Source organism: Equus asinus, chromosome 28 (genome assembly GCF_041296235.1).
Source record: "Equus asinus isolate D_3611 breed Donkey chromosome 28, EquAss-T2T_v2, whole genome shotgun sequence".
NCBI lineage: Eukaryota > Metazoa > Chordata > Mammalia > Perissodactyla > Equidae > Equus > Equus asinus.
In genome coordinates, this window is record NC_091817.1 from 38639032 (window position 1) to 38927389 (window position 288358).

Genomic DNA, 288358 nt, shown 5'->3' on the forward strand with positions numbered 1-288358 from the left:
CTGCAACTGGGCCTTAGGAGAGACTGAACGCCTGACCATGGGTTAGCAAGTTACCCTGTGACCTGAGCTGCCCATTATGAAATGGGTGTTATCTGACCCACTAAGCCATAAAGTTGGGTGTGCACAGCAACACTCCATCCTCCAATGGAAGTGGTAGATATGTGACCTGGCCAGAGCAGGCCCTGAAGGCACAAGCAAGTTACACAATGAAGTGACTCAAATGGCCATGGTCCCCACTCCTGCTACACTGCTTTCTCTCTCCCAGGCTGCACCCATAACTTCACGGGGAGTTCCCTATAATCAGCTCACAGAGGAAGAAAAGACTTGGGCCTAGTTTACAGATGGTTCTGTATGATATGCAGGCACCAGCAGTAAGTGGAGAGCTGCAGCACTACAGCCCCTGTCCGGGACATCCTGAAGGATAATGATGAAAGGAAATCCTTCCAGTGGGCAGAACTGCAGGCAGTGCATCTGAGTGTACACTTTGCTTGGAAGGAGAAATGGCCATTTGTGCAACTATATACCAATTCATAGGCTGCAACCAATGGTCTGGCTGGATGCTCAGGGCTTTGGAAGGAACATGATTGAAAAATTGGTGACAAAGGAATTTGGGGAAAGAGGTATGTAGATGGACCTCTCTGAATGGGGAAAAAAAAAACATGAAGATAGTTGTGTCTCATGTGAACGCTTACCAAAGAGTGACCTCAGCAGAGGAGGATTTTAATAATCAAGTGGACAGGATGACCCATTCTGTGAATACCAGTCAGCCTCTTTCCCCAGCTGCTCCTATCAGCACCCAATGGGCTCATGAACAAAGTGGCCATGGTGTCAGGAATGGACGTTATGCATGGGCTCAGTAACATGGATGTCTACTCAGCAAGGCTAACCAGGCTACGGCCATCGCTGAGTACCCAATCAGCCAGCAGCAGGGACCAACACTGAGCCCTTAATATGGAACCATTCTCTGGGGTGCTCAGCTAACCATCTGGTGGCAGGTTGATTACACTGAACCACTTCCCTCATGGAAGGGGCAGAGTTTTGCCTTTGCTGCAATAGACACTCACTCTGGATACAGAGTTGCCTTTCCACATGCAATGCTTCTGCCAAAACTACATCCATGGACTTACAGAATGTCTTATCTACCATCATAGTATTCCACACAGCATCACTTCTGATCAAGAAACTCACTTCACAGGAAAGAAGTGCGGCAATGGGTCCATGCTCATGGAATTCACTGGTCTTATCATCTTCCCCCACCACCCTGAAGCAGCTGGCTTGATAGAATGGCGGAATGAGCTTTTGAAGACTCAGTTACAGTGCCAGCTGGGAGGCAATACCTTGCAGGGCTGGGGCGAGGTTCTCTAGTAGCCTGGATTCATGGGTCCAGGAATCAAGAGGTGGAAATGGGAGTGGCACCACTCACTATTACCCCTACTGACCCGCTAGCAACATTTTTGCTTCTTGTCCCCACAACTTTATGCCCTGCTGGCCTAGGCATCTTAGTTCCAGAAAGAGGAATACTTCTACCAGGAGACACAACAATGATTCCACTGAACTGAAAGTTAAGCCTACCACCCAGCTACCTTCGTCTCCTCATGCCTCTGGATCAATAGGCAAAGGAAGGAGTTACAGTGTTGCCTGGGTGATTGATCCTATCCATGAAGGGGAAACTGGACTACTATTCCACAATGAAGCTAAGGAAGAGAATGTCTGGAATAAGGGAACTCCCTTAGGGTGTCTCTTAGTATTACCATGCCTTGTGATTAAGGCAGATGGAAAACAATCCTTTCCAGGTAGGTTGACTAATGGCCAAGACCCTACAGGAATGAAGCTTTGAGTCACCTCTCCAGGTGAAGAGCCATGACCAGCTGAGGTGTCTGCTGAAGGCAAAGAGAATACAAAATATATAGTAGAAGAAGGTCATTATAAATATCAGCTATGACTGTGCCACCAGTTACCAGTTATAGAACAAGGACTGTAATTGTCAGGAGCAGTTCCTCCTTATTGTTATGAATATGTCTGTGTATATACATATATTAAGCAAATATCACTGTTATATATATATATATATATATTTATATATCATATGTGTTCATCCTATTGATTCTCTTTCTCCAGAGAACCATGACTAATATAAGAACCAAGAGTCACAAGCCAGGGCCCCCAAGGAACCCTTAGTAAGGACAGTATATGGCTTGGGTATTGGCAGAACAGATTCTAATAAGCTCAGTGGGGGACACACATTCTGATGATAATAATAATAACGGCTAATATTTTTGATGCTCCTACTTTGTGTAGACCCTGTTCTAAGGATTTTATGTGACACATTTTTCTATAATAGCTTTATTGGAATATAATTCACATACCATACAATTCACCAGCCTAAAGTATACAATTCAATGGTTTTTAGTACATTTACAGAACTGCAAAACTATCACCACAATCAATTTTGGAATATTTTCATCACCCCAAAAGGAAACCCCATATCATTAGTATAGTCACTCTCCATTTTCCTCCCAGCCCTCCAGCCCCTGTAAACCATTAATTTGTCTCTATATTTGCCTATTTTGGACATTACATAACACATTTTAATCTTCACAACTACCTTATGAAGTGGGTACTGTTATTGTCCCCATTGTACAGATAAGGAAAGAGAGGCACAGAGAGATTAAGTAACATGCTGCGGGTAACACAGGTAGAAAATCCTGGAGCTGGGCTTTGAACCCAGACAGTCTATCTCATGTCCACATGACATCCCCCAGTTCCCATCAATATGAGCAGCTCTTTGATACTGAGCTGGGTTTGACTAGGCCACTCCCTGTATCCGAAAGAAGTTGGAGATAACACACAATATAAACCCCATACACCAAAAAAGGAACAACATCTAACATGTTCGAATTAAACACTGCCAGCCAAGCACTAATAGTACAAAATAATCCTATGATGGAGACAGCCTCGGTTGACCAAGGGGATTGCTCCTGTCCTCCTTCCTAACAGATGCAGCTCTATTAACAGTCAAGAGCAACCTACAGAAAAGTCCAAATGCATATCCAATTTCACTGTCAAACTTAGGATGCTAGTTGGGGAAGAAGGGATATCCTAGCTTGAGTCTACACTCTGTTCCACCACTGAGATTCACCTGTGTCTAGACACATCTTTGGAAACATTTGGGGAAGAGAAGGGCTGGCAGCCAGAACACCAAGTAGCTGTTTGCATGAAGGGCTGAGGAGCTGACAGGAGAGGCTAACCGTTGGTGGAACGGGAAGCAAGAACTCCATGCTCCACCCAAAAACAAAGCTTTAGCCACAGAATTGAGTCATCCCCAGGACTGCAAGCCACCTCGCCCTCCAATGTGCCCTTGGCCCAATTCCAAGACCCATGCCTACATCCTAGGGAAGGGAACAATTCGCTTGGTTGGTTTAAGCAGGGCTATTTGAGACAATGCACTAGCAGCCTTGCTTCAGGCCCTCCTATCAGCGATCAGGAAGAGAGAAAGTGAGCACACATCCCTACTTTGCCTCAGGCCACGAGATAGTGTTGGTATCCCCAGGGTTCTGGCACATCACTAGGACCCTGCTGGGAGTGGTGGGAACAGCAGCAGGATGTGAGGAGCAGCTGGTTTCCCCAAGCACAGCTCTGAAGTGGGGGACTGGGATATGATGAATGGAAATGAGTTTGCACCCATCTCCAGAGTCTACGAAGGGGATTCCTTATGGGGACCAACCAGACTGCGTATGTGTGTGCGCGTGCACACAGATGAGATGCCCTGGGAGCCTCTAGAAATGCTTGGGGCAGGAACTACTGGATTTGGGGTTATAACTGCTAATGTGACACCTTGAAACTTTCAGTACCCAGCCTCTGACTAGGTTTTAAGAAACACAGAACTGATTCTAAACAGCTTTCCTATTTAATTTCTTCTTCCTCTGGAAAACTTTTTATACTTCACTCTACATTTTATTGGTTCAGCCAACATTTGCTAAAGCACTTCCCACGTGCCTAGGATTGTGCTAGGCCTGAGGATTCGGAGGTGGATAAAAGTGGTCCTTGTCCTGGGGGAGGTTATAGTCTAGGAAAGGAGGATGCAATATGGGCAGGACCGTGCTGGGAGGGGAGGATGCACAGTGAGCAGGGGTGAGAGGCAGTGACCCTGGGGACGCAGGGGAAGCACACATCCACCAAGGAGCTCTCCTCTTTTGACTTCACAAAGCCAGTTTTCCCCCTGGAAACTTCACTTAAGAGCTCAGAAAACCCACTCCATGGCCTTGTTCCATGGTTTCATTCTTACCGTCACCACACATCACCTAGTCTATTAGAATGAAAAAGACTGTACATTATTGTCATCAAGTTAACAAGTGGTGGAGGGTTAAAAAGAGGTAGAAAGAGTTACAAAGAATCATCAAAGGCTTATTCTACCCAGAAGAAAGTAAACCTTGAGTAATATTTTCTAAGGTGGCAAGAGTCACCTTGAGCTTATCAATACCACCCGCTTATCTGCATGACCAGCGATCTTGGCTACAGTTCTGGCTTTTGAAAGTCTCTCCTTGTTTCATACATCCTTGATCGTTCATTTCTCCTTCTACGAGCTGGCCAGGCTACATCAGACAGGACAGTCACCTTCTGTGGAGTTCAGGACTCTCACTCTCTCGTCCCTGTCTCAATGACCTTATCCTATATTTTCTGGGCCAGGGGAAGAACCTATAACAATCCTTTTCATTTTTTGGTTTAGCGATATAAATTTGTTATCTTACAGTTCTGGAGGTCAGAAATCCAAAATGAGTCTTTGGCGCTAAAATCAATGTTTTGGCAGAGCTGTGTTTTTTCTGGAGACTCGGGAAGAATCTGCTTCCTTGCCTCTTCCAGCTTTGAAAGGCCACCCACATTTCTTGGCTTGTGGCCCCTTCCTCCATCTTCAAAGCACGCCCCTCCAACATCTGATTCCATCTTTATGTCTCTTCTCTGCTTCGGATCCTCCTGCCTCTGTCTTATAAGGGCTCCTGTGATCACATCGGGCCCACATGGTTAATCCAGGACAATCTTCCCATCTCACGGGTCTTAATTTTATAATATCTGCAAAATCTCTTTAACCATGTGCTGTAGACGGAATGTTTTTGTCCCCCTCAATGCATATGTTGAAACCTAACCCCTAATGTGATGGTGTTAGGAGGTGGGGTTGGGGAGGTGATTAGGTCATGAGGGTGAAGCCTCATGAATGGGATTAGTGCTCTTATAAAAGCGACTCCAGGGAGCTCCCTGGCTCCTTCCACTATGTGAGGAAACAGCAAGAAGACAGCTGTCTATGACCCAGGAAGCAAGTTCCTAGCAGACACTGAATCTGCTGGCACCTTGCTCTTGGACTTCCTAACCTCCAGAACGGTGAGGAATACACTTCTGTTGTTTATAGGCCACTCAGCCTATGGAATGTTGTTAGAGCAGCATGAACGGACTAAGACACCACAGAAGATAACAATTCACAGATTCCTGAGACTAGGACGTGCACATCTTTGTGGGGGCCATTATTCAGCCCACCATAGTGAGATTTTATACGGTAAGGTCCCTACAATAATGCTTTTACAAATGAATAGAAAATAGAATTTTAGTTCTCGTCTTGATTTTATCAGCTCAACTCTTTTTGCCCAATTTGGCGTATAGTAGCCAGAGCTACCAGCCAGGGGAACCTCTGAGAATGTGCAAAATCCCTCTAGGGTTGAGTTGCATAAATATCACCTGAAAAGGCTACAGGCACGGGGTGCTTATGGCCTCCCCATTCTATGAGCTGGCCAAGGTGTGGCTGGTTTACTCCGAGAAATTTCTAACTACACTCCCAAGGTCACACAATGATCCTAATGACAAAGTCTTAAAAAAAAAAATCAGAGTCTATGAGGAAAAGGAAGCTATTACAATCAGAAAGATAAATAAAAGCTCTTTACCTGGTCACCTCTATGAAAATAATAATGAATGCCCTAGGCAAGGATGCCATAATGTAGATCTATCTTGTATTCTGCTTTAAAGAAGTATATAGAACTTTTAAAGCTACTCTAGAAAATTAGGCAAGTATATAAATTTATTACATTTAGGAGTTTCCAGAATAGGTTATTATTTCAAATGTAATAGAAACTGCAATTGTTTCTATAAGACAAGGACAAATCAGCAATAGAAATGAGCGGAATGAGCCGAGAGACAACAGTAATCTCCATCTTTAGACTGGAAATTTGTTGCTTAATAGTAAAGGGAGTAATAGTTTACTATTTATTTATTGTTTTTGAGGAAGATTGGCCCTGAGCTAACATCTGCTGCCAATTCTCCTCCTTTTGCTGAGGAAGGCTGGCCCTGAGCTAACATCTGTGTCCATCTTCCTCTAGTTTATATGTGGGACACCTGCCACAGCATGGCTTGCCAAGTGGTGCCATGTTCGCACATGGGATCCGAATAGGCAAACCGCGGGTTAACTGCTGCGCCACCAGGCAGGACCCAAGAGTTTACTTTAAATGTTACCTTTACCTTAAAGCCCCATGGCCCATTCCAAGAAGTCAAGTGTGTCAGTATTTTACATAACTGAATGAGCAATGACTGTGAGGATATTTTTCTGTTCAGGCATGCAGATGTCATAATCAATTTGTTACACCACAGTATATTTGTCAATGAGTTTTTCCCCCCCAGTGATCTCTCACCTATAGATATGAAGAAATGGAAGAGTAGAAGGTAAGGAGTTAAAAGTTAGAGAGACAGGGCATCCAGCCCGTAAGTCAAATTACCCAGCTGTCAGTTGTAAAACAAATACCCAACAGCAGCATCCAGGTCACGTATTGCCTACTCCTGACCTAGTAAGATGGTGGATAGTCCTGGCTTTTCAACTGAAAACTCGTCATGAGAGACATTTGCTTAATTTCTCGGTGGCTATTCGTTTACCTGAAAAATACCAATAAAACTGAGAAACTTGACAAAGGGGACACATTTCACATTTTATTTGGAGTTCTAAGTTCGATTTGTCACCAGACAACTGTGGAATGGGGGCTGATGGTTGGGTCCAGAAGCAAAACCTAAAGAGAAGGCAGAATTCAATGAGCTCTTCACAGGCAGCAGGTAACCCCAGTTGGGGGGGAGGGAAGAGCTACCAAATTCCATCTACCTAAATCAGAAAGTAAAGATTGGTAGGAATGAAATTTGAAATGTATGATGCTCTGGGCTGAGAAAGTTATAATTAACTCCAGTTCGATGTGGACTTGAGAGCTAGACGCTGAGAAAAGCTGGTCCACACGTGGTTTGGTGGACCCAAGTCCTCGTGTTCTGGCTCTCCTTGACCAGCTGCCCTGAATGACCCAGCCGTGGGAGCAAGCGCATGATGCTTACTTGGCTCCCCTGAAGTGGATAAGTGAGTTTGCAATCCTAGAAAGACATAAACAGTAAACATATAGATGACGAGGAAATAAAGTTTTGAACATAAACTGTGTCCTTGTGCTTCTTTTTACAGACTATTGAGTTTTCAGTGGCTTGAAACATTTCAGACAATCTGATGTACTAGAGAATTTAACATAATTTTAATTGTAATCCTTAGGAAGATTTAACTAATTAAGTGTGCAGTCAATATTTAAATATGAAGAGTTCTGATTTTTTAAATGTATAAGTTTGACTTTTAACATAGAGAAATGCTTTAAATTTTTTATCTTACTAAATGTATATTTCGATTTATTGGATTTACGGGTTACCTAAATCCCTACTAGCAAGACATTGTTAGCTTTATAAGGGTCTCTCTTGGGTGTCTGCAAAATTCGGACTTAAGGAAAGAGCTTAACTTTCCTACATAAACCGTACAGGAGAATAAGTTCTTTGCATAGAAGAATGCTGGCTACTGAATGCAAGGGGAATGATAGACTTGGAAAAACATCATTCCTTTAAGATTTTTTTTTATTGTGGTACCATTGGTTTATAACATTATATAAATTTCAGGTGTACATCGTTATATTTTGATTCCTGTGTAGATTACATCATGTGCACCACCCAAAGACTAATTAGAATCCATCACCACACACGTGTGCCTCATCACCCCTTTGGCTCTCTTCCCTCCCCGCTTCCCCTCTGGTAACCACCAATCCAATCTCTGTCTCTATGTGAATGTTTGTCGTTGTTTTTACCTTCTACTTATGAGTGAGATCATACAGTATTTGACTTTCTCCCTCTGACTTACTTCGATTAGCATAATATCCTTAAGTTCCATCCATATTGTCACAAACGGCCGGATTTCATAGTTTCTTATGGCTGAGTAGTATTCCATTGTGTATAAACACCACATCTTCTTTATCTATTCGTCCCTTGATGGGCACCTAGGTTGCTTCCAAGTCTTGGCTATAGTGAATAATGCTGAAATGAACATAGGGATGCATGTATCTTTATGCCTTTGTGTTTTCAAGTTCTTTGGATAAATACCCAGCAGTGGGAAAGCCGGATTATATGCTAGTTCTATTCTTAATTTTTTGAGAGCAAACCCTAAAAAAGTAATGATTCTGGGCAATGACCATCACCTGCCAAAATCACCAGGTGAAAAGCTGAGGGGTTATACTAACAATGGATGCTTCCAGCTGAGAAAACCTGAACCCGTGGATCATTCTTCCCATCACAAAAAGAGAAACAACCAGACATTACGTATCTCCTGATGGAAATACACAACACAATATTCAATGTATTCTTGCAAAAAAACACACCAAAAACCCCTGATATATATACAATGGAATACTACTCAGCCTTAAAAAAAAAGATAAAATTGTCCCATTGACCACAACATGGATGGAACTTGAGGGTATTATGTTAAGTGAAATAAGCCAGAGAGAGAAAGACAATCTCTGTATGATTCCACTCATATGTGGAAGATAAACAAACACAAGGATAAAGAGAACAGATTAGCGGTTACCAGGGGGAAGGAGGGTGGGAGGTGGGCACAAAGGGTGAAGGGGCACACCTAGAAGATGACCGACAAATAGTAATGTACAACTGAAATTTCACAATGTTGTAAACTATCATAACCTCAATAAAAAACAAAAAGTAGGGCTTGGCAAACTGCAGCCCATGAGTCAAAAAAAAAAAAAAAACCCTGAATGTGATCAAGTCTCTAGATTATGGTTGCCAAATTTAGCAAGTAAAAATACTAGATGATCAAATATTGCATGAAACATTCTTACCCTAAAAAATTATTCATTGTTTAGGGGCCAGCCTGGTGGCGTAGTGGTTAAGTTCACATGCTCCGCTTCGGCAGCCCCAGGTTCATGGGCCCGGATTCCAGGTGTGGACCTAGCACCGCTTGTCAGGACACGCTGTGGCGGCATCCCACATAAAGTAGAAGAAGATTGGCACAGATGTTAGCTCAGTGTCAATCTTCCTCACACACACACACACAAATTATTCATTGTTTACTTGAAATTCAAATTTAACTGAGCATCCTGTATTTTATCTGGGAACTCCACTGTAGCTCTACCTACCAGTTCACAGGAAATACACAGGAATGCAAGCAGCAAAATCTAGAATGTAGAAAACGCCACAGGACAAACGTCCTCCAGCAAGTAAACTGCAAAGCGACAATAGTTTGTTAATTGGAAGAAAAAAAGATTTATTCTTTGACAGACAAATTGCAAGAATGAATAAGGGAGGAAACCTATAGATCCTTTAGATTAAAAAAGGCTTGAGAGGTATAGCAATAACTTTAATGTGCGGACTTTGTTTGGATCCTGATTTGAATAAACATTTGTGAAATTTGAAAACTAACTGAATATTTAGGAATTGTTGTTAAAAGTTTTAGGTATCCTGATTGTGCTTCACAAAAAAATTTTTATCTTTTAAGGATACATACTGAAGTGTCATGAATGAAATGATATGTTGTCTGAGATTTGCTTCACAACAATCCTGTGGCAAGGTGAGAGGGGAAAGGTCACTCAAATAGAGATGACACACTTGCATAGAGATGACACAGACAAGCAGATGCTGACAATCATCGAAGCTGGGCGAGAAGTATGTGAGGGTTCATTATACTATCCAATGTTTGTATATATTTGAAATTTAAAAAAGTTTTTAAAAGGGAGGTGTTTAACACTTTCTACTGATCAAGCATTTCTTTAAAAAAGGAGTTTCTAGAAATGTTCTATTTTGGTTTTTTTTTTTCCTTCTTCTCCCCAAAGTCCCCCAGGACATAGTTGTGTATTTTAGTTGTGGGTCCTTCTAGTAGTGGCATGTGGGACGCCGCCTCAGCATGGCTTGGCGAGTGGTGCTAAGTCTGTGCCTAGGATCCTAACTGGCAAAACCCTGGGCCTCCGAAGCAGAGCGCACGAACTTAACCACTCGGCTACGGGGCCGGCCATATTTTGTTTTTTTGGTGTGGCTATTTTAATAAAAAATGAATCCTCCAGAAACACAAAAGTGCATTTATCTAACATTTCTGTGAATTTTAAATGTTAGGGAACTAATACTATTATAAAAAAAAAAGGGAGGTGTTTAAGAAAAACTAAGATTTAAGTGTATGATTTAAATAGAATATTAATTAAGATGCAATCAAGTATAAATTTGCATGCTTTCATAATTGAAAGGAATGATAAATTTAAATTATAGTTTAGTGAAAATAAATTTGCTATTTTTTCCCCATCTGTTTACACACCCCTTAATCTACCCAGAGACTCCTCTGGAACCCGGAGGGTCCATGGATCTCAGATTAAGAACTCCAAACTCGAGCAAAACAAAAAAAAACTCTTGGAGGTTCCCAGGAATGGAATCGAAATGTACATGGGTAGGGCCAACTTAAAGATGGAAACTAATGGAAGAAACATGACGGAAACAGAAAAATGTATGCCACACATTCTTTAATTCCACAATGGCTAGAAAATATACTGAAGTCAGAAGCTTCAAGATGCAATTAGCACTTACTGAGAAAACTAGAAAATAATAGCACTATTGGTATACTATCACACCTGGTTAGATAAAGGACAATTTAGCAAATATTTGCAAACAATTTCCCACAATATTTAAGTTATGATACCATAACTTATGTATGATACTATAATGGCAGATACATGTCATTAGACGTTTATCCAAACCTATAGAATGTACAACACCAAGAGTGACCCCTAATGTAACCTTGGACATTGGGTGATGATACGTCGATGTGGCTTCATCAGTTGTAACAAATGAACCACTCTGGTGGGGGATATTGATAATGGGGGAGGCTGTGCACATGCCGGGACAGGAAGTACATAGGAACCCTCTACTTTCCACTCAACTTTGCAGTGAAGCTAAAATTAAAAATAAACTTTTTTTAAAAAGTGAGGTTCTCTTTGGCCATCACTGCCAAACTTGGTTTCCCTGTTCTTCGAGCGAACCATAGTTACTGTTTTAACATGTGTCCTTCCAGAATGTTTTCTATGTTTTTATACATACATGTACCATAGAAAATGCATAGCACCATATTGTGTGTTTCTGTTCACTCGTCTTGAGATCCTTTCTTGCTGTCATCTGTGAAATGACCCTTGACTAAAGGTTAAGTGATCACTAAGAAACTGCCTGATACCACTTTGCTCTGTGACCCTTTTATCCATCATTTGTTAAAAACAAAAAAAATATAACTCTTGAGGATAAAAAAAGCTACCAAGATGCTAAGGATTTGGTTGAGTAGGTAAAAACTTGGTTTAATACTTTGAAAGTGGCATTAGTCTGAGAAAACTTGTTGTAATTGTGGGTGAGACAGAGGAATGCAGCTCCTGACGCCCAAAGGCTGGCCTGGCACCCTCAGCTAGGTCCTGCTGTTCTTCTGGTGATCATAAACAGTTTCATGGGACATCAACCTCGGACAGGGCCGCTGTGAGACCATAACGGAGCAAGACGAAAACAAAACCACTTGGAAATCACGTCTGAACACCATCCAAACCACAAAATACTAACCATCCTCCTTTCCCAGCCAGTATGAGTGACAGCTGCTTCTTTACCCAATACAGCTCTAGCCTTACTCTGGTCTCCTCTTCCTATAATTAAGTTTTATTCACGTATCCAATCATAGAATTATCCTTGCTTCCAACAGGAACGTAACATCCAACTCAAAGCAAACCTCCGCTTCCATGAACCCACATCAAAATCACCTAACTCAAGTGCAAATCCTGTAATAAGCTCCATATAGCGCCCTCTCACTGAGACGCCCTGGAGTTCCATGCTGAGCGCTCTTCCTCTCCGCCAAGAACAATAAACCCAGTTTTTTCACCTACAAGCGTCTTCCGTCTTCCTGGTGATCTTCAGCTGGACGGTATTGATGGGGGTTTTCTTTAAAACTTTAAGAACATGGATCCCGCCCCCAAATACTTATAGGTCAACCCTCATTAATGATTGCTCCCCATGGTGTATTTCCTGATCACCTTCCCAACATCCAGTTCGCATTTCTCACGGTAATCACCATTAATTTCATTCTTTCAGGAAACCACTCCCACACCTGTTCAACTCCTTGGCTTCCAGGGGCCCCAGAGACTCAGGTCTTCTATATGAGGCCAGTGTAGACCTCCTCTCAAGGGCCCAGGGAGCTTCCGGGTTTACCCTGCAGGGCCCTCGAAGTGTATGCCAAGCACTTACCCCAGGGCTGGGTGGACCCAAGTCCCCACTACACCCAGCAGCCCAAAGGCTTCAGCAGCTGCTTGGTATAGGAGGGGCAGATAGGCTGGAGTTGGAAATGGGATTACTATTCCATGATTAAAAAGAAACATTTTTAATATGTGCAGTTTTTTTGTTTAACAAAATTGGAATACTAACATAAATATAAGCTCTTTATCATGTCTTTTTTACTTAATATATTATCATTATTTGCTCCAAATTTCTCCAAACTTCTTTAATTTAAATTTCTTGGAACTGACTTCAGCTAGCCTTTTTGAGGTAAATCTGTCTTTTCTTTTACTTTTTACAATCGTCCTTCGAGACTATTTTGGAAGAAGAACCAAGTTCTCTTAGGTGGCATTATTATTCCAAGGACTACATAATATACATAATGCCAAAGCTCTTTAGAGAAGGACTTTTAAAATATGATGTTAATTGTCACTACCTATTAACTAAACTATTAACCCTAAAGTAATGACAGGCTGATTACATCAGACCCAATTGATATCGCGTCTGAAGTGTAAGACACATCCATAAAATTCACCTAGTGATAAATCTGTTCAATAGAACTCTTAAAAATATAAGCACATATTCTCTGAGTGTGTGCTTTTTGGACCCATATAGACATTTTGCCCTAGGCACAGCTATATTGTTTTAAAACAAAATTAGGAACTGAAGTGGTTTGTACCCAACTGCCTCCAATACACAAAATCCTTCTCAATCATGCGCTGAGCAGCCCGCAAAAACTTCTTTTTATATTTTAAAAAAGTTGCTTTTTTGTTTGTTTTTTGCCAAAGAAGCCTTACCATATTTAACTAGTTTTTTTACATTGAAAAGTCCAAGCTGGGGCCAGCCCAGTGATGTAGTGGTTTAGTTTAAGTTCCTCAAACAAAAAGAGGAAGATTGGTAACAGGTGTTAGCTCAGGGCCAATCTTCCTCACCTAAAAAAAAAATCTAATCAATATATTAAAAAAACAAACAGCACAAAAAAATTAACAATAAGTAAAACTCTTTCCCACCCTATCCCATCCAGGCCTATTCTCCAGAGAACATTCCTATTAATAGTGCATCCTTCTAGCAATCTTCTATGCATCTATAAATGTATATGTACATATATCATTATAAAAACAGAAATAGGACCACACTTTATACAAAGTTTGTCAGTGTGTTCTTTCACTTAACCATACATAGGGCAGCACACAAAATCTGCCTCCATGTTTTTCCAATGGTAGCATAATGGTGGTGGGGATTTGTCTGATGTTTTTCTCATGATTGGTCTGGGGTTATGGGTTTGGGGGAAGATGACCACAGAGGTAACATGCCCTATTTCATCATGTCCTTCCAACTATTACATTACACAGTCTACAGAACTAATTCCATTGTATGAACACAACACCATTTATATAATCAATCTCCTATTGATGAACATTTAGGTTGTTTCACTTTTTTCCATTATAATAAACAATGTGAAAGTCAACATTCTCATACAAACATTTTTGTGCATTATGTGTACGTGCATCTGTGGAATAAATTCCTACAAATGAAATGGAGTCAAAGGGTTGGGTATCGAACAGTTTGAGGGCTGTTATCAAATCGTTTCCTGAGAAGGCGGCAGCAGTTCACACTCCCATCTGCAGTGCATAGTGCTGCATGCTTCCCCATCAGTGATTAACCTAAACGCTGTGTATTTTCGACTTTTTTATCTTTGCCAGACTGCTAGGCGGAAAATGGTACACACACACGCACCCACGTTTTCAGCCAGCACATAACAAGCCCACGGTTGCTGCCATTTCTGAACATGGTGACCCAGTTCAATAAAATCAGGGTAGTAACAGCGACGGGTGCTATTTCAAAAGTTTATCCTTGTTTCTAAGAATGATTAACTGGCTTTGCAGCCTAAACTGGAAAGATTAATTGTATACTGAGTGGCGCTTCTGTGCTACTTTCTGATGACTCCTTGATCTTTAAAATATCAGGCTAAGAATTAAGAGAAATATCCAGATAACATCAGGAATAATTACAATTTTGATTCAATTATTTATAAATGTCAGCCTATGTCATTTGAAATCTTGATGACGATGATAATTCCTATTGTGTGTTTATGTGAAACACGCAGTCTCAAGGACAGGCTAACGAGAGAAGCGAGCAAGGTCAACCTTTGCTTTACCTCTTTTTTTTTTTTGAGGAAGATTTGCCCTGAGCTGACATCTGCTGTCAATCCTCCCCTTTTTGCTGAGGAAGACTGGCCCTGAGCTAATATCCGTGCCCATCTTCCTCTACTTTCTATGTGGGATGCCTATCGCAGCATGGCTTGACAAGTGGTGCCATGTCTGCACCAGGGATCCAAACTGGTGAACCCCGGGCCGCCGAAGCGGAACACGCGCACTTGACCGCTGCGCCACCAGGCCGGCCCTCTTTACCTCTCATGAGTGGTTTTGGAAGAAAGCTATACTGCCACTAAGAGAAATTTTAAATCCTTCGCCGAAATACATTTAAGTAAGCTTTTTTTTTTGGAGAGTTTTAGACTCAGAGAAAAATTGCAAAGATAGTACAGACAGTTGCCATAAACTCCACACCCAGTTTCCCTATTAATTAACAACTTACATTAATATGGTATATTTGTCACAATTAATGAACCAATACTGATTCATTATTACTAACTAAAGTCCTTTATTCTGATTTCCTTAGTTTTTCCCTAATGTCCTTTTTCTGTTCCAGGACACCACCTTACATTTAGTTGTCATGTCTCCTTAGGCTCCTCCTGGCTGTGACAGTTTTTCAGACTTTGTTTTTGATACCCTTGACCGTTTTGAGGAGTGCGGATCAGGGATTTTGCAGAATGTCCCTCAGCTGGGATTTGTCTGATGTTTTTCTCCTGATTGGACTGGGGTTATGGGTCTGGGGGAGGAGGACCACAGAGGTAACATGCCCTATTCATCACCTCGTTCCGACTATTACATCACACTGTCAACATGATTAATGACTGTTGCTGCCGACCTTGATCATTCAGCTGAGTGAAATATATTTATTAACTTCCTGTGTGGACCTACGCAAGGAGACAGCACATGATGAGTTGAGTCCTGAGGATTCTCAAAGTAAATCGTGGTGGCGAGGCTTAGGGGGCGGGGGCAAGTTCTCTTCAGGAGACCCTGCCAAGGGAGCAGAAAGAACTCTATGCCAGAGCATAACGAAAGTTGAGGCAAGCCTGACATCCCAGCCCTGCTAGAGTTTCTGTGAGTTACTTCTCCTTCACAAGCCTCTTCCCTGCTCAAAACAGCTGCGGTGGGGTCTGTTGTGTGCCACTGAAACCTCTTACACCATGACCCTACCAATATGGGAAGACGAATGGGAGAGCCAGAAGGCTGAGTGTTAGGAAAAAACGGGTGAGAGGGTACACAATTCTTTGTGTAAGAGAAGAACAGTGCAATGTGCTTAATCTGCAAAGTATCTTTCTTGAGACTTCCACTTTAGGCGTCATTATGAAACAAATCGTAACATCTGCTTGCTTCATGTATTTCTCGTGTGCCTGAACTCCATAAGCTTGGGAATTTACAGCACCTGGAACAGTTCTGCACGTTTACTTTATGGATGAGTAATCAGAGATTTACAGACGTTCTGCGGCTTCCTCACAGTTAGTTACACAGCAAAGCTGGGGTCAGAACAGAGGTCTTCGATTCACAGGCACTGTTCCCACTCCTAACTCAGAAAACCCTCATTATAATAAGCATAGTGCATACTAATATGTAAGATCATAAAACAGCAGGCATCATGTCTAATTAACAAGTGAGTCCCTACAAAGGGCAGAGACTGCCTGAAACCAAACGGATACTTGTTAAACGGAGGGATGGAAAAGTAGAATCAGGCCTTTAAAAAAAATAATCTATTATTTAAGTATTAACGTATTGAGGCACATTAAATTTTTGCCAACCCAAAGTTGACCTTTGAATGAAAGGACGTAAGGAGGCAGGAAGAGGGAAAGGCAATGAGTTTCTTTCATCTGATCCTTATGGCTCATCTGGTACTGCCTCCCAACCAAGGCAAGAATTCCCTCCACGACACCCTCAACAGATGCTACCAAGGCAACTCCTCCAGTGACGGGAGCTTGCTACCTTGTTGCTGGACAGTTTTGTCTCCTCTAGTGTAATCTAGACATCCGCAATTCCTCCACCCTGTCATAGTCACCTTTATCTTTAAGATCTAAGTGAGGCAGGCTCTGGGCTGCTTCCCCCAACATTCTCATGGAACTCCGGGAAACCAGTATTGATCTGGTCAGTCCAGGCTGCAATTTGTTTGTTCACACCTCAACGCCCACAGTCATTGTCTTCTCTGATAGATTACTTCACTCCATCCTGAACCTTATTTCTCTTCTTTCATTCCCCTAAAACCCCAGTGACACAAAGTGTCGCTAACTGAAGGGTTAGTAGCAGTTGAGAGTAATTATGACACAGAACAGGAAACAATTTCAAATTGAATGTTAAGTACCACTGCTCCAAGAATTGTTTCAGCCATTTTCCTCCTCAGCACATCTCTCACTCAGCGTGTCCCTCCAGGGGCTACACCTTCTCCCAGATTTCTCTCTCCCCAACCCTCCTCACATTTCTCCCTTCTTTCCATAGCTCCCCACGGAACATGAAAATTCCTCTTATCTCATTAGACAGGAAAATTGAGCTTTATTTTTTGTATCTTCTCCTCTCTGACCACACCAGAGGCAGCTCACCTGTCATACCCAAGAGCCTCATCCCAAGGTTATTTCCCTAAACAGAAATACTCTGAGTTATGTGATACCCATCCTACGTGAGAGTCACTACAATCCATCATTTTAATTTTTTTTCCTGCCACTCTTATATACTGAGCTGAAATCTATTTCCTTGTAAATCGTTTCTGCTAATCCTACTTTTGACTTTTGGAACTATGGAATAAATCCAATTTACTTTCAGCCATGTCTTTCCATATCTTTTCCTTACCAGGTCAAAAATTTCCAATTTTTGTAATAATTCTTCATTTGATATAGTTTCCAAACTCTTCACCACCTTGCGTATTCTTTGAATACTGTTCCTCTAAAAATGCCCCAGGATTGAACAGAATGATCCACAGTGGGCATAAATAGGACTATTACCTCTCTCCATCCAAACAATGAAGTCTGAGATTTCATTCACTTTTTGGCCATAAATGCACACATTATTGGCCCATACTTAGCACACAATTAGCTAAAATCTCTAGGCCTTTTTCATATGAACTCCCTCATCCCATACTTGTATAGTTAACTGTTTCTAAGCAACTGCAGACATTCCATTCATCTTTCATAAAACGCATTTTTTCAGTCTGGATCCATGACCATAATTTGTTGAGTGTTTTTAATCTTGATTTGATGCAATTATCTAATACACAAATTATGCATCTCAGCTCTGTTTCATCAACCAATCTTTTTTTAATTGAGGTCACATTGGTTCATAACATTGTATAAGTTTCAGGTGTGCATCATTACATTCCAGCTTCTGTATAGACTGCATTGTGTTCACCACCAAAAGTCTAGTTTCCATCCGTCACGGTACACATGTGCCCCTTTACCCCTTTCGCCCTTGCCCCACCCCCTTCCCCTCTAGTAACCACTAATCTGTTCTCCTTATCTATGTGTTTGTTTATCTTCCACATATATGTGAGGTCAGATGGTATCTGTCTTTATCTGACATTTTGATTAGCATAATACCCTCAAGGTCCATCTATGTTGTCACAAATGGCACGATTTCATCTTTTTTATGGCTGAGTAGTATTCCATTGTGTGTGTATACGTGTGTGTGTGTGTATATCTATATCTATCTATCTATCTATCTATCTATCTATCTAACTATCTATCTATATATATCTTCCTTATCCATCATCCATTAATGGGCACTTAGGTTGCTTCCATGTCTTGGCTATTATGAAAAATGCCGCAATGAACATAAGGGTGCATATATCTTTTCAAATTAGTGTTTTTATGTTCTTTGGATAAATACCCAGTAGTGGGATAGCTGGATCATATGTTATTTCTATTTTTAGTTTTTGAGAAATCCCCATACTGTTTTCCACAGTGACTGCACCAGTTTGCACTCCCATCAGCAGTGTATCAGGGTTCCCTTTTCTTCACATCCTCTCCAACATGTTATTTCTTGTCTTTTTACTAATAGCCATTCTGATGGGTATGAGGTGACATCTCATTGTAATTTTGATTTGCATTTCCCTAATAATTAGTGATGTTGAATATCTTTTCATGTGCCTGTTGGCCATTTGTACATCCTCTTTGGAAAAATGTCTGTTCAGACTCTCTGCCCATTTTTTGATTGGGTTTTTCAAATTTTTTTGTTGTTGAGTTGTATGAGTTCTTTATATATTTTGGAAATTAACCCCTTATCGGAAATATGATTTGCAAATATTTTCTCCCAGTTGGGGGGTACCTTTCCATTTTGTTCACGGTTTCCTTTGCTGTGCAGGAGCTTTTTAGTTTGATATCATCTCATTTATTTTTTATTTCCCTTGCCTAGTGAGACACAACATTCAAAAAGATACTGCTAATACTGATGTCAAAGAGTGTATTGCCTATGTTTTCTTGAAGGAGTTTTGTGGTTTCAGGTCTTCCATTCAACTCTTTAATCCATTTTCAGTTAACTTTTGTGTATGGTGTAAGATAATGGTCTACTTTCATTCGTTTGCATGTGGCTGTCCAGTTTTCCCACACCATCTATTGAAAAGAGTCCTTTCTCCACTGTATGTTCTTGGCTCCTTTGTCATTGACCAATCTTATACAAGTATGTTTTCTTGTGAGCCATCCATCAGGGATTCCTGTTCATTCTTCCTGTTAAAGCAACGTGATAGGGGCTGGCCCAGTGATGTAGTGGTTAAGTTCCCACACTCCACTTTGGCAGCCTGGGCTTCACAGGTTCAGATCCCAGGCGCGGACCTACACACCACCCATCAAGCCATGCTGTGGTGGTATCCCACATACAAGATAGAGGAAGATTGGCACAGATGTTAGCTCAGGGACAATATTCCTCACACATATACAAAAAAGCAGTGTGACACAGTGAAATAACTCAGGTTAAAGTATAGGAAACCTGGGTTCTAATCTCAGCTTTGTCATTCTTTCTGTGACCTTGAGCAAAATGTCTCTGGGCCTCGGTCTCACCCACTGTAAGATGGGCTGTGTCCCTGGTAGGGTTGGCATGAAGGTCAACGGGGAAAGTACATAAAAAGACATACACTTTTCTTCAGTTTACATTTTTATTTTTCTCCTGACTTCAGCTTCTGCCTTTCTCATTCACTTCTGGAATTGATATTGGTAGAACCCTTTGAGCCACCTTACTGACCAGGCTCTTAGATTTGGTTTGACCACATCCATCTTTCTTATTAATAATTGTATTTTAACCAGGTTTCTCATGTAAAAATGCAATTTAAAATTAATATGAAAAGCCCAGATTTTAGCAATAACGAGTGAGAAGTGTTCACACTCAAGAAGGTGAGGGGAGGATTTCAAATGGCTTTCCCGACGGTGTGCGTTGGTTCAATTACGGGATCGATGAACCTAGGGTGAGTTACAGGTAAGCAGATCTTTCGTTTCTAGAAACTGGAAAGACAGGTGTAGACTCATCTGGATTAACCTTTATCCTTACCTCATTTCAGACTGAGGAAGCCATCAGATTCTCGGAGTCTAGATCTCTGCTGTCCCCTAGTGTTAATCATTTTTCAGCTTTAAAGAGGTAAATATTCCAGAGCGCTCTCTCTAAAAATTAACACCGGAGCTCCTTTGGCCATCTCTATTTCAGGATTTCCAAATCTATCAGAGCCTTTTATGAGGAAAACAAGAACAAATATATCCACTATTTTACCACACAAATGTTTAAGCTCTTGTATCAAGTGTCCAAAATATTTATAGAAGGAAAAAGAGTTGATTCCTTTAAGATACAGATTGGCACAAGCCTTTAAAAGCCAGCAAGCACATTAGTTTCTGGGACATTTTCCCGACTGGAAAGAAAATCCACCTATTTTGGACACCACCGTTAATCTTTTCTTTTTCTTCCATTTCTGATCTTCTTTAGGAAAAGAAGAAAAAAACGTAGAGACCCTTCTTGGGGGTGCTCCCCATCAATGATTCTCTCTAAATTAAGAAAGAGGCAGAAGAAAGTAATGTCTGGCCTGGCCAAAGCCTTTAAACCAGAGTTACTTCCAGTCTGAGTACAAAGGCATCCGAGACCAGCAATGTGGGCCAGTTTATGCGGGCAGAACTTTCAACCTTCCGAAAGCACCAAGGGTAGGAGAGAGTGCCTTCCTGAAAGACAATCCAGAGTGACAGCAAAGAGCCAAGCTCCAGGATTTTATCTTGGCTTAACACAGCAAAGGAAAGGTAGCAATTAGAGATTGTTTTGAGATTTATGTGACTAAAAGAGGAACATTTTTAGGATGAAAGGAAGAGCAGCATATTCATGTCTGTGCTTTTCTTATCTTTCTCCTGTTAGCCCAATCTGAAAGTTTATCCTTGGGCCTTCCCATACCAGTATTCTCCCTGCTGGTAGCATTAGGGATTTCTGATATCTGGTCTCCCAGGATTAGTTGTATGTTTTCAAAGTGATGGCAGACATCACATTTGTCATCTATTCCTGAAAGTTGCTTGTTTTTTTTTTTTTTTTGAGGAAAATTAGCCCTGAGCTAACATCTGTTGCCAATCCTCCTCTTTTTGCTGAGGAAGACTGGCCCTGAGCTAACATCCATGCCCATCTTCCTCTACTGTATATGTGGGACGCCTACCACAGCATAGCTTGACAAGCGGTGCCATGTCCGCCTAAGTGGAACGTGGGAACTTAACCGCTGTGCCACCAGGCTGGCCCCTATTCCTGAAAGTTTTAATCGCTTTTCACCCACAGGTATCACTGGATAATAATTACAGCCACCATAAGGGAACAAAGCAGAAGGACTAAAATTGGAATGAGAAATGAGATATGCTTATTAAACATCAGTCGCCCCCTCTAATATCGACAAACCCAGGCTGAACTCAATCCTGCTGAGTCCAGCACCTAAATGTCGGACTCTCCCACCCTCCTCTCTATTCCTGCTACTTATTAAAGTACATTGGGCACTCGAGGCAGACAGCCTGGCTTCACACCTGATTCTGCTCCCTTACGGAAAGCCTTGGTTAAGTCACTTTAACTGCTCCAAGCCTCAACTCTAAAACACGTCTCACTATCTTTAAAGGAAAGACAAAATTCACTACAGTGATCGCACGTGAGCCCTTAGTTTCTTTGCTTGCTGGGCAAGGGAGCACACACCAGAGGGTGGCTCTGCCCGAGGATGGAGAAGTCCCGGGTCCCGGGATGTGTGTTAGGAGGTGACTGTGCTAATTAAGGATTGAATCTTGCTCCCCAGGGAAGGAAACCAGAATACATCACTCCAACATATCCCTATTTAACATAAGAATTATTTTGAGCTAAAGGCAATTAAGCAACAGCAAATGTAGGAAAAAGCTCTCTGCCCTCCCCCTATTTGCCTAAAAGGAGGATATAAATTTACAAAGGTGTCTGGCCTCCTGTCTCTACCAGGAAGGATAAAAGTTAATCACCAGAGACAACTTTAGACCCTTATCAGTCTGGAGGACACCAAGGAATCTACATAACAAACTTTACTAACTAGCCTTTATCTACCATTAGTTTCCCATATGGGGACAAAGAGGCTTCCTGAGCCAGGCACCTGCTGAGGTGACATTTCCCTTGCCAGTGCCCCCAGCCACCTGATGTCTCAGTGGGGGAGCAGGTGGGATGTCTCACCAGGTGTCTTTCAGTGGGGAGGGGAGTCTCAGACCCAGAGGGGAGGGAGGGCGCCTTCCCAGCTGCTAAGCCTAAATGAGGGTGGCCCAGCTATTGGTGTCAGCGGGCTCCCAGAGGTCCCCGTTGCTGGTGCTCCCCTGGCACTGGTGGGGCTCTCGTTCTACCTTGCTGCCTTCTACTGCCAGGTTGGGAGCTGGGACCTGCTGGGTGCAGGTCACTTTCTTCTGTTGTGGGGGTTTTACAAAACGTCCTCCATGTCGTTTCTCCAGCCCTGGTGTCCCAACCAGGTCACCTTTCTTTTTCCACCTTTCAGAGTTCTCTGGTTCTCTCAAGATATTTCCAGAGTGAACAGTTTTGTACTTTGCAGGGAGAAAAGTACCCCATCCTGGCCAGACCAGAAGTCCCAGTCCACCACCATATCCAGTTTTGATATTTCTTAGGGAAGTACTGCTGCAAACGGAAAGTGATTCTTTCACATTACATCCATTGCTGGAGGAACATCATAATGTATACTCAAGTGAGAAAGGCTAATGGCAGGGTCAGGTGTATAATATAACCACATTTTTCTACAAACGAAAAACTCCTTCTAGTATTTGTTTGCACATTTCTATGAGAGAAAAGTGTGTAAGGATAAGCACAAGGTTGTCAGCACTCGTTGCTGAGGAGACAGGAGGAAGAGTATTAATTTCATCTATTTCCACCTACTGTTTTATTGATTGCAATGAAAGGTTTTTCAAGAAGAAATTTACAAAATGATTTTCAAAACTCAATTCTGGAAACCGGAAACAACCCAAACGTTTTTCAACCAGTGAATAGTTAAACACACTGTGGTCCATCCACACCACGGAGTATACCGCACAACACACAGGGACAGACTATTGCTACACACTGCAACTTGGCTGGATGGCAAGGGAGTCACGATGAATGAAAAAGCCAATCTCAAAAGCTCCCAAACCGTCTGACTGCATTTATAGAACATTCCTGAAATGACACAATCCTAGATCTAGGAAACAGATTACTGGTTGCCAGCAGCTGAGGGAGGTGGAGCGGAGGGGAGGTGACCGTGTCTGTAACAGGGCTGCATGAGGGATCCTCGCTCCATATCTTGACTGTGGTGGTGGATATTTACACGTAATAAAACCGCAGAGATAAATTCACATACACGCACAAGTGCATATAAAACTGGTGAGTAAGGCTGACAGACAGTACCAAGGTCAACTTCCTGGTTGTCTTATTTACTACAATTATGCAAGATGTTACCATAGGGAGAAACTGGGTGAAGAGTATATAGATCACTCTGTATTATTTCTTCCAATTGCACGTTAATCTATAATGACCTAAAAACAAAAACTTAAAAGAATAAATTCTGGCACAATAAGATGGTGGAGCGGTACAAGCTCCCCAGGCTTTTTCCTAACTACAGCTGCTCTCACTCTGGGAATGAGGCTGACCATGCATTTTCTTCTTAAAGAGATGGTTGTCACCTCTTTTTGCCTGTGTCTGTATTTTTCCAATTTGTGAAAATAAAATAACCCCCACTTAGAAAACCATATGGTGACAAGGTGGAGAGGACAAAATAGTAACAAAATTTAAAATGTTTCTATAATTAGAAAAAACTAAATAGATAAAAATCTTCTCTTAAAAACGCGTGGGTCAAGTAACAGAACTGTGTGTGAGTTGAGACACTAGTTTCCCTCTCTGGGCTCTAGCTGTCCTTCCTCCTGTGCGACAAAGGGCTGAAGGGGTAGAAGCAATGAGGAGGACTGTGTCTCAACACTGTCCCAGGCAGGCCCAAGGGGTTGGGGGGCTCCAGGAAGCCTGGCTAGATGGTAGCCGCCTGGGAGGTGAGTGGTTAGAGAGGAGGCAGAAACCCAGGAAAAGGCCCCCTCAGGGGCTCCTTGCCCCAAAGGAAGACACATCTCAGGTACCTGGTAGGAAATCCCAGATGCAACAGCGTACAAAAGCACACTGGAGAGGTGGGGATGGAGCCTGAGGGCCTGTGGGCAAGAGAAAGGTGAGGCCTCCTGGATGTGAGGCCAGCGAGGGAGTCTGCCCTCATGGTGGATGGGTGAGTAAGGGGCAACAGGGAAAGGATTGCTCAGGGACAGCCATCGGCCACCCCTCTTGTGACCTCACAGTCAGGGCTGAGCTCAGTGCTGCCAATTCTCCTCCCTAAAGATCTCGACTCTTTCACCCTCCTCTCCACTCCCACTGTCGCTGCTGTAATGAAGGCACAGAAATAGACTCCTAACAAGTGTCCCTTTCCAGTCTCTCCACCTCTAATCTGTACATGGTCAAATCAAAACCTGACTGTGTCACTCTCCCACTTAATGCTCTTCAACGGCTCCCCACCACCCACACCAGTTACCTCTCAAGTGAGATCCTCAAACCAACGGGTGTGGGAGTCGAGCCTTCCAGGGGAAAAAGATAAAATAATTTGGTGTGTGTGTATTCTTTTCTCAAATTTCACGCATAATATTAACTATGACTTTAATAAATAGCTCATTTCTTAATTAGTATATTCTCAATCACATCTTCAAAAATGGCACGTGAGCATAAAGACTATGTTGGCCATTTCATCTCGTCTATCAAATGACTATGTTATCTACTCAATTTGTGTTTCCCTATTACCAGTGTGTAGCAGATCGTCAATTTACAAAAAATGGATCAATGGCTCAATAAGGTTAATTGAAAAATAAAAATAGTGATAAAAGTAGTAATCAATGCTCGGAATGCATCCTACATGTAACAGGTAACTGGACTTAACTGGACTTCAGAGAAAACACAGACTACGACTCTGTGTGTTGGGACAATCAAATCTCTCAGTGCAATCACGTGGAGTATGTAACTAAAAAGAAGATTACGAATAGGAGTACGATGATAAATACCCGAAATCAGATTTTATTGAACTAGTTATCCACTTACACCTATTCCCCAGGGTGTATTTATGAAATTTCCTCAAATCATGGCCATTATCACTTAGAACTAAATATATGGCCTCTCTGGAAAATCAATCAAGTGCTTTTCAGACCAAGTGCAAAAAAATATCAGTATAAAACAGTTTAAATTCATCAACAAAGATGGAGAAGAAGTTGTATTTAATGTTGAGGTTATCAGTGTTCTTAAGAGTGAACTGTGTCGTAAGTGGTTTCATTAATGAGTATTTGAGTCTTCCCAAAACCTGATGATTTTCTTTACTTGTTAGAGAAAGGAGCAGATGACATTATTACTGGGCATATTTCTAAAAGTACAGCCAAATGCCACAACAGAACAAAAAGGGGATTGGGCATCCAATTATGGCTCTTCCAGGTTCTGAGAAATATGCTCATTTGCCCATCGAACAAAATGCTGAACGAGGTCTTTGGGAAAAAACCTCTCCATAATTTATCATCCATATATGATTCAAAAATATCAAGAATTTTATATGAAAATATCAAGAGACTGCAGACAAGGACACTGATTAGTGTTCAACAACACTTGCTTACTTGTTCTCAATGACCTATAACGACTTCCAGATTTTCCTATTTAAACGGGGGGGAAAAGAGAAAAATTAAAATAGACCAGATACGGAAACTCACCTATAGCTTATGTTATACACTATCAAGCAAATATAAGGAAATCTTGGTGAGAGACGTGGTCTTTGATGATGCAATTCATTTAAACACTTTTTTAAATGAGTTTTTTTAAAGATTGGCACCTGAGTTAACATCTGTTACCAATCTTTTTTTCTTCTTCTCCCCAAAGCCCCCAGTACATAGTTGTATGTTCTAGTTGTGGGTCCTTCTAGTTGTGGCATCTGGGACGCCGCCTCAACATGATCTGATGAATGGTGCCAGGATCCAAATGGGCGAAACCCTGGGCCGCCAAAGCGGAGTGTGCAAACTTAACCACTCGGCCACAGGGCCGGCCCCCCATTTAAACACTTCTGTCAGTGATTTTTAAAATTTAAGATTGGTGGTCCGTATTTGTGCGGCATACCCACTATGCAGTCGGTAGCCGATGAGATTGGGGAGTCCCGGCTTACAGGTAAAGCCCAGAGCACAGCGTGCAGGCCCCAGGGTGCACTGACTCTGGCCCTGCTCCCCAGCCTCCTTTCTCCGCCCCAGCCTATGCTCCACCTGCAGGGAACCATGTACAGTGCCCCCAAGCGCCACGCTTTCTTGTCCATCCTTGGCTTTGCCCTTCCCTGTGCCTTCCTGCTCTCCCCCAGCTGAAGGACAATTACCGTTGAACTCAGCCACAGCCTCCTTCTCTGAACAATCTCTGCCTTGGTGGAGTTACTCTCCTTCTCTTGGAGGCCAACAGCACACACTGTGGTGTAAACATTTACGTAGACACTTAAATTCCAACTAGATTCTGCGTTCCAGCAGGGCAGAGACCACATTCTGTATATTTATTCATCTTTGTCCAAGTGCTCACCTCATGTTAAATACTTGATGAGTTTAATCAGACCTTCTTAGATTTAAAGAAAAAAATCAAATCAGTGATACTGTGGTGAAATACACTTGCTAGTATTATGGAATATCAATGTGATAGATTTATTTGTGAGTCTGATAAGGGCAGCAGGTTCTGAGAATAAGGAAATCCAGGTGCGTGCTTTCTTCCCTGGGATCATCCTTCGAGTGTGTGCATAGGACCCTTCTGCTGGCTCCAATTCTGAGAAAGGTATGAAAAGCTGAGCCATACAGTAGAGGGGGTTCTTTACAACCCTGTTTTCTGAACTATTTTTCTGCAGCTAGCAAAATCCATCTTCTAAGAAATTGTTCTGTTGCATAGAGACCACTGATGGGCTCCCTGACCCTTCAGCCCAAGTGGCTCCAGCATCACTCTTCTGACAAAATGAGCAGCTCTAGTATTTCCCTCAAATTCCTGATGCATTAAGCCACTGACAAGGATCCACCTTTCTCCTAAATCCTGCCGCCACCCAGGGAATCACCGAATAAGGGAAGGCGCTCCTAGCGTGTGAACTCATCATCTTCAGGCTGAACGTATTTTTCTATTAGATGACATCTAAAAAAAAATTTTTTAAGCAACATTGATTCTATCTACGTGGCATTACCCAGGAAAGCATCACAGCACTTGTGTTTTAGGGGGGTTTGAGGACAGGGGCACAAAATCTATTTCTGGTGCATAAATAAAGTTGCCAACTCTGTTTTCCTTGCTAAGTTCACAGGTACTTTAGAACATTGTATCATTTTTAAAAACAAACAGAAAAGGACTTAGGTGTTTGAGAATCCTGACCATGGCCAGTATCCAAACCGATGTGTTTCCAAATGTGAATATATTTTAAATATTAGACTTCTGTTCTAGTAGCTTGGAAATTCAAAAGGAATACACATATTGAAAGAAGACAGTGTGTAATGCTCTAAGCTTTAAATTTCTTTGCACTCGTTATTAAAGTTTTTCAGTTTTAGAAGACAAGGTTCCTATAACAATAAACGAAAACAATAAAACCATTTAATTCTTTATGGGGACAGACAGGGACAGACTTTTACATTAGCTTGGGGGTGCAGAACAGGAGACTGTTCTCTGCCAATGGTGCGATTTCACTGAGGAACACAGCAGACCCTTTATCTCAGTGTAAATCAGTCCACCTACTCTGTGGTCGCCGTCACTGCAGCGTCAACACAAGCAAGTGGAAAGCAGAGAGTGAACAAACTCAGATTGCCGGGGCGGCCTCCTTCATCAGCTTCCCAGCGTCCCTGCTGAGGCCAGTCAGTCAGCTCACTCTGCGGAGACGCTGGCATCTGACCTCAGATCAGAGGCCAGGGTTAAACCTCTGCTCTCAGTGCAGGAGACCTAGGCCTTTCTCATGTCGGGGTGTTTCGTGTCCAGTAAAACAGGGGACAAAGAATAAGCATCATCCAAAACAGTGTTCTGAAAATGTTCTGACCGCAATTCTCAGTAAGTAATCAATTTACATTGTGATCCATTACACGTGTGCAAGTATGTGCGCATACACTCGTAAACAAGTTACACAAAACAATATTTATCCTAACTCTGTATGGTACATTCTGATCATTTATCTTCTACTCTATTTCTTTTTTTTTTAACTTTTTATTGAGATTATGATAGTTTACAACCTTGTGAAACTTCAGTTGTACATTATTGTTTGTCAGTCATGTTGTAGGTGCACCACTTCACCCTTTGTACCCACCCTCACCCGCTCTCCCTTGGTAACCACTAATCTGTTCTCTTTGTCTACGTGTTTAATTTCCTCATATGAGTGGAGTCATACTCTATCTGGCTTATTTCACATAACATAATACCCTCCAGGTCCATCCATGTTGTTGTGAATGGGACGATTTTGTCCTTTTTTATGGCTGAGTAGTATTCCATTGTATATATATATATATATATATATATATATATATATATATATACCATATCTTCTTTATCCAATCATCAGTTGATGGGCACTTAGGTTGCTTCCACGTCTTGGCTATTGTGAATAATGCTGCAATAAACATTGGGGTGCATGGTTCTTTTGGAATTGCTGATTTCAAGTTCTTTGGATAGATACCCAGTAGTGGGATGGCTGGGTCATATGGTATTTCTATTTTTAATTTTTTGAGAAATCTCCATACTGTTTTCCACAGTGGCTGTACCAGTTTGCATTCCCACCAGCAGTGTATGAGGGTTCCTTTTTCTCCACAACCTCTCCAACATTTGTTAACTTTTTGTTTTGGTTATTTCAGCCATTCTAATGGGTGTAAGGTGATACCTATTTCATTTTTCTTAACACTGGTTTTTATCCATTAAATTGATTTCATAATCCATTAATTGAATCCTGACCCGTATTTAAAACACAGTGAGGTACAGTACATTTTGAGACATGTTTCCTAAGACAAATTTCTTAAGGTAATCTTAATTTGGAATTATAAAATTCTAAGAAACAAATATAAGTTTCAGAGGAAATATCAAAAAGACTTCTCTTCCCTGGCACATACAAAATGTGAAGAGCTGAAAATCACTCTGAAGAATTGGTGGATATGTGAGTCATAACGACTTGGAACACACATAAACGTGGGGCGAAGTTTGTGGGGAAGCCCAAACGAAGAGTAAGGTATGTACCGGAACTCAGCCAACCTGCCCGGTGGTAGTGGGAGACTTGAGTATCAATGCTGCGATGCTATCTCATTTTCCTTTTGCTAAAAGAAATTATTAAAAGACTTGAGGTCAGGAAGAAACTTAAATGTCAAATTCTATTTTCTCCTGTCAGATAAGAAAAGTAAATCAGCACTTCCTTTGAAAATCTGAGCGCTGACTTTGGTCCTATCCAAGAGTTAATTTCAACTAGAAGCAGGGTAAAAAAAGATTCACTCAAACGTTCAACTTCCTCTGTCCCTTTTTTTTTTAAAAAAACATTTACTAGAATTTTATTAGTCAACGGAGAGCAGCTGGAAGAAAAATAACAAACAAAAAATACATCTTAAGAATCCTTAAGTACATCATCTATTTATAATTTAAGTATCTTATTTTAAAAGGTCACTGTCCATCAGTTCATTAAACGTACCAAGTTATGTCATAGGCCCACTTGTTAACTAAATTAACGTCCACTGTCTTTTGGCTCAGGAGAGTGTCCTTTGCATCTGAGCTTGGTCTCTGTAATGGCATCAGAAAGGATGCTGTTGAGTAGTTTAAGGTTAACACCTTAAAGGTAAACACTGCTCTGAAGGCAGGTGCTTTTCTCCAAGAAAACCTCCTCCTGGCTACTCGGCTCTGCACGTTGCCCTCATCCACCTCCAGCAACATCCAGGCCGCCAACAGCCAAACAGAAGAAAGCAAAGGCTCACGACAGCTGGTGCTGAGGCAGTCCGCGGGGGGAACATATGCCAGTCTAGCTGGCAATGGGTTCCGGGGCCTCTCTCCTAGCAGACAGCTTGTCACCCAGCATTTATGGGGTCCTCTGGGATTTCTGACAACTCCCACGGTCTGTAAGTTCAGAAGGTGCTTTCGAGCAGGCAGTGGCACCCACACCCGGTGGGACACACCTCCTGGGTCCGAAACCACTCCATCATGTGGCTGGTGTGTCCGCCATGCCCGCAGGTCAGGCAGAAATTGGACGATCCTCGCACTGCCACGTGGCAGATGGCACACTGGAACGTGAAGCCTTTGCAGATGGCGCACTGTGTGCCACGGACCTCGCTCCGACAGTGGCTGCAGTACACGCCGAACTCTGGAAAGAGTTGGAGATGGCCAAAACAAGAGACATAATGAGTTTAGTTCTGTGAGGTAAGAAAGACGTATTCATCTTAGGATTCTACAGGCTTCTATTAGATCAATGATTCCAATTTCCTGTCTTAAAACAGCAGAACTCCTTCTACAGTCTCAGTAAGTCTCATGGAGCAGCTACTGTCACTGCAGTGGCAGGGTGTGGGCAGAGGGTGCAGCAGGCGCCTGGCTCTCAGTGGCCCTGGGCAAAAACCCCAGTGCCTACAGTAGTGGTGGCGGCTGTCTCACTCCTCTTCCCACCCCTGACAGCTGCAGGGGTCTGGTGCACAGAAGGTGGTTAACCAACGTTTGTTAAAAGAACTGAAGGACTCAGTAACATTCAGGCGAGAGCTGATTCATCTCACAGTTTCCTCCCTACCTGCCTGTCAGTGTAAGATGCACCAGGCAGGACACCGCAGTGCGACCCACCTTGGGGAGAAGCGCTCAGGACTGTCCTGCTATACCACTGGTCTCCAGCCTTCTGGAAGAGACCCGAGGGCTAATCCTACCATCCACACTTTCCAGTCTGCCTCAGTCACTACCCTGAGTCCAGGCGAACCATGTTACCCACCCCCTCCCCCGCGCATGCCCTGTGCTCTGGAGATCCTCCCCCCTCCCCGCCTGGCCCTGCACTGGGCCACCTGGAGTGCAAACCTCCCACGTGCCCTCTGTACTCTTCTTGGAGCGGTCCCCTCACCACCTGACCCTAACTAAATGCCGCTGCCTCTGTTGGCCTTGGAACGAGTGGCTGTCTCTGTCTTAAGTCCTAGGGACAGCAGGGGTGGGGGGTGGGTACCCCATTCCTGCCTCCAGAATGTCACCTTTCCTCTTGAGGCTAATGCCATCTGGCCTCACCAGCCTTTCCTCTTTTTCTCTGTTGTCATCTACCGACATTCTAGACACACGCACTCACCCACTGAAGACTTCTGCTCTTGGTTCTCAGTCTGCCCTCTATCCCAACTCTTGGCATGATCCTTGGTGTCTCCAAAACCGAGCCACTAACCCTCTGCACACCTGGCCCTGCGGTCACTGCCCTCTCATCTCTAACCGAGCACCTTCACTTTCACTCTCGTTCCATCAGCCCCTTTCTAGCTGCGGTTTCCCCTTTGGCCGACCTGCAACACGAGGACCAAATTTATAATCACTTTTTTGCAAATATCCTCAACTCTTTTGCCCCCTCTCCCTCCACAGTACCACCTGGCAAAACCTCAACCATGGAGGAACCCTATCACCTGGCCACTCCATGTCTGCCCCCAGGCCTCCCTGAGGGAGGGCCCACCATCAAGACGTGCAGCTCACTAACCACATGCCCCCCGAAAGACCCCAGCTCTGCCTCGTTTCTCTTCCATTCCCCGACACTACTTCCTACCCGGGCCATGTTCTGGAAGCTCCTCCCTCACACTTTTGCTGCCCTCTCTCCCACTGGATGGCCTCTTCTCTCACCTCCCTGAGAGCAGAGAAGCCTTCGCCTGGGGCCCCTTCTCTGCACTCCAAATCTTCAAATCTCCCTCCACCTCTTAAAACAGAGGAAGGTTCTATCAGAGCCAGTTCCTCTGCTTCATGATAACTGATAGTCATATAAAAGTGCCAATAGGTACTTTTAAATACATGGTAACTAAGGAAAAAATTTTATGGTAGTCCTAGTTAAGGTGAATCCTGAGACAAATCAGACTGGTTGGATAATTTCCGTTCAAAAATAGCTGTCTTCTCTCTCGACGCATAACTTTTTATATTATGTAAGACTTCAGTTTATGTTCTCATGAAAAGCCTAATTAAATTTCTTAAATTTCCTTTACTGGTTTTATTGGTTTGATAAGATGCAACATTTAAAATTATGAGAATGTAAAAACTGTGTGTTCAAGGGAACTGAATTATAATAACATGTCTTTTAAAAGTGGGTGATGGGGCCGGCCCTGTGGCTGAGTGGTTGGGTTCGCGTGCTGTGCTTCGGCAGCCCAGGGTTTCCCTAGTTTGGATCCTGGGCACGGACACGGCACCGCTCATCAGGTCATGCTGAGGCGGTGTCCCACACAGCACAACCAGAAGGAGTGACAGCTACAATATACAACTATGTACTGGGGGGCTTTGGGGAGAGGAAGAAAAAAAGAAAAGAAGATTGGCAACAGTTGTTAGCTCAGATGCCAATCTTTAAAAAAAATGGGGGGTTGTTCTTTGGCACTTTAGATAGCTAAATCTTACTTATTTTAATTTCCATGTCCATCTGGGTAAAATTATTAAAATGTCATTCTCTGAAAAATTCAATATATCATTCATTAGTAATTGTGTTTCTCTATAGTGTGTTAGCTTGAACATAATTTCTAAAATTCTTATTAACTTGAAGACCTTGAACTAATATTTTATTTAGTTAGTTAATGAATAATCTTTGCAGGTGTGGACAATTTCTGAGTGGATATGAAATTCACAAGCATAGCAAATACAAAAATGCTAAGTCACTGAGCATAATTTTAATATTTCTCTCTTGCCTCTTATCGTTAACACAATGAAATGGCCACTTGTTACAGCTGAGGAGGACGTGCGGACGCCTTTGGGCCATGCTGGTGTACGTGCTAACTTTGGCCACTTTAGGAGATACAAAGGGATGTGGAGTGTGTTCAGAACCACGAAGCTCTCAGGGTGTCTTTTATAGGAACACACTGACAACCCTGGGGATCTCAGGGAAGGCTTTGCAGGGGAAACTTGGTAGAGACGAAATAGATCATTCCTGGCTCCTGGCAAACTAGTAAGGACAATAAAAATACTTCCGGACCAAAGAACGATCAAATTATGATTCCTGAGGCTTTACGAAACCTCCAGGCAGAAGCTAGATCCAGCGGCTTAGTGTCACTAGCTCTGGTTTATTAACTAAAAAGGATTGTGTGTGTTAACATCACCTACTACACAAATGTAATATAAAACAGCCAAATAAATAAGACATTAAATTAATAAACTGAAGCAGAAAATTGCTGTACAAAATTTAGGTGAGTAGATTGCACCTGTGGGGCAGGAACTGGGAGCAGGGCTGACGGAGCAAAGCAATCACCTTGCTCTGGCACCATTGTGACCAAGTGCCACATACCACAATGGAAAAAACAACAAAAATCACCTTGGATCTGGAGATTTTTTTTTTTAAAGAATACTCTGTCTAGCATTATCCCCTCAAATAAATGAAGACTTGAGTCCTTTCTAAAAGTATCCAATTCTCTAAATGAAAACAACTTTATCTTTCAAACTGCAGCCGATACGGGATGACCCTTGCAGACGTGATGAGCGAGAGAGGAAATTGCTGGTTTTCTACCAGGAGACCAACTGTGGCCTTGATAACCTTGTCATATTTTTCTTTCAATACCTGCTGTTTGCTATATTTGGGCAGTCCAGCTCTTCCAAAGTAAAAACTTTAAGGATGAAAATACTTTTCTTAATGTTTTTGTCAGTGAGTCTTTCACAATCCCCCTCTTTTTGAAATCTTGTAATATTGTTTGTAATGGCATTAAAACTTATTATTCATTCTTGAATATCATTTAAGTCTTCAAGAGCTTATGTGTTAACTCTCTGGACTGCAGACTTCTTGACCCACCGCCCCCAACCACACTTACACTTCTTTATACAGCCCACAGAACCCAGCATGATGCTTTCTAACAGTACACGCCACGAAGAATTTACCTGATTGATGGATTCACACATCCGTTACATATCTCTGTGATTTACATATTTTCCTGAAAACTAATTTTAAAAGACAGATTGCTCCAGGTGATCATTAATCTCTCCCTGATACACTTTCATGCACTTAGATGCCCTGAAAAGCATATTGCCCAAATAGCATTTTGTGTCTGCATTTCTTCAAGTACATACACCAGAATAATCCATATTAAAATAATCCTTGTTATTCAATATCTAAATCTATGTATTACTCTGGTTTGTTTTTTAAATTGAAACTATAAACACACACAACTTAGAGAGTCAAATAATTTCACACGTCTGATTACCAGCCCCAGCATTCTCTATTACCCCTACATCCACTACTCCCTAGAGGAAATCCTTCCAACCAAATTAACTATTTTTGTTTTTACCTCCCTATCTCTAAACAACATGTTATTAAGCTGTTTCTTAATCTTCATATTTAAGCATTACCCATTGACTGCCTGCCATGGAAGCTCTCTGTAACTCCTCAGTCTCCCCAGCCTCACTCATACGCCACCTGTCCCTCATGTTCCCCACACAGAGCTATCATCACTTGGTTGGATCAGTACAGTCATCGCTCAGTATCCTTGGGAGACAGGACTCCTGCAGATACCAGAATCCACAGATGCTCAAGTCCCTTATATAAAATGGCATAGTATTTGCATGTAACCTATGCACATCCTCCCATATATTCTAAGTCATCTCTAGATTACTTACAATACCTAATACAATGTAAATCCTATGGAAATAGTTGTTATACTATACTGTTTAGGGAATGACAAGAAAAAAAAAGTCTATACATGTTCAGTACAGATGCAACCACTGTAGGCCTTTCCATCAGCCAGTAGTTGAACACGCAGGTGCAGAACCCGCAGATCCGGAGAGCCGACTGTATTCTGTTTTTATGTTATTTATCTAGCTAAGCATTCAAGCCAAGCCACGTACCATGACAACTTTTTCTTTCTTGTACATTTTGTCTTTCCTAGAGTTCGTAACTGTCTTGTTTTTTTATTTGCTTATTTTGCTATGTACTTATCAATAACTCATCTCTAAACTCTCCCTCAAATATCTGAATCTTCTATAAATACAGGGAACACTGAAATGTACTAGATATTTTTCCAGTCTTCTCTCCTTGGAGACAATGCTCCTGAAGGTTCAACCTGGACTGGTCTCCTCTAAGTCTGTCACGGAGAACTCCCTTCATCATCCTTCTGACCCCCTGGTTTCCTGGATTGAATCTATGCCTCCTTCTTAGATGGGCTGATGTTTACTTTCACACTTGATTGATAATCCGGATACAGAATTCTAGGTTAGAAACCATTTTCTCGAGAATTTTGAAGGCACTGCTGTGCTGTTATCTGGTTTCCTGTTTCTGGTCCACTGCTCCTGAGAAATGTGACGCCATTTGTACTCCTATCCTTTGGCTGTGATCTGTTTTCTCTCTCTGGAAGCTTCCAGGATCTTCTCTTTATCCCTGGGTCTTTCTTCATTCATCATGCTAGGTACTTGGTGGGCCCTTTCAATCTGGAAGTGCATTTACCTTCTCTGGAGAATGAATTTCCAGTTTTTTGGGTGTAGAGGGAGGTAATAACCTGTTCTGCAGACTAGAAGCAGGGACCTGGGTACCCTAAAAAGGCCATCAAACAATACTCTTGTTTTTATTCTCACTTTTGTGCCACTTCCAGAGGTACCAGGTACCACTAATTCCTGAGCCACTTGGGGGTTCTGCCATGTATCTTACCATTTTTCTGTCTGCCAGTTCAGTTTTCTCAGGCCCTGTAAAATCAGCTACCACTAACCTACCTGCGTGTCAGGTTCCAAATGTTATTGCCAACATTACTTCTCTTTGTATGGTTATGTCTTTTCAGAAAAGCTCTATAAAGACACTTTGGTGGGGTCTGGGGAGAGAAGAAATCAACGTGTGTTCAGTCCACTCTTTTTGGCAGTATTCCATGTCACCCTTTAAAAAACATCTTTTCTCTTAGCTTCTTTCATAACACAGTCTTGCTTTTCTTCAAAACTCACTGGTGTCTCATTCTCAGTCTCTGTTTCTGGTTCTTCCTCCAAGACTCAAGTTCCAAGTACTGGTTTCTCTCAAGGCCGAGGGTGGGTAGCCTCTCTTATTTGCTCCCTTCATTCTCTTCCTCCCCACACCTCAGCTCCCAGGTAAATGCACCCATTCTCACAGCTTGAATACCACCTCTATGCTGAAGATCCCCAAATTCCTTCTTTGAGCCTTAATCTCTCCTTTGACTCCAGACTTACATCCAACTGCCTACATGACTCCTACAGTCTGATATCTCACACACTTTTCTGACCATCCCAAACTGAGCTCATGATTTTCTTCTAGTCTTTTCTATCTTAGAATATTGGCACCACTATCTACCCAGCTGCTCAAGTTGGAAACTTTGTCTCTTTTCCTCAATTCCACATCCAATTTATTAGTAAGTCATGTTGAATCTACCTCTGACATATATTTTTAATCCATCCATCTCTCTCCACCTCATTGATATCACCCCTAGACTGTGCCATCGATCTCTCTTTCACTACTCTAACGGTCTTCCAATGGTCTTCCTGCCTCTACTTCTGCCCTCCTCTAATCTTTTCTCCTTATAACGGCCAAGTGGTCCTCTTAAAATGAAAACCAGAGCACATGATTTACTTCTTAATGTCCTTTGAAGCTGACCAATGGACTTAGAATACAGTCCAAATTCTTTATTTACAAGTCCCCAGTTATCCTATAATCTAATTCAACACCACTCTTCTCACTCATTTTGTTCTAGCCACACTGGGCTTCCTTCACTTGTTTAAAATAACAAGCTATGTCTCCCCTAGGCCTGCTGCCTCTGCATGCGACGCTCTTCCCACTGCTCTCTGCCTGGATGGCTTCTTCTCATCCTTCAGGCCTCATCTCCCAGAGAGGCCTTCCCAATACACCTTAACACATCTTCTAAAATTCTCCCTCCCTGCCCCAACATTCTTTTTTTTGCTTATAAATATTTATCACAATTTGTAATTATTTTTCTCCTCCCTTAGAGTCTTTGAGTTCCACGAGGGGAAGGAATGTGCTAGCATTGTGCCTAAGAAGAGTTTGATATACATTAATTGAATCAGTGAATAACTATCCCTACTTCTAATCAATATCTGAGTACTGTATATAAAACTACTGTTAACAATAGAAATTTAATTTTGTCAGCTAACGCAAGAGTTTTCAAAATGCTTCGAAACTTCTGATTATAAAGCAGAAACTAAAACTTCATCCAAAGTCTAATGCTATGGACAAATTAAGTTACAGGAGCTTTCAGACAGTGACAGAAAAGAAAGAAATGCATATTCACCAATCCCTTTATGAGGATCAGGAGGACATGAAACAAACTTCAGCACTTCAGCTCGTTTCTCTCTCAGGCCCCAGCGATAGAGGATTTCTCCATAGCATTTCTTAAAATCATCAAACTGCTGGGTATTGGCAGGGTCCAGAAGCCTGGACAAAATTTAAAAAATTTCCTGTCAGTTCCATTAAGAAAAAATAAGCTTGATACCAAAGGGCATTTAAGAGACATTTCCTAAAGCAAGAGTCCAGATTTTGGAGAATCTAAGCGTTATGAAATTACAGCTGTTGCCTGGGAATGTTGCTACCTTTTATTTTTATCATGCTGGTCCCGTTCTCGCTCACGGGGATCACTGTAGGTCAGACTCCCAAAGCGGATTTCTTCTGGGGAGGACTCTCCCCAAGGAGAAGATATATGTTCTGCCTCTCTTCCCGCTGAAGAAAACCAAATGGGAAAGGAAGATGGAAATCAGAGAAGGCAGGGAAAATATCTGAAAACTCTCATAATGTAGTGTGTCCTAGTTTATTCCCTGGAAGAAAAATAAGCTAAGTTGAAGACCCCGAGAAATACAACTAAACAGAACTCTTTCCTAGCCTTACCTTTCTGTCTAGGTATTTATTATTAAGCTAACTTGATAATTAACTACATATGTAATGATTAAGCAAATTCTAGAATAAGTAATATAGTAGAATATTAGGCAGTCATTATTTATAAAGACTTTTTAAGTAACATGAGAAAATGCTCATGATAAAATAAAAAACGGAGCACAAAATCACAGATATAGAATGACCCCCCCACACACATACAAAGACTGGAAGAAAGTGTTCTGGAATGTTAACAGATGTTATTTCTAGGTGGTGGAATCAATGATTACTATTTTCTTCTCTAAAATTTTTTGTTTGCTTTTCTTCACTGGACACGTATTACTTTTACAATCAAGAAAACTAAGATCATTTTTTACAAGAAATTTTAAAAATCCAGAAAACACAAATACACCTACTCACTAAATAGACCTTTAGGGTCAGCTGGAATCAGGCTCAGCTTTATCTCTCTACCTTGAAAGGGGAACATGGGAAAAGGCAGATACTAGGAAGTGGCAGATCATCATGGAAGAGGCACGTGAAGGAGAAAGGATAAGGGTTAGGTTTTTGGGGTGAACACGGCAAGTCTGATTGTCAATTTCTCAAGGTTACGAAATGAAAAGCAACCCAGCAAGGCACAAAAGATGCAGGAGAAACTAGCCTGTTCAAATACGAAAGTCCAGGCCTTGCTGACTATCGTATCCCCATCATACTAAATTTAAAGAGAAATCAGAAACAAGGAAAAATATCATCAACTAAAGATTACATATTAATAAATCACACACAGCTTTTAGAGTACTAAGAATCCAGCATGGGCCAAGTTACTTCCATACCAACCTATGTTCCAGCCACCAGTGCTGAACCCCGGGTCTGACATGCTGGAGCAGGAACCAGAGGAAGTAAAGCTAGGCTGCAGAACAAACAGGAGCAGCATCAGAACCATGCTCCCCACGGAAGTTTACCTTTAGGAAAAGTCAGACACAAGCCAGAAAACCACAAGCTTACATATCGACTATGGGACACCACGAGGTTAGAGGAACGGCTGGGAAAAGGCCCGAAGGGGTTTGGTATTCCCTGAGGCCGAGACTGGGCTTCAAACACGCTGCAGAGCATAGCCAACGTCTGGACATCCCGGAGCTGGCAGTAATGAGCCAACCTGGAGAACAGATGAGAGGAGAGAAAACAAGTCAAGAGAAGGGACGGAGGAAGGGTAAGAATCACAACCGCAGCGGGTTGTTGCCCCAGGGGGAGGGAGGGAGGATTCTTAATTCTGTCTCAAAAACCCCTGCAGGAACTGGGGCTTCCGACAGATCCAGGGGCTTGATCTACTTTGAGTTTGGCTAAATTTGTTCTGGAATAAACTGTATTAAAGTATTACAAATGATCTAGATAACCAATCTGAAAGCTTCTGGTTGGCATCCAGGCCTGGGCTCAGACTTAAATGTAGCTACTCCAAGAACTAAGGAGACTAAACTGACCTCTGAGTGCGGCCACACATGCTGTCAGTCTCCCCAGCTCCTAGGAAGAACCACACTGCTCTCTGGGGCTCCCGTATACTTCATTCACATAACCTAAAGGATGGGAAGGTGCTCAGAGAACACCGTACCAGCACAGGATGGTGCGCAGGCCACAGACTCAAGAGGTGGAATTATGAATGAGCGCTACGAAGTAAGACCCACAAGTAACATTTTTACCCTTTAGGTACTCATGTCCTCTTTGCTCCTTTCAAGCCCACTATGCTAGGGAGGTTGGGATCAGAAGGACTTGGCCTTTGTGATGGAACAATATTAATGCTTTCCTACCAAGCATGTCTAATATTTTTTAAAGTCTTTTCACACTTGCTAGCTGATGTGAGCTCCACGTGAAGTGGGCAGAACAAGCATTACTATCCCCGCGTCACCATGAGGCAACTGAAGCGTGAGCACGAGTCCGGGTCTGGCCTCCGCAAGCAGGTGAGGCAAACCTCCACCTGAAGGACTCAGAGCTTCTGTCTCTCTGTCCAGGACCTGGGCTTCAGTGCCATGGAGGTTCAAGTGGTTTTACCTGGTTGTAAGTCATTTTGCATGTTGTATTTCCAGTTTGCCGTATTTCAGTGTAATAGATCCAACACAAATTCATGTTTTCATAAATTGCCTAATAGGGTGAAAGCATCATGGCCTTTGGAAAACAGGAAAGCCAACATGCAATTCTCTCATCTGCTCTCAGGGACGAAACTACAGTACCCAAGACACTGAGCATCTCAAGAGCTCAGACTTCCGCGTTCAGACTGACGTGACTTATGGGTTAGAGCATCAATCTCTAAAGGACGCAGGAGTCTCGAATCCTTGTTATACATGAGAAATATTGCGCAGTTCCTTCTGCTATAAGAAGTTAGTTCTGCACAGGAACTCCTGTAGCACTAAAAGGAAGATCTCACTTCCTCTCATTCCTTGGACCGCCGTCGTTTTCTCTTAGACAATAACATAGAAAGTGTTTACAGACCTAAAATTTATATCACTCATTTTCCTCACTTTTAGCTCTCAAAACTTACAGGGACTCCAGCAGCTGTCGCCCAAATGGATGTCGAGCCCAGGGTGTTTCCAAATCTGGGTCAGACTTTGGACCAAGGCAAAGGTCTGTAGCTACCGTGGCCAGTGACCAAACCTGGACAGATCAAAGAGAAACATTCAAGTTCAGACCAGCAAGGACAGGACAGGAAGAGGAACCATGAAAAAACCCTGCCTATCCTCCATATGCAACCTACAGGCAAGCTACTTTGAGGGCAGCAGACACTGGCAGCTTACTGGAAAATTTTAGGCCCCACTCCACACCTACGGAATCAGAATTGGCATTTTAACAAGATTCTCAGGGGACTTGTATGCACTATAACGTTTGAGAAACACTAGCCTTAAAAGCTTTTATTAAGCCAACTTCAGAGAAATGACATCATGCAATTAACTTCAACAGGTTATCTATCTACCTGCTAACTCATGTGACTTTTTCTGCCACTTCGTTAGTGAACTGGCAGGAAAAAACCCAGCATTCTGCATCACATTGAAGATCTGTCCTTCTTTGCCCAAATAATGAAAAACTGTGTTGCCTTCACTACAGAAGTTTCAGTACACTCTCCGAAGCTACAGAAAAATACGCCAAGACAAAATAGACTTGGCTTTCTTTTTGTTGACACCAAATCTGAGGAATAGCTCCAAACTTGAAATCTCACGGGGCTTGAAGTCATCAAGCAGAAACGAGTGTCCATTAAGTGTCTATTAAATCCAAGATTTAGCACACGCTAAATAAATCACACCATCAACAGAGCCCCTTCCCCTCCACATCTTTGAAAATGGACCATTACTTTTGGGAAATCTCTTAGTAGCAAGACATTGTATGCCCACTAACTGCAGAACACTGTACTAGACCCTGTGAGAAGCTCAAAAGGAAGAAGACACAGACTTTGAATCAAGGAGAAAAAGAATAAGCAAATAAAAGTAATGAAAAACAGGTAGAGAAACACATCAGATACGTAAAAAATCAATTAAATCACAAGTGGCATCAATACGCTTAACTATTGCACACAAGCATTGCTTCAAACGAGAAACCTGAGGCTTACATCTGTCTCTTTAATCAAGGACCCACCCGAATGGGTGCTGAGAGAAGTTCACGGCTTTCTGGGTTAGGAGAGGATGGATGTTTACTACTCTGGCTGACAACTTAGGCATGTTACTTGCTCACTTACAATACACATTTCCTTAAATGCTTTCAGCACAAATAGTGGACACTTAGGTTTATTTCTGCAACTCTTTGCAAAATAGTAGACACATCATCTTCAACATGTACATAAAGAAGAAAAAAAATTCTGCAAGCATTTGCAATGACGTCATTTCTGTCCCATTAAACAGTCCCGTGCCACAAATGATGACACTGTCTCATTTACAAATTGCAAGAAGAGCAGCAGTAACTGTACTATATATTGGCTATTTACCACCTACCATCTATAGGTATAGGAATTTTACATGTATTACCTCATTTAGCTCTCATAAGGACCTCAAAAGTCTTGTTCCTATTTTACAGTTGAGGAAATTGAGGTTCAGAAAGATTAGGTGGCTGCCTAGGGTCACACAACAAAAAAGTGACAGAGGCCAGATTTAAACCCAGGTCTGTGTGAACCCAAGGGAACAGTCTTTCCTCTTCACTTGGACTAGCCTGACCTTCTAAATCAACTCTGCCAGGAAAGTACAGAAAACTTAAAAAAGAAAAAGAAAAAAATACACACACACATATTAACACACTTCAGGAAGTAATTTTTCCTCAGAGAATGTTTCTTCAGAACATGAACACTGGATCTGCCTTAATATTGCATTTACCAACCTGCTCACCAACAGGTGATTTTTCCTATGGTTCTCATTTTACAAATATACAGAGGCTGAGAGAGTCTGAAATCTCCTGCCCAGGGCTACCCAACCAGGGAGCTGAGTTGGACCTATGCCTCCTCTTATAAACGCCACACTATTTCTACTACTTCATTTTGTCTTCTTAGTGTTCATGTAACTATTTAGATGGCTGGGTGCTTAGAGAAATAGATTAAATCCATGACTCTAAATTTCACCTAAAAGGGTTTGGGGCAGAAACTTGACAGTGTTTATTAGAAGACAAAGGGAGGGGCTGGCCCCGTGGCCAAGTGGTTAAGTTTGCGCGCTCCGCTTCGGAGGCCCAGGGTTTCGCTGGTTCGCATCCTGAGCGCGGACATGGCACTGCTCATCAGGCTGTGCTGAGGCAGCGTTCCACATACCACAACCAGAAGGACCCACAAACTAAAATATACAACTATGTACTAGGGGGCTTTGGGGAGAAGAAGAAGAAGAAGAAGAAAAAAAGAAAAAGATTGGCAACAGATGTTAGCTCAGGTGCCAATCTTTTTTTTTTTTTTTTTTTTGAGGAAGATCAGCCCTGAGCTAACATCTGCTACCAATCCTCCTCTTTTTGCTGAGGAAGACTGGCCCTAAGCTAACATCCATGCCCATCTTCCTCTACTTTCTATGTGGGACGCCTACCACAGCATGGTGTGCCAAGCGGTGCCATGTTTGCACCTGGGATCTGAATTGGCAAACCCCGCGGCCGCCGAAGCGGAACATGCGCACTTAACCGCTGTACCACCGGGCCGGCCCGAAGTGCCAATCTTAAAAAAAAACAAAAAACAAAAAACCACACACACACAAATGGAAATCTTAGGAATTTTTTAAGCATATAAAAATCAAAGGAAGGCCTTAGCTCTGGGTTGTTTGGAGGGTTATAATGAAAAAACTGAGCTGATAAGACAATAGCTAGTAGTTTCCATTGCTCAATCTAATCCTCACACTAAAGAAAAAAAGGTGCAATAGAGACAGAAAGCAGACGAGCAGCTGCCTAGGACTAGGTGGGGGAAGAGAGGATTGGGAAGTGACAGCTTAGGGGTGCAGGGTATCTTTTTGAGGTAATGGAAATGTTCTAAAATGGTTTGTGGTGATGGTTGCAAAACTCTGTAAATATATTAAAAGCCATTGAATGGTACACTTTAAATGCATGAATCCCCTAGTCTATGGACTGTATCTCAATAAAGCTGTTAAAAAAAACAACATAAGAGCAGCTTTTCTACACTGATGTGTTGCTGCAAAGATGAAGGAAATTTAAATTTCTGTAACATTACATCATATTTTAAAACTGAACCTGTGTCCGTCTAAAGGAACACTTTGGTAAACATTTTATGATATGAAGCATTTTTAAAAGTAAACAAACAGAACAGAATTGAGGGTGCAAACGGATACGGACACCCAAATTTAGGCATGCAACAGTCACACGGCAACAGAACAGAAAGAGACGGAATCAAAAATATTTAGTAAACACTTAGTTTAGGACCTTCTCAACTAAGGACTAATACAGAAATGTCCAAGGGATTGAGAAAGCTCTCTAGCCCTGTAGTTGCCAAAGAAAATGGGAAGGGAATTGCAAAATAGACGGTACATCTTGAAATGTCACTTAACCACAACTATAAAGTGAAAACACCCTGCTCAGAAAGAAAAATCCCAATCTCCAGCAAAAGGGACGGACGCTACCTGGACAAGATCCTTCCTTCCAACAAGCAAGGCAGAAGCGGCGTTCTTCTGACAAGTTTCTTGAATATCATTTACATTCAATCTGAAATTAAAAAAAGAATAAAAACGTTTCTTCCTAGTCTAACTTCCTAAATCAATTACTACTGGTTTAACAAACAGACTGAAAACTGTGCCTTTGGTTGTCACTCGAAATGTTTTATTTGTGTTGGCCTTAAGCTCCCTTCCTACATGACAGGGAGAAAAAGCTTTCCTACAGCTGATGGTATGCTGTGGGTTCAGGCCTGGGGCAGGCACAATCGCTCACCTCTTGGAAGTCAGACTCAAAGACCAATTTACCAACCAGCTCTCCTGCGGAGTTCCCAGGCTTGAGGGTCAAATAAAAATTGATTTAAATATGCGCAATACTGACTGTAGTTTCTAACTCAGAGTAGTGTGCTGTACATATACTACGAAACATAAATGCTTTTGTTACGTGTCCAAGTTTCGGAAGAAGGGGAACCACAGGACAGCCTCTGTATGCCAGTCACTCACCTCCCAACTCCCGTCAACCAAAGTGGCTCTGCTCTATCTGTTTTACTTACTGGGTGTGGGAGGCAGAATGCTGAGACTGTTCCCAAGACTTCTGCTCCCTGCTGTATGCACTCTGTTTAACCCCCTCCCTTTAAATGTGAACAAGACCAGTGAATATGGATGGGTTATCACACCCGTGATTAAGTTAATAATCAGTGGACTTTGAATTTGTCAGAAGGGAGATTATCCTGGGTGGGCCTGACCTTATCGGGTGAAACCTTAGAAAGAAGGTGTAGCACCAGTGAGACTCTCCTGCTGGTCTCCAAGATAAAATTCACAGCTTCTACGGCTGCAAGGAACTGAATTCTAACAACCTGAATGAGCTTGGAAGAGGACCCTGAGGATTGGATAAGGCCACCACCTGCCCAACTCCATGATTTCAGCCTGCTAGGACCTGAGCAAGGACCCAGCTACGCCCAGACTCCTGACCCATGGAAATTGCGAGACAATAAATGTATGTCGTTTTCAGTCACTAAGTTTGTGGTAATTTGGTATGCAGTAACAGAAAGCTAATATACCGGACTTCTCCTAAAACTGCTTTTGAAGAAAAGGTTCCAATACTTGAACAACAACAACAAAATCACTTTGATAATCATGACTAAGTGAGAGGCACGGCATACTCGAAATCTCGAACTTACATGTAGAGTTCTCCCAATGATTTGTGAACAGGAAGAAGACACGCAATATCCTGGATGATAACTTTCCCAGCAGCCTTGATTGGTCGATTGCCAGAGTCTGATCCCTCACGCTTACTCTTCCACCTCCTCGATTTCTAGGGGAGATGACAAGACATCACTAACAGGGATTTTGATGAACGGAAACCTACAGCTGCAGAGCACATCAGAGTTGGGTCATTGGTAATTTGCAGACACTTTGCATTACATCATGCCCACAATTACATGAATCAGCATCTGTAGGAAATAAAAGGATGACAAAGGGCATTGAGCTCTTGGTCCAAAATCCTAACAGGAAAACAAGCACCTACTGCAGTGCTGTATGCATTCTGCAGGTGCTCAAAAACAGACACCTTGAAGCCAGAGTTAAAAAAATAAGGAAAGAAAGAGCAGCAGGTAAAGAAGTTAGTAAAGACCACAAAAATGTGGGAGAAGAGCAACTTTTAAGGTTGGGTTCAGCCCTAGGTTCAAAGTTCCTGCTTGAATCTAATCCATGTTTTTTTTATTCTCAGTCTTAATAGGATTTGTTGAAAATTTAATTCAGACACAGCAGTGTGCGCTCTGCAAACCTTAATCTACGGTAGGCAGACCAAGAAGCTTAGCAGCTCAAGGAGAATTACCCTGTTTTCCTAGCAGAGTTGAATTATTTCTAAAAGTGATCATCTATGATGTCAAAAATACCTGAGCAGAGGGACCTGGGTAACGGACAAGGAAGGTCATGAGCAATTATCCTATTTCCCCAGAGCCTTACCTACAAACGGCTAGAGGAGCCCATATGTGGGAAATGAGAGATGTCCTGAAAAATGAGAATTATTAGAGTGTAGCCCCACTTGGTATCTTCAAAATGACAACCTGCCAAGGGGGCAATATTCTATTTTCTTGCCAGAAGTTAAAAAGGGGGTCACCAAAGTGATTCAACTCAGGAGGGAAGTGACATATTTATTAGCAAAGGCAGCAGAAAGAGCTAGTGAAAGGGCCTGAAATTTGGAGTCAGAAAACCAAGGTTTACTGGTATTATTACCACATGTACTGGCTCAGTGTGACCCAGGGCAGGTTACTTATTTGCTGTGAACTCAGTCTCATGTCACTCTCTTCGCCCACTGATAACCTGTGGCTCATGATGAGTTCTGCTGTTCCTATCTCACAAGGTTAATAAAGGTACAATGAAAAGGTGAGAGTGAAAACTGGGCAATCTGAAAAAGTGAAATTTAAAACTGTATAATTATTATGGATGTATATAAGTTCTCAGGAATTTAGATTAGATCATTATTTAGATTACTCACAAATAAATTCATTTTCTACAAGTGATGTTTACACAATCACTCTTTCCTGAGTTAGTCAGGTGTTTCTGACCAATGACGTCCCATCTAATCCCCAAATTTGTCCAATGCATGTAATTCCGTGTTATGGAACCTACTAAATCCAGGACATCTAGCCTTAGCTCATGGCAGGTAAATGAAGAAGTTTAGCTGAAGTATCTGAATTGTTCATCATAATTTGTAAATACATATACTACATTATCCATTTGGAACCTTAAATCATTTGATCTTAAGAAGCAGTTCAGTTACTATTTACTATTTATCCATACACAAGTCATAACTCTGCAATACATGAGGAAGGTTAATCTATTATTGTGGGGTAGTCCTTCAATTCTCTGCTTGCCCTGGTCATTTTCTAAAGACGAATTATGTGCATACTCAAAAAAATACTACTCTTTTAGCCATAAATATCCTGATGTGGGTGCAACTAAGGGGAGAACGTGGTAAAGAGCAAACAACCTGTCAGAATGGGCTGGAGCGAGGCAGTGTTAACCGACACAAGATGGATGTGGTCACACGTGCACTAAACACTGTGACATGACCTGTTTTAGGGAGGGTAATTTGGCATCCATCTGTCCGGCAGTGACAGGAATGGCACGATGTGGCTAACTAGAAGAGGGAGGGTATGTGTACACAAACTCACGTCACTGTGATTTTCATCCAGGTTTCCAGGGGTTTAAAAACCCCAGGAAACAACATGCCCACAGGTCCCACATAAGTGGTCATCTCAGGCAACATTTAGGGTACTGGAATTTAAAAAAACAAAAAAAGAGCTACACTAAAAAGATTCCACCTGGAATGGAATATGATCCATCTCAGTGGGTCTTCTGGGTTGGCTGGAAGGCTTCTAAAACACTGTTCCAGGTAGTCACTCTGGCTCCTTATTACAAAGAGAAAATGAGAAGCACTTCACAACTGAGTAATTCACCATAGCTCCATTTAACCAAACAGAAGAAATAAATGGTCACCCCATGAGGGATGGGCTCTATAGTTTTCAGACCACACTGAAAACAACCCCAATTCCCTGACTCTTTAAGTAAACCTAACAAAAGTATAATATCAAGGCCCACGTGCCAAAAGTGGTTCATTGGCAAATAGACCAGCTCACTCAAAAATGTTGTTCCTAGCAGAATTGAATTATTTCTAAAAATGATCATTTTAGAATGTCAAAGATACTTGAGCAGAGGGCCCTGGGTAATGGACATGGAAGATCACGAGCAATTATCCTCTCTCCCCAGAGCCTTACCTCCAAATGGCTACAGAGGACTTCTTATGAGGGAAATGAGAGACGTCCTGGACACAAGTCCAAGTGTACAGACGTTTGACTTAGGATTTAAAGACTTGTCCGTTACTATTAACATTAGCTCCTGCTATGGACTGCTCACTCTGTGCGAGCGTGAGCCTCCCCAGAGCTCTCCGACAGAGGGGGCGCTGCCTCCCTTTTACAAATGAGGATGTCAGGCTTACTCAAGGCCGCACTCATAAGAGCTGAGATGTGGGGCCGGCCCAGTGGCACAGTAGTTAAGTGTGCACGTTCCACTTTGGCAGCCTGGGGTTTGCCGGTTCGGATCCCGGGTGCAGACATGGCACCACTTGGCACACCATGCTGTGGTAGGTGTCCCACATAGAAAGTAGAGGAAGATGGGCATGGGTGTTAGCTCAGGGCCAGTCTTCCTCAGCAAAAAGAGGAGGATTGGCAGCAGGTGTTAGCTCAGGGCTAATCTTCCTCCAAAAAAAAAAAAGAAAAAAGAGCTGAGATTTGAATACAGGCCTGTCAGACTGCAAAGCCCATACCTGCTAACCTGTTTTTAAGAGTCTGATTTTAGATTAAAAAGGGAAAAAAAATTAAGTCCTGACTAAGCTACTGTTAATATATAAACAGTTTGGTCCATTTTAAATGAAAGAAGTGGTCCATTTCTGCATACAAGGAGATCAACATCTGGTTCTAGTGAGGCCTAACCAACACACCATCCTCTTCCATTACTCACTTCTAAAGTTGCTTCTCTGTGAAACCTTGTGACTGTGTTCTGCTGAGCCAGAGCAGTGAGCTGAAGATGGGCAGAGGTAAGCAGCTCCTGACATGGCTTCACAGAGGCACGCCAGACTCAGACTAAGATGCTGTATTTCAGGCTGGGCTCAAAAGGCTGAACCTCACATTGTTTAATCTCCTTTCTGCATTGTTCTTTAGCGTGAGGCACATTCAGAGAGAAAGAAACTCAGAGTCCAAAGTGAGGTCTTAGGACCCTTGGCCCATTTGCAGTCTTGGGTTACAGAAATCAGGAGAAACAACCAACGCGAATTATCAATAAGTACTTGATGAAAATGTAAAGATAGTGGTCTTGGACAATTTTCTGTAATCATCCTTCACTGAACTATGGAAATCACAGTCTATTTCCTGGGACTTCCTCATGAACTTCTTGAGACATGAGGCTTCTAAGTGCTTCTCTGTTTGATCTATACTGACATACCGGTAATGTTTTCTGGAACCTCACTAAGCTGCCCTTGAGCCTAGAATAGAAGTACGTTCCCCAACACAGGATCCCCCTAATTACAGCTGCCACCAAGAACCCAACTGTGAAAGCACTCATGGGGACAGCACTACTCATCCGTTTAATCCAGCAAGGAAGAACTACAAAAAAATTATCAAAAATCGTTGAGGTCACAAAACAGTTTTTTGTTTTTTTTTTAATTTGTTAGTTGGTGATTTTAGTATTTGAAATATCTCCCCGTCAGGCTACAGGGATAGTGACTGTGTAGTAATCCTGTCTAGTGGCCAATTATTCTGGGGATTCAAATAAAACAAGACTGCCTAAGTGAAGACACGCCAAATCTCAAAACAGATGTTGGGGCCCCGGGTGCCTGCTACTCCCTAATGGGCATGGACAATTTCTCAGGGCATTTCCTCCAGTGCTTTGGCAACAAAAAGAGTTTATATTCCATCCACACCTCCCCAAGACTTCTTTTTCCCTTAGTATCTTTTTGGAGATTTTGAGTCTCTCTTGTCTGTGCAACTGTCAGGTAATGACACGCAGACAACAATGATACACCAGGCTGAGGTGTGGCTGATCTTTCCAGGTGAGGGAAGGGCACTATGGCCCCAAAGCCCCCTACACCTCCTGCATTGCTCCTGTCCCACTTTGACGGGCTAAAATGTGGATACTTTTCTGTGCAATAAAAGCAGTACCTCTGGGAGGCAAAGGACTGTGCATTTCTCTTAGGTCTTCTCAATGCCCCATCAACAGAAAATGCCCCTTCCCCACAGATTTCATGAGCAGAGACTGAGGGAAGAGAGACAAAGCAAGACAGACAAATTATCACATGATGAGCACCAAGATGCTCCTTTAAACATACCAAGAAGGTATTCATGGAATTATGGGAAAGAGGACAGGGAAGAGAGGGGTGGGGTGGGGGGGGGGGGAGGGAGGCACTGGTGCAAATAGCACTGAATGACAACCAATAGCCAGCTTGTGACTGTACCACCAGCGTTACTGCTACAATCGGAGGCAACATTGATGCCAATAAATGGGTTAAATGTAAAAACAGCCCAAGAATAAGCCACCAACTGCTTCGCAGCAACCCCATCAACAATGCATAATCAGCAGAGTGGGCAGTGAATCAAAATGACTTCCTATTTAAATAGCGGCGGGAGCAGAGAGTTCTGGAAAATCAGTGGAAATTCAGCAGTCGGGTTCCCTGGGATAGGCTTTTTGAGGGAAGGTGGTCACGTTGGCTGCTCCACCTGCAAGTTGTTGGCAGCAGTGGTAGTTGCTAATCAGGGCTCCTGATTTCAACTGGTTTTCATATGAAAAGGCTACAGGACTGTTCCCCTAAACATTTTTTACACCAAATGAAATTTACACAAAAGCCTCAAGGCTGCCTTGCACAGCTCGAGGTCACCTTGGCACTACTGAAACATGAAGGGAGTGGGAGAGGAAGACAGAAGAGGGGAGATGGCCGACAGGAGTGAGTAAGAAAGAAAGAAAAGGAAGAGAGATGTCCATAGTAGTTTTATTGTCAATGCAAAATATTGATGGTAAGGAAAAAATATGTTCCAGAAAATTCCCAAAGGATTAAAAACTGGCTTATGTGTCATGCCAATGAAGCAGGTGGGCACTTCTCTCTTTGAACTAGACCAAGTCGATAAAAACAGAGAGACAAAATGGTGGAAGACTCTTATATCTTCCTCTGCTTCCCCCCATGCCAAAGGTAGGCTTTTAAAAGCTATGTGAAATTATACAAATACTCCAAATGAAATCAGGTGAGCTAAAGGCTTATAATTGGGGTTCTTTCCAAGAAACCCAGTATTTAGCTTCATTTTCAAAGAAGTCCATTCACAATCCTTAACCATCTCAGTATTCACCCACCAGAAACCGTGTTGGAACAAGGAGACAGTCCTTGGCACCTGACTCCCAAGAGTGAAAAATTTATCATGCTGGTCCCAAAAACCAGCCAGCCTGTCATTTCAGGTTCCTCAAAGCCAGGGAGGTGGCATTTTATTCTTGGGCCTTTGGGCAGAGACAGGATTAGTTAAGGAGAGCATTTGCACAGCGCACAGTACCGGGAAGTCGTTAATTGCTTGTATGGACCAACGTCGCCGGGCAGAGCGAGGAGACATCTGTGCGTGAAAACGTTACACCCAGGAGGAGGGAAGAAAAACACCAAGAAAATTAAAAGGAAAAAATAGAATAAAATGAAAGTTTCCCACATATCTGATGGATTAAACGGTACCATAATATACTGCAAAATCAGGATTGAAATGATTTAAGAATCTGAACCTGAGCACAGCAATATTTGGATTCCCTCACCTCCCTCCCAACCATCACACTCCAAACCGGCTTCACTGTCATCGTCCTCCAGTTCGAAACATATTTCAAGATAGAAGGAGGCTGGCACCCACACAGCTCTGACAAAGGAACTAAGGTCTGCAGTTTTCTAACGAGGACTAAGATCACAGTGCGAGTGGAGAAACGGCTGGAGGACTGCTTTCCCCTTCAAGGGCACACATATGTGTGAGAAGATTCTCATTCCTACAAAGGAAGAAGTTCTTCAATAGACTCAATACCAAATTTTTTGTCGGTGTGCGGTTGCGGGGCTTTGGGGAAATCGGAGTCTTAGCTGGGACTGCAGGACTATTCTCAGAGCGATTCCATGGGGAATGGGAGCCTAAGAGAAATGGAGGGAAAGAGGGAGCTTACACGGAAGAGTTCGACTCTTGAGGGCACTCTCCCTAACAGCACGAGCATCAACGTGAAACTGGGAGTGTAAAACACTGACTCTGGAAGTCAGAAATTATTCTATTAACTTCAAGACCTCCCCACTTCTTTGTTAGAGCTATTTTAGTAATATACACTGAAGCAAATGTGGAAGGCTGCAAAATTTTTTAAATGTTTATAGGGCAACGTCTAATGTTTTTCTTAAGTTCCGGGCCTTCTGATTTCCCCTAGGAATAAACAGTATTTCATCAACTACTAATAGTTGGTCCAGTTACCAAATGAATGTTAGCATCTCTCTGTGCTTTCTAACTGCCTACAGAATTTGATGGTTGTTTTAGGTCTCTCACATTTTTTAAATTTGTAGGAGCAAACCTTGAAATTCCATCTGGAGAAGATTTGGATGAATATAACAATATGACCTAAGTAGAGCAGGTTAAAAACACACAAAAACAAGAGAAATGAGCAGTAATCCCCAATGGCTCTAGAAAGATTTTTCCGTAGTCTCCAAAATACTCTATAATTCCTTCATTGCTATACTTTATGTAGTTTTATTCTTTTCCTTTACTCTTAACTCATTTAAAGATCTCAGGGGTAGAGACCTAAAAAAGAGAATAAAAATATGAAGGAGAAAAATTTAAGCTGAAAGTGAAGACTTAAGCACTGAGAAATTTAGTAAACTAGAATCATTTCCAGAACAAAAGTACTAAAAATGATTATTTGACATGTGAAACTAAAACACCTGAGGATCAAAAAAATACCCCTCAAGGGATAAAACTGTATTGACCTCCGTTAGGAAGATAAGACGGTCTACATAAGATATCATGGCCATATTTCATTTCTTTAACCACCCCCCATGCCCTGTATAAATGGGATGGGCATCAACAGGCTCAAAGAGAGATGAATTTACTCCAGAGTCATCACAAAATAACTGACTTACTCACTTTAACTTCTTATTAGGTTGAACCACGTGAAACTTTTTTTAAAGTAAAAAATGGTCAAATAAGGGGCCAGCCCCGTGGCCAAGTGGTTAAGTTTATGTGCTCTGCTTCAGCGGCCCAGGGTTTCGCCAGTTCGAATCCTGGGCACGGATATGGCACTGCTCATCAAGCCATACTGAGGTGGCATCCCACATGCCACAACTAGAAGGACCTACAACTGAAAATACACAACTATGTACTGGGGGACTTTGGGAGGAAAAAAAGGGAAAAATAAAATCTTTAAAAAAAAAAGGTCAAATATCAGCAATTTCATGATTTAACCTAATAATTACTATGTCATCCATTAAAATGTGTCTCTCTCCCCCAGGGCTTCTAGGGTTCTTGTAATGTTCTATTTCTTGGCCTGTGTAGCTGTTAATCCACTGAATTATATGCCTACGATTTGTGAGCTTTTCTGTATAAATGTTAAATAGCAATACAAAATTTTCATATGAAATTATAATAAAAGTGTCTCCCCCTATTTTATTTGGTCACTATCTGAAATAAAACTTAAAGACCACTTACTTCATCATCCTAGAGGATTCTAAGGGCCCATTTTCTGTGGAGAAGCAGCATGCTGGGAGTCACCCCAAACTGAAATATCACAATCCTTTCTCCACTCCCCAGCAGACCCTATCTGATTAAGAGATAATTATCTATGTGCCTGTGGTCCCTCTTTTTGATTATGGTGTTTGTAGTAAAAGAGGCCAGACCATCAAAACCGTGAATGTGTGTTTTATAAATGCTTCTGCATCAGAAGAGGTCCCATCTTGGAACTGGAGTTATTTTGACTGGAAATGGCCTTTACACACTATCACAGAGTCAAAAGTACTAGTCAATCTATTTTGCCCAGGCCCAAGCCAAGAATGAATAGCATATGACATGAGTTGAAAGGGAATTCAGAACTGCCTGTTTGACTAAACGATCTCCTCAACCTGGGCCTGACGCTAAAGAAAATTCCACATTTACCCAACCATGAGTTTGTCTGGTTACTATGTCAATAAAATGCCTTTTTTCCAACCACTTTATCAAATCCTCAAACCAGTTACCTGCTAGTCTGAGGAAAAAGGAGAAAAAAGACCTAAACATTTTTGACATAAAGGACTTGGGAGGATATAGGTGTTCCAAGAAGGTCTGTGACAACCAAGGGGGCAGAATTCTATCAGAGATGTGAAGAAGGGTTGGCCAGAAAGGCAACAAAAACAATCATTTTCCCTACTCAGCTGAATGGTTTTGCCCAACATCAGTTCCTGCCACTCATTTCAGTCACATACAACCCTAAGACTCGACTTTGGAGATGGTCAACTCTCAGTGTGAACCAAGGTTAGACACCATACTGCAACCGAAGTAAAGGCACTGCTAACACTTGCTAGAAATTGGTTTTTTATTTAAAATAATTCAATTTAAAAACAAATTTTAATTATAGTCAATCCATCTTTTCTCAATTCGTGGAAGACAACAAAGAATTCCTAACAACTGAGTTTGTTAGTAGCTCAGTGGTAATTCTGTTTAGAACATCATGTCAGTTTAAGCCCAGATACTCAACCTGACAACAGGGAAAGTTCTCAGGATCATTCCTGTGCTGTGCCAACTTTCTCTACACTGTCATCACCAAAGGCTTCTGACAGCTTAATAGCTACATTAGGGATGGTAAGTTCCTTAAGAACCCAGGAACATAAGGACAGGTTCGGGTGACTTTGGTATAAACTGGTCTGTTCAGATGGGTATTTCAGTGTAGACTTAATAAAAGTCTAAAACCTCTTAGAGATCAACTTTAAAACTTCTCACAACTATGAAGTTCCAAATATATCAAGATCCCAAGCCTTCAGAAGTATCACTTAATTTGCTGACAGACATCAGAACACCAAGGAGAACCTGAAGCTAAATTATTCTACCTGAAAGAATGGGAATCAACTTAACGAATGGGGATTACAAGGACAGGGTTGGATGGGGAGTGAAGAATATGGATCCTAAGAACTAACCCTCCCCTCCACACACACAATTTACAGTAATTAAAATCGACTGAGAGGAACAAAGCAAAGGTCCTTCTTGAACAAATTAACTATGAAAGTGAAAGACCATAGGGGGATTACTAATTAGCTGCTGTGTGTGATGGCAGGGAGACAAAGAACAAGAATCCAGAGGGAGGGACAAGAATCAAAGGCCAGGGCTCTGTCGCTTACCCGCTCCTTGTAGTAGAAGGAGCTGATGGAGACCTGCTCTTTCTCGCTGCGGGTGGGGCTCCCACTGTATAAACGAAGGTTTCCAGGGGCCTCTGTGCGGATCTTCATTGGCGCAATCAAGCCAGTATGATAAGCAGACAAGGCCGAGAGAGATCTGTGGTTGAAAACACAGAATTATCCACACTGGCTTGAGTCTTTCCATATTTCTAAGTAGTGCCATTCTTAGCCATTCCTGATGAAATCAAGAGGAAAAGATAGATAAAATCGAAAAAAAAAGGGAAACTCCAAAAAAAAAAAACCCCAAATAGAACTTTTAGAAGTGAAAAATGCTTTATCTGCAAAAGCAGAGAATACTTCTATGATTGTATACATAGAAAATTCAAAGGAGGGCCGGTCCCGTGGCCAAGTGGTTAAGTTCAGGTGCTCCGCTTCAGCGGCCCAGGGTTTCGCCGGTTCAGATCCTGGGTGTGGACCTAGCACCGCTCATCAAGCCATGCTGAGACAGCGTCCCACCTAGTAGAGCCAGAAGGATCTACAACTAGAATATACAACCACGTACTAGGGGGCTTTGGGGAGAGGAAGAAGAAAAAAAATTCAAAGGAATCTAGGAACTACTAGAAGTGATAAGTGAATTTAGATGGGTCAATCTACAAAAATCTACTATGTTTCTATATATTAGAACAAACATCTAGAAATAAAATTTTAAATAATTTCATTCACAATAGCATGAAAACACATCAAATATCTAGGAACAAATTTAATGAAAAAAATGTGCATTGAAAATACAAAATACTGCTGAGAGAAATTAAAGAAAACTCAAAACAAAGAGAAATATGGCATGTTAGTAGATTGAAAGATTCCATCTTATTGTCAAGATGTCAGTTTTCTGGTGGGAGTGCAAACTGGTGCAGCCACTATGGAAAGCAGTATGGAGTATCCTCAGAAAATTAAGAATAGATCTACCACATGATCCAGCTATCCCACCACTGGGTATTTATCCAAAGAACTTGAAAACACAAAGGCATAAAGATACATGCACCCCTATGTTCACTGCAGCATTATACACAATAGCCAAGACTTGGAAGCAACCTAGGTGCCCATCAAGGGACGAATGGATAAAGAAGATGTGGTATTTATACACAATGGAATACCACTCAGCCAGAGGAAATGATGAAATCCGGCCATTTGTGACAACGTGGATGGTCCGTGAGGGTATTACGCTGAGTGAAATAAGTCAGAGGGAGAAAGTCAAATACTGTATGATCTCACTCATAAGTAGAAGGTAAAAACAAAGACAAACAAACACACAGCGAGAGACATTGGATTGGTGGTTACCATAGGGGAAGGATGGGGGGAGGGCAAAAGGGGTGATTAGGCTCACATGTGAGGGGATGGACTATGATTAGTTTTTGGGTGGTGAACATGATGTAGTCTACACAGAATTTGAAATATATTACGATGTACATCTGAAAGCTATATATTGTTATAATCCAATGTTACTGCAATTAAAAAAATAAAATAAACAAAATATATTCTTATCAACATTAAAAAAAAGAATTCAAATCTATTAAATTTAATCTGAGAAGAGCTTAAGTGAAAACACATCATGCAATATATACATTTTCCCCTAAGCCATTATTTTCTAAATAATCTATAATTGCAGTTCTGATTTTTTATTATTAAATTTTGTGATATTTTGATATAATCCAAAGGATACTGGCATATAAATAAATTATGAAGCATAATAACAAAAGGAACACCCATAAATGTTACATTCAACTTAAAAATTAGAATACCACCAACTCCATTTAATCTGCCTAGATAATCCTCCCCAGATATAGCCACTATTCTGGATTTCGAATGCTTTATTCCCTTGTTCTTGTTTTCAGTCTTATTATATGTATGTATCCATGAATGTATTGCTTAATTTTGTTTCTGAGTTTTATAAAACTGGTTATTATGCTACATGTATAAAAAAAAAAAGATAATTTTCTCCAAATTGCTCTATAGAGTCAACACAATTCCAATCAAAATACAAGCAGGTTTTTTCGTAGAAACCAATAAACTGATTTCACATTTTTACAGAAATGCAAAAGACCTAGAATAGCCGACCCACTCCTGAATAAGAACAGTAAAGACGGAGGACTGAACACTTGCAGACGTGACGGCTACTCTGGAAAGCTACATTAAGAGTACAGTGTCGGCATCGGGGAACCAACAGATCAAAGGAAAAAACGGAGTCCAGAAACAGACCCATAAACATGGTCAACTGATTTTCAACAAAGGTATAAATGCAAATTCAATGAGGAAAGGCAAGTTTTTTCCATAAATGGCGCTGAAACAACTATATACCTTTACTGAAGAAAATAAACTTTGATCTCTATCTCACTTCATACACAAAAATTAATTTGAGATAGATTATAGACCTTAAATAAGGAATTTAAAACTATAAACTTTTAGGGGCCAGTCCAATGGTGTAGTGGTTAAGTTCACATGTTCTACTTTGGTGGCCCCGGGTTTGTGGGTTCAGATCCCAGGCACAGACCCGCACAATGCTCATCAAGCCACGCTGTGGCAGCATCCCACACACGAAATAGAGGAAGATTGGCAACAGATTTTAGCTCAGGGCCAATCTTCTTCACCAAAACAAACAACCCCCCCCCCACTAAACCTATAAACTTTTAAAAGAAAACACAGAAGAATATTTGCATGAGCTTGGGGTAGGCAATGATTTTTTGTAGACAGGACACAAAAGCACTAACCAGGAAATTTTTTAAGTGATAGATTAGACTGTATCAAATTAAAAACTGCTGTTTATTGAAATCATTAAAGAGGAAGAAAGACAAGCCACAGATTAAGAGAAAATCAACTACCACAAATAAATAATAAGAAACACAGTCCAAAAAAAAAAATGGGCAAAATACTTGAACAGGAACATCACACAAGAAGATACCAAATGGTTGATAAACACAAAAGCTGCTCAACATCATCAGTCATCACCACAACGAGATAACATTATACACCCACCACAATGGCTACAGTTGAAAAGATTGAAAATAGCAAGTTTTGGAGAGGACATGGAGCAACCAGAAACACTGAAACATTGCTGGTAAGAATGTAAAATGGCACAACCACTGGGGACAGACTTTCTGGCAATTCTAATGTAATTAAACAAACATACACCTATCCTATGACCCAGGGATTCTACTGCTTGGGTAGAGAAATTAACACTCATGTCCTTAAAAAGACTTGCACATGTAGGTCTACTCATAATAGTCCCAAACTGGAACTAATCCAATGTCCATCATTAGGAGAATGAATAAACAAATTGTATTATTCTCATAAAATGGAACTATTCATACACACAGCAATGTGGGTCAATTTCAAAAACATTAAGCTGAGCAAAAATAAGCCAGACATAAAATAGTACACACTACATGATTCTATTTAGATGAAGTTCAAGCACAGGCAAACTAAAACTACAATGATGTAGGCATCGTACATGTACACTGTACATGATGAAGTCAGAAGAGTGGTTTCCTCTGGGTAAAAGGACCAGGGAACTTTTCGGGGTGAGAGTAAAGCTCTGTACCTTGATCTGGGTGCTGGTCATCAAGGTACACATTCACATTTATGTACTGTAAATTATATCTCAATGAAATACTCTTAGTATGAAAAACATTCTAACAGGAACATTTTTCCCTCTGTTCCCAAAGCCCAGATGCAGATATTCTTGTTTCCCTTTAAAGCAGGTGATTGTTGTCTAATCTAACCTTTCAAATAAGGAACCTCATGCAATGGAGGGGCTCTCTGGCACTTAGCTCCCAGGTCTTGTGGGGCCAAGGTCTCGCCTGCTGGGTTACTGCAGACACTGGCCGCCTGCCAGAGCAACAGCAGAGCCTGCGCATGCACCTGGTTCCATCTCCTTTCTTTCTTGTTAGTCAGCTATTCATTCATAAGTACACTAATTATACTACATCCAATATTTCTAGGTGTTTGTAGCAGGAGGGTTTCCAAGTTATCTTGGTCACCACACCACAGAACCAGAAGTCTATGGTATATAACTTACAATATTTAAGCTTAAAAAACCAATACTATGGGGGAGGTTGTGCACGTGTGGAGACAGGGGTATATGGGAATCTCTGTACTTTCCACTCAATTTTTGCTATGAACATAAAATTGCTCTAAAAGATAAAGTTCATTAATTAGGGAAAAAAACCTTTATAACATGATCCAGCAATTCCACTCCTAGGTATATACCCAAGAAAAATGAAAATGTATGTCCACACAAAAACTTGTATATGAACGTTCATAGCAGCATTATTCATAATAGCCAAAAAGTGGAAATCCAAGATGTCTGACTGACGAATGAATAAATAAAATGTGCTACATACATGTGATAGACTATTATTTGGCAGTAAAAAGAAATGAAGGACTGATAGACACTGCATGATGTACGATCCTTGAAAACATACAAAGTGAAAGAAGCCAGTTTCAAAGAACCACACAGCATATGATTCATTTGCATGAAATGTCCAGAATAGGCAAATTTATAGACGGAAAGTGGACTGGTGTTTGTCTAGGGCTGCAGGAATGGGAGCCCTGCGGGTGGTGACAGCTAGGGGATGCAGTTTCTTTTGGGGGTAATAAAAATGTTCTAGAATTGACTATAGTGATGGGTGTACATTATTTATGAATATACTAAAAGCCATTGAATTGTACACTTTAAATAGGTCAACTGTACACTGTGTGAATTACATCTCAATAAACTGTTAATAAAAACTTTTAGAAAAACAAAAACCAGTAGTAATAAGAGGAAACACAGTTAGAGGACTCCCAATGTGCCAGGCAGCGTTCCAAACGCTTTACTGGGACTAACTCGTTCAATCTGCACAGCAAATCAAGGAGGCAGGTGCTGTTATCATCCCCAAGTTACTGTTGAGGAAAATCAAGCAGAGTCCTAAGGTCAGAGAATGGCAGGGTCAAGATCTGGACCCAGCAGTTTGCCTCTGAATCCACACTCCCATTTGCTACACTAGGTTGCCTCTGAAAACAAACAAACAAACAAACAAAAACTAACCAGAAAACATATTAAACTGTTAACAGTGGCTCTCCGTGGGACACGGAAAGGAAAAGAAGAGCTATATTCATATTTTAACTTAAAACTCCTGTGTTGAGTTTTTTTAACATACTACATATGTAATTTAAAAAAAATTAAACACACTTTGGTAATGTTAGAAGTAGGATATTAGTGTGATGAGATTATGGATGATTTTTTTTTTTGAGGAAGATTAGCCCTGAGCTAACATCTGCCACCAATCTTCCTCTTTTTGCTGAGGAAGACTGGCCCTGAGCTAACCATCCATGCCCATCTTTCTCTACTTGATATGTGGGATGCCTGTCACAGCATGGCTGGACAAGCAGTGCGTAGGTCCACACCTGGGATCCAAACCAGTGAACCCTGGGCCACCGAAGTGGAATGTCAGAAACTAACCGCTGTGCCACCGGGCCAGCCCACCGATGATCTTTTCTGCTATTTTTCTAGTTTTATTTAATGTTTTATTTAACATTAGCAATGGAGGAAAGCACACTAAAAAAGAATTTGCCTTGTTTTGACAACAGCCTTTATCCAGCTACTCCTTCTAATGGTTTGGTAGTAACCCTACAGTAGAAATCTCAGCTTAGTTGCAATTTAATGAAGCTTGATCTTTCTCAAGTAAAGCTTATAATGGGTGTTTACTGAAGAACTACAACCAAGTGTCCAAAGACAAACTCAGCGGTCACTGTCAGGTGTCTGCCCACCTTCAGCCTGTGAATGTAGCTTCCGTCCGCATCTCCCGGACTCACCGTGGAGTAGGTTCTGTCGGAGACACTGCTCGATGCATCGTCATAGGCCTTGTGAAATACACCAAATACCCTGACAAAGGAGACATCAGATGAGCACATCCATGTCAATGAGCCAGACGTGGACAATCCTAAGGCAGCACTGGTCAATGTGTTGTCTATCTCAGTCTATCAGATGGACCAGACACATTTTCATCAGGTGCAAAGGCCCACGACTGCAGTGATTCTTAACAAGGACAGAGGTCAGAATCTCCAGGATCCAGGAGAGACGGGATGTCTGCGGTTTGGAAAAACTCTTCACAGGTACTTTATATTTCTCTGCTAGGGGACCTGTCCCCTGTCAAGAATCAGGGCTCTGAGTAAAGTCTCAAATTCATGCTCATCAGAATGAAAAAAATTAAGACTTAATTCTGGTGAACACTCTTTCTTAGAATTTGTCCACAGACGCCAACTTGGCATCAGATCATATAACACTACTACAGAAATCTTTTGAGTTCTCAGGAAACAAAAACAAAGAAAAATTTTCTGCTGGAGACTTTTTTAGACAGACTATACAATATTCTTAGCCACCGTCTCTCAAAATCTAGAATCAGAGAACTAAAAAGAGACCAACCTGCTCCACAGAACCTGGCCCCCGAGGTCCTAGGGAAGGGAATGTTGGCATCCTGGTATGACCCATAGGCAGTGGTCACCCGGGCAAACGTTGGTAAGGGCGGTGTGACGGAGTTTGGGAGTGCAAAGGGGTTGCTGGAAGCGCTGTCTTCTTGGTTCTGAAATTTAAAAATCAACAGCCTAAACACCGTAACCTATCTTAAAGTTGAATTACAAAATAAGGATACACGATCACAAAGTCAGGGAGCCCAGGAGTTTAGGGAGGAAGGAATGAAACAAAACACCAAAGCACAGGTTGGTACAAGAATCCCACCACAAAAGACTCAAGGCAGGAGACAAGCTGGCGCAGGCAGGGCTCCAAACAACTCTGGTTGCGTTTCACTTTTTGCAGCGAAGTGTCTTTCAGGATCTAGAAAAGCCAAAAAACGTAGTCAAGAATAGCAACATTCTTTCTCCTTATCACAATGCTTTTATTCTGCAAAGCAGCTGGAGCAGTGAAGGTGCAGGGAGATGGGAGCACGGCTGTGTCTGAGGCTTCCAACACAACATCCCACTTTCCACCTTCTCCAGAGGCTCAAAGAGAAGACTCATTTCGGAGCCCTCTTTGAGAAGCCCTTTCCTTTCTTAGCACACAGTTCGAGAGGGCACATTTCTTTACAGTGAGTTCTTCTCCTTTCCTCTCCCCCCACCCTACCCCCTCCATGGGAAATTTCATGGAATAGAAGTAATACCTGACAAGCTGGATTGCAAATTGCTCTGCGTGATAGAAACCATGGGCAACAGATTTCACTTCACTGAAAATTAGAATGGATGTTTTTTTTTGGTTTTTTAAAAATGTAAATCCTAACATTTTAATGCACGGTTTGTAGATATAAACTGACATACACATACTAAATGAAGAAAGGCATGTAAATTGGACCTGTGCTGTCCAATACACAAGTCATTACCCACATGGGGCTACCGAGCATGTGAAGTGTGGCTAGTCTGAACTGAGAGGTGCTTTAAGTGTAAAATTCACACTGAATGTTGAAGACTGAGTCCAAAAAAAAAGAAAGGAAACTAAGCAAAAAAAGAGATTAGCTTGATAATTTTTATATTGATTAAATGCTGATATGACAAATAATTTGGATATACTGGATTAAATAAAAATATTACTGAAATTAATTTACTTGCTTTTTATTTTTAAAGATTGGCACCTGAGCTAACATCTGTTGCCAATCTTCTTTGTTTTTCTTCTTCTTCTCCCCAAAGCCCCCCAGTACATAGTTGTATATTCTAGTTTGAGTGCCTCTGGTTGTGTTATGTGGGACGCTGCCTCAACGTGGCCTGATGAGTGGTGCCATGTCCGCGCCCGGGATCCAAACTGGTGAAACCCTGGGCTGCCGAAGCAGGGTGCACGAACTTAACCACTCGGCCATGGCGCCAGCCCCTTACTTGGTACTTTTAATTTTTTTTTAGTGTGCCTACTAGAAAATTTAAAATTACATGTGGCCTGCATTATATTTCTATTGGACAGCATTGAATTAGACCTTTAAAGACACTTCCTAATCCTATCATGTTTATATCAATGGAAAAATCTATCTTTTTTATATGTCCAAAGGAGGCAACGAAATATTCAGATTCCAAGTACAAAATGTAAATCAAATCTGAACAATGAGCATTTCGGAGATCCTTACACCACTTGAAAAATTTCTTGGCTACACATCATACCCCAAGAAGATGGAGCAATCAAGTAGTATGATACAAACTAGGCAAAAGGTGAACGGCATCCAGGTCAACTTGGTTTCGCCAAGATATTCCCGTTACTTTCATGGGTGACACTGCTCAAACTGAAAAGGTGTATCACCCCAGCTCATGAGGCTTTTTCATGGAAATTCTGCCTGCACGAACTGAGAAATCAAGTTTCTGAACCTGGAGACATGGGCTGTACAGCCTCCGTTCAGGTACCACCACCCTTTCGCACACCTCGCCCGTACAGCCAGACAGCCTCATTCTAAGAGGATAATATCTCCTTTTATGGAACGGATTTTTTAATGACTTTACATACTTTTTTTCTGATTATAAAGTATCTTTTAGCTTCACAATACATCTTGCCTATTGTTTCCAGATAAATGAAACTGTATTGCAGGGTTCTTAACCTGGGATTAATGTGCAGCTTTAATGAGATCTGTGAGCAGATTATAGGCAATTACAGAATTGTCTATTATTTATAAGCAATATTTCTGAAAATATACGCAACATTTGTGCAAATTTTTCTGGGGAAGGGCCCATAGTTCTCCTTAGACTTTCAAGAGGGTGGGTCCATAACCTAAAAAAGGTTAGGAACCATTACTCTGTTTTCAACACAAAATTAAGAGCAACTGTTAACGCTGCATAAGGAACAGATGACTTCCAAATTTACTACTCAGCTCAGATACTGATGCACATGAACAGAGCTCTCCTCTTACAACGTCAAGGAGAATTTGTGAACACAGATGCCCACCTTCAGCAGCTTCGCTTTCATTGTGGACGTGATGGTTGTGGGGTTAATAAACTGGAAGGAAGGGGCAGCGTTGTTTGGGTACTGCGCGGGGAACTTCACCAGCATCTTGACACGATGGTTGCTGCAGTGCACAGACACTGTGCAGCTCCTATCCGCTGCGTCCATCTGCAAGGGAAATCCACAACTGTGTTAGAGATGATCCACAAAGGGTCTTCAGATGCACATGGTTTTAAATAAGCCAACTGAACACTCCAGGCTCCTGGTAACCGGATGAAGGGAGAGAGTTTCTAAACACAAATGAATTTGGAAGATTTGGACAACTCATTTTCAAAACGGCTTTTGACTTTTAGCACTGATTTAATAAGTTCAAAGTATTTTGACTCAAAAAAGCTTCCCAAAGCTGTGAGATAGGCTGAAACTTGCTATACTTTGAGATGGGAAAATAAATCAGGAAAAGTTAAATACCTGGCTCAAGTTAAAAAGTACTCCTAGAAAAATCCACAGAGACAGAAAGTAGATTAGCGGTTGCCAGGAGCTGGGAGAGAGGGCAATAGAGTGACTGCTAATGCATATAGGGTTTCTTTTGAGAGGATGAAAGTGATCTGGGAGCAGACAGTGGTGATGGTTGCACAACTCTGTGAATATACTAAAAACCACTAAACTGTACACTTTGGTGAATTTTATGGTCTGTGAATTCTGTCTCAATAATTTTTAAAAAGCAGTCCTGGGAAAGGAATCAAGATCGCCTTCTTAAACTAGATCACTAGGTATCCACACTGTTCTCAACTGGGACAAAGAGAGTATAATACTGAGTTGATAATAGATAACCAACTAATCGAGAATTCTTTCTCTCTTTGGATTTCTTGTGCTGCCAACTAGAGATGGCAGCTGGAGTAAAGTGAAAAGAGGGACACACGTGGGAAATCCGGAGACTTGGACTCAAACGTGATCCCTTCCTCAAACAGCTGCTGGCCTCGGACAAGCCACTTTCTCTCTTAGTGTTTCTGTTTCCTCATCTGTAAAGTGGTGATAAAACAACTAATTGCAAAGTTGTTTTAAAGGCCAAATGAGATAATTATGTAATTGCACATACCCATGCCAACTGTTACCTGAATCTGGGCAAACGAAAAACTAATAAACTTTTAAAACTTCTTTATAGAGAGAGATTCAATTCTCTGAAGAATTTCAATACCTGCCCCAAAGGAAAAGAGTCAATCTCTCCATGTGTGACGTGAACAAAGAGACTTGGTCACCTTCTTCCTCTGAATCTAAATCACCGAGGAAATGACCAGCTTTAAGAGAAGATAGTAGAGCATAGCACACACAGCCCTGGAGAGTCGAGAGGTTTGGTTTCCAAACAGCTCTGCCATTACACCACCAGTAACCTTTGCTAAACCACTAAGCCTTCTGGATCTAAGTATCTTCACATATGGTAACATGAGGTGTTGGAGCATCTAAGGAGATGTTAAGACATGAGAGCATTAGTTTATCCCTTGGTTCGTCTTAGTAGAAAATAACAGGGTAAGAAAAAAATCTGTATTTGTAAAACACCTATTTCTTTAGAAAACCTACAAAATAAAAAAGTAAGAGGAGACGCTTACCTATTAGAACAGCAAAGGAATTTGCTAGCCAAAATCATAGGTGAAATAGTTCCCTCTCCCACGCACTCTGAGCAAGCCTGAGAGAGCTCAGTAAACCCCCGCGCACCTCCACATTGACATTCCTGATCTGTACATTGATCAGGGAGAACTCCTGCTGCAGAGTCTGGGGCAGTCCCAGTTGATCTGATTTCTTCTCTTCCAGGACATTGCTCAGGGGGTCTTCCTTTAAGACTAGCAGGAGAAAGAGGTTCAATTGTTGGAAAAATTTTTGAAATTGAGTCAGAGAGCAGTTCTGGAGTATCTGCCACAACTCCGAAATGTGTAGCAGGGCCTCACCTAAAACATCAGTTTGACCAATTACCTTCTTCCTCCCCATGGCTTGAGTTGTGCTGGTGATCTGTATCTGGAGTGTGAAAGGTCTTCTCTGGTTCCGGTAGAAGAGAAATGCTCTCAATGAACTCATCAACACCATCTAATATGTCATTTGCACAAAGCTGCAACAAAGGGTAGAAGATCTAAGTCTAGAGACGTCAGTGGAAATGATCATCACGTTTGGTTAGAGTTCTGACTCAAAAATGGGAGTCATAAAGGATAGAGATGTCAGCCAAAAACTGATACAATCAAAAGGGGGCTGCCTGGCAGCATAGTGGTAAAGTCTGTGCACTCTGCTTCAGTGGCCTGGTGTTTGCTGGTTTGGATCCCAGGTGCGGACATACACACCACTCATCAAGCCATGCTGTGGCAGCATCCCACATAAAAAATAGAGGAAGATTGGCACAGATGTTAGCTTAGCAACAATCTTCCTCAAGCAAAAAGAGGAAGATTGGCAACAGATGTTAGCTGCCGAAAAAAAAAAAAAGGAAAAAAGAAAAGAGGGGGTTTTAACCATCACCAACTCTCCCTGCTTAAATACCAGGAGACTAGACTCTATCATTCTACCCTGGAAAATTTTCATCCTGTTCATAGTTTACACAAGTCTCAGAAAACATTATTTTAAATTCTGAGCCTTGATGGAGTTAATCAGCTAACCCAAGACCAATAATATCATAACCCTCAAAGCATTTGGAGCAAATGGTACTTTCTGGAGAAAATAGATTTGAAAGACAATACTTGACCAAAATGCTCAAGAGTGACTTTGTACTCAGCAGTGTCGAAAATTTTACCCTGCATTTTCTATCCACTCTATACAGAGCACTATGAGAGAGGCAAAACCAGTGAGACACGTTCTTGCCTTCAAGGAATTTAGCCACAAATGAGAAGACAGAACCCTGTGATGAGGAAGAGCAAAGCAAGGTCCACAAAAGCAGTCCACACCAGGTACCACTGTGGTTCATTAAGAAACAGGTATCGCTTATGGGGCAAAAACTGGAAAGGGCTTCCCAGAACAGGTGTCATGGATGGACATTGCAGCCTGCAAGGGTAGAATTCCGAGCCAATTTAGAAGAGAAGAAATGAAGCCCATAGGCCATTCACTCAGTATGTTACCCATACTCTGTCATACCAGGACAAGAGGAAAAAAAGACATTCAGAGGCTTTTCAGCCTTAAAGTGCTAAATACTGAAGTTGGCTCTTGAAGACCCCAAAGGTTCAGTGTGGCATACATGAGCCACTCGGCCAACCAGCAAGTATTTATTAAACACCTATCATGTATCCTCTAACTTCCACAAATGCCAAATCTTGTATTTTTTTTTTAAGTTTCTGGTGAATCCAGTTACATTCCTCCACAATAGCATTGAAAACATACCCTCTGCATCTGGGAATCCACCCGCCACATTCTCAAGGTCTGATCCCGTGACCACGTAACCAGCTGGTAGTCCTTGGAACCTAGAAATCACAATATAAGAATCCTGGAAATTTTTCTAGATTCAACATCAATTTTCCTACAGATTGCAATGGAGTGAGAATCATTCATTTATTCATTCATTCATCCATTCAACAAATATTTGTTGAACATCTCCTACATGCCAGGCACTGTTCTAGGCACTAGGACTACAGCAAGAATACAACAAACTCTGTCTTTATAGATCTCACATTCAAACGGTGGAAACAGACAAATAAACATGTAATAAAATGTCCAGTAGTGATAGTGTTATAAAAAAATAACACAGGATTAGAGAACAGAGGCTGATGGGAGAGAGAGCTATTTTTAGACAGGACTCCCTGAGGAAGTCACATATGAGCAGAAACTTAAATGAAATGAAATAATAATGGGCAAATGAGCAGGTGAAGAGTGACGCTGGGATTTAACGTTAACATTAAACTTTCACCTCCACAAACATTCTGCCTTTCATATGCTCCAGAGGAGCTGGGGATGAATGTGATTTTTGTAAAATGAATTGTTTTAAACGCATCATGGCATCTTACTATTTAAAAGAATTTTTTGGTAAAATGACACATCTCTTTATAAAACAAATAATCAATCTTTAATGTTCTTAATTGACTGAATTATATTTTCACATATTAGGTTTAGTCAAAGGGAAATTATTCTACAAAGGTTCAGGGTGCTTTACAAAAGAGCTTTAAGAAAGATCAGGACATTTCAGGGTAATTATGTAGCATCTAGAATCTCCTTCATGGCCATCTTTAGAGAGCAAAGAATTCAGAAATAATTTCATCCAATTCCCTCATTTTACAGATGGGGAAACTGAGGAAACAGAGAACAAAATCAGTCCAAGCTAACAGGGTGAACGAGGGGCAAAAGCTCCTTCTCTGTGTCACTGCCTTCAATCAGGCCTTCACTCCTCAATGTTTTAATACATCCCTGTGTGCGCCTAACGAGAGGGCGACTCTTCTCAACCGCTGCCTGCTATAGGTTCCACCATCTAGACTCATGTTCACGTCAACAACTTTTGACTCCACAACTGGCCTCTTTTCAGGTCCCTGACTTTGAAGAAAAGTTATGCCTAATTCCTCTGTAACCCAACTCCTCTACGCGGACCTTTGGCCTACTCCCTCTCATTTTCAAAGGGCTCTTGCTTTCTCACACACTCCCGTTCTTGCGTCTTCTCCTTCCCTTCAAATAGAGGGGGCAGCAGCCTCTGCCAATCAACTTCGTCTGCTTCTCACCTTTGAAGGCAGCTTCCTTCACAAAACCAGTTCCTGCTGCCTCTGTTTACACTACCTTGCTTCTAGCCTCAATCTGCTTTCGGAACTCCTCTCTTAATGATCATATGGCTTCCTATTTGTACAATTAAGTGCTTTTCTCTTACTCTGTATGATGATCCTTCAGCAACACCTGAAACCAGTGACTGCTGTTTTCTTCACGAAACATCCTTTCTGTTGGTCACAACATCCTGATTCTTTTCCTACCTCTCTGAGAGCTCCTGCACCACAGTGAAAACCAAAATCAAAGCTCAAGGTGGTCCAATAAAAACTAAGAAGATGTGGCAGTAAAAATAAAATGGAGCAGCATTAGGTTGAGAAAGAAGTAAAATACAAGAATACATGCAGGATGATTACATTTATAAAAAGGTTCAAAAACAAGCAAACCTAAATTATTCTGGGGGATGCATAAATGGGTGATAAAAATAAAAAATAAAAAAGAAATCACTATCATAAGTATTAGGACAGTGTTTACTTCTTTGTAGGGAGGGGTTGTGATCAGGAAGGTTCTGGGTTCTAGGAATGTTCTCATTTTTTTTTTTTTTTTTAAGATTTTATTTTTTCTTTTTTCTCCCCAAAGCCCCCGGTACATAGTTGTATATTCTTAGTTGTGGGTCCTTCTAGTTGTGGCATGTGGGACGACGCCTCAGCGTGGTTTGATGAGCGGTGCCATGTCTGCGCCCAGGACTCGAACCAACGAAACACTGGGCCGCCTGCAGCAGAGCGCACGAACTTAACCACTCAGCCACGAGGCCAGCCCCTCATTCTTGACCTTAGTAGTAATTACATTGATTCCCACTTTATAACAACTTGTTAAACTGTACATATTTTATGCAATTTTCTAGATAGATGATACATTTCACAATAAAAAGGAATTTTACAGAACACCTGCAACTTGTACTCAAAATTTCACTATTGGCTAGATAGTCCTAATTTATACAATTCATCCTACCAACTTATAGATGACAGAGATATTGAAAATGGGTTGCTAAAAACTTCTTATTTCATGCCAAAATCATGCATGCAAATTGATGGGATAAAAGACCAAGCAGCCTCATGTTTCTAGAAGCAAGAGAGATTTCAGAAATAAAGATGGGAAAATTAAGAGAATGATCAAAAGAGTCCCTTCAAAAACCATCATGGAAGAGGCTTGGGAGGGTCACAAACAAGCTGGGGTAAGAAGATGCCTGCTCTGATCCAGTCCACTAGAGACCTTCCCTGGGACTCTGGACAAGTCACACCGCTCCACTGCTTGGCCCTCCTTCTCTAACATGGAAAGACCAAGAAATATGCTTCTGTTCTGTAAAACCTTTAGCGAGTGTGACAGTAAGATCTCAAGAAAAGAGAGGCTGCGACTAAATCTGCATGGTGAGTTGGTAGAGAAATTGAGGCCAAGGGCTTCCTAACTCTCATTATGCTTATGACCCTGCATTAGTGAGGGCTGATGAGATTAAGCTGCAATAACAAACAATCCCAAAACCTCAGTGGCTTAAAGCAAGGATTTCTTGCTCACTCTACATCTCCACTTCCTCTTCACTCCTGACGGCAGAGTGCCATCTGGAGTTTTGCCAGTTGCTGTGGCAGAAGCAAAGAGAGTGTGTAAATGGCAAACTGGCTGTTAATACTTCAACCAGAAGAGATCGCCTCACTTCTGTTCATGTTTCACCATCAAAGCAAGTCATTTGGCCAAACCTATCTTCAAGGGGATGCAAGGTAAAATACCACCATGTGTCTGTGAAGAAAACTGGGAACATGTAGTAGGCAGCGCTAATGATGACTCAGGTCTCCCTCATCAACAGAGGGCAACTGCTGGAGACTTCTAAGGGTAGTTACCCCAGACTTCCAACCCTAGAAATGATCCAACAGCAAGTCCATCAAACTCTTACAGATCTCTTCCATGCAAGAGAATGACTACCCTGAACACAAGAGATGAGGGGGAGAACCTGGGAGCAGAACCACAGCTGCACACCCCATACCCACCTACAGTGAAAGGCAGTGGTCCCCTGACTCGAGTTCCCAAAGTCCAATCCTGCTTGTGCATCCTCCTCACTGGATCACCCGGCCAACCTGACTCAAGCTGCTGGTGAACAGGGCTCAGAAGGACATCAGGCAGCTGTCTCCTGTCCCACTCACCTTCCTTCTGTTTCCTCCACTGGAACTCCAGCACCACATCATCGTGCCCCACAAAAGTATGGACTGGGGTGTTCAAGTCAAAGACATTCCACAAGAGAAGACTATTTTCCCTTCGCAGCTGGGGAACCATCACAGTCACTAATCCATTGCTGAAGGGCTACAGCAAGAAAGGAAAAAGCAGCTGATTATGCCAGGGAGAATCAGCTGAGTCCTGAGTACCAAAGCTGGAATCCTTTCCTAACTGAAATCAATTAGATGATGAAAGGCCTCAACCCATCTGGGGAAAATTTTTCCAAAATTTTTCCATAAGTTGACCATCACATCTATTTTTCTTTTGCTTTCTTTTTACTTTTTCTTTGCCTATGGAAGGGACTACAGCAAGTGAAAAATAAAGATAAGTCAAACACTTGGAGAAAAACATTTTTTTAACCTAAAATAAGCAAATGGCTCAACTATTACACACTGGAACACGCTGTTTCATATCCTAGCTACTCTCCATGAGTTCCCGCTAAGACTTATGAAGTGCTTTCTCAGAATGAGTATGCAAAGCACACTGGGGAAAACCCCAGGGCAGGAAACATAATTCCTGCCATGTGACAATGCACCGGAAGCACACCATCCACATGAGGCATCACCTTCCCACCGCCTCAAACACACAGTCATTCAAAGGAAAACCTTCCAATTTCAGGACTGACAGGTTTTACTTATCACCACCCAATCTGCTAGGTAGCTAAGGGGCCCATTTGGTTGATAACTAGACTCTGTTCTTTAAGGAACAGACCACAGTCACCTAAGAGCACATTTATCTTCATCTCCCCTCTCCTGGCAGCACTCCCGGACTTCTCTATTTATTTTTTAAAGCAAACACATTAATCCAGAGAGGTATTTCAAGTCATAAGAACAATGTCTGATTTCTTGACAAGTGCTCCCAGATGCAAAAACTACTTAATACCCAAATTATCTTCTTTGCTCCACAATGCCACAGGGTGACAGCCTTTGTACAAAGGTAGCTTTATGCATCCCTCTGCTTCCTTTCAAATTCACACTAAAGGAAATATATTATCTTTGATCAGCAGCTATCAATGTGGCAATGGAAAAATTGCTGGAAGGCAGATAATAGCCTATACCCCATAAATGGTTTAGAAAGCATTTTCACATACAAATTTTCAAAAAGAAGGCCTATTGTGCATGTACTAAATGCCACTAAATTGTACACTTGGAGTATTATTTAGCTACACACAATGGAATATTATTTAGCCATGAGAAAGAAGGAAATCCTGCCATTTGTGACAACATGAATGGACCTTGAGGGCATTATGCTAAGTGAAATAAAGTCAGATAGAGAAAGACAAACACTGTATGGTATCACTTCTATATGGAATCTAAAAAAGCCAAACTCATAGAAACAGAGACTAGAATGGTGGTTACCAAGGGCTGGGGGTAGGGGAAAAGGGGAGATGTTGGTCAAAGAGTACAAACTTCCAGTTATAAGATGAACAAGTTCTGGGGATCTAACGTACAGCTCGGTGATTATAGTGAATACTGTATTAGATACTTGAAAGTTGCTAAGAGAGTAGATCTTAAATGTTCTCACCACAAAAAAGAAATGGTAATTAGTGACGTGATGGAGGCATTAGCTAATGCTATGGTGGTAATCTTTTACAATATGTAAGTGTTATCATAACGACATGTTATGTACCTTAAACTTATACCATGTTATATGTCAATTATATCTCACCAAAGCCGGGAAAATAAATTAAATGGTATTGCCGGGCCCAAAACTCAGGTCTTCTGACTAAAGCCAGAGTTCTTTCCGTTGCAATCCACTGACCTCAAGACTCTCAACCCTCTGCCTCCATCTCACCCTCTTCCCCTGCCATTAGTGACCCCCTTCCTTCACACTGCCTAGCATCCCAGTCTAGCTATGGTCAGCAATTCTAATACAGATTCTTACTCTACATTCTAAGGGAAAATTTTTAAATAGATAACAGCTTTTATGCCATCATTACTACCTTTGCCCCACCCCTAAACCAAGACAGAAAGAGAAAACTGCCTCAGAAAGAAAATAAGAGAAAATGTCCCTTGGCTCCTCACGTCTGGAACACCAAGATGAAGTTTCCCAGCAAGAGGAAGGGTGTCTCACTCACAGTGTATCTGGCCTTCCAGACAGGCACCTGGCAAGGGAGAATATTGAGGTATTTCCGAGGCTGGCGGTAATCCCAGAACTGGAAGAAAGAAAGCAGGATAATTTGTAAGATAAATGCCATTTTAAAAAAACTCAACTACTGAAATAAGCAGAGCCTTCAAAGTCACTGCTTTTTGTCCTCTAAAGATACATTCACTAGTGCATTTTAGTCAGCCCCCACAGGTATGCTACTGTGACAGAGACACAAAGACAACCGCCCTTTCACACTTACAAACACTACAGGAGAATTTCCGGATTTCATGAGGACCACCCTCCAAGGCAGATCACTGTCAGCCTGCCTATTAAACAACCTTGTAAGGCCTGCCCAGTGGTGTAGTGGTTAAATTCTCATGCTCCGCTTCAGCGGCCCGGGGTTCGCAGGTTCAGATCCCAGACATGGACCTACACACCGCTCATCAAACCATGCTGTGGCGGCATCTCATATACAAAATAGAGGAAGATTGGCACAGATGTTAGCTCAGGGACAATCTTCCTCACACACATACACAAACAACCTTGTACGTGAAAGGTAAAAGTGACACGTTTTTATCCTGTATCACTTTTACCCCCTGTAGGATAATTTAACCAGCTGAAATGTATTGACTACTTACTACATTTCAGATAGATGTTTAGAGCTTTAAGTTTTTTTGGTTTTTTGGGGGGAAGATCAGCCCTGAGCTAACATCTGCTGCCAATCCTCCTCTTTTTACTGAGGAAGACTGGCCCTGAGCTAACATCTGTGTCCATCTTCCTCTACTTTATATGTGGGACGCCTGCCACAGCATGGCTTGCCAAGTGGTGCCATGTCCGCACCCGGGATCCAAACTGGCGAACCCTGGGCCGCCGAAGTGGAACGTGCACACTTAACTGCTGCGCCACCAGGCCAGGCCCTAGAGCTTTAAGTTTTTTTACCCCATTTAATCATTATAACAACCACATAATGGGTGTTATTAATCTCTTTAACAAATTGGAAGCTAAATTACTAAACAATGTAACTTGCCCAAGGTCACACAGGATAAAAGTGACTGTGTAGTCGACTGGGCATCAACCCACTCACATACACACTTGTTCACCCCCTCAAACACAGAAGGTGTAGAACTTGAAGCTGTAGAGACACAAAGGTGAGCCAGACACAAACTCTGCTTTAGACATGCCTATGCTTTTAATGGAGAGACAGACACACTTAGAGCTCAAGCATCCGTCATGAAAGTGGGAGATGGCAGCGCACCAAAGGCAGGAGGGCCACAACGGAAACCCTGAACTATTTAGGTATTAAGAAATGATTTTCAAAAATGGATGACTGACAGGAGCCACTCTGGAAGACAGTTTGGCAGTTTCTTAAAAAGTTGAACACACACATACCATATGACCTGGCAATCCCAATCTTACATATTTGTCCTAGAAAACTGAAAAGTTCCATTCACAGAAAAATCTGTACATGAACGTTCATAGCAGCTCTACTCCCAATCACCAAAAACTGGAAATAGCACAAATGTCCTTCAATGGGTCAACGGATAACAAATTGTAACATATCCATATAGTGGATTATAACTCAGCAGTGAAAAGTATACGAACTATTGATTCTTAAAACAACTTGGATGGTTCTTAAAGGCATTACGTTGAGTGAAATAAGCCAATCTCAAAAAGTCCTATACTGCACGATTCCATTTAAATGACATTCTCAAAAAGACAAAACTGGAGAGATGGAGAACAGATTGGTCGTGGCCAGAATTTAGGGGTTGGGGGAGGGTATGACCATAAAGAGATAGCATGAGGTAATTCTTGTTTCTTCTGACAACTCTTTTTTGCCAAATTTCTGGGCTAATTTTCAAAATAACAAAATTGTTAAAATGTCTTTTCCATCTAAACTGCTTCTGAGTTTCCCAGATGGCCACAGGGTAAACTATAACTTGCTCCCTCGACTTACAGAAGAAGGGAAACTACAAATAATAAGGTATGTTTGGCATTCTCCAGATTTTTAATTAGCTCAACACTTTGTGAAAGTTTCCTGTTATCAAGTCCACCATATGTAGAAAAACTGGCAAATGAAAGAGAAGTTCAACCTGCCTAGGTTAATTACATACAAGTAAAACATTGTTAGTATGAATGCATTTCAGCAAATGTTTACTTTTCAGGCTGGAGAGGAGCATATTCATGTTCATTCACAAAGATTGGCATGATAACTGTTAATAAAATTAATCCTTTTTTAAAAAAAATTGTTTCTAGATTTAAACATGCTCATCAATTGGTGACCATTATAACACATAACTCATGGGATAAACAAGAGGTCTCTGGAGATCTGACAAAGTCCTCACTCACTTCATAACATGTTCTTATTCTCAAGGCAATCACTGATGGAGTCTTATGAAACAAGCACATGTGTTACACAAATAGAGGACCTCAGTCTGTTTCAATCTGACAGAGTTATGAGAACCAGAGCTGCACCAGCCTCCTGTCCACAGTTGATCTCTTCTTTTCTCTTACCATTGCCAAAGGGCCCCAGCTACAAGCTACAGATCAGAAGGGAAGGCTTCTGAAGAAATATCAGAAGAACCTCGATAAAGAACTGGGTTCTTGACTGCTGACATCACAGGGAACAGCCTCATGCGTACAGATTTCTCAGTAAGGCTGACCTTGTCCCATGGGCAGACACACACCTCTGTCCCAAGGGACTTCATCTGGATTTCCAGGACTCTTAGTCTAGAAGACGACAATTTTGTAAAATAGACTGCTTAACCCAAGATCAGGAAAAAATAATTGATTGTCTAAAATGATATGAACTAAGGTCACTATGGTTAGCGTTCTATTTTTAATGGCCATATAAGAAAAATCCTTTTCCTTCTTTTTTTTTTCTTTTTAAAGATTTTATTTTTTCCTTTTTCTCCCCAAAGCCCCCCGGTACATAGTCGTGTATTCTTCGTTGTGGGTTCCTCTAGTTGTGGCATGTGGGACGCTGCCTCAGCGTGGTCTGACGAGCAGTGCCATGTCCGCGCCTAGGATTCGAACCGACGAAACACTGGGCCACCTGCAGCGGAGCGCGCGAACTTAACCACTCGGCCACGGGGCCAGCCCCCTCCTTTTCCTTCTTTTTGATCTAGCACTAACTTCCAATTCAACAGTTTTACAGTTTAACAATTTACAAACCAAAATGAAACACTCATTCAATGCTATCTTGTTCCAGCTGACCCCTTAGAATTCAGAAAATAAAAAGAGAATAAAAATTATAACTATAAATTATAAGCTAATAAATTGTAAACTTAAGAAAATTATTATGCAGGAAAAAATGACATATATTGATCATTATCAACAAATTACTAAGAACAGTGATTGAATATTATGCAAAGTGCCTGTAAACTATTTAATTTTTTACAATTATGTTGTTTATATACATTCAATAAAAATTGTTTTCTTTCCTACCAGGATATAGTGGGATAAATCAAATATCATGCCAAAAATCTCATTTAATTCGTAAGCTAAGCCTACTAGTAAGGAACAAGGATTGCATTTCACATGTGGAAATGGCCTGTTACCTCCTTTATTACATATGGAATCCCAGCCTCAAGAGTAATAAAGATGTCACTAAATATCGACAAACTTGGGGAACTCAAAGAAAGAGGAAGAGGTGAATTGATGGTTTCTGGTTCCTGAATTTGGGAAAGAAGCTGATCTGGGTATGGGGACAAAAACCCAAATCCTAAACAAACAAAAAACCTCTTCTGGCACATAAAAGTAAATTACAAGCCTAGGGGATTTACAAACCTCAAGACAGAAGTTAGCTTTTAAGCCTTAGTGTATGATTCTAGTTTTGCTAACCATACCAAGAAGACATCGTATGTGCCTGTGTAAATAAAACAAAGCATTAAATTAACGATGCTGAATCATAAAATTGCTAAGCAAACTTCTGTGGTCAAATCTCTGTCCTTCCGGGCAGAGACGTGACCACAAGGAGGAACTGTGGAGCGAGGCTGAGTCTGCCCTGCATCCTTTTCAACAAGGGTGCATATCACATCCCACAGTTGCAAAGAAAAAACAAACAAGAACCACTGCTGTCTGAGATAAACCAAAAATAACAGGGTCACCGAAACACATGACCCCTTGAGCATTTCCTGTAAGTTAGAGAATCTCTCATAAAACAACTCTATGCCCAACTTTTGCAATGCTGATGACTGACGATGTCATAACTTTTGCAGATATGATAATCATGTGAGAAAACCATTTGTGCACTCCACACAGACTAATTGTAAACTTGGTAATATTAACAATTTTGTGGGCTTTTCTTCTTTACTTATATTTCTGTTGTGTTTCTTCTTTGATGTGCCAATCCTTCTGAAATCTGATTTCCTGGCAACTTCTTTGCAAGTAAGCTTCTTTCTCTCTCTAAATGTTTTTGTCTTTGACTTCCTTTCACAAAGGGAAAGAAGAAAACCTCCTGAATGAATTCTAGGAGCCAGATCAGATATATGCTACTATATCACTCATGCCAGGCTACACAACCAGGTTTACCTGCCCAGCTCCCCAAGAAGCACTCGCATCCCTGAAGCACACACACTTCCGAAGAAAGTGCCGGCACACACCCCTGATACCTCCCCAACACAGCTCCCCAACTGCCCCAGTGGGCGTCACTCACCTTGACAGAGTTGTCTTGACTGGAGGTAGCAAGAATGTGCTCACTGTCTGGGTGCCAGTCCAGGCCATGGATTTTGGAGAGGTGGGCTGCTAGATATTCCACTGCTGTACTGGGTTTCTACAACAGGATCAGCACTGAGTGTTGTCAACTGAGAAAGAATTCATTGACTGTCTACCACACGACAGTCTGCCGGGTGCTGAGTGGGGATACAAAATACTACCAGACACCATCTCTATCCTTAAGAAATTCCACTTTGGCTTGTTTAAGACAAAGAAAACAACAACAGAAAAAGACTCATCTAGCTCTCCTTCACACCGCCTCTGTATATGGGCCTGTGAGCCTAATTTCCTCCTGCTCCAGCTCCCTGCATGGCCTTATTGAAGGATACAAGGGAGTGGGTGCTTTCCCCTTTGGTAATGCGGTCTGCAATCCCTGCTCCCCTTCCTCACAATCACCCAGGAAAGGGGCTGTGACACCAGACAGACCCAACCCCAATCCTGAGGGTAAAACCACCAATCTTAAAGTGATCGAGCACCAAGACCCCAAAAGAGAATGAAGACGCATCACAAAGGAAAACAATGTATGATTAATAAGCATATGTAAAACGAACAAGCTCAGAAGGAAACCTCAGAAATAGACATTAAAACAAGATTTTTTTAGCTATCAAATTAGAAGCTATTTGTAAATAATAATGCAGTGAGGCTGCATTTGTCACTGCTGGTGTCCACATAAAATAGTACAACCTTTTTGGGAAAAACTTTGGCAATACTTATCAAGAGACTTAAAATTGTCCTTTCTTAAGGGAATATTCCAAATTCACAAAAAGCTTTAGATACAAAAGACGTTCATCTTGGTGTTATTTGAAACACTAGAAAACCAGAAACAACATAAATAATCACTAAGTGGGGAATAATGAAATTTTCAACTATAGTACAGTTATCTGAGATATGATATAACCACTAAAAATTATACTTAGAGATTATAATATGGAGAAAATGCATCTGTTGTAAAGTTAAATGAAAAAAGCATATATAAATATGTACATAATGTAATAAACCACGTTTAAAAAAAGCATAAGAAAACAGCAAAATGTTAGCATTTGTCTATGGGTAATAAGACTATGAATGATTTTTATTTCCTCTTTTATATTTTCTAAAATATAAAATGTATGGAAGTATGTATTACTTCCATAATTAGCATTAGGCTATGAGGTTAAGAGAGCAGTTTCCAGAACCAGCCTCCCTGGGTTCAAATCCTGGCAACAAACTGTGCCTCAGTTTACTCATCTGCAGACTAGGAATAATAATAGTACCTACTTTAAAGGCTAGTTACAAGAGAAATGAATCAATACACATAAACTTCTTAGAACAGTGCTTGCACATAATAGGCGCTTAGTAAATTGTTAGTACGATTAGTCATGCAGGAGTTTGAATGGAAATCCAGTGTTGCCACTGATACTGCACTTTTCAAGCCTCTCATGCTTGCTGCCATCAGTGCTGCTTTGACACTAGAAAGTGCCAGAGAAGTAAAAATAACACCAACAAGTTTTACAACCCATCTCAGCACAAGTCCTAAATATTAATAGCGAAAAGAAAAGTTAAGCCTTCCAACAAAATAGATAAAGGCTTGCTGAGGGGAGTCAGTGTTATTAGTGGGCAATCAGGAGACGAAACAGGAAGAGTTCAGCAGTAGATTTCTACAAGATAAAAGGAACACAGGTGCTGTATTGGAAAACAGGTACTGACAGAGTTCATGGCTAAATTATCGTGCTGTTTCTGAAACCAGTCTAAAGCAAACATGTATGCACTACAGATTAAACAAACATATTTTATTTAAACCGTTTACCAGATTTAAATGCTATGCTAGTGACAGAATGAATAAAACCAATCACCAATTTAAGAAATAAAGAGGGGGGAAGAATGGCTATTACCAGACTGGACTAAAGGGACAGTACTTCTCTGGCACTTTCTAGTATCAAAGCCGCACCGATGGCAGCAAGCATCAGAGACAAAAACTAACATGTAGAAGACACACTTGTCCAACCTCTACTTAAAAATCACCTTATCTAAGCTACCAGAGGCAGACGGCTTTGGCCAGCAAGCTGCTTCCCCAGCAGGTCCTGGCACCCAACCCAGCAGACTCCCAGTCTCTGCTTCAGTTCCCCTCCTCTCTCCCATGCTGTGCCCTTATTTCCCGCTAGAAGAGGAATCGAGCAGAGCGGCCGGAAGCAAGGCAGAGATTTTACAGTCAGCACCCAACTTGGGACAGCCCCTGAACAAGTTTCAGGGAAACTAAAAGTAGGTGCTTCCCACAAAGGCTGAGGATTTCTAGCAGGGCAGGAAGCAGTATTCACACCGGAGATAGAACACAAGTCGACTGCTCTGCGCATTATTACCCAATCGTTCGGCGCATTATTACCCAATCGTTCGGCAGTGAGATGTAGCGGAGGCCCTTCCCCCGCATCGTGGTTCTTGCTGCTGCCAACACACCAAACTTCCAACAGACTTTCCATTGCAGTAGCAGCGAAGGACCCTGCACCTCTTTCATGCCTGCCAGTTACATGGGTTGCCGCAGGGAGAATACACGCCTGCAGGCTCTTTTGAGGCTGATGAGACAGCTGGACTTCTAGGGGAGGACTTGAGCATACTGAGTTCCCTGCCTCAGTGATTTATATGGGAAGTATTCAAGAGAGTATTTGTCCTAGAACTAGTTTGCACTTTGCAATCTGGAGCAGTGGTAAGAAGCCTGCTGATCAAGCTAGAATAGGGTCTGGTCCCCCAGGCTTGATCTCCTCAATGATACACTATCATTGTCTTTATTTTGAAGATAAGGAAACTGAGGCTTAGGGAAGTTTAGTGGCTCACCTGATATGATAATTAGGCGGCAGCAAAATGGGACTCTACCTTAGGCCAGGCCAAGTTGATTTTCTTAACCACTGATCATAATGCCTCACTTCCCTATCTTGTTTCAACACCATCTTGATCGGGAAGCAAATGTCATCTGCTACTGTGATCTTACAACGGCAATTCACTATTCTGCACAGCGCACCCTGGACTCTCAAGACAAGTCCTGTTCCTCACCACATCCTCTTCATGTCCTCTGGGAGGGACTCAAGACCAGCTGAGGGGAAAAAGAAATTACTTACCCGCTTGTCCCATATCCGTACGTCGCCGTCATGACTGGTGGCAAGGCAATTAGCATTTTTTTTATTCCATTTGACCTGTGAGGCACCCGCTGCAAAGAAAAATCAGAAGAAGAAAGCAAGCTGTTGCCCTCAACGCCTTTGGAACCAGAGTGGAGCGTATCCAGGGGTGCCAGATAATGAGTTCCTGCTGAACAAGCACAGAACCCTTCAAGTTTCTATGGCTGCACCAACTCCACCATTAAAGAGAAAAGGAAGCCAAAAAATAAACGAATTAACACATGGGAACAGGATCAGTCACCTAATTGAGGAAATAACCTCACTTGGGAAAAAAACGACAGGTTGCCTCCGAGCAGAATCAGCAGGGAAATGCAGTTTCTCACAGAGCCGGAGCTCAGCGCAGCTCTGCTGGTCGGTAATTGACTCAGCGCACAACCTGCTCTTCATCATCGCCAGCCACAAGGCTGGCCCGCCCAGTCAGAAGAGCCTCAGCTCACTGGCTGCTCCTTCCCTTTTTATTTTTTTGAAGGGACAGTCTTGGAAAAGCAAAGCCTCCAGCTGAAGCTCAGCTGAAGAATAAGCCCCAGTGTTGCCCAAATCTGCCCTCAGAAGGTTACGTGCACCATCCCACTCTCATCTCCCCATCGGCAGGTAGACATGGCCACTGGCCCTGCACTGAGTCAGGGAAAGGGAACATCCCAGGCACTGTGTGAACTCAGTCCTTTTCCCATTCTGCCAATACAAAGGGGTAACAACCACCACAAAAGAGCTACTTAAGAGAGGAGGCATACTGTCAGATGCCGGAAGGGGCTGGGACATATCAGCACTTCCAGCTGACTCTTAAAAATAATTAAGTTGGGCCGGCCTGGTGGCGCAGTGGTTAAGTTCACACATTCCGCTTTGGCGGCCCGGGGTTCGCCGGTTCAGATCCCAGGTACGGACATGGCACCACTTGGTAAAAGCCATGCTGTGGTAAGCGTCCCACAAATAAAGTAGAGGAAGATGGGCATGGATGTTAGCTCTAGGCCAGTCTTCCTCTGCAAAAAGAGGAGGATTGGCAGTAGTTAGCTCAGGGCTCATCTTCCTCAAAAAAAAATAAAAAATAAAAAATAATCAACTTAATTAAGTTAAACCAGAACAAAATAATTTCTCTCCTTCCCGCCTCTTCTCATCCTTGCTCAGACAACAGAGAATACTTCTGCTTTGACACCTCTCCCTTCGGGTGGGCTCTATTACTGGGAACACCATAGTAGTTCCAGGGCTCTGGAGAACAACCTGACCCAAGTAGTCTAGAGAGTGCGAGCGATAAAGCAAGGATTTAGAATCTAAGAGGAACTAGAGTTAAGGCCCGGAACCTATCCTTGCTTGGTTTTGGTGAGGGTATTTGTTTGTCGGTTGTGTTTTTTCCTTGAGACACAGGGCATCTTAAGTCATCTAAGAACCAATGGTAGAGATCCCTGAAGATGAAGGAAGGTAATATATTCCTTAGGAGCCCCAGTTTCTTTGCAAGAAAGGGTATCAGCTAAAGAATGAGTAAGAAGAGCCTGCTCCATCTCCTCATGACAGTTATTTTAAGAGTTCCAAGAGAATATATACTTTTCCTAGTGGAAAAGTGGGAATGGTGGTGTATCAGAACATGAAGCCTCCCGAAGGATTCTGGAACCCCCTGCTTTACTAGGATCACGACACCAGAGTCAAACAGAGGCCCCAGACTGTAAGAGCTCTCAGACAGAGAACACTCTGGAGTATGCACGGACATGCTCTTAGCAACTTCCTACTGCAAAGGTAAAACAATGTGCTCATGGAGAGATGGGGACCATGGACTCTGTGGAGCAGCGGCAGGCAATGGCTGTTCCTCTTAGGGAACGTCATATCAAGCAGCTTATAAAGCTCCTCAAGCCTCTCATTTGCTCTTTTTTCCCAGGGTAGCTTTGCAACCACTGAGAAACCTGACCGAGGTGCAAAAGGAAAGAAGTCTCCTCCTCCTGTTTTTTAGAAGGACCTATAACAGAAAAGAAAGCAATTACAACAAGTGGGCTGAAAAAAAGAACTGTCTTTCATTTTAGAGTTCCTCTACAACCAATCTAACTTAGAAACCTGCAAGTAGAAATAACAAAGTCAGGGGGAGGTGACTGAGGCATTTACAGACCACTTGTGTTTTCATGTAGTTGGACGTCCTCTGCAACCACGCCTGCAGGACATTATACGTCTCAGATCCTAAGTGCCTAAAGGTGGGCGGGGGCACCAGATCAATAAAATTGTTAAGCACTTAGCGTAGAGACACAGGTGCTTGACTCCTACATTCATTTAACAAACATTTACGGAGCATTTCCTTGGGTCAGGCACAAATGCTGACCTTGGCGGACAGCACTAACAAGACAGACGTGGTCTCTAATCTCACAGCAGAGATAATCCAGCTGCTTAGTACAGTTGTGATGCTAAACGACTTTAAATGATGAGGCGTGGGGGTAAAGGCGAAAAAAGAAGAATTACGCAATCATTTTGAAGGAAACACCAAATGTGTATTCAAATGTACCAAGGAGATACAAAGGAGACAGATAATATGATGTTTTTATCAAGGATTCCAAAATACAGTCCTGATGATTGGGCTCCATCACTGTGAGTTACATCAGTTCTACGCCCAACTTCTACTCTCAGGAAGTAGTGGGAAGGCTCCTAACAGCCCCAGTGCAGAATTCCAAAAATAGTCAACTCCAACTGAGCAATGAAAACAGGGAGATCAGAAAGTAATTTCAAAGTTTCCGTGCGTCCATGTTAAATGACACCATGGGGACACGATCAGCATAATCTAGATTGTGGGAAACCATAGGACAAACAACATGATTTCTTCAATAAATAAACTGCAGGAAAAGAAAAACAAAAACAAACCAAAAAGGGAGAGGGAAAAGAAACCTACCAATTTAAAAAGATGAGAAATATAGCAACCACCTGCCTGTACGGACTTTATTTGGATTCTGATTCAAATAAGTTGTAAAAAAAAAAAAAGGGGGAGAGAGAGTATTGGGGAAATTTGAATACTGCTTAAATATTGTGGCTATGTTTTTAAAGGATTCTTCTCATAAAGAATACGAACTGAAATATTTGTTGATGAAATGATGATACCTGGGATTCGCTTCAAAATAATCCCAAAGGGGATGGGGGTGGGAGTTGGGACAGTGGATGGAGACAAAGATGAAATAAGATTGGCCATATGCTGACAACGGTTGAAACTGAATGATGAACACAAGGAAATTAATTTTCTTCTATTTTTCTAGACATTTGAAAGTTGAAAAACAAACTCATTTGGCTCCTGTCCTTGAATTCTGAAATAAGTTCCTGACCACACTCAACGGTCCGGACTCTAACTTCTGAGAGCAGCCTAAAGCAAGCCCTTTGCAACGTGGAACTTACAATTCTACCCAGCCACGACGGAACATGGGGAATGGGGCAGTCAGTGTGAGAGAAGGAAAGGAAGGAATGGGAGGAAGACAAGTCGGGGGAAGCACACACTCACCTACAGCAGACAGTGCAACGGTAGGTTTCCTTGTGTCTCTGAAAGATAAAAGTCAGAAATCAAATGCCCAATTCATGTGCCACCTCCACCTGCTGCCCTTCCCCCTCTGCACACCATTCTTCACTTTCCTTTAGTGGGTACTTGGAGTTCAGTGGGAACGTGAGGGCCTTAAAAAGAAGTGTAAGGAAAAGCCTGTCTCCATCCAAGTAGACGAGCTTTCTCAGACACTTCAATTGAGGCCATGTTTGAATTTCAAATCATATGGCTGTATCCACAGAAAACAAACCACATGATTCTGCATGGCCTGGGTGACCCTGATATAGAAGGGGAGGAAGCCAAAAGAATCCCTTCCTGGTGTCATTTCTCCTAGTGGAACACGGAGGACAGTCACAGAGGCATAACTCTGCAAGAACCTTCCCAACAGCATTTCAAAGGTGGAGTAAAAACCTACTCTGGATGTTCACAATAGCCAAGAGGTGGAAGCAACCTAAGCGTCCATTGACTGATGAATGGATAAACAAATGTGGCATATACATACAATGGGATATTATTAGGCCTTAAAAAGGAAAGAAATCCTGTCACATGCTACAACATGGATGAAGCTGGAGGACATAACGCTAACTCAAATAAGTCAGTCACAAAAGGACAAATACTGTACGATTCCACTTATATGAGGTCCCTAGAGTAGTCAAATTTATAGAAATAAAGGAGAATGGTCATTGCCAGGGGCTAGGGGGAGGTGGAAATGTGAAATTGTTGTCCAATGAGTATAAAGTTTTAGCTTTGGAAGATGAAAAAGTTCTGGAGATCTGTTGCATAACATTGTGAATATAATCATGGGTCGCTTAACAATGGCGATACGTTCTGAGAAATGTGTCTGTTAGACGATTTCATCATGTGTGACCATCAGAGTGTACTTTACAAACCTAGACGGTAGAGCCTGCTACATACATACCTAGGCTAGACGGTACTAATCTTATGGGACCACTGTTGTATATGTGGTCCACCGTTGACCAAAACGTCATTATGCGGCACATGACTGCATACTTACTACTGACTGTACACGTAAAAGTGGTGAAAGTGGTCAATTTTATGTTCTGTGTTATTTAACCACAATTTAAAAAAAACCCCAAAACTCTTCCTGGATACAATGGGAGACTCTTGGGGAGAGAGGCTCCACAGTTCCCTACAAATGGTAAAATGACAGCGCTGGGTGGCAGTCTAGGGCTACAAAGGCCAGACAGGGCAAATCTGTGCCTCCAGCCTCCTATTTAGAAAATATGAAGAGGAATTGTCAGTTCAGTGTCTTTTAATCTTTAAACTATGAAAATAATTGTTTTATGTAAATAAGGAATACTCTAACCTTGCCCCATAGCTCCTTGGGTTTTCTGTCTGTTTTCCTAAGAGCTTCTCTCTTCCGTTTCCCTGGACTTTGTGCTCCCTCTGTCCCTCTGGCACTGCCTTTATAGACTCATCACCTCTGAGGAACCAACCACTGTGGAACGCAGGTTACACACCCCCACCCCCTAGGAATTCCTTTCACCGGTCTGTCTGGTTTGTCAAACTTCAGTATCTGGCTTGTCTTCTGCCTACAGTTCTCCTTTCAGTATAAAACATCGCAAAGCCACTGCCATTTGGGAGCAGAGTAGCCTGGTGAGGGAAGAGGTGTCCCATCTGGGGGACTCTACAGACTCTCTAGTTAGTCACCTCTAACTGTTACGGCAAAGGGAACTTCGCTCTATAAATGGAGAAGAGAATAGACAGTGTTAAAGAACTTACGATGCCGTGGGCCCTGGGCCATGTGCTCCTTACTCTTTACTCCATCAAGAGTAACCCTACCAGGTGGCTCTCAGCCCTCTTTTACGGAGGGGGAATTGAAGCCTCACAAAGAGTAAATAAAGAGCTGAGCAGATGTGTCTCGAAGCACTGCCTGCTGTAGCAGATGTGTGTCTGTGCCCATCAAATCTCCCCATCGTCACTTGCCACTTCAGTAAACGTCAGCCTGACTTCCAAATGCCAGCACCTGTGTTTCTCTGCCAAAGGGATTTCCCTGGCTGCTGAAGCCTATTTTGCAAAGCTTTGTGACAGGACTGAAGAGCCAGGGAATTAAGGCCCTTGGTGGCCACCAATGACTGACAGTGGATAGCACCCCCACTTCCTTAGCCTTTGTGGGTGGGACACCTCTGAGGAGGGAGTTTTACATTAGCATCTAGCGGTCCCCAGTAAGATTAAGCTCCACCTGGTCACAGTGGTACCCAGGTGGATAATGCATCCTGTATTTGTGCCCTTCCCGATCCTGTCTCTCTTCTCCATCCTCCTACAGTATTTCTTTCACCTCCTAAATAATGTGCCTGCAATGTATCCTTGTCTCAGGGTCTGTATCCAGGAGAAATCAAACTAAGAAACCTGATCTCTAAAACGAAGGCCCCAGATCATCCCACAAACAAGTGGTCATGCCTCTTAATTGTTCTTACTTGATATCCCAAATGTAGATGTAGGTGTCCACAGAGCTGGTAACCAGGAGATCTGGCTCAAACACTGCCCAGTCCAAGTCGCTGGGAACACGAGAAATAAACAGAGTAACAATGAAGAGAAAAAATTCAGAGTCCAGTTCCAAAGCACTAACAGATTTAGTTTTTAGTGGCTTCAGAAAGTCATCATTAATGGGCCACTTAACATGGTTTAGGCTAGGAGTCTCCAAAGTTCTTTGGAAAAGAACAAGACTTATTGAGCTCTGAAGGAAACTTTCAGGTCATTCCCCCTGTCATGGCCAGCTATACTGTCACCTGGGGACAAAAAGAAATGGGGCATTTCCACTAAAATACTCACACACACACACACAAAATTAAACAGACAAAACAAAGGAAAAACACAAAGTAATTTTTGACTTATCATTTTCTAAATCAGACTCAACACAGATATCTTGAGTAAAACCAACATCTCCTAAAGCAGCGGCAAACAGCCATGTTGCCACACAGCTTTCAAGGAGGGCAAGCAGACCTCTGGTCCTTCTACTCGGGCCCTCCCTCCTCAAAGGCCGTTACTACAGCAACAGTTAACACAGGCTGGGGGTCTAGCCTTTGCCATCATTTCCCAGGTCAGCTTGACCACTCCTGTACTCCCTGCTGCTACTTCCCAGAATAAGTATTCCCCACTCAGAAACAGTGACCTACGGAAAGGATGGATCAACGAACACTCCAGAAGCCAAGTGGAAGGTCACGAGTGGGAGGCAACTATGTATTTGGATAAGAGACTGTGAGGCAGGAGCTCTGGTGGTGACCTACAGCTGCTGAAGGAAGAGCAAAGGGCTGCACCCTAATGTCTCTGAACTCCTGGGCACTGCCGAATATGAGCCAAGGGATTCTCCTGGCATAACTTCATCTCCCTCCTGCAGCAAATATCACCTCTAATCTTTTATGCTCGACTGGGCTGTACCTAAGTGTCTTCTAGGATCAGGGTTAACAGCTACACGGATGCTGGTTCCTAAATACCAGTTATTCTTCACTGTGAAAGCCATCATCTCAGTGAATGCTAATGACCTAGCAGCCACCCACGGCCAACGCAACACAGAGAGTCAAGCCATGGGAGGAGAATGGTGTCTTCATTTCGTTCCCCAAGAGGTTGTGACAAAGCAAGACATTCCAGGGAGCTGTGGAGTGTTGGTGCCTACCTGATTACGCGAGTATGGCCTTGTAAGGTTGTGCCAACTTCTCCACTGCCATCTTTCCACTTGTAAAGGTCGATCCGTTGGTTACTCTGAAAAGAAACAAGGGAAAGAAGGCAGCAGGTAGCACATCAGAATATACGCTCTCAGCCTAATCTGCCTAAGGCTGAAAAGGGGAAGCCATGTAGAAACCAACTTGCGTGGCAAAGATCCTACAGGTTAAGCTTTTCAGAAATAAGTACAATTAATATTTGAGCTAACCTCAGAAAAGGAGGAAAAAGAAAGCTTCAATCAAACTACATTTCACTTAAAGAAATAATAAACCAGCAAAGGCTTCCTAAATATCATGAGTTTATGAAACACATTGAAAAGGAAATAAAGACTACTAATAGGCTGTTTAACGATTTCTGAACTGGTATATATATAATAGACTGATTTTCATTTTAGCTTAGAGACATACAGATAGATGTATAAAGTTCTGAGATTTTTATCTTGAAACGCCAGATTCCAATTCTAAACAGGTAAGGCTCCTGTGAAAGGTTACGATTCAAAACAGCTTTCAATGGGATAAGAGCGAAAAGAAAGGCCACTTCATCTTATAACAACATTCCCTGCCATTTCCAGAGGATCTGCTAGTGCCATCTATGAACTAGGCACCTTAAGACACCTGTCCTCTGATCTTTCCCACCACACTGCATACGGGGTGTCGTCACCCACGTCATAGATGAGGCTCAAAAGTTCGGTGGGTGCTCAAGATAAAAGTGAGTGTTGGGGCCGGCCCCGTGGCTGAGTGGTTGAGTTTGCACACTCTGTTTCGGTGGCCCAGGGTTCACCAGTTCAGATCTTGATCTCATCAAGCCATGCTGGCACAGCATCCCACATAAAGGAGCTGGAAGAGCTGGCTGCATATCCTACAATTAGGATATACAACTATGTACTGGGGGACTTTCGGGAGAAAACAAAAAAAAGAGGAAGATTAGCAACAGATGTTAGCTCAGGGCCAATCTTCCAAAAAAAAAAGTGAGTGTTGAAACTAGGACTTGACCTTAGATTTGCCTAACTCTAAAGCTCCTTCTCATGAGAAAGGCTTCCTTCCTACCAAGAGCAAGCAAAGGAAAAAAACCAATCAATGGAACTTCATCAAAAGTAAAACTTTTATGTACCAAAGGACATTATCAAGAAAGTAAAAAGACGATCTACAGAACTGGCGAAAATATTTGCAAATCATATATCTGATAAGGGTCTAATATCAAGAATATATAAAGAACTCTTACAACTCAACAGCAAAAAGATGAACAATTCAAAAATGGGCAAAGGATGTGAATAGATATTTCTCCAAAAAAGATATACAAATGGCCAACAGGCACATGAAAAGATGCTCAACATCACTAGTCATTAGGGAAATGCAAATCGAAACTATAGTGAGGTACCATTTCACACCCACTAGGATGGCTATAATAAAAAAATTAAAAAGTAAAACAAAACAGGAAATAAGTGTGGGCAAAGATATGGAGAAACTGGAACCCTTGTGCATTGCTGGTAGAACTGTAAAAAGTCCAGCGACTGTGGAAAACAGCATGGTGGTTCTTCAAAAAGTTAAACACAGACCAACACATAGCCTGGCCACTCTGCTCCTAGGTATATACCCAAAAATAATTGAGAACAAGTACCCAAAAAAGTACATGTAGACACTTGTTCATATCAGCACTATTCACAATAGCCAGCCCAAACGTCCATCAGTGGATGAACGGATAAACAAAATGTGATGTGTCCATACAACAGAATATTAAAAAATGAATGAAGTACTGATCCATGCTACACCAGGATAAAGAAGCCAGATACAAAAGGTCAAATACTGTATAATTCCATTTATATGAAATGCCCAGAATAGATAAATCCATAGATACAGAACACAGACTAGTGGTTGCCAGGGACTGTGGGGAGGGGGGAATGGGGAGAAACTGCTTAATGGTGTGAGGTTTTACTCTGGAGCGATGGAAATGGTTGGGAACTAGATAGAAGGAGTGGATGCAAAACATTGTGAATGCAGTAAATGATACTGAATTGTTGACTTTAAAATGATTAACTGTCTTTACAAAAAAGGCTGTATTTCTCGCCACTCTTAAACAAATGCAGTGTTGATCCATTTGGACTGAGTACTGAGGGGTCAGCCTAAATCAGTGGTTCCCAATCGGGGGCAATTTTGCTTCCCAGGGGACATTAGACAATGTCTAGAGACATTTTCACGATGAGGGGGAGGGCGAATGCTACTGGGATCTAGTGGGTCGGGGCCAGGGATGCTGCTAAATCTCCTACAATGCACAGGACAGCCCCCGCTATGAAGAATGAGCTGGCCTAACATGTCAGTAGTGCTGAGGTTGAGACACCAGGGACCAAATGATCAGGGGCTAAGTGTGAGAGGGGCACTAAAGGACCTAGAGGTATAAGCCAATAAAAAGGGCATTCTTCCTAACGCACAGGAAAGAGACTGACAACGGGAAAGTAGCGGACTGACTCTCCTCTTCTCTTTCAGAACAGTCCCCTAAACCAGTTCAACCTCAGACGTCCATGGTGGAAGTCAGATAGTCAGATTCTGTTTTGGAAATGATGAGGAGGAGCAGCTTTTTCTTCCTTCTAAAGCTGACAACGTTGCTCTTCTTTCTTTTCTCTGATGCTTCCCTCTCACAGACTGCCATTTCTGATAAGAACACACCCAGACAGCACTGTGAATAGTCACATGCCCTGGGTGATAAAAAGGTTCCTTTATGAACTGTCCTTCCGGCCCAGTGGAAAAGGAGCCAAACGTTAAGATCCCGAATTGTTCTAGGAGAATAGAATGCTGATATAGAATCTGGCCAAAGATATCAGAGATGGTCTAGCCCAGATCTTTTTTCGGTCATGAATCCCTTAGAAAACTGAATAAAATGTATGTATCTTTTCCCTGGAAAAATTCACATATAAACAGGCACATAAAATTTCAGGGGGTTAACCAATCTAATGAATCCCAATCAAGAAAGAATCCATTCCTTTGAGTGGAAGGGAGTATGGAAGCTTCTGATTCCTCTGACAGCAATGAAGGTCAACCCCAGACCAGCTCACCAGCTCCCCTTTAGAATGTCTTTCAGAGTCACTGGCTAGTTACATTCCTGCTAATGAAAACAGGATCTTAACACACACAGAAATGGAGGCAACTACCTGTTTCCTGTTCAAAATCTGGATTCAATTCTTAAAAACACAAGGTCTAACACCGATGGTACCAGCAAACATTTTCATATATATACATTTTTTTATTCTCTAATTTGCCTCTATCTTCCCTTTAGACATTCACACTTCTTTTCTGCCTGAGAAATGAGGGTTACATTCCGTTCTCTACATAGAATATAGACTGACCAGCCCCAGATCACACATTCAAAAGCCTTTTCTGTACTGTGTAAATGAGCTCACCGAAGCTGCAAAATAGTGCGCGAAGCTGTCATGAGGATTCCACTGTACAGCTCCAATGTCCCATTTGCTCTGGCGAGAGATCTTTCGGTGACCTTCAAAAGGGGCATCTAGATTAACGATGTACAGGAATCGACGGCTAGGAAAACAACATCAACATAACAGCATTAGCGTTAAATAGAAAAGCACATTTAGAATTACATACAGTTTGCAAGCAGTTGCTCAAAAAATCCCCAGATACACATGATGTAGACAGATTCTACTCTGAAAGCCATCCAAGTGACAGGAGTAATTCAAGGTGGCTGTTAGCCAAGTAGGAGCCATAGCCCTATGAGTCTACTTCTAAACACGGTCTTCCCTTCCATATCCATGACAGTCTGATCTCCTCACACCAGATTTGGCACCAACCCTGTCCCTCTCCCAGCCTTTTCCAATCCCCCAGCTAGGATTAGTCACTGCCTCCACATTACTCCCACTATGTGGTCTGCATCTCGACTGCAGCATTTATCCGTACAGCAGAACTACTCATGTTAATGCTCTCCTCCCGAACCAACTGAGAGTTTGGAGGATGGACCATGTCTTCAATACCCTCATCACTAGGCACAGTGCTTTGCATTCAACAAATGTGTGTTAAATTAAACACGTCACTTATCACTTAGCCAAATATCCTGTAGAAAATCTCAGACTCCCTTGCAAGTTGACTACTTGGTGAAGAAAATGAAATTAAATCTCTCAGGAAGGGAAATAATAACCAAAAAATACTAATAATTAAAATAACATTTAAGTGCCAATAATGTTCAAAGTGCCAAACAATGTCAAGGATCTGAAAACAGGGATGTCCTGTGTTCCTATTTCCCTTTTATTTTAAGTAAAAAATCCTTGGTGTGTGAATCAACACCTCAGCAGCCACCAGCTCCCGATTCTCTGTTGGAGGGCACTGCGAGCCCCCGGATATCAGTGAGGACAGGTGGCCTCAAGAACAAAGGAAAAGATTAACAGTCCCTGCTCAGAAGAGGTAGGAAATGGAACGTTAAAGTGGCACGTAAAACTCTAGCAGAAACCCTAGGAGGGATGGTTAAGGGAGAAGAAGGAAAACACAGAAAAGACACAAATTCACAGAATTCCAGGACTTCTAAGAAAGTTGGTGCAGAACAAAGATCTAGAACCTCTGACTTCCTCCAAAGGAATCACCTGACCCTGCAGCAGGCAGGACGGCATCTTCCCACTAGAAGGAAAATCAGGAAAAGGCAAAGAGCTACAAATGCGGAGTGTGTGTCAACACGGGAGTTCAGAGACATCACAGAGCAAATGCAGAACAGCAGAAAGTGGGCACTTCAGGATAAATATGCCTGATTGAACATATGTGTTTGCCTTCATTCCCCACTGAAGACCCACTAAAACAAGAGTAAAAACATAAAAGACAGGAGCCAGCCCCGTGGCCGAGTGGTTAAGTTCGCGCACTCCGCTTCGGCGGCCCAGGGTTTTGCCGGTTCGGATCTTGGGCGCGGACATGGCACTGCTCATCAAGCCATGCTGAGGCGGCATCCCGCATGCCACAGCTAGAAGGACCCACAACTAAAAAATATACAACTATGTACCAGGGGCTTTAGGGAGAAAAAGGAAAAATAAAATCTTAAAAAAAAAAAAAAACATAAAAGACAGAAACCACAAAGACAAAGAAAAGGAGAGTGGAAATGAAAAGCAAATGGACAACTGGTATTGGATCTAGAGTAAAGAAAGCTAAGGCCCAAGTGCCTGCAGAGGGGAAGTGAATGAGAAGCAAGCTGATTCACACCGCAGAACCCAGGACGGCTCCAGAGCCAGAGGCCTCAGTCTACAGGCAAAGGGAAGAGAGCGGGCTGGAGAACCAAAAGCAGAACAAAATAAAACAAGGGCAATTGCCTGAAAGAGTGCTATGGAGAGTGGTTTCTGCCTACCCAAAGAGCCAGGTGCCTGCCTATCCTTCACCCGGGTGCAGGGTGGGTGAAGTGCTTCAGAGAAACTAAGTCAGAGAAGCCCTGGGCCTGGAACAAGAGGCACAGCAGAGGTAAGTGTGAGGAGCTGTGCTCAGAATAGGGCTTGAAGTGGAATGTGAGACCCTTGGGCCTCTTCCCCTGCTCAGCACTCATAATGCTTGGCTTTTAGTCTTCAGACAGTGACTAGTGACAGAAGGAGTCTTCTCAGGAGGAAATGACCAGCCCAGGAAAAAGCAAAAGCAAGCAAACAAATAACAACAACAAAATCCTGGAGATAATGACATTTGGGCACCCTCCAACAAAAGGGCCCGGTCCCAACTGGTCTCCCTACATCAAACCCTACCATTAACCCCTGTAAAGAGAGGTACCAATCACTTTAATATTAACAGAGAGTCCATGAGTCCATGAGCATCAGTGATCAGAAGAAACCTGAAAGACAGAGGCCAACACAATCAAAAGGAAGAAAAAGGAAAAGGATAGCACAGAGGGAAAAAAAACCCTAGAATTAATATTCTCAGAAAGGTAAAAGAAGATAATGTAAAGAACAGAGAACAAAAAAAGCTCTTGGAAATTAAAATAATAGCTGAAATAAAGAATTCTGATAGAAGGGTTGGAAGTTAAAGTCAAAGAAAGCTTCCAGAACGCAAAACAAAAAGACTGAAAGAGAATCCATATGGGATATCCAACATGGCCTAACAGCAGCTCTGGAAAGAATCAGAAGAGGAAAGCCAGCCCTGATGGCCTAGCGGTTAAAGTTTGGCACTCTTGTCGCTTCAGTGGCCCAGGTTTGCTTCCTGATCACGGAACCACACCCCCCATCTGTCAGTTGCCATGCTGTGGCAGCAGCTCACATAGCAGAACTAGAAAGACTTACAACTAGGATACACAATCACATACTGAGGCTTTGGGGAGAGGAAAAAAAAAGAAGCCTGGCAACAGATGTTAGCTCAGGGCGAATCTTTCCCTGCAAAAAAAAAAAAAGAATGAGAAGAGGAAACAGAAGGGGAAATTATCAAAGACATAATGCGGGAAAATCTCTCCAAACTAAAAGACCTAGATTTCCAGACTGAAAGGGCCTTCCCAGGTGCTAAAAATTGTTCTGTATCTTAACCTGAATGGGGATTACATGGGTATATATATTTGTAAATTTATTTGAGCTGTTCACTTAAGTATACACTTTATTACACATATTTTAAAGTTCAATACGAGAAAATGAAACAGTGAACTTCAAGATCAAGTTGAAAAACAATATGGATGTATACACATCTAAGAACATGCCAAAACAGGCACACTTGGTGATTTCCAGTTACATAATCCCACTCTCTCCTAGAACGCTACAAATGACAACATCCACCTCAGCGAACTAACAAGTCTAATATTTGAGACACAGTAATTCCAGGGCACCTGAGAGTATTTATGGGCTGTGAATATGGCTAAGTGATGCCAAGTGTATGTTAGTTATGCTTCTATTTGTTTAGATAAAATAAGTAATAATGTAAAAAAAGGGGAGGCCTCTAAGTGCCCAACACAATGAGTGATAAACGACACACACCAAAGCAATCACGGCGAAAACTTCACACTCACTAGAGATAAAGATCACACTAGAGACAAAGATAGGATTTGAAGGCTTCCAAAGAGAAAAATAGGTCACATACAGAGTCCAGAATCAGAATGGCATAGGACCTCTCACTAATAACTGAGAAAAAGAACCCCGAATACTGATTCCACCCAACAATTGTTATATAACTAAGACTGAAAGAGGGGGAAGGTTAGGAATGTATGTAAGGGACCCACAGGGCTAAGCAAAAGTCCTAATCCTCATCTTCTATTGTAGAAGTCAACTGGCAACATCTACAATGGATAAACGACAATATAGCAGTATATGTATACTATTTGAAAAAAATGGAGGCAATCCAAAAGAAATAGCTAAAAGCCTCTCAAGTAGTTGCTTCTGGTGAGTGGGATCGGGGTGGGGAAAAGGTGAGGTAGGATTTTGCTGCCTGACAATATAAGCCCTGTAGTGCTACTCGACTTTTTAAACTATGTATAGGTATTTCCCTGATTTAAAAAAAAGAAGGTTTAAAAACTGAGGAGGAAATTAATCATATATATCAAAAACCACTGAATTGTACACTTTAAATGGGTGAGTTGTATATGTGAATTATATTGTAATATAATTCTGTTTTTTAAAAAAGTCAATAGGGAGGGGCAGAAAAGAGACACCAATTTTTCCTTATCTACGCATCCAGTGTGACATCAGAAAACTGTACTGATAACTGTCTCTGGGGAGGAGCATCAGAGGGAGGAAAGAAATTCACTTTCCATTGTATAACCTTTGAATTATTTAAATGTTTGCCATGTGCTTTTTTTCAAGGTAAGTTAAAACATGATTTCAAAATAAAATAATGAAGTTACCAGAAAAGAGGGTACTTCATTGATTTATAAATTGGTTCATAAACAGCAAAGTTAATGAAAATACAGCTGAACTTGAGAGGTAGGGGTAATGATCTCAAATAATATGAAAGGGAAGGGAGGACTCCAACATTAAATGTTATCATATTGGTACAATGTTAGGGGGTTAGTAAATGCAAGGATGGCCCTTAATCGCCAGAATCTTAAAAAATTTTGAGCAAGAAGACACTACAGAAATTATGTAGGTCAGTTACTTCGTGATGAAACCAAATTTCTCCATGAGAAAACTGAAGTCCAGGTAAGGCCAACTGAATGACCGTCCAGGGGCTCATAATTAATGGCACTGCCACACTAGAACCCCATTCCCTCAATCCTAGTAACTAACTACCTGTTAGACCATACCAGATAGCATCCTTCTCAACAGTCTGTGCAGTAAACAGAAAACTGCAATTTCAAGACCAAACTACCAGTCACTGAAATTTCAAAGGAATTTTATTGCTTGTCTGTTAGGGTAGAAACAAAAATAAACTGCAAATAATCCCCATAAGTGGCCCTGAGGTCACTAGGATAGCAGAACTAAACCCTCTGACCATAACCCTTAAATATAAGAGTATTTCCCAATTTTCCAGAAACCTCTTGATTTGAGACATTTTCCCAGAAATCATGGCAGACAAACTGTGTAAGCTCACTTACCCGGAAAGCACTGCATGCTGCCCCAGACAGTCCACAGACATTGCAGTTGCCTGTGAGAGAGAACACAGATTCAGTTCTGCCAGCAAAGCCAGCTCAGGTTGGAGAAGACACGCAGGCAGTCACCTTTGGGTCTTACTCTTCCTATGACCCAAGTGGTCCCCAGCTGGCAGGTATCACTAGTTCTCTATAGGGGACACTTTTTTACCCGCTTCTAGTTCTAACCTAAATCTCACATTCACCTTCCACAATAGGGCAGTTGCCATCTGTCCCCCTCGACACCAGGACTACATACAACCAAGCTGGCGTATTCTAAATTGAGGAGACAAAAGTCCTGGAGCCCTTGCACAACATGACTAGCTCAGAGCAAACAGAGCTGTTAAGAGCCCTTTCTAAGCGAAACCTAACCTGAGACATCACACACACTTACAAAGCACCTAAGCCTTTCCAAAGGGCATGGACTCCTCCTCCAAGCCGAACAGCAATTGGTAATATTCAAACACCACCCCTGCTGAATCCACGGTCATGTTCTTGTTATTGAGATGCCCAGTTCCCACTTAATCTCAGATTTCTAGCACATTTTACTGGTTTCCATTTCCTAGGTCTCTCAATTCCTAGGGAGCACCATCTTTTCAGGATCCAATGTCCAGTTCCCAAAAGGCCACACTGAACCAAATGAATTTACATTCAGGCTGAAGCATAAGGCTTATTTTAACCGTGGCAGTTACGGCCCTAAATTCTCGTATTTGGACAAGTTCAAGTCCTGCTGTGTTCTCAGGGTATTATCTGAAACAGTCCGTGCCACTGTTTGGTTATTAAAAGCTCTAAGTTCTTTCCAAGAGACTATCAAGAGAGAATCCATTTTGTACATTCTGCTACACTCACAAATCACAAACAGTAAACAGAAATTCTCTTCATCACTCTCGCTGGTCTTATTAGTGGGCTTCTCACACTCGTACACCCTCAAGAAACATGTCATAGGTAATAGTGGGGACACAAAGCCAGAATGCTCTCACTGGAGGCTGAAAAGTGATTATTATGCATCCTTCATTCCACTACAGTCGAGAGCAGAGAAAAGCCCAGCTGGAAAGGCAGGCAGTGAAAGGAGATGCCATTTCCAGAACACTTCAGTGCAATTTATAGACTAAAGGTATGAACAAGGGCAAAAGGGTACCTCCAACCAGGGGTACACAATCTTTCTAGAGGGTGTGTGGTAGACAGAATCCTCAGGCGGCCCCAAGATTCTGAGCCCTTGGTGTACACACACATATTCTCCCCATTACTAAACACTAATATAGGTCCTGCTGTGAAGGATTTTGTAGATGTAATTAAGGTCCCAAATCAATCAGCCTTAAGATAGAGAGATCTGAAATAATCCAAATATCCATCAGCAGATAAGTGGATAAACAAAACGTGGTATATACATACAATGGCATACATGTTTGAAAACATTATGCTAAGTGAAATAAGCCAGGCACAAAAGGACAAATATTGCATGATTCCACTTATATGAGGTAGCTAGAACAGGTAAATTCATAGAAACAAAGTAGAATAGAGGTGGCCAGGGGCTGGCGGTGGTGGAGAAGGGGGAGTTACTGTTTAATGAATATAGAGTTTCTGTCTAGGATGATGAAAAAGTTCTTGGGAGAGTGGGGGCAGATAGAGAGACCTAATCTCATCAGCCCTTTAAATCTAGGTCTAGAGGCCAGAGACAGAGGAAGTCAGAGATTTGAAGGGTGAGGGATTTAAGACGAGGGAGATTGTCTATTGCAAGGTGACAATAAGTAAAGGTGGAAGGACCTGAGAGAGGCTTCTAGGAGCTGAGAGTGACCCCTAAATGACAACCAGCAAGAAAATGGGGACCTCAGTCCTATAACCCCCAGGAACTAGATTCTGCCAACCACCTGAATGAGTTTGTTAGCAGATTGTTCCATAGTCGATCTGGCCTCCAGATGGGAACACAGCTGACAGACGCCTGGATTTCAGCCTATGAGATGCTGAACAGAGAAACCAGCCACGCAGTGCCTGGACCTCTGACCTACAGAACTGTGAGCTAACAAAAACGGGTGTCAAGCTGCTAAGTTTGTGGTACACTGATAGAATACTAATAAAGGGTGATCTGGTAATAATATAAAAAAAGTTATGCTCTTTGACTCAGTAATTCCACCTCTGGAATCTATCCAAATACAGCAAAACCCTTATGTGCAGAGTTGCTTATCTGGTATTATCTTATTATCTACAAGTAAATTATGCATATCTATACAACAGAATATTCTGGAAGCATCAAAAAATGACATAGAAAAATGCAGAAGCCAAAACGGTAAATGGAGTATCATAACTCACCATATCACTTTATCAAAAATCAGAAGTTATTTTTAAATAGTAAAACAAAAAAAGACCTAACTGATGTTTCCTTACTCCTACCCCAGAAAAAAAAGAGGCCAACACTACATTTGTAAGAGCACATTAAGGAGGTTATGCTAGGCTGTCTCAAAGAGGGAAGGGAGAGAGGGAAGTGCTTTAAGCAGAGGAAGTGAAAATAACTTGACCAGAGTAAAAGCTGGCTCTTTGTAGGGGACAGAATTCCCCACAAGACCTCACCACCCTCAATGCACCAGACAGGGGATGGCAGAGTGTGCTAAGTCTGGACATCAGGGGGTTAAGAACCGTGGGATTCTTCTATGATCCCACTGCAAGACAGGAAGAGAGCCCCTCTACTGAGAGAGAATTTCCCACCAGCCTGCAGGAAGGGACTTGCGGATTAAAGACAGCTTAGAGAAGTAAAGGAAAGTGGTATTTTAGACCCGACTATGGACTAAAATTTAAATCGGCTACTTATGCCTAAGAAAAACACTGAAGAAAGTATATCAAAATGTTTAAATGGTAATTGTTCCTAGGGGTCTTTTTATTTCACTCTTCTAAATGAGCCTACATTTTTGTGTTATTTATATATTTGCATTATTCTATAATAAAAAATGCTTTTTTTCAAAGGCATTCCAAGTCTCTTCTCTCTCTACTCCTCTCATCCCGGTCTAAGCGCTCAGTGCCTGTGCCCTGATCTATAGCAACAACCTCCAAACAGTGTACCTTCCTCTCTCCCGTTCCTCTTCTAACACTAAACCTTCTGAAAATGGAGTCCTGATGACATCAATCCACCGCTCTAAAACCTTTATTGGTTTTTCACTCTGAATAGAATCAAGCGGAAACCTCTCAGCCTTCAAACTCTTCCAAATCAGACGCTTACAGAACTTTTCAGTCTGACCTCCCACACTCTACCTGCTCAAACCATACCCATTCGCAGCACTCACCTTTCTCAAAGAAGGTCAGCAACTCTCCCAATTCCAATGAGATGCTTAAGTTCTTCCCTCAGCCTGCAAAGTCCTTCTCTCCTGCTCTGCTGTTGAACTTCTACTCATCTTTTAAGTTCCAAGACACACCTCCTCTAAGAGGCTCACCCGGAGGCCACCAAGGGGATTCCACCTTCTCTGCTCCTCTGTCCTAGGACTTGCCTTAACTTGCTTTGTAGGAGTTACTGCTGTATACATACATTTATCTTCTCCCTCTAGCTGGTGAGCCTCTGCAGGACAGGGTCTACTTCTTTTCTCCCAGAGAAAAGCACCCAATGAGCTGCTTTGTACATACAGATGCTCTGTGAACATTTTCTGTTTAAAGACAGGTCAGAATCAAGGCAAAATCAGGGTCCTTCCAGCTCATACTGTGCTAAGGCGCTTCTTGACATTCCAAAGAATTTTTTGGTAGACTCTCTTCATTATTCCCCTTGACTATTTATCAGCCACGAATTCATCCACACTTCTAAAGTTCTTTCACTCCTTTAATATCTCCTATGATAACAAACCTCGATAGTTCACTGCCTGCTGTGTGAAACTTTCTACTAGAATAGAGCAAGCTGATGATAAAAATTTGTGGACGTTACCCACATACTTTATAATGTAAAATTCCAAACATGTCTTCTTTCAACCTCTGTTGTTAGATACTGAACTGTCCTCTCCCACCTGTAGGAAAACAAACTTACTGTTCAGAACTGCTCTCTATCAAAGAGACATCTTTAAACAGAAGAGAATAAAGCCCTTGTTTCTTCAACTGCAGGAAGGATGGTGGCTTTTGTGACACACTTTAGGAGTCATATGACCTTTATGAAATGAGACTACAATAGCATTGACAGTGATGTTTGATTCTTATTAGCCTGAAGAAAATATAATTAATAATTTGGATAAGATGGGCTGAGGCCTAATGAAAGATATCAGTTCCATGAGACCCTGTAAGCTTTCATACACAAATTGCTGTTGTCCTTATTTAAAAAATCATTTCTTCATGAAGGCATTTGGCTTTACCAATCCAAAGAAAAAGACCACATTTTATTAAAAGGAAGAAAGAGTCTACATAGCATTTCTGCAGATGTAAAATGGAGTTTGTCCAGTACAGCAGAAAGGATGTGCATGGGCTCTGGGGTCAGAACGGGATTCAAAACCTCATCTACCACCTCTCAAGTGTACAGCAATAAAAAATGATCCAGCCAAGGTTGTCATTGACCTCTTGCATTGTTGAAATTAGCAGATACCTGTTATTAGCTATTTTACTTGATCTTGTGGCAGGATCAGAACCACGTTAATGATCACTCCCTCCTTAAAACCTTTGGCTTCCATGACACGACTCTCTCCTGGGACTCCTCCAAACTTTGGACACCCCTTCCTAGTCTGTTCCTAATCATTTCTTCTTATCTCTGCCTCAGCTCAGGCTTTCATCAGTCCTCACCTGGACAGGGACACCTGCCTATCACCAGCCTTGCTCCCTCCACCCTCAGGGCTGCTGCTGGACCTCAGTCTGGTTACTCTCCTTGCTTGCTCATGCACCTCTAGTGGTTCCCCACAGCCTGCAGGATAAAGTACAACGCCCTTAGCATGACATTAAAGATCACCTAAGACCTCTCTTCTGCTCACTTATACAGACCATCTCATGTCTCTCACCTCCCAACCCCGTCCCGACACTCCAGCCATGACAAACTCTTTATAACGAATTTCTTCCAGCCCTCCAAACTCAGGCAGCCACTCTCTCACCTCTGTATCCTCACACCAGCTGCCTCCTCTGCCTGGAAGACACTTCTCTCCATTCTTCACTTGGCCAATTCCTTCTTGTTCTTCAGGATTCAGTTTAGGCTCTTCTAAGAAAGTTCTTCTGAACCACCCCCTCTCGCACCCCCAGTATGAATCAGCTGTGCTTCCACGGTACCCAAGGCTTATCTTTATATAGCACTTACGACACTTTACAACAATTCTCTATTTACCAATATGTCTCCTCCATTAGACTGCAATTCCTTAAGGGTAAAAATCAATTCACTAGCACAATGCTTGGCCCATGGTATGTACTCAATAAATGCTAGCTATTACGGACGATACAAGTCTTAAAAGCTTATGCTATACAAAAATTCATACACAAATGTTCATGGCAGCATTAGTCACAACAGCCAAAGTAGAAACAACCCATAAGTCCAACAAGTGATGAATGGATAAACAAAACGTGGAATAGCCATACAAGGGAATATAATTCGACCATAAAAAGGAATGAAGTTCCGATACATACTACAATATGGATGAGCCGTGAAAACAACTAAGTGAAAGAAGTTAGTCACAAAGACCAAAGATTATATAATTCCATTTCTATGAAACGTCCAGAATAGGCAAATCTAGAGAGAAAGTAGATTAGTGGTTGTTGCCTAGGGCTGGGGGAGTCAGGAGACCGGGGGGTGATGGCTAAAGGCACAAAAGAAACTTTGGGGTGATGAAAATGTTCTAAAAATGACTGTGGTGATGGTTGCACTCTGTGAATATACTAAAACGCATACCTTAAACAGGTGAATTGTACGACATGTGAATTACATCTCAAAACTGCTACTAAAAAAAGCTTATGCTGTAACATTTTCATCTGTTAAAAAACAACAGGTATGATATTTTACAATGGTCAAATAACATTGAATTTGGAGATGGACTGCTTTACAAATCCATTTTGGATTTACACTTAAATATTGGTACAAACACAATGGTTCTGTTAGAAAGTTGATCTTTCTGGGAAGGATGTGTAACACAGCTTCTTAGGACTACTTTTCTATCCTGATTCAATGCAAAGGAAAGCCTCTCTATAGACTAGTCTTCTGCCATCCACAGAACAAAATCTAGGGTTTGTTTATTTGAAGGGAAAGAAATCAACTTTCTCTTTTGACCCCAGCTGAATTACAAAGAGCTGCTCAAAAAAACCAAAATGCTTTGCCTGTTAATCCTGCCAAATGATACAAAGTGGAAACATCCACCAATGCAAATTAGAGCTAGCTCAGTTTCCCTAATATTGATGTGTCACACGCCTGAGCAAAGACTCTAATGTATGCATTATCAGATTTCATAGAATAAAACCCAAACTGAAACCCACTGATATAAAAAGGATCACACCACTTCAAATGACAAGATCCAATCTCTTTAAATTAGAGTCAGACCCTGCTGCCAAGGTTGCTTTTGAATGATCCTGGTCTAATGCTTACTACAGGTTATCTATCCGAGGTTCTGTTCACATGCTGAGTACAATGGGTGTTTCTCGGGAGGTCTCCCCCTTTAAAGTGAGAACATCCTCACTTCCCCACAAACTAAATAGGCATAAACTGGGCATCACTCGGAAAAGCACCTAAGCTTTCTGAGTCTCAGGTTCTTCATCTGTAAAATAAGAGGGTAGATGAGATGTCTTCTAAAGGTCCTCTCAGCTCCATGAGTCTATTTTGTCAGGCCAAGTTTGTTGCTTCCATAGGCAAGTTTTCTAATATGATCATAATAATTAACATGTATCAAGCACTTAATGTATGCTGACCACTATGCTAAGTGCTCTGCATTGACTATCTCATTTAATCCTCACAGCAACTCTGCAAGGCAGTGTGCAGAAAAGATTTAACACAGCAGGCGTGAGACTGAGAACCTCAGACGCCTGCTTGCGAGGCTGGCTCTTGGCTGGGTCTGGGAACTTGGACTTGGGGAGTGCTCCCACAATTCCCTAACTGATAAAAGTGGCTCACCGTGCCTAAACGATGCGAGTTATGCTGAGCACCTGTTGCCCTTCTGGGAGTCTGGAATTTGGGTACTACCTAGAGGGTGCCTATGTGACCAGCCCCAAATAAAAGCTTTGGGCACTGAGTTTCTAACGAGCTTCCTTGTTAGACGACATTTCACATGTGTTGTTACAATTGGATGCTGGGGAATTAAGCATGTTCTGAGTGACTCCACGGTGAGAAGACTCTTGAAAGCCTGTGCCTGGTTTCCTCCAGACTTCACCCTTTACCTTTGATTTTATTTTGTATCCCTTCACTGAAATAAATCATAACGGCAAATACAGCTGTGAATCCTCCTAGTGAAACTGGGAGTGGTCTGGGAAATCCTGCACACAAGCAGGTACTATTATCCTTGTTTTATGGATGAAGAAACTGAAGCTTAGAAAGGAAGTAACTTGCCCAAGATCTCACGGCAGATAGATGATGTTCAAACAACAAAATCGCCTAACAACCCATTTCTCAGAATGCATCCTCGTCATTAAGTGACGTGTATCTGTACTGGAACTGAACAATTAAGTAAGTGGATGGAAGACAGTAGGAGCCAGGTTTCTCCCTGTTGGAGTGGGAGGTTACTGATAAGCAAAGGACGGAGGCCACAATGATCCATGTGATAATGGATTAGAGTGGAAGATAGAAGTGTGAACTCATGTTCAGCTTAATATTGATACAGATGATTACATATAGAAATATTTACAGGGGCCGGCCCCGTGGCCGAGTGGTTAAGTTCACGCGCTCCGCTTCAGCGGCCCAGGGTTTCGCCAGTTCGAATCCTGGGCGCAGACATGGCACCGCTCATAAAGCCATGCTTAGGCGGCATCCCACATGCCACAACTAGAAGGACCCACAACTGAAAATACACAACTAGGTACCAGGGGCTTTGGGAGAAAAAGGAAAAATAAAATCTTAAAAAAAAAAGAAAAAAGAAATATTTACAGATATGTGTATATACATGGATTAGTATATATTTCCTTGCTCTGTCAGCTGAGAAGGCCTAGAGGCAATGACACTCCAATAGCAATGAGCACATCTAATGCCAGATCTTGCTTTCTAATATCATTCTCTAATAAAAGGAACCAGGGTTCCTTGGAAAAATGTCTAATTTTAGCACTGGGGCAGGAAACACACGAGATGAGAGTTGAGCATTTTGTAGTACCAGAAAGTAAGGAAGTATTATATATTAAAAAATAAAAATAAAAAACGATGGGGGTATGTCAAAGGAACAAAGGAATCACCTGAAACAGTTGCCAATGGTGAAAGCTTAAATAATTTGAGGAAGAAAATAAAGCAGTATTGAATTATAATCCAAAGTATAAAATAAATATCTATCTATGAGTTCATACAAATATAAGTAATTAAATAAATAAATAGATGGGGAAAAATAACTCCCACTCTTTAAGTATGGGCTGCATATAGACTCTAGCTTCCAAAGAGTATAGTATAGAAAGAGGGCAAAAAGAGTAAGTTTACGGTGGAGAAATCCGACAAACTCTATCTCGACTAGGTGATCAAGGTCAACATCAACAGTGATATGTCACGTTCATTGCATATACCCTTGATATGATGTGATGAGAATGGCACTTTATCTCTAGGGTCTTCCTCCTCAAAACCCATAATCCCAGACCAATCATGAGAAAGACATGAGACAAATCCCAACTGAGGGACCATCTACAAAACACCTGCCCAGTACTCCTCAAAACTGTCAAAGTCATCAAAGACAAAATCTGAGACACTGTCACAGCCAATAGGAGCCTGAGGAGACATGACAACTAAATGTTAATATGGGATCCTGGATGGAATCCCAGAACAGAAAAAGGACATTAGGTAAAAACTTAGAAAATCTAAGTATAAATTTTGGTTAATATATCAATATTGATTCATTAATTGTGGAAAATGTACCACACTAGTGTAAGATGTTATTAATTGGGGAAACTGAGTGTAGAGTATATGAAAACTCTCTATACTATCATCCCCATTTTCTGTAAATCTACAACTATTCCAAAATACAAATTTATTTTAACAACCATGAAAACCTAAGTACTTTTTTTCCTAATTCCTGTTAATATTGTTAATCAGTATAATTGATTTTCAAAATTTACTCACTCAACAAATATTTGTTGAGTGCTGTTGCATACCAAGCACTAGTCTAGGCACTAGGGAGACAGAAGACAAGACAAAATCTCCACCCTCAGGGACCTTACCCTGTAGTAGGGGAAGAAAGATGAAAACAGTGAGTGAGGGGGAAAGTGATGCAAGATGTGATGTGAGAAGTAGGCAGATGCCAACACACAAAGCAGTCCAAAATAAGGAATTTATATTCTATTCTAATTGGAAGCCACTGAAGGATTTTCATCAGAGGGATATGAATGAATTTATGTTTTAAAAAATCACCTTGAGGGCAGGCCCTGTGGCCGCGTGGTTAAATTCGCAGGCTCTACCTCAGCGGCCCAGGGTTTCACTGGTTCAGATCCTAGGCGTGGACATGGCACCACTCGTCAGGCCATGCTGAGGTGGCATCACACATGCCACAACTAGAAGGACCCACAACTAAAATATGCAACTATGTACTGGGGGGATTGGGGAGAAAAAGCAAAAAATAAAAATAAAAAAAGAAGATTGGCAACAGTTGTTAGCTCAGGTGCCAATCTTTAAAAAAAAAACAGAAGCTCTTAAAAAAAAAAATCACCTTGATATTTATCACAGCTTTAATCGTAATCACCAAAAACTGGAAACAACCTAAATATCCATAAACAGGTGAATGGATACGCAAATTGTAGTCTATCCATACTTTGGAATACTACTGGGCAATAAAAAGAAACGGACTAACTGGAATGTTCAACAACACGAATGAGTCTCAAAAGTAGTGCGAGAGGCCAGACTCAAATGGTCACACACTGTATATTCCATTTCTTACAGAAATCACATCAGCAGCTGCCAGGGGTTGGGGGTAAGGAAAGAAGACTGGCTACATGAGCAAACTTTCTGGAGTGATGGAAATGTTGTATATCTTAATTGTGGTGGTAGTTACAGGACCACATACATTTGTCAAAACTCATTAAATTGTACACTTAAAGAGGTGAATTTTGGGGGGCTGGCCCCATTGCCGAGTGGTTAAGTTTGTGCGCTCTGCTTTGGCAGCCCAGGGCTTCTCCAGTTCGGATCATGGGTGTAGACATGGCACCACTCATCAGGCCGTGCTGAGGTAGTGTCCCACATGCCACAATTAGAAGGACACATAACTAAAAATATACAACTATGTACTCAGGGGCTTTGGGGAGAAAAAGGAAAAATAAAATCTTTAAAAACATAAAAACAAAAAAAGAGGTGAATTTTATTGTACATTAATTATTCCTCAATAAACCTAGATTAAAAAAATCACTCTGTGTGGAGGATGGATTGGAAAGGGGCAAGAAGCTGGGGTACAGGGAGAGTGGTCCCAGGGTATGTCCAGCTACTTTGGACATATTGAGTTTGAGATCTCTCACAGACGCCAAAGTGGAGACATTAGGAAGATAGTTGCTATGAGTCCACAGTTCCTATCTTCATCAGAATAGTCACACTCTGTTATATTTTTGCACTTACTGTTGAGTTAGACTTGTTAACTGCACATTCCGCCATCTTACCTCTCTTTGAGAATGGAAACTATTTAACCTCCACTGCACTTTCCAATATCGACCATAGTCACCACCCATAAGTAGCTATTTAGGTAGCAATTAATTAAAATTTAATTAAACTAAAAATACAGTATCTCGATTGCACTAGCCCCATTTCAAGTGTTCAATGGCCATATTTCCATCATCGCAGAAAATTCTACTGGATGGTGCTGCTTTAGAAGAGAGATGCTCTAGAAGAGCACCTCTAAGTTTTCGTACAGTGTCAACACTCACTGATTCCAAGGACCTCTTCAGAGCAGTTCCCAAGCAGCACAGGTTCTTCACTATTAATCAGTGACAGTAACATCTCAAGGCATCGTTTTAAAAGTAAATCATGCTTGCATAAACTGTAAAAAAGAGTTTCGCCTTTCAGGCTAGGGTTTTTCTCTGAAAAATCTAAAAGCTTTAATTTTTTAAAATGATTTTTAAAAGGGGCAGGGTGTTTTCAAAAGTTTATTTCAGAAAGACAATATGAGGAGTTTTAACTTTTTCTTTCTACATTAATAAAATCAATAACAAAATGGGTTCGCATGCCCCCCAGTTACCACCAGAATCAACGACAAAACCATGCTAATTCACACTAAAATGTACCCTACCAACTGAACAGAAAAATCAGAAAGAAAAACAGAAACTCCTGCAAGGCAGTTAAACTACCCAATTTACTTCCTTCTCTTCCTAAGACAACCGCTGTTGAGGTTTAATTATTTTGAAACTACTTCATAGCATCCTAATATATGTGTCAGCACCCTCTCTGCAGGTCCCTTCAATTATATCTCTATAGTGAAGTAGAGGTGAGACTGCCTGGCAGTCTGTGAGAATTAAAGGGTTTGTAGATTAGTAGCTTTCAAATTAGCAGGCTCAGAGGTACAAGACATGATTCTGTTCTTAGTCCCCAGTGAAAGCAATTAACAAGAAGGGTAAGATGAGGATGGTTCTTTTCCCCTAGGAGTCTGGCACCTGCCTTGGGAAAGGAGGCCTCCTAGAGACACCGTGCTGACAGTGCAAAGTGTTTTGGGATCCTTTAATCTAAATGCTGCTACTCAAATTCCCCATGGGGACTATGTATCAGTGGGCACCATAAAGCAAACTGGTGGGTGGCTCCTCCACTCATTAATCTTTATGGCAAAAGACAGGATGGGGTTTTAAAAAGAAGAAACCACATCACCTCCCTGTGGTAATCCACATTTCCCTTCAGTATAAATCATCTGAGTGCTGACACAGTGCCTGGCACAGTGTGCACCTGGCAGGAGCTCAATATATCCTTATTGAATAAATGAGTGAATGAAAGCCTGGCACACAGAAGGTGCAGTCATGCATTGCTTAACAATGGGGATATGTTCTGAGAAATACGTCATTAGGCAATTTTGTAGTTGTGCAAACATCATAGGTATACGGAAGGGAAATAAAATTTGCCACCTTAAAATGTTTCTCCTTGAAACCAGCTGAGAGTTAGCCATTGATGATTAAGTAGCTAGGAGCTAAAGTTTTTTTTCTTTTTGCAACTACTGATTATCTCTTTTAGCTGTTTAACCTACGCACTGTTAACTGTGCTGTTTAGGCAATATGCTACCTGACTCCCACTAGGTTCCTACAGATAACATCTCCCCGGAGTCTGGGTCACTATGATAATGAGTGTGTGAGCTGTTTTTCAGGAATTAGAACCCCTTTGTCCACTCCAGGCCAGTTGAGATCACCAACTCATCAAGTGGGCCCATGCAGATGTCCAATAGGTGACCTTTTGATGTCAAGAGGCTAAAAACTCCATCCTCAGATCATGCTCACGCCACAACTTTGTGAACAAGCATCCTATGAAGACGCATGGAGTCTGATCACGCTTGTGCAGATCTTCAATGACCTCACCTCTCCTCACCTCCAATCTTCTATCTCCACACTGCAGACCACCTTACCCCCCTATCCCATAAATATCCCTGAGTCCCTATTTTTGGGGAAGTGGATTTGAGACTCATGCTCTCGCTTCCTTGCATGGCTGCCTTGTGATTAAAAGCTCTCTCTGCTGCAATCTCGTCATCTTGGTGTTTAGCTTTCCTGGCAGCAGGCAAAAATGAAGCTGGACTGGTAACACCTTTAACATGAAGATTATTTTAGGCTGATTTTTTTTTTTTTGAGGAAGATTAGCCCTGAGCTAACATCCACCAATCCTCCCCTTTTTGCTGAGGCCCCAGGCTGATTCTTTTAAACAGGCCTTCTGCCCCCTTCTCCTTCTCTTCTCCCTCTGGTATATCTATAATCCTTATGTTGCATCTCCTAATTGAGTAAGATAATTCTCGGAGAGTTTCTTCATTTCTTTTTAGTCTTAGTTCTCTCTCCTCCTCTGTCTGCAGCCTTTCTATATTCCTATCCTCCAAATTGCTAATTCTGTCCTCCATATTATCGACGCTACTGTTCAGAGAGTCCAGATTTTTCTTAATCTCCTCCACTGCGTTCTTCATATCCAGTATTTTAATTGGTTCTTCTTTATAGTGTCAAGCTCTTTTGTGACATAGCTCCTGAACTCATTGAGTTGTCTATCTGAATTCTCTTTTAACTCGTTGAGTTTTTTAATAATGGCAGTTTTGAAATCATTGTCATTTAGGTTATAGATTTCATTGTCTTTGGGTTTGTTTTCTGGGTGCTTATCATTTTCGTTCTGTTCTGGAGATTTAATATATTTTTTCATATTGCTTGATGGCGTGGATTTGTGCCTCCACATAGAGATAGAGTTTAGTCGCTGTTTCCACTTGTTGCTACTGGTGTGTGTGGGGGGGGGCAGCTGTTTAGACTGCACCAACCAGGAACCCTGTCAGCTGTTACTGACTGGACCTGGACCCCTCCTCGTAGTCACAGTGGTCCTGTGGGGTCCCTCGTCGGTTGTGGGGGCAATTGCAAGGGGGCCTCAGGCTGCTGGTGCCTACTATTGCAGCCCACTTAGATGCACTCCCTCCTTGGGGTCTGCAGCAGTGTTATGGGCTTTCCCAGCAGCCAGGAGCAGGATGACCTACAATCGCAGCTTTGTCACTGACAGAGCCCACAAGATCACACTTGTCCACTATAGGTCCCAGCAGAGCTATGGGTATCTTCTGCAGTCTGTCGTTAGCTCACCTAGCTGTGCTACTTTTGCCCCAGGGTCTTCCCGCCTTGCAACTGCCAGTCGGGACCTCTCCACTAGTGCTGTGCAGAGGCTTTCGCTGAGGCTGCTGTAGGAACCTGCAGTTCCCCCTCGGGCCACATAGCCGTTTCACCAGAGCTCCACTCCCAGGCTGATTCTTTTTAAGAAACAAAAGACTCAAAAAGTTTTTCTTGGGGCCAGGCTGCTCGCGTAGCGGTTAGGTTCTCATGCTCTGCTTTGGTGACCTGGGATTCACAGGTTCGGATCCCAGGCACGGACCTACACACCGTTCATTAAGCCATGCTGTGATGGCATCCCACACACAAGGTAGAGGAAGACTGGCACAGATGTTAGCTCAGGGACCATATTCCTCACAAAAAAAAGAAGAAAGTTTTTCTTGTTACCTCCCCCTTACCCGCCTAAAACAATCAGATAAAAAAAACATATCTCCAGGGGGCTGGCCCAGTGGCGCAGTGGTTAAGTTTGCCCATTCCACTTCGGCAGCCTGGGGTTTGCCGGTTCGGATCCCGGGTGCAGACATGGCACCACTTAGCAAGCCAGCTGTGGCAGGTGTTCCACATATAGGAAAAAGGTAGAGGAAGATGGGCACAGATGTTAGCTCAGGGCCAGTCTTCCTCAGCAAAAAGAGGAGGATTGGCAGAAGATGTTAGCTCAGGGCTAATCTTCCTCAAAAAAAAAAAAAAAAAACACGCAAAAATCTGTCTCCAGAAGTGAGCTATCACCTTAGCATAACATGAAGTAGGTGGTGGGCAGAGAGGAACCTAGAGAAGCCTGTTTGTTGGGCTCCCTCTGTGTTCTTCTGTTTCTGTGTGGCCAAACACTTGCTTTCCAAATATTTTCTCCTTTTCACCTACCTGTGAATTGCCTTCCTTCCGTTTGAAATTCCCAACTCTCCCCACTCCCAACATCTTCTTTTTTGTCTCTAGCAGAGGATGGTATTTAAGGTGAGGGCTTCAGGCATTTTGGTAAGTTACTTGGTTACCCCGAGTTCCTCCCATGTATATGTTAGTAAACTTCTGTTTTTCTCCTGCTCATCTGTCTCATGTCAGTTCAGTTCTTAGACTAGCCAGCAGAGCCTAGAAGGGTAGAGGAAAACTTCTTCCCCTAAAGTACTTAACACAAACCTAGATGGTACAGCCTTTTACACACCGAGACTATATGGAATAAATCCTATGGGACGACCATCATATACGCAGTCTGTTGTTGACTGAAACATCATTATGTGGCACATGACTGTGTTCCATAAATATTTGTTGAATAAATGAAGAGAATCAGACAATCACCAAGACCCTGTCCTAGGTGCTGGAGAAGGGGGGACACAATATTTACTGTGGAACATCTGTATAACAGATTCATACAGTATGAAGCAAGGTAGCATAATGAGCCCAACAAGGGCTCTGGCGCCAGACGCTGTGTTCAAATGCCAACGCAGCCACATAATGGGAGGCCCTGGTCAAGTCACTTGGGATCAGCCAAACTGAGATCAGCTTCCTTGTTTGGGAAAAAAAGGATAACATCTACTTATCTTGTATGGTTCTTTCATGAATTAGAAAAATAAAATTTAGATAAATCACTTAGCACAAGGCCTGGCATATGGAAGATACAAAAGGGAAAAATGGTAAAAGCCCCTAGTAAAAGTGTTAACGTTCCCTCAGGCTTTCTACGTGCCCCTCATTGTACCACACAATCCAAACGTATGACTTCATAAAATTCTCACGCCAACCCTATGAGGTAGGTACGATTCGCACCTTCTAGATGTAAGAAAAGGGATGCGCAGAGCGTGATTACAGGCTACGGGGCTGAGCTGGGATTCGAACCCAGGCAATACGTACAGTGCACACTCCTATTTCACTATACGGTATTTTCCAGTATTCTAGCATCAACAACCACTTCAAAGCTTAGGCGCTGAAACACGCACTTTGCATGAAATTGTTTTATCGAATCCACCCCAAAATCCTGTGAGGCAGGATGAAGTCCACACAGCTGAGGCTCAGAGAAGTTCTGCGACTTGCGCCAAGCGCAGCCCCTGGCCTCGGGGAGCAAATATCCCCTCGGTCACCCCGCTGGCCGTGGAAAGCCTCCCCTCGGCAGTCACTCGCGCGCGGTCTCTGCGCTTCAGTGCCCCAAGGCAGACCCCACTCAGCGTACCTCCGCGGGGAACCCCAAAACTCCGTCCGTGCCCGCCCCAACTGTCCCCAACGGTCATCAAGGTTCCACTTGCCCACTCGGGTCTGACAGCTCCAGGTCACCCCCTCTCCCGCCCCCCCAACACGGGCTGGGGGGTCGCCCTGCCAAACCCGCCACAAACCCGGCAGCGTGGGGGAGGGGAAAGCGGAGGGCGCATGCCCAGAAGGCTCCCTTTGGCCCCCAGCTCACCTGGGAGTCGCGGAACTCCACTACCACGTTCTCGCTGCTCCATCGCGATGCCATCTGCCGCGCCCCGCCGCCCGGGCCCTAAGACGGCACCTTCCCGCCCCCGACACCCAGTTCCGAGGCTCGGTGAGCCCCACGCAGCCCGCGTCAGATCGGCCACGCCCCGTGCCCCGCTTCCGCCTGACCGCAAACCACTGGCTGACCCAAACACCGACTCCGCCCCCTCTTCCCAGTTCTTCCAATTGTGGCAGGGCTCCTGCCCCCAAAACAGGCACGCCCCCTTCACCTCCGTCACTCGGCTTGAGTCACCCAAGCTCCTCAAGGCTGCCGACACACGCCCCAAGCCGCAAGCTCTGCCGGGAGTTGTAGTCCATGGTTGAGCAGCGCGTGGGTAAGCCAGGGAGAGCTCGCGAGTCAGGATTTGGCCCAGGGGAGGTGCCTGTTGTCCTCCCTGTGTCCTCGCTGGTGTCCCTGTCAAGGTCTAGGCCGTCTACATACCAAAACCCACATTCGTGTACACCAAACGTTACCTCTTTCCCTGAGGCCTGCCATAAAAGCATTGAAAAGCCTGAATGCGCCATTTATAGTTTCATACAGTACAGCAGCACCTGCCAAAGTGTCCAGAAACCCCAGGGGGCTCCACCACCCTTTCAGAAGGGTCTCCGAAGGCAACAATTTTCATAATCCTACTAAGAAGTTATTTGCCTTTTTCACTTTCTCTCACCAGCATGCGGTAGAGTTTTCCAGAGGCTTCATGGTATATGTTGCAACAAATTGAACATAGAAGCTGGTGTGAGAATCCAGCAGTTTTCTATTAAGCTAGACATTAAAGAGATTTGCCACTCTTCCTACTAAAATTTTTTGTTTTGGAAAATATAGTTATTTGCCATTTACAAGATGTGTTATTGTTAATGTGCATTGATGTTTAAATGAAATAACTAAGAAATACTTTTTTTAATTCTCAGTTTTGATTTCTAAATAACTATTGATAGTAACTACTATCAGTAGATATAGTCCACATAAAAGTTTCTGGAGGGTCTTCAATAATTTTTAAGAGTGTAAAGCCCTGTTTGAGGAAAGCATCCTAGGAGCTTCTTTGAAAAACAAAGGTTTGTGAGAGAGGCACTAACATTCTGCTTCTGGACTGTTTTCTGACCTTTTCAATCTACAGATCCTGGAGTTGAGCTACAACATCCAACTGGATTTCCAGCCTCCAGCCAGCCCTGCTCTCTTTGGACTAGCCAGCCCCACCCTCAAATTGACCACCATGAGCCAATTCCTTAATCCATCCTGTTGCCACTGTTTCTCCTGACTAATAGGGATTTCATACAATTCAGTGATTTCTTTTTTTTTTTTTTTTTCCGTATGCTGACAAAAAGACTCCTTAGTTTGTCTGAAGTTTGAAGTCCAGGGCAGATTCTGTCAGCAACCAAGGACCTCAGTTAGTCTTGAAAAGATTTTTCCCAAAGTTTTACATTTGTCTTCCTGTCCCTCTAGCATTTACTTGTGACACTAAATGTAAATGTATATAGGCCAGTTTTACCACCCCTAGATTCTCTAATTGTTTAATATATTCTATAATGTCTAATATAGCACAATTTTGAAATAATCCATCCATTTATCTTTACATTTCAAAAATTTGGTCATAAGATCAGCATATACTTAAGCAATTTAATGATGAAATTTAATAAAAGTACAATAAAATGTGAAAACTGCCTACCCTCTCCCCCCAAAAAAGAGTGTAAAAGGGTCCTGAGATCAAAAAGTTTGAGAACCACTTTGCTAGCATGGTGAGTAGGGATTAAGTTCTCTCCTTCGGTCACAACCTCTCAAATCTTGGCTTAACTGGCTTAGTCTCAGTTTCTTTATAGAAAAGGGAAATGACCTACTTAGTTTGCTTGTTGTAAGGAATGAAGCACAGGGCCTGGAATGTAGTCAATATTCAAGTGCAAACCATTTTTATTGTTGTTAATGTTACTACTGTTTCTAGGTAAGAATCATTGCATGAGTAGAGAGAAGAAGGTTTCCCTTCCCTCCTGGAATGCTGGATGTAATGGAGAAGACAGACTTGTCAACAGGTTGGAGTGACCAACTGGTCCCAGGAAATCCTTCAGTCCACACAAACCGGGACACTTGGTCACTGTACAACAGGTATACACTTGGCAGAATGAATTGCGTTTTTAAAAGACTTGCAAGCAATGTGCCAGGAGAGGACAGACTAAATGGGGGACCTGAAATGGCATCCTGAGAACGTGATATTTGAGCTTTTACTAATAATATTAGGATTTTGATAGAGTACACTATCAAAAAAATACTTCAGTATTAAAAGTGGGATCAAAGACCCCGAAGTGTGAAGAGCAGGATGCATTCCAAAGACATGAAGCAGTTTCCCAACTACCACTCATGGCTCTGTGCTTCTTTCTTTCGAAATACATAGCACAATTTATAATTCCATTTTTATTTGTTTATTTAATTATCAAGCTTCAGGAGGACAGGGACCGAGTCTGTTTTATTCGGCCCTGCATGGTGACTGCACATACAAGGCGCTCCATGAATACTTGTCCAGCGAATGAATAAGGAAAGCATATGAAGTCATGCCCTGCAGAGTGCTGTTGAGGTCAAAAGGATGCCTTTGGTGAAACCAAAAGTAATTTTGGTAACTGTTCAAGGTCTTCACTTATAATTGTTTATACCCAGAAGGAAATACAGAGTCACCATTCTCCTTAAAATCCCCTTGCTTTCTTTCCCATCCACCTGTCAGTGATTCGCACACACTGCAGCCCTTAAAAAACTCTTCCAGTCCTGGCGTCCACCCTCCTGTATTGGCCTTTCTTCCTGCCTCCTAGTTTCCTCCCAATTCTCTGTCACAAAAGGCCACTGCTCTGGAGAGAAAAGCCTGAGCTAAGAGGGCCAGGAAGAGGAAAAACTGCAAGCCAGGCCCAAGGGCAGGGAGAAGGAAAGATAAAGAATACTTTCTAGACAGGCTCATGGAATAAATGAATGAATTAATTCATCTGAACATACCATGTACTTGTTTATCTTCCTATTACCTAGGATGTAGTAGGTACTCAATAAATGTCCCCTGAATGAGTGGTTAGCAAATAGTCAGGTATGGCTGTAACTTAGGGTGTATGGCAGGATGGAGCAAGAATTACGGCTAGAAAAGTTGGAATGGGCTACTTAGGAAGGGCCCTATGTAGGCATTTGAATTTTATTTTTGGTATAGAGATATAGAGGTAGATACTCCAAAGCTCTCTACCTCTCTGTCTATATATAGTTTGGTAATCTGTTTCCCACTTAAACTGGTAGGATTGCCCTTGCTTGATCATTTCTGCAACTCTCCCTCACTCCCACCTCTTGAGTTCATATTTGTCTAGTTCTCAGAATCGGCTTGTCATGGTTCATAGGCACAGAAAGTACTTTGGGTTTCGAGTCCGTGGTGTTCTCAGTGCTCTCAATGTTTTTCTTCTCAAATATGAAAAAGGCCTGGTAAAATTTTTGAGAGAGGGAGCATGGGCACCTTTCAAACTGCCTCCTCAGGGCATTCCTTTCCATCTCCCACCCACACTGTCATCATAAAAGAGTGGGGACTCTGGAGCTAAATCTAGAGGTCTGTGGCTGCTTCTTCATTGCTGTGTGCCTCTGAGATTCACACACGAATGTTCTGTCTGAATCAGAGACTGGGGACTGGTGGGGTCCCTTTTCAAGTAGACCTCAACTTGCTGACCAGGCCAAAGGGCCCTTATCACCAATATCTTTTCAGAAGGTCACTTGCTAGCCAAGCCACAGGAAGGCAGGGTACGTGGCCAACCCAGAAATCCAGGGCTTTGGCTGGCTCTTATCAGCCACTAGCCTTGCAAGTTTGAACACGATCCTTTATCTTTCTAGTCCTCTGTTTCCTCTTCTGCAGAATGTGGAGTTAGCTGACCCCTCAGTCTCTTTACATCTGGTAATCTTGGAGTCCTGCCCTGACCCCCACTAGTAATTTCCCTCTCTTCATCAATCAACAAAAATTTTGGACATGCCCACATGCTCAGTTTCCTTGCTGTGTCCATTTGGTACTCCATTACCCTGTGTTCTTTGTTTAAGTTTCCTCTTTTCAAGCAAAACAATAAAAATATAAAGAGCTCTGAGAGGTCTGGGAGGAAGTTTCTTAATGGGAGACACATGTCCACCCCCAGAGGAGGTGCTGGGGGGGCTCCCTCCAAAGCCACAGGGAGCCCTCCCCTCCCTCTGGCTCATGGAAACAGAGAGGAGGCCATGGGTTTCCCAAGGCGTCCCAGGAGTAGACCCTAACAAGCCATTTCCCCCATTTTCTGAAGCCTTCAAGTCTCAGACATATATTCTTCTGGCGACGTTTAAAACTGGGGCTTTGCAGCGTTGTTATGCACTCGCATCTGCCCGCTTCCACGACACCGAGTTTATCAGCTCTTTCTCCTGACTGCTCTGGTAGATGGGTTAGTGGTTTCTTAACCCTGTTTCACAGCTGAAAGAGGACCAAGCAGCAGCAGTTCACCCAGGGTCAGTGAGAACATGAAGATAAACCAACAGAGTCCCAAATCTAGCTGGGGCCATTTCTGCATCTGATACCTTTGCGTTGAGAGCATCCAAAATGACTTGACATCTCCCCAGATCCATTGACTCTGAACCAAGAACCCACAGGAGAAACTTGGAGCAAAACACATACTGGACTCTTGATGCAACAAATGACAAAATGAAACTGATCTGAGGCTTCAGGTCTCCGTGGACGCCTGTTGCTAGCCATGAATCACTCTCTCTAAAATGTAAAGTGTAGAATTAAGCTATTGAATGAAGAACTTTCCCTGTTCTGTATTTTAATATTTTCATTTCAGAGGGAGAATTGTCATTTGAATAAGTGCACAAGGAGATAACAAGGGCATTGCCTGAGAAAGGTTGCCACTCAGGGTCCCACAGAGCATCTAAGCTTAGTGTCATCACATTGCAGAGAATACAGGCTTCACATTTGCAGTTCAGGCTTTCAGCTGTTCAGTGGTGCCAGATGTGAGAGAGACTGCCTTACGATAACCATTAGGCTGGAATATAACCCTTAAGGTCAAATTATTAATTTACAAAAAGAAATATAGCTGTTAAGCAGATCTAATCTTTTTCAACCATTGGAAAGCATACAGAGAAAATTAAATCATCATCCAAAGATTTCTTGTTTTTCTTTTGGTAAGGAAGATTGGCCCTGAGCTAACATCTGTTGCCAATCTTCCTCTTTTTGCTTGAAGAAGACTGCTGTCCTTGAGCTAACATCTGTGCCAATCTTCCTCTAGTTTGTATGTGGGATGCCGCCGCAGCATGGCTTGATGAGCAGTGTGTCGTTCCACGCCTGAGATCTGAACCTGCGAACCCCAGACAGCCAAAGTGGAGCACACAAACTTAACTACTACACTGCCAGTCTGGTCCCCCAAAGATTTCTTTTTATTTATTTATTTATTATTTTTTTTAATTGAGATGCGTAATAGTTTACATCATTGTGAATCTTTGTTTTTTTGAAGTAATTTTATTGGGATTATAATGGTTTATAACTGTGTAATTTGGGGTGTACATTATTGTTTATCAACTCCTGAATACACTTCATCATGCTCACCCCCAGCAGTCTAATTTTTATCCATCACTACATATGTGCCCCTTTGTCCCTTTTGCCCACACCCCAACCCCCTTGCCCTCTGGTAACCACTAATCTGTTCTCTTTATCCATGTATTTGTTGTCTTCCACATGTGAGTGAAATCATGCGGTATTTGTCTTTCTCTGTCTGGCTTATTTTGCTTAACATCATACCCTCGAGTTCCATCCATGTTGTTGCCAATGGGACGATCCCCAAAGATTTCTTGATGAGCATCTTCACTGTAAAGCTTAGAAGTCCAGCTCTGCTCCTACTAGCTGTGTGACTTTTTAGTGCTCATGTGGGATACACTTTATGTATACCTCTCTCTCTCTATCTCTCTATAAATTTACATGGCTCAAACACTAAAATACAAAAAGGTATATAATGAAGTGAAATATTTCTCATCCTGTCACCCAACTCTCCAGTTCCTACTGCCCACCCCCCAGGGTACTACCTTATATCATTTCTTGTTTCCATCTAGTATCTTTATGAATATATAAGATAAGAAATATATGGATATGGTCCATGCTCCCTACCATGGCTCACAGGATGCTCTTGTCTGACTCTGAGGACCAGCTTCATCCTTGGCTCCTACCTCCTCTCATTGCAGCTCTGCTGCATCTTTCAGTTCCTTGAAGATGTCATGTTCTCTAGGCCTTCGAACATTCAAACATGCTGTTCCCTTTGCTTGGAACATTCTTCTCTTCCTAAAACACAGTTCTCTTCCCTACCCCATTCCCTGGCTAATCTCCCATTCACCTTTTAGGTCTTGGCTTGGAATCACTGTGTTTGTGCCTGTCTCCTTCCCTCAGCACTGTGCTTTTTTCACTCTCATAGCCCTTATATTCATTCATTCATTTGAAAATATTTATTGAGTGCCAGCTGCACACCAGGCACTGTTCTAGACTTATCATGCTGTATCGTCACTGCCTGCTTCAATACTTCATATATATATTCACATACCATAAAATTGCACTGTAATTCCCATACCATAAAATTCATCCTTTCAAGTGTATAATTCAGTGGTTTTTAGTATATTCACAAGGTTGTGAAATCATCACCATTATCTAATTCCAGAACATTTTCATCACTCCAAAAAGAAACCAATTAGCAGCCACTCTCCATTCTTCCCTCCCTCTAGGCCCTGGCAACCATTAATCTTTCCATCTCAATGGATCTGCCTATTCTGGACATTTCGTATAAGTGGAATCATACAATATGTGGTCTTTCGTGATTGGCTTCTTTTACTTAGTATAATATTTTCAAGGTTCATCCACGTTGTAGCATGTGTCAGTGCTTTATTTCTCTTTATGGCTGAACAACAGTCCATTGTATGCATATACCACATTTGCTTTATCCTTTCATCGGTTGATGGACATTTGGGTTGTTTCTACTTTTACCTATTTCAACTAATGCTGCTATGAACATTCATGTACAAGTTTTTCTGTTTTTACATATGTTTTCATTTCTTTTGGAAATACACATAGAAGTAGAATTGCTGGGTCATATGATAACTCTTATGTTTAATCTCTTTGAGGAACTGCCAGACTGTTTTCCAAAGCAGCTGTACCATTTTACATTCCCATCAACAAGGTGTGAGGGTTCCAATTTCGGCACATCTCACCAACACTTCTTATTGTCCTCTTTGATTACAGCCATCTTAGTGGGTGTGAAATGCTTCTTCTGCATTTCTATGAGAACAAGGACTCTGTCTTGCTCATCACTGTATCCCAGAACCTAGTGCAGTGCCCCACTCTTATGAGACATTCATGTTTTGTTCAACACTAAAAAAGTGTTGAATGAATAGTTAAATCAAAAGCTATTACATGGTTACAATACTATTGTGTATTTATCTCACCAACAGAAATCTCTCAAGAGAGCTAGCATCCTTTTTTCTGTACAGTACTGAACTACCCCTCTTCTGTTACCATAGTCTCTCTTTAGGGAGGTCATTGGGTTAAATGTAAGCTTTCTTGTTTTTCTTCAGATCACTCATTTGGATCTTAGATGTGCACAAATTCCTCATTTAGCCACTAAAGATAATTTCTTGGGTATTGGAACACTTTGTTTTTTCCTATGTTCATTTCTCACACTGAACGCTCAGCTCCTGTCTGCAGGGCCTTTTGCTCACCCCCAAGCACTCCATGCTTGCAAATAGCTTTCCTCCTGTTTCTTTCCAAGTGAGTCACACTGGGACAATCAATACCTATGACAGACTAGCCCTCCCTTTTTGGTTTTCTCTTAGTATTTCTCTATACCGTTTTGACTTTTTGATTTGGAAGTAGCTGGGGACATTTAGAACAAGGAAGTCAGGCCAGAGGCTGGGTGATGCTCATAGCCAGCCCTCAGCACTTGAAAAATAGTTGTTGAATGAATGAATGTGAATGTTAGACAGACATATTGCAAAATTCAGCCTTGGTCAACAAACATTTATTGAGTACCTCCTGTGTCCCAGGCCCTGTGGTGCATACCAGAATAAAAAGTAAACAAAACGGGACTCACCTTGGACTTAGGAAGTTTCTAAAATCACTAGTTCTAGCTACATTATTTCATTTTCATATCTCTATCTTTTCACTTTTTATCCAATACCTAATGACTTTCAGGATCACATTTTAGCTAAGGAATCTACCCGTTTGCTTAACCCCAAAATAGGAAGTTCTAATCTACTGTCAGCAGAATTCCGAGTCACAAGTGCCCTAGTGCGCTGTTTACCCGCAAACAGCCAAAAATCCTCCCAATGCTAAACTAGCTTCCCGATTTTAGGCATCCTCGGATGGGGAATCTCCGAAAGAACGGACAGCACGTCCACCAGAGGGTGCTGTGGGGGCAAATTTGTGCTGGGAGGGGAGACTGACCAATGACCCTCAGAGCCAGGTAGGCGTCTTGAGTAATTTTCATTCTTCCTTGGGTTTCCTTCCCACCCCCTGGAATCATCGTCACCCCTCCCCCCACAGGTGGTTCCCCCTGAATAATTAGCCACTTTTGTGGACTTAAAGAGTGCTTGCTTTGAAAAGACGCCTTGCCTCCGTTCCTGACGCCCTGTGGCTCCAGCCACTCAGGTCACAGACCGGTCGGGGTTGGGTGGGTGGGGACCTCCCGGGCCTACAGCTGCCGGGCTCCGCAGGGGCCGCCAAGGGTTAACCCGGCGGGGGGGGGAGGGGGAGGGGGCGCGGGCCGCGCCTGCGCTCTGCCGCCCTCCATTGTCTCCACGGCGGCGAGGAGCGCCGGCGAGCGCAGCCCGGGACCGAGCGGGGCGGCGCGGCTGGCGGGGCTGGCGGCGGCCGGAGTGAGAGCGCGACGCGACGCGACGCGACCGCGGCTTCCCGAGCTCCGCCTGGCCGCCCAGCGCCGCAGCCCGCCCGAGGCCTGGAGGGGTCCGGGCCGCCGTCCATGGTCGCGGCGTCCTGAGGCGGGGGACGCGCCCGGCGCCCCCAGCCCTCCGCCGCCTCCTCCTGCCGGGCGGGCGGCCTCCTCTGGCGCCTCCCCGCGCCCGCCCGCCCGCTCGCCCGCCGCCTCCCTCCCTCCTTCCCTGCGGCTCGGCCGGCTTTCGGGAGCCCGGGGGCGGCCTGTGGCGCGCCGAGCCCGCGCCGGACTGCGCCTCTTTGGACCTTGAGGGGAAACATGCGTTTGGCTTGGATCGTTTTAAATTCTTAGTTTGGGATCCCCGCCCGCCTGCCTCTTCCGCCCGGCGGGTTTTCTTTTCTTTTTTCTTTTTCTTTTTTTTCCCTTTTTTCCCTCCCGATCTCCTTTTTGACTCTCTCCCCCTTTATGCTCGCCCAACCCTCCCCCCGCTGCTGAGAAGTGGGGGAGGGTCTCGGCCTCCAGGTTCCCGCCCTACCGGGGCCCGGGCGAGCATGGGGGGCAAGCAGAGCACGGCGGCCCGCTCACGGGGCCCCTTCCCGGGGGTCTCCACTGATGACAGCGCCGTGCCCCCGCCGGGAGGGGCGCCCCACTTTGGGCACTACCGGGCCGGCGGCGGGGCCATGGGGCTGCGCAGCCGCTCGGTCAGCTCGGTGGCGGGCATGGGCATGGACCCCAGCACGGCCGGGGGGGTGTCCTTTGGCCTCTACACCCCCGCCTCCCGGGGGACCGGCGACTCCGAGAGGGCGCCCGGCGGCGGAGGGTCCGCGTCCGACTCCACCTATGCCCATGGCAATGGTTACCAGGAGACGGGCGGCGGTCACCATAGAGACGGGATGCTGTACCTGGGCTCCCGAGCCTCGCTGGCGGATGCTCTACCTCTGCACATCGCACCCAGGTGGTTCAGCTCGCACAGTGGTGAGTCCGCGGGTGGTGGAGGCCTCGGAGGGTGGAGTGCAAGGGAGGGCGCGCCGCGGCGCCCCAAACCTTCGCGCGCTTGCGAAGGTTTGGATGTAGAGCGCACGACCTGGATCTGTCTATCTTCCCTTTGGTTTCCAAAGCCAAGGGATGAATGGGATACCTACTCTCTAGAAAAGATGCTTTCTGCCAGGCTGCGGAGCCGGGCGTTTTAGGACTTCAAGCGTTGGTTCACTTGTGGATGGGCAGATTGAAACCTGCCAATTGAAGTCCCATCCGTTGGCATCACCATCCTCAGAGGAGAGGTCTTGTGTGGCTTATAGCAAGTCGGCCTCAGTGCTTCCATTCTGTCACTGCAGCATTGTGCCCTCCTCACCGTTAACGGAGAGAGGGGGATCCAGTCTGACCAAGCCCATCTCCCAAACAAAGAGTGTGGAAAGAAATAAAATTGGGGGCGTGTGGTGTTTGGATTAGGGCTCTCACCCTTTCTGGGAGAGGGGAATGCCCAGTTTTGCCACCCTGCTGGAGATCGGTTTGAATTGTCTAAAATGGAGCAGGCTGCTGGCATAGACAGGTGTGGCCTGCTGAATGGAGGGCCCAGCCCGGGAACCTCCCTTGGAGGCTTTGCAGGATGAGGGTTCTGGTCGCTCGTGCTGCATGCAGTAGGCTTGGCTCAATGACTGTCACATCCCTCCATCTTTTTTCTTCCTCTCCTTGCTAAGTGGTTGGTCTTTCTGTAATCTGCATCTTTTTGCAATGGAGAGGTGGGATTTTGTCGCCGGGCTCTTGGCACATGATAGGGGAAGAGGAGGATTCAAAGAATCTGGATGAATTCATTTTGTGAACTTCTGGTGACAGGCCAGTGAAAAGCTGGAGGAGGATTTCCCAGGCTCTGGCAGGGCAGAAAAGGCGCTGGCAAGAGCTTCTGGAGGAAAACAGGTCTGTCTGCTCAGCTAACATGCGAAGCCAGGTTAGGCTTCTAGAAAACTGGTCAAAAGGGGTGTGGGGCCGCTATTTGCTGATTGGCAAGTTGCAGTGAAGAAGTTAACATATTCGGACTCCTTTGGGAGAGCTGAGAAAATTTAGGTATTGTGTGGAAGAAAGATTGCTTTATGGAGGATTTATCGATTGGGTCACTGTTCTAGCTATTGTGAAATAGAGTAGACCTTTTTGGCTCTCTTTTTTATTTCTGGAAATAGTCTGGATTTTTTTTTTCCAAACTTTTCTCAAACTGTAAACTTTAATTTGTGAAATATTTTTGGGGGGAAATAGTGATTAATTTAGGGTAACACTTGAAAGTAGTTTTTGAATTACTAGGATGGTATTTTAATCTCTGAATAGACCTCTGGATATCGTTGGAGCTTCTCTGACCTGCATCAAACTCTGCCCTGAATGAGATGCAAGGCATGACTGCCTTTGGCACTTTTAGCTATTTGATCAGCTTTAGAAATCTTGAAATTAATAATCTTTCTCATAAAATTTGATCCAGAAAGACTCAGTTGTATTTGTGAGACGACTGGTTAAGTTTTTAAAAGAACTGTCATTAGTCTCTGATTTTAAACTGAAAGGCACTATAAGAAGCTTCTCTAAAATCACAGTTAGAATTTTGCGTGCTGCAAAACAAATGTAACCTTAAAGACGCTGGTCTGGGGAAGCAGTTCTCTTTTTGCTAAAATTTCTTGTCTGCCTCTTACTAGAAACTTCTTTTTCCTTATTTTACCACCGGGTTCCATGCTGGAGTTATGAGCTTACAATTAGAGTCCCAAATTTCAGACTCCTCAGCTGTGAAACCTTAGTTTAATTTTTTTTTCATCCAGTTCTGGTGAGTATCGGAAGAGCCACTGAACCATGGGAATACAGGAAAAGGGGGGGCTGGTATTAATATTTTTGGTAATACATTCTTTTGTGTGTGTGTGAGGAAGACTGGCCCTCAGCTAACATCTGTGCCAGTCTTTCTCTCTTTTACGTGGGATGCCACGCAGCATGGCTTGATGAGTGGTGCTAGGTCCATGCCTGGGGTTCCGAACCTGTGAACCCCGGGCCACTGAAGCAGAGTACGCGAACTTAACCACTAAGCTACCGGGTTGGCCCTGGGTATTATATTCTTTATAGGCCCATCCTGTCCTTTCTGCAAGACATCGAGCGTGCCTGGCCCTGCCCACTCAGTGCCCCCACAAATTTCCAAATGCTCTGAGGCGTGGCGAGGATGTCACCCTGACTGAGAACCACTGTTTTAGGGATTCGTTCTTTTGTTCAAATAAAGTATTTTTTCCTACGCAGTTCATTTGAGATGAACCTTCGTATTTCCACTCTTCCTTCTCACCTTCTGGAACAGGCCATGGGATCTTCCTTCCAGGACATCCCTTTCCTCTCTAGTTCATTGCTGTGAGAAGAGAAGCTTGTTTCTATTTTGAAGCCTTTCAGTAAGATCTGAGCAGTTTTTGTTTTTGTGTCTTAAGAGTAGAAGGGTAAGGATTTCGATGCACAATTGACTAGATGCCTGGAAGTTGATGTGATGCATTTGCTTGTGTTTTCAAGGTGCTTTTGGAACTCTTCATGGGCACTGAAAACAGTTGTCGGTCAAATAAGTGGGGGAGTTCAGTGTGTGCGAGTCTTCCTCAAAGGGAGTGAACTGATGTTGTGTCAGGAGGTAGAATACTGGGGTCCTAGCTCTTTCTCTGAGTAGCTGTGACCTTGGGCAAGACACATCACCTCTCTTGAGCCTCGTCTTTGTTATTTTTAAAATAGACGTGGTAATCCTTGCAGCCAGACTGTAAAGGTCATCCCCCAAATCCTGTGAAGATACACAGTAGTCACATTTGTCTTCTCTCAGTTCCTACACTTCCCCAGGCTATGACCCTTACAGGCCCTGTTCCCTATGCCTGGAATGCTTTCCCTTCCATTCTGTACGTGGATAACTCTTTCTAATTTCTTAGAGCTCAACTTAAATTTCTTCTCAGAGACCACTCTTAAAAGTTGGCTCCCTCCTGTTAATCTCTCCAGTCACTCACCTGTTACCTTAATAGCACTTAACACACTGTATATTTTACTTATTTGTTTACTTTTTCTGTTTAATTTGACTAAATTTTGAGCTCCATGAGAGCAGAACTGTGCCTCTTGATGACTATTACAACTCCTGCACTGTGTGTGCCTGGCACAAATACTTGTTGAGTGAATGAATTTGAGTGCCTTGTGTCCATCATCTCATTTAATAATCACTATAACTCTTAAGGTAAGACTATTTTTATTCCATTTTATGGATGAGGAAACTGAGGTTTAGGGGGAGGTTAAGGGACCTGCCCAAGGTCAGATAGCTAATAGGTAGTGGAGCTGGGATTGGAATGCACATCTGCCACTTTCAGAACTGGGGCCCTTAACCATTACGCTCTACTGCCTCTCACCCTAAAACATAAGGAAGCTGGGTAGTGTACTGGAGATTGCACTGGCCAGCGAGTCAGAGGGCTGGGCTCATCTCCTGGTTGGGCTGTTAATTAACCGCCTGACTTGTGACTTTGAGCAAGTGAGTCATTTAGCCTCAGAGTCACCATTTCTTCACCTGTAAGATGGAGATAATACCTGTCCTGCTTACCTTGCAGGGTCGTTGCTGTGAAGGTCTCATGAGATAGTGCTTAGAAAAGCCAAATAACATACAGATGGAAAGTGGTCTTCCTATAGGGGCACTTCTGTGGTTCTCTGCCTTCTTTCATCTCCTCAGAATTTGCTAGGCAGAGAGATTTAGAACTGTGTGAACTGTTTCCCCAAAATGGCAGCCAGTGTTCTCTACTGAAGTCTGACCTACGTTGACAGGCCGTTCATATTAATGAATGCTATTGAGAAGAGCTGCTTTGTAGGATCAGAGTTAAGAGTCCCTTCCTTTCCACATTAAAATGTAAGTTTTGCTGTAAGGTGTTTAACTCCTAATGATTGTCTGGGTGGTATTCTGGAAGTCTGGTCATTCTTTTGTAGTAGTCCTGTTTATCTCAGAATATGGATTTCTAGATGTAGGGGGAAAAACAGGACCCACCATGTTGCCTGTTTTCTGGGTCCTACTATAAAATGGTGGTCATTGAGGGTTTCACTCCACCTTCTTGAGTCATATGTATATATACACGTGCATATTTAGAAAAATCTAAACCATTCTCTGTTGTTACCAGCCATAACTGGGGTTGATAGAAGGTGACTTGTGATCTGTCTTTGAACATGCTAGCAGGGTAACTCAAGGGTTCTATTTTGCTGCTACTCTACAGTTCTCGAGTGACTTAATTTTCTCTATTCTTAAATAATTAGGGAGAGTTGCCCATTCCATTGGAGTGCATCAGAAAGCCTCTTAGAGCCTCACCATAGGTGTGCTAGAGGTAATGGTCCTTTACATGGTTTCTGGGGAAGGAAAAGCATTCTGTGGTCCCCAAAGAGCATGCTGGGTCCCCGGCCCTGCAGAAGTTCTATTCTTACTGAAGAGGTTTTATTAAAGCAGAGTTTTTAGTTCTGTATTACCATGAGGGCTTATTTTCTGTAAAATAAAAGAAGTTCCCTTGAGAAGATAATTTCTTTTTTTTTTTTTTAAGATTTTATTTTTTCTTTTTCTTCCCAAAGCCCTCCGGTACATAGTTGTGTATTTTTAGTTGTGGGTCCTTCTAGTTGTGGCATGTGGGATGCCATCTCAGCATGGCTTGATGAGTGGTGCCATGTTTGTCCCCAGGATTTGAACTGGCGAAACCCTGGGCTGCTGAAGCAGAGCACGTGAACTTAACCATTCGTCAACGGGAAGATAATTTCTTGAAGGTCACAGTTAACTCTTCCTCATTGGTGTTTGAAAGGTGTTGCAAGAAATGGTGGTTTCATTCTTAAAGTGTTTGTTTTATGGGATGTGTACATTTTGCTATTAAAGACACACCCTAAATATGTCACAAGGAGTAGTTTCAGCCAGGCCACTCTTAACCAAAGAAATGCGACTCTAGTTGCTTTTGGGGAAAGGAACATGCTTTGTATTTTACAAATGTGATATTCAACCCAAGCTTATTGGGCACTAACATTTTAATAAACCCAATTATAAAACTGAACTTCAATTTTGACAGTTTCAAAATTGAAGAAAATCTTCATAGGGAAGTGGTGGTAACTTACATGGGCTATTGGTCGTGCTTTTACTAACCCTTAAATAGGGATATTTTTAATGACAGTGGGTCACTGAGGTTCAGGTACTAGAATTTTGAAGTTAGCCCCAAACCTAAATCTTAATCCCAGTCTTTTAGAATGATGGATGAGTATAAATGTCCATCTGTTTATTTTGCAAGCTTTGTCATAGCCTGGTCTGGATCAAATGGTTCCTAGTGATTACTGTGGGTCTAGGCTTGAGTATGAGAAGAGACTTCTCAGATTTGGCAGTTTTCGCTTCTGAATCTTATTTTTTCATAAGGGCGTGCGTTTAGTCTTGAATCCAACAGTTGGGTTCCGAATTTTTTTTTTTTGAGATTGGCACCTGAGCTAACATCTGTTGCCAATCTTTTTTTTTTCCCATTCTTCTTCTCCCCAAAGACCCCCTGTATATAGTTGTGTATTCTAGTTGTGAGTGCCTCTGGTTGTGCTGTGTGGGACACCGCCTCAGCATGGCCTGGTGAGCGGTGCCATGTCCATGTCCATGCCCAGGATCCACACCAGTGAAACCCTGGGCCACCAAAGCAGAGTGCGTGAACTTAACCACTTGGCAGCCGGCCCCTGGATTTTGAATTTTGATGTGCTAAATGGATGAGGGATGAGTTGTGGGTATGAATGAATAACCTGTAGACCAACCATTAAGTGTGAATGAAGTAGATGACCATAATCTTAAAGCAGCAGCTGGGGTCGTTTCTAGACTGATGAGACTGTGTCCTTGAGCTCTCCCTGGAATTATTAGAAGTGAGAATTAGCCTTCCTCTGTTGGGAATAAAGAGGAAGGAGAATTCACTGGGTCCCTATAAACACCAAGTTGCAGGAGGCATAGTAGAATATATAGTGCAGTTTTGGATCTGTAACAAGAAGGAGGCAGATACAAACAAGAGCTCTCCTGATTTCTGTGAATGGTTCAAAGGGTTTTCAAACTTGACTCTGCCCAGTATTCTCTAGGGAACTCGTTCACGGTGCGATAACTGGACCTCACTCGCAGAATTCAGGAGAGCTAAGGAGAGACCTAAGAATCTGAATTTGTAACAAATGATTCTGAAAATGTAGTCAGAAGCCCATCTGTATCTGACACTCAACTCTACCATGGATTTAGCTTTTCTCTCCCCAAACAGAAAGAACTCTGAATGCTTTTTTGGTGCATTCATTAGCATTATTTTCAATAATACTGAACTAGTCAGATATTTCCTAAGCAGGATCCATACAAATCTTCTTTTCAGTTGTTCCCAGAGGGTAGATTCCCCCAGTAGGAGCGTTGTTCATTATTTGATGATTTTCTTTTACATGGGACTAAGCATTTTCTCCCACAAATATGCCTGAACCAGTCTGCCTTGGTCCCTGAGAATTGAAGTTGCTCCTAACAGAAGGTGGCTGTGGCAGTGTCCCCTTCCCTTCGGTGCTTGTCTTCCCCCTGATTTTTCTTCTAAGGCACAGCAGCCTTTGGATACTTGTGCTACAGAAGGGCTTACTGAGTTATATCCTCTTTTATATATCCTCAGCCAGCAGCTAGACAAGTCAAGATCTTAGGATGAATCCAGACCTTAAATGGACAGAATACCTATTTTTTCTTTTCTCTTACTGACCCAAAACCGTGAGACTTTTTGTGCGTGTGTGGAGATCTGTTAAGCTAAGACATTCATTTATTCAGCTGGTGGTTGAGTGCTTCCGGTATACTAGGACCTGTGCTAGGTGCTGGGAATATATATTTATTATATAAGGGTGATCGACTTTGTTCTTTCTAGGAATCTTTGAGTCCGCACTCCTTAAGAGAGAGTCTGAATATAGCAGCTTGTGGAAGATTTTACCTTCTTCATCAGTTCCTCTGTTGAATAAACAAACAAATTGAGGGTTTTGTTCAGGAGGCTGCTACACAGATGATATTTCCTTTCTACTCTTTACTCACGCTATCCATTGTTCCCTAAACCTTGTTTCTGGGCTGGGGCAGGTGATCTTTTCTTTGTGGTTCCAGTAAAGTGTCTACTAAGAAATTCCTCATATGTCCCAACACAAGTGGACCTCTGTCTTCTCAATGAGAATATCAGAAGAAAAACTGTTTCAAACTCTTCATGTGTTTCTTTGACTTCAGTATCTTTGTCATCCCTGTAGCCACTTTTCTTTCTGGTCATTGAACACTGTTTTCTAGAAGCATGGTCCTCCACTTTTGTAATCCATCTCTGTAAAGTTTATCCCAAGCCACAAACGTCCATAAGGAAATATAGGAACAGTTTTCCTCCTTGGTCTTGTAAGTGTATTTCTCTGAGTTCCACAACACTGACACTTTAGTGCTAGTGTAAGTAATTTTTAAAGCCTTGTTTATGATAGCCAACACTGGTGATTGACATGTTATTCCTCCCTGCAATAGTTACTAAGTCTCTGTTATTTTTGAGTATTTTTTGCTCAGAGTAAAGAGTTTAAAAGAATGCTCCATGCTGACAGGCTTTATGTGGACTTTGGCTCTAAGGTGATACCTTAATTTCTGAAGATAATTTTTGGAGAAATCTCACCTTACATTTAGGAATATGTGATGGTCTTGATCTTAATGAATTAGACTTGTCATAGCATAGCTCCAGCTCTGTTATTGGTCTTACCTTTAGCCCTCTAAAAAGTATAATTGAATAAGCCATGCTTCACAAAGAGTTCTGAAATTAGTCACCTCTGTACTCTACAGTATCTTTTAAGGTCAAAGTTGGATTGTTAGCATGTGAGAGAAACTTAAATCTGGAGCCACCCAGATGATCTGGGACAGAAGTAGGAGAACCTGAGACCCTGGATTCCAGCCAGCTTTGTCATTTTGCCCATATTTCTCAACTCTTTAGAGATCTTTTCATTTGTTTCCCTCTCAAATAACCTTTTTCCCTGCTGAGAAGGCACTTGTCCTTAAAGATAGCTATTAGTAATCTTTTATCCTGATGCCTGCTTAAGTACTCTGGGAATCCTACATGGATTTGAGGGAGCCCTTGGGATTCCAACCTAAGCCAATGAAGTACTTGGTCTACCATAAATACAGATTAGTTTTCTGTAGTATTGTTCTTTTCTATTTAGATCATTTAGACTTTTTTTTTCCCCCCAAAGATTGGCACCTGGGCTAACAACTGTTGCCAATCTTTTTTTTTTTTTCCTGCTTTATCTCCCCCCGCCCCCCCCCGCTGCCGCCGTACACAGTTGTATATCTTAGTTGCACGTCCTTCTAGTTGTGGGATGTGGGACGCCGCCTCAACGTGGCCTGACGAGCAGTGCCATGTGGGCGCCCAGGATCCGAACCCTGGGCCGCCGCAGCAGAACGCGGGAACTTAACCACTCGGCCACTGAGCCAGCCCCCATTTAGACTTTTAATGGTCTCTAAGATATAGTACCACCTAAGTCAGTTTTTAAAAAAAACTTTTTGATAACACTGCCCACTACTGTAACAAGCATCACCAAATGTCCATGTATGTACACCATGTCTTATCAGATTTCCTCAATCCTAGTCAGATATGGCTGAAACATCCATACCATTGCTGCCAGTTGTCCTGGAGAACTATGGCAAGTCGTAAGACCTGCAGTAAGGGCTGGCTTGTATGCTAGCCACCTTCCATCTTAATATCTGACGAGCCCAGTCATGTTGGCTGTGTTTATTTTATCCATTTCCTGCCTCCTCTCAGCCTAGAAGCGAAGTGCAGCATAAAAAGGTAGTGAATCTAAGCATCTCCAGTATTTTAAGGTATAGGAATCTCCTATGAAGTGGCAAACCTTTGAGAAATAGTATTATGAGCTGTTCTGTTTTTGCTGTGGCTTTGGAAAACCTTTGGATTCTTCTACTGAAAATTTGTTTGAAAAAAAAAATCTTTTTAATGAAACAGTGTGAGTCACAAAGCAGCCACTCCTTCTCATAATAGCATTTCTCACCAGGGGAATTTTTGGTAGCTGTTGGGGGAGGGATTTGAGTAGGTTGTGGATGATGAATCCCTTGGTGGAACATAACCAAAAGCTGCCATATCAGAACTCTGGTGCTTTCCATGCTGACAGCGAGCCCTGAATTCAAAGTGCAGGACAGCAGAATAGAATGAGGAGGCTTGTGCTCGGTAAATTGCCTCAGTAGCATGACCAATGAGATTGGAGTTTGAACATTCAAACTCAGTTCATTATAGCACTCTTGTGGTATAAAAGGATCATGAAACCGAGGCTTTGGGTCAGAGAGCCTGAGGCCATTTGCAGGAAGAGCATCATGCTTCTGGATTAAGGGGGCTGTGGACTTAATGATGAGACTTTAAGAGTCATGAGTATGCCTCCTTTTTCCATATTGTGAAATGGTGGCTTGGTGCTTGGCACTGATCATGGGACTACTTGACACAGAGAGGATTCATACAAGGTCATCTGTGCTCTTGAGATTTTAGGTCTAATAAGACACTTAGAATGACACCCAAAGTGAACACATCACCCAGTCAGTCTCTTTGTAGTATGGTGAAAGGGAAATGCGAGAGATACTAAGAGTTTAGAACAAACCAGGATTAGGATATCAGCATCCAAAATGCCTATGCTCAACCTCTCTGCCTGCCCAAACCTGAGTTTTAACTGTTTCCAACTTCAGCGACTTACAATTCTTCTTCGGTCCTCGTGTCTGAACTACCATCTTATGTAAGCCACAGACAGGGGAAAGTCTGAAAGGTTATTACAACTGTGTTAAGATTTGCTTTCCTTCGGAAAGTCATAGCTGTCTCCACTCCGTGTTTTCCTGGCTTTGTACTTTTCTTCAAAGCCTCTTACCAGTTCCACGTCTCCAGAGCTCAGTAAAGGCGAACAGGAAGCCAGCGTTTGATGCCTGAAAGCCAGCAGTAACTAATAGAGAAAAGGAACAAGCACGGATGTTCTAGGAGAGGGGATTCTGGGCCTTGAAGGTGTCACATCTATAGGATTATAGCTACATCCTTTAAAGATAACCAGCTCCTTCAAACAAGGAAAAGGCAATAAAGAGGAACCTCTGTTCTGAGATGACTAATTTTTCTTAGGTTGTATAGTGGAGGCTCAACATTTTTAATTGATGGCATAGTTACAAAGTATCTTTTGCTTAGGAGTTCAAAACTCATAAGGAAAAAGTGATTATCAGTTTTGTAAAATAGCAGGAGTTACTTCCATCTCTCTCTTTTCCGTAAGGGTCCTCAGGGTATGTCTTGTCATGGGATCCAGGCTGGAGCCTGACTCTTCCTTTTCCTGTCTGTTCAGTCTTATTAGATCAACTCTAAAGTTTCAGTCCTGTGATTGCAAAATGGAAAAGTCACAGGGGTTTGTGCTATTTCAATTTTGGTTTCACTTGCACATTTCAGGAAGTCATTAGTGGTGTGACCCTGAATAGGAGCTCTGGTCTCTTGGAATCTTTTTAAAAAATGAACTATTTTAGTCATTCAAAAGAGGTAATGTATTTACCTACCAAGCAGATTAATAAATAAAACATTGCAGATATAATTGTAAGTACCCCACCCAATTCCCATTTTTTTCCTTACCTCTCCAAAGGTAACCACTGCCCTGACTCTCCTGTTTGTTATCCTACATATGTTCATACTCTTACTGCATGTTTCTGTTCAAAACAGTATTCATTTAATTTATATAAACTTTATCATAATGTCTCTATCCTTTCATATCTATATCTGTATATGGATTTGAGATCTATAGATCTGTTGTACTACTTATTGCTTTAACACATTCGTATTCACTGCTGTACTCTATTGTATGAATATATCACAAATATCACCATTTAATGATCCATTCATTTATCAATAGATATTAAAGCTATTTTCAGTTGCTTCGAGAGTGTTTTTCTGTTTCCTTATGTACTTGAATGAGAGTTTTTCTAGGGTACATTCTTAGTCATGAAATAGCTGGGTCATAGGGCATATATGTCTTCAACTCTTAATTGAATATTGCCCAGTAGATCTCGAATGTGTTGTACCAAATTACACTCTCAAAATAGCATATTTTCACTTGGACCATGTCCTTGCCAAAACTTGATATTGTCATAATATTTGGCTAGCTCTGGTGGGTGTGAAATGGTATATCACTGTGATTTTCTTATTTATATATTTGATAATGCACATATAATTAATATGATTAATATTGTATATTTAATCATATTTCTTCTGTGAAATGCTTGTTCATGTCTTTTACCCATGTTTACATTGGATGGCTCGTCCTTTTCTTACTTGTTTGTCTAAATTTGTGTTTTTGTTTCATTTTGTTTCCAGATAGTAATTCTTTGTCATCATATGTAATGCAGATGTATTTCTCCCAGTTTGTGATTTATCTCTTTGTGATTTCTTACAGTTAACTTAATTTTAATGTAATTGAATATTCCAGTGTTTTCCCAATGGCTTGTGTATTTTGTGTCTTAAGAAAGATTTTCTTTCCCTGAGATCATAAAGATATCTTATATTTTCTTCTAAAAGTTTTAAAATCTTGCCTTTCATATTTAAGTCCTTAATCTGTGGAGAGTTAAATTGTTTGAGTGAGGTAAGATAAGGATGTATTTTCCTTTTTCCGTATGAATAACCAGCTCTCCCAGCAGCAAGTGAGGAATGGTGGTCTTTTCCTACTGATTTGCAAAACCACCTCTGTCATATGTCAGGTTTCCTTCCAGGCATAGATTTGTTCCTGGGCTTTTTGTTCTGGTCCATTGGTCAATTTGTCTATCCTTGTGCTAGTACTTTCTTAATTACTGTAGGTTTGTCTTGCTGTGTGGAAGGGCAAATCCTTTCATCTAGTTATTCTTTCTGAAAGCTGTATTGTCTAAATGAAGCTTTCTAGGAGACAAATAAGGGAATTCAGATAGAATCAACAAAATGAAGTACAAAGTACCAGGAACTGCTCTGTTTATAGCTGATATTCTTAATGACAGGACATCTGGCAGACTGACCCTGATGGGCAGTTTCAGATTTTTTCCCCTACTATATTGCACAAACAATAATGTTTCTCTATGTCTTTGTATTGCAAATAGCAGAAGAAATAGTTCTGTATGTTACAGAAAACAACAATAAAAACAACTGGTTAGCTATTTTGGGCACTTTTTGCTTCCAAATAAATTTTAGAAGCAGCTTTGTCAACTTCTGTGGGGTAAAAAACTGTTAGGATATTTATTACATTGAGTTTATCAATTGCCATCTTTATAAAATTGATGATGGGAATGGACTTAGCTGTAAGAACAGAATTTTTTTTTACATTTTTTTTAAAACTTTGAAATAATTTCAGACTTACAGAAAAGTTGCAACATTTGTACAAATAAATATTACTTTTCCATCACCCAAAATTGTCATGTGTTACAAGAAAGACATAAATAGTTGAGTGTCCCTTAAGTTCTTGACTGCAAAGCCGCATAAGGACTTAATAGTGAATGAAGCTTTTCAAGTCTGAGGAATCTGCATTGACCTGCTCCTGGGAAGGAGAAAGCCACATGATCTTAAAAGTGACAGGGTGTCTGAGGGGTGGCTGGGCCTAATACTGAGATCTCCTTTCATCAGAATTGGTCTGTATCATTATGTGAACTGAAGTAGATCCAGTCCTAACCTCTGCTCCTAAGGTTTGTGCTTTGGTCCCATCTATTGAAAGAAGGGCTTCTTGCCGTTCAGTTGAGGGTCTTCTCAGACAACTGTAGCCTGGAGAGTTCAGGTCAAGTCTGCCTCAGTATGACATGAGAATGTCTTCTGGAGGCGTGGCTCTATTGAGCCAGAGGTACTTTCATGAGCGGAATGGGACACCCTGTCTTTGGAGAAGCAGTGTGGGGTAGTGGTTAAGGTTGCAGGCTTGGAGCCAGACTGCCTTAGATTTGAATCCCAGTGTTGCTGATTTTTAGTTTTAGAACCTTGGGCAAGTGACTTAACCTTGTGCCTTAATGTCTTTACTTCTTAAGTGAGGCTAATAATAATGATGTCTATCATATGGGACTATTGTATGAATTAAACGAGTTTATAGGCATATCTACATCACTCAAAACAGTGCCCAGCAAATAGGAAGTGATCAGTAAAAGTAACCTTTTATTATTATTTAATGTCTTTGGATAAAACTTTATAAATTTTTAAAGATCTTGAATCCCTTTTGTTAGATTTGTCACTAGGTACCTTATAGGTTTTTGTTTATTACTGTAAATGGCTTTAAAATTTTTTTATAATTGTTTCAGGTTTCTTGTATATTCAGCAGCATGTTGAACTCTTTTGCTCTAATAGTTTTAATGGGAAACATCTACAGAGAAAATCCAAGAGAATCACGTCTGCAAATAATGACTATTTTGTTTCTTTTCTAATCCTCTTACTTGTCACTTCTCTTTATTATTTAAGATTGCTGGTCAATTGCTCCAGTAAAAAGTTTATTTGAATCTATATTCATGGGCATCTTTTTTTCCTCCTATTAAAGTGAGTGCTTCTTGCATTGGAAGCATTGCATATATTTTTGGTAGACATCCTTTATTCTCTTCTATTCTTAATTTGTTAAATTAAGTATCACAAATGGCTATTTTATCATATTTTCCCCTTGCATTTATCCAGATAGTCTTTCTCCTTTCATTTGTTAATGAAGTGAATTATATTAATAGGTTTATGTAATGTTAAACTACCTTATATTATTGAAATAAACCCTATTTGGTTGTGATTTATTCTTTTTTATGCATTGCTAGATTTAATATGTTATTCTATTTGGGATTTCTGCATATATGTTATGAAGTTTCACTCATAATTTTGTTTTTATACTGTCTTTCTTTTCTTGTTACTAAGGTTAATGTAGCCTTTTAAAATGCGTGTAGGAATATATGTTCATTCTTTTCTGGAAGAGTTTGCATGAAGGGGTATTACAGTTCTGGCTGCAAACAGGTGGCACACTCAGCAAGGTAATTAAATCAAATTTAATTGAAGAGACAGTTTGCAAAGGTGTGGGCAGGATTAAAAGAGCTAACAGTGGATGGGTGGAGCGCCCAGAGACTGGCCACAGTGGGAAGCTGTTACCACTCCTAGATCTGAAATGTACGGGGAGGGAGCCATTATCAAACCTGGTGAGAACTGTAGCCCTAGGAGAGATGTCCCACAGAACTGTGGACTTACATGGGAGAATGAAACTGCTGCCATACCATGGCAAGGCACAGAGAGAGTCGGGTAGTAAGTACCCCAACATCTATCATCTTGTCCTCTGGTCTCCTGCTGTTGCTTCCCATTGGCCAAACCCAACAGAAATTTAGGAAGCAAGGGCACCTTGTCCAGACTTGTTAGCCTTGTGGAGTACAGAACAGAGAAGAAGTGGATCTGGAGGAAAGAAATAGAGACAAAGGAAATATCTGTACTTTGAATGCTTGGTAGAACTTGCATGTAAAATTGTCCCGTAAAACTATATGGGTCTAGGACTTTTTTTGGTGAGTAGGTTTTTATCTAATGATTCAAGTTCTTCGATGTTATTGGTCTGCTTAGGTTTTCTGTTCTTGTGTCTGTTTTGATAAGGCATATATTTCAAGGCAATCACTGTGTCTATCTTTATATTATGTCCCCTATTTTGTTCCTAATATTATTTGTTTGTTTTCTTTTTATTGTTAGTCTTGTAAGAGCTCTGTTTTGTTAGTTTATTTTCAAAGGACCAGCTTTTGATTTTGTTAATTGCCTTTTTTCTCCTCTATTTCTTTTTTTTTTTAAAGATTTAATTTTTTTTTAATTTTTCCCTTTTTTCCCCAAAGCCCTCTGGTACATAGTTGTATATTTTTAGTTGTGGGTCCTTCTAGTTGTGGCATGTGGGATGCTGCCTCAGCATGGCTTGGTGAGTGGTGCCGTGTCTGCACCCAGGACCTGAACCAGCAAAACCCTGGGCCGCCGAAGTAGAGCGTGAGGATGTAACTACTTGGCCACGGGGTCGGCCCCTCTCCTCTATTTCATTGCTTTCTGCTCCTAACTGTATTTATCTTTCCTTCTGCTTTCTTTGAGCTTACTCTGTTTGTGTTTTTCTAACGTCTTGAGTTGGACGCTATGCTCATTCACTTTTCAATCTCCTTTTCTAATATGGGCATTTATACTCTAGAATTTTCCTTTGAGCACTTCTTTCACTGGATCCCATGATTTTTGATCTATAGTGTTTTCTTTGTCATTCAGTTCTATCGTTTTCTAATTTCTAGTATTTCTTTGACTCATGAGCTATTTACAAGTATATTTTAAATTTTTCAAACATTTTTTAAGTTGGCCTCTAACTTAATTACGGTGTAGTCACAGAGCAGTCTATATGATATTGATTGATTGTTTTTTATTGATACTTGATTTCTGGATGCTTCATGGTTAGTTTCCATAAATATTTCATTTCATGCTTAAGAAGATTGGATGCTAATTTTCGTTGGGTGAGATTTGATTCTGTATATCCTTAGATCAAGTTTATCAGTTGTCTTGTTCAAATCTTTCATATCTTATTAAATTTTGGTGTTCCTGATCTACCAATTTAACTATGTTAAAGTCTCTCTATGACTGAGGGTTTACCAACTTCTCTTTATAATTTTGTCAAATTTTGCTGTATATAATTTGAAGTTCTCTTAAGTGCATAGTTGTTTAGAATTGTTTATATCTTCCTGGAGAAATGGTTTTGTAGAGAGCATCCATATCCCTTTATAATACTTTTCCCCCTTGGTCTATTTTGTTTGGTGTTAATGCCAGCTTTCTTTTTGTAAATATTTGCATGGTATCTTTTATGGTCCTTTTACTTTCAATCTAATGTCTTAGATGTGTCTCCTGTAAATGACACATAGTTGGCTTTTTTTCCAACCTAATCTGAGACTCTCTTTTAATTGGCAAGTTTAATCCATTTAGAAAGTATCTTGATTACAATTATATGTTATTTTAATATCTTATTAAATATATTGTTGTTTAATATCTTGTCTTGTGCTTTTTACCATGTCTTTTGTTTGCATTTTCCTCCTTTCCTGCCTTCTATTACATAGCTTAGTTTTTTCTTTATCCCACATCTTCATCCTTATCTCCCTCCACTCACCACTATCTGTAAGCTTTCTGTTCTTTTAGAGGCTATTCTTAAGTTTTTGGCCTGCATACTGGAATAAAATCTAAAGTTAAATCAGTATCTGTCCTCTCTTCCCAAATAATATAAGAACCTACAATTTGTCTTACACACTGTTGTGGTTCAGTGTTGTAATTCCACTTTGTTTTTATCTTCTAGAATTGTTGCTCTTCTTACTTGATAAAGTCTGTTTGTTTGGATTCACCCACCTGCTTACCAGATTCTTTGCCTACTATTCCTTCTTTCATCATCCTTCTTCATTCTGAGTTAAATTTATTTTTTCAAAGGTAGACTTTTTTCAATATCTTCAGTATTTTTTTCAGGTAAAATTTTTTGAATGAGAGTCTATTAATGGTAAACTCTTTTTTTACTTTCCTAAAAGTGTTTCTATTTGCCATAACCATTGAATGATGATTTAGCTGGATATAAAAATCTGGGTTGGCAGTTATTTTTTCTAAGCAATTGGATGATGTTATTCCATTTCTTTATCTTCTGGCTTCTGATGTTGCAATTGAGAAGTCTGCTTCTCAACTCTTGGAGTTAATCTGTTTTTTTTTTTTTTCCTCTTAGCTGCTTTTTTATCTTCTCTTTGCTTGTGGTCTGCAAATTTACTGTCATATGTTCAGGATTTGATTTATTTTTATTTATTCTGCTTGCTATTTGTCCTTGAATCTGTGGTTTCATATCTTTTAAAGCATCTGAGAAATTCTCAGCCATTTATCTCTTCAAATTTTGCCTTTCTTTCATTCTCTCCTGTCTTTCCTTTTGAAAATCCTGGAAGTCATATACTGGACCTTCTTCTGTCCTTCATGTTTCTTAAACTCTTTCATATTTTGCAACTCTTTATCTCTGTATGCTGCACTCTGGATTATTTCTTATCTCCACATTTTGTACACTAATTCTTTCTTCACCTACTTTTTAACCCATCCATTGAGTTTTATGTTTCATCAAACTACATTTTAAATTCCTTGGAATAGCTTGTTTACTTATTGCCTTCAATTGTATAAAAACAAACAAAAATGAGTAAATCCCCCTATTTCCTTGGTTCTAGTTTTTCTAATTGGGAAAGTAAGTTGGGTTGGCTAACTGCTTTCTCTTCTCATCCTGCTCAAAAATTCTGTGAAGCCATATCACTGGCATTATACTGTTGAGCAAACAAGCACTATGAACAGGGAGGCAGGAAGCTGGAAGCCCATCATCATTTTGTCCCCTACTCCCAGAGGAATAGCAGCTCCTGAGTCATGTTGGGAGTACATTTCAGCACTGTACCTCTTGGGGGCTCACAGCTGTGGCAGGGATCTATTTGTATGACAACACAAGGCTTAACTCTTCCGCTATACTCAGGATATGCAAAGGGAAGTTACAGGATAAACTTTTAGAGCTTTCCATTTTCTTGGGAGGCTGCATTTATTCTCTTTCTTCTTCTAGACAGCACTGTCCAACACAGTAGCCACTAGCCACATGTGGCTATTTAAATTACAATTACTTAAAATTTAAAGTTTAGTTTCTGAGTCACACTAGTCACATTTCAAGTGCTCAATAGCCACAAATTGCTGGTGACTGCTATAATTGAACAGCATAGATAGAGACCATTTCCATCATTGCAGAAAGCTCTCTTGGACAATGCTGTTCTGAACTCATCTACAGTATTCTTACAGTAGATAGAGAGTTGGTAAACATGTAGTTTCAGAAAAAGGGTCAAGTGAACCTGTTGATACCCATAATTTAGAAGACTCTCTTTAGAGTTAGCGCTATTCTGTACCATCTATATGTAAGAAGGTTTCAGGGAGGTTGTTGCCTTCTAAGAATGATTGATGGGATGAAATGGTGAATCCAAGCCTACTTGTCTTACCTATAATTTGATACCATGGGAACAGAGAAAGCCAGGTAAGTAGAAAGGTGAACGAACCCCTGATGTTGAATAAACCTTGAGGAACATGGAGAAAAATTACTGCATGGGTATATTGATTTTATGCAGTTGTGATTAAACTGAGAATAGGGAGGATGGGTTTGTTAGGTGGCTGGAGAACATCAGCCCAAGGTCTTACTACTTGAAATTTGAGTTAGGGTGGAAATTCCTTGTAATAAAATCATCTTTCTCCACCCCCTTAAATTGCCATCTCATTCTCCTTTGAGTTGCTGTAGAACTGTTAAAGATTCTCGAAGAGAGCACCCTCCTTCCCCCTCCCCCACATACACATGCCCACACCTTCTTCGAATATAGCAACATTTCACAGTGACTGGACTCCAAATAGACCAAAAATAAGAACAATGTGGGTCACACCAGTGCTGGCCCCAGCAGGCCATGCAGAGAGGTAAGAGCCATTGACCCCAACCTTGTTCTTTGCCACAGCAGACATGCTAAAACTTACTTCACTGTTTATTAGGGAGCTCTACATGGACTCAGAATCCTTCTCAACACAGGTCTCCAGGTGCCTGACCCATACTAACTAGCTGGAGTTGTCATGTGAGACGAACCCTGTTTACTGTCCTTTGCTAGGGATTTGAGGCTTGGAGCTTACTATCAGAGAAGGGACATTGTTCTTGTTGGTTGTAGAGTATTTATTATGAGCCACAAGTGTTAGCTGAGAAAGTTTTTTTACAAAAGTCTGTCTTGAGGGGCCGGCCCGGTTGCGCAGCGGTTAAGTTCACATGTTCTGCTTCTCGGCAGCCCGGGGTTCACCGGTTTGGATCCCGGGTGTGGACATGGCACCGCTTGGCAAAAACCGTCCTGTGGCAGGTGTCCCACGTGTAAAGTAGAGGAAGATGGGCATGGATGTTAGCTCAGGGCCAGTCTTCCTCAGCAAAAAGAGGCGGATTGGCAGTAGTTAGCTCAGGGCTAATCTGCACCAGGAAAAAAAAAAAAGTCTATCTTGAGTATTTATGGCCCATAGTACAGAGCAGGTACCTAAATAAAAGTTGTTCAGTGAAGATATACCTGAAAAAGGATGGTAATTTTAAGGGTAAAGATAAAGGCAATTTGTATTGGAAAAGGGTTTGATACTTAGTTTATTCTGGTGATTTTTATAGGGTTGGCAAAGGTAGCTTGGACTTGACTTTCTGGAAGAAATTAATCTGAAAGAAAAAAGATAGGGGTGGCCCCATGGCCCAGTGGTTAAGTTTGCATGCTCTGCTTTGGCGGCCTGGGGTTGCGCCAGTTCAGGTCCTGGGTGTGGACATGGCACCGCTCATCAAGCCACATTTAGGCAGCATCTCACATGCCACAACTAGGACCCACAACTAAAACATACAACTATGTACTGGGGAGCTTTGGGGAGAAAGAAAAAAGAAAAAGAAAAAAGATAGCTTATAAGATGACCAAGAGGGGTTTAGAAAGAAATCAGAGGCAGCATTTGTAGAAGGAAGAGAAAGAAGTCATAAAAGAAAAAAATGCCCTACAGCAGGTGAAGGAATTGGAAAGGATGAACTAGTAGGCTCTCTGTAGAAACAGAAAAGTTAACAGACTTTTGTGGTTTCTAAAACAGCAGTTTTTGTTTTGTTAAGCAAATCTGGAAGCTTGAGTTCTTCCTGTTTTTTTTTTCCTGATCACAAAAATAATCAGAATATTCATTGTAAAGGTTTCAAACATTAACGTAGAAAGCGAAAGTTCCCCATGTTCCCTGGGGTATGTTTTCTCCAGATTTTGCCCCTGTGGATGAATGGATATGTATAAAACAGTGGAAATCATGTTGTGTTTATATTGTTTCACAACTTCTGATTTTTATTTAATGCCTTCTTCATTGTTCCATGCCATTCCATGTGCATTTGTGGATTTTACTTTGTTTTGTCTTCCTCTCTATTGTAATTTCCAGAAACCTGTTGTACTTGAAAGTAGAATCTATTCACAGCAAATCCCTCCCCCGTCCTCAGTCATTGTGTCCATTTGGGTGAAGTCATGATATGTAATAGGTTGTTGCCCAAGAAGTTTGCCCAGAAATACTTTTATTCTTTTACTTCTTTGCTAGAGAGATCATATCTACTATTTGGTCAGAATTTCTCTGTGGGTTGTTAGCAGAATACCACAAGGAAAGATCACTTAGCCCCTCCTACACATTACTATACATTTAGTTTGTTCTCAACAGAGCAATTAAATTATAAACTAGAAAGAGCCCAGAGCTTTCTCGTTTTTCCTTCTTCCTGCCTTCCTCTCTCTCTCTTTCTTTCTTTCTTTCTCTCTCTCTCTTTTTTTTTTTAAAGATTGGCACCTGAGCTAACAACTGTTGCCAACAATCTTCCTTTTTTTTTTTTTTCCTGCTTTTTCTCCCTTAATCCTCCCCAGTGCATAGTTATATATCTTAGTTGTGGGTCCTTCTAGTTGTGGCATGTAGAACGCTGCCTCAAGCTGGCCTGATGAGCTCTGCCATGTCCATGCCCAGGATCCGAGCCAGGGAACCCTGGGCCGCCCAAGTGGAGCACACGAATTTAACCACTCGGCCACAGGGCCGGCCCCTCTTTCTTTCTCTCTCTCTCTCTTTCTTTTTTTCTTTTTCTTTCCTTTTTGAGGAAGATTAGCCCTCAGCTAACTCCTGCCACCAATCTTCCTCTTTTTGCTGAGGAAGAGTGGCCCTGAGCTAACATCTGTGCCCATCTTCCTCTACTTTATATGTGGGGCACCTGCCACAGCATGGCTTGACAAGCAGTGTGTAGGTCCGCACCCAGGATCCAAACCGGTGAACCCCAGGCTGCCGAAGCAGAACATATGAACTTAAGCACTAGCGCCACCAGGCTGGCCCCTCATTTTTCTTTCTGATGGGTAGTTTGCTTCTTCCAACAGCTAGACTTAGAGCATAAGAAATTTTTATCTTGGATCCACAATCTGAGCCACTCTATAAGAAAACACCAAGTAGGGGCAGGGGTGGAGACATTTCAAGCCAGGCCTGTAAGAGGCGGCTGATCATGTGGCTCTGCGCTCATTTGGGTCTTTTGCTTCCTTGGGGTGCTGCAAATAGAGACTGTCCAGCAGGCAGCATAGCATGCTGCTGGGGCCTGTGGCTATCCACCAGGACCTGGACACCTGTCTAGGATTATATCTCACAGAGGAATCTCACGTGGGCTCCGTTCCAACAGCCCCACTGTCTGAGTAGCTGTCAGATGACAAGCAGGCAAGTGTCTGATTCTCCTCCCTCCTCCAGAGACCTTAGAGTAATAAAATTACCAAATAACCAAGCAGAGTAAAAACTCTGATCTGTTCCTAAATGGGCATGTGAAATAGTCCCAAATAAGAGAAAGTACTCTTTCCTAAGGTGTTTTTTAAAGATGTTGCTATTCCATGTGACTGTCTGTCTGAAGCCAGCTGTGTGGGCGAGAAGTAAAGATACCAGCCTAGAACCTGGGAATTGAGTTTAGGATGAAGTTGAACCCATTACCCAACTGCAAGGTCAGTGTTGATAGAGTTCCTGTGAGCTCACAGCCCCTTTGGATGGCACATGTCATTTCTCCCATGCCCCCAGAAAGTAGAGAAACAGGAGCAGAGTGGGAAAAGTACTTGGAAAAATTCTCTAATGACTTGAGCCTCAGCCAGGCTTAATACTTGAGTCTTTGAACTCTTCCCTACTGAGACTGTTGCTTTTATTTATTTATTTAGTTAGTTATTTTTTTGCTAAGGAAGATTGTCACTGAGCTAACATCTATGCAGTCTTCCTCTATTTTGTGTGTGGGTTGCTGCCACAGCATGGCTTGATGAGCAGTGCATAGGTGTGCGCCTGGAATCTGAACCCACGAACCCCAGCCACTGAAGTGGAGTGTGCAAATTCAACCACTATGCCACCAGGCTGGCCCCGACTGTTGCTTTTATAACAGTCTGCTTTTGTTGGTTATTGCATCTTTTAAAAATGAGAAACATGCCCAATCTTAGCAAACAGTAGTATGTAATAACGGTATTATTAACAGCAGACATTTATTGCTTACTAAGTATGAAACACAACTGTAAATGCTGCTCATATATTACCTCTTTCAATCCTCACCCTGTGAGGTGGCTACTCTTATCATCCCCATTTTACAAACAAGGAATCTGAGTGCCAGCAGTTAGGGAATTCATCCAGTGTCCCACAGCTAGAAACTGATGTGGCTCTAATAAATGGTATCTGATATGTTATTAAATTGCAATCAGTTTGGCCATCAAAAATTAAATTGTGGGAATCTTTTTCAGTTCTGTGTCCTTCCTGCCACTTAGGAGCCTATAGCATCCTTTGTAGTTTCATAAAATGGTGGATAAATAAAACAGATTTCCTTACCTTGTCAACCGTAAGAGTAAGAGTTGCCACCCATGACTGCATTTTTCTGCTCCTTCTCATAACATCAGTCCTCTGAACAATCTTTGACTCCAATTGAACCTGCAGTCCATTGACCGTATTTCCTTCTCTCTGCCCTTCACCCCCTCATGCCCTTACTTTCCTCCTTAAATAACTTGAAATCCAAGGTCGGTCATTATAGTTACTGCCTCGTGTAATGCACTGAGTCAGTCCCCTTCCCCTCTTTGTTTTGTCACATTTGCTTGGCTAAACCACAGTTCCAGTTAAATCCAAATCTCTGCCTGCTCTGCCTGTACTCCTGGGCCGGATGGAACACCAAGCATGTTCTCTGGCTTCACTTCATTCATTCTCCAACCCTCCTAGAGAACTATTCCATACCTTCTCTCCTCAAAAACTCCCTTCTCAGCCTTTGCTGATGACCTTACTTCCTATTTTCCCAGGAAAAGTTATTGGCATTTACCACCCTATCTATCCACCTACTTACATCTCTGCCATTTTCCCCTTTCCTTTATCTGGTAGGTCTGAGCTGTCCGTGCTCCCAGCAAGGGCCAAGGCCTCAGTTTGTACACTAGGTTTCATTCCTACAGCTGAGTGGAGAGCGTTGCTCCAGCCTTCCTCCTCTCTCTCTCTCCCCTCAGTGTTGCTTCCCTAATGGCACATTCCTATCAGCATACAAACTGTTGGTGTTTCTTCCATCTTGAAAACAGCAACAACAGATTTGTTGATTCTGCTTCTCCTCCATGTACTGCCCCTTTCTCCACTTCCTTCTATAGCACACTCTTTAAGAATTCTCTTCTTGATTTTCTGATTTTCCTCCTTCCAGTCTCCTCGAACCAACTCCAATCAGGTATTTGTCCTTATACTCAATTGAAACTGCTCTTATCAAGGTCACTGAGGACCGTCATTTCACTAAATCCCATAGTCTCTTCTCAGTTCTCAATTTGGGAAAGACAGCTGCATTTAACAAGTTGGGCTCCTCGAAACGCTTTTTTCACCTGCTTCCAGGATACCACACTCACTTAGTTTTCTTCGTACTCTCTCATTGATTTTATCTTCTTTGCTGATTTCTCCTCATTGCTCTGCCTCTAATGTTGAAGGGCATGGAGGCTTAGTCCTTGGACCACTTCTCATTCTTTTGTATATCACAGCCTTGGTAACGTCTTCGAGGCTGGTGGTTATGAGTACCACGTATAGCTGATGACTCCAAAATTTACCTGTCTTGTTCGACTGCTCCCTGGGCCTTTTTTTTTTTAAGATTTTATTTATTTTTAATTTTTCCTTCTTCTCCCCAAAGCCCCCCAGTACACAGTTGTATATTTTAGTTGTGGATCCTTCTAGTCATGGCATGTGGGACACCACCTCAGCATGGCTTGATGAGCGGTGCCATGTCCGCGCCCAGGATTCAAACCAGGGAAACCCCGGGCCACTAAGCAGAGTGTGCACACTTAACCACTCAGCCGTGGGACTGGCCCCACCCTGGACCTTTTTTCATTTAACTGCTTTATTGAGATATAATTCACATGCCTTATAATTTGCCCATTTAAAATACACGATTCAGTAGTTTTTAATGTATTAAGAGAGCTGTGCAACCATCACCACTGTCAATTTTAGAACATTTTCATTACCCCAAAAAGAAACCCCATAACCATTAGCAGTACTGTTTCCCTCAATCTACCCAGCCCTAGACAACTACTAATCTATTTTCTATTTGTAAAAATTTGCCTATTCTGGACATTTCATAGAAATGGAATCATACAACATGTGGCTTTTTGTGTCTGATTTCTTTCGCTTAGCATAGCGTTTTCAAGGTTCATCCATATTGTAATATGTATCAGTACTTCATTCCTTTTTATGGCTGAATAATATTCTATCATATGAGTATATCCCATTTTGTCTATCCAGTCATCAGTTGATGGACACTTGGATTGTTTCCACTTTTTGACCATTAAGAACAACACTGCTATGGACATTCACCTACAGGTTTCTGTGTGGACATATATTTTCATTTCACCTGGGCATATACCTTGGAGTAGAATTGCTGGGTCATATGGTAACTATGTTTGATCTTTTTGAGAAACTCCAGACTATTTTCCAAAGACACTGCAGCATTTTACATTCCCACCTACAGTGTATGATTTCTGCACATCCTTGCCAATACTTATTATTATCTCTTTTTGGTGATAGCCATCCTAGTGGTTGTGAAGTGGCATCTCATTGTGGTTTTGATTTGCATTTCCCTAAGGACGTTTGGCATCTTTTCATGTGTTCCTCGCATGTTTTCATGTGTTTTTCATGTGGCCCTTTGTGTATCTTTGGAGAAATGTCTGTTCAAGTCTGCCAATTTTTTAATTGGATTGTCTTTTTGTTGAGTTGTAAGATTTCTTTATATATTTTGGATACTAATCGCTTATCAGATACATGATTTGCAAAAATTTTCTCCCATTCTGTTGTCTTTTCATTTCCTTGATAGTGTTCTTTGAGACACAAAGTTAATTTTTTTTATTTTATTTTTTATCTTATTTATTTATTTATTGAGGAAGATTAGCCCTGAGCTAATTGCTGCTGATCCTCCTCTTTTTGCTGAGGAAGACTGGCCCTGAGCTAATGTCCGTGCCCATCTTCCTCTACTTTATATGTGGGACGCCTACCACAGCATGGCTTGGCAAGCAGTGCCATGTCTGCACCCGGGATCCGAACCAGCGAACCCTGGGCCACCGAAGCAGAATGTGCGCACCTAACCACTACGCCACTGGGCTGGCCCCACAGAAGTTAAATTTTGATGAAGGCCAGTTTACTTATTTTTTTCTTTTGATACTTGTGCTTTTGGTGGCATATTTAAGAAATTGTTGCCTAATTCAAGGTAATGAAGATTTACACCTGTGTTTACTTCTGGGCGTTTTATAGTTTTAGTTCTTACATTTAGGTCTTTGATCCATTTTGAGTTAGATTTTGTATATATAGTGTGAGGTGACGGTCCAATATGATTTTTTGCACGGAGATACCCAGTTGTCCCAGCACCTTTTATTGAAAATACTATTCTTTCTCAATTGAATGGTCTTAGCACCCGTGTTGAAAATCAGTTGACCTTAGATATATGGGTTTATTTCTGTACTCTCAATTCTATTCCATAGGTCTATATGTTTTTCCTTATGCCAACACTACTGTCTCAATTGCTGTAGCTTTGTAGTAAATTTTGAAATCAGGAAGTGTGAGTCCTGCAACTTTGTTCTTTTTTAAGATTGTTTTGGTTGTTTGAGGTTGTTGCAGTTTCATTTGAACTTTAGGATAAGTTTATCCATTTCTATGAAAAAGGCAATTGGGATTTTGATAGGGATTGTGTTGAATCTCTAGATCAATTTGAGGATATTGCCATCTTAACAATATTAAGTCTTTCAGTGCATGAACATGAGATGTCTTTCCTTTATTTAGATCTTCCTTAATGTCTTTCAGCCATGTTTTGTAGTTTTCAGTGTACAAGTCTTGCACTTCCTTTCCAAGTTCATTTTTTTCCCCTAGTTGTTCAGCACCAAATGTTGAAAAGACTATCCTTTCCGCTATTGAATTATCCAGGAACCTTTATAGAAACTCTGTTGACCGTATGTATGTGGATCTACTTCTGGACTCTCTTCTGTTCTGCTCTGTATGTCTGTCCTTATGCCAACACTGTGCTCTTTTGATTGCTGTGGCTTTATAGTAAGTCTTGAAATCAAATATTGTAAATCCTCTACCTTACTCTTTTTAATAATTGTTTAGGGTATTCTCGATCCTTTGAATTTACATATTCATTTTAGAATCAACTTTTAAATTTCTAGAAAAAAGCCTGCAGGAATTTAGATTGAGATTGAGTGAAATTTGTGCATAAATTTGGAGAGAGTTAACATCTTCATACTGCAACTTCCAATCCATGCGAGTGGTATTTCTCTACATTTATTTAAGTGATCTTTAATTTCACTCAGCAATGTTTTGCAGTTTTAGAATAAAGGTCTCGCACACGTTTTTAAGCATTTATCTCTATTTCATTTGTTAAAAAAATTTTTTTTTGGTTAATTGTGATAAAATACTCATAACATAAAACTTACGGACCGGCTCGGTGGCGCAGCGGTTAAGTTCGCACGTTCCGCTTCTCAGCGGCCCAGGGTTCGCCGGCCCAGATCCCGGGCGCGGACATGGCACCGCTTGGCACGCCACGCTGTGGTAGGCGTCCCAGCCCCTCAAAGAGATATGTGTAAACCCATGTTCACAGCAGCACTTATTCACAATAGCCAAAAAATGGAAGCAACTCAAGTGTCCAGTGATAGATGAGTGGATAAACAAACTGGGGTATACACATGCAATGGAATATTATCAGCCCTAAAAAATGAAAGAAACTCTGGCGCTTGCTACAGAGGAAGTAGAGGAAGATGGGCACGGATGATAGCTCAGGGCCAGGCTTCCTCAGCAAAAAGAGGAGGACTGGCAGCAGTTAGCTCAGGGCTAGTCTTCCTCAAAAAAACAAAACAAAACAAAAAACAAATAAAACTTACCATCTTACCCACTTTTAAGTGTACAGTTCAGTAGTGGTAAGTATATTCGCAGTATATTGTTGTGTAACCAAATCTCCAGAACTTTTTCATCTTGCAAAACTGAAACTCTGTACCCATTAAACAACTCCCCATTTCCCCATCCCCCAGCTCTTGGTAACCACCATTCTACTTTCTGTTTCTATGAGTTTTACTACTCTTGTTACTTCATATAAGTAAAATCATGGTATTTGTCTTTTTGTAACTGGCTTACTTCACTTAGCATAATATCCTCAAGGTTCGTCCATGTTGTATCAAGCGCCAGAGTTTCTTTCATTTTTTAGGGCTGATAATATTCCATTGCATGTGTATACCCCAGTTTGTTTATCCACTCATCTATCACTGGACACTTGAGTTGCTTCCATTTTTTGGCTATTGTGAATAAGTGCTGCTGTGAACATGGGTTTACACATATCTCTTTGAGGGGCTGGCCCTCTTGCCTAGTGGTTAAGTTTTGCGTGCTCCACTTTGGCAGCCTGGGTTCTTGGGTTTGGATCCTGGACACAGACCTACACCTCTCATCAGCCATGCTAAGGTGGTGACCCACATACAAAATAGAGGAAGACTTGGCACAGATGTTAGCTCAGGGCAAATCTTTCTCAGCAAAAAAAAATCTCTTTGAGACTGCTTTCAATTATTCTGTATATATACCCAGAAGTGGTATTGCTGCATCATATAGTAATTCTACTTTTAATTTTTTGAGGAACTGTCATACTGTTTTCCATAGTGGCTGTACCAGTTTACATTCCCACCAACAGTGTACAAGGGTTTCCTTTTCTCCACATCCTTGCCAATGTTTGTTATCTCATGTCTTTTGGATAATAGATATCCTTACAGGTGTGAGATGATATCTCATTGTGGTTTTGATTTGCATTTCCTTAATGATTAGTGATGTTAAGTGTCTTTTCATGTGCTTGTTGGCTATTTGTATATCTTCTTTGGAGAAATGTCCATTCAAGTCCTTTGTCCATTTTTAAATTGGGTTCTTTTTTTTCTTGTTGAGTTGTAGAAGTTCTTTATGTATTCTGGATATTAACTCCTTATCAGATAAATGATTTGCAAGTATTTTCTCCCATTTCGTAAGTTGCTTTCTCACTCTCTTGTGCCCTTTGATCCACAGACGTTTTTAATTTTGATGTGGTCCAGTTTATCTGTTTTTACTTTTGTTGCCTGTGCTTTTGGTGTTGTATCTCTTGATGGTATTTTTTTAAAAACTTCATTTTCCTATAGTTTCTTGCTAGTCTATATAAATATAATTGATTTTTGTATGTTGATCTTGTACCCTATGACCTTGCTAAATTAACTTATTGGTAGCTTTTGTATAGTCCCTAGAACTTTCTGCACACATCATTGCATTATCTGAGAATCAAGACAGCTTTTCTTCTTCTTTTCATGCCTGTATGCCTTACTTCATTGCGCTGCTAGGTAGGCTCTCAAACAGTGTTGAACAGCAGTAGTGAGACAGACACCCTTGGCTTGCTCCTAGTCTTAGGGGGAGGCACTCAGTCTTCAATTAGTAAGTATGATGCTAGCTATAGGCGTTTCATAAAGTTTCCTTCTAGTTCTGGTTTGCTGAGAGTTGTTATCATCACTGGCTGTTGAGTTCTGTCAAATGCTCGTTCTGCATCTATTGACATGATCATAGGATTTTCCTCTTTTATTCTGTTAATATGATGAATATATTGATTTCAAAGAGTAACCCAATCCAATTGGTCATGATGTATTATTCTTTTTATATGTTATTTATTTCAGTTTGTTAAGATTTTATTAAGGAATTTTGCTTTTATGTTCTTGAGGCGTATTTGTAATTTTCTTTTCACATAATATTATTGTCTTGTTTTCTTTCTTAATTGTTTCATAGAATTCACCAGTAAAGCCTTCTGGACCTGGAGTTTTCTTTGCAGAAAATTTTAACTAAAAATTGAATTTCTTATCAATTATTTCTGAATAAAACTGAAAAAAAAAGTGTGTGTTAAGCAGCTAGTAATAAAAATATGTTGTTTTTCTGAATTCTAAAAAAAAATTACACAAAGGAAAAAAATTTGATTTCCTTAACAGGCATAGGGCTATTCAAGTTATTTATTTCTTATCAAGTAAGCTTCAGTAGTTTTTCTTTTTCATGTAATTTGTCCATTTCATCTAAGTTGGTGAATTTATTAGCAAAAGGTTATTTGTGTTATGTCCTTATTATACTTTTAATGGCCCTAAGGATGTTTAGGGATGACCCATCTTTTGTTCCTGACATTGGTAATTTGTGTCTTCTCTTTTTTCTGATTAGTCTTGCTGGAGATTTATCAATTTTATTAATTGTTTAGATGAACCAGCTTTTGGTTTCATTGATTCAATCTCTTGTTTTTCTTTGTTCTGTTTTGTTGGTTTCTGCTTTTTATTTCATCCTTCTTTCAGTTTAATTTGCTCTTCTTTTTCTAGCTCCTGAGTGTTGAAGCTTAGATCATTGATTTTAGACCTTTCTTCTTTTCTTTTTCTTTTTTTTTTTTTGAGGAAGATTAGCCCTGAGCTAATATCTGTGTCTCCTTATTTAAGATGAATTTCTTAGAGGAAGCATATAATTTTGGGTTGCTTTTTTTATCCAGGCTGTCTTTGCTTTTGAACTGGAATGTTTTCATTTAATGCAGTTATCAATATGATTGGGTTTAATTGACCATCTTGCTTATTGGTTTTCTGTCTCTGTTCTTTGTTCCTTTTTTTCCTCTTTTCCTGACTTCCTTTGGACTAAGGGACTTTTTTATTATTTTATTTTGTCTCCACTATGGGCTTATTAGCTATTTACCTCTTTGGCTTATTTTGTTAGTGGTTGCTCTAGGTTATACAGTATACATCTTTAACTTACTACAGTGTACCTTCAATTAGTATTAATCACTTAATGTATGGGGTAAGAACCTTGCAACAATATTCTTCCGCTTATTTGCCTTCAGCAGAAGATCTCTAGGTCCTTTACCACTGCCTCAAGTTCAACCACTGTATCTGAGAGGAGGGTGAATGAGTAGGCCCTAAGTAATAGAATTCAAATTTCACAGTTCATGTGGCAGACATTGTAAGATCTTGAGCAAATCACATGAAGTCGAGACCTGAAAAGCACATATAGTTCTCTCTCTTTTCTGGTTCTGTGGTTCAAGTGGCTAAAAGAGTGAGGGAAATGTCAGTATAACAGAGACAGATGAAGACTGAGCTATATTTAGTAGGAGGTTGCCATTATCAGTTTAATGCCAATTAGAGTAGGAGATTCAACTTACCACCTTATGTAAGAATCAGGAAGGATCACATTGGGAATCTTCAGTCTCCTAAACCCCAGCAGAACTAAGCTCCTCTACCTGCCAGCATTCTGCTGAATATGAAGACTGCCCTGTTTCATCCAAAGACTTCCTCTCTCTCAAGCAGTAGACTCTAGGACTTGTTACTTCCCAACGCTAAAGTGTTCACTAGCCAGCGCTCAGTGTGAGTTGAGATCATTAGGACTTGCATAGCTGCTTTAGGCTCAGAGCTCATCTCTGCAGTTCTCCTTTTAAGGATCCATCTCTAGACAAGCACTGCCTGTTCTCTGGCAGCTAAGTAATCTGCTCTCTCATATGAAGAACTTTGGACAACTTGTCCAGAAATACAGAAGCAACTTCATTCATTTTCCTTCTCACATGGTGAAATTTTAAACACTTAAAAGGGATAGTGAGTGATACCTATATGGTACTTAGATGAGGGGGATTTGTCCAGTGTACCTGGGTATTTATATGTTTATGTATACATACATGTTTAATTCCTTTGAGCACTATGACCTGAGCCATACATGATTCAGTTTCTTTATTGTGTTTGCTTAGAGTACGTTCAAGAAACTCCTTGTGCCTTGCAACACTTTGTAAGTTCAGTTGCATTGATTTGGGAGGGAAGAGAGAAGGGAAACATGAACTTGACATTTCTTGAGTTCTTGTTCAGTGCCAGAATCTTACAGATGGGCAGTGACAGAGCCAGAATTTGAATCTGTCTGACTTGAGCATCATCTTTTGCAGCCTTTGTGATGAGTGGCATTTTAGATGTGATTGAGTTTGAACTCTCTTTCCTATTGGAAAATTGACAGGAGGTGCTAGTGTGTAGAGTGAAGAGCAGAATGGATGATACTGTTGAAATGTACATCTTCAGAATCTTTGTTCCTCCTGTTTCAGCAAACTCTTAAGAGAGTAGAACCACATTAATTGGTTGGTGTGTAATGGCAGTCCTGTGCCTTGTTTGGCCTTAGAAAGGACATAAAACATTCATGTAATTTGCTTTTTTAAAGTCTGGGAAGCAAGAAAATACTTTGCTGACAGATATAAAGAAGTCTGTGATAAGGAAGCAGATCAGATCTGGCTTGTGAACATTTACTTTCTTCCCTGTTAGCTAGATTCTGGCTTCGCCCACCCCTGAGATGGAGAGACCAAGTCCATACATGTTGACTACAACCTGCATATCATTTACCTAGAAGAATGTTTGAGAGAAGACTTGAAACCTATTTTTGTTGTCTGTTGTTAGGTAACAAAACCTGCCCCTGATCTTAGCTTAAGACCACAGTCATTTATAGTTTCTCATAATTCTGTGATTCAGGAATTCAGGCAGGGCTCAGCTGGGTGGTTCTTCTCTGTGTAGCCAAGCTAGGGCATCTCATGAGGTTATAGTCAGATAGAGACTGGGGGTGGAACATCTAAGATGGCTTCACTCACATGTCTCGCACCTTGGTGGCATGGCTAGGAGGCAAGAACATCTCCGTCTCTGCTTGACTAGCTTGGGTTTTCTTACATGGCAGCTGGATTCCAAGAGTGAGCATTCTAAGCAGTGAAGGCAGAGCTGCAATTCTCTTAGGGCCCAGCCTCAGAAGTTACATGCTGTCATTTCCTCTCCGTTCTGTGGATCAAAACAAGAATCTGGGCTGGCCCTGTAACAAGGAGAGGGGCAGGAGGGAACTATTGCAGAGGGGCCTGTGTGATGGACAGTATTGTTGTGACTATTTTTAGAAACGTAATCTACTACAGAATCCTCTTCTTGGAGTACTTGAGCCCCACCCTAGGCCATTTCAAACAGGATCTGAAGAAACAGTGAGGTGCTCTTAGGGAAGTCCTGTATGTGTACTCTTCTAAGCATGTTCGCATTGAGGTCCTCAGTCTGCCTCTTTCTGGCTCATGCAACATGGCATTCCAGTGTGCGAGACTACTCCCACTCCTTTGAGCCATTCTGATAAGAGAAATTGAAAATAATTTAAGTGCTGTTACATTTTTTTCTAGGACACAGTCCTACTTCTATAAAAATTTCCCCCGTCTGCTCCTGCATGCACTGATGTTGAGTGTTGAGTACTATTGTTTCTATAATAGTAAAAAGTACAGTAAATTCCTGGTAAGAACTAGGTCTTCTGTGTCTGTGGCTTCTGTGATAGCACAGCATTAGTAGGTATGTGGGAAATCGTTGAACTGAACCATTAAAAATGGGACTGCTGCTACTGAGTGTTATCAGTGCCTGTCAGAATTGTGATCCTATAGATCAGACAATTACACATCCCTGTTAAGAATTCAGAAAAACATGTGATCTTGCACTTGAACAGATTTAAAATTAGATTCAACTGGAAAAGTGACCGAAACATTTTTTTAAAATGTGGAAGCATATTTAGAATACCTTGAATAAATATACTTTACTTCTCTGCAAATTACTTTATTTAGAAAGGCCTAAGGCAGGACCCTTCTGACTTTGAACCATTTAAAATATAGGACATTTGCTTTATTAATTTCAACACGGGAACACACAAATTTTTCTCTAGAAACTACCTATAAAATCATTGGAGTTAATGGTGTATGAGACTGTTATACCTCGTGGAATGCTAAACCTTGAGATTGGTCATAAGATTCCCCCTATACCTGTAAGAGGTGTAAGTTTCCAGGTCCTCCTTTCCTAAAGATTTGTGTAATAGATCTCTGGTGGGACTTTGGAATCTCTATTTTTGTTTGTTTGTTTGGTGAGGAAGATTGGCCCTGAGCTAACATCTGTGCCAATCTTCCTCTATTTTGTATGTGGGATGCCTCCACAGCATGGCTTGATGAACCAGTGTGTAGGTCCGCGCCTGGGATCCAAACCCATGAACCCTGGGCCACCAAAGCAGAGTGCACGAACTTAACCACTACACCACCAGGTCCCCATGGAATCTGTATTTTTACTAGGTGTCCTTTAAGCTTTTTAGAAATGCAAATTAATGAGCCCCACCCCAGACCTACTGAATCTATATTTGGGGTGGGATGTCTGTGGTGTCTGTGCTTTAACAGATTTTCCAAGTGATTCTTACCTGCACTAAAGTGGGAGGAGCACTTTTATATAGAAATCCATTTCTTAGTTCTCTACCTGAAAACTCTGTTTCTACCAGAAAGCATCCCAAAAGATTTTCACTGTGTATAGGAACCTGCAGTTAGGGATGCTGCGGATAATGTGGATGATTGGTTGGTTGGTCGGTTTTTTTGAGCTGAGGTATAACTTACATACCATAAAATTAAGTGTAAATCTACTGTAAGTATACAATTCAGTGATTTTTGGTAAACTTAGAGTTGTGTAACTATCACTAAAATCCAATTTAATAACACTTCCATCCCCCCAGAAGTTCCATTATGTCTGTTTGTAGTCAGTCCCTGCTCCCATCCTCAGTGCCAGACAACCACTAATCTGCTGTCTCTGGATTTGTGTTTTCTAGAAGTTTCTTATAAATGAAACCATACAATATGTGGTCTTTTGCATTTGGCTTCCTTCACTTAGGTCCATCCATGTTGAGCATGTTATTCCTTTTTATTACTAAATAGTATTCCATTGTATGAATTTACCACATTTTGTCTATCCATTCCCCAGCTGATAGACATTTGCATTGTTTTTAGTTTGAAGCAATTATGAATGATGCTGCTGTGAACATCATGTACCAGTTTTTGTATGGACATGTGTTTCCATATAGTAGGTCTGTGTTTAACCTTTTAAGAAACTGGCAGACTTTTCCAAAGTGGCTGTGCGTTTCAGCAGTGGATGAAGGTCACAATTTTGTCACATCCTCAAAACACCTGGTATTGACAGACTAATGATTAATAGCCATTCTAGTAGGTATGTACTGGTATCTCATTGTGGTTTTAATTTGCATTTCCCTCATGACTAGTGATGTTGAGCATCTTTGTATGTGCTTATTAGTAATTCATATATCTTCCTTGGTGAAACGTCTGTTCAAATCTTTGCTCATTTGTTTTTTATTGGGTTGTTGTCTTCTTATTGAGTTGTAAGAGTTCCTTATGTATTCTGGATACAAGTGGTCTATCATATATTCGATTTGCAAGAATTTTCTCCCACTGTGTGGCTTGGCTTTTCATTTTCTTATGTGGTGTCTTTTGAAGAGCAAACATTTTTAATTTTGATTAAGTCCAGTTTATCAGTGTTTTTCTTTTGTTGATCATGGGTTTGGTGTCATATATAAAAAAATCTTTGCCTAGTCCCAGGTCACAAAGATTTTCTCCTCTTTTCATCCACAAGTTTTATAGTTTTAGCTATTGCGTATGTCTGTATTTCATTTTGAGTTAATTTTTGGGTGTGGTATGAGGTTAAGCATCTAAGTTCTTCTTCTTTTTTTTTTTTTTAACGTATGTATGTTCAGTTGTCTTAGCATCATCTGTTAAAAAAACCATCTGAATTCCCTTGGCAAAATCAACTGGCCATAAATATAGATTATTTCTGGTCTCAGTTCTGTTGCGTTGATTTATATGTCTATCACTGTCTTGGTTACTTATAGCTTTATAGTAAGTTTTGAAATCTTTGGAGTGTATGTTCTCCAACTTTGTTCTTTTTCAAACTTGTTTTGGCTATACCAGGTATTTTGTATTTCCATCCAAATTTTAGGATCAGCTTGTCAATTTTGACAAAATGGTTATCTGTTTTTGAATCCCAGTACTTTTCATTCAGGAGTCTTTGTGACTTCTCAAAGAGGAGCTGAAGCTGACTCACTGCTCTGAGAGGTTGTAGTAAACGGTTCCAGAGAGACACTTGATGTATTGGCATTTCTCCAGGTTAGGCATGTTACGTTTGACAGCTTATGAGAGCACACGTCGAGGCCAGCTCCAGAGCAATGACGACTGTGGTGTTTCCCTTCACCTCGATGTCTCACCGGTAGTTGGCACTCCGTAAATACTTAATAGGAGTGAGTTGAGGATGATGCATTCATCTTTTCTGTTCTTTTTGTGCCTTCTTTATTTTAAAGTCACCTTTATTCTAGTGAGTTTTGAAGCAGTCTGGCGGAGTCTGGTTCACTCTTCATGAGTTAAAGGCAGCTTTGTGGTTGATGGCTTTATCAGATTTTTTTCACTTGTTCTTGCCTAAGCCTGTAACACATTATCACTCAAACCAGATATGCTTTTATGTTTTCAAAAGCTTGCAAGTGGAAACCGATGCTTCCCTTCCTCAGTTTTACTTAGAGGAGCATTTTATCTCTTTCTTGCAAAGGTTGGCTGTTCATCTTTTAATATCTTAAATGTGTATTTCTTTTGAACAGGCTGCATTCCAGACTATGTAGTTCTTTTCTTCCTTCTGCTTCACCAGGCGTTTTTGTAGTGGATTCACTTAAACTCGACTAATATTTATTGAGTGTTTGACTAGATGCAGGATATAATTTTAGGTCCCAGTAGATGTGCAGAAATGGATAAAACATGGTTCTTGCCCTCCTGGAGCTTACAGTCTGGTCAGAGAGACAGTGCATGCTCTAAGTACGCAAATAGCTATGGAAGGCAGCATGGAAGAGCTGTCGGCGGACCTTGTGGCTGGACAGCGTACTGGTTTTCCAAGGAACCTGCTGTGAATCAGGAGCTGCTTTTGCTTCATATTTTAAAACCATGATCTTGACTTTCAGCATTTAATCATTGGAAATCTCTTGCGGTGGTTTAGCTATTGGCCTTGCAGAGTAAGTGCTTGATAGAGTACTTGACGTTCAGGCCTCTGTGTCCTGTTGACTCACTTTGCTGCCACTAATTTTTTTTTTTTTAAGATTTTATTTTTCTCCTTTTTCTCCCCAAAGTCCCCCGGTACATAGTTGTATATTTTGTTGTGAGTCCTTCTAGTTGTGGCATGTGGGACGCTGCCTCAGCGTGGTCTGATGAGCAGTGCCATGTCCGCGCCCAGGATTCGAACCAACGAAACACTGGGCTGCCTGCAGCGGAGCACGAGAACTTAACCACTCGGCCATGGGGCCAGCCCCTGCTGCCACTAATTTTACAAGGCGCTAGGATATATTTTTAATAAAGTTATTTGATGGACATTCTGTTTTCCCTTGGAAAAAGGGCTGTAAATACAACAAATGAACCATGAGTGACAGTCTTATAAATGGAGTAACATAATATTTTAAGCACCTCACCATTATTTAATATATTGTTCCCCAAAAGGAGCTTAGTATGGTTCTTTGTCACCCATGGGCCTCTTAAAAATGAGATTCTTTTCTCCAGCATTGCCTAATACTTCTGCCAGAAGAAGGAGGTGGCAGAGGATTTGAAATAGTGATGCTGTTAGCTGCCTCCCCTGTCCCTTTCTGTACTGTGGGAAACCCTTCTCTTTGGCAGAATCTCCTGGCAGGTGTCCTGGTGGGATCTATGGGCGGTGCTTGTCTGGTGGCCTCATGGATCTGGTGAGGGACGTGTTCTTTGAACACTTGGTGTGGGGAGTTTGTTTGTTTGTTTGTTTTTAATCTAACCCACACCCATGCAAACTGTGTTCCCCATGCCAGTACCAGAATAACCCTGGCCAGGGCTCAAGAAAAACCTGGTAACTGAACTAAAATTAAATGCGTGAACTCTGCCTGCCCTTTGCATTATGGTTTTTTTATTAGGTATTCTTGACTGCTTTTTTTCCCCTTAGGAAAAGTCTGGGAAAGAGAAGCTTGAGTCATTATCCTAAACATAGAGAAGGGATGGATGAGTAGGGAAGGTTACTGCTAATAAGCATAGGTGAGGCTAGTGCAAATTTTATGGGATCTAAGTGGGGCTTTTTTGACCTAGCAATAATTAATGTTCCTGCTTGTTTTTAAATTGTTGTTGGTATGTGGGGAGGGGTGCTTTTGACTGTTTTTTGTGTAGATGCCGTGTCTAGCAACTTCACTGAACTTATATTAGTTCTAGCAGTTTGTAGATTTTCCTGCCTTTTCTAATGCAGATAATTGTATGCACTTGTGTTTCTTTCTTTCTAGTCCTTATATCTTTTGTGTCTTTTTCTTATCTTATGTTAGTCTGCTAGGGCTGCCGTAACAAGGTTCCATAGACTGGGTGGCTTAAACAACAGAAATTTATCTTCTCACAGTTCTAGATGATGGAAGTCCAAGATCAGGATGTTGACAGGGTTAATTTCTTCTGAACCTCCCTCCTTAGCTTGTTAGATGATCATCTTCCCTCTGTGTGTGTGTCCTAATCTCCACTTTTTGTAAGGACACTAGTCGTGTTAGATTAGGACCCACCCTAATGATCTCATTTAACTTTAATTACCTCTTCAAGGTCCTGTCTCTAAATATAGTCACAGTCTGGGTTGCGGCGGGGGGCGGGGGGGGGGGGGGTGTTGTAGATACCTTTCACTGGGTCAAAGAAGTTCCCCTCTGTACCTTGTTTGCTTTAGGGGATGGATGCTGGAGACTTTACAACCAAACCCTTGGGGCCTGCCTTTGCAAGTTAGAGCTCAGAAAACTTAAATACTTAGCCTTCCTCACAGTAGGATCCAGAGAGATGACTTGGGCTCTGTCCGAAGGCTAATTTGGAAAGAGCAACCTGAGGTGGTAGAGGTGGCACGTTGACAGGGTCAAGTTCTAGCATATAAATGGCATCAGGTGGTGGCGTGATGGTGGCCTTTTTCTTAAGTGTCCCCGAAATGGAAGGCTCCACATCAGTCCAGTTGTGTGGTGTGATGTTTGGCCTTGTCCCTGCAAGCTCAGCTTCCAGTCCATGTTACTCTCTGCCACTATCCTTTTCATTAACTTTTTTCCTTTCTAATCACCATGGTCATTTTCTGCTGGTTGCTGTGAGAAACCTTTTTTGGTCCAGTTGTCCTCCCTTCTACTCTCTTTGGGTATGCTCTATGTTCTTTCCTAGGTTTTTGAGTTGGACACTCTAATGATTTTCCGTTATTTTTTTTCTAGTACATGCATTTTGCACAATTTTATTGAGCTATAATTCACCCATTTAAAGTGCATGATTTAGTGGTTTTTAGTATATTCAGAGTTGTGTGACCATCACCACCATCAATTTTAGCACATTCTCATTACCCCAAAAAGAAACTCCACACCCTCCAGACATCTCCCATTTCCCCCTAAGTCTCCCAGCACTAGGCTGTCTATTTCCTGTCCATATAGATTTGCCTGTTCCAGCATATGCATGTTAAATTCCCCCTAAGTTCTGCTTTGCTGTACCTCTTTTTAATCATAGAGGAATTATTTTTTATCTCCTTTTATTGTTTCTTTCTAAAAATCACTTTGATATTAATATGAGAAGCCTTATGCTAATTTAATACTCAGGATTCATGGCTATAGAATATATAGTGAAAATATCGTTCTTAGATCTTTTGGTGAGGTTGGCAATTACATTTCCTTAGATGATCCAGTATAAATGCATGCTATTATCTGCTCTGTTTTAAATAGTTTGGAATCGAGACTCCCTGACATAAATAAACTAACTCCCCCTGACCTCCGGGGACTTCCTCATTTCTTTAAGTTACTTGGATCGGAACCATAGTCATTCATTAAGTGCTTCCAATTCTTTTATTCCTTCTTTTTGAACCCCCACACTTATTACCATATTTAATTGCCTTGATACCTATACAGATTTTTATGTTTAGTAATGTTCAAGATGTATTTTTTCTTTTCCTCAACTTGTTATTTTGAAACATTTCATTCCTACAGAAAACTTGAAAGAATAGGAAACAAACACCTCTATACCCCTCACCTAGATTCAGTCAATTAACATTTTGCCATTTTGGAACTTCTCTTCCCTCCAACTCCATATCTCTCTCATATACATATATTTTTTGAACCATTTAAAAGTAAGTTGTAAACATCATGACATTTACTCCTAAATATTATCTAAATAATATTATCTAATACTATGTCCTTATTCAAATTTCCAGTTGTCCCCCAAATGTCCTTTTTCTTTCCTACCTTTTCTTCCCTCCCTCCCTCCCTCCCTTAGTATCTTATTCTTTGGAATTTTGAGTCCTTCTTTTATGTCTTTAATCTTTAAATATACTTATTTTACAAGATCTGTCAGATTGTACTGTTCTCGGATTCCTACCCAGGGAGGATTGTTTCCCCCCGTGTTTCGTAATTTTTGCCTGCAAGCTCATCGTAAGTAGGGTATAGGAGGTGCAGGCCCATGGTTACAGATCTCAGGAGAGACTGTTCTCTCTGTAGAGAGCATGGGCAGACAAGCCTCTTTACCCACCCTCACTTTCTCTTTTAGTTCTCTCTCTCTGTTTCTGGCACTTGGGGATTTCCAGTCCTTTATTTTGTTCTCCAACAGTATCAAGTATTTGTAGCAGTAGTGTTTTCTGGTTATCTAGGCTGTCATATTACTGTAACTGGAAGTTCCCCTGATTTTCATTTTCAGAATCGAGACTTGGCACTTCAAAGAATTTTTAAGGCTTCATTTAACTCTTCTGTAAACTTTCAGCAAGTGACTAAAGTTATTTTCTCACGATTTAACAAGTCCTAGAATCTTAGCTCCCAAGTTACTAGTAACCCGGATTACAAAGATCTTAAAATTATTATTATTATTATTTTTGCTGAGGAAGATTTCACCCTGAGCTAACATCTGTTGCCAGTCTTCTTCTTTTTGCTTGAGGAAGATTCACCCTGAGCTAACATCTGTGCCAGTCTTTCTCTATTTTGTATGTAGGTGGCTGCCGCAGCATGACTGACAAGTGATGTAGGATCATGCCTGGAGTCTGAACACACGAACCCGGGCGACTGAAGTGGAGTGTGCCAAACTTAACCACTAGGCCATGGGGCTGGCCCCTAAAATTATTTTTTCAAATGATTGGGGATTGGAGGAGGGATGCGGTGGTGGAAAGTAGTAGGGAGGATAGTGAAGTTATTAAGCTGTGGAAGCCACGAGTGTCTTGTTTCGGTTAATCTTTCAGTTCTTAAGGACATCAGTACATCAGTGTTTAAATGTGTCAGAATGCTTTTCTTTTCAGTATGATCAAACTGGAGCAAAGTTGTTAGATTTTAACAGATAAAAAGAATCATGGTTCACTCCCCTACTGAAGTTATAGTTTGAATGATTTTTGACTGTATGTGTGAGCAAGATTGGCCCTGAGCTAACATCTGTTGCCAATCTTCCTCTTTTTGCTTGAGGAAGATTGTCACTGAGCTAACATCTGTGCCGGGCATCCTCTATTTTATGTGGGATGTCACCACAGCATGGCTTGATGAGGGGTGCTAGGTCCACGCCCAGGATCCAAACCTGCCAATCAGGCTGCTGAAGTGGAGTGCACGAACTTAACCACTATGCCACTGGGCTGGCCCCGATTTATGACTTTTTTAACATTTTTCTTTTTTAGACAGGACCTTATTTTCAACAAAAGGTAGAAACAGCTATGTCTAGAGCACGTTCCCTCCTGATTCTGAAATTTACCAGCAAATAATGGTTTAGGAGCTCTCAAAGCTGAGAGAACCCCATTTTGACAAACCCAGGCTTGGATATGCTAGGTATGAAACAGTCAGTTTTTTAAAAGCTTCTCTATAATTTTCAGTTCACAAATTTGCAGCTGCCCTAATGTAACTTATAGAAAACATCTGTTTTTTCTCGTTTTGGCCCACTTGACCTATCTTTTTTTCCCCAAAATTACCTATTTGGATGATCTCAATCCTATTATTTCATGGAATGCCAAGATTACTGTCCCACGGAAGGAAGGGAAGATGTCTTTAGGTACAAATGGCTCATAAATATCAGTGAACATTTTTGGTAATTGATTAACTTTTCTTTAGTTTTAGAATTACAAGATAAAGGTTTTTGTGATTGAGAATCCTCTAAGGACTTTGGTTGTTCTTCTCGCAGTAAGTGCTTAGACTATTGTTAATAATAGCTCTTAACTAGGGAAATGGTTTGGAATCATCTGAGGAACTTTTCACTTTGAAATGATTATAGAGTCACAGGAAGTTAGAAAAATAATACAGAGTGGTCCTATGTACCTTCACACAGTTATTTTGTATAACTATGGTACAATATTAAAAGAAGGAAATTGAACTTGGTACCTTTGGTACCATCCACAGACCTTATTCAGATTTCACGAGTTTGACATGCATCCATTTGTGTGTGTGTGTGTGTGTGTGTGTAGTTAATGCAGTTTCATCACGTGTGTAGAATGGAGCATTCGCCACCACAATCAAGATACAGAATGTTCCATCACCACAGAGATCCCTGATGCTTTCCTTTATAGTCACACTCATCCCCCTCCCCTCCATCCCTAACCCCTGGCGACCACTGATCTGTTCTCTCTCTTTATAGTTTTATTGTGTTCTTAATGCTATATAAATGGAATCATACTGTATGTAATCTTCAGGATTGGTTTTTTTTCACTTAGCATAGTTCCCTTCCAAAGTTGTTGTATGTATCAATAATTCATTATTTCTGTTATTGTTGTTAAGTGGTATTCTATGGTACGAATGGACCACAGTTTGTTTAACTCACCTGAGGAAGTTTTAAAAAATACTTGTCTGCTGGCACAGCCATACCACTACCTCCACCACTACTCACCCCAAATCTATCTTTTTTACGAGGCTTGTTTTATCATCACATATCTATCTATCTGTCCACTCTTCTATCCATCCGTTTTTTGATGCACTTCAAAGTAAATTGTAGACTTTTTTTGCTTCCCTTTAAATATGTCAGCATGTGTACCATTAACTGGTGTTCAGTATTTGATTACAGCGTCTCTTGAGGTAAAATTTATATACAATGAAATGCACATATTTTAAGTATATGTTCACTGAGTTTTGACAAGTGCATACACAAGCACAACTCAAGCCCCTATCAAGACGGAAAAATTACATCACCTTAACAACCTCAGATTGTGGGTTAGTGAACTTACAGTGGGGCTCTAGCATGAGTTGTTTGTAAAAGGTTCCTAATTTGATGAGGCTGATTCTGTTGCACGCCCTTGTGAAGAACCCTTGGTGACTTGAAAAGCCTCCTTGAGGCCAGCAGGCTTGTTTAAGGTCGTCTGATCTCAGGGGTGTCAGTGACATCCTCACTCCCGCAAAGTCACCTCCATCCTCAAGCAGGTAGGTTCACCAGAGACAGACAGTACAATAGAAAGAATTGTGCAGTGAACATCCATACGACCACCACCTAGACTCTAAATCAACATTTTCCTCTATTTGCTTTATCACAAACTGTTCGTCTGTGTGGTCCTTCATTGACTCATCTTACTGTTGTGATATATTTCACTGAATGCAGTTTTAATCTTTGTGTGATCTCCTCTGTGATTTGGCTCCTTTGCAGCACAAATTTATAGAATTAAAATAGAGCTAGTGATCCATGTGAAAATGAGGAGAATCTGAGCCTGCAGATGTGAGAAGCATTTTCGTTTGCTGCCGTTGGGGATATGACGCTTATGTTCCTGAGGCTAGATGTCCCATGACTTAGCTCCATGAGGCGTGTATACTGGAAGTGGAGGAGGGACCTCCTGAGGAAATGGGCTCTTTCTTAAAGTCCTGCCCTAGGTAGTCTGCCTTCCTGAAGCTCTATTTATAGATCCCCAAGGAAATCTAGGGGATTTTATCTCATTTCCCATCCTACCTTATAAAATTAGTTCAGGTGGGTGGTTAGAACCTAATGTTAAACACCAGTTATCTAAATATATGTATAAGGTGGGAACAGAGGGTCAGGAAAGAATTATATTCTCCAGCTTGAGGACTCGGCTGGAGGTGAAAACTGCAGTGCCAGTGTCTGCAGCTATCTGGGGCTCCTGTGAGTCCAGAGGTTTTCCTTTCTTTGTAGCCATAATTCTTGTTGTAGGTGTGCCTCATGCTGCAAACACAATTCACGTATTAAATAAGCAAATTTAACTCATGTAAATCGAGTTTTCCTCATAAGCTCCAATTGTGTCTTTTCAATTTGTACTTTGCTATGACACATCACATTTTCAAGAAAATCTAGACTTCAGAAAGGAAGCTTTAGGGAATTCTTGGTTACTCCTGGGACCCTAAGCTCCCTGTTCCGGCCACCTCTACTGTAGCATCCACTGGCTTGTTTGGCTCATCCCAGTGGCTCAGGTTCTTCCGTTGTAGTCCCTTTGGTGGCCAGTGTCTTCCCAAGCCCAGGTCAAAACTTTGCTTTTCATTGAATTAACTATATTTCTCTTCTTTCAGCTCATAGGTTTGCTTCCATTTTAAATTATTTCCTCCCTCCTTGTTGACAGTTCCTTTTTTACTTTCCCTCCCCCCAGCAAGGCCTATTAGATTCCTCTGGTTTTGTGGTTCCTGTGGAAATGGCAGAAGCCCATGTGGAAAATAATCGGCTTGCTATGTGTGTTTCAAAAGCATGGCGTTTTTCATATGCTTTTTGTCTTCCAGAGTGTGAAGGGCCTTATTAACTGTGTTGATCCAGAAATGTAATTCCTGGTTTGGAGAAGGAAAATAAAACCCAGCAACTGTTGTTGTGAGGGGCAGGGTACTTTCCTGGTCTGGTTCTAGAAGTCCAGTCATGGTGAGGGGTGGCCCTGCTGGGAGAAGCTGATGCTCCTTTGCCTTCCTGATACCCTGGCTGTTCTGCCTGCCTCCCTGACCTCCATGGATCAAGGGAAAAGTTAGGCACTGGCTCATGGTCTCAGGTCTAAGATCCTGGGCAGATTTCCCCATAGGGCCTGGGCGAGAGGAAGAGTGGGTAGGAGGCAAGGAGTTGGAACAGGTACGGAGGAGATCACTGAGGGCTTCTCAGGCCTCCTGCTGGGTTTTCAGCCTTGACTCTGGTCTCTGAGTCAGGCACGTCTAATTAAGGGTCTAGAATCATTGCTTTTTGCTTTAAGAAGCAATTTAATAATTTACCAGTCAGTAATAGTAGTGCTCTATGCTTCCCTGACCATCTCCTCCATCTAAGTTCTGTGATGGCATTACTGTGTTGCCCCATGATTTCTCTCCTGATACTAATTCCACTGGGGGTTGGTCTTAACTATTCAGGTGGAGCATCCTCTCTTGGAGTGTGAGACCTGCTTTGTAGTGATGGTGGTTGGTTTCTACTGCCCTCATCAGTTGGACGATCTTAGCCCCTCCTTGTATCTCACACCTGGCCTTTCGTACTGGTCAAGTCCAAACAAGAGGGTCTGACTTTCTTCCTGTTCTGTTCTGCTGAGTAGCTCTCTTGTTTTAGAGCAGTAATTAAAGGAGCAGAGTGTCTGGATGAACCTGTTACTGTGATCTTAGCTCCCAGAGTGAGTGCAGAAAGAAGACCTTTGTAACAGGCAGAGTGTGTGGGCCGACGTTCTCCTTCATTTGTGGAGAAGTGGTTTCTCTCTCCCAGCAAGCAGGGCCAGGCATCGTCCCGTGCTGCATTGATACAAGAAGAGAATTGAGAAATGTTGGAACATGATTTGAATTTTTTTCTTACTCCCATTTTAGTGTTTTTTCAAGAAACTATTTCTCTGGGTTAAATGAAGGCAGTGCTAACTAACTAGAATCGAGAACCACCCCTTCCTTTGTGCACACTCTCCAGTCCCCCACTTATGATTTACAATTTCATCCTTCTTGTGCAGAACTAGTCTCCTGTTTTAAGGTCCTGGGTGTCTCCTGTTGGAAACAACTTGGTCTCCAGCACTTTCCATGCTGCTAGACCAGGAACAGGTCATGTTCTGACCTCAAACAGTGGAGTTTTCTCGGAAAGGCTGTGGGCTTGATGACGGGCACTGCTGGTCCCTCTGGGAGAGAGGTCTTTTCCTCTACCCACGAAGCGAAAGGCATTGTGGACACACAAGCTGCCTTCTGGGCAAGAAACCCCCCCCTGCCAGTCTGTGGAGCATCACTTCTGCTGGGAAGGCATAAGAATGCCATGCCCATTGTCCTCTTCAAGTCAGCTTGGAGACACAGGACTTTGATGTTATAGAAGAAAAATGCATAAACATGCAGTCTTTGGGGGGTGATTATTGCCTTTCCCACTGAAATGAACTTTCCCTGGGAAAGTCAGCCTTGTCTCCACCTCGGCATACCCTTGAAGGACCAAGAAGGTGTCTCTAGCATCACAAGTGTCAAAGAAAACAAGTAACGTTTCTGCTCTGGTATTTCCTCAATAAAGACATTTGCTAGCCAGTGACCCAAAGCCGGTTCTGAGCTGCTCAGAATTTAGATCCATTCGTTTGCTGATTCAGCAGGTTATATTTATATGTAATCAGAACTATTTGCTGTTGGAGAACATTCTGAGGACTAATCATTTTAGCTATTAATAGCTGATGGTCATTTCTCTAGATCCCCCTCCCCGTATCACTTTAGAAGTCATTTTACATCTGGTTTAAAATATGAGAATCCGTAAAGATGAATTGGAATCTTCCTTTTCCGAAGTCAGGGCTTCAGGAAGTTGACTATGAAAGGATCCTTTTCCTTCCATAGATCCCAGTGGCTATGATAGGGCACATCTCCATCAGGCAGCTCTGGCCAGTGATCCTGGAAATAAGGTAGTGGGCTGAGGATTCCATCATTTTCAATGAGAGTACTGCTCATAAGTTCTAGTGGTTGTGACCAGAACAGGTTTGAAAATCAGGTATGTAGTTCTATCTGATGTTGATGTTTACCTTTTTTGATTAAAGAATAAATCTAGTATTGGCAGCCTTTAACAAGAATGGGAACTGTGTGCTTGTACCAAGACTTAAAGATATTGAAGTTCACAAGTAATGTGTGGGAGAACAAATTGTCATGGATTTATCTCATGGAAGAGACTTTTAATACTACTGGGTTCAACCTCCCACCATGGGAATCCCCTTGAGAAGCAGCTAGAAAACAGGGTTCTCTGGCTCTAGCCATTTTATTGCCAGAAAAATAAGGCAAACAGGATTGCAATGCATGGATGTCCTTCATTTTTATAGTTAATCAAAGTGGAAATGAGTCAGAGTATCTCCATTTTACTGCTTTAAGAATCAATTGAAGTCCTTCCATTTGTTCAGAGGCACGCATGTCTGTGGTTCTTAGAATGACACTCCAGTGAGTGTGTAATGGGTTTAATCTTTAAAGGGTAGGTGAGCATCCCCTAATGAGCCCATGGACTGAGGTTGCTCCAGGAAGGTGGTGAAGATGACACTTGGCTCCGCCTGTGAGACCCCTGGCTTTTGTTTAAACTTCTCAGTTTTCTCAGGAAAACTTCCTCCCTCTGATGCCGTCATTCAGTCCTATGGCATCTTCTGGTTCAGTAACTGGGTCGTTGGAACTCAAGATTTAGGATTACTTGTTCTGATGGCATTTCTCCTTATAGAGTCATGCTGTTGTATTTTCTTTCAGATTTGTTCAAAGTCTCCTGGGGTTTTCCCTCATTCAGAATCCCGTGGCTCCAGGGCTTTTTTGAAAACCTCCACCTGCCAGCCTCCTCCTCCATGTCCCTGCTCCTTTGACTCCCGTGTAACTCAAACGCTTGTTTTGTGCATATTCATGCCAAGCAGATTTCTGATCTAAACAGAATTTAGTGAGATTATTCCAGTAGAAATAAAGATGGCGACCGAGTTTTGTTTTCTTGTTTGCTTGGCAAGAATCACCAGCTTTGATCCACACCTGGAGAGTTTTTAAATGATTTAATTTGGTCCTGGATTGGGAGGGGGTTGAGGAAGACCGGCTTCTTCATGAAGCCCTTCCCGTAGCTGGCAGATTGGCTGGTTAGGGCAGCAGCATGACCAGATTCCTGCTGTTCTTCCATGTTCTTTGGCTGGGTCTCTATCACTTTTAAGCCTCGAGTTCTAGTTCTAAAGTCAGAGATCTTAGAAAGTAGGATTGAAAATAACTTGACAGGAGAAAGTGAAAACTTTATAAACAAACAAGGGATTCATCATCCCTGGTCTCAGGATTGTTATTAGCCACTGCTTTGTGAGGAAGTCGGTGGAGCTGGTTCTGTCTGCCTTCCCTGGGAACTGCTGTTTTAGCAGTGAGCTGTGTATGGAGAGGGTAGGGGCCAGTGCCATTGTAAACCCCCTCAACAAATGTGAGGCCTGGGAGAGAAGAACCTCCATTCTGCCCCGCTGGTCCTGTAAGTACTCTGATATTTGACCTGCGCCTTTTCTTTTTCTTTCTTTGCAGGAGTGTGTAGATCTGATGATAGCCTGGGGCGGTCCCACTGGGTGGGCTGTTCTCATCACTGGTGTGCGCCTTCTTCCTTTTTGGCTTTCAGTAGCATTGTAGCAAGGGGCACTCTGAAAATAACACCACAGTAACAGTTAAGTCCGAGGATCATTTTCCCATACCTGCTGGCCCAGCACTGCTGCAGGCAGCAGGAACTAAGGGGAAGAAAAGTGGCCAAGTCCTCACAGAAGTCCTCACAGAGAGAAATGGTTAAAGGTGGAGACATCTCCTCCAGACCAGAAATGGCTGACATAGTAGGAATTGAAGGGGAATCGGAGATTCCCAACCCTTTATGCTGCACTTGGGCAGAAAGGAAGCAGCAAATGTCATCGTGTTGCTTTGGGAAGAAGTGTTTGGATTGAGTTTGGTAACTTGATTAGAGGTTAGCAGAAGCTAGTAGTACTCATGCTTGCTTTGGGTGCAGCTTTGGCTGGTTAGATCCGAATTGTTCCATGTGGTCCCTTTCCTTTTCTCCTTTAAATAAATCAAGTCTCATCACCCAGAAGATGCCCTGGGCATTCTGCACACGGTAGTTGAGAGTTTTCAACCACATTGGTTTTTACTACTTCTGGTTCTAAGCTGCTGCCATCCCAGGGGCTGCTAACTGCTAGGCATTTCATATTTGAATATGAATGACTAGATACTGGCCTTGATTTCCAGCTATATGAACATTTGGGAACTGTGAAGGAAGCCCTCAAAATGTCCCGGACCTGCCTGCTATAGGAAGAGTCTGCTATCGAAACTGTTTTCAGGTTAGATGACAGGACTCATTATAGACACTTTGCAGTTACCCTTCTCTGTTGCAGGCGTGGCATCAAATATAAATGGAATTTTAAAAAGAACAGTTGTAGTAAATCAAGATCAAGCATAATAAATCTCTGATACAGTGAAAGTATTAGAGAGACTATAGTCTTTTTATTTTTGTTTGTGGTGAAATGACTTAGATCGCCTAGGAACAGTCTTTCTGCCATCAAAAGACTCCAGTCTCTTGAAGTTTGTTCTTGGGTCTTATTTGATCCTTCCATTTCTAGATGTGAGCAGAGAAGTATTTGGAGCCAGAAGTGAGTTTTTACTCTACCTGTAATGATTGGAAGTTGCGTAAGTCACTTTCAAAGTGGACTAAAGGTCTTCAGCTGATAGATTTGCCCGCTCCCCTCTCTCCTTCAGGCTGGCTCTGTTTCATGTGACCCTGGGAGGTCATACAATTCATGTTCCTTCATCTTTCCTACCCCTGTGTCTCCATTCACTCCTTTTCACTTATACAGTCTAGAGGAGCAGATAGAGAGTTTGGGTAAAGTTACATGACTAGACATCTGGGTTTAATTATTTGGTACAGTCCAGGATATGAGCATCCTCTGTCAGTTGTAGAAAACCCAGAAGCACTTGGACTTGCCATTGCTAAACCAAGGTGATGGGGCAGTTTTCTAAGTTAGGGTGGTCTGACCTTGCCTGCAGCAGGAATGGGGAGCTGAATCCCACGTACACATGTGAGCACCAGGACCATGAAATCCACCCTAGCACAGCAGCCTCAAAGGAGAGTTTACAGTCTAGAAACCTGGATTTTAATTTTGGCCGCACCCTTGATTTTGGGTAAGACGTTTGGGGTCATCTCTTTACTTCTCTTCTATACTCTGAGGTTACTGGAGTTTCTTAACTGCTTGAGCAGGTGGCTAAGAAAATAAGGTGAAAACATCTCAGTAAGGCTGCCCAGTGGTGACTTCCCTTCGGGGGACACAATGAATTCTGACCCTACAGTGAAGCTCTGACGTTTGTGCTGGCAGGTTTTGTGATGGCTTAATCAGAAGTGACCAAGGGAGGAGGACATAAAAAGTATGAGATTTCTCAACTGATCCCTGTACCCCAGTATGACTTTCACTCCACCAGGTTTTTTAACAGAGTTAATCATTTTGCCACCAGCTTGGTTTAAAGTGTTAATTTAGGAATCAGCTTTGTAGCAGCTTCTGACCTGGCTGAGGCCTTTTAATGAAAATGGGCCTAAATGTAGTAGTACTGTGAGAGGTTCCTGTTCCCCAGAGCCTGGCTGCTGAGACAGTGGAAGACGCTGGTTTATATTGTATTTCCTTCAAGTTAATCTGTGAAGGAAACTTAAAATTAGGTCATACTTTTGACTTGACAAAGTATCAGGTGTTCTCGCTGTTATACTGCTTAGAAGGATCTAAGCAAATGGCTGTTCAGTGACTTCAAAAGAATCGAGACAGTTTAAAGAACTTGCTTTGACAGACCTGTTGTATCTCGTTTACAATAACATGCTTAGAGCCTTATTGGTTTAAGAGCGTCTCAGAAGAAGGTAATGCCTGTAGTTGTCCCATTAGGAAGCACCAGTAAGCAAAACCCCAGGAGGTTAGGGCATCAGAGGCTGACACCCCATGTCTCTTCAGAAAGTACATTTCTTAGTCACATGGGAAACACTACTCCCTCCATAGAACCTCTCCAGGCCTCTCTGAAGGCGGCTAGAGAAGTTTCCACCTACAGCGGCTTAAGGTCAATGTTTCAGCCTTTTGCTACAGTTGAGAGTTGCTGAAGTGAGATGGATTATTTATCAGAAAGAGTCAATTAAGGGCCAGCCCTGGTGGCCTAGTGGTTAAGTTCAGTACGCTCTGCTTTGGTGGCCCAGGTTCACTTCCTGGGCACAGACCTACACCACGAGTCCATCAGTGGCCGCGCTGTGTGGCAGCCTACATACAAAATAAAGGAAGATTGGCAACAGATGTTAGCTCAGGGAAAATCTTCCTCAGCCAAAAAAAAAAAAAGTCCATTAAGAGAGCTAAGTAAAAGAAAGTACAAATATGGAATATGTTTTTACCTTTTGATGGTAGCTTTGGCCACATGCGCCTGAGTCCACTTTGCCATCTGTGTTCATAGCAGTAGGTATATAGCAGCGTCATCTAGAACCTGGGGTGTTCCCATATCAGTCTCCTCTTGCCACTTATGGTGTGGTGGATGTTACTGCTGTACTTCTCTTCTTTAATCTCTTTGTGAGAGTGTCTCTCCTTCAGGTCGCTGTAGGTGATAGAGGCTTCGTATGGGGGTTTTAGGGGTGGGATGCTGCACAGTGGTCCAAGAAGAGGCATCAGAGGAGAAATGAGGAGGAATCTTCCAAAGTTTAACAGTCAGGGTATGAATAGCAAGTATCCCCTTGCCTTTTCTAATAGAGGCGCTTTTCTAAAACAGAGGTATCAATCCTGAAAGTATTTTATTTTATTTTTATTTATTTATTTATTTTTTAAAAAGATTAGCCCTAAGCTAATCCTCCTCTTTTTGCTGAGGAAGACTGGCCTTGAGCTAACATCCGTGCCCATCTTCCTCTCCTTTATATGTGGGATGCCTGTCACAGGATGGCTTGCCAAGCGGTGCCATGTCCGCACCCAGGATCTGAACTGGCGAACCCTGGGCCGCCGAAGCAGAATGTGCGCGCTTAACGACTGCGCCACTGGGCCGGCCCCCTGAAAGTATTTTAGAATATTTACCATGTGTGAGAACTGAGGCTTCCCAGCTCCTTTTGTTTACCTGGGAATCGTACTGCCTTTCCTCAGGGGCAGAAGAACCCAATGTCCTCCCTGAACTGAAGGGGACCCCTGGTAGGGGAGAAATACCACAGTAATCCCTAACTTTAGGTCCGTAAACTGTAGAATTAGGACTCTTAGAAGCATAAGCCAGTCTCCTCATTTTATAGGGTGAAAACATGAAGACTCAGAAATGCTGAGATTTGTCCAGAGTCACACAAGTGGTTAGAGACAGACCCTTAATGAGAAGGCACATATTTTTAGCTCCCTGAGGAGTCCCTGCCACTAAGCTCAGTTGATTAGAGGAGGAGCCATTCCTATCAGAATGAGAAGGGAGAAAACTCCAGGCACAAAGGAGTCCCTGCTTTTGTCCTGAGTAATAAAGGTGGAGGACAGGAGGCCCTCTTTTGAGTTGGCTGTGACCTCCCTGTGTGTGTCTGCCTCCCTTATGCCAGATGGGACTAGAGAAGGGAGTGGCGATTGTCTCCCGGCTTAGGGTTTTTGTTAAAATAGAAGGGTCCATTTCCTATTATCCTTATAATTCTTCCTATATACTTCTAGATCACCCAAAAGGTATAGGAACATGATTCCTGAAAACTTCTCTACCTTGAGTCTCATGTTAGCTAATCTTTGAGATAAACACCTGATTTTAAACCAAAACTCAGTTGCTCATCCTTGATGGAAAAAGAGGAACAAGTCAGAGTTTTGGTTGTCTTGTTTTATTCCTTCCTCCCTCCCCATCCCTCTTCCCCTTCTGATTATTCATCGTGTCCTGAGGTCAGTCTGCCTGGGTTGGGATTGCGACTCCAGTCACTCATAGCTTTCTGACCTTCATCCATGTGCCTCGATTTCCTCATCTGTAAAGTAAGAATAATAATAATGCCTAGCATGAGGTTTAAGGGATTAAATGCAATAATGCAAATAAAGTACCCAGAACCGGTGCCTGGCACGTAAGAGAAGCTCCGGAAATGCAGGCTACTGTTCTCAGGTTTTCTTCCTACTACTACTCCCTCCCTCACCCTCCTCCAGGGTGTATGGAAAAGCTAAATGAGCAACAGACTCAGAGCTGCTGTGGCAAGAGAATTAAGACTTTTTCTGACTGCTCTTGGCTATTTTTGCAGTACTTGGCACCTATGTGTCTTGCATTGGTGAGAGCCAAAGGGGCTTTTCAGAAGGACTGACTCCCGGGCCCTGCCCTTAGCTTACTGTGCGTCCTCCCTCAGCAGCACATGTGCCCGTCCTGTGTCCCTCAGAGGACCCAGCAGAGGCCGGTGTGGAAGAACACCAGCTGGTGCACTGGGTTCAGACCTGGTTGTGCAGGAATGCGGTGTTCAGTTAATTCAGACTGATGACGCTGCTTTTCATGGGGGCTCAGGGAATATTTCTTACCGAATGTTATGTGAGAGATGGGCCATGTCCCTAGCTCCTGTGCCTTCAAATAAGGAGAAAAGGGAACGTGCTTTCATGGAGTGAGAAACTATACCAATCCCACTGCATTGGTAATTACAGTATTACATGTACTAAATGCAGGCAAGTGGAGCTGAAAACGGAGAAGAGGAAAGCAAAAATGATAAATCCTGGAGGAGGCTCTGCGCTGCTCCTGCACTGGGGCTGGCAGGGCAGCCCAGCTTGTGGCAGGGCTGGTTGTGGTAGACAGCTCACTTATGGAGATGGCCCTAGAGTACTGCCGTGGACTACAAACTCCCCCACGGTTTTTTCAGCCAGAGTCACTCCTCTGGGCCTAGACTGTTGGTTTTGCCTTCTCAGTAATTAGCAATCCCAACCACTATGATTTTCTCCGAGATCCAGAGATAATTGGGGTGGGGGTTAGGAAGTGGGAGAATTTAACAAAAAAAATCTTTTTTGATTCTTGTAATTGTGAAAGTAACTTGAGTTCATTGTGACAAAATCGAACAGTACACAGTGTTTAAACTATAAGGTTCTATGTCCCGTCTCCTGCTGCAGTCTCCCTGTCCGAGGATAACCAGGTGGCCGCTGTAAAATATGGGTGTGTCTGTGCAGATGCATGTCCTTGCTCGTGTTTAGGCAAGCGTGTATGGCTTTCTGTGTTTTCTAAGGGTGTCACACTCTATATATTGTTCTGCAACTTGCTCTTTTTTGCTGGGAAAGGTTTGTCTTAAGCCTCCACCACAGCATGGCTGCTGACTGACAAGTGATGTGGTTCCACACCCAGGAACCAAACCCAGGCCACCGAAGTGGAGCGCGCCGAACTTTAACCACTAGGCCATCAGGGCTGGCTCTTTTTTTTTTTTTAATTCAATTTGTGGACAAATTAGGATACAGAAGTTTTGCCTTTTTATTTTGGCTCTCTGATAGCCCATCATATGGACGTTTCACAAATTATTAGCCAGACCTCTGTTAACCTTGAAAATAAAGGGATAGTTTAAAAGTCTGAATAAGGAGCCACTTGCATCTTCTCCTCTATCCGGTGACTCCCTTTCTCACCCCTGCTGCAGTTGGGAGGTGTCATCTCTGGAGAAACTGCATTTTGTGTTTTATATATTTTTTACATTGATCTGTTATATCAATAGACCAAAGGAGGGAAATAAAAACATGATCTCAGTTGATACAGGAATAATTTGATAAGTTCGGTACCATTTTATATTTTAAATTCTCAATAAAATAATGATAAAAGGAATTTTCTTAATTTGACAAAAGTTATATAACAAAACCCTGTAACAAACATTATATTCAATCCAGAAACTTTCTTTAACTTAGTAGTAGTAGAGGTCCTGATAACAGGTTGAAAGAAAAAGAAATTAAATGTAAGAATTGGAAGGGAAGAAATAACACTTTTTATTTTCTAATGATGTAGTCAGATATAAGATGAATCTATGAAATCAAATTGTATTTCCCTATGTCAACAATAATCAACCAGAAATATAAGAAATAATCAGAGGAGAAACCATAAAGTTTCTGGTATTTAACTGAAACAAGAATATGTAGAACCTCTATGGAAGATCCAAATAAATGGAAAGACATTCTGTATTCTTGAATGAGATCTAATATTATAAAGATGACAATCTTCCTTTCACTTTGATTTGTAAATTCAGTGCTATTCCATTAACTATGGAGTAACAAATTACCCAAGAACTTAATAGCTTAAAACAACAATAATCATTCTCTCTCGCAATTTTTGGGAGCCAGTAATTTGGGAGCAGCTCTCCCAGCCCTTTTTTGGCTTTTTGGCCTCTCATGAGGTTTCAGTCACATGGTGCCTGTGACTGGGACCACCTCAAAGGCTTTTTCACTCACATGACTGGTGCCTGGTCTGGGAAGACTCAAGCATTTGGAGGCTGGGACAGCTGGAGCTCCTTGGGCATCTCTGTTTATGTGCAAGCTTTCCTCGTGGTCTCCCCAGTATGGTGCTTTCAGGGTAGCTGGACTTCTTAACATGTTATCTCAGCACTCGCATGGCCCTTCTCCCAAGAGAGAACCAAGTGGAAGCTGTATCGCCTTTTTTGACCCAGCCTTGGAAGTCACGCAGCATCACCTCTGCACATTATTGGTTGAGGCAGCTGCGAAGGTCACTCTAGAAGAGAAGGGAACAGAGAATCCATCTGTCGATAGAGGAATGTTAATATCACATTGTAAAAAGAGTGTGAGAGATGAGACATATATTGGTGCAGCTATCTTTAGAAAATACCGTCTGCCACAAGTGTGATCCCATTCAGAATTCTAATTGGATTTTTTAAGAACTTTTATTCATCAATGCATTTAAAATAACAGTCAACTTTTAGAAAGAAGAGAAAGGGAGACTTTTGCACCAGACATTCTAAGCTGCGAAGCTCTAGTACTAAAAGCGGTATGGTGTCTGTGAAAGAACAGGTAATAGGCAAAAATGGAATGGAATAAAGATGTCAAAGATAGAGCCATGTATATATGGGAACTTAATATCCTGTAAAGGGGCACCATGAATCAATGAGGAAAGGATGGATTGTTTGGTAGATAGTGTTGGGAAAATTGACTTACTAGATGGAAAAACAGAAACCAGATCTCCTCTATAATACCACATAACACTGGTAGATTCTAGAAGAATTAAAGCACTAAATGAGAGTGGTAACACCACAAAATTAATACAGGTCCACAAATCTGAAGTCCAGAAAGCTCTGAAAACCAAAAGCCCTTTCATAACCCACATGGCTGCAAAACTTGAGTTGAAGTGTGGCTATTTATAATCATTTATTTATCATGCTTAATGTGAATGTCACATGTTTCACTGCAGCTTTTTTCAAACTTGTTATAAAAACTTTCAGCTATTCAGAAAAATTAAGATGATAGTCCACTGGGTACCCATATATTCCCTACCTGAATTCAACACATCATTTTGCCATATTTACTTTATATGTGTGTATATGTATATATATATATATTTTTTTTTGCTGAACCATTTGAAATAAGTTGCAAACATTGTGACACTTTATCTGTATATACTGCTATGTATAGGTATTTCCTAAGAAAAAGGACATTTTCCTACAGAATCACAGTACAATTGTCACACTTTAAAAAATTAATTTCGTAATGTCATTCAATATCCAGTCCATATTCCAGTTTCCCCATTTATCCCCACAATGCTTTTCTCCACTCAACACATATTTATTGAGCATTTGAACATTATTTGTTTATTGTTCATTGAACAATGTTTAGTGACTATTATTGAACACCTGCTGTTATAAGTCACTATGGAAAATACAAAAATTGATTAGACATGTTCACTGTCCTCAGGAACATCTAGTGTCGGAGATGCAGACATACACAAAAAATATGATGCAAGACAGACTACAATGAGTGCCATAATATTGGCAGAAACAAAACTCTGTAAGCACAAGGGGCAGGGAATCATCGATTCCTTCTGGAGGGGATCCTCCTTCTGCTCTAGCATGTTGAAGGAACTGCTAAATCCTCTTCCTAGTCCTAACCCAGTTCCCTCTGTGCTCAGACCTTAGAGTGATTTTAATTTGAGGCGTATTTGGCCTTAGAGAGACCAAAGTATATTTTTTAGATGGCTTTATTGAACTAAGATCTAATCATGATTCATATATTACGTTTGGTTAGTATGTTTCTTTCATTTCTCTTTGTCTAGAACACTGTGTGTGTGTGTGTGTGTGTGTGTGTGTGTGACGTTGACTTCTTGTAAAGACCAGAACCAATTGATTTATAGAATGTCCCTCATTCTGGATTTGTCTGATTGCTTCCTCGTGGTGTCATTTTATCTGTTTCTCTATACTATACCTTGTATTTCTTTATAAACTGGAATCTAATTCTAAAGGATTCTAGTTTCAATTTAAACATTTTGGGCAAGAGTATAGGTGTTTTTGCCACATATTTCATATTGTATCACATAAGGAGACATTTAATGAAAGTCAGGTTTTTCCACAATTAGTTCTGTTAAGTTTGATCATTTGGTTAAGATGGTGACTGCCAGGTCTTTCGCTTGTAAAAGTGCATTTTTTTCCCTTTGCAGTTAACAAGTTACTTACAGGGCGATTTATTGGTGTCTTGCAAATATCCTGTTCTCCAACAACCAAATGATTTTAGCATTTGAATGATAAAATCTAATGGTTTCAGTATCCGTTAATGATTCTTGCCTGAATCAATTATTTCTTTGGTGGGTCAATTCTAAACTATTAATGTGTATAATTATGTGATGTTGTCCTAGACGTTAACAGGGGTATTACATGACATCCCCTTTCTTAAGTCTGGAACAATCAGAATTCCAAAACTCCTCTGGCCCCAAGGTTTGTAGATAAAGGATTATAAATAAGTAGGGAAAAATGCAAAATATCTTGTGTCACGGGAGCAAGGAAGGACTTTTTAAACCACAAATAAGGCAAAAACACAGTATTTAAAGTCTTGAGACTCAGAAGGGAGAGCATGTAGAAAGAGAATAGTAGAAGGTCAAGACTGAGCTGTGAGGCATAGACTGTTATTAACTGGTTGAGAGGAAGAAGAGACAGAAGGAGCAACCAATGGGATAAGAGGACACCAAGAGAGTAGAGTGTAGAAGCCGAGTGAAGACAGTGAGTCAGAGAGGTGGGAGTAATGACCTGCCCTGGGCTCCTGGGAGAGCTCCAGTTGATGAGGACCAAAAGTGAAGTGATAGGTGTGGCAGCATGGGGGCCAGTGGTGCCATTGATGAGCAGTTTTGATGACGGGGTGCTTAGACCAGTGTGCCATGAACTGTAGGGTGTGATTAGATCATCCCTTACAACCGAGGGTTAAAATAAAGATGAGAGAAGAGCAGCCTGACATCTGGCATCTTTCAGTGAAAGCACCAGCCAGCCAGCCAGCCCTCAACCACAGGCATGTGAGGGTAGAATAAAGTCATTGGCAAGGTCTCAAAAAACTTACCTTTTCCCAGGAAGCTACTGGAGGATGTGCTCCCCCCTAATGAGGGAGTAAACCAAGAAAGAGGAGGACCTAGAATACAGACAAGGGGATCTAGCAAAGGAGGAGATAGTAAAATGTCTATGTCCTTGTAGGACATAAAGAATATTGCTATCAATAATTACCTCTGGCAAGTTGAACTGGGGACTTTTTACTTTTACTTTTTCCCTGGTACCCTTTTGTAGTAGTAATTGTTGTTGTAAAGTATCTATGTCTTAACTAACCACTTTTACTTTGTGAAATTTACCCAAAGGATGAAACTGGACAAGTGCCCAAGATGCTCAAGTGCTGCCAAGATGCAGTGTTGTTTCTAATACTAAAAAACTGGAGACAACCTAAATGTCTGTCTGTAGAAAATGAGCTAAATAAATTATATCTCCTCCGTACAATAGGATACTGTATAACTGTTTCTTAAAAGAGATGAGTGAGATTATTTCTGTGGAAAGAAAATATATTTTAAAATGAAAAAAGCAGATCGCAAAATAGTGTAGATGGCATGATATATAAAAAAAAAGTCTCAACATATAAATATTTTAGTCCAGAAGTACATTTTAAAAATAAAACCCTTTTCTACATTGGAGGAGGGAGTGTCACATAAAAGAGGCCTCAAAGGTGAGAGCCGAGTGCTGGCATTCCCCAAGAGTCCAGTGCCCTGGGAAGGCCTTGACTGGAGGAAGATGGCAGTTAGAGCTGGTGAACATTTTGTAACATGCTGCAGTGATTGGGGAAAAAATCCCCAAGCGTCACGCCATCTGCAACAGTGGAAAGAAGGTGACTTGGACTGGCCGGGCCCGGGTCTCAGTCTGTGTGGAGAGCAGGCTGTAGGGCAGCTGTGCTCTGTGACAAATCCCTTTCTCAGGAGGCCAGGTTGGGTTCTAATCCATACCCACTGTTCTTTTTTCACGGATTATCTAGTTGATTGGTTTTGCCTTTTAAAGCCAAACTCAAACATTTGCCAGTCCAAAAAGTTAAGCATGTGATGATCTAGTGTTTGAGTGTGAGCTCTGGAGGAAGAGGGCCCCAGGTGTGTGTGAGGGCCTCTAGTACCAGCTGCTGCGGTGAGTGAGGCCAGGGCTAGTTCAGGGGTCTGGAGTCTGTACCGCAAGCTTCCCTGTCTCCAGCCAGTATCCTCCCTCCCTTCAGGGCACGAAATGTGATCTCCCTAATCCGAGCTTCCTTTGGCCCTGTGGCCAGGGCTGGAGAAGGCACTTCCCTTTTCACCCAGTGTCTATTTCCATACTTGTCTGAGGCTTTTTCCTCTTAGGGTGTGAGTCGGCCTCACCAAGTTATTTTGTATGCGCTCAAAAACATGAGGGTCCACTCCCCCCTTCCTGGTTTTGCTCCACAAATGGATGGACTCAAGCTGATGGCTGAGGAGAACCAATGAGGCCAAAGAAAGTGAGAAAAATGGTACTTTCTGCTGCTCTTTAGCCAGAGAGGTGAATAGTGTTAATTGGTTCATCATTTTAAAAATCTGAGTTAGGTTTAGCTGAAGTCAATAGATAGTCTTTTAGTAACTCTATTGCCTTTCCAGCAAAAAAAAAAAAAAAAAGAAAAGGAAAGAAGGCAAAAAGAGTTGCTTTGCAGATAGATGTCTATAGTTTGAGAACCTCATTTGTGTTTTTGTTTTTTGCTCTGGATCTCAGGGATATATACTGTAAATATTGTTCTTAGCTGCTCCCTTTTATTTCCAGTGTCCACCATATTTGTACACCTTTAAGTGTGGTCCCTTAAATGTTGTCTTCCCTCAAGGCTCAGACTTGGATCCATATACATTCTCCTGGAGTGGGCTTATCTATTCCCATGGCGTTTTTTTCTTTTCTGGTTCTAGCCCAATCCATATATCCAATCCAAATCTTTCTTCTGGGCATCAGCTCCTTACACCAGACACACCACTTATCTCCACTTGCATGTCTCTCAGATTCCTCAGACTTAATATGTCCAGAATTGAACCACCATCTCCATCCCTGCCCCCTTTCCATAACCCATCCTCCTTCTAGGATTTATATGTCCATGAAAACCACTATTTACCCAATTTCTGAGGCCAGAAACTTGAGCGTTATTGTTAACTACTGCTGCACCCATTCGTCTGACTCCTAAGGTAGTAAATCCAAGAGAATGAACCCTTTAAAGATCTTTTTAATCCACGTACTTTCCTGCCAGAGTTGGGCACAAAGTATAAGGGGACACCAAAAAACTCAGTAATCAAGATAAATAATTGTTCAGAGTCAGGTCAACCAGACGTCCCTTCTGTATTCTGAGTCCACCAGATGGCCCCTTGGGCAGCCAGTCCAGAGGCGTGAGTAGCATAGGGAACCTTAATGGTTACCAGGGGTTGTCAGGGCAGCAAGGTAGCCTGGCCTGGGCCTGCTTCTCTCCATCCACGTCACCTTTGGCCTGAGTGACTGCAGCAACCCCCTAACTGCTCTGCAAGCTTTCGGACCAACCCACTCCATGTGCTGCACTGTGCCCAGGGTGGCATTTCTAAAATGTAGGAATTCTCAGAATTGTGGGATAGTTTTGTAGTATTTCTGGAATGAAGCACTCAAATCCTCAATGTGCCTTGCAAGGCCCTATCACATCTGATCCCTACTTACCTCTTTAGCGTCTACATTTTTTTGTCATTCTACTTGTCAACATTTTTAAAAAGGAAACTTTTTTATTACAGTTTAATGTACATACAGAAAAGTGCTTATATTATACCATAAGTCTACATCTTGATGAATTTTCACAAACTGAATGCCTCTGTAACCAGCACCCCAGGAGACCCCCTCGTGCCCCTTTCCAGTCTCTGCTCCTATAGCAGGTAGCAGCCATCTTGAGTTGTAACAGCGTAGATTGGTCTTGTGTTTGTACTTTAAGTGGATAGAATCGTAGAGTATGTACTCTTATGTCTGCTCCCTTCACTCACAACAGTATGTTTGTGAGAGGCATCCGCATTGTTAAGTATAGTTGTAGACCTTCCATTCGCTTTCTGTAATAGTTTTACATTATGTGAATACGCTATACTTTGTGTATCCATTTGTTCTTGTACTAGGGCTGCATAACAAAATATCCCAAACCTGAGAGGCATAAAACACTATTTATTGTGCTCACAGATTCTTTGGGTCAGGTATTTGCATCGGGCACAGCAGGAGTAGCTTGTCTCCGCCTCATGGTATTTGGGGCCTCAGCTGGAAAAGTGGAAGGCTGGGCACTGTGTCTTTTGATGGCCTGTTCACTCACATGTCTGGCTCTCAGCTGGGACATCAGCTAGGGCTGTCAGCCAGAAGGCTGATGTGTGTGGCCTCTCCATGTGGTCTGGGCTTCCTCACAGCGTGGTGGCTGGGTTCCAGGGTGAGGGTCCTGAGAGAGAGCTAGGCAGCAGCTGTATCTTTCTCAAAACAGCCTCAGAAGTCTTAGCATTTCAGCTGTACTCAATTGGTCAGAACAGCCACAAGCCCACACAGGCTCAAGAGGAGGGAAAACACTCGAGCGCTTGATGAGTGGCAAGGTTCTGGAAGTGCATGTGGGACTGGGAATAGTCCGACGGCCATTTTTGGCAAATACAGTCTGCTGCACTGTTCACCTGGTGATTAGGTGTCTACCTTTCTGATCCAGCCTCACTGATACTCTTTTTAGTTCTTTGGAAGAACAATTTCTCTGTTACCCCAAGGCTTTTGCACGTGCTGTCCCCCCTACTTGGAACCCTCTTCTCCATTCCTTCCTTGCCTCTTTCTGCTCCCCCACCCTAGCTGCCTGGCTGGCTTTTGCTTATCTTTTAGTCTCAGCTTAGCCATCCCTTCTTACAGGCGGCCTTTCCTGACATCACTGCTGTCTCAGCCCCCAGCCCTAAAATCTCAGTGAGAGCTCTACTCCCAGTTCCATTTGTCACCTTGTCCTGTCCCTATCGTAGTGGTGATTGTGAGGTAGAGCACTTGCCTGTGTACTTGTGTGCATTCCCTGTCAGAGTTTAAGATCCACGAAGGAGCTCTTTCTGCCTTGTATGCTGATCTGTGCCTGGCCCTTAGTAACCCTCAGTAAAATGGAGAAAATGGATTCAGCCTTTAGTGTCTGCCCACTAGAGACAGTGACGTATGCACAAAATCGAGCATTAATACAGCTTAATACGTCACATTAGCTTTTTTGTAGGACACACACACAGACACACACACACATGCAAGCGCCGAGTATTAGAGGAGGCAGCAATTTTGGGTTTAGATTGTCTCATCAAAGCCCATCTTTTGCAGGTAAGAAATGTAAACAGAGCTGTGACATGAGTCACCCAACCGGAAGCAGGTGCCTCTGGGACCAGCAATTTCAGGCCCGCACTGTGAGGGGAGGTGTTGCAGTGGCTGGGACTCCATCTGAGCCCCTTCACCTACCTTCACCTCTAGGCTGCAGTGACTGTGTTGGTCCAGTGATGAAGCCCAGGCACGGACATTCATCATACCCTTCCCATGTGCAAACAGCAAGAAGCGAGACATCTTCTTTCAATTCTCCTGCTCTCTCCTTCCCAGGTCCTGGACCATTTGTCAACCATTTAGCTGGTTGGGTGAAAGAAAGCATTAAAAAAATTGAGGCCAGACTTCTTTTCACAAGCAATTGATCGTTTACTGGCTTTTATTAATAGTGAGCCTTTTCTTCCTTTCTTTTTTTCTTTTTAGACCTCCCCTGGTGCAGTGGGTTGAGTTAATACTGTTACTCAGTTTGTGGCATATTATCATTGGTCTGGTCAAGGCTTTCTCTTGGTTTTATTCATTTGTACATTAATTTACTTCTTTTTATTCCTATTCTCTATTCCCCTCCCCTCCATAGCCAACCGTGTGAATATGCTTGGTGTGTATTCTCTTACTGGTGTATTATGAATTGTTGCTTTGTGTACATACCTGGAGTTTTTGTTTTTGGTTTTAGTTGATCATGTGCATATGTTTTTAACTTAAGTAAATGGCTTAGTGCTACAGATCCTTTTGTTTCTTTTTTTTATTTGGCACTGTGTTCAGATCTGTCCTGTGTGTACGTTTGGTCCATTGCTGATGCTTGCCGCATACTACTTCATAGTGTACATGCTCTGCGTGGTTCTTAACCGTTCCCCGTTCACCATCTGTATTGCCTACAGCTCGCTGCTACCCCACTTGGTGCTGTAGTGAACATCCTGTGCTGTCTTCTGACTGGCCTGTGGGAGGATTTCCCTGGGAAACATACCCAGAAGTGGGCTTGCTGGATATAGTCTAGTCAACTTTCTAGGATCATTTCTGAGGACTCAGAAGAGGTGATTGTGTCTCATTTCTCTCCCTATTTTCTCCTAAGTGCTGGGAAGGTAGGTTGCTTAGACTGCCCCAACATTTAGCCTGGCTCTGGAGTCTTGCAGTGATACCATTCAGAGAGCAGAGACAAAGGTTGGGGTTTTATTCTCTTTGGGTCTGTTTGAAGATTGAGTTCCTTCACTCTGAATTGTTCAAACTCACGCTGCTCCTGCTTGTGTACATATATAAAATGAGCCGTACCTGCTGAGGTCTGTTCTGGTATCCTGTTGTCCATGACTGCATCTAGACCTCCTTTATGGAGACAGCATGGTGTAGTGGAAGGAGGCCATACAGTGGAGTCAGGCTGGCATAAGTACACGTTTGTTCTCCTCCATGTGTATGCCAGCCCCATCCATGAGCTGGGGTCACGCTGTTGGCCCACAGGGTGGGTATGGAGGGCCTGCATGCAAGTGCATAGCACAGAGGCTTTCCGGGGCCATTCTGACTCCTTCTGCTTGGCTCCCCGCTTATGAGACATGAAAGCCCCCAGCAAGAGTGTTCAAAGAGCACAGTGCTCTATAAGTTGGTGTCTAAAGGATATTGAGCTATATTAAAATCTTTGGTATCACATTGTGAAATATTTGTGGATGAACTTATGTCTGGAAATCACTTCACAATGGGTGACCATATGATTTATTGTCCAATACCAGACATGTTTGAGACTGAAAGAGAGGGCTAGTAGTTTCACCAGGACAGTAAGCTTAATCCAAGATTGTCCCTGGCAAACGAAGACATGGACACCCCAGAGGAAAGTGAGACAGAATTGACCCTGAGTTGATCATTGTTGAAGCTGGATAGTGAGTACCTGGGAGCTCGTTCTATTCTTTGTCTGAAATTTTCCATAATAAAAAGGATTTTTTTAAGAAAATATATCCATCAGACTGCTGAAGCATTCAGAAATCCCTACTGTCCAGGAAATGGGTATTAGATCCCTAGGCAGCCCCTGCCTAGGGTGGGAAGCCCAGGTCACCCTGTGCTGCTCTTTCACCACCTCTGGGTACTTCGATGTGGGGGCCGGGTGGGGAAGAGTAGGTAGAGAGGCCCTGCCTGCTCTTGTTGGTAGGAGGAATGAGAAACCAGAGGGTGTTCTAGCTCAACCTGACTTGGTTTAGCATGGGGGCAGGACTGACCTTTTTCCTGCCCCCACACCTTTCAAGGCCTGCCCAGGTGGCAACCAAAGCAGGTCCCTTCACATCACACTACATGCTGGTGGCAGGGGTGTGCACATGCACATGTGATTATTATCCTCACCTCTTATCAGAACCACAGGCTGGGCAGGAAGCAGTGTGACCGCAGTGGGTTTTTAACCGACATTCTGTCTCACACACACACACACTGTACCATCCTTCTTAACCCTCACTGCGGGTATGGCGGTTTCTCGAGCCTTGAGTAGTAGAAGGTTGCCTCTGCTGAGAATAGACTCAGACAACAGTCTGACATGCCCTTAATTTGTTATCTCTTTCTGGTTGTACAGCCAGGCCTTTTTCACACAATTCCATGAAGTGTGATATTCATTCACCCAACAGATATTTTCAGGGGCCTATCGTATGCCATGTTCTGGGGACACAGAAGTAAAAGAAAAAGACTCTGCCTTCAAGGAGCTTATACTGTAATGGGGGTGACAGATAGCAGGTGCAGCAGTGGTGAGTGCTAAGAAGAAAAATAGAGCGCTTTGGGTTTGGGGGTGGATCAAGAGTAGTAGCTGTTTTAGATGGGTTGACTAAGGAGGTGAGAAGGAACTAGCAGATGTCAGAGAGAGGGGCATTATGGGAGACCAAAAATCAAGTGCAACAGTGTGGGGGTGCAGGTGGAGAAGGAGGGTTGCCTTTCTCAAATGCTAATGATTGTTGGAGAATTGACTTTAGGATACCACCATGTGGAGGTCATTCGTAACCTTGGTAAGGGCAATTTTGGAGATTGGAATAGTTCAAGAGGGAGTGGAAGGGGTAGAAATGAGGAACGCCATTGAGACAACTCTCTGCAGGTGCTTTTCGTTGTTAAATGGGGCAGTTACTGAAGGTATGGGTGGCATTGAGAGTGTTCTGTAAGATGGGGACTAGTGCAGTATGCTGACTCAATAGAGAGGGAAAGTGTATTTAATGGAACTTGTTGTAAATGGCCCTCTGGTATACTTTAGCAAATGTTAAATGACCATGATCATGAGGTAGAGCCCTGGAGGGCCTGGTTCAGTTTTCTTTTTCCCTTGGAACTCCCCTTTCTCTGTGCTAAAAGTAAGTCACAAATGTTTGGACTATTCTCAAAATATCTGTTATAACATGCTTTAATCTTCTATCTATAATCTTTCTCTTGTTATACAAATGGCTCTGAACTTTTGAGTTATAAACCCAAACTCTTTTTTTTTTTTTTAAAAAAAGCAAGATTAGCCCTGAGCTAACTACTACCAATCCTCCTCTTTTTGCTGAGGAAGACTGGCCCTGACCTAACATCCATGCCCATCTTCCTCTGCTTTATATGTGGGACTCCTACCACAGCATGGCTTTTGCCAAGCGGTGCCATGTCCACACCTGGGATCCAAACCGGTGAACCCCGGGCCGCTGAGAAGCGGAACCTGCGAACTTAACCGCTGTGCCACCAGGCCGGCCCCAAACCCAAACTCTTTTGACAGTCTGAATCTATGGGTCCATTCCCTCAGAAAAACATACCTACCATAGAACCTGGCATGTTATTTCAGGAGGTCGATGTATCCTCTGGTGTCTCAGCCAGGAGTGTCCAGGTCAGGAAGCTGCATGTCAGATACAGTCACTAGACAGACAGTCAGGTAAGGTTATGAAAATGGCTAAAAGAATGAGAACTCTGTGACCCTGCCTTCTCTCTTCTTCCCTAATAGATCATCAGTTCCTTGAGGGTGGAAATTATATTTAATGTTTTGACATATTTCCTTACCACTTAATAACTAGAAGGAAAATGAATGGACAGACAGACTGACTCACTTGGTTTCTTATCCTACTTGAGTGTGGCAAATAGCTGTACAATTTTCAGTGGTGCCCCAAGAGAGGATGCCATGCTTCAGTAACTTTAAGTAGAGCCAGAAAACCCCAACTACTTCCCCTTTTAAAATTTGATTCTTTGGGAGAATAACTGCATCTCCTATAACATTTTGTATTGGTTTCCTATTATTGCTCTAACAAATTATCACAAACTAGACAACTCAAATTTATCCTTTTACATTTTTGGAGGTGAAAAGTCTGAAATGGTCTGACTGGGCTAAAATCAAAGTGTTGACAGGATTGCATTTCTCCTGGAGGTTCTATAAGAGAACCCATTCCCTTACCTTTTCCAGCTTCTAGAGGCTGCCTGCTTTCCTTGGCTCATGGCCCCGTCTTCCATCTTCAAAGCCAGCAGCGTAGCATCTTCCAGTCTCTCTCTCACATCTGCGTCCCTGGCTCTCCTGTCTCCCTCTTTCCCTTATAAGGAGCCTTGTGATTACATTGGGCCCACCTGGATAATCCAGGATAATTTCCCATTTTAAAATCCTTAATTTATCACTTCAAAGCCCTTTTTGTCATGTAAGGTAACATTCACAGGTTCCAGGAATTAGGACATCTTTAGGGGACCATTAGTCTGCCTAGTACACGTTTGTATAGTTATTTACACATATCTTCTCATTTAGTGGCTAGGTTGGTAAAATTATTCCTATTTTACAGATGAGAGAAATGGAAGCTCAGGGAATTTATATGACTTGCCCTTGGCTGTATCACTCATGCCTTGAGTGCTGGAATTCTGAATCCAGATCCAGGTTGTTCCATTCTATTTGGCTGCTTGTTTTTTAATTCTCTTATCTTCCAGAGATTTCAATAAGTGATATTTGTCAGTATTTAGGTTCCTGATGCCAATATTCTGGGAAGTTGATGTGCTGACTCAAAATGAGGGAATATCAAAATCTGTGTAAAAATAGTTGTCAAGGCAAAATATCAAAGTGAAGAGGGAATTCCCACTTTATGTGGCCTTCCCATTTCATAAACATTTATGTTTGTAAGGTCCAGTACAGAGACTGCTTACTGGCTTAATATTTTGTCCACCGACATACACTTGATTTTAATGTTACATCGTATCACATATCTTTTGCTTGCCAGCCAGCCAGATTACTTGTTATCATTAGGAGATACCTGGTTTCTTACCCTTGGAACTATTATCATGAATCAAGATTTATGGAGTATTGCCATCCATGTTCCTGCTACCATGTTGGAGTCTCTTCCTCTTGCTCCCCTCCTTCTCTCTCTCCCATTTTTGTGTACCAGACTCAAAATAATCGGAAGCAGAGGTGAAGAAAACCAGTATAGAAGCACACTTTATGTGTCTTGATAGGAATCATTCACTATTTTAAGGAGCTTAGAATTGATGACCCTTCTTGCTCATGCTTTGTGTCTGCAGGCGTTGCTGGGAAATCCTTTTTAACTCTTGGTCAGTACCTCATAGCTCTCTAGGGTCCTTCCATCTCTTTCTCTGTGGTACTCAAGGCAGTGAATGACAGAAAAGCAAGGACTGAAGCATGAAGGCCTTCTCTTACCCTGATAGTTTCCGTTGATAGGATTGATCACTCCACTAGTGTTGATCTCTCAAAACAACCTCATTCTATCCTTTTGGCTTCTTCCTCTTTAGATGCTGTTTCAAAGCACAGTTGTGGCATACAAGTCCGTGTCCTCTGAGTTCCTGCCTCCATCTACTTCTGTCTTGGAGGTATAGCTAAGCAGAGGATGCCCTGCTGACCAGGGACCAGGTCTTAGTCCCAGGCAAGAAGCCAGCCAGCATTCCTTCTGCCAAATAGCCAAGCTCAGCCTGCAGTGCTGCTGCATGCCGGGGCCAAGCCGGAGCTGATAGCTTTTATGAAGTGAATACAGCAGCACGTGTTCTGCATCCTGAGATTATATTGGGAGCCGTGTTGGAGCCTTCTAGTAGATCTCCAGTGACATAAAGGCCAGGGCTGTTGGCATCAAGAGGTACAAGTTCCACAGTGCCAGGCAAATGGTATTTTTCAATATGAGCAGTCAGTTAGATGTGAGTGTCTTGTCCATTTGCCTGGTGAGTCAGCTACCGGCTGAACATGATCTAGTAGTGTGTTCAGGTGTCTTCCTTCTTGCCAGTGAAAAATCCCTTATCAGCCGTAGGGACGTTGGGGTGGACAATGCCTTCAGGAACCTAGAAATAAACTCTTGGTCCTATGTGGGTTTTGTGTGAAACTTTCCTTCTTTGTCCTTTTCTGTTTTCTAGCTCTCCTTTTCTCCTCCAGCTCCACCTCCAAACACACACACACTCCATAAGAAAAGCAAAGTTAGGGGGTCGGCCTGGTGGCATAGTGGTTAAGTTCATGTGCTCCACTGTGGCGGCCTGGGGTTCACAGGTTTAGATCCCAGACACGGACCTGTGCACCCCGATCAAGCCATGCTGTGGCAGCATCCCACATACAAAATAGAGGAAGATTGGCACAAATGTTAGCTCAGGGACAATCTTCCTCAAGCAAAAAGAGGAAGATTGGCAACAGATGTTAGATCAGGGCCAGTCTTCCTCACCAAAAAAACAAAAACAACACACACACACACACAAAGTTAATTAAAGGTTGGAATTTTAAAATATATCAGTAAAGACACTGGGACTTGAAAAAGAGTATATCGGGGAGAAACAGGCCAGCAACAGGGTGTTCCAAGCACAGTCTTGTTTCTCTAGGAAAGTCTGCTGAGGCCACCTGCTACAAGTGAGGCTAAACCTGCATAGCTGTGTCCTAATGGGAAGAAGTGAGGCTCTCTTCTATTGCTAATGTGGAGGCAGTCTACAAATCCTCTGTGGGTGATAACTGCCTTTTTTGCCTAAAGATCAGATTTTATTGTTCCCTTTGTCTCTTTTGAGAGGTGGTCCTTGGCCCCTTGCTCAACTCAACTCCTTGCTGTTGAGTTTGTGGGGAAAAGGCTGGGGAATTCTGCCTACTCCTAAGAGTGTTCTATGGCCTTGCCAAACACTGGGAAGCCTACTCCCACAGTGGCTGTGGGTATTGGGTCCAAGGGCCCTTAAGTGTGTGGTATGTTGGGAATTGGAGTGAAAGTGGGACAGCCATTGAAAGGAGAGCATAGTATCCAGCCGAGTAACTAGCATTTCCTGGCCAGACTTGTCAGTCCCATTGCCTGGCTTGTAGATATCCCTACTATCTGAGGATTTAGAGATATTCTGACTTGACCCTTCGGAAGACAATCTTCCTCTTTCAGCAGATAGTCGGTTTTTTTAAATAAGACATCTCCAAAATAAATGTTTGTTGGAAAGTGTTCATCTGGAAAGTACATCCACACTTTCTGAGTCATGATTGACTGTCCCTGAACTTGCCCAAGCATGTGGCCAGGTGACAAGGGATTATAATTTGGCATTCATTTTTCCTGGCCGGTGGTTGGGGACTCGATCACACTCATGCTGAGGCTTTCATCTTTTTTGTATTTGTACCTGCTCAGGCTCAGACTCAGGTCCTCAGATCATCATGTCCCTGCTCCCCCCTTTCCTCATCACCCTGCTCCTAAACAGTCCTTCTAGGGCCTCTCTCTGGAAGAAATGGGTTAGAGGGTCAAAGAGAACAGGACCAGTTAGTAGCCATAGTTCCTGCTCCTGGCAAATCTTTTCCCATTTTTCACCTGGCCGGAATGCTGTTGTTGGGCTTCACCTGCCGGGATTGCAGCCTGGACTTGCTGGAGCAGGGGTTTGATGTCATCAGGCACGCAGCCATGTGCACACCCTGCACTTCTTCCCTTTGTTCCCACTGCAGGTAGCTTCATGGAGCCTGTTCTCATTTGTAGTAAATTGATAGAAGTAAATGTTTTGGGTATGTGATTGGGATTCAGTCTGTATATATTTTTAAATATACACATAATGTATGTTTCATATAGTCGTTGATTCTAAGGTACATACATTTCACAATTTAACAACTCTAAAATGAGGCTATGTCATGTCATCACATCTTAAAATTATAATTGGCAGGTTTTTTTCTTTCTTGGAGGTTCGTAATAGTGCCTCTTAAAAATTGATGGCATCTTAGAGTCCACAAAGTACATTATATACAGTCAGCTCATTTCTCACTTCTTTGCCTGAAGAATTTGTGAATTTCCTCGAATAAGCAGATTTACCAGCAAGCCTCAGTACAATCATGCACCCCAATTATGACAGTCCAATCAGTGACGGACTGCTTATATGACAGTGGTCCCATAAGATTAATACCATCTAGGTTAGTGTAAGTACACTCTGTAATGTTCACACAACAACAAAATCACAGAACTACACATTTCTCAGAACGTATTCCCATCGTTAAGTGACACATGACTATATATCCAAGTTGTACTGAATGCAGCCTGGTAAAATGGCCACCCCACATTTCACATGGCTTTGCTCTGCACTGAGCACTGACATATCCATCTTTGGTTGGGGTTCAGAACAGTACTGGACAGTGGTTAATGCTAAGTAGCTTGTACAAGCTGGCCAGTGACTGGGAGAGCCTGTTTCTTCTGACTCCTAATATGATTTTCTTTCTTCCAAACCAGTCAGCCCTAGAATCCAGAAACAGCAAAAATATTATGTAGGGGGTGGAATATACCATGCTTAGAGTAGAGAATGGAGATCACTACTGAGAGAATCTTAATACTAGGTAAAAATTGGGAATCCAAATACTCGTAAAAGAAAATAGCTAAGCAAAATATATTCACTATAGAATACAGGCATACCCCGGAGATATTGTGGATTTGGTTCCAGACCACCACAATAAAGCAAATATTACAGTAAAGCAAGTCACATGAATTTTTTGGTTTCCCAGTGCATGTAAAAGTTATGTTTACACTATACTGTAGTCTGTTAAGTGTGCGATAGTATTATGTCCCTTAATTAAAAAATACTATGTTGCGGGGCTGGCCCTGTGGCTGAGTGGTTAAGTTCGCGCGCTCCACTGCAGGCGGCCCAGTGTTTCATTGGTTCGAATTCTGGACGCGGACATGGCACTGCTCATCGAACCACGCTGAGGCGGCGTCCCACATGCCACAACTAGAAGGACCCACAACGAAGAATATACAACTATGTACATGGGGGATTTGGGGAGAAAAAGGAAAAAATAAATAAAATATCTTCAAAAAAAGAATACTATGTTGCTAAAAAATGTTAGCCATCATCTGAGCCTTCAGTGAGTGGTAATCTTTTTGCTGGTGGAGGGTCTTGTAAAAGATGCAGTCTCTGTGAAGTACAGTAAAACGAGGTGTGCCTGTATGTAGACATTGAAAATGATGAGTGTGTGGATTGTTGCTGATACAAAGAATTATGTATATTTAAAGAACAGAATATGAATATCCAGGCAGAGAAGATTCTGGGAGGATAGTGGCTGGAATGCGTGTCTCATTTCTTTGACTTCCAATGCCAACTATTTAAACTCTTTAAACCAATCGGGGCAGGTAGGCAGGGCCCAGAAGGGGTTACAAAGGCTGAACCCCTGAGAAAATACTAAGATGTAGAAGTTATGGAGGGGGAGATAAGAGACCTGGAAGATGGAACCTGGAGACTTGACATGAAGTGATAGGAGTACTAGAAGGAGAAAAAGGTAGAGGAAGGGTGTGTCAGCCAGGACAGGCTAGAACTAGGCTATAGTGTAAGAACAAACAGTCCCGTAGCTTGTAGTTTAATTCAACAAATTTATTTTTTCCCCCACACTGCAGTATTCAGTACAGGTCAAGAGGGGGACTCTGCTCATTGTTGTTACTCAGGAACCCAAGGTGATGGGGGCTTCATGTCATTGCAGCAGTGCAGTGATGTGGAGAATCATGAACTAGTGCTTAAAGTCTGCTTGTAAGTGCATACATTACTTCCATTCACATTTCATTGGCCAAAGTAAATCACAAACCCACCTTTAACTTCAAAGGGAGCAGGGAAGTGCAGTCCTGCTATATAGCTGGAAGGAGGAAAGCTAGAAATATTTGGCAAACAGCACTCACTACTTACCACAAGGGGAAATAACTAAGACATGTCTAAGTATATCCTGGTAAAATTTCTGAACTCCAAGAATGAAAAGAAAAATCATTCAAGCTTTCAGGCCAAAGAAACATATTATTTACTAATGAAAAAGAGTTACACTGTTATCAGATTTTCTATTTGCAACACCAAGAAGCTAGAAGATGTTAGAATTTTATCTATAGACCACTGAGGAAAAAAGGATGGCAACTCAAGTATCCTATAGCCAGGGCAATTAGGCAAGAAAAAGGAATAAAACACATCCAAATTGGAAAGGAAAAAGTAAAATATCAGATGGCATGATATTATTATGTAGAAAACCCTAAAGACTCCACCAGAAAACTATTAGAACTAATAAATGAATTCAGTAAGTTCAGTAACTATCAGAAAAATAAATTAAGAAGACAAACCCATTTATAATAGCATCAAAAAGAGTAAAATAGTTTGGAATAAATTTAACCAAGGAGGTGAAAGATCTGTATACTGAAAACTACAAGACATTGATTAAAAAAAATAATTGAAGAGGGGCCGGCCCTGTGGCTGAGTGGTTAAGTTCGTGCACTCCGCCTTGGCGGCCCAGGGTTTCGCCAGTTTTGATCCTGGGTGCAGATGTGGCACCACTCATGAGGCCATGCTGAGGTGGCGTCCCACATAGCACAACCAGAGGCACTCACAACTAGAATATACAACTGTGTACTGAGGGGTTTTGGGGGAAGAAGAAGAAGAGGAAAAAAAAGATTGGTAACAGATGTTAGCTCAGATGTCAATCTTTAAAAAATAAATAAAAGGTGCAACCTTTTAAAAAAATTGAAGAAAACACAAATGCTTGGAAAGATATTTCATATTCATGGATTGGAAGAATTAATATTGTTAAAATGTGATCCACAGATTCACAGATTCAGTACAATCCCTATCAAAATTCCAGTGTCATTTTTCATAGAAATAAGAAAAACAATCCTAAAAGTTCATGTGAAACCACTGAAGACCTTGAACAGCCAAAATAATCTTGAGAAGGAACAAAGCGGGAGGTATCATACTTCCTGATTTCAAACTATGTTACAAAGCTATTGTAATCAAAACAGTATGGTATTGGCATAAGAACAGCCACATAGATCAAAGGAACAGAATAGAGATCCCAGATATAAACCCATGCTAATATGGTCAATTAATTTTTGACAAAGGCTCCAGGAATACACAATGGGGAAAGGACAGTCTCTTCAATAAATGGTGTTAGGAAGACTGGATAGCCACATGCAAAAGAATGAAACTGGACCTCTATCTTACACCATACACAAAAATCAATTTATTTATTAAAGACTCGAGCACAAGTCCTGAAACCATAAGATCCTGTATTGTATAACTGAAATTTGCTAGAATCTTAAGTGTTCTCACCAAAAGAAAAAAAAAAAAGTAAATATGTGAGGTGTTGGATGTGTCAACTCAATTGTGGGACTCCTTTCACAGTATATACGTATATTAAATCATCACATTGTGCACTTTAAATATATTTCATTTGTCAATTATACTTTAATAAAGCTGAAAAAAAAATATCCTATACCCAGACAAGACATCCATTCAGCTGTCAGAATAAAAGAAAGTTATTGAGCATAGACAGAGAGTCAGAGAGCCTGTCTCCATTGTCACCCTAGTGACTCAGCCTTTGCTGTCCTAACACACCGAAGTTTTTGCTCTCCTGTCACCCCCTCCGAGGGGCCTTCCCTGACTGCTGTAGCTAAGTTAGCACACACATCTCACTGCTCAATACTTTTTCCAGTGTTTTATTATGAAAATTTCAAACATACAGAAAAGTTGAAAGGAGTTTACCGTATACATTTTTTTTTAAGATTTTATCTATTTATCTCTCCTCAAAGCCCCCCAGTTCATAGTTGTATATTTTAGTTGTGGGTCCTTCTAGTTGTGGCATGTGGGACGCCACCTCAGCATGGCTTCATGAGCAGTGCTAGGTCCGTGCCAAGGATCCGAACTGGTGAAACCCTGGGCCGCGAAACAGAGCACACGCACTTAACCACTCGGCCACGGGGCTGGTCCCATATACATCTTATTTTTTCGTGCATTTCATTTTAATGTAGATGTCAATACACCTCTCTCTAAATGCTTCAGCATGTCTATCATTAACTACAATTCAATATTTGTTTACACTTTTTTTTTCTGGTTGAGGTAAAATTTACAAACAATGAAATCTCAGATCTTAAGTGTACATTCACTAAATTTTGACAAATGCATGCATGTGTGCAATCCAAACCCTCCTCAGGATATAGAACATTTTCATTACCCCAAAAGATTCTCTCATCTCTTTTTCCATCAATCTCTGCCCTAGCTTATAACCCTTAGAGACAGCACTGTTCTGCTTTTTTCCACCATAGGTTAGATTTCCCTGTTCTAGTACTTAATACCATTGGAATCATAATATGTGCCCTTCACTCAGTATGTTTTTAATATTCATCCATGGTGTTGCATATATGAGTAGTTTGTTGCTTTTTTTCTGCTAAGTAGTATTCTGTTGCATTCTATAATTATACCACAATTTGTTTATCCATTCTGTTGTTGGACAGTTGCATTGTTTCCAGTTTTTGCTTCTTATGAATATAGCTGTGTTGAACATTCTTATAAATATCTACTTGTAGATATATGTTTTCATTTATTTAGTAAATATTTAGATGAGGAATTGCTTGGGTTAGGCTAGGTGTATGTTTTGTTTTATAAGGAACTCCCAGACATGTTCCCAAAGTGACTGTCATTTTACACCACCTCCAACAATATATGAGAGTTCCAGTTGCTCCGCATCCTCACCAACATTTGATGTTGTCAGTCTTTTAAATCTTATTGTTTGGCATTTTAATAAACAGATGTATTAGGGTTCTCCAGAGAAACAGGACCAATAGGGTATATATATTGAGAGAGAAAGAGACTGATTATTTATTATAAGGAATTGGCTCATGCAATGATGGAAGCTGAGAAGTCCCGTGATCTGCTATCTGCAAGCTGAACACCCAGGAAAGCTCACCGGCTGTAGTTCCAGTCTGGGTCTGAAGGCTTGAGAATGAGGAGAACCGATGGTATAAGTCCCAGTCCAAGGGCAGGAGAAGACCAGTGTCCCACCTCAAATAAGCAGAGAGTTCAAAATCTCCCTTCAGCCGCCTTTTCATTCTATTCGGATCTTCAGTGGATTGAATGAGGCCCATCCACACTGGGAAAGGCAGTCTGCTTTATTCAGTCTCCTGATTCAAATATTAATCTCATCCAGAAACACCCTCACAGACACACCCAAAAATAGTGTTTAACCAAGTATCTGGGCACCCAACGTCACAGTCAAGTTGATGCATAAAGTTAACCCTCACAACAGATTAGTTAAGGAAAATATGTGCAAACACTAATATTTAAATTTATTTTAAGGGTCAATGTGGCTCTCCTCTGATGTCTGCTTATGAGAATTTTCTTGGCTCCTGGGGAAACAGGTGAGCCCAGGCCCTAAAACAGAGCTCTAGAGGCCGAGTCCAGAAGAAAGGTGTTGAAAGAGGCAAAAGTCAGAACTGCTGGGCCTTTTCCAAGTCCAGAATGTTCTCCAGGAGAGACTGACCCACACGTCAGCAACTCATAAATTGTGCATTGGTTTCCAGTCATTTCTTAGGGAGATGGGGGATAGGAGAGAAGCATGTGATACCTACAGCCTCTGCCCCTGGGGACACTTCTCTGCAGTATAGAAATGTGAAAGGAAGTCATCCATGTTGTTACCCCTTGATCTTCCATTTGTAATAAATCCCATTTAATCAAATTCATTTAGTCTAGTCTCATTTGACAGACATGAGGCACCACAAGGATGTGAGAGGGAAAGATGCAGGCTGAAAACTAGGAACTGAACAGTAAGGACACCGTGTTGGGGGTGGCGCTCTCTCAGCCCCTGGGTGAGAGGAGTCCACATCAGACCCTCCTCCCCGGGACAGGAGGTCCTGCCTGGAGGGTGTGGCTTCCATTTCCCTGGTGGCTTCTTTGATTTTTCTCCCTTTAGGTGATCCCAGAGACAGGCAGAACTGGGGCAGCGTTAAAATAGCGCATCAGCATAGGAGGAGGGTCGGAGAGGGAACTGGGGCAACGTGCAGAGCACACGTCCTGCCTGAGAAATCAGGTCTTAAAGGAGAAGGTTGCAGTTCTGGAAAATGAGAAGTATATGGTCCCCAGAGCACAAAAGCTTTAATTTATATTGCAAGATAAATGTTGGAGAGGATTGAGAGAGTTGTGACTTGAGCTGGTTGCCACTGTCCTTTCTTGGTTGCTATGTCAGTCAAATACAAGGGCCTGGGTGAAGTCCAAGGGGCCCAGTTAACCCAACCCAGGAAGAAGCTTGATGCACATGACCTTGCGCGGGTGCCTGGGGTCACGGTTGGTTCACCTACCAGTGGGCCTACCCTTTGACCTGGCCGTAAAAGAGGTCAAGGCCTTGCACCGAGTGGTGAGTGTGGTCTTGTCTTTTCTCGCGTGCTCTAGTCTCTGGTCCACCTGCGGATTCCCTTGCTTAGGCGGGACACTTGAAAGACAGGAAGCAGCTGGACTCTGGCTGATCACACTCTCCTTGGCTCTTCTGGCTGTATAACCTTGAGCTTATCTGATGACAACAGAAAGAAAGGAAATGAGGAGCTCTCTCTCGGCTCCTCTTGATTGGGAGTGGAGGGATCCTGTAGCGGCATTTGGTTGGTAGAGTACACCTAGTGCAGAATTGGTGATTGCAGACAGATTCCCCGTGGTGCTCTGTCATTCATTCCTTCCTTATTTTGAGAGGTTGGCAGAAAAGTCTAGGAACCCGGTAAGTTCCCTTCCTCTGCCGTAGTCCAGTGGGAACGGATGATGGCTTAGGAAACCAGTGTCAGACTTGGTCAGCAAAGCGTAAGCTAGCCTTTGCCTCCCTTTACCCTGTCAGTAGCGAATACTAAAGACAACACTTTCAGGGCATTGCCTCTGAAAAGAAATAAGACAGGAAGGATGAGGCAGCTGGGGTATTGCTGACTGCTCACCTGGCTTCCAGGGTGCAAGAGGCAGAGGCTGGTCTCAGATGAACTTAGGGGGTGTCCAGACTCCACCTGTAGCTTTCTCATAAAGGAAAGTAAAGCATCACTTACGCATGCTTCCTGAGTGCTGATGAAGGTCTCATGAAATTTGACAAAATCATATCGATTGGATGACTTTGCGGACCTTTGGTTTATCTTTGTTTGCAGGGTTGATTTTAATTTGGCTCAGACTTTTTCCAAAATGGTGTCAAACCTTCCTAGATATTTTAACCTTTAGATAGCCCATAAAGATCACAGTATTTATCATTCCGTAGGGCTGTTGGTGCTGAATTGTGACTGGACAATTAGGAGAAAAGATTGGGGCAGTAGACTGGTAGAATCCATCTTGATCATCGGATGACCTTTCAGGAAAGAAGGTGGGGACATTAGTTTTTTCCCCTTAGCTCTCCATATTTTTCCGTCCCTCTTACCTTTTGCCCTTTATTTTCCATTTAAAAGGTAATTTGCAAACTCACCATCTTACAACCAGTACTATAGGCTCACTGCCAAGCGGGAAGCAGAATTCTATCCTTCCATGTTAACAGAATTCTCAGAAAAAAAAAATTATCAATTGTTTCAGCTTATGGGATTGTCCAAGACTGTGGGTACTTCAGGAGAAATTGCTGGGGCAATGTAGAAGATTTGAAGTTAGTATTTAGTAATACCTGAGTTTGTATAGCATTCATGTTCTCTTTGCCATGTAGCTCCTCCTCCTGTACTAGTCAGCCAGCCACACAGCTCGATGAGTGAGGTCTGCACTGGACGGTCAGACTTCCTCGGTGTTGTGTGCTAGCACTGGCTCTCTCTGACCGTGTTACCTTGGGCAGGTGGCTGACCTTCATGTCCTCTTCTGCAAAATAGAGTTAACATTAGTAGCCTCTTCATGTTATAGTAAATAAGAAGACATGGAAAGCTCAGTGGCTGCTCATAGTGACGACTCAGTGAATGCTACTCTTTATCATCCTATGCAAGAGTAGGTGCCACAAAGGTTAAACAAGGACCATTGTTCCACGTTGGCAGTACACAAAGTGCCGTGTACAGTGCTCTAGAAGTTCAAAGGAGACAGATGGGACGAGCAGGTCCCATCTAGCACACTTGGCACAGCCTGTGGCCTCTGGGGCTGATCCATCACCCCCCACATCCTTCCTCTGGCCCTCCTATTCCTTCCTCCTCTTTAAGTGCTGCCAGGTGTGATGATGTTGATATTCATGTCCCCCCATGCATTTAATTAGCTTCTTTTTGCCCTGCTTTCAGGTTTCTTACTTGATCCTTGCAAAAGTGAGGTAAATCACTCTGTCTTTAGATGAGGAAACTGAGGTCCAGGGAAGGTAGATTACTTGCCAAGGTCTTGAGGCTGGAAAACCCAGGTCATTTCCCACTCGTGTAATAGACTAAGTTATTTCTTGAGCCCTAGCTGCCTGCCCGCCCCCAAATCCAGAGGTAGATGATGCAAGGGGTATTAATCCTGCTTTTGCTAGACTGTAGGTCTCTTCTTACTACAGTGGCGCTATCCTCAAACTCTGTTCCAAGGTGTGTTTTCTCAGCACCACTGAGCAGCTGACTCAGTTCTGACGCTGTCTACCTGGAGATAGCATCATATCCCACAGGTTAACGGCCCGGTCCCACAAGACTGACCCCACTTCAGATACCAATGCAAGTCTAGGTTGACATGTGCTTCTGCCTGATTGGCTATTAATTGGAGGTTCCCACAACCCCCACTCACATTCATTTAATTTGCTAGAGCAGCTCCCAGAACTCAGAGAAACATTTTTTTTTTTTACTAGATTACCATCTTATAAAAAGATACCACTCAGGAACTACCAGATGGAAGAGATGCACAGGGCAAGGTATGTGGGAAGGGGCTCAGAGCTTCCATGCCCTCTCCAGAGCACCACTCTACCTGAATCTCTGTGTGTTCATTAACCCGGAAGCTCTCTGAACCCTGTCCTTTGGGTTTGTACAGAGGCTTCATTACATAGGCATGATTGATTAAATCATTGGTCATTGGTGATTGAACTCTATCTCAAACCTGCCGCCCCTTCCTGGAGGTTGCAGGGTGGGACTGAAAGTTCCAACTGTCTAATGAGCTGGTTGGTTCCCCTGGCAACCAGCCCCCATCCTTAGTTTACCAAGGAACTTTCCGAAAGTCACCTCATTAACATAAACTCCTATGTGGTTGAAAGGGGCTTGTTATGAATAGCAAGATATTCCGTTCACCTTTATGGCTATTCCAGGAACTGATAACAAAAGACCAAGAATTATTGGTCTTGTGTTAGGAAATTCCAAGGGTTTTAGGAGCTCTCTGCTAGAAATGGGACAAAGACCAAATATATATTTCTTGTTACAAATCACAATATCACACCTGTGGTCAACTCTTTCTTCCCTGATGGAAAGGACTTTAGATTGGGAGCTGAGAAATATGATTCTAGTCTCAGCCCCCACCCCTCAGTTGTTTGACCTGATGGCCTCACCAGGACTGCCTCCTTTATCTGTACAGTGAGGGCACTGGTCTAAACCTGTGAGTCTCAACTTGTTTTTTTCTAGGACCTAAATGTCTAGTGACATTCCCTCATAGACCTTCTTGTTGGGTGGCCTGCTTCCCAGTACCTTAGCTGTAACTCGACCCCTTCTCCTGTACTCAGGGAGTCACGTGGGGATGCAAGGGTTTGAATGATGCTGTTGTAGCAATAACCATGAATCTATTCTAAGGAATCAGAAAAGTGAGTAATGGGCGAGGTGTAAGCCTTTTTGTATGTAACAGATCACTTTAACACCTCCCAATGACCATGTCAGGGCCTGGTGTTAGAGGACCTGGTCCGGAGCACGTCCATCCGGGCCTCCTCATAGCCCTGAGCCCTCAGCCTGCAGACAGGGTGCTAACTTAGCAAGCTTAAAGTAGAAGTATCCTGTAGTCGCTTGAAGTGTGGCAAAACCTTGGTCTGTTTTTTTTTTTAAGGTATGCTTTTTGGTGAGGAAGATTGACCCTAAACTAACATATGTTGCCACTCTTCCTCTTTTTCTTTTTTTTCCTCGCCCCAAGACCCTAGTGCATAGTTGCATATCCTAGTTGTAAGTCCTTCTAGTTCTCCTACATGCGATGCTGCCACAGCCTAGCTTGATGAGTGGTGTGTAGGTCTGTGCCCGGGATCCAAACCGGTGAACCCTGGGCCGCTGAAGCGTTGTGCACAAACTTAACCGCTACGCCACCAGGCTGGCCCCAACCTTGATCTTTTGAGTCAGAAAAAAAGGTGAACAAATCTCTGAAGAAAATGAGACAATCTCCCAATGGCTGGTCATTTTGTGGAAACTTATTTACTATATGTATTGGTTTATTTGTAGGGTGCAGGTATGAGGGCAGATCCAAGGGTACAGAGGGACTTAGGTTAGATGTGAGACATCTTCATTCTACAAGACTCAAATTCATTACTCATCTGTCCACTGCGTGTGTAACAGTGGGTGTGTAGATTTCTAAACTGGATTAGAAAAGAATTAGCCTGGCACGTTGGAGATCCAGTTTTGCCAGAAAACTGAGGATGGACCCTCCACCACCATGTTTCTTTTCAGTCTTCAGGTTTTATTAATGGATTCGTAACCACCCCAGAGATCAAAAAATACAGCCTCTTCTCAAAGCTTCAGTTAATAGCACTTCCGGGACTTTTTAGCTGAGATGCTTAGATGCTAAAGATCTTTGCGGAAAGAGGTCGGGGGAATGGGGACCGTACCACAGAGTCCCAGGTCTGCTTTGTCCGTAGTTAACCAGACCCCGGGTCTTCTGTCTGTTCCTATAGTTCAGAGCATTGTCACTGAAAAGAGGAGGTTTGGAGAAGACTTTAAGCAAAGCGCCTATGCCCTACACAGGAACGTGGGAGTCGGCTTGCTTCCTGTCTCAGCACCACCAGCTGTCAGAGGGCCCGGCTTTCCATACAGCATGGGCGAGGCCCCACAGGAAGGACACTGGTGAAGGTGTGAATTCCTCCTCTGTCCTGGAACAGCTAACAGTTAACATGAACCCTCAGCCTTTTATCTGTTTCATAAGATATGTTGCTGACATATTACCAGCATCCAGTGAAACTGTGCATGGGACATTTTGACTAAAAATTAACAGAAGAGTCAGTCCTTCACAACAATATATGGATGTGCTGTATTTGACCTAGGAAATCCAGGCTGGGTAGGTAGAAATCATGGTTACAAAAGGGAGCAGCTACGATGTGAACAAATAAATAACTTTTCAATGGTATTGGATCTTTTTGGTAGAATGGGAAAGAATTAATTCATTTGAAAATAATTTTAGTAAAAGTAAAATGGAGAAATTAGGAGTAGTTTGCGTTTTATCTGTAAAAAATAGTTTATAAAAAATAAATCAAGGGACTGTGTTTGCTTAATGGAATTCAACTCAGAACACTCTCAGCCGAAATCCCCAACATGGATACAATTCCGATGAAACTCCTTGGGTGTATAAGCAGTCCACACTTCCTTGGGAATAGAACAGCAGGGCCAGAACGCCCTGTATTCACCTGGCGTTGTGAAACAGCTGCTACTCTTAGTGGCATATGGCCAAGGCATGTGTGGCATTTGGGAGTGCTCCGGAGGGTCACCCCGCTGCTCACACACTCTCAGGACAGCTGCTTAGCTGTGGGGAGGCAAAGGTGCCTTGGGTGAAGGATGGGGGCACTGATGACTGGAGGAATTCCTCCCACAGGTGTGAGGTGGAAGGTGAATAAACTCTTCATTATTCAAAGACTTTATTTAGTTGCCTTGATTTGCTGCTTCCCTGTCCTCACTGCCCACAGACTCCCTTGGGAAAGGATCTAAAAGAAAATACAGCTCAAATCAGTTGTCAATGACTTCTGATAAACCACAGCAAGGGGCGTAGGACAGGGAGAGCACAATTTGAAAAATGGGAGTTGGAGACTGTCATAAAATAACAAAATTTTGCATAACTTTATGAAGGAGAAATCGGGTCTAGGGTGTATCTGGATTGTAATTCTCCATGTTGACTCTGGCCCCCCATGGCCATAGTCATTTAAGAGTGTTTGCGTTTATTATGGGTATATTTGCTTTGGAGAAAACATTTCATCCTGTTTTTCTCTCTTTCAGGTTTCAAGTGCCCCATTTGCTCCAAGTCTGTGGCTTCTGATGAGATGGAAATGCACTTTATAATGTGTCTGAGCAAACCTCGCCTCTCCTACAACGGTAAGGGCTTGCCTGGGGGAGCCTCTGAGTGAGGGTCTTCCCAACCTTGCGAGGCTCTGGGCAGCATTTCCACCTGCCTTCCGGCAGAAATGCCTGAATGGTGATGAACTGTTCAGGGAGTCTTGCTGCATCAGTCGGAGAGGAAGTGGAGAGGGACAAGGAAGGAAGGCCCAGGGGTCAGGTCTGCAGTACCAGGAAGTCTTTTGAGCCTCTCAGTTAGTCCTTCTACCCGCCCAGTTCCTTGGACCTCTGATGCCTTCGCCCATTCACACAGCTGACAATAGGGGGCCTAGAGGGAGTGCCACCTCTCCTTGGGGGAGGGGGAGTCTGTGCAGGTGGTTTGCACGAGTGCTTAAGCCCTGACTTTCCACGGTAGAATAAGTGCAATATGTGCACACCCTTTAGGGATTAAAAATGCTGACCTGCCACCTAGTCTCTCCACCCAGGCCATGCTGCTTCCTACCTTGGGGCTGCCCAGAACTAAGCAGTGAATACAACAGGGGGTAGGATCACCGGGCCAGGGAACTCCGTGAAACCCAAGTTCCCCTCATATGGCACCTCTGTGGACAAAGTGAGTGTCAACATCTGCCTGGTATGCTGATCCGAGTTCAAAGCCTGCCCTCCCACTTACTGGCTGCATGATCTTAGGCAAGTTGCTCAGTTTAGCAGAGTCTTGGTTTCCTGGTCCATAATATGGGGTTATTAAGATCTGATTCATAGGATTATTGTCAGAATAAAGTAAGATATTAGACCTAAAACCCTGTAACACAGAGCCTGCACACGGTCAATGCCCAGGAAGTTATAGCTGCCATTTATAGGGACAGCAGCCCTGAAAGATACAAATTCTTTTTGTCACTTTCCAGAGTGGACTGGCTTCTCTTTAGTGCTCCGTGCCCTGTGCTGTTGGTGGCTTTCTGATTTTCTATCCTTATTTGCTTAGTCTGCTCTTCAAACCGTGTTCCACAGAGAATGGCGTCTTCTACGGAAACAGGCACTGAATCTGGCTGGGGTGTGCTCTGACCCTGTCACTGGGCCTGCCTTCTAGGATTAAAGTCACAGCAGTGCTTAGGAAAAGAGTCCCATGATTTCTCAGAGAGTCTAAGGACAGGACGGGTTGTGAGTCTGGATCACTTGACCCCCATCCTGATGATGAAAGTTTCCTCGGAAGACTCTCCTTACAGATTTGTCCTTGATGTACTGTCCTTGGGCTCCTGCCTCCTCAGATCCAGATGTGCTCCTTTCCCTACACAGCATTAGCCTGGGGAGGCCTGATGATACCAGATTGTTCCTAAGGAATCTGATCAACTCATGGTTCTCCTGAAAACATATCCTGCTATTCTCTTATCTCTTATTTACTTGCTCAGCCAAAAGGTCCTGTATGCCTGCAGGTGGGCCAGTTCCCTGCTTGTCTCCGCTACGTGCGGTCTGGTAACCTTTGCTCAGGTTGGAGGAACAGCTGCAGGGCAGGTTGTGGCCCTGCCTCTGCCTCCAGCCTTTTCTTCCCATTCGTATCCTACCTGGTGTCCAGGAAGCCCCTCTTCTCCCCAGCGGACAGCCTGTTCCTGTCCCTGGGGACTGACTGCCACCATGTCTCTGAATCTGTTGTCAGGCGAGCTCCTCAGCTTCCTCTCAGACTCATCAGTGTGCTGTGCATTCCTTCGAGGATGCTGCAGCTCCACTTTGTTCTGTTCCTCATCTGCCTGGGACCACGAAGGGAGAGGAGTCTTCTCCCGTAGCTCTCAGCTCTCCCCAACCATGGCCTTAGAAACTGTTCATTTGTTTTCCACATGTGCAGAGCCCTTGTGAAGACCGCTTTTTGTCCTGTGGGTTGCTGGGGAGAGTTCTCTGTAGACACTGCCTTGCTGTCATAAGAACACAAAGTAGTCTCAGAGTGGGCTCGGCCCGAGAGGACCGGGCTCCTGGTGTCATCAGGGGGAACGTTGCAAGGGCAGCTGTGGAGGACAGAGCGCTCTTGGGGCCACCTGAATAAGGAGTACCCACATGCCCCATTTGGAGAAGGGAAGGTGAGGGGCTCAGGCTCCTTTGCCGGAGAACTGCCCAGGAGCACCGCCATTGCCTCTTCTGTTTTAGCACTTAAGTCCCCAGTGCTGCCCATAGGTCTCCTCCCTGCCTGCGGCCGTGGGGAAGGGTCCTCCTGTTCTTTGACCTTCGCCTCCGTGGGAGAGCAGGCTTGGCAGCCCCACCTGAGCACAGGTCGCCTGCAGAAGCCACACTTGGAGCCAGAGTCTCCTTAGAGAAAGAGGAGGTTACCCAACCAGCCTGAGGCATAACTGCAGCCATTCTTGGTCTGTTCCCATTTTTTCCACCTCCTCTAACTGAAAGGCCACCTCATCGGGGTGGGTGGGTGTGAGTAAACCAGAGGCTTGAAACTCGAGGATCTCTTTTGCAAAAGCCAGTGCTTTACCACCAGAGGCAAAGAGAGGCATGTTGCCTGGGTCCTGTCAGTGGGATTTGTCTTAAGGCAATGACGGTGCTTCAGAAGCAGTGGTGTGACCCCTCTGTGTACATGATTGATGCAAAAAGGAGACCTTCATGGCTGGACTCCCCATTTCAGTCTTTGTCTTCTCTGAAAACACCTAACCCTTCCAGATGAGAGGAAGGTGTTAGCCATCTGAGGTTTATATGTGGGATGGAAGTCTCCATCCCCTGGGCTGTCTAAGGCCTGCCTGTTCTAGTTCACATAAAGCACAACCCTTTCAGGAGCCGTAGACCAAAGTCCCAAGTCAGGACCTCCGGGTATTTATTTTGGTTTTGCTAGTACATATTTTACCCATGATTTCTCATCATCCCATTGTCTCCGGCTTCGCTTTATCTTTTCTATTAAAAAGTGTGAGGAGACAGAGTCTGTAAAGTGTAGAGCTCTAGGAATCTTTCTGGAAAAGGGTCAGGATGAGGCCTTCTTAGTGGATAGAAAGGTGCTGTTTTCTTACAAAGATTCACTAGAACTCCTGGTCACTCCACTGGAGATTCCCCCCCACCCCCCACCCCCCACCCCCACACACACTTTCTGTAATTGCTGGCACCACTTGGGGAAATTTTTAGAAAATTTACAGTGGTTATATAAGATGAAATTTAGTCAACCACCAAAGGAATAAAGTGGGAACCTCTTAAATGAGGCAGATAAAAAGTAGTATTTTTCTTATTATGAAGGTTGGCCTGAGCCATGGGTTGGAAGGCCTCCAGTAGCCGCCTGCCAGTTTAAAAAAAAAAAACAACTTAGGAAAGGCAAGACTAGTTCAGCTGGTTCACCCAGTGCTCAAGAGAAACGTGAAGACCAATAAATGTGGCTCCCAGGGCAAGCCCCTAGCTGAGAAGGTACGCTAGATTGTGAGCATGCCAGCCTTTCTGGAGGGGCAGGGAAGGGAGCTAGACCCCAGAGCTCTGAATGTTAACGTCCTTCATTCTTCTCTTCCTGGGCTCTGAACCCAGGACTCCTAGGAGATGAGGAAGGAGTTAGTGGGACCCATATTTATGGGTAAATGTCGTCAGTTTGAATGGGCCTTTTAATTTCTCTCCAACATCTGTTTGTGGTTCTGAGATTGGGGTAACTCACCTTCAAGAATACACACTCAAATTTTGACCATCAGATTGTCTTGAGATGGGGGACCTGATTTTGCTATGAATAGAAGAGATTCATAATACGCGAGGAGGGGGGAGGGTCTTGACAGTTGACTGACTGTCCATTGAAAGCTTAGGAGGTCTGGTTCCAGGGCTAGCCAGGGGTCCTTGGCGCAGGGAGATTCTAGCATGTGGCAGATTCCTTTGCCAACAGTATTAAGAGAGCTTGTGGCTGTCAAAGCAACTTCAAAAGATCCTCTCCCCTTAGCTTTCTTCAGGGCACAGACCCGTGCCTTGTTTCTTAGGTCCTGACTGCCCTCCCCTCCTCTCTGCCAAGGGTCATTGCCCCCAACTTCATGGCTCTTAGAATGCTAAGTGTCACACAAGGTTTCTTTAAAGGAGAGGGCATCTGGCTCCACTAAAAGTAGGAATGCCTCCTGCTAGTTTATCCCGACCTAAGCCAGCAGACCCGTGTAAGGCAGACCTAAGCTAGAGACAAAGGCTTTTTGGCCTTTGTCTCTGCTGAGACCCTGGGGTTGGAATGGAAGTGTCTTTTCTTGGGCCTGGGGGAGCCAGGAAGTAGCTGAGCCACTTGCCCAGCCCAGTGGGATGCTGCCAAGAGCTATTGTCAGATGCTTCAATAGCAGCTGAGTCTGGCTGCGGAGGTGTTTGTCCTGGTGCTTCTACAGGAGGGAGGGGTAGAGGGAGCTCCCGGCAGCTGCCGGCTGGCAGGCCACTGGGTGAATGAGGAGTGGGTGGGAGGATGGGGGGCCTGCAGGGAAACCAGAATCCAGTGGCTAAAGGAGAGGGGACTGAGTGGGGTCACTTTTGGGAGCCTCTGTAAATATGCAGCCTTCTGGGCCCAAGCTTTACTCAGCTCACCGCTCTGGGCTGTTGTTATCGCAGCCCACCTTGCTAAGACAGTTGGGTCGCCTCACAGTCCTGGGGTGTTGGGGTCGTGATGCCACTGCTGATAGGGCAGAACTCTTTCTGCTCAAAGTCTCCTTTTTGCCTGGAGATTTCCCAAGAAGGGAGCTGGCATTGGTGGCACTGCCCCTTCCTGTCCTCCAGGAGACTGGGCCAGCAGATCTGCACGTGCTGAAGGTGCTACAAAGACCATGCTTTTCCACACGTAGGCTGGAAATGAGGCTAGGGGCTGGAGTCTGTGTCTCTGTTAATTTGCTAGGGGTCCTCCCTCTGGCTCCCACGTTCCTTCCTGCCAGGGCCTTAACTGCCATCAGGCACAAGGGGAGATGTATTATGTCTGGTCCTGCACTCAGCTGCTGGCTCCGAGCTGCGCAGCATCAGCCTTCCCTCTCGGCTGCCTGGCAGAAATAACCTGTAGCTGTTTGGGCCTCCTCACCCGCTCTGTGCCACTAGCAGTTCTGGGGGTCCCTTGAGGAATGTTGAGCACTCTCCACGGGGCAGCTAAGCCACATACTGGCACCCGGAGGGCAGCAGTGCAGCTCCCTAAATCTGGCCTATTCACTCTGAGCATCTAGGTTCCTTCATCCTCCTTGGGCTCAGCACGCACACATTCACAAAAAGAGAAAGATCTGAAGCTGTCTGTGAGACGGTTGCTGGTTTCTAGTCCCAAGAGAAGAGACCCTATCAGTTGGTCTTTTAAGGAAAGTTGGCAAGGTGGCGAGTGGAAGGAACTGGGCTTGGGACTCATGGCCACTTACCAGCTACCTGAGCTGATCTAGAGACCCTCACATGGTCTTTAGGCTTTATTGAGACGTGTCTGAAGTTTCTGGCATATAGCTGGCCCCAAAGAAGTGATGGCTCTTTTTTCCTCCTCCTCCTGGATCTCTTTTCTTTGACAAAGGGCAGCTATCAGAAGTGCGACCCCTGTGTCTCAGGGAGGGAACAGAAGTGGGCCGCCATCTTCCGCCCTTAGCCCCATCACAGGCATCACTCATCCTGCTTTGGTGCCAGAGAGTGTTGCCTGCCACTCTGGTTTGGTTCCCTGGTCTGGTTGGAGGGACAGGCATTGGCACCATCTAGCACCACCCCAGCCAGGCCAAACATACTTCCAAACTCCTCCTTGGGCAGTGATAGTGGCTTTGCGCATGGATATCAGGAAGCTTGGGAGGGGCCTGGGAGGCAGTAAGAGAAAGGCAGACAGCACAGCTTCATTCCTGTGTTCTCATCAGCCAGCATTGGTTGAGTCCCCTTCCTTTGGGGACCTGGGGGTGCATTTGGGTCCCTCTGCAAAGTGGCCTCAACTTGTGCCAGGCTCAGGGTCCTCAGCTTTGTGCTGTGAGGTCCTCTGACAGTGGGCAGCAGGCTCCCATCAGAAGAGTGTGGAAGTCTTGTTGGAACCAGTTGATAGCCAATCTTCAGCTTCAACCATTTCCACTCCCCTGCTGGACTTCCAGGAACATCTGGGGGCTGCTGATTCCCAGAGCCCCAGGGATTGGAACAGGAAGTGTTGCTCAACCCACTCAGGCCTGTTGCCGGATTTGTGTTCCTCCTGCCTTCCACTGTGGGAAGAATGCTGGTCCCTGGGCACTGCACTGGGTGTGGGCACTGCTGCCTCCCCATGCCATCGGGTTCCAAGGCCCTGACATCTCCTGTCTCAGGAAGCTTCAGGCAGCCTTTTGCAGCCAGGGCTCTTGATCCCAGTGAAATGTGTTCCCCACAGTGTGCTAGCCTGGCGGGGCAGCTGCACAGTTTAGTGCTTCCCACCAGTGCTGCAGACCCAGGCTGGCTGGCTGGTGAGGCACAACACTGCGCTGTGTGTGAAAGTGCTTTGTAAAGTGTTGTGTAGTGGTAATTGATTGTTAGTAGAAAAGGCTGCATCTAACCTTCCTGTGCTCAGGTCTGAGTCCTTGAGTGCACGATAAGATTACGATAAGAAAATGAACCGCCCTTGTGCCTCCCGTCCCTTCCTCCTTCCTCTTCCCCTGGTGATATCCTTGTGAAAAGAGAGGAGAATCCAACCCTGCTGAAGAAGCAAACCCCAAATCTTATCTGGCTCCCTGCCCCATACCTCAGTCACCTCTAAGAGAGGGGCCAGGGGCTGCACAGACCCTCCCAGAACTGACAGAGATGACGGAGAGAGCACAGCCCGCGCAGAAAGCCGTTTGGGACCCAGGGAATTCTAACTTGACCCTTGGGCTCAGAGCTAAGTTACAAACCAGTAGCGGAAACTGCAGGGGGACACTAATTCAGACCCAGTGATCTTGCTGTGCTCCTCAGGAGACCATCCATTAAGTGTGGAGAGGAGCCCATGAAAGGGGGCTCTATCCCAAACTCTCACTTTATAGATGAGTTTCCAAGCCGAGAGAGTGAGAAATCAATGCCCAAGAACGTCTACAGTATGACTCTGCCTTCTCAAAGCTAGACTGTTTTTCCTCCCATCTTTGTTGGGGATTTTTTCTCCAATAGTTTATTATGGGAAACATTGAATGTACAGCAAGGTGGAGGGTTTTGCCATGAACACCCAAATCCCTGCCACCTGGAGTCTGCACTGTTCTTCCTGTGTCACGTCTCTCCCTGCACCTGTCCGTCTTATCCTTTTGATACATTTCAGAGTAAAATGAAAACACTCATATGATTCTTTATTGGGGTTTTTAATGATAAAAGTAATGTATGTTCAAACAATTCAAAGTATGTGAAAATATTTTTCTTCTACTCCTCCTTTCCTCCACACTATTAAAGTATGTGTATCCTTCCAAACTTTTTTCTGTACTTACACAAACATATATATACACATAAATATTTAAATATGTATGATATCTCATGCTTTAAAAAATGAGATCATAGCCCTTTTATTGATCTGCCACTTGCCACATTAGGAGTCTGAGGTTGTACTCCAATGGCAGACTGACTATGTGCCGTCGGCTTTTTCTGTTTATGTCACCCTTTCAGGTGGGCCTTTAGGTTAGACAGATCTTAACAGATGCAGAAAATGACCACAGGTTGTTCTGGTGGCCAGGAAGCTGGGAGTGACTTCTCTCCCCGCTCCTGTGCATGGGGATTTAAGTATTGAATTGTCTTAGGCTTTTTCTTGGGGCCCCTGTTTGGGGGCTTTGAGTCACTATAGCCTTTTAAGCCATGAAGAATCCTCATTTTATGGGCCCCAGATGTTTCTCTTTCCACCAAAGTAATCAGAAGGCACCAAGTAGAGTCCCAGGCCTTGTACTCCATTCACAAGCCCTGTGACTTAAGCAAGATGTTTGACTTCTCCGGCTTCAGTATTCCTGTTTGCAAAGTGGGAATAACGCCGTGTGCCCTGCCTGGCTCGTAAGATTGTGAGGCTCAATTGAACACACACACAGAATCTCAGTATGTAAAATCTTTTAGTAGTGGGGAGTTGGTCCTGCTTCAGGCTCTCCTTCCTTCACATCAATAACCCTGCTCTCTTGGTAGTTGTCCCGTGGTTTTGAGAACTTCTGGGTCACCTTTTGCTTACTTCACCTCTTTCACGTGCCTTTTCTATATTAGGGTTAACCTGGTTTCTGTAGTCTGCATTCTTTGGATTTCAGTCCAAACTTTCCCCCAGATAATCTCTTTATCCCACATCTACACTTCTTACGCACATCTCTTCTAAACCCCAGATCTAGACTTTAACACACTCCTGGAGGTTTCCATTGGCGTGTCCCGGTGGAGACTCCTAGTCAGTACCTCCCACCCAACTCTGAATTCATTGCTTCCTTCCCATGCTTGTCCTCCTCCTCCTGGGTTCCCTCTCTTAGTGATGAGCACCTGCCATTTACCCAGCTGCCCTAGTTGGCGTGCCCTTCCTCCCTTCCTGCCCCATTGCTAGTGCAGGGCTTGAGTTCATCTGTCCTGCATTGCTGTGTTGGCCTCCAGAGTGGGCTCCCCATCTGTGGCCTCTTCCAGTCCATTCTCCAGTAGTTTCCAGAGACCGGATTTGACTAGAGAGCGTCTCCAGGGCCTCTCAGTGAACCAGATAAAACCCAAGCACCACAGCAGGACATGAATCTGTCCTGGGGAAGTTGTTCTCATTCCCTCCCACCCCCCAGGCCCCCAGGAGGCTCTCTGCACCTGCCATAGTAAACTTCCTGCAGTTCCCAGGTACTCAGGTACTGTTCCCTTAGCCTGGACTATCCTTCCCTGAACAGTCCGCACCCCAGTGAGGCATCTTCCATACGTCTCACACCTGGGTCTGTATGTATCGTGAGACTTCCTAGAAATTTCTCTGTTGTTCATTTTCGTTTTCTTGTTCAGCCTCCCCTGTTAGACTATGAGCTTCTTGAATCCTGAGACCGTGGCCTATTCACTGAGTCACCTGTGCCCAGAATGTCATGGAATTTTAATAAAGGATTGCTGACTCGGCCGTGGTGCTCTCCCTCTTCTGCTCCAGTTTTTCCAGTCATAACTTTGCTAGGGGTCCATGGTGTGCGGTAGCTTCCTTCCATTCATTCTTTTTTGTGTGGGGGTGGGGGGTCTTTTTTCTTTTTTTTTTTTAAGTTGTGCAGTTAGTAGCATTTAGGACGTTCACAATGTTGTGCAACCACCATCTCTGTTTAGTTACAAACATGTCATCACCCCAAAAGAAAACCTCTTGCATGATTCCACTTACATGAGATATCTAAAATAGTCCACTTCATAGAACCAGAGAATAGAATGGTAGTTGCCAGGGGCTGAGGAGAGAGGGAAATGGAGAATTGCTATTCAACGGATATAGAGTTTCATTTATGCAAGATGAGTAAGTTCTAGAGATCTGCTGTACAACATTGTGCCTATAGTTAACAATACTGTACCATACACTTAAAAATCTGTCAAGAGAGTAGATCTCACGTTAAGTGTTCTCACCACAAAGAAGAAAAGAGAAAATTCCTTCCCCATTAAACAGTCACTCACCATTCCCTCCTGCCCCTGGCCCCTGATTTACTTTTTGTCTCTATGAATTTGCCTATTCTGGACATTTCATATAATGGAATCATACAGTAGGTGGCCTTTTATGTCTGGCTTTTGTCACTTAGCGTATTTTTGAGATTCATTCATATTGTAGCATGTGTCACTTTGTCATTACTTTTCATGACTGTATACTATTCCATTGTATGGATATACCACATTTTGTTTATCCATTCATCAGTTGGTGGACATTTGGGTTGTTTCCACCTTTTGGCTATTGAATAACGCTGCTGTGGATGTGCATGTACAAATATTTGCTAGAATACCTGTTTCTCCCGTTCGTTCTTGCCTTGTACCTCTCTTCCCATCACCATATCTTTCCAAACCAGCAATCAGTGCACCTGGTCTATGTAACGTTGAGAGGAAAAGTCTGTTCAGGAAACAGTTTGCCTCATGCTGTCTCTGCTATGTGTCTATCCCTCTCCAAGCCTTTTTCGTCCTCCATCCCCTTGGCCACTTTTTTGATGATTAATCCCATTTTGTCTTTGGATAATTAACATGTGATGTGCATGTCTTGTCTCCACAGTGAGGGCCTTCACACCAAGGTACCTCTTGGGCTTCTGTGTCCCCCACAGAGCCTTGCACACTTTGGGTGACCCAAGCAGTCTCAACCAGTTCCTAGGCCCGTACTTGCTTTGTGCCACCTGTCTGCTGGTGACTGACCCTCTCCCACTCTCCCCTGTCGCCCCTTTGCAGATGATGTGCTGACTAAAGATGCGGGTGAGTGTGTGATCTGCCTGGAGGAGCTGCTTCAGGGGGACACGATAGCCAGGCTGCCCTGCCTGTGCATTTATCACAAAAGGTACGAGAGAGCTGGTGGGGCCAGCTCAGCCACATCCCAGATCCCAGGGGCCTCCTTCCAGCTTGGAAGAGAGAAGGGCCAACCCTCATCAGTAGCCATTCTGTCCTATTGGGTGCAGGACAACCCTTCCTCCCCCTGAGGGCTCTGAGTGGGATCCAGGCAGAGGCCAGCAAATAGGAATGTGTGAACGTGCTCAGTGCAGGGCCAAGCAGAATTGCACAAGGTTTTGCTCTGGTTTGTTGGCCTGGATGGTGGGGGCTGATGGAGAGACCTGTGGAGACCCATAGGTTGGAAGTGCTTAGGACCCCACAGAGCCAAAGATTCCATTCTTTGGAAAGTTGATCCTCCATCTGCCTCCCTGAGCCTTTTCTTCCTCTTTGGGCCCCTCTGCTCCATGGGGTGAGGGCCTTCATCTGTGCAAGACAGGCAGCATGGAGGGGTGTGCTTGCTGCCCCTGCACCCGCCTCTTCTCCCCAGAAGCCCAGGAGGCAGGAATAGCCACTACCTGTGGGACCACAGCCCTGAAAGCTGCTATAATTAGCAGGGCTGAGATTTATCCTCAGGCTCCAGCATGAGCCGCCTTCTTGTTTCCAACTGGAAAGAAGACACCACCTTACCCAAGACAGGAGGACGCTCTGTGCTGCCTGTGGCTGCCACCTGCTCTCAGCTCCTTGAGCCTAAAGCTTCTTCCTGACACACAGGCTTTTCCAAAGCCTGGTTCCCGGAGCTGCTGTCCACAGGGTGACCATGGTGCCTGGTACTCGGATGTGGCTGATGCAGGGAAGGCTGCAGGTTGGCCTGAGGGAGGAGGTCTTGGTCTAGGCCCAGCACGGACTGCTCCAGTGTCCTGAGCAGGCACCAACCAGAACCAGAAGAAAGGAATCTTTGGCTCTGGGGAGAATTATGCAAATGATCTGTCTGGTTCCTGTCTTTGAAAATACCCAGATGTTGGTTTACAAATCAGAGAGCTGTCTTGGGGCAATCTCTGTCTCCTCTCTGATTCAGACAGTCCTTCCTGTAAACACTAGAGACCAGGGTTTCACTGTCAGCCTCCTCTCTGGCTCTCCATGGCAGTGTCACTGAGCCAGAGGGCCATCCTCCTCTTCCCACCTTCTCTGGGGAGGGCTAGATACCCACTGCCCACCACAGCAAACAGAGCCAGGTAGAGCTTAGGGGTCTCCTGAGAAATTAGCCACCAGGGAGGGAGCCTCAGGGCTGTTGCTTTGATCCAGGAGAGGGCTCTCTCAGGACCCCAGAGCTCAGAGCACTGGCCAGCCTGGGGGTCTTTGTTCCCCTTCCCTGCTCTTCAAGCCTTTGAGATAGTTGACTAGCCACCCTGCACAGGTCGCCCTCTCTCACCTTCTCACCTAATAGCTGTTGCCATCCTCCTGGGCTCCACACAGGTAAGATCTTGGTTCCTCTCAAGGCCACACTCCCCCCTACTTCCTGCAGTGCCCAGGTCCACCCTGATCCTGTATCCACCACACCAGATTGGCTGCTCCCAGCTGAGCCAAGATTAGTCTTAGTGTTCTCCCTGCTTCCTTCTTGCACAAAGTGGGTATCTGGGGACACCTTTATTTTCCCATGGGGTCCTCACAGGTGAGATGTAGGAAATTTTCTGCTCAGAAACCTGACCCTTGGAGAGAGCCAAGTGTCCTGGTCAGCAGGTAATGTATTTCCCCTTGCTGCCTCCCTGCCTCAGTTGCATAGACTCGTGGTTTGAAGTGAACAGATCTTGTCCAGAACACCCTGCGGACTGACCCTGCTGGGCTCACTTGCTGACTCCTCTCAAAGGTGAGCCCGTGGTTGGGGGTGCTCTGGGCTCAAGGTTTGGGGCAGAGTCACTCTGGGGCCTGGAGGTGGGGGGCTGAGTTGCCCTTATTACACACCCCACTGAGAAAGGAGCAGGGGGAGAGGGGAGTGTCTTAGCAATTAGTGATCCCATAAAGGGGAATATGATTCCCTGGGAAGGATGAGAGATACAAGCTCGCAGTTATGAAGAACTTGCTCAGTAGAGTTGGATTAGTTGGGGAAAAGACCAGTGTATTCCAGACATCTAGGGTGAATCTTGCTGAAGAAGGTCAGAAAGATCCCCTCGGAATGTGCCAGGTAGGAGAAGGTCGGGGACCGGACACTGGGTTTGCAGCCCAGCTCTGCCTTGTGCTCGTCAGGCGGCTGGGGCAAGTCCTTACCTCTCGGGTCTCTTTTTCTTTGGGGATGGGGATAATCTTGCTCCCCATCCCCGTGTGGACATCACACCATGAAACAAGACAGTCTGTGGGACAGTGCATTGTCCCCTGCCTTGCTTGTCAGCAGTCATTTCTCTGCTGGTTCTTCCCACCTGCAGGCTACCTCCCTCACCCCTGCTTCTAGATGAATCTGAGGCCTCCAGGCCCGACTCGGCCCCACCTAGCCCACAGCCCAGGTCCCCAATTCCACAGCAGGCCAGCGCAACTAACTTCCTCTCCCAAATATGCGCTCGTGTTCCCCAGTACAACGTCTGGTCTGACCTCTCCATTTCTTCCTCAGGACACCTTACTTTACTGCTGACCATCCTCTCCTGTCCCCATCCTATCTGTCCCTTTGAGTTCTGGGCTGGCACTTCCTTTTTTCTGGCAGACAGATAAAACCCCTAGAGAAACTAAAACCCTGACTCCACCTCATCTCACATCCAAAGGTTTTGGGGCCTCGTTTCTTTTCTGTCTCTCTCTCTCTCTCTCATTTCCTTGTTTTCTTTTGTTCTATGTTAGGTTTATTTTATTTATTCCAAGTAAACTCCCAGAACAGCTGATGATGTCAGACAGATCAGGGACATTTGCTCTTTTTACCTTCCCCTCAAAAACTGAGGACATGGGGAGAAGAAAAAGCGAGGGTGAGCATGAGGAGAGGGAGTGGAGCCTGGCACTGGTGTGCGAGTGTGAATTCCCGGCATGATGTTTGGCTTTGGGGGGCCCCCCCCAGACCGGAACCACAGACACCCCCGCCCGGCCTCAGCAGGATGCCCACGGCTGGCCCCAACGGAGCGCGACTTACATATTACGGTCCCCACAGGGACAGCCAGCCCCTGTTCCTGAGAGGAGGCATCGGACACTGGGGCAGAGCTGAGCTGGGGACACCAGTGGGAACAGGGCACCCCTTCTGCACTGACTTCCAGAGAATGTTCTCCCTTTCTCCCTGAGGACACCAAATTGGATGCGAGTGATTTTCAGAGAAGAGAGAATCAACTGCTACCCTTCCCCTCACCCCTCATCCCAGGAGGGAAAGGGCCTTTTCTTTTTCACCTTTGAAAGGCATTGTGGGTCTGTCTCTAAAGTGTTTACAAAAAAAAAAAATTATAAAAAAACACAAAAAGTCTAGTGTCAACTGGTGTTTTCCCTCGTGATGTTTACAGATTGCTGTCTGCTGCCCAGCTAGAACCCACTCAGTGACAGAAACGAACAGAGCCAGGTTCTCGCCGTGCGCGTTCTGATGGCGCTGGACCGTCCTGTGCCCGGCGCCCCCGTCGGCCCTCTCCATCACCAACCGCTCTGCCTTGGGTTTTTGTTTTTTTTTTTTTCCATTTTTCTGGCTTGGTTGTGCACTTTTCTCCCCTTGGGACCCTGATATCTTGACCTCGTTGCCAAAAAACAACCCATCAAGGACCTTCTTCCCCTCCATTCTCGTTTCTTCCCCCTCTTCCCTTCTGGTTCTGGTCAGTTCAGAGGATTTAACAATCACAAGTGTCCTGCAAAAATGCCTGAACATTTTTCTTAGACCCTTGTGGATTTTTTTTCCCAGAAAACTTAAACAAAGACTTATTAAAGGAATATGTACAGCAACCCCTGTTTTCAGGCACTCTGTTTGAGAACATTTTAGCCATTGATGTTCACACATGGCATCAGCCCATGCAAGATAGGTTTCTGTATTTATATACTAAAATACAAAAAAAAAACCTTATAAAATGTTTAAAAAAATGTTCAAAGCTGGGGGAAAAAGCTTTCTTCATTAGTCAAGGTGTTTTGATATGGTATTAAAATAATGTCTAATAAAAGATGCACTGTGTGACTTTATTTTAATGAAGTGTTATTACACAATCAAGAAATGGGGGTTGAAGGCCTGTCCCCCACTCCCTCACCCACCTCCTTAGCCCTCTTTCAGGCTATTACTTGGGGCTACAGGTGTGTGAGGTGGTTCTCAGAGCAGTCATGCCTGGGTAGAGGGAACATGGCAGCTCAGACCCAAGTCCTACAGGTTTACTAACCCTCTCAAGCATCGTGGAATTACTCTGCCATCACCTGTGGAGTGGTTGTGACAGAACTCTTCTGGAACGATCTGCAGGGCAAAGATGGAGGCTGCAAGGATGCAAGTTCTTCCAGCTGTTGCCCCAGACCCCCTCCCCCTTTCATCCTGGGCTCCCCATCCCACGTCCTGCCCTGCCTGTTGCTCAGTCTGTCCGAGTCTTAGTGCTGACTCATGGGCATGTTTCATTGAGGCCCAGAAAGAGGCCCTGGTTTGGGGCTGAGCCAGCTCAGAGCCCTTGAACTAGAACCAGCCACTCAGGCTCACAAGAGTTGGCACACCTTGGGCTGGGCGGGAAGCTCAGGGCAAGGGATAGCAGTGCACGTCTGGCCTCTGTCCCCGTGCCAGACAGGCTCCCAGAGCGGCATTCCAGAGCCTGCGAAGGAAAGCTCTGGAGGGAGACGACTCCACGCCTTCTCTGCTCTGCCCCTTCTTAGGCCTCCCGTGTGCTGTTGTCTCTGGGCTTTATAATCCCACCAGGCCCTGGCTCTGCAGTCATCTTCCATCAAATGCTTCCTGAAGCACCGACTCTGCAAGGCATTTCAGGCCAGTGGACAAGTGTGAGCCAAGGCACAGGCATGCTCGGCATGTTCAGAGAAATGCTAAAGAGGAGTTTGTGGCTCAGCCTGGGCCTTAGCGTCACATCCACCTGAGGTGGAGACCCCAGGGACTGGCAATTGCCATGGTGGCAAGAACATGGCCTCCAAACTGTCTTCCTGTGGGCTCCTCTACTTGGCAGAGTGATCTTGGGGAAACGACATCATCTAAACTTCAGATTCTTCCCCTGTGAAGTGGGGACAAAGTCACACAGCTCAGAGGTCACCGTGAGGGTCAGAGAATCTGCCCAGAAGCTCCTGGCACATGCATAGCAGACTCCCTTGTAGCTTTGTCACCGCAAAGAGCTCTGTTCTATTCACAGCACCTCCTGCTTCTGCCTGGCAACTGTGTCTCCCTGTTCTATATTTAATTCCTCCAGTAGAGCTGGCCCTGAAGGAGATCTCCTTGCCTGACCCCTGGGCTTATAGATGGAGCCGTGTGTGCCCCCCTTGGTGGCTTAACCCCGGTGGCCTTGGCATCTTCCTTGGCGAGCCGAGTGGTCGTGAACCAGGCGGGGCAGGGCTGGAGCCCACGCTGGGTGCTTTTCCAGGCTCCCGGGGCTGGTGCTTATATCCCCACCCCCAGAGACTTCCATTCCCACCTAGCACACTGCAGCCCTCTGCTGGCTGCCACGTCCTCCGACTTCAGACTCGGATTGCCAGCTCCTGGGGTGGGGTTGGGACCCGGGTCGACCAGGCTTCCCAGGTGGATGCACTCTCTGTCGTCCTCCACCCAGACGTCTCTCCTGGGCACTGCCTTTCTGGGAGGGGAGGGAATTGGGAAGAGCTGGGACGTAGGTTCTTCCCACTCCCACTGCTAAGGGCCCAGCAGCACCTCACGAAGACCATTCATCTAGTAGCCATTTAATGATGGTGAAGTTCTTTAGGAGAATGTCCTTATTCTTAGGAGATAAATGCTGAATTATGTAGGTGAATGATGTCAAGAAATGTGTAATTCAGTTCCATATGGTTCCCCAAAAAATACACACAGGAGACAAATAAGGCAAAAATATTCATTGTTGAACCTTAGTGGCTGGTATTTCAGTGAGCAGTGTACTTGTTCTTTCAACTCTTCTGTATGTTTGAAATTTTTCCTAATAAAAAATTGTGGGCAAATGGCCATTTGCTGAGCACCTACTAGTTGCCAGGCACTGGGGGGCACATCAGAGAAGAGTAAAGGAGAAACCTGCCACTGCAGAGTGCTCCCCTGGGAGGACTGCGGGGCGACAGGCAGCCTGTGCGGAAGGAAGGGGAGAGGACTGGTGAGCTGTGTCTCTGGAGTGCACACGGCTGGTGGTTAGCGGGTGGTTTTGGGGACAGGGCCAATGAGACTTGCCCCCACACCATGCCTTGGCACCGCTACTGCTCCCATTCAGGGCATCCAGGGGACAGAAATGTAGAGGAGCGAACTCAGGGCTCAGCACAGAGGAGGGGTTCCAAGAACCAAGTAGGGCTGAGGAGTCACTGAGCTGCCTCTGCCCAGGGCCTGAGCAGCTTGGGGTTGAGGGGTGGAGGCAGTGAAGGAGCTCAGAGGTGGCCTGGGAGAGGGTGGGTGAGGGGAGATGGAGGGTGCTGCTGCCTCCCCTGCATCACTGGCCCAGCAACTTTCCTGAGGGGCCAAGGCCCGGGGGTGAGGGAGATGGGCCCGCACGATAGGACCTGCATGGGGCTGGAGAGTTTAGAGATTGGCTTCTAGGCACTTCCCCAACCCTGGGAAGTGGGGGGCCCAGGGCTGAGAGCTGTAGGCCCAGACAGAGGTGAGTGCTGGGTGCTGCTGCCAGAGCAGAGGCTGCACTGTCTGAGCTTTATTGGTGTTGGGTGCCCTCTCGTGGGCTTAGGGGGGAACAACTGGCAAGTACCCCAGGCAGGTAGCTCCAGCCAGGGATCCCAAGGCAGGGGCAGGCTCCAGGATAACAGATCCTGACTTTGAGGACAAAAAATCAGGTAGTAAATACATCACACCATGGAGAGAGGTGGTACAAGGAGAATAACTTCACCTCCATTTTCAATGATTGGTAGCAGCTGCTTGAAGAACGTGATCAGAATGTTCTAAGATCCAGTGGGAGTCCTAAGTGATGTCGGCCATGGGCACGTCCTCAGGCCCTGAGGTTCTCATAGGTGGAGCAGCTGGCATAGGGACCTGGGTCCCTGAAAGCAACTTTCCTTCTGTAGCCTGAGCATCATCCCCTCCCCAGGCTGCAACAAGTCAGAGGACAGGCCCGAGGAGGGGTGGGGAGGGCAGGCACGGGAGGCACTTCACAGGTGCTGCCTGCTCATCTCCTGCCAGCTGAAAATGGAGTTCAGGCTTATTTTGGAGCCCCCAAGGAGAAGACCTATCAACGTGGAGGTGGAGCTCCCTTCTACACCAGGATAGGAGTGTTCCTGTCACCGGGCAGGCGGAGTAGAGCTAAGGGTGGTGGGTCTTCAGGCTTTGTCCCCAGGCCCCCAGCAGTGGGGAGGTTGAGACAGAGGGGAAGGCAGGCGAAGACCCCTGCAGGGTCTGGGCAAAGGCAGAGCTGTTCTGTGGCATGAGGAAAGGTTCCAGAACAGGAGGTTCCATTGTTTGGGGGCTTATGGGCCAAGTGCTTGCAGCCTCTCACAGCACCTTGCCTGGGTTCATGAGGCCTTGGGGATCCAGCATGGCCTTCAGTTGCCGCATGGTCTGCACACCCACAGCGCCCACCTCCTCCTGCAGCAGCTGCCGCTTGCCCAGCCCAATACCGTGCTCCCCGGTGCACGTCCCGTGGAGTGCGAGTGCCCGCCTAGGAGACAGTGAAAAAGAGATCCACAGTGGGGTGCTCCTCCCACTTCCCTTAGCTCTCCCCCAACCTCCCCACCCCGGACTTTGCTCTGACCTGCTCAGCCGTTCTGCAAAAGCCTTGACCCTGCGGAGCTCCTCGGGGTCCTCCGGGTCCACCGACAGCATGCAGTGGAAATTGCCGTCACCCACATGCCCAGCAGTGGCTCCTGGGGGCCAGAGGACAGAGTTCCTGCCCTAGCCCAGCCCTCCCTGCCTCCCACCCAACCAGTGGTGGGCAAGCCAAACCTGTGAGTCCCGAGGCATTCAGGTCCTCTTTGGCCTGCACCAGGATCTCCGGCAGCCGGGAGATGGGCACACACACGTCGGTGGAATAGCCCTGGGGAATAGCCCTGGGTCGGAGGCAGGCCTGTGAGGTTTGCCCCGCCCCCTCTGCATGCCCAGAGGTAAGGGGTCACTGCGGTCAAGGGTAAGAACAGGGTTGAGGGGCTCAGCCTCACACGGAAACATGCCTGCTCTTCTCTGGGCTCAGTTTCCGCTGTACGACAAGATGATTGACTGGGTATGTTCACCAGGTGCTGCCAGCAGAGGCTTCCACAACTCTCACCTTGCTCCCCGCCCCCAGCTCTGGGCAGGTCCCGCAGTGCCCCCACTACTGAGCCTTTGCACTTGCTGCCTGGAACCCAGTCTCCCACTTCCTGTAGTTGACCCCTTCCACCTCATCATCTCTTCCTCCAGGAAGCCTTTCCTCTGTGTTCACAACTCCTGAGAGCGCCGTGCTGCACCTGCTCTGTCCCTGTGCCCAGGGCCTGGCTTACGGCAGGGGCTCCCTCCCAAGGATTTGGCAGATGACTGTGCTTCTCTCTAGATCGTGTCCGAGAAACAGCTGGATGGGGGCAGTGCTGCTGCAGTGGGCCTCAGCCTGCTGCCCTGGACAGTAGGGTTGTGGGCTGAGGAAAGGGTCCATGGGCTGGGCCGCAGGTCCCACCTCCACCCCAGCCCGGCTCACCTTGCAGCCCGGCCGCAAGGCCAGGACTGCGTACCAGGCGTTGTGCCGTGCTTGCCAGAGCCTGCTGCGCTCCTCAGCATCCTTGGCCCAGGAGAAGTGGGAGGCTCCATGGTGCTGGGTGATTTCCTCTGCGGGGGACAGGGGGTTGACACTGGACCCTACTCTGGGACAGCCCATCCTCGCCCCCTACCAGCCGCCCCACAGCACACCTGCCCGCTGCAGCTGCTCTTCCAGTGCCTTCTCAGAGCCGTGGAACTCAAGGAAGAGCGTGGGTGCCACGGAGCAGTTCAGCTTGCTGTATCTGTTGCAGGCGTCCATCATGATTTCATCCAGGAACTCTGGGACCAAGGAGAGGGCAGGCGAAGTGAGGCCTGGCCTTCAAAGGGGGCTTCTTCTAGGGAGCCCACTTTGACTGCCCAGTCCCTAGCTCACCAATGCGGGCCACAGGCACTGCAGCCTGGAGAATGTGTACAGTGGTGTCCACCGCTGCCTGGACACTGGGGAATGCACAGGTGGCAGCCACCGTGGCCTCAGGGGCAGGGTGCAGGCGAAGGGTGGTGGCTGTGATGAGGCCCAGCGTCCCCTCGGAGCCCACGAAGAGCCCAGTGAGGTTGTAGCCAGCTGCACTCTTCCTGGGCCCAGGGACACACAAGGTAGGTGAGTGCCCAGGTCATGTGACAATGGATTTCTGGCCAGAAGCCTGGAGCTAAAAGCAGGGACACTGTCCCCCAGGCTCCTGCCAGGTAGGGAGCTGAGCCCGAAGTCTGGGTTGGCCCCCTCAGCCCAGACTGCCATCAAGGCAGATGTTCCCTTGCAAGGCCCAAATCAACCTCATGCGGGAAGAACAAACCCCAGTACCATCGGCCTTGGCCCACCTGACAGAGACTCAGACCCCTCAGAAGCTTGGCCCACTTATCCAGGAGGATAGGAAAATGGTAGAAATGATAGAGGGTGCTCACCGGAAGTGGCGGCCTGGCCCCGCGGTGTGAAGCAGCCTCCCATCAGGCAGAACCACCTCCAGGTTTAGCACGTTGTCCCGCATGGTACCATAGCGCACGGCGTTGGTGCCCGAGGCCCCAGTGGCAGCCATGCCACAGAGCGAGGCATCTGCACCTGGGTCTGGAGGGCAGAGTGCAGACAGAAGGCAGCCTGGGTTGGGCAGGCACCCAGGGACAGGGGGGTCCCCTTAAGTCCCAGAAACAGCCCTGCCACCAGGGTCCCAAGGAAGGCCCTTGAGTCCCAACCTACCCACAGGAAACCAGAGGCCGCTGTCCCGCAAGTGGGTGTTGAGAGCTTTGCGTGTGACGCCGGGCTCCACCACCACAGAGAAGTCTTCTGGATTCAGCTCCAGGATTCGGTCCATGTGGGTCAGGTTGACACAGACACCGCCCTGGCAGGAGGTGTGCCAAGGGGCCAGCTGCCCTAGGTTTCCTGCCAGGCCACAGACCCCAGGACCCTACCTCATGGCTGACATCCTAGCAGCCAGACCAGAGCCCTGGGATGACAGGTAAGGAGGGCCGGACCTAATTGACCAAGCTGTGTATGGTGGAGGAGGCAGGCACAAATGTGACAAGTGTGATGGGGCCAGAACCTGGCTAGGGGAGGGAGCCACCATACCTGCACAGCACAGACTCCACCCTCAAGCCCGGTGCCTGTGCCGAATGGGATGATGGGCACGCCTTGGCTGTAGCATAGGGCTGCCAGCCGGCTGACCTGCTCCACATTCTGGGGCCACACCACGGCGTCCGGAGGTTGGCACCTAAAACCAGACCCTCAGTGGTTTAGGGGTATGTGTAGCCCTCTGGACCTGCTCATGTTTCAAGGAGCCTGGAGGTGTTTCAGAGCCTGAGGCTGCACAGTGGGAGAGGGGCAGGGAGCACTCTTCTAGCTGGGTGTGGAGGTGAGGCAGAGCACCCCAAAACAGATGGGCAGGAAAGAAGACAACCCAGGACCCTCACTCCAGTCAGGGGTTCTGACCCGGGAGGGGGCCCCCCCCACACCTGTGCACCGACTCATCATGCCCATGATGCTCTCGGACCACAGCAGCGGTGGACACGTGGGGGCTGCCCACAACTGCCTTCAGAGCCTCCACGAAGCCCTTGCTGAGTTCACCCTGCAGGGGAGAAACACATTGCTGGGGTCGATAAAAGACACCACAGCCCTGTCCGGTGGCAGGTGGGAGGAATAGGGGCTGGAGTGGGAGAGCGGCTGTCAGCACCTCTGGCCTCCTCCGCCTCCCACTGACACCTGCCAGGGCCAGCACAGCTGGGCCTTGCCAGTGGGCCCACTAGACAAGCCCACTCTACAGAAATGCCCCTTTCCAAACAGAATGGTCAGGGTCAGCGTTTCACTTCAGGAAACCTGCCACCCAAATGAAAATAAAACCAGACACACTCTACAAAAGGGGTGTGAGCAGAATTCCATAAAGTAGCCAAACTTGTCTTGTGACTTGGAAAGGTTACTCGTCTCTGTCCTTCCTCCAAGGCCAGCCAGGCACAGGCGGGGCACAGAGCTTGATAAAGAAAGGACAGGAAGGAAAAACTTCCGCTGCCCCTCCACTGAGTGCCCCTCCACTGAGGCACCCCGCCCCCGACTCCGTCTGGCAGCCTTGGCCTTGGCCCAGGGCTTGTAGGTCTCTTGGAGCCCTTCTGGGGATTTCATCCCATTTTACAGTTAGAGAGTGGAGGCCAGCAAGTTATGAGGACAGAGCCTGGCCTAGAACCCAGGTCCTTGGCTCCCAGGCATTCTTTCAAAACATGTATATTCAGGAGCCCCAAAGGGGAGCCCTGGAGCCCACAAACCTTTCATTTGACAGCACCACCTGTGGCAGCTGTGAGGGACTCGTCCCACCTCACTCAACACCCACACTTGACACAGGGTGAGCCCAGTGTTCCTCTGCTCAAGTTCACACGGTGCTAGGGCAGCACGAGCTCGCTGGGAACTTGGCATCACGCACCACCCTCCGGGGGTCTCCCCCTACCCCAACCTACCTTCCTACCCCTGGAGCAGTAACCCCTCCAGGGGAACAGCCCCCAGGTCGCAGCCCTGAGCAAGGAGGCCATGGCTGGCAGCCGCCAGAGGAATGTAGTCACCAAGGCGAGGTGAGGTGGGGTGTTAAGTGGACGCACCAGCCCATTGGCTGTGCCGGGGGTGGGGCCTGCTTAAGGTAGTGCCGTCTTAAGGTGGTCCTGCCAGACGTTGCTGAGTCAGGTACTTCTGTGGGCACTGAAGTCAGTGCTTCTAAAAGAGAGGTAAGGCTTGTCTGACACAAAAGGAAACAGGATAGTGGCCTCTCCCTGGCTTAAAGCTCTGCCATTCAAGGACCTGTGGTCCTTGAAACAAATGCATACTCCTTGTCATGGCCTTAAAGGTCCTTCCGGTTCTTGCTGACCTCTCCATCTACCCCACATCCTTCCAATCTCCTCTTTGGCCTCCAAGCTCCAGCTTCCCTTTCAGTTCTGAACACCCTAAGCTCCAGCCAGCTCTGGGCCTTGGCACATACCCTCAGCCTGGAGCAGTCTCCAGATTCTCCTCCCAGTTGGTTCTTTCTCACCCTGCAAATCTCAGCTCCAGTGTCACAGTTACAGTAGGCTGTGACTAGGGCTGTGAGGAGGCAAGTGCAGGGAGCCCCTTCAGGGATGGAGGGAGTAGGGCAGTGAGGCAAGCCAGAAAGGCTTCCTGGAAGAGGAGAGTTAAGAATGAGCAGCAGGGGCCGCCTGGTGGCGCAGCAGCTAAGTTCACACATTCTGCTTCTCGGTGGTCTGGGGTTTGCCGATTTGGTTCCCAGGTGCGGACATGGCACCACTTGGCAAAAGCCACACTGTGGTAGGTGTCCCACATATAAAGTAGAGGAAGATGGGCATGGATGTTAGCTCAGGGCCAGTCTTCCTCAGCAAAAAGAGGAGGATTGGCAGTAGTCAGCTCAGGGCTAATCTTCCTCAAAAAAAAAAAAAAAAAAAAGAAGGAAAGAAAAAAGAATGAGCAGCAGTTCACCAGGTAAATGAAGGAAAAGTCTGTTGCATCCTTTTCATTTCCACTCTCCCACTGGGCAGGTCTTGGGACTATCCTGAAATGATGTGGCTGCTGCTCTTGAAGTTATTGCAAGCTCAGGTTTCCTCCCATAGCAAATTTGAAGAAACATATTGCTAACATTACTGAGATAAAGCTATTTCTAGGTTTATTTTTCTTCCCAATAGAATCAGGAATACAAACTCCTACTAGGGTCCTTCTCCCCAACCCCATTTGAATGAATTCATACTTCCACTCTCAATACGTTGCTTAACGGGCTTGTCTCAAAAAAGTCTCTTTTACAGCTGCTTATTTCAAATCAAGAGCCAGTGAAAGTCCACACAATGCATTTGGTTAATGTGTCTCGTAAATCTCTTTTAATCCACAACAGTTTTCCTCTCCCCATTTTTTTCCATGCCATTTATTTGTTAAAGAAACAGTCACTTGTTCTGTAGAACTTTCCACATTCTGTATTTGAATGATTGCATGCTTGTGGTATTGTTTAATATAGTTCTCTAATCTCTGTATTTCTTGTTAATTGTTAGATCTAGATGTGGCACTATCCAATACAACTTTCTGTACTGATGGAAACATTCTATATCTGCACTTCCCAATATGGTAGCCATTAGCCACATGTAGCTAATGGTACTAGAGGTATCTATGACTGGAGGAGAGATGCCAGGTAGAGTTTGTGGCAAACCCTAAAAGAAGAACCACAATGTAGATCCCTAAGGTTTGGAGCACGGCCATGATGTCTATGACAGAGAGCTGTACACTATTCAAAACACTTCCCTTGGCCTACTACTGGGTCCCTGTTAAGGTAGTGAGTGTGACCACAAGACATCAAGTGACCATGTGCCCAGAGCTGGCCATCATGAGCTGCATTCTATCAGACCCGCCAAGTCATAAAGTCAGATGGGTCCAAAACAATCCATTTCTAGACGAAAGGGGAACAAACAAAATTGGGCACCAGCAGGGCCAAGGGGCAAAGTAAGCTGTGTGAGTAGGTGGTCCCGACCCTCATGTCACCCACCATCGCTTGGCCAGCACCTCTCCCTCAGCTCACACCTATGGCCTTATGGGGGAACTTATGTCCAGGTGATAGAGGAGGAAAAAGTTCAAGCTTGGTTCACAGGTGGATTGGCTTAGTACAAGGGCGTAAGCTGAAAATGGACTGCTGCTGCACTGCAGCCTCACTTAGGGTGGCCCTGAAATCCTCCCAATTGACAGAGCTCCAAGTCATGCATCTGGTCACCCCCTTTTGTAGAAGGAAAATTGGCCTAAGAGAAGAATATGTGTGGGTCCATGGGCGATGGGGAATGGCTTGGCTGGTTGCTCAGGGATCTATGAGGAGATTGGAAAATCAGGGTCAAGTAGGTTTGAAGAGGGCTGTGGATGGATCTACAGGAGGAGGCACAAAGTGAGTTCTATCAGATGTATCACATGTTAATGCCCACCAGAGAGCATCCACCCTGGAAGAGACTAAACGAAGTAGATAACATGATTCAGCCACTTGTCATCAGCCAACCTCTATCAGTGACCACCCCAGAGCTGGCACAATGGTAGTAGGGATAGGGGCTAATAATGGGCCCACCAGCATGGGCACCCACTCACTAAGGCTGATCTAGCTACTGCCACTGCTGAATATCCAACTTACTTTAACACAAACCAACACAGAATCCCCCACATGGTACTCTTCCTCAGGGAGACCAGCCAGCCACTTGGTGACAAGTTGATTAGGTTGAACCCCTTCCACTCTGGAAGGGGAGCGATTTATCTTGACTGAAATCGACACAGCACATGTTATGGATATAGGTTTGCCTCTCCTACCTGCATGGCCTCAGCCAACACCACTGTCTAAGGCTCACAGAGTATTTGATCCACCACATCACGTCACCTCATGCCAAGCGACTCACTTTTTAGTAAAGCAGGTGCAGTAGTGGGCAAATGATCATGGGATCCACTAATCCTAATGTATACCTCACCATCCAGAGGCCCGACCTGACAGAGCAACAGGAGCAATGGCCCCTGGAAGGTGCAGCTAAGGCACCAGCTTGGCGATGCATCTGATCAGCCCTAATGCCAGAAGAGGAAGATATTTTTATATGAATGCCAGATAAAGGGTGAATATCCAGATTACTTTCAACTTTTTATTTCTTTTTAAAGATTTTATTTTTTCCTTTTTCTCCCCAAAGCCCCCTGGTACATAGTTGTATATTCTTCGTTGTGGGTCCTTCTAGTTGTGGCATGTGGGACGCTGCCTCAGCGTGGTTTGATGAGCAGTGCCATGTCCGCGCCCAGGATTCGAACCAACGAAACACTGGGCCGCCTGCAGCAGAGCGCGCGAACTTAACCACTCGGCCACGGGGCCAGCCCCTTAACTTTTTATTTTGAAATAATTTTAGACTTACAGAAAAATTGCAAAAATAGTACAGAGTTCCTATAAACCCTTCACTTAGTTTTCGCTAATGCTTACATCATACATAGCCATGGTACAATTATCAAAATTAAGAATTGGTAAAATACAATTGGTCCAGTTAGAGAATTGGTACAATACTAAACTGCACATTTGATTTCGCCGATTCTTCCTCTTATGTCCTCTTGCTTTCTGAGGTGTTTGTCCATTTGTTTGTCTGGTCTAGGACCTAATCCATCGTCCCACACTGCATTTAGTTGTCTCCTTTGCCTCCTATAATCTGTAACAGTTCCTCAGTCTTTACTTGTCTTTCTGATCTTGGCATTTTGAGGAGTACTGGTCAGTTACTTTAGAGGATGTTCCTCAGTTTGGGTCGTCTGATGTTTTCTCATGAGTAGACTGAGGTCAGGCGTGTTTCGCAAGAATACCACAGAAGAGACGTGCCCTTCTCAATATATCGTATGAGCCGTATGAGATGTCAATATGTCTTATCATTGGGGATGTTAACTTTGATCAGTTAGTTTAGGTGGAGTCTGTGGGTTTCTGCACTGTGAAGTTACTATTTGTATCTTCATAATAAATAATATATATTGGGAGAGATACTTTATGACCATGCAAATTCTGCTTCTCTTCAAATTTTCACCCACTGTTTTTAGCACCCATTGGTGGATCTTGCCTGCAATGGTTGTTATTGTGGCTTCTAATGGTGATTTTCCATTTCTCTTGTTTCTTTTATATTATTTAATTAGACTTATTCTCTAAAGAGGAGCTGTCCCTTCTCTCTCATTCATTTATTTACTTAGTGATTACGTATTACCAATATGGACTCATGGCTATTTATTTTATTCCATAGGTTATTATCTAATACTATCATTACTTATTTTCTTGCTCAAATTGTTCCAGCTTTGGCCATTGATGGCCTCTGTCATGTAGGCGTCTCTGCAGTTTAGACTGGCCTTTACCTTTTTTGGTGCACTGTCTTACTTTCTAGTACCTAAAGATGCTCCAGACTTATCTTGTCTTTTCTCTGCCCCAGCCCTGTAATCAACCACCTTTCCAAGGAGTTCTGGTTCCTTTTAGCAGAGAATAGTATTTAGAAACCAAGATCTGGGTGTTAGAAGCGCTTTTTTTTTTTTTCCGGCTGAGGAAGACTAGCCCTGAGCTAACATCTGTGCCAATCTTCCTCCACCTTATATGTGGGTTGCTGCCACAGCATGGCTAACGAGTGGTGTAGGTCTGCACCTGGGATCCAAACCTGCAAACCCAGGTCACTGAAGTGGAGCATGCCAAACTTAACCACTACGCCATGGGGCTGGCCCCTAGATGTGCTTTTAAAGCTCCACCATTGGCCAGCCCTGGTGGCCTAGTGGTTAAGTTTGGTGTGCTCTGCTTCAGTGGCCCAGGTTCAGTTCCCAGGCATGGACCTACACTACTTGTCAGTGGCCATGCTGTGATGGCAGCTCGCATACAAAATAGAGGAAGATTGGCAACAGATATTATCTCGGGGTAAACCTTCCTTAGCAAAAAAAATCAAAATTAGAAAAAATAAAACTCAACCATAAGAAAACATGATTAATAAATGGGCAAAAGATCTGAATAGACACTTCACCAAAGAAGATATACAGATAGCAAATAAGCATATAAAAAGATGCGCAACATCATATGTCATCACGGAACTGTAAACTAAAACAACAAGATGCCACTACACATCTATTAGAATGACTAAAATCCAAAAAACTGACAATATCAAATGTTGACAAGGACACAGAGCAATAGGAATTCTCATTCGTTGCTGATGAGAATGAAAAATGGTATAGTCACTTTGAAAGACAGTTTCTTACAAAGCAAAACATAATCTTACCATTTGACCCAGCAACCACATTCTCAGATATTTACCCAACTTGAATTGAAAACTTATGTCCATACAAAAACCTGCATATGAATGTTTGTATCAGTTCATTGATAATCACCAAAAAACTAGAAACAACCAAGATGACCATCCAAAGGTGAATGGATAAACTAACTGTAGTCCATTTACACAGTGGAATATTAGTCAGCAATAAAAAGAAATGAGCTAAAGCCAGCCCCGTGGCCAAGTGATTAAGTGCATGCACTCCACTTTGGCAGCCCAGGGTTCTGCCCGTTTGGATCCTGGGCACAAACCTGGTACCACTTGCTCATCAGGCCATGCTGGGGAAGCGTCCCACATAGCAGAACCAGAAGGATCTACAACTAGAACATACCGCTGTGTACTGGGGGGCTTTGGGGAGAAGAACAAGGAAAAAAAAAGAAGAAGATTGGCAACAGTTGTTAGCTCAAGTGCCAATCTTAAAAACAAAAAAAGGAAATGAGCTATCAAGTCACAAAAAGACATGGAGGAACCTTAAATGCACATTGCTGAGTGAAAGAAGTCAGTCGTAAAAGACTGCATACAACTGTGTGACATTCTGGAAAAGACAAACTATAGAGATAGTAAAAAGATCAGCGGTTGCCAGGGGTTTGAGGTGGAGAGGATGAATAAATGAAGTGCAAGGGATTTTTAGGGTAGTAAAACTATTCTGTATGATACTATAATGGTGGATACATGACATTAAGCATTTTTCAAAACCTATAGAATTTTACAACACCAAGAATGAACTTACTACAGGTAAATTTTAAAGTCACATAGGACGTAGGCAGATTGCAGGAAAGAATGCAGACTGTGACAAGAGAATCAAACTGTATCTTTCTAAATGTATGAAACAACTTCACTGAAGGAGGGCGAGGAGGAGGCGCTGACCTAAGTAACTTTGGAAATGAATGGTGTCTGTAAGATTTAAGGCAAAAGGAGCCGCACCTAAGTTCTCTACTCTAGCCAGTGAAGTTATTTTCCACAGGGGTTCAAGTTAACAATTCTGATACGACTATGTGTGTGTACTGGATTGATTGACTAAATTAATGAATGAGGAGAAGAGACGAGCCTCTCGTGCAGAAGAATTCCAGGTAAATTATGTTAATATATGAACAAATTTTTCCACCCTAAAGGTAGGGGAGCACAACTTCCCACTCCTTAACAGTGGGCTGCTCATAGTGACTTCTTCCAAAGAGTGCAGTGTGGGAAAGGGAAAGAAAAAGAGTCACTTTAAGGTGGAGAAACCTGATAAACACTCCTTCTGCCAGATGATCAAGGGCAGTATCAACAGTCGTAAATCATATTGATAGTATGTAGCTGTACTGGGTTGGGTAGTATCCTCCCAAAATTCTTGTCCTTCCCAGGACTTCAGAATGTGACTTTATTTAGAAATTGGGTGGTTGCAGAGGTAGTTAAGATGAGGTCATACTGGAGTAGGGTTGGCCGTACTCCAATATGACTGGCATCCTTATAAGAAGAGGCGAAGAAGTGGGGCCGGCCTGGTGGCCGAGCAGTTAAGTTCGCACGTTCCGCTTCGGTGGCCCAGGGTTCACCAGTTTAGATCCTGGGTACGGACATGGCACTGCTCGGCAAGCCATGCTGTGGTAGGCATCCCACATATAAAGTAGAGGAAGATGGGCATGGATGTTAGCTCAGGGCCAGTCTTCCTCAGCAAAAAGAGAGGAGGATTGGAAGCAGATGTTAGCTCAGGGCTAATCTTCCTCAAAAAAAAAAAAAAAAGAAGAGAAATAGACATGAAGGGAGAATGTCATGTGACGATGGAGGTGGAGATTGAAGGGCTGCAGCCACAAGCCAAGGAAGCCAGGCCAACAGCCAGAAGCTGGGAAGAAACAAGGAAGGATTCCCCCTATGGGTTTCAGATGCAGCATGGCCCTGCCAACCCCTGTATTTCAGACTTCCAGCCTCCAGAACTGTGAAAGAACACATTCATGTTGTTTTAAGTCACTGAGTTTGTGATACTTTGTTACAACAGCCCTAGGAAACTAATACACTACCCTTGATATGACATGATGAAAATGGCACTTTACCTCTGAGTTCTTCTCCCAAAAATCCATACCCCAGTCCAATCATGAGAAAAACATCAGACAAAGGCCAGTAGAGGAGCATCCTGCAAAATACCTGACTAATACTCCTCAAAGCTGTCAAAGTCATAAAAATAAGGAAAATCTGAGAAACTGTCACAGCCTAGAAGAGCTCCTTAGTCCATTCGAGCTGCCGAACCCATTAACAACAACATTTAGTGGCTTAAACATCTATTTCTCATAGTTCCTGAGGCCAGGAAGTCCAAGATCAAGGTGCCAGCAGATTTGGTGTCTGGTGAGAACTTGCTTCCTGGTTCACAGACAACCATTTTCTCACTGTGTCCTTACTTGGTGGAAGGGGCAAGGGAGTTCTCTGGGGTCTGTTTTATAAGAACACCCATCTCATTCATGAGGGCTCTGCCCCCCTGACCTAATCCCCTCTCAAAGGCCCCCCCCTCCAAATACCATAACACTGGGGATTAGGTTTTAACATATGAATTTTGTGGGGTCACAAATGTTCAGTTTGCAGCAGAGCCTAAGGAGACATGAGGACTAAATGTAATGTGGTATCCTGGATGGAATCCTGGAGCAGAAAAAGGACCTTTGGTAAAACTAAGGAAATCTGCATAAACTATGGACTTTAGTTAATAATATACTAATATTGGTTCATTAATTATAACAGATGAACCACACTAATTAATATGAGATGTTAATAATAGGGGAAACTATGTGTGGTTGTAGGGAAAGATATGGGAACTCTGTACTGTCGGCTCAGTTTTTGGTAAATATAAAACTTTCCTGAAAGAAATTAATTCTATTAATAAAAAAATAAATAAAAATGAGGATCAGTGCAGGAGGATTGACTCCACTAGATAATAAAACATGCCACAAAACGTGATAATCAGATGTGTGGTATTGTTGCATGAATAGAAAGACAGACCAATGGACCAGAACAGAAAGTTCAGAAACACACCCAAATACACACAGACATTTTATGTACAATAAAGGTGGCACCTTAAGTCAGAGCAGTAAAGACAGACTTATTAACACATGGTATCTGGGAGAAAAAAAAAGTGGATCCACATCCAAGGTAAATACTAAATAGACAAAATATTTAAATGTAAATATACGGAATCATAGAAGTGTTAGAAGAAAATAGTACTCCTTGAATTGATGTGTTGATCCAGTAGATTGCTAATCACAAGTACAAAATTTCAGTTATGCAAAATCAATAAATTCTAGAGATCTACTGTAAAACATTGTGCCTATAGATAATGATACTGTACAGTATGCTTAAAGATCTGTTAAGAGGTTAGATCTCATGCTAAGTGTTCTTACCAAAATAACGGGTTTTTTTAAATCTAGTAAAGAAGTAAAATGATGCAAGAATCTTTTTTTCTAAACAACAAGTATTGCTGGTGCTCCACTGTCACAGTCCTTAGAATTGGTGATGTTTGGCTGGTAGCAGTATGATGAGGAAGTATGTCATGACAGTTGTCTGCCTTGTGTTAATGCATTTAAATATCAAAAAAGTAATCTTGGGGCCGGCCCCGTGGCCGAGTGGTTAAGTTTGTGTGCTCTGCTGTGGTGGCCCAGCGTATTCCCTGTTTGGATGCTGGGTGCGGACACCGCACAGTTCACCAGGCCATGCAGAGGTGGTGTCCCATCTGCTACAGCTAGAAGGACCCACAACTAAGAATATACAACTATGTACCAGGGGGCTTTGGAGAGAAAAAGGAAATAAATAAAATCTTTTTTTTTTTAAAAAAAGAGTAATCTTGTTCCTCCATTTGCCACCCCACTGTATCAGCTAGCTATTGCTGTGTAACAAACCACCTGAAACTCAGTGGCTTAAAACAATAAACATTTACTCTTGTGCCTGAGTCTATAGGTCAGCCAAGTGGCTATTGTGCTCTTGGCGAGTCTCGCTTGTGCATCTGTGATCAGTTTTGAGGGTTGGGTAGGCAACTCTGCTGATGTCCTTTGGGCTTTCTCACATATCTGGGTGTCAGCTGGCTGTAGCCTGGTGTAGTAAGGACTCAGGTGGGACAACGTGCTCTCTTCCATAGGGTCTCTCATGTTCCCACAGGATTCTGAGAGAAAGCAGGAACGTATGAGGCTTCTTTAGTACGTCAATGTTTTTCTAGCTTTGTGGCCAAAGCAGGTCACAAAGCCAGCTTCAATTCAAGAGGCAAGGAATAGACTGCACCACCTAACACAAAGACCTACAAAGCTGGTTCTAAGCAAAGGGTGTGGAGAGAGGTGAACCATTAACTGGGGCTACTAGCTTTTCATAATGACTTCCAAATTCCACTGACATATCAACTACTTCTGATAAAGAAAGATATTTCCTTCACGCTATTTGGCAAATGTAGCCAACTGTTGGACACAAAGAAATGATTGCCTGTGTATGAGGAAGAAGATAGATATTACCTCAATGTTCTTCAGGGTTGTTTTTCTGGAAAAACAAAACAAAATAACCAATTTTGTAAGGCATAAAAAGAGCTTTGTAGGTCATTCTGCAGTAAAGGATTAACTCAACAAGTCTGGGTTGTCTAAGCCCTGTACCTTCCCGAGAAAGGCTGGACTGTGGCCCAGCTCTTGGGAGGTAACCTCTAAGCTCTTGGAATGTCTTTACCTGGAAGCCTTGAACCAACCAGATAGTTTATGCTAAGAGTGTGATTTATGCTGAGGGCCTTGGGCCACATGATATCAGCTTGACCTCTCGAGGGGCTGGACACCTAGGTCAGCCTCATGGGCAGTCAGACATGCCTCTCTGACCAACCCCCAGTAAAAACCCTAGACACCAAGGCGCTGGTGAGCTTCTGGTTAGGAATACTCCATGTGTGTTGTCACACATCATTGCTGGGAGAATCAAGCACTGTCTACGTGACTCCACTGAGAGAAGAGAACTGGAATCTTATTGGACCCTGGCCTTTGCCTTTTTCCATTACTGATTTTAATCTGTGTCCTTTCACTGCAACAAACCTTAACTATGAGTATAACAACTTGCTGAGTTCTATGAGTCCTTCTAGCAAAGAATTGAACCTGAGCATGGCCTTAGAGACCCCCGAACACAGTCATATTATCATTTTTAAACCATAAACAGATTATCTTTGTCAGAATAAAACTTGTTGGCTTCTCCAGGCTTTAGTTTTTCCATTTGTAAGCATGTATTTGGACCAATAGACCCCTGATCCATTCTATGTCTGTATCTACTCATAAAATATGGGAAGCTTTGATTCAGCTGCTTCATTTTGTAATAACACTTTGCCCAATAATACTCACACCCATGCTTTTATGACCTATATGAAATTATCTCTAAATCCTCTATAAAGGCAATACATTCCATACTAAAGCTTATTCAGAATGACTGACTTTTTTTTGTCCTCAAGGTGAGATAAATATTCTTTTTTTTTTTTTTTAGGAAGATTAGCCCTGAGCTAACATCTGCTGCCAATCCTCCCCTTTTTGCTGAGGAAGACTGGCCCTGAACTAACATCCATGCCCATCTTCCTCTACTTTATATATGGGACGCCTACCACAGCATGGCTTGCCAAGCAGTGCCATGTCCGCGTCCTGGATCCAAACCGGCGAAACCCGGGCCGCCAAAGCAGAACGTGCGCACTTAACCGCTGAGCCACCGGGCCGGCCCTATGGGATAAATATTCTTTAGGCATCTCTCCATAAGGAGGGGATAGAGCAAGGAACTAGCTGCAGTTCTTTGCAGTCCCAGGACCTGGCCAGCAGGAGAGATGGGCTGAAGGGGCAGCTGCCTATTCTGGCATCATGCAGGATGCAGGGGCACCGCTTGTTCCACTCAGGTGGTCAGCACAGAAAAGTTGGGTGATGCTGGTAACTGCCCACTCCAGCGGGATGCAGAATGCATAGGCAGCACTTGGTACACTCAAGTGGACAGGACTACAGAATTGCATGATACTGAGAGTAGTTGGATTTCAAGCATCATTAGTTCTTGCCCAAGTCATTCATTCATTCCTCATCTATACCAAGCACAGGGTTGGGAAGGCAAAGATAAATGAGAGAGACAGTCCTCGTATGCCCAGAGGGAGCTTGGGTGAAAGCTTTCTAAGCTATTGGCCATGTAAGAACCCTTCACTCATCGAGGAGAAAGATGGCCTTGTCAAACACTCAGTAAGCTAACTGAATTTTGCAAGGTTCAGGCTGTTCCATTCGCCAGAGTTAATTTATGTTAAGAATAAAGGAAAAAGAGCATGAGATATTGGCTTTGCTCCTTATCAGGAGAATTTTTGCCGGCTTCCTTCTTTGTAATTTTTCCATGAGAAAAATAGATTGAAAGCTACTTCTCTGAGTCCCAAAATGAGGAGGGAAAAAGCTGCGATTAGGTATCATTCCTTTGCATCTTCTCAGGTGTAAAAGAGGGAGGCAAGTCGACTTGCTGGAAGGAATCGGTGACCAGATGGAGTGGTGTTGTCACATGCTGGAAATAATCCAAGGAGAGGAGCATCCACCAGTAGGAGTCTGATTATGGAGTCATGGGGATTATGGAGCCTAATAATCTGATTATGGAGTCTTGTTTCAAAACTCACCTGTTCAGTAAAGCCTTCTCTATCCACTCTATTAAAAAATGCAACCCCCCAGCACTCCTGATATGACCTCCTTAGCAGTAAACACCCTCTGACACGCTATATATTTTACTTACTGTTTATTGCCTGTTTCCCCAACTAGAATGTAAGCTTGCATGGGGAGTGAATGCTGTGACTCACTCATAGCTGTGCCCTAGCACAGAGTCTGCAACCCAGCGGGTGCTTTACAAAACTGGATTATAGGAATGCTGAATAAAGGAGTAGAAAATGAAGATGCTTGTGGGGAAAACCTGAACCCGTCACTCAGTACCTTAGAAAAAGGATCATTTTAAGACCTCGCAAGGGGTAGGGAATTGCTGTTAATATTTGGCCCAAAATTCGTCTTAAACATTGACCTCAGGTTCAGAATCCAGCTGAAGAAAGAGAAAATTGATCATTAAAATTTAAAAGGTGTTCAGGAAAATCCAGACCATGTGGAAATTCTTCAGAATAAACAATCCAGTGTTTTCAATGTATAAATGGCAAAGAAAAAAAAAGATATGGAGGGGGAACCTATGTATGGAAAGACATCAATTGCAGGACATGCACTCATTTGGATCTTGAGTTTTAAAAATTTGAAGAAATGTATGATATTTTGGAAAAGAATTTGGAAATATGAACACCACCTGTATATTTGAATACTATTAAGAAAACACTGTTAATTTTTTAGGTGTGATAATGGCACACAATGATTGTGCTTTAAGTGTGATCTGCAGACCCCTGGGGTCTTCAAGATGCTTGCAGGGGATCTGGGAGGTCAAGATTTTTTTTTATTTTTTATTTTTATTTTTTGGAGGAAGAGTAGCCCTGAGCTAACTACTGCCAATCCTCCTCTTTTTGCTGAGGAAGACTGGCCCTGAGCTAACATCCCTGCCCATCTTCCTCTACTTTACATGTGGGACGCCTACCACAGCATGGCATTTTGCCAAATGGTGCCGGGTCCCCACCCGGGATCCAAACCGGCGAACCCTGGGCCACTGAGAAGTGCAATGTGTGAACCCAACCACTGTGCCACTGGGCTGGCCCCAAGATTATTTTAATAACGATACTTAGATGTCATTTTCCGATTTCACTGAGTTGACATTTGCACTGATGGTGGAAAAGCAGTTGGTGGGGGAACCTGCTGATCCCACAGCAAGATTCTAGGCAGTGGCAGCCAACTGTACTAGCAGTCCTTGCATTCTGCACTGTCACACATTTGCCAAAAAGAAATCCTAGTTTCGCTTAAGAATGACCTTCATGGAACAGTAAAAATTATTAATTGTATTAAGAGTCAACCTTCAAGTGCATATCTTTTTAGTATTCTGTCTGACAAAACGGGAAGTATGCAAAAAGTACTTTTGCACACACAAGCTTGACAGTTGTCTCCAGGAAAATCGCTTGTACACTTCTTTGAGTCGTGAGCTGGGCCAGCTGCTTTTCTCATGGAACAGCATTTTTACTTGAATGGCTGAGTGAAGGCTGACATTTTCTCAAAAATTTTTGAAGTGAGCTGTCACTTCAAGGAAAACAACTGACTTTATTTGTTGCCCAATGATAAAATGAACTTTCAAGTGAAAATTAGAATTTTGGCAAAAACCTGTATCTGTTTCCCAATACTTAAACCTTTTCTTTCTTTCTTTCTTTCTTTTGAGGAAGATTGGCCTTGAGCCAACATCTGTTGCCAATCTTCCTCTTTTTTTTTTTCTCCTCAAAGCCCCAGCACATAGTTGTATATCCTAGTTGTTAAGTCATTCTAGTTCTTCTACCTGGGACGCCGCCTCTGCAAAGCTTGATGAGCGGTGTACAGGTCCACGCCCAGGATCTGAACCAGTGAACCCCAGGCCACCAAAACAGAGGGTGCGAACTTAATCACTTGGCCATGGGGCCAGCCCTGTAAAGCTTTCCTGATGAGAACAATGGGGATATTATTGTGGTCATTTGATACAGTGTAATAAAATATATTAACATTTAAAAGATCTGGAAGACTCAGTGAACCAGTACTTTTCAAATGACCCAGGCATGATGTTAGAAAATCATGCCAGGATAAATGATCCATTCAAAGGGCAAGAAAGACCAATGGACTTTAATATAAGAGAGTACAAAAGTTCACTGATAAGATCACGTGTGGTGATATATAATCTGTTCTCCATGGTGATGTCACTTGAGCAAATAAATAAAAATAGAAAATTTTGTTAATATTCTATGAACAAATCGCACTGTTATTTGTGTGTTCTGGGACATCTGCTCCACTTCAAACAGTCACTATTATTACAGTTAAAATCTCTTTCCATCCCATAGCAGTGCCACCAAGCACGTACTTAGTTGCTGCCAGTGCTTGTTGGAACAGAAGTGGACATTACAACACGCTCAGAAGGAGATCAGACAACTGCTAGGATATGGTGCATAGCTCACTGAGAAGACAGCACTCTGTGAAACCTTGGTGGAAAGTCAAAAAAATTAAAAGCTGGGTTTAAATAAAAATATGCAATGTGTTTTTCGAAAACATCCTCTACACTTTTCCTTTATTCCTAAGTGGAAAGTAATAGAAAATAATGTGATTTTGAATTTTGCAAAGTCTTCAGAAACACAGCCCATACACACGGTACCCTGTGTTGTTATGCACAAGGCAGTAGGGGAATTTATTTTGTGTGTCTGTATAGGGGGAGTTCTTCCTTCTTTTTGTAAATTTCAGTATTTAGTCTTTTCAAAATATGCATGACTTTTACAAAAATAGGATCACACTCTACATATTCTTGTGTGATCTACATTTTTTCATTTCTCAATATTTTAGACACCTCCTCCATGTAATTAGTATATACTATCATTTTCAATGTCTCTCCAAATTCTATTTACATATCACCACAATTTATTTTACTTATACTTATTGGAAGATTTCTAGATTGTTTCCAATGTTTTTGCAAATATAGACTGAAGTGTGAGGAACATTCTTTTATATACATATCTGTACAAGATTAAAGGCTACGATAGTTTAAAAATTTTAAATTTTGATACAGTGAGGGCTTCAGAAAGATGTTATGTGTTACAGTCCCACCAGGATTGTCTAAAAAATACTTCTTCAGGGGCTGGCCCGGTGGCACAGAGGTTAAGTTCACATGTTCTGCTTCTCGGCGGCCCGGGGTTCGTCAGTTCGGATCCCAGGTGCAGACATGGCACCACTTGGCAGAAGCCATGCTGTGGTGGGCGTCCCACATGTAAAGTAGAGGAAGATGGGCAGGGATGTTAGCTCAGGGCCAGTCTTCCTCAGCAAAAAGAGGAGGATTGGCAGTAGTTAGCTCAGGGCTAATCTTCCTCAAACAACAACAACAACAAAAATGCTTCTTCAAATTGTTCCAACCCTGGGTATCAATCATTATTATTTTAAATATTGGCCAAACTTATAGGTCAGAATGATATAACATATGTTATAGTATTTTCTTTGATTTTTAAAGAGAATTTTTTTTCCCCAGAGGAAGATTCACCCTGATCTAACATCTGTTGCCAATCTGCCTCTTTTTTGCTGAGGAAGATTCATTCTAGCTAATATCTGTGGCCAGTCTTCCCCTATTTTGTATGTGAGCTGCCACCACAGCATGGCCACTGAGGAGTGATGTAGTTCTGCACTTGGGAACCGACACCAGGCCACCAAAGCAGAGCACGCCAAACTTAACCACTAGGCCACTGGGGCTGGCCCATAAAGAGAAACAATTTTAAAGATTTTTAAATTTTTTAAAAAATTTTCCTTTTTCTCCCTAAAGCCCCCCAGTACACAGTTGTATATTTTTAGTTGTGGGTCCTTCCAGTTGTGGCATGTGGGACACCGCCTCAGTATGGCCTGATGAGCAGTGCCATGTCTGCCCCCAGGATCCGAACCAGTGAAACCCTGGGCCACCAAAGCAGAGCATGAAAACTCAACCACTCGGCCACCGGGCCGGCCCCATGAGAAATATTTTTGATAAATTTATTATTCTATGTATTTCCTCTTTAATTGGTTATTCATATCCCTAGCTTCTTTTTCTTTCTTTCTTTCTTTCTTTTTTTTTTTTTGGAGGAAGATTAGCCCTGAGCTAACATCTGCTGCCAATCCTCCTCTTTTTGCTGAGGAAGACTAGCCCTGAGCTAACATCCATGCCCATCTTCCTCTACTTTTTTATATGTGGGACGCCTGCCACAGCACGGATTGACAAGGGGTGCAAAGGTCCACACCCAGGATGGGGGCCAGCGAACCCTGGGCTGCTGAAGCAGAACGTACAAACTTAACCACTGTGCCACCAGGCTGACCCCACTAGCTTATTTTTCTTATTGGGGTTAAATTAACTTGTAAGAGGAGTTTTATAAGTTAAGGCTATCCTTTTTCTTTTGTACATGTACCACATATATTTTCCCAGTTTATTTGTCTTTAACTTTGTTTATAGCAGTTTTTTTCAGAGTTTAATTTTCTCCATAGTTGAATTTGTCATTATTTTCTTCATGATTTCTGTCTTTGGTGTCATACCTTCTCACCCAAAAAAATATCCCCATATCATTTCTTTATAACTACTTTGGTAACTTCTACTTTAAAAGTTTAATCTTTTTTTTTTTTAAAGATCGGCACCTGAGCTAACATCTGTTGCCAATCTTGTCTTTCCCCTTCTTCTTCTTCTCCCCAAAGCCCCCTAGTACATAGTTGTATATTCTAGTTGTAGGTCCTTCTGGCTGTGCTGTGTGGAACACCCCCTGAGCACGGCCTGATGAGAGGTGCCATGTCCGCGCCCAGGACCCAAACTGGCAAAACCCTGGTCCGCCAAAGCGGAGCGTGTGAACTTAACCACTCGGCCACGGGGCCAGCCCCTAAAAGTTAAATCTTGAATCCAGCTTATACTTCAGTACTCTAATGTGCAGTCTTAGGAATCTAACACTTTTATCTTCCAAATTTTTATTGAGTTGCTCAAGAACAATCGTGGAATACTCCAGTCTTTCACCAGTGCTGGGAAACAGATACTGAATTAATAGATCTCCTGAGTTTTTGGGTTATTCTCTGGAGCCAGTACTAAAAAAGTTTTCATTATTTTAGCTTTGTAATACTTTTTTTTTTTTTTTTGAGGAAGATTAGCCCTGAGCTAACATCTGCTGCCAATCCTCCTCTTTTTGCTGAGGAAGACTGGCCCTGAGCTAACATCCGTGTCCATCTTCCTCTGTTTTATATGTGAGACGCTTGCCACAGCATGGCTTGATGAGCAGTGCATATGTCTGCAGCCAGGATCTGAACTAGTGAACCCCAGGCTGCAGAAGTGGAGTATGCGAACTTAACCACTATATCACCGGGCCAGCCCCATAACACATTTTTACATCTAATAGTTATTAGTCTCTCATTTTAAAAATGTCCCGAGTATTCTGTTTGTCTTTCTGATGAAGTATGGAATTATTCCATCAAACAAAAAAGTAATCAAAACAGTGCAAACAATAAATAACAAAAACACCTAGCTGAGACTTTGATTTTTAGTAATTTACAAAGTTATACAACCATCACTTCAATCCAGCTTATTATTTTTTTAAATTCTGGTAAAATATAGATAACATGAAATATACCATTTTAATCTTTTTTTGGTTCTTTTTGGGTTAGGAAGATTGGCCCTGAGCTAACATCTGTCGCCAATCTTCCTCTTTGTTTTTTGCTTGAGGAAATTGTTGCTAAGCTAACATCTGTGCTAGTCTTCCTCTATTTTGTATGTGGAATGCCACCACAGCATGGTTTCATGTATGGGTCTGCAGCTGGGATCCGAACCTGTGAACCCTGGGCCACCAAAGCAGAGTGTGCGAACTTAACCACTACTCCACTAGGCCAGCCCCACCATTTTTAAGTGTACAATTAAGCACATTCACAATGTTATATAGCCATCACCACTATTTCTTTTCACAACTTTTTCATCCCAAACAGACACTCCATACCTGTTAACCACAACTTTCCATGCTTCTCTTCCCCATGTGCCTAGTAATCTCTATTCTACTTTCTGTCTCTATGAATTTTCCTATTCTGGATACTTCATGTAAGTGAAATCATATGATATTTGTCCTTTTGTATCTGGCTTATTTCACTTAGCATATCTTCAAGGTTCATCCATGTTGTAGCATGCACAGAACTTCATGCCTTTTTTGGCTGAATAGTATTCCATTATATGTATCTACCATATTTTATTTATCCATTCTTCTGTTGATGGGCACTTGGGTTGTTTCCACCTTTTGGCTATAGTGAATAATGCTGCTACGAACATAGGTGTACAAGTACCTTTTTGAGACTATATATTGTTTTAATTAAAAGCTAGTTGCTACCACTACACACCTATTAGAATGGCCCAAATCCACAACACTGACAACACCAAATGCTGGCAAGGATGTGGAGCAACAGGAACTCTCATTCGTTGCTGGTGGGAACGCAAAGTGGTCCAGCCCCCTTGGAACACATTTTGGCAGTTTCTCACAAAACTAAATATATTCTTGGGGCTGGCCCCGTGGCCGAGTGGTTAAGTTCGCGCGCTCCGCTGCAGGCGGCCCAGTGTTTCGTTGGTTCGAATCCTGGGCGCGGACATGGCACTGCTCATCAAACCACGCTGAGGCAGCGTCCCACATGCCACAACTAGGAGGACCCACAACGAAGAATATACAACTATGTACTGGGGGGCTTTGGGGAGAAAAAGGAAAAAAATAAAATCTTAAAAAAAAAAAACTAAATATATTCTTACCATATGATATAACAATTGTGTTCCTTGGTATTTACCCAAATTAGTAACTTATTTTATGTTGACACAAAACCCTGCATGTGGCTGTTTACAGCAGCTTCATCCCTAATTGTCAAAACTTGGAAGCAACTAAGATGCTTCAGTAAGTGAATGGATAAATAAACTGGTACCTCAGACAACGGAATATTATTCACTGCTAAAAAGAAATGAGCTATCAAGCCATGAAAAGATACAGAGGAATCTTAAATGCATATTACTAAGTAAAAGAAACCAATCTGCAAAGGCTACATACTACATGATTCCAACTATATGACATTATAGAAAAGGCAAAACTATGGAGACAGTAAAAAGATCAGTGGTTACCAGTGGCACAGAGAGAGGGAGGGAGGGATAAATAGATGGAGCACAGGGGATTTTGTAGGCAGTGAAACTATTCTGTATAATACTATAGTAGTGGATACATAATATTATATATTTGTCAAAACCCACAGAATATACAACACCAAGAGTGAACCCTAATGTAAACTATGGACTTTGGGCGAAGTGTCAGTGTTCATTCAGTTGTATCTGATGTACCACTGTGGTAGGCAATATTGATAGTGGAGGAGGCTATGCATGTGTGGTGGTGACAGGTGGTATACGGAACCCTCTATACTTTCTCTTCAAATTTTTTTGCCGTGAACCTAAACCTGCTCTAAAAAATAAAGAAAAAAAAAGCTATTTTCAGCTGCATGATACCTTTATGGCCAGCTTTATAAAAAATACATATATATCTCAGAAAGGTGTGAATTTAACATTACACATAATTATCTTTGAAAACTGAGATTGGTGATATTTGCTTTCTTCTTTTATTTTATACATATTTTATAACTTAAATACTTCTAACTTATCATAGATGACCTGTGCAATCTTTAAAAGCCAGATTTTTGTATCTGGGAGCGGAGCGGTTGTAACTCACAGCCCGTTCTGGGGGAGATGAACAATCCAGGCCAAGGGATTATCTTGGTCAGCGCTTACCCGACCCGCTAAACAAGGCGAAGACTTTCCTGAGAGTCCCTACGGTGCGGCCCCGCAGGCTTATGGGAAATGTAGTTCCGAAGTTCGATGGACCACCCCTCGAAGGACCCTGGGACGGCGAGCAGCCCCTGCATCTGCGCATGTGCAATGCTGCCAGCGCGCCGGTGGCCGCCCTTCCCCCACTTCCAGCCTTGAGTGGGTGACAGGGCCCCGGTCTCCGCGCGTCTTAGCCGTCCCGCGCCGTGACCCGGCTTGGCACTGAGCCACGAGTGGAGGCTGTGCCGCTCCAGGTATGAGGGGGGCGGCCAGGCAGCTCCGCGGGCTCTGGGGGCCGAGAGTAAGGAGATGTGGGACGGGCTGGCGCCCGCGCGGGATGCAATCCTAAACTTCGTCGACTCGCAGGCGGCGGTGACCCTCGGGGCGACGTCGAGCGACGCCCGGCCTCTCCTCGGCGTGGGGTGGCGGGGCCCGCCTGGCCGGACGTGCGGGGGCGGGGACGGCGGAGGGGAAGGGCTGCGGCGAGGGCTCGCCTTCCTCCCTTTGTCAGGAGAGGCGCCGCCGACCGGCCGCCAGGGTCTCTGGCCGCGCGGCAGCGCATCCGGAAGCCCGGCGGGCGCGCGCGTGACCAGGCCCGCCGGGCGGGGCGAGGCCGGGGGCGGGGCCGGACACACCTGGCAGCGCGCGGACGCCGCGTGCTGCGTCCGCAGGCCTCCGGGGTGCAGGCAGGGTTGGGGACCCCCGGAAGTTCCCTGATGCCCGCGACGTGCCGAAGGAATAAGAGCTCTGACCTCTTTGCAAGAGCCTTTGCAGTTAAGTGTACATCCGGTTCTCACACCTGTCCTGTGACTTTGCTGTCATCTCAAGTTCAACAGAAAGAAAAACGGCGGCTCAGATAGGTGAAGTGATTTACCCAAGGTCACACAGCCCGCTGGTACTTTGTTATACGAATGGCAAAGGTTTTTTCATTTGCCTTTTGATTTTGTTCACTGGTAGTTTTTGCCATGCAGGCATTTGGAATTTCTCTATAGTTGGCTTGACTCCTCTCCCTTTGGTGACATCCAAAAGCCTTCACCACTTTGAGATAATACGTTTACTTATGATTCCCACTGGTAGTTTAGAATCAATTGTATTTTTTTTCAAATCTGTTGATTCCTTTATTATGATCTCATTAAAGGTTACATTTAATTAGGGGGAATGGACACTTTCATGATGTTGGGTCTTACGATAGGCCTTGCCATTTGTTCAAGTCCTCTTTTGTTTTCTCCCCGTCAGCAACATTTTGTAATCTTCATAAAAGATTTGCATTTTTCTTAACTTATGTAGTATTTTATTGCTATTGAAGATGGAATCTTTTTTCCATTATTTCATCTTTTTTCTCTTGTATTTGTTCATATTTCCCACTTTTCTTATTTTGTATATTTGGAATTTCTCCTTTAATTAGTGTAGCCAATGGTTATCTGTTTTTATTGTTAAAGAATAACTCTTTTTAATGTCTGTAGCATCTGTAGTAATGTCTCCTCGAACATTCTTGATATTTGTAATTTGTGTCTTCTTTTATTTTTTTCCTTGATCAGTTTGGCTAGAAGTTTATCAATATTATTGATCTTTTCAAATAACCAGCTTTTGGTTTCATTGAATTTTTCTGTTTTTCTGTTTTCAGTTTCGTTGGTTTCTGCTCCTCTGTTTATTTTTGCTTCCTTATGCTTCCTTGGGTTTTTGTTTTTGTTTTAGTTTCTCAAGGTGAAAGCTGAGGTCATGGATTGAAACCTTTTTCTTTTCTAATATAAATAGTTTAATACTGTAACTGTCCCTCTAAATACTTTTTAGCTAAATCTCTCAAATTTTGATATGTTGTGTTTTCATTTCCATTCAATTCCGTGGGTTTTTTTTTTTTTAACTTCCTTTGTGACTTCCTGTTTCACCCATTGGTTATTTAGAAGTCTGTTTAATTTTTAAATATTTGGGGGTTTTCCACATCTCTTTCTATTATTGATTTCTAGTTTAATTCTATTTTGATCAAAGAGTATACTTTGTTATAAATTTCAATTCTTTAACACTTGTTGAGGTTTGTTTTATGGCTAAGACTATAATTTATCTTGATGAGTGTTTTACATGTAGTTTAATGACTATTGTGCTGTTGGTGGTGGAGTCTTCTGTAAATACTAAATGGGTCAGGGTAGTTGATAGTGTAGCTCAGTTCTTCTGTGTCCTTAATGGTTTTCTGTCTACCTGTTCTGTCACTTACTGAGAAAAGAGTATTGAAGTTTCCAGCTATAATTGTGGATTTATCTGGTTTTTTCTTTCACTTCTCTCAATCTTTGCTTCTTGTATTTTCCAGTTCTTTTGTTAGATATCTATACATTTAGGATTCTTGTGTCTTCTTGGTGATTTGACACATTTGCTATTATGTAATATCACTCTTTATCCCTGGCAATATTCCTTCTGAAGTCTACTCTGTCTGATACTAATATAATCACTACAGTTTTCTTTTGATTGATCGTTGCAAGGTATGTCTTATTTTTATTCTTTTACTTTTGATCTAGCTATGTTTTTACATTTAAAACAAACTGCTTATAGACAGCACATACTTTGGTCTTGCTTTTTTATCCAATTTGACAACCTCTGTCATCTACTTGTCCCATCTGGTTCCTATTTTCCTCTTTTTCTGACTGCTTCTGGATTTAGCGGGTACTTCTTATAATTCCATTTCTTTCTTTGCTATTGGCTTATTGTTTATATCTCATTAAAAAATTTTTCTCTGGTTGCCCTAGGGTTTACAATAAACATCTTGAGTTAATCACAGTGGGCCTTTAAATAGTGTTATACTGTTTTATGTGTAATGTAAAATCTTACAACAGTATACTCCCAATTTCATCATCCCATCTTTTGTGTATTATTGTCGTATATTTTACTTTTACATACGCTATAATCCCACAAAACTTGGCTGCTGTTTCCCTTTAGACGGTCAATTATCTTTTAGAATGGTTAAAAGTAAGGAAAAGTGTCTTATATTTATCTTCGTTTTGACCATTACCAGAGATCTTTATTTCTTTGTGTAAATTCAGGTTTCTGTCTGGTATCATATTCTTTCTACCTCAAGAACTTCTTTAAATATTTCTTGTAGTACAGGTCTACAGTAACAAATTCTCTGTTTTTGTTTGTTTGGAAAGGTTTTTATTTCACTTTCATTTTTGAAAGATATGTTTGCAGGGTATAGAATTCTAGGTTGATAGTTTTTTCTTTTTTGGGGCACCTTAAAGATGTCAGAACATTGTCTTCTGGCTTGTATAGTTTCTGGTGAGAAGTTGGTTGTAATTCTTTATCTTGGTTCCTCTGTGTATGATATGTCTGTTTTCCTCTGGCTGCTTTCAAGACTGTCTGTTTAACTTTGGTTTTCAGTGGTTTGATTATGCCATGTCCACGTGTGTCTTCATTTTGTTTTGTTTTTTGGTATTCAGCCTGTTTGGATAAATTATCTGAGCTTCTAGGACATGTGGTTTGACATCATTCATTATTTTTGGAAAATTCTTTGCCATTATGTCTTTAAATACTTCTTCTGTCCCATTCTGTCTTCTCCTTTTGGGATTCCGATGATGTTTGTTAGGCCAGTTAATATTGTACTACAATGCTCTGTCCTTTTTTTCTTTTTTCCTTCCACTTTCTCTTTGTGTTTCAGTTTGGATAGTTTCTTTTGACCTATCTTCAGTTTTACTGAAAATTTTCTCAGCTCTGTTTTTTCGACTAATGAGCCTGTTGAAGGTATTCTTTCAACACTTTTTGGGGGGGGCAGGGGGAGGTCAGGAAGATTGTCCCTGAACTAAAATCTGTGCCCATCTTCCTCTATTTTGTCTGTGGGATGCTGCCTCAGCATGGCTTGATGAGCTGTGTATAGGTCCACACCCAGGATCCAAACCCTGCGAACCCTGGGCCACCAAAGTGGACCTTGCGAATTTAACCACTATGCCACTGGGCCAGCCTCCTCTTTCAGCTCTTACTGTGCTTTTCTTTCTCAGCATTTCCATTTGATTTTTTTCTTGCAGTTTCCATCTCTTTTTAAATTCCCTATTCATTCATGTTGTCCCCCTTTGCCATTAAAACCTTTAATTTATAAATCATAGTTGTTTTAAATTCCCTGTTTGATAATTTCATCAGTTGAGGAGTCTGTTAATTGCTTTGTCTCTTATTACTGAGTTGTTTTATTCATGCCTTTTCGGGTATCTCTTAATGTTTGATTGAAGGTGAATGCTGCCCGCACGATCCTTTCTGCTCCTTCTGAGGAGGCGAAGGGACTATCCCAGGAGGTGGTATTTTCCTAAGTGATGCGTGGGAATTTCTAAACAAGTCATTCTAGGAGTTCTGAGGCAGGTCAGATCTTGAAAAACAGTATCTTCCTTTTTCCTCTATTCCAGGTCTGCCTTCATAGTTCTCTGCCTTTACCCAAAAACTACAGAAAATGAACAAATCCCAGGTGAGTTGTTTGTTTATTCCTTCAGTACATTTGAGGAAGTTTATACTGATCCAGAAAATGGAATAGAAAAGTATAGATGAGTAAAACTAAGGGAAAAAATAGTAAGAATAACTGATCAATACCAGCAGCCAAAAAGCAAACCAGGTTAATTGAATGTCTTGCATTGATTGTGAATACCATTTCTTTGGTTCTCTAGCATTAGGTCTGAATAAAGTCTATGGACCTTTGTATAGATGTTTTGTACAGCATTCCCAAAACAGCCTAAGTTAAACGGGTTATCAGTTTGTCTACAGTTACTTCATATAGCATTCTTCAGCACACTTGCAGGGTATTATTGTGTGTATTTTGTTTTTCCAGTCAGATTAGCATGATGCCAGAGAGCTCAGTAAATATCTGGGTATGTGTTTAAATTCTCTCCCTGACTGCCACAAGTACCATTGTCATTACTTTCTTGAGTAGCTTTCCAGAGTTTATTTGTACATATTTACGCAAGTACAAATATAGGTTATTAGAAGACAGCATATTAATCATACTGTTCTGTTTATATATGTTTTATTTTTAATTTATAGACTTTATTTTTTAAGAGCAGTTTTGGGTTTACAGAAAATTGGAGTGGAAAGTACAGAGAGTTCCCATATACTCCCTCTACACACACACAGTTTCCTTTGTTATTAACATCTTGCATTAATGTAGCATACCTGTTACAATTGATGAACCAATATTGATACTTTAACTAAAGTCCATAATTTACATTGGGATTCACTCTTGGTGTGTACATTCTATAGGTTTTGACAAATATATAATAAACATGTATCCACCATTACAGTATCATACAGAATAGTTTCAGTGCCCTAAAAATCCTCTGTGCTCCATCACTTCATCTCTCCCTCCCTCTCCCTGAGCTCCTGGAAAGCACTGATCTTTTTACTGTCTCCGTAGTTTTGCCTTTTTCATAATGTCATATAGGTGGAATCATACGGTATATGTAGTCTTTCCAGATTGGTTTCTTTCACTTAGTAATATGCATTTAAGGATCTTTCATGTCTTTTCATGGCTTGATAGCTCATTTTTAGCACTGAATAATATTCCATTGTCTGGATGTACCACCATTTGTTTATACTTTCACCTATCGAAGGATATCTTTGTTGCTCCAAGTTTGGGCAGTTATGAATAAAGCTGCTTATAAACATCATGTGCAGGGTTTTGTGTGGGCATAAAATAAGTTACTCATTTGGGTAAATACTAAGGAGTGCAATTGCTAGATTGTATGGTAAGGATATGTTTAGTTTTATAAGAGACTGCCAAACTCTCTTCCAAAGTGGCTGTAACATTTTGCATTCCCACCAGCAATGAATGAGAGTTCCTGTTGCTCCACATCCTTGCTGGTATTTGGTGTTGTCAGTGTTGTGGATTTTGGCCATTCCAATAGCTGTGTAGCAGTATCTCACTTTTGTTGTAAGTTACAGTTCCCTGATAACATGATGTGGAACATTTTTTCATGCCTTTATTTGCCATCTGTATATCTTCTTAGGTGAGGTGTCTGTTAAGGTCTTTGGCCCTTTTTTTTTTTTTTTTTGGAGGAAGATTAGCCCTGAGCTAACATCTGCTGGCAATCCTCCTTTTTTTGCTGAGGAAGACTGGCCCTGAGCTAACATCCGTGCCCATCTTCCTCTACTTTATATGTGGGACACCTACCACAGTATGGCTTGCAAAGCGGTGCCATGTCCGCACCTGGGATCTGAACTGGTGAACCCTGGGCTGCCGAGAAGCAGAACGTGTGCACTTAACCGCTGCGCCACCAGGCAGTTTGGCCCATTTTTAAATCAGGTTATTTGTTTTCTTATTGTTGAGTTTTAAGAGTTCTTTTATATTTTGGATACCAATTCTTTATCAGATATGTTTTGCAAAGATTTTTCTCCTCATCTGTGGTTTGTCTTTTCATTCTCTTGATTATGTATGCTATCAGTCTATAACATAATCTTCAAAGTCTTTCCATATCAGAGCATAGAGTTTCCTCATTTTTTCCCTAAGTTTTTTATTGTGTAATGTAACACATATCCAGCATTATACTTTAATACTCTTTATACCTGTTGTATACAATATGTATAACAAATTTGTATACATTAAAGAATAATAATAAAATGGGCACCTATGTACACACCCAGGTTAAAAAATAGAACATTATCTGTTCTTTGTGATACATTCTCTTACTGAATCCTCCTAGTGTTACCAAAGTTCAGTCTCTGAACTCAGTGCCAATCCAAATAGCAAGAACAGAGTTTGGGTGAAAAGGGAAAACAGCTTTGTTTTCTTTCTCAGGCAAAGGGAGCACACAGCAGGCTAGTGCCTTAGGAAGTCCTGGCTCCCCATTAAGAAGTGATTAAGGGGCTTTAAAGGTTGTGAGGAATGTGGCTGCTTGTAAGGAGGGGGAGTGTGTGTCCTTGCTAGTTGGCACTTTCCTACCAGCCTGCATTTGGCTTTGTGAGGCTGTTTGCAAGGAGGAGGATGGTGAGATAAGGGAATCTGCAGACAGGTATCCTTGGTTGTCTGCCTCTGTGGTGGATAGTGGATTCTGGTGCCAGGAAGCTTGTCTGCCAACACAGAGGTTTTTCTTCTTTATAGTCGGTAAGGTGCAGGACGTGGTAACCAGACCCCTTTGTTGCAAGATGTTACTCAGACTCCCTGGAACCAGGGTTATTCTTAAGTCCTAAGGGAGGGGGAGCGTAAGCAAAGGAATGTGAGGAAGGAAAGATTATAGCTTTGACTTGCACGCCTCAGTTACTGGGAGTTTTACTTCAGATAAGGAAGACATTGCTAGTCAGGTTATTTAACCTGTATACTTCTAATTTCAGATAGAAACAGCCCATAACGTTAGTAGGTAGCTACTATCTTGATATTTCTGTTAATCATTCCCTTCCTTTACTTAAAGATTTTACCACTTACTGGGGCCAGCCCCGTGGCACAGCGGTTAAGTGCGCACGTTCTGCTTCCGCAGCCCGGGGTTCACCAGTTTGGATCCCAGGTGCAGACGTGGCACCCCTTGGCAAGCCATGCTGTGGCAGGCATCCCACGTATAGAATGGAGGAAGATGGGCACAGATGTTAGCTTAGGGTCAGTCTTCCTCAGCAAAAAGAAGAGGATTGGCAGCAGATGTTAGCTCAGGGCTAATCTTCCTCAAAAAAAAAAAAAAAGATTTTACCACTTATGTATGTATCTCTAATCACTATAAGTTCAGTATTGAAAAACTGTAACTGGAATTTATATTGCCTTGTTTTGCATAATTTTCTGTCAGATTGGTAGAGGCTTTTTTTTCTGTTAGACATGTAAGATCTGAAAGATATTTTTTCATGCACCTGTGTTCCCTTTATCAAGACTTAGGTTTTTTATCATTGTTTTTTCAAGTTAACAGTAGCCAGTGTTAGCTAGAGAGGTGAAGCCACTCATGCATTTCTGGTAGTATAAAGTAGTATAAAGTGGTGGTAGTATAAAGTAATACAGTTTTACTGGGGAGCAGAAGTTTGTGGCAAAACTTATCAAGCAAGCACAAGTCTAGTTGTGTCTAGAAATTTTGCCAGTATTGGACAAAGGCTCCTAGGAGAAGAAGAGCTGAATATAGGGTTGGGGAAGTCATTGGCAAGATCATGAGACACATAGGAAAACATAGGGCTCAACATGGCTGGGCCATCTGGCAGGGTCAAAGTGTAGATCGGGTATTGAATGTCTGGTGGGAATATAATTAGAGCATGTGGACTGCTCTGTATTCTCTGCTTCTTAGCTGTCTGGTCAACTGCCAACTCTGAGTAGTAGATCAAAGCAGAACACGTCTGTGTGATGAAATGTGTGTCCTCATCTGATACAAGGGAACCTGGTGTGGAGGGGAGAGAGAGATGTCATCAGCACATGTTCCAGACAAGCCAAACCAAGTACAGATAAGAATCTAGGTCTGGCTCACCCAGGCATTCTGCCCTCAGGTTAAAAAGGTGTTACAATGGCAGTAGGCATTTTGTTGGTGACATCCCTCAAAGTGCCTGCTTCTGAATCACACTATTCCAGGTGATGTGGCAAACAATTTGGTATCAGTAGAGAATCACTGCCATCTGCAGTCTCCTTCAAACTCCACCTAGGGATTTCCTTCAGCTCTCATATCAATCTTTTGTTTGCCCCTTTCCATGTCTTTGTCTTTTGGGATTGCTATTGTTTCATTGGAGTACATTGTTCAGTAACTTCTTGAGAAAGGGTATATGAGAGAGACATTTTTTTTGGACTTTGAATTTCTGAAAATGTCTTCATTCTTTTCTGATACTTGATTCATAGTATGAATGTGGATTTGTCCATTCCTCGCTTTAGTTTAGCTTAGTTCTGCCCATTTTTTTTTTTTTTGGAAAGGAAAGATTTGCCCTAAGCTAACATCTGTTGCCAGTCTTCCTCTTTTTTTTTCCTCCCCAAAGCCCCAGTGCATAGTTGTACATCCTAGTTGTAAGCCCTTCTAGTTCTTCTTTGTGAGCCTCCACCACAGCATGGCAACTGACAGGTGGTGTGGTTCTGCAACAGGGAAGCAAACCTGGGCTGCTGAAGTGGTGAGTGCCAAACGTAAATCACTAGGTCATCGGGGCTGGCTCTGCTGATCACCTTGAATTAGTATTATACCACCTCAGTACAATCCAAGAATAGTATACAATATATTGCAGTATGTCCTTGCAGCTTTTGTTTATGTGTGTCTTTAAAGATTTTATTTTTCCTTTTTCTCCCCAAAGCCGCCTGGTAGATAGTTGTATATTTTAGTTGTGGGTCCTTCTAGTTGTGGCATGTGGGATGCCACCTCAGCATGGCCTGATGAGCAGTGCCATGTCCGTGCCCAGGATTCGAACCGGCAAAACCCTGGGCCGCCAAAGCAGAGCGTGGGAACTTAACCACTCGGCCACGGGGCCGGCCCCTATCTGTGTCTTTATATTGCCTTCATTTTGCAAAATATTTTCCCTAGGTACAAAATTCTCAGGTTTGCTTTTTTTCTTTCAGTATTTTAAAGATGGCATTCTGCTTTTTATCTTGCTTCTATAGTTTCTGTTAAGAAATAAGTCTTCATTTTTATTGTTTTTCCCTGAAGGTAATGTATCTTTTTCTTCTGTCTACTCTTAAGATATTGTCTTTTTCTCTAGCATTCAGCGGTTTGAGTATGATGTGTCTAGGTAATACTTTTCTTTGTATTTATTCTCCTTGGACTTTATTGCATTTCATAGGTTTGTGGTCAGTGCCTTTTATCAAATTTGGAAAATTCTCAACTGTTATTTCTTCAAATGTTGTTTCTATCCCATTCTTTTGTCTCCTCTTCTGGGACTACACATTATCCTTTTTTGTTTTTTCTTTCAGCATGCTAAGCAATAGTGCATTAGACTTTTTGGCCATGCCTCACGTCTCTTTTATGTCTTATTCCCCCCCTCCCCGTTTTTTTCTCTCTGTGCTGCAGTTTGGATATCTTCTATTGACCTGTCTTCAAGTTCACAGTTCTTGTCTTCAGCTGTGTCCACTCTGCTATTAAGTCTATACAATGAGTTTTTAATTTCAGTTACCACATTTTGCAATTCTAGAATGTCCATTGCTTCCTTTTTGTAGATTCCAGTTCTTTGTTGAAATAGTCCCATATTTTCATCTGCATTGTCCATCTTCTGTATTCTTTTACATATTACTTAACGGTTAATCTGAAATTTGTGTGGGCTAGCTCTAATACGTGGATTATCTCTCCATCTACTTTTGACTGTTTTATCTCTTGATTTTTTTGTCTTTTCATTGTTTTGTCCTTTTTCATATGTCTAATAATTTTTGTATGCTGGACATATTGTCTAATCCATAACTCCTTTTAAAGAATGGTAAGTTTTTTTCTGCCAATAATTTAACTATCTGGCAGAACAGAACTGCTGCTCTCTGCTAGTTCTCTGAGAGGCTTGGCCTCCACCTACACATTTTAGGAACCAGCCAAAGATCTGCGGTGAATTGTTATGCAGAATTTTAGAGCCCCTTCTCTATGGCTTCCTTGTCTCCCATAACCCTGCCCCCAAATTCCAGTTGCTTTGCATACACAAGTGCCAATTTTTATTTATTCCACGTGGCATACAGTCACTTTCTGCTTGGGCTCTATTTCTCTGCGCCATGGTTTAGAAGATATTTTTAGGGACGTGTTGCTGGATATAGAATTCAAGATTGATAATTTTTTTCTTTGAGCACTTTCATCATCAAAGTGAATCTAGGACTTTCCTCATGTTCACCCTTCTTTCAGTAATTGTAGCCCTGCAATGGTTGCTCTCCAGTGCCTGCAGATTGTTTCATTTGTTTTGTCAGCTTTATTGTTATTTTTCTCTCTCAAAGTTTTGAAGTCATTACTTTTTAGTATTATAGTCAGGAAGTCCAAAGGACTGTGTCTACTTATCAGAGTGTGACCTGTTCAGTTCTCTACTGCAACTTGTAGGCTTTTCTCTTTGTACTCAGTGTTGTAAAATTTTCTGGTGATTTGCTTTTTTCTTACTTTTTGCCTGATACTTCATAAGGTTTTTTTTTTTCTTTCTTACCTTTTTTTGTTTCCTTTTGTGAAGTGTGAAAATGCAGGGAAATACAAATAAAAGCACATTAGGTTTATCTATATGAAATTGCCAGTTTTGTATATCAAAACAGTTGAATGTCATCAATTTCAATATGGTTCAACCTAAGAACTAAAAACCTATTACACCATCCAGTAGTCAGTAGTTAACATCTTGACTGATTTGCTTCCATACATTATGTATAGTAAAGTTTTTCTCTTTGTGTTACACAGTCCGTGCATGAATTCTGTCTCTCTCTTTCTCTCTGTTTTGAATCTGCCCTCTCTAGCATGCTGTCACTCTTGATATTAGGTCACCTCACTCATTGCTAAAACCCTCTTGACCATTAAAGCCAGTCTTCTTACCTTAGAGGTAGCTGATATTATGTTTTCTGTGGGTGTATCCAATCCCCTTTTTAAAATGCTTTTGTATGCATTAAATAGACTGTGGAGGCTGTGGTATATATATACTTTTGGAATTCTACTTTAATTATGTTTCTGTGCCAGCTTTTCTGTGTCTTTTAGAATTTTCAGGTTTGGTTTGTTCGCCATAAAAATTATTTTTACAAAAAACTTCTCTGAAGGTCTTAATCTTTTGTTAAACATTTATTCCATTTTAGTTTATTTTGATTACTGATTTTCTTGATCCTCTTTTCTTTATCTACTGGTCTGTCAGAATATATTCCCATCCTTCTAAAGATTTATCTTACTCTTTTTCAGTGTTTACCTAAATGTGTATTTCAAACAAAATTTAAGTTAATCACAATTTATATTTTCCTCCCAAACACAGTACTTTCTCTCTGCCACAACTCCCAGGTTGTTGGCATCCAAAAATATTTCAGCTTATTAGTTAACACCTCCTTCCCCCGTTCCATATATACTTATTTTGACTACATTTTGCTGATTTATTTGTTCCCTATTGCTTTTTGCATCCAACTGATTCTCACTGGGTTTACTTTTGTTCTTTTTGGAGTACATCCTTTTATAGTAGTAATAATACCTAACACTTATATGACATTTGCTATTTAGTAGTCATCATTTTAGATCAGGTTGTCAAACTATGTCCCATGGGCCAAATGACCTGCTGCCTTGTTTTTGTATGGCCCACAGCTAAGAATGGTTTTTACATTTTTAAATGGTTTGAAAAACATCAAAAGAAGAATACTGTTTCATGATATGAAAAATATATGAATTTGAAATCTCAGTGTCCATAATGAAGTTTTATTGGAATGCAGCCATACCCACTTGTTTACATATTGCATGTGCCTGCTTTCCTTGGTACAATGGCAGAGTTGAATAGTTGTAGTAGAGACTACATATGGCCTGCAAAATCTAAAATATTTACTACTGGGCCCTTTAGTGAAAAAGTTTGCCAACTCATATTCTAGTATTTTTAGCACTTTGATGATATTCTGTTGTTTTCTGGCTTCTATTGTTTCTCTTGAAAAGTTAGCTGTCAGTTTTATTGTTTTGCCGTTGAAAACTGCATCTTTTTCCCTCTGGAATTTCTAGCAGTTTTATTATGATATGCCTAAATGTGGTTTTCTTCATGTTTATTCTTCTTGGGGTTAGTTATGTTTCTGTGATCTTATGTAAGCTGTTTTGGAAAATTCTAAGTCATTGTCTCTCAAGTATTGTTTCTGTTGCATTTTGCCTCTCCTACTGGGACTCCAATTACAAATATATTAGACCTTTTTAGTTTATCTTATGTGTCTCTTAGGCTTTTTGATGTTTTCCATCCTTTGTTTTTTCTGTATTCAGTCTGGATATTTCTTACTGACCTATCTTCCAGTTCACTAATCATCTCTTCAGCTCTATCTAAGCTGCTGTTAAATTCACTTCTGTATTTAAAAAATATCTTTTCTGGGCCAGCCCTGTGGCCAGGTGGTTAAGTTCTTGCACTCTGCTTTGGCAGCCCGGGGTTTTGCTGGTTCAGATCTTGGGTCTGGACATGGTCCTGCTCGTCAAGCCATGCTGAGGCAGCATCCCACATAGCACAACCAGAAGGCCTACAGCTAGAATATACAACTATGTACTGGGAGGCTTTGGGGAGGAGAAGAAGGGGAAAAAAAAGGAAAAAAGAAAAGAAAAGATATGTATCTTTTCTAACTTTTTTTCCTGCTCAGTTTTACTCTGTGCTATTCCTTTCTTTTATGAGAGATTATTTGGCAATGACTTATGCCTGTGTGATGATGGGTCACATTGTATGTGGCTTACATTATCCTGACAATGTGGAAATGATTTCCCTTATACTTACTCCATAAAATGGAGTGACCATATCCTGGATGCTAAAAGCTGAATGGCCAATAATAAGACTGATATCCAGTTTATGCACATAAATTGTCAAGTATAAGCACAGCCAGAATTGATCTGAGAATCTTATAGATTACAAGGTGATTAAAAAGCATTTTTAATAAAGAGACAAGCAGGGCAGGCCCCGTGGCTCAGTGGTTAAGTTCGCATGCTCCACTTCAGCAGCTCAGGGTTTCGCAGGTTTGGATCCTGGGCACAGACCTAGCACCGCTCATCAAGCCGTGCTCAGGCAGTGTCCCACGTAGCAGAACTAGAAAGACCTGGGGGGCTTTGGAGAGAAGAAGGAAAATTAAATAAAATAAAAAGAGACAAGCATACTAGAGCATGCATGACATCTCAGAAAAATGAGCCAGATTTTAGGATTCAGCAAGTATTACCAAAATTTTTATACAGTCTGAGTGTGAACAGTACAGATGCTACATTATTTTAGCTAGCTATTTAGGATGTTGGTGTAGGAATTACGTGGCATGTCTCTTCAGGAAGTAAGAAGATAATGAAAAACAACTTGAATACTGAACTCTATTCAATTTGGCATTATTATTTTTTTGAGTACCTAACATGTTTTCATGTACTTGGTGCTAACAAGAATACAAAGATGAGCAAGGTACAATTTCTGATCTAAAAAATTTTTAACATCTAATGGGGAGAGTGGGAGGAATAGACACATTTAACAAAAGAAAACAGAGTAAAATAAGTGCCACAAGAGAGATACAAAAAAATACTCCAGGTTTAAAAGAGAGCAGGCACTCAAAATATAAGATGTGATCTATGTGGGAGGATCTGTGCATAGAGAGAGGAGCCATGGGAAAGAGAGATGGGACAAGAAATTTGGATGATGTTGAATACTGGCCTAGTCATTAGTTTATCTCAGTAGATAATGAATGACCGTTTCTAATCAAGGTGATCATATAATTAGAGCTATACTTTAGAAAAATTATGTTAGCTTTAGAATGTGGGGTAGAAGAGAATAAGGGGAGACAAGAAATAAGAGTTAGGAGGCTTTTCTAATACCTGGGGTGGCAGTGGAAGTAGGAAGCAAAAGAAAGACTTGAGGGGTTCTATAGCATGCCTATCAGAGTGAAGACTGGTCTTGGTCTTTGTGTCCCTAGTACTTAATTTAGTCCCTAAGAAATTTCCAAGTGATCCTGTTTTTTGAATTATAATTTCAGAAGTGACCTGAAAATGGGAATAAATACTTACTATTGGGAAAATCTTGACTCTATGATTGTTGACCTCAACAGCATTGATCTCAGGCATGGATGACCTGCCACCTGTATTCTCTGCTCCCATTCCAAGTAGCTAAAGATTCCTATATCATGAAATAATGTTGATTACATTAACTGCAAATTTGTGCAATATAACTAGGTCATTTGTAGTACTCAGACCATTGTAGTACTCATCTTTTCTTTTCTTTTTTTCTTTTTTTCTTACTTCCTATAATTTTTCCTATGGCTAGGATATATGAATGAGAGATGGTGGGAAGTTACTGGGGCAAAAGTTTTGAAGATAGTGACCAGCATAATCTAGATTTTGGAGATGTGCGATCTTAGAGAGGCAATGACAATTTGGAAGAAGTAGGAGGGGTTAGGGAATTGGAGGTCCTAACTGAAGATGAAAGATACGTAGATTCAGGGGAGAGAGAGCGTGAATAGGTAAAAAAGGATTCTTGTAATCAGAGAGAAGTAAATTTAGAGATGATGATTCTAGATGTACAGCCAAGCACCACATAATGATGTTTCGGTCACTGATGGACAGCATAAATGACAGTGGTCCCATAAGATTAAGGCCATATAGCCTAGGTGTGTAGTAGGCTATACCATCTAGGTTTGCAAGTACACTCTGTGCTGTTCACACGGTGATGAAATTGCCTAATGACACATTTCTCAGAAAATATCCCCGACATTAAGTGACACAAAACTGTATAGCAGTTTGAAGAATTTGAGGTGCTATTAAAGATGGTGTGCTCATGGGGCCAGCCCGGTGGCACAGCGGTTAAGTGTGCAAGTTCCGCTTCGGCCGCCCAGGGTTCTCCAGTTTGGATCCTGGGTGCGGACTGGCACCACATGGCAGGCCATGCTGGGGTAGGTGTCCCACATATAAAGTAGAGGAAGATGAGCACAGATGTTAGCTCAGGGCCCGTCTTCCTCAGCAAAAAGAGGAGGATTGGCAGCAGATGTTACCTCAGGGCTAATCTCCCTAAAAAAAGAGAGAGAAAAGAAAAGAAAAGATGGTCTGCTCAGGGAGTCACATGTGCTGGGTATGCCTCTACTCACGGCTAGGGTTTCTGCCCAGAACACCAAATTCATTTCAAATTGAAACTGCATCTGTCATGACAAAAATCTTTGAAGTCAGTCATGTTTAGCATCCCTTTTAATGCTGTGCTTTTAGAATTGTGTTTTATCAACAGTTTTTTGTTGTTTTTTTTTTGAAGATTGACACCGGAGCTAATAACTGTTGCCAATCTTCTTTTTTTTTTTCTTTTCTGCTTTTTCTCCCCAAATCCCCCCAGTACATAGTTGCATATTTTTAGTTGCAGGTCCTTCTAGTTGTGGCATGTGGGACGCCGCCTCAACATGGCCTGATGAGCGGTGCCATGTCCACGCCCAGGATCCAAACCGGCGAAACCCTGGGCCGCTGAACTGGAGCACGCGAACTTAACCACTCGGCCATGGGGCCAGCCCCTGAAGCAGTTTTTGAGCTTTTGTTTGTATACAATATGGAGAGCAGCATTATGAGAAAAAATACAGAATATTTTCATATTTGATGGTAGGGTCATTTCTAAATCAATGTAGCTGAGCCAGTGTACTGTGGCACAGGTGTACCCCCTTGTTCGTCTGGCAGTAGTACACAACTTCTTATTGTACTTATCATTTGGCCAGGTGGACTAGATGGTTTTGAAAGTTATCAAATGGGCTTCAGGGTTTTTTCCTTTCTTATAATTTCTTATTGTTTTTTATTAAATGGTTGGTTTTCTAGGTTTTTTTGTGGCTCTTTTCATATTTATATGCTTCAGCATTTCCTTTGTTTCATGGGGATTGTTTATTATAGTGAAAAGAATCATGTAGAGAGAGTATTTAAAATATTTAAAATATACATGTGATATATATATAACCCATGTAGCCACCATTCAGGCCAAGAAGTAGAAATTAACCACGTTCTTGAAGCCCTTATGAAATCCTATGTAGCTGTAATTGGTTCATTTTCGTTGCTTTATGGTACCAAATGTTTTAATATACCACAAGAAATTAATCTGCTGATGAACATTTTTCTTTCTAGCTTTGGGCTCTGATGTAAGATGCTGCTATGAACATTTTTAAATAATCTTTTTATTTTAATTTTTATTGCAATATAATTGACATTTAACATTAGTTTCAGATGTACAACATAATGATTTGATATTTGTATATATTGCAAAATGATCACCATAAGTCTAATTAATATTCCTCACCATACATAGTTACAAGATTTTTTTTTGTTGTAGTGAGAACTTTTAAGGTTTACTCTCTTAGCAACTTTCAAATATGCAGTACAGTGTTATTAACTGTAGTAACCATGCTGTAAATTACATCCCATCCCACTGACTGATTTTATGGCTGGAAGTTTGTACCTTTTGACCGCCTTCACCCACGTCCTGCCTCTGGCAACATCAATCTGGTTTGTGTATCTATTAGCTCGGTTTTTGTTTGTTTGTTTAGATTCCATGTATAAGTGAGATCATATAGTATTTTTCTTCTGACTTATTTCACTTAGCATAATGCCCTCAGGGTCCATCCATGTTATCACAAATGGCAAGATTTTCTTGGTTTTTATGGCTAAATAATATTCCGTTTTGTGTGTGTGTGTGTGTGTATATTTTCTTTATCCATTGATGAACGCTTAGATTGTTTTCATATCTTGGTTATCATAAATAATGCTGCGGTGAACATGGGAGTGCATATATCTTTTCGAATTCATCTGTTTTCTTCAGATAAATACCCAGAAGTGGAATTACTGGATCATATGGTAGTTCTATTTTTAATTTTTTGAGGAACTTTCATACTATTTTCCATGGTGGCTGCACAATTTATGTTCCCACCAACAGTGCACAAGGGTTTCCTTTCTCCACATCCTCGCCAACACTGTTCTTATCTTTTTGATAATAGCCATTCTAACAGGTAGGAAACGATATCTCATTGGGGTTTTCATTTGCATTTCCCTGTTGGTTAGTGATATTGAGTGTGTCTTCATGTACCTGTTGGCCATCTATATATCTTCTTTGGAAAGATATCTATCCAGGTCGTCTGCTTACTTTTTCTTTTTTTACTGAGGAAGATTCACCCTGAGCTAACATCCATGCCAGTCTTCCTCTATTTTTCAGTATGTGGGCCACCAGCACACATTCGGCCGCTAGCAGAATGGTGTAGGTCTGTGCCTGGGAACTGAACCCTGACCACTGAAGTGGAGTACACTGAACTGAACTACTAGACCACCAGGGCTGCTGGCCCCTTTGCTCACTTTTTAATCAGATTGGTTTTTTGCTGTTGAATTGTGTGAGTTCTTTATATATTTTGGATATTAACCCCTTATCATATATATGATTTGCGAATATTTTCTCCCATTCTGTAGATTGCCTTTCCTTTTTTTTTTATTTTAAAGATTGGCACCTGAGCCAACACCTGTTGCCAATCTTCCTCTCCCCAAAGCCCCATCCTGTCCCCCCCACCAGGGTACGCAGCTGTATACTATAGTTGTGAGTGCCTCCGGCTGTGCTATGTGGAACACCACCCCAGCATGGTCCGATGAGCAGTGCCATGTCCATGCCTAGGATCTGAACCAGCAAAACCCTGGGCCACCAAAGCAGAGCATGTGAACTCAACCACTCGGCCATGGGGCTGGCCCGTGCCTTGTCATTTTTCATCATTTTGTTGATGGTTTCTTTTGCTGTGCAGAAGCTTTTTAGTTTCATGTAGTTCCACCTGTTTAGTTTTGCTTCTCTCCCATTTTTATAGCTTGGATATGGTGGAGAGATCTTTATTTATGCCTGATACTTTGTCTTATAATTGGAAGTTAATCTTCTGCTTTTTAATATTCAAATCTTCAATTAATTCTTTAATATCATCTAGTTTGATACCACAAAAATACCTATATGAGCATTATCACTGCACTAGTAACATTAAACACTGCATATTTATCTTTATGTGTTTATCTCCCTATATACATCTTCAGAGGAGAAACAGTGTTTTATTTATTTTAGATACCTGTCAAATATGACAGTGCCAGAGATTTAGGGGAATCTGAATAAATGTTTTAACTATTTATAAAAATATTTTTGGGGGCCAGTTCCGTGGCCAAGTGGTAAAGTTCACACACTCTGCTTCAGCAGCCCAGGGTTTCAGGTTCGGATCCTGGGTGCAGACATGGCACCACTCATCAAGCCATGCTGAGGCGGCATCCCACATGCCACAACTAGAAGGACACACAACTGAAAATATGCAACTGTGTACCAGGGGACTTTGGGGATAAAAAGGAAAAATAAAATCTTTAAAATATATATATATTTTGGCTGGGGGGGTGGGATGGGGGGGAGCCGGCCCCATGGCCTAGCAGTTAAGTTCAATACACTCTGCTTCAGTGGCCCAGGTTTGCAGGTTCGAGTCCTGGATGCAGACCTACACTACTCGTCAGCCATGCATGGTGGCGATCACATACAAAATAGAGGAAGATTGGCATAGATGTTAGCTCAAGGCTAATCTTCCTCAGCAAAAAAAAAAAAAATTGGAGACATGACAAAGCATAGTAAAGGTATAAGTTGGTGTCATATGTAAATTTTCATAGTGACTCTTTTACAACAAAATGGTAAGAGTAAGTTTTTATATGTCCTTTCTACATCACCAAATGCTGACCATTCCAGAATGAATAGCAATATGCCATTTCAGGGATCAGTTTCATTCACGGATGTGACTGTGGACTTCACCCAGGAGGAGTGGGAGCAATTGGACCCATCTCAGAGGATCCTATACATGGACGTGATGCTGGAGAATTATAGCAACTTACTATCAGTGGGTAAGGACACCTTTCAGGAATAGCTCGATGTTTGCCTAGTAGCGTTTATATCCTTTCTCAATTACCAAAAATTATGAGCTTCTGAATTACTAAACTAAAATTAAGCTTGAATGGCCTCAAGCTTCGTGTGTTAAAGCTGAGAGATAGTGCAGACTCTGAAATTCTCTCTTTATTTTCAGGATTTCTGAAGTCCCAGCAGTTAGAGGCTACATTCTGTTAGCAAGTTCTCTGATATTATCAAACCAGATGTGATTTTGAAATTAGAGCAACAAGAAGAGTTGTGGGTACCAAAGTCAGAAAGAACTTTCTAGGGAAGATGTGGAAGGAGGGATGGAGAATCAGGTAGAAGCCAGTGGAATATCCAAGGGATTATCAGTGGGTTGGTACCTTTGAAATATTTTTTAGGAATCTATTTTTCAAATCCCTAAAGCTTTAGAGACAGCTGAGAACAGATGACCTGTATACCTCAGATCTTCTAATCATGCCTCCAAATATCAGTCTCGCCCTGCTGAATGCTCTTACTGTGTAACTGTTACAGAGATTTTCCTCTCACACTTGAGCCTGGAGACCTGTTACTAGCCTAACAAGTCTTAAACCTTTGTTATGTGATTAGTTGCCCTTTCGTTAGTATTCTCAGTTTGCCAGAATGGTGACTTTTATATTTTAGCTCATGGGAATTGATATAGCGGCCTCAAGGGAAATACAGATTTTTTAGTACAAGAGTGACATCATTGTTGTGGACACAAATGGCAGCAGCAATAACCAGTAATACATAAATGAAAGTAAAGATTATTAAAGGCCTCGGTTGAACCTGGGTAAATTTGACCCTTGAGATCCCTTCAAATAAAAGCAGGGACAAGACTGGTTTGGGAAGAAATTAAACGTATTAAAATGAGAAAAACAGGAAATGATGGTGAAAACACTCTGTTTCTCCAACAACCTCAAGAGAAGAAAAGCAGTGAAACCAGCAGTAGCAGTGAGTGATTCTGTTAGAAGGATGTTGGATCCTTGGATTTATTTTATATTTCCTACAGCATACATGGGCTTTCTGGATCTTGCCATCCATTGCAGAAGTCTTACTTTAGAGATTCAGAGCGCTGCACTAGGATTATCTCCACAAACCTGTGAGAAATGTTGCCCTTAGGAAGGTACTTGGTATAGATGAGCAGAAGAGAAAAAAGGGGAAAGAGCCTAGAAGCATGTAGACGAGGTGCTGGTCCAACCACAGTAATTCAGAGTCTAAGTGCTGGTTGCTAAACTCAGATCTGCCTAGGTTTCTCTCCTAACATCTTCATCTACTTATTTTGTTGGTCTGTGCTGTTTGATGTCCTTGAGGACACTGTGACTGTCCTTCATCCCTGGAATTGCCAGCCTTCCCACATCCTGTGTGCCCTCTGTTTTTATTTCACTTTACCCACTTTTGAAGCTCATTTTGTAATCCGGCAATGCTACTTGTGTCTGTTGTCAGTTTCTACTTCTTGTTTTGTCGCAGGCTTTTTTTGTCTTTTTCTTTCAAAGTTTAAGAGCTAGGAAAAATTTGCACTGAGGACTTTAATACTGGAAGACTGGGTCTCAAACTAAAGAGGCAGCCCTACGCTGGAGGGTTTGTGCTTCCCATTCTGTAGCATAGCGAAAGGGTCGATAAAGTGTATTTCATGTGCTCTTTCCTAGAGGTGTGGAAGGCTGATGACCAGATGGAGAGGGACCACAGAAACCCAGATGAGCAGGCAAGGCCATGCATAATCTTTAAGAACCAAACCCCCATTGAGGAAAAAGATAATCTCTTTGGAAAAACATTTAATCTGAGCACAGACTTTGTTTCTTTAAGACAAGTGCCGTATAAATATGACTTATGTGAAAAAACCTTGAAATATAATTCAGACCTACTTAATAGAAGCTATATAAGAAAGAAAGCTGATGAGTGTAATGGATTTGGAAAAGCACTCCTCTATCTGAAGCAAGAGAAAACCCATACCGGAGTGGAATACTCTGAATATAATAAAAATGGAAAAGCCTTCGGCCATAAAGAAGCCATTTTTAAACATCAGAAAATTAGAAATTTAGTGCAACCTTTTATTTGTAATTACTGTGACAAGGCTTTCCCCTTTAAGTCACTCCTCATTAGTCATAAGAGAATACATACTGGAGAAAAACCTTATGAATGTAATGTATGTAAGAAAACCTTCTCCCATAAGGCAAACCTCATTAAACATCAAAGGATTCATACCGGGGAGAAACCCTTTGAATGTCTTGAATGTGGAAAAGCTTTCACCCACCAGTCAAACCTCATTGTGCACCAGAGAGCACACATGGAGAAGAAGCCCTATGAATGCAGTGAATGTGGCAAGACATTTGCCCAGAAGTTTGAACTTACTACACACCAGAGAATTCATACAGGAGAACGACCCTATGAGTGTAATGAATGTGCAAAAACCTTCTTCAAGAAATCGAATCTCATTATACATCAGAAAATTCACACAGGGGAGAAACGCTATGAGTGCAGTGAATGTGGGAAATCCTTTATCCAGAACTCACAACTCATTATACATATGAGAACTCACACAGGAGAGAAACCCTATGAATGTACTGAATGCGGCAAAACATTCAGCCAGAGGTCCACTCTTAGGTTACATTTGCGGATCCATACAGGGGAGAAACCATATGAGTGTTCTGAATGCGGGAAGGCCTTCAGCAGGAAGTCCCGACTCAGTGTTCATCAAAGAGTTCACATAGGGGATAGACCCTGAGACGTCAGCCATTGTACTGTGGAAAACCCTTCCACCAAACCCTTCCAGTGGGGGAGAAACCTCATGACGGTACTGAAGGAACATGGGAATTCATACTGAGATACAGTCTGTTAACTCAGAAACGTATAAAAAGAGAGGCCCATAAGAACATCATTATCCTGAAAGTTAGGTATGACACCCAGCTGAAGAATACATATCAGAATATATCCAACTGTAAATAGACATACTTAGCTGTAGTACGATGAGCTTTTTAAAATCTTGAATAAATTATTCAAGAATGAAATTCTGCACAGCAACATAAAGGACTACAGACAGTACCTTAGGAATTTACTAGTTGTATGTGAGATTATGCCACAAAACACAAATTGTATATTTTAGCTCTGCACATGTGAATTTAACACAGTCACTGGGAGTTTGAAATTCTTGTCCTCTGATAATTAGGACACATCGAACAAGATTTTCCATAGTAAACATCACATGTGTTTTTCAGTACCTTTACAGCCCAGTATGCATTCTAAATGCAATGTGGAACAGATTTTTAGTAGCCTGTAACATATGTCTCCTCTTCCTGCGGGCTGGCATATATAAGTTGGTGTGACCATTGTTACTGAGCTGCCTCTTAATAATAGAAGACACGGTTCCTGAAGTTCTAACCTGCTTCTGGGTTTGCTGAAGATTTTTTAGAAGCGTTATTTACATAAATATGCAAGTGAGAGATAATTAAGAGATTTAGAGAGTGAAGGAGACAGATGTGGGTTCTGTTACTCAGTATGCACCAGAGACTAAAAATGGGCTTTTCTCTTTATGAATATCCCCATCCACCATGCCCTTGTTATTTTTCAGTGAGGTATTTACATACAAATGCATGTCTTTTACCAAAATATTGTATAACCCAGAAACTACTTGTATTTTTGTGTTTCCCTGTTTCTCTTAATATTTGATGAATTCTTGCAAAAAGTAGGATGTGTGTGTATACAAATGTTACATTTCAGAGACTTTAGAGGAAAAATTATTTTAAGAAACTATCAATAAATGTCTTATTGCTTTTTAAAATTTCCGTATGCATAGCCCACTTTAGAAAAAAATTTTTGCAGTGTTCTGTTTAAAGGAGGCATTTCTACTTTCTTGAGTTTCATTGTCATCAACCAAAAGCATTTTCCTTTGGAACCTGACTTCGTATAAATGATGCCTTCCCTTTAAAGGTTCACAACACTTCGTAAGTTAGACTTTTCAGTGATCTCTCCATATATTGTTTGATGATTAACCCCAAAAACTTCTCTTTTTTTTGCATAACTCAAAGATAAACCATTTTAGGCTTTACTTCAAATTCACAAGTTCCCTTCCCTGTCAGTCACAAATCATGCATTAGGATTGTAAATGGCAAATGTAACTGGCCTTTTTTTGTTATTTTTGAAGATCATTGATATGCTGTGACTGTACATGAATGTGAGTGACTTTCTGAACAAATTTACCAGAACATCCATAGACCAATGAGTCTCTGTCTTGCTAAATTGTCATCTGTTAACGGCAGGGAAGCAGGGAAAAGTTAATTTCATACACTGCTGTTAGAAATGTAAATTGTGACAGCCTCCTTGGAAGTCACTGTGACTCTATCTTTTAACATTAAGAATAAACATACTCTCCAACCCAGGAGTCTCACTCCTAGGAATCTATCCCTAAGAAAAAAAATAAAGTGCCAGTACTGAAGATTATATGTTTATCAATGTATATTGTATTTTTTGGTAAGGACAAAAAGGAAACAATGTGAATGACCATCAGTAAGGGAATGATTAAATAAACTGTGGTAATAATAGACATAATAAATAATCATGGCTGGATGGTATTCTATGGAAAATGTGTGTGTGTGTGTGTGTGTGTGTGTGTGTGTGCGCGTGTACCAAGTTTTGTAAAATAAAAGATCTAAGAACCTTATATATGTGTGTATTTGTATATGATTTTATGGGCCTAGAGAATAGAAGTCTCCTAAGTAAAAAATATTACAGTTAATTCCAATGGAAAATTTTCCATGCATTTGTCAGTCCCTAAATTAACACTCATTTATACTAAAACAACACCAGAACCCATTAAAATGGACACAAGTAGTTAAATAACATTAGTTAACATAGCACAACATAAGGCAGGTTCTCTTACACTATAAAATATTTGTCTTCTGTTCTTGGGCTCTAGCTTTCACAGCTGTATTGTATGCTTGAGCCAGTTTTATCAATGAAAGCACATATTTGACATGGATTGTTCGAGTAATGGAACCTTTAATACCAAAAAAATAGGAAAAACAAAAGCCAATGAAAAAATGCAAGGAATGCCAAGGTTATTGTTACTGTAAATTAGCAAATTACAAATGCTTTGAGAAAACTTAACATAGCCACCTTTATAACCACAAAGGTGGCCGTAAGGGTGACTGTCCTTTTATGAGCTGTTGGCTCTCAAGGCCCTGGAAATCCAGACCCGAACTCAGTTAAAAAAGAAAAAAAAAAAAAAAAAAAAGCGCCTTGTAATCCTCATAAACCAAAGGGGTTTTAAGTGAAATTCCTAAAGATAGGTCCTTAGATCCTGGGAGTGTGGCTGCATTTCGCTCACCCTTGCAGCAGGCTGGGAGGCAGCAGGCCAAGAGGCAGTGCAGTTTGCATAATAAAACCCGACTAGGAGGGAGTGTTTCCAGGTTCAGACCTCCACCTGTCTGACTCCCAAGCCCATGCCCACTGCACTTGGCCCCATGACATGTCTTTATTCCACTGCTATCTTAATTTCGGTAATTTTCTTTCCGTTTTCGTAGATTTTTCGTTACTGAAGTGCTTAAATACTTTAACTTTTTCACGTTTTATGCTTTATAAATCTGAAGTTGGGGATCATCATCTTGGTATAAAGCTGGCTTAGATTAGTGTGCGTCGCTCTACTGTTGGTAAATCTAAGGACTAGTCAGATGGGTCCTCAGGGTGGGGTGGGAGGGACTCTGGGATGCAGCCACCCCTGCTGTCTCCCATGTTACATTTGCCACCATTGGCCACAGTCTGTCCTCATTCTCTTCAGCTGTGTGACCAGCACAGAGCCCTGTCCCTCACCAGGCAGCTGGTCTAGGAAGTCAAGAGCCTGTGCCATCCCCAGGCCTTGTTTAGCTGTAATTTTTCTCGGCTCAACTGCTTACCTGATTGTCCCATCAAGTCCTCTGGCCAAAGTACGGTGGACTCTTGCTACCTGGTCTCCACTTGACAGTCCTCTGACTTCACCTGGTCTCTGCTCTAGGGCTTTTGAAAAGACAAACTCCCACAGCGCATCCTGCTGAGGAGTGGTCAGTGGAACATGTCTGGGACCCCTCTGCTTCATTTTCCAGCTCTTAGTTCATTGTTAGTGGCCTTCTTATCCTCAGGTCTCATCTCTCCTCCTGCCTCTGGAAAGAGCCTGCCCTTCTGCCTCAGGCACACACATTGAATTATTTCGTGTGAAACATGGGTTTGGATAAAGAGGAACCTACCTCTCTGTTGGTATAACGACTGTCAGAATGTTAAAACATAACGACAAACAAATCAAAACATAACTGTAAAGGTTGGCAGGACTCGTGAAAGAATCCAGAGATGGGCACTGAAGAACAAATTATTGGAGAGTAAAGGAACCATAAAAACCCATGAGAAGTCCAGACCACGTCTATTGTCAGGAATCATGGCGGTGGATGTCGGGACATTCATTCATTCCAAAAACACATCCTGAGCACCAACAAGGGAACAGGCATTGGGGGCTGCTGGGGCTACGATGGTGAACAAGATTACATTATGACAGAGGGCTCCTGCCCTTGGGGTATTTACATATTAGTCACATCCCAGCAGCAGACAGAAAACCTGGGCAGAGGCCAGGCTATGTGATGAAGCTGGAAACATAGATATGGGCTAGGCCTGTCCCTGAGAGAAAAACGTGAAGCCACAGTAGGATTTTAAATGAGTAGCATCATCTGCTTTTTTAAAAACAGATGAGCTTGATGCTAACTGAGAGGAGAATTTGGGTAGAGTTGCCCAGAAGGAGAAACCCCCACTTAGGAAGAAAAGCCTAAGAGATGAAGTTCTGCCAATTTGTAGGCCCCATTTCTATTGCTTTCAACGAAACTGCTTCAGAGGCTGACCCTGTGGCTGACTGGTTAAGTTCACGCGCTCCGCTTCGGCGGCCCAGGCTTTCACTGGTTCAGATCCTGGGCGCAGACATGACACGCTCATCAGGCCATGCTGAGGCGGTGTCCCACATGCCACAACTAGAAGGACCCACAACTAAAAATATACAACTATGTCCTGGGGGGCTTTGGGGAGAAAAAGGAAAAATCTTTAAGCACAAAACAAAAAACTGCTTCAGAAAGCAACCAAGGGCTTCCTTCTATCTGTTACTGATTGTTGACAATTCGTGAGACATCTTGCAAGGATCCAAGTTCACTTGAATTCTTTCTGCTTTCCTAGATCTGTTCCTAGGGTCTTCTGGTGTTTGCCCCATTTCTCCCACCTCCAGCCCATCCAGACTCCTGAGAATTACCCATCCCCACCTCAAAACTCTGGAATCCACGCCCTGAAAAACATTTAGAATAACTGTGCAGATTGTCTGGGGGTGGGGCTGACAGTAGCACTTTTGCTCTATCTGGTTGATGCTGAATGTGAAAAGAGGAAGTTATTGGAGGCCTGTGTCTCTTGCAGGTTGCTGAGGCCATTACTGAAAGTGAGAAAAGGAGGGGCAGCAGATGGAGATTGATAGCTCTTAGGGAAATGAAGAGAGGCCAGGACTGAGCAGAGGCTGCTCCCTTGAACTAAGGAGGGACTGACTGAGATGTGGTGAGTCCTGTCATGCTGGGAAGTATGCATTTGAAGGCAGCAGGAGGTCTGTGGGACTGTGGCCTCAGATCCTCTTGCTGTAACGTTGACAAATAAAGCCAAGCTCAGTCTGTGATGAGGACCAGGCTTCGTCTGCGATGAAGAAAGAGCTCGGGGCCGGGGAGAGGCTGAGACTGGCTATGGTCAACTGGTTCGCTGTACTGAGTATAGGAGCAGCCTGAAGAGTGGGCACACGATGGCCAGGGCTGGGCAAAGAAGGGGCAGCTGAGGGATACTCTGAGACATAAACTCATTGATGGAGCAGGCCATCTAGGGTAATGGGTGATAATAGGTATTGCTCTTGGCAGTACACTATTTGCTTTATATGCATTAGCTCATTCAATAGTCAAATAACCCATGAGACAAGTTCATTATTCTTGTTTATAAATGAAGAAACTGAGGTTCAGAGAAGCTAAGGAATTTTCTTAAGGTACATGAAGTGGTACAATACTAACTCTAAGAAGAATATGAAAAGTTAAGCCTGTGTATTGTCATCTAGAGCAACCGCTGAAATAATCATGGAAAGAGGTATATCTAAAAAAAGCCAATAGATAAATTAAAGTGGAACTCTAAAAGTATTTTTAACCCAAAAGAAGGCAACAAAGGAGAGAACGACAACAGAAGGGAAGGGGGAGGGACAAATGGAAAACAAATAGTAAAATGGAAGATCTAAAATTCAACCACATTAATAAAAGGCAGAAGTTGTCAAGTATGTATAAAAAAATAAAAAGACAAAATTATATGCACTATAGGAATCATACTTTATTTATTTATTTATTTATTTTGAGGAAGATTAGCCCTGAGCTAACATCTGCTGCCAATCCTCCTCTTTTTGCTGAGGAAGACTGGCCCTGAGCTAACATCATGCCCATCTTCCTCGTCTTTATATGTGGGACACCTACCACAGCATGACCTTCTGAGTGGTCCCATATCCACACCTGGGATCCAAACCGGTGAGCCCTGGGCCGCCAAAGTGGAACGTGCGCACTTGACCGCTGCACCACCGGGATGGCCCCAGAATCATACTTTTAATATAAAGACATGGATGGAAAGTAAGTGGATGGGAAAAATAGTACATGTAACCAGGAGTCATAAGAAGCTTGGAGTGGCGCTCTTAATATCAGATAAAGTAGACTCCAAGACAGTATTACTAGAGATAAGGGTAATCATGATGATAAAGGGGTCAATTCAAGAAGATATAAACGTGTGTGCCTAATAACACAGCTTCAAAATAGACAAAGCAAAAATGGACAGATTTAAAGGAAGAAAAGGCAAACCCACAAGCATAGTTGGAGACCTTAACACTTTCTCTAAGCAATTGAAAGAACTAGACAAAAATTCAACAAACACGTAGAAACTATGAACACTATTAAGCACCTTGATCTAATTGGCATTGATGGAACACTTCATCAGCAGCTGCAGAATACACATTCAAGTGCACATGGAACATTCACCAAGATAGACATAGCTGGGCCACACAAGTCTTAATGCGTTTAAAAGGACTGAAATCATATAGAATGTGTTCTCTAATCACAACAGAATTAAATTAGAGGTCAGTAACAAGATCACTGTAGTATAAGCACCTGACAATTGTTTTTGGTTTTTTTATTATAATGCAAGTGCCTGACTTAAGCTTTTGATTGCTGAGGTTTCCACTTCCAAGATGGCTATCTTGAATAAACACATTGCCAGCCACACGACTAGATACAGAGCCAGGCTGCAATCATAATAAGAACCACAAAGACAGGTCCAGCCACAAGACTGGTTCTGAAAGGGGAGATGTCTGTGGGGAGCTCACTGCAGGCTCAGGCGAGTGCCCCATGCATTTCTAGCAATAGCATTATTATCAATAGGCTGAGACCTGCACAAAACGATTGGCATAGTTGGCAGGATTGCATGATTGCCTTGCAGTTAACCAAGGGAAATGCCCTATAGCTGCAACTGACCAACCCTGGTGGGTTACACCACCTGGGAAGGAAACACTGCTTGTTGGAGATTTGTTGCGCTGTTAAGTGAGCTTGCTTTCTTTCTTTTTTTTTTTTTTAAGGAAGATTAGCCCTGAGCTAACATCTGCTGCCAATCCTCTTCTCTTTTTGCGGAGGAAGACTGGCCCTGAGCTAAAATCCATCCCCATCTTCCTCTGCTTTATATGTGGGATGCCTGCCACAGCATGGCTTGACAAGAGGTGTGTAGGTCCACACCCGGAATCCAAACCAGTGAACCCCAGGCTGCCGAAGCGGAACGTGTGAACTTAACCACTGCGCCACCAGACTGGCCCCAGTTATGTGCTTTCTTATATTGCCTCTGTTGTGTGTTGCCTGTGGCATCCATCCCAGAATGTCACTGCTGCCGTAATAATCCAACAATCTCCCCAGAGTAGCATGATGAAGACCATATAGTTTAACGAGACAATTAGGCCACTAGTAATAAAGGTCTTAATTAACTATTAATGTATGTGAGGGTTCTCCATGCCTCAAGGCCAAGGAGGGCTAAGGAGAGTAGACTGGATTGCAAGGCTGTTATCACTGCCCAAGGAAAGGCTCTGGGCCAACGGCAGGAGGAAAGGATATTCCCGTAGGTAAGGAGGACAGGAGACCTCCGCCTGCGACCACTGAGTCAGTGGGTCATGCCTAGACTACATGTCCTAACCCAGATGAGTGAGATAGCTTTACAACAGGAAGCCAGTGGCACCACAAAAGGAGAAATGCAGCAGAGGCCTATGGTCTCTGTGTCACCACTTCATTCACTGGTGTCACTCTTCATCCCCTGGTCCAATGGCATATCATGGGTCCCATCCCTGGTGCAGTGTTGCTAAAAAATTAATGGACAGGGGCTGGCCCGTGGCCAAGTGGTTAACTTCGTGTGCTCCGCTTTGGCAGTCCAGGGTTTCGCCGGTTCCAATTCTGGGCGCAGACATGGCACTGGTCATCAGGCCATGCTGAGGCAGCACCCCACATAGCACAACCAGAAGGACCTACAACTAGAATATATAACTATGTGCTGTAGAAGAAGAAAAAAAAAAGATTGGCAACAGATGTTAGCTCAGGTGCTAATCTTTAAAAATAAGTAAATAAATAAATTAATGGACAAATCTAAGTGTCGTGAACTTCTGGTGCCAGCACCTCCTAAGAACCCTGAGGAAGTACATGAGCTCTTTGATAAATGCAAACCCCAATGGAAGCTTCCTGGGCATTGTTGAGTGCTGCAGCATGCCAACCATGTTCTGGTAGTACGCTTCAGAGGCCTCGGGGCTTTCCCCAAAGACCCTGTGAGTATTGTGCTAGTGGAGGCAGACCCCAATCCCAGAGAGGTCCTGGAAAGGAAAGCAGTTGCCTAAGAAGAAGGCTCACAGGGACATTATCCACAGATTTTTCCGGTAACGACACATAAGATTAAGGTAACGGGAGAAAATCATGTAGCAGAAACTAAGATCAGAAACTATGCCTTAACTGAAATTCAAACCTTCCTTAAAGATTTTGCACAGCAGGAGAGAAGGGAGCTGATGGCCTATTGCAGGTTTTTGGAACCAGCTCAGAATTGTTACTGCTACCAAAATATGCCCACTGGCCAGTGTCTATAAAGACCCTACAATCCATAACCTTCTTAAAGATCCATCTGGGCTACATGCTTATTTCCTCTGAGATACCACAGATCCTGAGTGCCCTTGGCTTTCCCCTGAATGAGACAGAACCAAGAAACCTCATGAGCTGTCCCTGCCACCAAGGGAAAAGCTGACAGGGTTATCAAGGCCTCTAGTGAGGAGGAAGAGGGAGAGAGGAAGGCAAAGGCCTCTGGAGTCACTGATACTCGTCTTAGGGCCCTCGCACTCCTCACTTGGATATTCATTGCTTGGCACCATGCCCATCCTTCCATCACGGTGATCACTGAGAAGGCTCGTAGTGAGTGGTGACAAGAGAGTTTCACATATTGAAGTATTTGGTAACTAGTTGAGTTCAAAACTGATTCAGCTTGAACTAAAAAGCCTGACTTCGGGCCTATCACACATACATTGTACATCTGCGTATCCATTAATGTACAGAAAGCACTCTCTTAAGAATACATTCTTCCCCTCCTACCCCTAATGGGAATGCCAGATCAGTCCCTTTCCTGACATGAGGGTCATGTTGACCTGCTAATTTATAACTGAATACCTCTTTGAAATTTTGATGGAAATGTATCCTGGGTGTGTTTAATGTATGTTCTTTCTTCTAAAAAGATACAAGAATATACTGAAACCCATGCTTCTCCAGAAGGCCTTCTAAGGCCTTACCGGGTTAGAATCCTCACTCTGGCTCATAGTAAACTCACCCCAATTTTGATTTATAGGTTGGTTATGGATTATTTGCATCAACAGTAGAAAAGACATTAGGCCTGTCTCCTGCTGTGCAAAATTGGTATGGTCCAATGGTAAAAGGGGTCTGCACCCAATTCTACTGTGTGTGTATATGGGAGAGAAGGTTTCCCCAACACCAACAAGCAAGTCTCAGACACCTGTTGTGTCCTAAAATTCAACTCAATTCTGACACTATCTACCTGGAGATAACATCAGATTCCACAGATTAAGGGTTCATTCCTACGAGACTGCCCCACCCCCCATTTGAGACACCAGTCACAAGCCTGGGTTGTTACCTGTGCTTCTGACCAGCCGGCTCTAGGACAGAGGTTCCCACAGCCTCCTCCTTGGGTTCAATTAATTTGCTGGAGCAGCTCACAGAACTCAGAAAACCCGTTTACTCACTAGATTACCAGTTTGTTATTAAAAGATATAACTCAGAACAGCCAGATGGAAGAGATGCACAGGGCAACGTATGGGGAAGGGGCCCAGAGCTCCCATGCCCCCTCCAGAGGCACCACTCTCTCTGAATCTCCATATGTTCACCAACCCAGAGGCTCTCTGAACCCTGTCCTTTTGGGGTTTTTTTGGAGGTTTTACTACATAGCATAACCGATTAAAGCATTGGTTATTGGTGATTGAATTCAATCTCCAGCCCTTCTCCCCTCCCCAGAGGTCATGGGGTGGGACTGAAAGTTCCAACCTTCTAATCTCACGGTTGGTTCTCCTGGCAACCAGCTGTCATCCTTAGGTGAGGTCCAAAAGTCACCTCATTAACCTAACAAAAGATACCTTTATCACTCTCATCACTTGGGAAATTCCAAGAGTTTTAGGAGCTGTGCCAGAAACAGAGGCGAAGATCAAATATATATTTCTTATTATAAATTACAATATCACAGTCCACCCCTGGTGTTCAAACATGGATCCCTTATAGCAAAACAATGTTAAAAGTCAAAAGATATCGGCACATTATTAGAATCCCATTCAGTCATTAATAACCATCCAGTACATCATCATTTCATATGAAAATATCTCCCATGGTGAGGACACTCAGGTTTTCAGGCTTCCATTCAGCCTTGTCAGGTTCCCAAAGCAGGAGTAAAACCAGGGGCCCACTTGCTTTAACTGTACTCAGTTAGTTGTCTGTTTGCAAAAGTAGTTAGATGATGCATCACGAAAGCCTACCCGGTAGATAACAGCTGACGCTTCGGTCACCATGGTAATGGGTGGGGTGCTTAAGTTTTTCAGGAACTGAAAGTTGACTCTTTCTCCAGTTCAGGCTGGTTAAGACCACGGGCTCATCAATTGGGCCTGCAGTGATGACCAGTACATGACCCTTTGATGTCAAGGAGCTGAAACACCACCCTCACATCATCACTCTCTATGCTGCTCTTCCATCTGGCTGTTCCTGCGTTGTGTCTTTTAACACCACCATTTTGTGAGCATGCATCTTACAAAGAGTCCTGAAGCTTGACTATGCTTGTGCAGATCAGCAATTACTTCACATCTCCTCTGCTCCTATCATCTATTCCCACACTTCAGAACACCCCCGGCCCCTTATCCCATAAATATCCCTAATCCCCATTTTTCGGGGAGGCAGATGAGATTGATTCTCCCACCTCCTCACTTGGCTGCCGTGTGATTAAATCCTTTCTCTTTGCAAACTGTCATCTCAGTAATTGACATAATCACGCAGCAGGTCTTTTGATCAGGTCCACTCAAATACAGCTTTCTTTCAGGTGATCTTATAGATGGGATGGGAGCTAGCAGTATTTCCAGATGTGGAATATGCAATTTCCAAAATCCAAATAAACCAATCAGACACTGGGCTTCTTGTTTGGTCCTAGGAGTGGGTAGTGACAACAGTTTATTTTTAGTTTATTGTGGAATTTCCTGGATAGCTCCTGCCCAGGTTATTCCTAAGAATTTCACTGCTTGGGCAGGCCTTGGCCCTTGGCTGGGTTTATAAACCAGCACCAGTTGGTCATGTGAGTCACCATCACATTCAAGTCACTCTTAGCCTGCTTTTTATTTTCCAATATTATTATAATGTTATCAATAGAGTGTATCATTGCACTTGAGACCTGCTTCAAGTCCAAAGTCCTTCTATATGACCTAATTATGACAAGTTGGTAAGTTCAGATAACCGTGTGGTGGCACAGTCAACATAAATTAGGATCCTTCCTGTGTGAAGGCAAACTGCAATGGCCTCTTTTTAGGGAGAGGGAGAGAAGAAAGCATTTGCAAGATTAGTCACTGAGTATCAGCCTCCTTTAGCCTGCTGTATTTTTTGTATGGTTGAAACCATGTCTGGAACTGCTGAGGCTATGGGAGGTACAACTTTATTTAAGCCTCGATAGTTTACTGTCAGTTTCCATGAGCCATCTGCCTTTTTCACAGGCCACACAGCATTTTTGTACAGAGAATTTGTTGATACCAGTTTCTAGCATGTCATTAATTAAAGCGGTAATCTCTTTTTATCCACCAGGTATTCTATATTGTTTTAAGTTGTGGGGGACTGGAATTGGCCACCCCAAGATATGTCTCTTTGGCATGAGGATTATTTGGGGCTGGTTACTTTTAAAAACTGCAGACAGGAAAGAAACTGAAAAGGAGAATTTACTTACCTTTTGTTAAGAGACATTTACATTGTAAATGAAGTCTCCATCTGTAAAGGTGCCTCCCTTTCTGTACCAGGAGGAAGGAGGGATGACCTTATCTCTAGAAACTCTTAATCAATGTGGAAGGCAAGGACTTAAATCTGCATAATAATCTTTCTCTTGTTTACTGTACTTGTCTGGTAATCTTCTGTAACTGACTCCCCCCACCCACAACATCCTCCTTTGTCTTTAGCTGAAGATGGTGGCTTCATCATTTAAGGTGATTCATTCATTCATTTAAGGTGGTGGCTTCGGCCACTTTGGCAAGTTGCTCAGGTTGCCTGGGCCTCTCCCATGTCTACATGTTATAAAGCTTTGCTTAATTTTCTCCTGTTATTCTGTCTCGTGAATTTAATTCGTTCTCCGGCCAGAAGAACCCACAACAGATAGAGGAAATGTCTTCCTCCCCTACAAAGTTAACCACTGTTTGGGCTCAGGTAAGACTGGCTTGAGGGCGGACTTACATGCCTTCTGTTTTACAATGTTAGGTGGGGGAAGTAATCCTCAGTTGGACATAATATCCATCCCAATAACACATTCAGGTAAAGGAGATGTGACCATTTCACAGAAAATCTATTCAAAAGTCCCAATTTTCATCCAAACTTTTACCTAAGTCCCATCAACCATTGCATCTCTGTATCCTCCCAGTCTAACCTCAGTCCCTGTTAAGATTTCACAAACAGGTTTTGGAATCACAGTGCATTGGGCTCCTGTGTCAAGGAGTTCCAGAAAAGTTTCTTCTTCCCCTTCTGGCTGTTTTAACCACACATGTGCATATGCCTAGGGTCTCCACCCAGGGGTGGGGCCAGAAGACCCTGGCCTCTAGGTCAATCTTTAGCTTAATTCATCTACCTAACCATCACCTCAGGGGATTCCTGGTCAGGTTTCTCATCATAATCCTTGCCTTCCTGCTTTTTAAATTCTCCCAAACTGGGGTATATAGAGCAGACTTGTTCAGGACCCTTTAATGTTGGGGGGTCTGGTAGTTAAGATTTGTTAATCTCATCACTGCAGCCTGGGTTTGTTTCCCAGTCAGGGAACCACACTACCCATCTGTTGGTTGTCATACTGTGGTGGCTGTGTGTTGCTGTGATGCTGAAAGCTATGTCACCAATATTTCAAATACCAGCAGAGTCACCCATGATGGACAGGTTTCAGCAGAGCTTCCAGACTAAGACAGACTAGAAGAAGGACCTGGACACCCATTTCTAACAAAATTAGCCATAAAAACCCTATGAATAGCAGCAGAGCATTGTCTAATAATAGCGCTGGAAGGTGAGAGAATGGGACAAAAAGACCGGGCAGGCTTCCAATCTGCTATTCACAGAGTTGCTAGGAGTCAGAATTAACTCCACAGCACTAACAACAACAAAGCTTGGAGGACCACCAAGGGGTCCCGTTGGCCCACTCAGTCTTTAGTAGTGCTGCATCAACACCTTTGTTTCAACTCCATCAATGTCCCCTTTACCCATCCCATTTCTGAACAACCATCTGACGACTTCCACTCTGCTGGATTGAGTCCCTTGATTCTCCCCCATTTTCTTAATTACTTTAATGTTCTTGGCATCCATAAGACCCATACAGGGAAGCTGAGATCACAAATCCAATAAGACTTCTCTAACTGTTGTTCAGTTTTGTAGCAGTAAAGTTACATGTGGTGCCCATGCAAAAAGGGCCCCCTTAATCACAGCATTTACCATAACCTGGGTAACAAGCATATTCAGCAGGTGAATATCCCCATCATCACAAAGCCAGCCCCACATGGCTTGCATATGAAGCATATCAGATGCTTCATCTGGGGTGTTCCTTTTGGCATTTATAGTCATGTTACTGAACCAGGTTCATTTTTGCCCCTCACCTGGAAAGTCAAACACTGAGATGACAAGATTGCAACAGAGAGAGTGTTTAATCACAAGGCAGCCAAGTGAGGAAATGAGAGAATGAGTCTCAAATCTGCTTCCCCAAAAATAGGGATTCAGGGATATTTATGGGGTAGAGGGGCAAGGTCATCTGAAATGTGGAGATAGATGATTGGAGGTGAGGTAATTGATCATCTGTGAAAGTGTAGTCAGACTTCATGGCTCTTCATAGCACACATGTTTTCAAAATGATGGTGCTAGCATGATCTGAGGGTGGAGTTTTTAGCCACTTGATGTCAAAAGATCACTTATCAGACATCTGCATGGGCCCACTTGATGGGTTGGTGATCTCAATTGGCCTGAAGTTGCCAAGGGCTTCTAATTCCTGAAAAACAGCTCAAATACCCATTACTGTGGTGACCCAGGCTCCAGGGAGATGTTATCTATAGGAAACTAGTGGGAGTCAGATAGCATATTGCCTAAACAGCACAGTTAACATTGGGTGAGTAAAGAGCTAGAAGCTATAATCAGTAATTGTAAAAAGGAAAAAAAAATTTAGTTCCTAGCTACTTAAGCACCAATGGCTAACTGCTTGCCAGTTTCAATCCCACCTATTCTCTGGTCATTCCTCATTCTTGAGGGATTTGGGGTGACAGCCAATCTAGCTACTTCCTACTGGATTTGGGCATAGATCTGGGTTAGAGGAATGAAACTGTTTAACACTCATGTGGAAATATTTTCTTGTTCTCAGCTTCAGGTTGACATTTTGCATTATTAGAGTTTTTGTACTTTGCTCAACAGTTTTGGAGCAATATCTAAAGGCACATTTTACAATCAAGTATCTAACTAGAAGGATAAGAAGTATAGACAACCCAAATTTTAACAGTCCCTGAAAAATAGACCTAATCCCTTGGAGAATCCAAGAAAACAGTCCTGAAAACCAGTCTGGACAGGGTGCCTCTGGGGATATCTACTGATAAGGAGTGTAGGTCATTCCATCTCATTGAACCAGTCTCTTAGTAAGGTGGTGATGCAGGTGGGCTCCCAAAATTAGCTCTATATTGTGTAAGCAAGTAACCAAGTAGTCAATAAGAGGCATTTCTAGAGAAACAAAACGAAAAGCAAGGTTAATGGTTGGAGCAAATTATAAACCAGTTCCTGAGCCCAGGGGGAAGCAAATCAAGAAGATTTCTAGATGTGAGGGTAAAAGCATCTTTTGCAGTTTGATATGTCTCTGTTGATGTCATCAGGCATTCAGGTATCTTTCTGAGTGGTTTATACAGCAATAGACATGAATCTCTCCTAAGTTTATATCCAGTTGTCCAGCTTAAGTTTACAAGGCTTCAGGGAAAAGGGCAGATTCCGTTCTCAATGATTCCAAATGAAAGTGATGGAAAAAATTGAAAATGTTAGTTTGGAGATATTTGTAGCCAGATATTTCAGGAGACTAAAAGAATTCAGGATCTAGTCCAGTTAACAGATATAAAACAAAAATCTCAAAGACACTTATCAGAACTAGAACCTAATATCTGTGAATGTGTACTATAGTTTCTATTGAAACTTAGTTTCTCTCTAAAATCATCCTCATTTTTTATAAAAGATAGCCAAATTAAGACTAAGTGGCTTGCAAAATAAGTTTAGTTTCAATAAACTTGACCAATTATTTATATAAGTATGGCAAGAATAGCCATTGATCATATAGGTTCTTTTAAATCTGCTTTGCTGGGGCCAGCCCCGTGGTCAAGTGGTTAAGTTCATGTGCTCTACTTCAGCGGCCCAGGATTTTGCTGGTTTGGATCCTGGGCATGGACATGGCACTGCTGATCAGGCCATGCTGAGGTGGCATCTCACATGCCACAACTAGAAGGACCCACAACTAAAATATACAACTATGTACTGGGGGGATTTGGAGAGAAAAAAGCAATTTAAAAAAATTTAAATCTACTTTGCTGGAACTTCTTATAAGGAATCCCAGATTGAACTTTCTTTCCCTCCTTCCTTTCCTTCCTTCCTTCCTTCCTCTTTCTTTCTTTCTTTCTTTCTTTCTTTCTTTCTTTCTTTCTTTCTTTCTTTCTTTCTTTCTTTCTTTCTTTCTTTCTTTCTTTCTTTCTTTCTTTCTTTCTTTCTTTCTTTCTTTCTTTCTTTCTTTCTTTCTTTCTTTCTTTCTTTCTTTCTTTCTTTCTTTCTTTCTTTCTTTCTTTCTTTCTTTCTTTCTTTCTTTCTTTCTTTCTTTCTTTCTTTCTTTCTTTCTTTCTTTCTTTCTTTCTTTCTTTCTTTCTTTCTTTCTTTCTTTCTTTCTTTCTTTCTTTCTTTCTTTCTTTCTTTTCTTTCTTTCTTTCTTTCGAGGAAGATTGGCCCTGAGCTAACATCCATGCCCATCTTCCTTTACTTTATATGTGGGACACCTGCCACCACATGGCCTGATAAGTGCTGTGTAGGTCCGTGTCTGGGATCTGAACCAGTGAACCCTGGGCCATGAAAGCAGAGTGTGTGAACTTTAACCACTACACCACCAGGCCAGCCTTCAGATTGAACTTTAAAGGCTTCTCAAGGCCAGGAAAGCCAAGCCAAAGATCTGTCATCAGGCTTCACCTGCAATACCTTAGATTTGGGTGAATTCTTCTCTTCTCTTGAGGTTCCTCAAAATATTGAGTTTCCTTGCACCTGTCAGATAAGTGACCTTCTTTACTTACCCAGTGTGGTTGCTGGGAATCATGCCAACAAGGTACGAGATCAATATTTCTAAGTGGCTCTATTCCAGAAAGTCAACCTTTATTCCTCAAAAGCTTTCTTTTCATATCTGATTCTGTATGTTTCTCTCAAATATAACATTCCCGTCAAAGCCTTGGTGTTATAACCAATTTTTCCAATTGTGTCCTGTTATAAGGAGAACAGATTCTTATTGGATTTATGCAAGTAACTATATTGCCATGAAAACAATACTCATTCATTAAGAGTTTCAAAATCCTGGAGGGATCCAGTAGGGAAAAAAATAAATAAATGTTTCAATTCTTCTTACAAAGGTATAATTTACCAAATTGATATGTCATAGTTAGCTTGAAAGAATGGAGAAAAAAGTTTCCTTAAATTTGAAAAGAAACACAGAACATTTTTAGAAATAACAATATTTCAAACAAAAGTCATAAAAATTATAATCATCCTCATCAGTTCATTCAGTCCTGTGTAATTGTTTCCTGATTTTAATCTTCTGTTAGCAGTTTTATGAGGTCATCAGTTACCCTGTTAGAGTTCTGTAATTTCTTTTCTTTACTTTTTTGAGGAAGATTAGCCCTGAGCTAACATCTGCTGCCTATCCTCCTCTTTTTTGCTAAGGAAGACTGGCCTTGAGCTAACATCCGTGCCCATCTTCCTCCACCTGATATGTGGGACATCTACCACAGCATGGCTTGCTAAGCGGTGCCATGTCCACACCCAGGATCCGAACCATCGAACCCCGGGCCGCCAAAGCGGAACATGCACACTTAACCACTGCACCACTGGGCCACCGCTAGAGTTCTGTAATTTCTTACCCAGTTCAGTTTGATAATCAGAAAGTTCATCAGAAGCCTGTATTCTAGAGTGTCAGAATCCTTTCCGTGAATTTCTCTGAAGATGAAACATATTTGCAAGCATCAGAGGAAAAGAGCAACCATCTGCAAATGACAAAAGACTCAAAAGGACAATTGACAAAGGAACTTGGCTATTTCTGTGACATAGAACACTTCAAGATGATAACTAGAATTATGGCTGACAACCAGGATACATCAGAATTTTAGGAATGTTATATAATTTTTAAAACATTTATATCAATAACATTTACCCACATAATACTACCTAAGAAGGTTTATCATCACTTAATTGACAATGCTTCCCATGTAATTTAACATACAAAATAAGCCAATTAGTGTATTTATAGAAAGAGAAAGAATGAATTTCTTTGAGTAGTCTCAGGAGTCCTCTGAAAACTCTCAAAGAAAAATTTTTTTTTCTTCAGGTCAAATGAAAGACTTCATTTAGGATTTGAATTTTGGGGGAAGCTTGTCAAAAATATCAAAAGTTTAAAACACGGTCAATAGGAAACAACACTTACTGCACAGCAATGCTCAGTTATCCATTCAAAGTGGCAACAGAAACAGTCTAGGGCACAGAGAGTTAAAACAGTCAAAAAAAATCTTAATAGAGAGACGTCAGTCTTTTTGAACATAGAAAATTATTTTAACAAAACAGAGGTTTTCTGTCTTTTTAGGTAGACTTATTCAAAACTAAAGAAAAACCTTTTATAAGTTCTTTATCAAGAGTAGACTAAAAGTCCAGGAAGATTATCCTTTTAAGAGAGAGAGAGTCAAATTTTAATTTTTGCCCCAGCTTATTTTTGACACTAAAACTCATCTGCTTAGATTTACTTCAATCTTAACCAACTTGACCGTGTATAAAACTTTTTTCTTTTTTTCTTTTTTTCTTTTTTTTGAGGAAGATTAGCCCTGTGCTAACATCTGCCACAAATCCTCCTCTTTTTGCTGAGGAAGACTGGCCCTGGGCTGACATCTGTGCCCATCTTCCTCTGTTTTATGTGGGACACCTGCTACAGCATGGCTTGACAAGCGGTGCGTAGTTCTGCAGGCGGGATCCAAATCAGCAAACCCTGGGCCACCAAAGCAGAACATGCGAACTTAACTGCTGCACCACTGGGCTACCCCTAAAACTCTTTTTAGGGTTACTCTTCCACAGACTTTCCTTAACTTTCTTTTTACATTCCAAATTTGCTCCATGCTTGCTTTCTTCCCTTCTACTACTTTAGGATAAATTTATCTTTCTTAACAAAACAAAAATATTTCCATTCTTTATAACTTCTTCACTGAAAACATACATTTTACTTTCCTTGAAGACAAAGATGTTTTCCTTATTAATTTTTAGTAGCTTTAATTACCTATATTAACTAGAATTTTTAACCCTTACAAACCTTAGTAAAAACTAAAAAGCAAGCAATTATAAACTGTCTTTTACATTAGCATTCTGTGGCTTAGCAAGTTTATAAACACTTTTCCTAATTTCTAGAAACATGCTGCTTCCTAGTGCAATTTTAATAAAATATAAGACATGTTTACTAATAGACCCAAACATCTTTTAGTTTCTTTGTAATAAGAAGCCAACAGTAGATAAACCTAGACATGCCTAATGATAATGTTTCAGTATTTTGTCTTATTTGAAAAATGACCCAGAGAATCAGTGAGTTTTTTATCATTCAATTTTACCCAACATAACCTCAAAGTTTCAAGTTACCAGAGAGATTTTGGAAGTTATCTTAAAGATACATGCCATAACATAATTATTTTTAAAAGTTCACCCAACACTTTTAAAGATTGGCACCTGAGCTAACAACTTTGCCAATTTTTTTTTCTTTTTTTTTTCTTTTTCTCCCCAAATCCCCCCAGTGCATAGCTGTACATTTTAGTTGTGGGTCCTTCTAGTTATGGCACATGGGATGCCACCTCAGCATGGCCTGATGAGCGGTGCTGTGTCTGCACCCGGGGTCCAAACCATTGAAACCCTGGATTGCCGAAGCAGAGCATGCAAACTTAACCACTTGGCCATGGGGCCAGCCCCTCGCCCAACACTTTTATCTTTTTCACATCTATTTAGTCTACTCACTCCCAATAATAATTTAGATTGCCTACAAAACTGCATGTGACATTTGGCGAAATTAGCCATCATTTTAAGTTATTATTTTTGTTAAATAGTTTTGTAATACAGATAACATCAGCTTATTTGACCAATAAATGTAGAATTTAGGTTGCATGTCTGCATCATATCCAATGCTGATAACTCTAAGGACATGTCCATTTTAATCAAACCAATAAACTGAAATAAGCTTTCAGTTTCCAAAGATTAATTTTATCATGTTAACTTGAATGACATTTGGGTCAGTTTCTATTACGTTTAGAATTTATGGAAGCACTTAGCCAATTGAATAGAGCTCTTTAGAAATTATACCATCTGAAGGTAAAATATCACACATATATAACACACATACACAGAGTCTCCACACCTATTGTCTTTAAACTGCTATGAATCAAGTACAATAATACACGAGTCATGAATCCAAATTTTGTTTTAAGCCTTTTTACTAATATTTGTGGAGAAGACACTCAAGATGCTAGATTTTTGGTGAGAGCATTCTCATGGCTATTTTTCTTTCCTTTTTCCTTTTCCTCATTGTAGGAATTAATGAGGGGTTAGATATTCCCTGGCGAGTTGGCAAGTTCTTTGAGATAAGGGATAAGTTGCTCTTCATAGGACCTGTGTTCACAAAATGATGGTGTTAGCATGATCTGAGGGTGAAGTTTTTAGCCTCTTGATGTCAAAAGGTCACTTAGACATCCGTGTGGGCCCAGTTGATGGGTTGGTGATCTCAACTGGCATG

The 288358-nt window shown here is 42.7% G+C and overlaps 4 protein-coding genes across 19 annotated transcripts; 2 read left to right on the top strand and 2 right to left on the bottom strand.

Annotated features, from left to right (window-relative positions):
• Window positions 1-29730: 29730 nt before the first annotated feature.
• WDR59 (WD repeat domain 59) lies at window positions 29731-113095 on the bottom strand. Of its 7 annotated transcripts, none has more exons than XM_014849606.3 (27): window positions 112881-113068; window positions 96629-96678; window positions 91551-91686; window positions 88113-88198; window positions 86917-86997; window positions 84443-84480; window positions 80932-81020; window positions 77787-77903; window positions 73122-73199; window positions 70975-71131; window positions 67484-67563; window positions 66101-66233; window positions 65846-65970; window positions 64139-64303; window positions 61970-62065; window positions 61658-61814; window positions 61048-61117; window positions 55201-55354; window positions 51386-51442; window positions 45473-45606; window positions 44265-44346; window positions 40727-40839; window positions 39202-39352; window positions 39034-39106; window positions 37923-38049; window positions 37625-37767; window positions 29731-30573 (listed from the first exon to the last, which is right to left on the bottom strand). In XM_014849606.3, exons 1-27 carry the CDS (start codon window positions 112932-112934, stop codon window positions 30338-30340), a joined length of 2982 nt encoding a protein of 993 aa, XP_014705092.1. In that variant the 5' UTR covers window positions 112935-113068; the 3' UTR covers window positions 29731-30337. The 7 variants fall into 7 exon arrangements, 5 of the variants coding, with proteins under 5 accessions (XP_014705092.1, XP_014705177.1, XP_014705269.1 ...); XM_014849783.3 differs by lacking the exon at window positions 29731-30573 and adding an exon at window positions 35310-36184; XM_014849691.3 differs by lacking the exon at window positions 51386-51442 and having other exon boundaries at window positions 112881-113095.
• Window positions 113096-121690: 8595 nt separating this feature from the next.
• On the top strand, window positions 121691-218804 carry ZNRF1 (zinc and ring finger 1). 7 transcript variants are annotated; one of them, XR_006521693.2, is made up of 7 exons: window positions 121691-122788; window positions 201096-201158; window positions 204409-204504; window positions 214669-214774; window positions 216477-216568; window positions 217525-217646; window positions 217826-218804. XR_006521693.2 is itself a non-coding variant. In XM_044761826.2 (6 exons), the coding sequence occupies exons 1-5, from the start codon at window positions 122365-122367 to the stop codon at window positions 216532-216534; spliced, it is 747 nt and encodes a 248-aa protein (XP_044617761.1). In that variant the 5' UTR covers window positions 121691-122364; the 3' UTR covers window positions 216535-216568; window positions 217826-218804. The 7 variants fall into 7 exon arrangements, 5 of the variants coding, with proteins under 5 accessions (XP_044617761.1, XP_070356580.1, XP_044617760.1 ...); XM_044761826.2 differs by lacking the exon at window positions 217525-217646; XM_070500479.1 differs by lacking the exon at window positions 217826-218804 and having other exon boundaries at window positions 217525-217819.
• On the bottom strand, window positions 218312-226650 carry LDHD (lactate dehydrogenase D). Its single transcript, XM_014849232.3, has 11 exons — window positions 226406-226650; window positions 225416-225528; window positions 225033-225174; window positions 224664-224805; window positions 224375-224534; window positions 223848-224047; window positions 223625-223753; window positions 223416-223543; window positions 222695-222785; window positions 222504-222615; window positions 218312-222410 (listed from the first exon to the last, which is right to left on the bottom strand). Exons 1-11 carry the CDS (start codon window positions 226475-226477, stop codon window positions 222245-222247), a joined length of 1455 nt encoding a protein of 484 aa, XP_014704718.1. The 5' UTR covers window positions 226478-226650; the 3' UTR covers window positions 218312-222244.
• Window positions 226651-245762: 19112 nt separating this feature from the next.
• Window positions 245763-270053, top strand: ZFP1 (ZFP1 zinc finger protein). 4 transcript variants are annotated; one of them, XM_014849021.3, is made up of 4 exons: window positions 245763-246378; window positions 250498-250556; window positions 265353-265479; window positions 267151-270053. In XM_014849021.3, the coding sequence occupies exons 2-4, from the start codon at window positions 250542-250544 to the stop codon at window positions 268224-268226; spliced, it is 1218 nt and encodes a 405-aa protein (XP_014704507.1). In that variant the 5' UTR covers window positions 245763-246378; window positions 250498-250541; the 3' UTR covers window positions 268227-270053. The 4 variants fall into 4 exon arrangements, with proteins under 4 accessions (XP_014704507.1, XP_044617758.1, XP_014704589.1 ...); XM_044761823.2 differs by lacking the exon at window positions 245763-246378 and adding an exon at window positions 246385-246984; XM_014849103.3 differs by lacking the exon at window positions 245763-246378 and adding an exon at window positions 246385-246897.
• The last annotated feature ends 18305 nt before the right edge of the window (window positions 270054-288358 follow it).

Excerpts from the sequence above, each read along its gene's own strand:
- WDR59 (XM_014849606.3), bottom strand. The coding sequence starts at position 112,934 with ATGGCATCGCGATGGAGCAGCGAGAACGTGGTAGTGGAGTTCCGCGAC. Across the intron at positions 81,021-84,442 it reads CGTTGCACTGTCTGCTGTAG|CGGGTGCCTCACAGGTCAAA; the intron begins GTGAGTGTGTGC and ends TTTTCTTTGCAG. Across the intron at positions 38,050-39,033 it reads CACTGGTGGCTGGAACATAG|CGGGAAGAGAGGCAGAACAT; the intron begins GTTGGTATGGAA and ends GGTTTTCTTCAG.
- ZFP1 (XM_070500477.1), top strand. The coding sequence starts at position 265,329 with ATGAATAGCAATATGCCATTTCAGGGATCAGTTTCATTCACGGATGTG. Across the intron at positions 265,480-267,150 it reads TAGCAACTTACTATCAGTGG|AGGTGTGGAAGGCTGATGAC; the intron begins GTAAGGACACCT and ends GCTCTTTCCTAG.
- ZNRF1 (XM_044761826.2), top strand. The coding sequence starts at position 122,365 with ATGGGGGGCAAGCAGAGCACGGCGGCCCGCTCACGGGGCCCCTTCCCG. Across the intron at positions 204,505-214,668 it reads ACCTCGCCTCTCCTACAACG|ATGATGTGCTGACTAAAGAT; the intron begins GTAAGGGCTTGC and ends GCCCCTTTGCAG. Across the intron at positions 214,775-216,476 it reads CTGTGCATTTATCACAAAAG|TTGCATAGACTCGTGGTTTG; the intron begins GTACGAGAGAGC and ends TCCCTGCCTCAG.
- LDHD (XM_014849232.3), bottom strand. The coding sequence starts at position 226,477 with ATGGCCTCCTTGCTCAGGGCTGCGACCTGGGGGCTGTTCCCCTGGAGG. Across the intron at positions 224,535-224,663 it reads CGGCCTCTGGTTTCCTGTGG|ACCCAGGTGCAGATGCCTCG; the intron begins GTAGGTTGGGAC and ends TCTGCCCTCCAG. Across the intron at positions 223,754-223,847 it reads AGTGCCTGTGGCCCGCATTG|AGTTCCTGGATGAAATCATG; the intron begins GTGAGCTAGGGA and ends CCTTGGTCCCAG.